This window comes from Opisthocomus hoazin, chromosome 10, assembly GCF_030867145.1.
Source record: "Opisthocomus hoazin isolate bOpiHoa1 chromosome 10, bOpiHoa1.hap1, whole genome shotgun sequence".
Taxonomy (NCBI): Eukaryota; Metazoa; Chordata; class Aves; order Opisthocomiformes; family Opisthocomidae; genus Opisthocomus; species Opisthocomus hoazin.
In genome coordinates this window covers 17,176,010-17,432,305 of record NC_134423.1, presented here as the reverse complement: position 1 = coordinate 17,432,305, position 256,296 = coordinate 17,176,010, and the positions used below count along the sequence as shown (strand labels likewise).

The 256,296-nt window shown below is 40.2% G+C and overlaps 1 protein-coding gene across 7 annotated transcripts; it reads left to right on the top strand.

Moving 5' to 3' along the window:
* The first annotated feature begins 39,592 nt into the window (after window positions 1–39,592).
* TCF12 (transcription factor 12) lies at window positions 39,593–218,493 on the top strand. 7 transcript variants are annotated; one of them, XM_075431886.1, is made up of 22 exons: window positions 39,593–39,689; window positions 40,651–40,750; window positions 41,483–41,555; window positions 91,860–91,933; window positions 95,479–95,547; window positions 107,847–107,949; window positions 145,853–145,917; window positions 163,454–163,589; window positions 166,750–166,802; window positions 187,813–187,918; window positions 189,049–189,188; window positions 189,499–189,643; window positions 191,181–191,245; window positions 195,441–195,519; window positions 200,138–200,211; window positions 201,140–201,211; window positions 201,931–202,137; window positions 208,601–208,715; window positions 209,551–209,722; window positions 211,021–211,253; window positions 214,416–214,569; window positions 216,199–218,493. In XM_075431886.1, the coding sequence occupies exons 2-21, from the start codon at window positions 40,676–40,678 to the stop codon at window positions 214,556–214,558; spliced, it is 2,199 nt and encodes a 732-aa protein (XP_075288001.1). In that variant the 5' UTR covers window positions 39,593–39,689; window positions 40,651–40,675; the 3' UTR covers window positions 214,559–214,569; window positions 216,199–218,493. The 7 variants fall into 7 exon arrangements, with proteins under 7 accessions (XP_075288001.1, XP_075288005.1, XP_075288003.1 ...); XM_075431887.1 differs by lacking the exon at window positions 39,593–39,689 and adding an exon at window positions 40,311–40,418; XM_075431890.1 differs by lacking the exon at window positions 201,140–201,211 and having other exon boundaries at window positions 201,934–202,137.
* The last annotated feature ends 37,803 nt before the right edge of the window (window positions 218,494–256,296 follow it).

Genomic DNA, 256,296 nt, shown 5'->3' with positions numbered 1-256,296 from the left:
AACAATAGAAGTAATTAAATAATTGCTTAGTGATTATGCCATTAAATCATTTGGTTATTACAGTTTAGTAATTAAACATTTGTTAAACTATGCCATCCTGACAAAGTAGGAGGAAAAAAGAAATATTGTTGATATTTTGTAGAAAATGGAGAAAAAGAATGGAAACTAGAGAGGGGAACTCATTTTAGACAGAAGTGACTGGGAAGAGAGAGGTATAGTCCAGTTATCTGAAACACATTTTCAATTACTCATTTACCTACTGAGAAATCATTGCAGGTGTTTATGTTCTTTCTGAAGCAAGATAGATATAAAGAGAATATTAAGATTACAAGGTGAAACATTGAAAAAGTGTGAAATAACAGAATTAAGATCAACTCTGCGTATTTAATTTATTAAATTTGTGCATTCTGAAGTGCACAGTTGCATACTGTCCATTCTGCAAGATGCCTGCCTAAGTCCTTGGACAAATTTGTTTGAATATCATGTTTTTTGCATCATCCTACAAAACCATAGGAGAAAACAAGTTTACCAAATGAGAATTAATAAGCATTCACAACTTTGAAACTCCTGAATGAAGGAGAGTAAATAGCCCCCATAATTACAAAAAAGTAGTTGTTTCCAAGGGTCCCTCAGTTTATAGATGATCCTGTTGGCTAAGCTTAGTAGATAGTTAATGAGAAAGCCGTAAAACTTTGTGTTGCAACAAATAATTGGTCATTAACTAAAGGAAAAAGTAGAAAGTTTAATGAGATCTGAAAAAGCTTTTTATAAAGAAGAAACTGAAAACTCGGTGTACTGTGATATAGGTGAGCTGTGTCTCCTTGGCAATGAGATGTGAAACTTCATAGACTGCATCAACAAAGCAGGTGCTCTTCTAATTTTCCTCAGCAGCCACGAAATGACATGGGAGGTGCTGGAGTGGGGGGAAATAGAAACAGGGATTCCTACCCTCTACATTTAGTCCTTGGCAATTGTTGAAGTGAGCCAGCAGATCCAGACAATTAAAGAATGTACTCCGCCATGGTGTCCCTGCAATAAGAAAGGAGTAGGTAGATGCACCACACAGGAAGATTCATATCTCCTGTAGCAGAAGCCAGTATGATGGAAGACATGCAGTACTTTCAAGTGCAGTCTAAAAAAGTGCAAGTTCTGGAGATGCCAGCCAGAATTAAGTACGGTGAAGGAAGGCGACATTACATGTAAAAGGAGGTACTGATATGGTAACAAGGTTTTAGCAGGACCATGCCTGAAAACTTACAGAGAAAACTGCAATATATACTCTTAAGATATAATCTGAAAGATAAACTTAGCAGAAGCTGATTTCAGAGAACAATTGTATTTCGTGCAGTTAGGCAGCATGCGTGCAATGTTGGCTATAGTAGTAAAGCTGAGCTTGAAATCTAGCTAGTCTGAATTACTTTGTCTTAGAACTACTAGCCTGTGACATAATTACTGAAGAATCATTTCCCTTCTGAGAGTTATTGACAGTAATCTCTCATCAGTTTCTAGTTTTTGTCTCAAAAGCATTGTGTGTGCCAGAGAAATCAATTGATTACAATATCCATCAATGGTCCAAAATGCTTCAATTTCTTGCTACACCTTAACACCCCACCCCCCCCCCCCCCGATAACAGTGAGTTGCATTTGTAAACTAAAGACACTTGCTAACATGGACTAACATGGATGTAGACAACTAGACACATTGATACTGTCAACTCTGGAAGCTGTTAGACCTGACAGTCCAATCAAAAAACAAAGTCTGTTAGCTCTATGTATTTTGCTTCTCCACTACCATTCTTCTTCTTTCCACCCAGCAAAAAAATTGCAGTGACTGGTTCACAGATTCATTCTAAGTGTAGATTCTCTATATTGTTACTGTGATCTGTCCCTTCTGCTCTGCAGGTCTTTTACTTCTGTTTCTTGATTGTAAATTGCCCACTACACTATTGTTTGCTCTGTCCCAGGAGTCTATTCACCCACATCACCCCTGATGAATTAGCAGACATTAGTCTTGTTTTGACAGGGCATACAGAAGTTTGTAAAGAAATAGCAGAAACTGGTGGCTGTGTTGCTCACAGCACTGGGGGGTATAACTTATTTCCCATCTTGACTCCTCTGACTTTGTGCTGGTAGAGGAACAAGTGCGATAAGTGAGAAATTACGAATACAACTATGGACTGTATTCTGCATATCACCCAGCAGTTGTTCATATTGTTCGTATTTTGCTTATCATATTTAGGCATTTTGAGGCAAGAGTGTCAGTCAGCTAAGCACAAGGATTTTGCAGTTGAGATAGGCAAATGGGGGGAAAATTGGAAACCAAAGCATATCTTCTCAAGTGGTAATGAATAGCTAGAGACAAGCCAGTTGCAAGACAGGAGTTGCTCTGGATTGCTTCAGCTCAACTGTTAACAAAAAAAAGAAATCCTCATATTGATTCATACAGACTAGAAAAGAATTAGGCAAGCAAATGTCTGTCATTGATTTCTGCAACCGAAAGGCCCAGTATAATAATTCTCAGGATAGTCATCCATTTTTCTTTTATGGGAAAAAAGCTTTTTGGGGAAAAAAAAAATCCTCAAAATCTTTATATCAGTTAGCAGGTCTTTGAACAATGCATCCATGTCTGCAAAAGCTGGAAGATTATTTTTCACCCTGGCACCATACTTTTTAACTTGTTGATCTTGCTGATGTTTAACCACAGCTGTCCCATCTACATGTAGCTAAAAGGCAAACATTCCATCAAGGTTTTTAGCAACACAAATAGTTTGGTTGAACAGCTTTATATTTCCAGATGAAGACTGAAGAGCTAGGTAGTGGGAAACCAGGAAATGCAGTTAATGCTTTAGAGACCTTGCTATGCAAGAACAGCAAAATGTATGCTTAAATCATATAAACCACATTACCTCTCACCATGATATCATAAGACAAGCTAGTGTTTTATTCATCTGTAGTTACAGGCTGATTCAGAAAACCTTTAACCATGCCAGTAAAGATTCACAAAATCAGATATACATTGCAAATTACATTATCTTTGGATTAAGAATTTGTAAAGAAATTCTTATCTTGGGAAATCTGTTTTGTTACTATGGTGACCTAACCAATATACCTAACCAATAGATTGAAAGAGTCTTCACTTCCCCAACTCTCTCCACAAACAACGGAGGCGAATAGGAGGTAGTATCCAGAAAAAGGGAATTCACATTTCTTAACTGAAGCAGTGACAGATGTCACCATAAAATATTTGTGCAAGCCTCTTACAAGTTTATAGGTTTATAGATTAAATGAACATGGGGATCAATTAAGCTGCCACCAGCATGCAGATACCTCTGTCATAGGACTTGGAGGTCAGTGTAGCAGTGCCAGCAGTGTTCCAGCTGAAGGAAAGTGCCATATACAAAGAAAGTGACAGAGAATTTAAATAGGGATTATGAATTTACCTGCACAGAAATACAAGCAGAGTACTAGGAGAACATAAAGTTCTAAAACTTTTTAGGAAAACAGAACTTTTACAGATTAAAACTTTGCATTTCATCAGACATCCCCTTCTGCTCTGCTGATACTGAAGTATCTCATATCATTTTCAGGTTGATATTTAAAAATGAACTTTGAATGTTTTCTTCACTATCTATTTATGGAACAAAACTAGTATTTGTTAAGAGTGGTTGAAGAGTAAAGAATTTTCTAGTATGTTCAGAAACATCTTGACCAGAACCCTGGAAAACAAATTTTATATGTGGCTTGAGTTTAAAAAAATGCTGCCTTACTGTTAACATCAAAGTTTACTTCGTCAGAGTTACCTCGGGAGACTGTGAAGTCCCCATCACTGAAGATTTCTAGAATAGGTTGAAACATGTCAGAAGCAGACTTGGTATATTTAGTGCTAGTAAGCTACTGGGGGAAATGCTACTAAATGACTTTGACAGATACACCTAATGATTTTTTTTTTTTTTTTTTTAAACACTGCTGAAGAAGGACTCCATGTTGTTTCTGGTCACTATTTTAATGTAATCTGGGAATCAAAGTGCAATTGTCTAGTTCTGATTTTGTATGTCAGTAAGAAATCTACAGCAGAGTGAGGAAGTCTTGCTCATTAGCATTGAAGTTACGGATTTGTTTAATATTTGTTATTCTTAGAGCCACTACACACATAACAGCAAGTACCAACCCGCATGACATTGCAATTGGAGTTGCTGCCAAAATTTTATTAGAATGGATATGTTCAGATGGGAAGCCTGTAACTATGAATGCACAAACAGATACTAAATGAACATCTGCAAAACAAACACTGTTCAACACATGTATGGTTTACTCAAATATTCAAGTACTCCATAAGGTATGCTTGTAAAATTGATTGCGTTTAGTCTGCTGTGGTTTGTTGTTACAGTATCATACCTTAGGGAATTTGGCACAAGTATAAACACTAAGGGGTGATCTAATCTGTTTATAACGTTATTTTATGTTTGTTAGGCATATATAACATATTTATACTTTCCTTTTTGAGACAATACGAAAAGTCTAACATTCAACCCTGAAGAAAGCATAAGCTTCCAGTCTTTTAGACTTTAAAAGTATGCTTCTGTAAATTAAGAAAAAAACCAAACCCAAACCATAAATTGTGTTTTTAAACACTTCCAACTTACCATCATGCAGAATAATAATAATAATAAAAAAAATCTATGAGAGTCAGTGTCTCTCAGTCTATTTCTCCTGTCAACATTACACAAACTCATCAGATGAGAACACATTCTAAACTGCTTGAAGTTGCAAGAAACGTCTGAAATGGATGAGCTCTATCAGAGTGAAGATGGCTACAAACAGAGCAATTGCTGTAACAAATCCAGTTTGTTTATTTGGATGCAAAAGAAATATATTTCTTAAAAAAATTTCTGTTTCCAGAAGCTTTTCGTGGTGATTTTAGGTTAAAATAAAGTTAGTTGATTAACATTAAGAAATAAGCCTTGAAATAATTTAGTTTTCATTTAAGAAATTGATTTTAGAAAAATGATACTATTATCTATTGCAACTGCTCGTCCAGTTCTCAGATCAGAGACACAGGGCATGCACCTTGTCTATTGGATTCGTTTCTGTGATTCACCTTAGAACAAATTCAGTCCTAGTGGTCTACTACTGTGTGTACTCCACATAGTAAAGAAAACCCAGGGAAGTAACTACTTGGTTTAGCCTTTGCGTTCACTTCTACTCAATTAAGTAATTCAGTAGTAAAGAACATTGTTCCACTGGGTTGATGCCAGACATTGTTATACTACTTGGCAGAAACCTTAAAAAGCATGAAGAGTGACAGAATACCAACTCAACATATGCCCCAGAGACTCATGTTGAAAAATTACACTACTGGGTAGAGTTTACAGTCATATTTTCTGCTTAAAAAAAAAAAAGGGAGTAACCCCTCGGCGCGAGGGTTGGACTAGATGACCCACAGAGGTCCCTTCCAACCCCTAACATTCTGTGTGATTCTGTGATTCTGTAATATATATTTTTTGGAGAAGTTGTGTTATTGACAGTAATTGCCAGGTCATACTGACAACAACTGCTATACCACAAGAATCCTACTAGTAGACTGGTTTCTCTCTCTCACAAGTCTTGTCGGAGAAAGAAAGGGTGTTGTACATTACTTTGCCAAGATACTCTAGTTCATTAGAATATTGTGAGCAGATACTCAGCAGCATGTGCCCCTGTTAACAGGAAGTGAAAATTTCTCCTATGATGCTTCCTTTTGTTGTGATTTGTAAAATTGATGAACTCGTTATGCAAAATATTTGCCATTCTTCATAAAGGATCCTACAAGCAAACCACATTTTGTTGCGCAGACAAAAAGAGGATAATTCCTTCCATGAAAGAAAAGATCCAAATAGTGAGGTAAAACCTGTAGAAATATAATGCTCCAACACAGTTTTTAAACTATTGCAGATAGTATTGGAAGTGATAAATTTTGCATCTGCTTTGAAATCATGAAATAACTTACTTTACGAGACAATGAGTTGCTATTAGGAAGATTTTAAAAATACCTGAAGAGTAAGCATAGAAATATGTCAAGTCCTAAGCAATAAGTATTTTCTCTTCATCCAAAAGAACCAAACTAATAATACAGAAATAAAGAAGGAAAATCTGTTAAATGTAATATTCCTCTAGCAGAATATTATTCAGAATTTATGCTGAGGTATCAGCAACTGTGGGCAAGTCACTGTAAGGAGAAAGTGACACACTTTTAGATTGTTAGATTCTTTGTATTTTTTACAAGTAACCATGTGCTCGCCTAGCAGTTTCTGTTCATAAAACTAGAACTGAAACTGATTTTTTGGCATTATCGTCACATCTGTAAAATGTGTCCATGAAATCTGAGAAAGTCTGTGCCAATAACTGATATTTATTTATCAGATTGGCTGCCAAACTGAAAGGAAATAAAGTAGTAGGATAACAAAATACAAAACAATGGAGATATTGCTATCTTATCCACTAGCCAATTAGTTTACAGTCTGTAAGGGGAGACCCCTTATTAGTCCTAGAATCAACACTTCCCACGGGTCTGATCTAATCAGAGCTTTGCAGGATATTTGGGGTGCTCTTCTTTGATGTAGCTGTTCCACTTTAAGAATGTTAAATGTCTGTCTGAACAGGGATTAAAAGCCAAGGGTGCCCCACCTGCCCAGCTCCTTGTTTACACATCAGGCTTCAGTCATTCTGACTCAATGAACACTTAAACGAAACAAAACAAGGAGGTTTATCCCAAAATCCTTACTAGTCTGAGTGAGTGGATCTCCTCAAACAGGAGAGGGAGCTAGGCAGATGAATGCACTAGTGCCTGGACTTTTGGATGAAAGGCAGCATCACTTCCACCTTCCTTTTCTTGCTGATGAAGCCAGTGAAGTCTTAGGGTTTTGCATTCACACTACTTTATGAAGTTTAGGAACCACCGAAACAAAGTGTTGGCCTCTCTAAAACATTCTATTTATTTCATGTGAATACTGTATCATTGCCTTCCCTTAAACTACTTTTTTTGCCAGGTGCTATTGAGGACAGTCTCTAAAAGATTGTTCAGTTTTAGAAAGTTCCTCTGTAGCATGAGAATGATAACTTTAAAATGGTAGAATTATATTTTTTAAAACCTTATTAAAAAAAAAAAGATTGTGCTGGGGTGTTTTTTTGTCATAAGTTTTCTGATCCACTGACTGCTATTTATAAAGTCAGAAACTGTCCAACAGCCCTTGTATCTACACAGCTATTTCCTTTTTGCCTCATTATTCAGCAGTCGACTTGTTTATCGTTCCTTCAGGCTCCCTCATGTTGGGCATATAGTGTTCGTAGCAGGAATTATTGTACTCCTTGAAGAAAACTTAACAAAGAAAGTTGTGAGCAGCAACTCTAAAACAGAGTTAATACTGCCAAGGCTCTCTGTCATCTTCAGATTCTTGAATATTTGGTCCTTGACTAAAGTTAGCCAGTTTGTAGCTCCCTTGCCAAATTATGAAACAGAATGCATGCTTCCTACCTGGACTACATGTGTCTGGCAGCCTGGATGTGTTTACTTCCATCAAAATGCAAAGTCCATCTGAACACCATGGTTATGCATACTTCATTGGTGTTAATATTGATTTAGCTCTGAAGCAGACAAGGCAATCATTTGCTGTGCAACATCTCAGGTGTTCTAAACAGCTTGACCAAAAATCATATTTTGATGTGGAAATGTGGAGGAGAGATGAAAAATTCTTATAAAGAATATAACTTCTTATTTATTCCTGTACATTTGAGTAGTAGTATTAACATGACATTAAATTTGGTAGGACTGTCTATAAGAAATGGATTTAAAAAAACAGTCATTTCTTAAAGATTAAACTTTCATTTGGCTTCTTAGAGGTATTTAGCCTAGTTTAATAAGGAGAGGAGATTTGTGCAATTATAGCACATATGTGCCCCATTAATAGGTTTTGAGCACATTGGCTGATTTGAGACAAATTTGATAAAAGGGTAGATACACCTTTAAAGTAACAAAGAGCTTCAAATTTTTGTAAAAATAACTGCGCAGTAGAGAGTACACATACTGAGAGTTAGAATGAAGAGACACCCATTCTATCAAGGAGAGAGATGTAAGGAATGCCACAACTGTGGCTTCCATCAGTTTGCAAGCAAGAGCCAGTTTTCATTTTTTGTGATTCTCACAGACCTGGGTTAACACAGGGAAAGCATTATTATTATCGCAGTGACTCCTGAACTCCGAGGGCAAGGGTGGCACATGAGCAGTCAGAGTCTGGGTTGGCTCCCAAAGCACAGCTAGAGTCTAAGTGACAGTCTGTGTCATTCTGTCACCTCTTTAACATTTATTAGCTGTTTATCACAAACAATTATTCTGCTGGCTTTTCTGCATCCTACAAGTATTCTTTAATAATAGTCACAAGTCTCAAACTAGAATTTATTTTTGCATTACACAGCATGTGGAAGAGGAAGAGAAGACGTCATGTCTGTGCCAACCTCACTTCAGGTTGATTATCTTTGTTTTCTTTTTCTCAACACCCCATAGTGCTGCATTTCTTCTCAATATGCCCTATTATTATCCCAGCTTCCAGTGTTGCATAGGTGCATAAAACTAGTGAAAATATTGTAGAGCTAAACAGAGAGAGTTATAGGAGGGTGAAGTTTCAGGGATGCTTTTTTTGATCTTTGAGTGATGATTTACAGAGAGAAACTGGAATTTTCATATGACATTGCGATTCGTAGTACTGCATTGGTACCAGCTGAGAATTCTTGTGGCCTCAGACAGCAGAAATGCCATTCTGGTGTCACAACAGCTAAAAAATAAATTTTAATTATATGAACAGGCATCATTAAACCACAAATAACAATGCTATGACAATAAAATCCATCCTAACAAACAACACAGGCAAGAAAAGCTGCACAGAATTCTTTCAGGGATCTTGATCATAACATTCTGCAGCCCACATATTTCTCTAACAAGATTTTTTTATGTGCCTGCAGCAGACATTTGCAAGGTGATTTCCTTAATTGTGCTAATATATTAGTACAAATCTGTGTGCAGTAAAAAATAAGTTTTCTACCCTTTAAATATCTAGCAAAACACAGAAGCCTTAAACAATCTGTGGTTTGTATTTAATTTCATTGTCACAAACAAAAGATATGAGATGATTAGTAGTTTTCTCTAGTATCCCACTTCTAGTATGTGGACTGCAGACAGAAAGATTTCGAATGACTGAGATGGAAGATGGTCTTTGCTCAGTGCTCCAGAGATGTAAAAGAAACTAAAACCTCATGTAGTAAGTCAGTGGCTCTGCTTTTGTTTAGACAGGTGGAGTACAGATAATAAACTTATACAATAAGCAGATGCCTCTCTGAATTTGACAGAATTTTTCATGTTTGTTCAGTATTTTTTCATGTTTTCTGAGCTAATGTGAACACTGTGCATATCTGTTATTACAAGTCAGGATTACTCACCGGATCTGCCAGTGTCCAAAATTACTTTTTAAAAAGGCCATGTACAAGTCAGTAAAAAACAGCTCATCCCTTTGAAGGTTTGAGACAGCCTAATATTTTACTTTTCAGGAAAGATAAGGATGGAATATCAGGAAGCAGTGGTATATATGGAGCAGTGATACTTAAAGGCAGCCTTCTGTCCAGAATTATTATTCTAGAGAAGACTTTCACATAGTGCTGCAACTTAGGTTACCAGCATTGACAAAAAAGTTATTTTTTAAATAAAATAATGTTCTGGAAGTTAACCAAGTGGAATTGACTTCAAAATTTAACAACACACCTTCTATTAATATATGCTGTGTGGACTAAAACTGCAACTTTCAGTTTGACAAAATCTGAGTTAGCTATGAAATGCCAATACCCTGGCAAAATATATTAAAAATGCACCTGTGAAAAATTAGACATTAATTATAAACAGTCTCTAATGGCTTAAGCTACAGGACTGCTCTTTTAGTTCAGTAGTAAAGTACTCACTTGGGAAACTTGTGGTATAATTTTAGAGCAGTTTCTCAGATGAGTTTTCCATTTCAACAGCTAATTGAAAACAATTTGCAGAAGCAGCCACGTTCATTCACATTGTTAACTGCTTAATGATCTATAATAGGGGAAGAGATCCTGATCCCATGGAATCATATAGTCATCTAATTCATTCAGAGTATTTTCAATTTGGTATTATTTTGGAGAGGAATAAAATGTATCCACCCGATAAACTTATTCTTTCCAACATCAGATATATTTAAATCAATATACTTCCAGAGTCCAAACCAGGTATTCTTGTGTCCATAACAGAGCATATCTTCCTCACCATATATAATCCAATATTGTGCTAATTGGATTAAAAAAAAAAAATTTTACTCATTTCCACTGTAGCATATTAAAATATGTATTTAAGTTAGAAAGGTTTCTGCAGGTTTCCCAGATATTTACTGTTTTCGTTGCATTTCTACCCAAGAATTTTACTTTAGAAATGGCAACACTGAACATAGATGGCTAATGTTATTGTAAAACCTTGAATAGCATTGTAAATCAGAAGATAGCTAAACTTACTGAACAGTATTACAGAAAAAGCAGAAACTTGGTGCCTTAGATGTCAGAAATGTATTTTCTATAAATAGATTTAATTACACAAAAGGATGTGTGTTGGACAAGAATTGCTTCCATGTAGATCCACTGCCAGAACTGGGACCTGTGCCAGCTCCTTGGGATGGGGCCAATTCCTCTGGGCATTTTTACAGTTTCTAGAATGGTACATTGAAAGCCATTATGATGAACTGATCAGCTATAGGTACCCTTTTGCACTGACCAGTTATCTGTCGGTATAAAGCTGAATTTAATGGAATACACTATATTTACAGAAATAGTAATAGTGTCAGTAATTATTAATATCTGTGGCACTAATCAGGATCTTCAGAATTTTGTACTTTTCAGGAGTAGTTGAAAATGTTTTGGAAATTAAATAGACTACAGCTATGAAAGTGCAATGTATGCGTGTCCAGACCTAGGAAAAAATCTAAGTTAATGTAAAAGTACAAGGGAAACTTTTGCATTCCTTTACTTTTCCAGTTGTGGTTTGTTTTTTTTTTCCTGGGGTGAGTAGGTTGGTAAGGCCCTGATTGTCTGAACACAGCCCTGAGAGCAGAATAGAATAAAATAGGATTAAATTATTTTAAAGTTAGCAATTTAGAACTATATAAATCCTAATTTGCTAGCATGCAGTCTTATTTCTTTTTGTGGGAAAACTGGGAGCTAGCATGGGAGGTAAATGTAAGGAGTGATTAATTTCTGAGAAAATAAGAATCTGGGGGTGTACCCAAGAGTAGAACAGTTCTATTCCAGATACAGTTTCAGGGGGTAATCAAGGCTGAAAAAACAAAGGTTAAAAGAAAAAAAAGTATTGAGATTGATAATAATTTCTATTTTAATAGCTTCTGTCTCAGCAATTAAAAAAAATCTAAAGTGAAAGATTGTCTAGTGTTAATAAAAATCTACATTTGACAATAAAAGAGAAGATTATTTTTTAAAAAATCAGATCTTCATCTGATTGAAAATTGTTTGAAGCCTAACCCTCCATGGCTAGGCATCTCCTGACCACAGAGCTTCTGACTGGAATGTTTTCCAGGCAGAGGGACAGGCTGTTGGCCTATGTCTGGTTTCCTAATACTGAGTTAAAAAAATTACAGTCTTACATATTCACAGATTGAAATTTATATGCCTAGTACCTGCACATTTAAGAGCCACATGAAAACATAAAATCTATTTGTTCTCTTATTAGAGGAGATTTATGTGCAAATCTTTGTTTTCCAAATCATCAACCTCATTTTTCCTCCAGACTTGAATTTTAGAGGAGACCCAGAAATGATACTAGATGCCACAGATTAAAATCCTGTCCCAAGAGAAGTGAGTGAAGCAACTACATTAAGCAACTGGAAATTAAGGCAGATTCAGAGTAGAGAGAGTTCTGATGACATCAGTCTTGAGTTACGGTTTTCTTTTATGAACTGTCCCATATATATGTGGGACAAAGCATCTTTTTCATAGTGAAAAAAGGATTTCACTATGAAAAAAGAATTTTTTCATAGTGAAAAAAGCAATTTGTTTAGTACTCTTTCTGGCTAACTACTTTTTTCTTTTCATCAGTTATGAAGAAGTCAGTCATTCATATGTAGCATATTGCAACTTAATTCCATTTCCTAATTCCCAGTAGTTTTAATCACAGAATCACAGAATCACAGAACGGTAGGGGTTGGAAGGGACCTCTGTGGGTCATCCAGTCCAACCCTCCTGCCGAAGCAGGGTCACCTACAGTAGGCTGCACAGGACCTTGTCCAGGCAGGTCTTGAATATCTCCAGAGAAGGAGACTCCACAACCTCCCTGGGCAGCCTGTTCCAGTGCTCCGTCACGCTCAGAGTGAAGAAGTTCTTCCTCATGTTCAGGTTGAACTTCCTGTTCTTCACTTTGTGCCTGTTGCCCCTTGTCCTGTTGCTGGGCACCACTGAAAAGAGTCTGGCTTCATCCTCCTGACACCCACCCTTGAGGTATTTATAAACATTTATTAGGTCCCCTCTCAGCCTTCTCTTCTTCAGGCTGAACAAGCTAAGATCACCCTGCACCTGATTTCCATGTTTTTGTGAAAAACAAGATCTTAATTAGACTTCATGCTGACTATTTGAGAAATACTTTAATTTTTTTACTGTTTTCAAGGAAACCACCTTGCCAATGCAAACATTATGCTTGGTTTCTGATTACTTTTGTTGGACTTTTTTATAAGGTTTATTGAGAAAGTGTACATTACAAGAATTTTAAGGAATGCTCTTTGAAATAAGTCTTCTTTTTTGACTAGTGAAAGGCTTAGGATGCTATCCTAGCTGCATAGCTGTCAGCTAGACACAACCTCAAAGTGAGGCAAAGAAACACAGTGAGGAAGAAGGGCCTCAGTTAATGAGGAAGAAAGCTTTAAAAATGCCCTTGATGTGCTTTATATCTGCAGCGGTCAAGATATGGAAGAATAAGAGATGACTGAATGGAAGCTAGAGCACAGCAGATAGCAGGTCTGTGACAGAGCCTAACAGAGGTGAGAGAAGATACACGAGATGAAAATCAGCTTCTGCAACAGCAGTCCCAGATGGGCTGTTGTGATTTACTGAGCAATCAAAACTGTAGGAACCAGTGACTGACACCCTGCCACTGACCTGGTCTTTGTCTCTGGCGAAGATGAGAACAACTGGCAGCAGAAAGGAAGGAGGGTAGTTTATTGTTGATTAATCACTGCTCTTGCTTTTACTACATGAGATGAGCCATGTATTTCACTTTGCTCCAGCAACTGAAATCACTTAATTTCATGTTCTTTTTGACCACTATATAATAAATTCTACTTATTTTTAGTGCAGCCTGCCTCTGTGGTTGCTGCCAATTTATTTCTCCGTCATGAGTAACTTTGTTGGTCTCACCAGCTGTTCTATAAAGAAAATCTGACTTTGTCATGATCTTTCCCTTCCCACAGGTGGTTTAACATTGGTAGAGCTTGATCTGTAACACAGTCATAAGTACGTTGCAGGCTTTTCTCTGCATATCTGCCTATGAGCAGTGTATGTTTTGGGTTGCTGTTTTATTTTTATATCTTGCTTATATCAAAATCCCACACTGATTTGCTACATTTTTGACGTGGCCAATAGTATTTTAATTTCAATCGCTGCAAATATACCGCCAACCTAGAATTAGCTCTTTCAATGGGAAAAGCTTACCTTAAGAGCCATAAAGTACTTGTCCTTCTTTTTCCTTCCATCACCTTGTAAACAAAAATCTATGTTTTCCTTGCACCATGAATATATCTTTTCAAAACCACCAGTGCCAAGTCAATAATCTAGAAGGCTTTCTACCCCTGTGTTCTTGCACTGACTACCAGTGATTGTAATAATCTTCATTCAGTGTCCTAAAACATGAACAGAAGATCTCACTACATGATTCTCAAAGTCTTAAACCATAATGTTTTGTATTATTCCATTTCAGATTAGGATATTTATATATACACTTTCAGCAGAGTCTGATCTTTCTCTAAGAATATTACAAAAATTGGTTTAAAATGGTGAGCAAAGAACCCAGAATACTCTGAGGGGCATTATAATCTGCAAGAAAAATATCCCATACAATAAAATAATAAATCATAAACTTACTTTCTGCTGATGAATACCAACCAAGACCTAAATGGTGTTTTCAAATTTAGGATGTAATCAAACTGATCATTTTGTACCAGTATATCTTTGAATAATACGTGGACATACTGTATGCAAAAGAAGATGGAGAAAGACTTTTTTCACTGGTGTTCATGTATAATAATCTAAAAAGACTGTACTGAGATCTTGAGAATAACACTTGCAGACCTATGACTGCTTTAGGAATTCAGTTCCATCTGTATGCTCTACTAAGGTCTCTTTGCTACAGGTACATTATATATTTTATGATACTAAAGAGGATAACAATGCAGCATGCATCAAGGGCACATTGCTAATAATCCCATTCCCATTAAATATTTAGAATTCTGTCATATTTCATAATTGGAACATAGAAGTAACAAATTAGAACAACTCCATGCTCCATACTGATGAAAACGACTAATTAAATATTAAAAGCTGTGAAAGGAAGCCATTGCTTGAAAACATAGTTCTCAAGGGGAGAGAAAAGATGCAGTTGCAATCATTTCTAAATGTTTTTTCCCCTTTGATTTTTTGTATTGCAGTATTAGGACAAGAGCAGAAATTCCAGAATGCTAAATTCTCTGTAGTATTGAAAGAAATAATTTAATCTCTCTCATATTCTTTTCATTTATAAAATTGAAATATTACTGCTTATACAGGCTCAGGGAAGTTCTCATCAGAAGTGGTAAACCTTAGTACTACCACTTACTTTGCAGTGATGCTCCTTAGGTTTTGCACTGAGTCAGATCCTGACACAAGTAATAGCAGCTCTAATCCTACTCCGGTTGAAGCAATGGGTACAACTGTTTGGCTCTGCAGCTGTTACTACATCATGAGATTGGAACTATTCATGACAAATTGGCTAGTACTAACAGTGAGAGCTACAGCCCCAGCAGGCTCCAATATGGAATGTATTTGAGCTTCCTTCAGCTCTCAGACAGTTTTTAAAGGTTTAACCAGAGATCCTGACAAGCAATACAGACCTACAAAGCTATGTCCGCTGTTTGGCAGCACCTACATGGGAGAAAGGGAGCAGGATCTGAAAGACATGCAGGAATGCCGGTGAAATCTCCACAGTTTAAGCAACCCAGGTTGCTGTTTGCTCTGTGCAGTCGGATCAGAGCAAAGCAGACAGGCTAAGGCTGGGCTTCACAAGCATTGAATACTGCTGGTTATAACTTTGGATGACAAAACATTGCCCATTTTCCTTTTTTGAAGGAAATAGATGTAGAAGCACTAGCAATTACAACTACTTTCTAGGTCATCTTGCTACTAACAGATCAGTTATCAGTAATCAAATTTGAACTATTTTCTTACAAAGTAGTTGCACCAAAACTCTGTCATAACCCATATATGCCTTTGTAGGAGTCTAGAAAGTAGATGAAAGTAAAATATCTCCAAATATAGTATAGTAGTTGGATATTCCAGAAGTTTAGAAATATTCTTGCACCTATATTTAAGATCTTATGACAGAAAATGCATGTTTCCAAAATAACATGATTTTTATTATGAGATATCCAATGGATTTTACACTGTATGAACAAGTTGTGGACAGTTGACAAAATTATTCTATACTTTACTTCTTTTGACTTCGGACTTTAGCCTTCTTCAGTCTGGAATACCAGTATTTTCAGATTAGTATTTTGTATCTGAACTTCAGCAGAAGTACTAAAAACAGTTAAGATCCTTTACATTCAATCACAAATCATACCCAGTGTTAATTTGATATGGTGCAGAACAGACATGACTACAAGTAATGACTGATTCAATACTATCCATAACACATTTTTCTATCAGTCATATGCTTCCTTAGTCTGCATATGTAGATAATGTGTCTATTTAGAGCATTTTTTTACATGTTTACTTGCTTTGCTTGATATGAGTGGACCTATTTTTTAAATTTACAATTTGCTGAATTAGGCTCTAAATCTCTTACACTTTCAACCAAAAAAGCTGATAGTCTTAGACACTCATGGCATGTTAAACAGCTGTTAGAGGATGGTCCTCAGGGACAATCTAAGACATCCTCTCCTTAGCAATATGTTAATGTCCCACAAGCTTTTCGAATAGTGCTAGAATTTCAAATACTGACTCTCAGCATTTGATGTATTGGTTGATCTGGTTATGCCTGTGAGTGGCGTCAGAGAGATCAAATATAATGACAGAAGATTTATAAATGCTTGTGTAACATAGCAAAAAGACTTCCTAAGAAACAGAGTAAATCTCTGGGCCAGCATAGGCAAAGCTCCAATAATATGGCCAAGAAACTACCAATTAGTTGGAGTTATGAATCAGTTGCATGCTATTATTTGTAGGTGCTAAAAACAGAATTCTTGCTAGAAAAATCTAGATGAGAAACAATAATGCAGCATAGAGCCCATTTTCAAAGTAGGTATTTCAAAATATCTGCATATGTTGTATCTTCCTTTGTCACCTGTTCAATGCAAGAAAGAATCTGAGTGTTTCATGCTGGGATTTATAATCTCTGTGGACCATACCATGGTATCAAAGATGAAGTCAGCTACCATCTGCTCCATTTTATGCAAAATAGATGTGGCCCTTGAACTTCTGGCAATTTTCCAATTCAATCCTCCATGCAGATTTCTAACACTCCATCTTTACAGGATATCCCATTATTCAGCTCAGACAGTAAATTTTACTATTCATGGTCAACTATTTGTTGACCATGTGGACTGTGACACAGTGGTGGGGCAGAAAGGTATCTACTCTTAGGTTTTTTAAGCCCTAGGAGAATGTTCTGAATGTACTTTTCATTGTAATGAAACAAATTCATTCTTTACCACCAGGTTTCTGCAAGTGTTACAAGAGTGCTTAATTACTAGGTTTTACCCTTTTAATCTTTGATTTATTTTTTAAGTACATAAATCCTGTTGCACTGTTAACTTAAAATTGAAGACTAAAGGCTCGAAAAGATGATTAACATACAATTCAAGCAAGAAGCCTGATGGAAACAAACATTCTGGCAAACTCAGCCATATCATTGCAGTGAACTGATTTTGATTTTACAGAGAACTTGCAGGTTTTGAGTTCTTTTTCAAAATATCATTCAACTTCAATAATGTAAAAAGATAATTTCTCTGAATTGTCAATACCTCTTAAAAATCTTAGGCAGTCATATTTTTCCACTTATCTTCGTGCTGGCATTTTATTATCTGAGGCTGAGGTAATACTTTGTAGTTACTGTTAGAAAGAAACTTGTGATATATATGTATCTCCAAAATTTCCAGATGTGGTGGAATGCTGTGGCACTCTGTTCAGAATGTACTGCAAACTAACATTGTGTTTGTTCCATTTCAAGTACGTGAAACATGCTATTGATGTTTGATTGCGTATAAAAATTTCACTTGTGCTTGGTTTTGCATTTATTAAAAACGAGCAATAGATTATTGTTCCAAAAGTCACACCCTGAGCTGCCTGTAAAATATTTTTTTCTTAATTTTAGAATGTTGGAGCAGAATGTGAAGTATAACTCCAAAAAGCCATAAATTTTGAAAATTAACATTTTAAAATTTTACTACTTATTATCAGGAAAGATAGGAATCAAGAATAGCAAGCATACAAAGGTGAAATTAATTCACCTTTTGAATTCTCAATGTGCACATCTTTAGGATTTGATTCTGGTAGTCCTAAACAGTTTATCAAATCCAGGGACCCATTCGTATTCAGATAAAGTCTGTGATAGCAGGGGTTTCTTATCTTCAAAGGAGAGAATTCGGAATCTCTGTACAAAGAAAAACCCCATACTCCTGATAAGAACTGTAAATCTTTCCTTTGAAGACTGACGCTATGAAGGATTCCTGCTCAGAGAAGCCAGAGCAATATTTTTAAGTAACACTGTCTGGACTTAGATGTCATACCCTACAAAATGCAAATATTTTGATGAGAGACTATGCTAGAAGGTGAAACTTCTTGGAACTAAAGCGGTTACTATAGCAGACTCAACTGGAACAGTAGCAATGCTGGAAGTGGCAGTCTAAACGGAACTCCCATGGTTACTGGCATTTTCAATTTGTTTTCATTTCACTCTCATCATAGAGGCCTTTATGTCACAATGACTACTGATAAAGGAGCCCACAGCACTCCTGCAATGGTGACTCCTGGTTTGAAGGACTGATGGCTTTCCAGACGCATTCATAGTTTAGCTCCTTATGATAGATTTCAGCATGGTGCCAAGATTTTAGTTTTGCAGTGTGTTAAATAAAAAGCCAACCAAACAAAAAGAGCGAAGTACTAGCTACGCTGCAGATAATGCCCCTCTTCTCTATGCAATTTTTTTTCAGAATGTTTAATTTTCAGACTATTATCCTGACTGACAACAGAAGTTCTAAGGCTGAAGTAGGTCCAGGTGCATGTCTCTCAAATGCTGTTAGTCTATTGTGCCTTTGTTAAATGTTAAGTCATGAAGTCTGTAAATGCTATGGAGCAGGGAATATGTATAATTTGTCTGCAGGACAAGTAAGACACTATGTATTCCTTTTCTATATACTTGTTAGATCCTGGAACTGAAAGGGATGCCACAGAAAGTGTTTGGGAAGATTCCAAGACGACACTATACTTTTCCTCTAATGTTAGCCTCCTACTATCTCATCCACTTCCAAATTGTGTGGTTTTGTCCTTTAATTTTTTCCCCAACTTCCTTCCAATAAATATTAGAGCCCACAGGACAATTTTGAAAATGTTTATCTTCAAAAGTTACTAACTGAACTTTAAAGGGGAACATGGCTGGCAAACACAACAGAGAAGTTATTTTTCCCCTATAATGATTTAGCCTTTGATGCATAGACAGATGGTCATGATCTCCTCCTCCTCCACCCATGGATTTTTCTAAAATGACACCCAAGTTTTTCTTGGCAGCAGTTAGAAAGTCTGGCAAACAGCTCACTTCAGCTCCAATTATATTGACCACAATAATGCAAAAGATAAGCAAATGAAATGTTCCATATTCATTTGGAAGAGATGAATTAAAATTTGCAATGAAATCAGATAAATGCAAATTAGAAACAAGTGCCAGCTACTTACGTCCACCCTTATATCTAAGGAGGACCTGTGGCCCGTTTTTTTCTTGAAGGCATAGGGTGTTAACTCTATTACAGTACTTCTTAAGGCAGTAGCACTTAATAGAATTAGATGTCCAAGAATGTCTTCATAGGCAGAATAATACCCATTTGCTTTGAGTGTTTTAAGGAATACTGGAGAATAACACTTTCCCTCCATGCTCCAGGGACACCAACTCTTCAGATGAATGTTATCTCTGGATTTATTATCAAAGCTTTTCATACTTGTCTGTGCTTGTCACAAACTCTTCTGGGCACAGAAAAAGCAACAAGGAATGTGACTAATTCCCTACTCAGGGGTGTCTAGCTGAATATTTTTCCAAGGCAGTACCTACCATCCAATGCACATTTCTTTTACAAGGCAAAAATGAGGCTGTTCTTTTTGCACTAGTTAGAGGCTAACTTCTAGCTGGTACTGTGTGCTGTGGCAGCTGCACACTTGCTCCTGTCTGCTAGTAACTGGTGGGCAGGTTAACACTTCTCTACCAGTATACGAGCCATCACAAACAGCTCTACCTGTGGCAGCTAAATAATGTCCTCTAGGAAAGGTGTATTTTTGACAGTTATATTTAAATTATTTATTCACCACCTCTATAGAAGGGACAGTGGGTAGAATGTGTTTAACATCTGCTGTGTATATGTTTATGTAAATGTAAAAAAGTCCGATTAAAAAAATATTTTTTCTACTAAAGTGTAACTACCAACAAGTTACATCAGTGCAGATGTCTTGTGATGATAATTTGTTGTTCTACCCAGACCATCTCTAATTCTGAGTCTGATTCATTGCCATGAATAATATAAATGAATTGTGCTCAAGGTGTTCAGAGTTCCAAGCTCTCTAAAAGAAATTCCTAATTCTTAGATACGATCTAATATCAAACTAAGTATAGCTAGTATAAACTACTAGCTATCAAGCTAAAGACATTTGACCATTCTGCTTGGCAGAAAAATTCTGTGCTTGTATAACTATGTTTAGAACAACTGGACCTGGGCAAGTGCATACTAATTCCTAACATTTGTATTTATGCACACTACAGCAAAGTTATGAATCAAATCTCTTATTTCAAGTCTCTGAATATTTTAAGGAAATGTCCAGCATTGAATCATAGACAACAGGACTTGAAATGACATCTTAAACCTAAAGCATGTCCAGTCCTACTTTTTCATCAATTCTTATCTTTGCCATAAATATCACACCCTCCTAGGCTGTATGTATTCATTACACAGCTGCAGCTCCTCCTCTGAGCTAGCTAACACAGCTGTAGCTATAGAGTGCAGACCAGATGGCCAGTCAAAACCCTGCTTCCTATTGTCTGCAAAACACAATAACTATTGCCAATAATCTCTGCTTCTGGGCCCACACCTTGTGGGTTTTAACTGACATGACTGTTCTTTTGTCAGTCAAAAACTGGTCTGTATCGTGCATTCAACACTATCGTACTTCCTTAAGGACTCTTTCTACTGTTTGAATAGCATCCTCAACTCATTTTCTCCTCCTTTTTTTGCAGTAGAAAAGTTGACTTTTAAAACATAGATATTCCATTCCACCTGTTCAGCCATGCCGTGCAAAGGAATTCTGCTGTGCGTTAATGCCTAAAGATTTGACTATTATTTCAGCAAAAGAGTAAAAAACCCAAAGCGTTTGTTTTCTCTCCACATTTTACACGTGTCATTTCCACAATAACATGTACATAATAAAATGATATATGTATTAGGAGCAAATTCAGAAATGAGGAGTTACAGATAGCACCAGTCTTAAAGTATGAAACAGGTTGGCAGCTACTCTGCAGCAGTCAGTGGAAATATGGCCATCAACTTGAGTCGGCTGTCAAGACTTGTGAAGGGGAATAGCGGCAACATCAGCTTGTAAAAGAAATGGGTAAAAGAGCTTGCTATACTGAAAAGATAAGAAAGGGGATAATTTTTCTGGTGGTATAGGGAAAGGGGGGGGGTCTTGGTGTATTAATGCCTCATGTAACTGTATACTGATAGGGCTGGCTAAACACATGTTCAGTTTTTACTAAGGCTCTAACATTTGAAATAGGTAATACATACAATTGGTTCCAATGTGACAGGAATGAAATTAAAAATTACTGAACAATTATTTGCTTAAGAATTGTTTGGCTGGTTTTTTTTTGGCCTGCTGTCCACTGAAAGGAGTTCGAAAAACATATTTAAAAGGGTTTTTTAAAAAAAGAAATCATCACATTCTGCTCACATTTGGAGGCATAACATCAAAATCTCTAGTTTTCTGCATCTATGTTAAGTGAGCTATTTTATTTGCAAATTCTTTGTTAAACAAGTGCACTCCTCCAAGCCAGTAAGGCTGAGGCCTCTCTGTACGAATATGTTAACTCCATGATCTGTGCAAGTTTATATGCTAATAATCTAATTTCATGAGTCCAGCCAGTCATAGTATAAACCTGATTTTCACAGCCTCTCTGCTATACCTGTTGTTCCATTCTCAGGAGTATGAACTCAGCCTCCTAGTCATTTTAAACTATCAGTCATTTTAAAGTGCAACTGTTGCTAATCTCTGTGCTCAGCAGTTCTTTCTCTTCATACTGTTCCATCTGAAGGGAAGCCAAACATTTCTATATGGGTAGCTTTTGAAAAGGGGGGAAATACTCCAATACATCTGAATGACACTTAATCTTTAGCATTTAGGGGGAGGAAACAGAGTCTAAGGAAGCTGAATTTTAAACTGTGTTTATTTGGAATGTACAAAGACGAAGAATGTTTTCAACCAGAATACTTGTGATCTTTCTCATTCTTTAAAATCACCCTTTCATAAACCAGTACTGCCTACAAACGCTGTTCAGCAAGCAGCAGATAGTGCTTGTCCTCAGAACATTTGAAAGAGTAAAAACACCCTGCTAATTCCAAAGAGAATCTTCTCAGCAGCATCTCTCTCCCCTGAAACTCCTGCAGCTTTATAAACTAGCTTGAGTTAACAACACCTGCCTACTCAAGACCAGAGGGGAAGATGTAGCAGTGGGGAGAGATGCTGGCAGATAGTTCTGCCTGTGACACGGCAGCTAGCTCAGTCACCTCTGCTGCTCGCTGTGTGGAACACAGAGGTAGAAATGATCGTCTCTCATTTTGGGCAGTTCCAGGATGGTAACACACAGGCAGCCCAACTCTTTCAGATTCCTCCTCAAACACATCCAAATCAGTATAGACATGAAACACTGATATAATTTGTTGGATTTTAGGTATCTCATTTTCACCATTAGGCTATGAATCTCTAACAGCTTCATACGCTCAGTGGTCATGAGGCCTTGCCCTGTTGAATCAATTACAGTTGTCCAATCTCAGAGTAAAAGGCATAAACCATACCATGGTTGCATTAAAGAAGGTAGTCTAACCACAGAATCACAGAATAGTTGAGGTTGGAAGTCACCTGAATTGTATATAGTCCAATGCCCCTGCTCAGGCAGGGTCAGCTAGAGCAGGTTGCCCAGAGCCATGTCTCCAAGAACGGAGAATCCACAGTCACTCTCAACAACCTATTCCAGCAGTCAATCACCCTCACAGTAAAATGTTTTATTATGTTTAGAAGGAATTTAACGTGCTTCCATTTGTGCCTTTTGCCCTATTGTCCTGTCACTAAGCACTACTGAGAAGAGTTTGGTTACGCTCTGCTTAAAAAGAGGAAAGATACATTTGTGATCCTTTTGAAATGCAATTGTTTAATATCAGCTGAAAATACAATCTACCTCCAAACATGACATAAACATGGGTAAAAAATGATGAGGTGAACCTTCAGTCATGATTACAGGAAGAATCTTTATGCTGACCATCCTGAGCACTGCTTAGCAGTGCCTATAGTAAATCAACAACTGATGAAGAGTAGCATGAAAGACAGCAATCAGCCCCGCATAGTAAGCTTCCTTGTGGCCAGGACAAAGGCAGTCCTTAGTGCGAGAACTGTGAGAAATCTTCTTAAAATGGGTTCATTATTCCTTGCTGTAGCAAATTTCTCATAGGGAGGCAACAGGAACTGGAAGAGTACTACGAATGATCTGCTGTTGTAGTTACACTTTGACTATAACAGATGTCAGCAACCTGGGGAATGCTCTAATCCTTCCTGCTTAACAGTGACCTGGAGGACTAGGGTCACCCTCACCACCCTACCCTAGGGTGCTGTAGTCACTTCCCCCATTAAGATTGGCTGAGTTATAGATGGTGAGCTGTTGCATCCTGTTTCACTTATTTTATGCTTGCTCTGAGCCCTGTTTCTGATCTTTCCTTACTGGCTGAGGAGCACAAAGATTCAGAAACATAGAGAATCTGTCCCTTTGAAATTGTTACCTATACTCAGTGAAACGCTGTCAAGAACTGTGTGATGTAGCTAAAGTGGCATCTAGTGATCTTGCTCTGACTAGTCTTATTGAAAATTTCCCTTTTTATTCCAGGAAGGTTTTATTATGCAACAAAGGTAAATTAAACAGCTGCCAGATTTAAATGGTGCAAAACTTAGACACCTGATGCCACCCAGTTCTGATACTGAAATGTGAGCCATTAAAAAAAAACCTGACAGACTTCACAGTCATAAAGCCACTGCTCAAAACCCTGAGAACAGATCTGCAATTGTATCCAAGACATTGTCAGATTTTTCTAATTGTCAGGAAGCCCAGCAATTTCTAATTTTTTTTTTAGTGTGAAAAAGCCTGATTAGAAGGTTGGGGTTTTTTACAATTTATTGAAAAAAAAAGATAGATAATCTTAACTGTATGAAAATAAGGATTGCCAACTCTTGCTTAAATCAAACAGAGTTCAGGAAGATACTGTGAAAGCTTCCCCCATGCAGTGCCTCCAATTGATTTCAATACTAGTTTGAAAAACACCTGCTATTTTAGCCTTGGGCCTCTCCTTCCATAGTTTTTTTATGGCTTAGACAAATATACACCACATTTAGAATCAAGTCCTCAAGTCTTCTTGTCTCAAAAGCACAACTTACATTGATTCTCATCAATCACAACTGGAGAAGGCTGCAGAAGGGTGCATGAAAAGATTGTAGATTGTTTTCAGTTGTCAAATATTCATACACAGACTCTCATGATCTTTCAGTGTGAGCTGGGTAGTGTGTAATTTCAAATTAACCCTGAAAAAGTAATGGTCATATCACCGCTTTTACAAACCCTGCATACTTCAGAGCATGAAGGTCAAAACTGAAGGAATGCCTTATAGCACTATCTCCACTTATATGAATTAGAGGATCCTTGTGTTCTCGTACTGCTTATTTAGGCTATTCTCTAGATGAAAGAGTTTTGATTATACAGTAGGATCTTAATGGTACACACAGCCTCACAGAGCCTTCTGGACTAAAGTAACTGAAACCTAACACACATTAGTCAGATTTTAATGTCTGTGATAGCTGCTGTGATTTTTTTTTCCCAGTAACACTTCAGTAAGTGACTCTTTCTATACACAACCATGCATATATGAGATACAGCACTCACTTGCCTGATGCAAAGCATATGTACCTGGAATAGGCTACAAATTGAGGTAGGCATCTAAACCTTTTAGTCTGCAGAAGAGAATTTAGTTGCTTTAATGTACAGTAAATGAGAGACTGAGACTGGGGCCACTAGAGAAGGGCCACCTGTGTAGCCTTGGCATTCATCGATCTTGCATTAGGCATAAAGGTATAGTGGCAAAGAAATGCCACAGCTGCTCAAGGTATAGTTGCAAATTAGCACTGCTAATGCTTGTAGCATAGCTGAATGCTGACACCATAGCTGCTTGTGGCAGAGAGGTGAGGCAGGGAAAGAATTCTTTTCTCCTGTTGACTGCAGCAAAGAAGCTCATTTAATTTAGGCTTCAAGCTATATGAGATACAGCAAACATTGTTTTCAACAAAATGCTTTCGGCAGACTTAACAATAAACCTTAGTGGCAATATGTTTGACATGCTCTTGCATTTAATATACTATAGAAAAATGGCACCTCATAAAATTATGACATTCCTAACACTTCACTGATAAATGTCTCAGTGAGACTGACTTTGTATGGATGCAAAAATTTTGATTAGTACTTAACTCTTTAAAACATGTTTTAGAAGTTGAAATTGAGCAATGGATGGACAAGGTAAACTGCCATCCTGCTTAAAAATCTCTGAAGGGTAGTACAGAGAGCTTTGTTTTTTATGAAAAAACACAATGTTTGTTCCGTTCTCCCGCAACAAAATGGGAATGTAATGGTCAAGACTTAGTCAGTTGCCAAGATGGGTCTTTCTTGCAGTAATTGTTTTCCAGTAATTGTCTCATTGCTTGTATTCTAATACATTATAAAATAAAATAGACTTGTGTGTTTTATAACAGTTGGCTCATATAAAAGTCAAGTCTCACTATTTATTACAACAGTAACTACCTGGTGGTATCACATACTTTCTATTTTTGCACTGGTCTGTGTAGTCTCCAAAGCTGTCCAAGTTCCTGAGGAACTGGGTAGAAACTGCAAGCCCAGAAAGGGACCATCAGTCCAGCTGCAGCTTACCGTTGTATCATGAGTGAAGACTTCAGTTACTTAATTACAAGCCCTCCACACCTCTAACGCTACAGGAATTCTTTTCACAGTGTCTCTCTTCAGGAACGCAGTTTAAGCACAATGTGAGGGAACAGCAAGAGCAGGTTGCTCCCTAAGGGAAGCTGTGCTGGCAGCTAAGGGGTAGCCACGGTGCAGGCTGGGCAAGGACTTCACTGATGGGACATAGTGCCACAACACCAGAGACAGGCAGGCAGGCAGAGCAGGATGGCAACAGCAACAGGTCCTGTCAGTGGTCCAGCCAACATCAGTCAAGACAGGGTCCAAGGTCTGTCAAGGGATGCACTACAACACTTCAGGAACAGGGTCAGCAGCAGGCACGCTGAAGACGTAGCTCAGGAAGAGATTGAAAGGCCCAGCCTCAGTTTAAATGGAGTCCCTGGTCAAAGGTGTGGGGAGACCTCAGACGAGTCTGGTCAGAGCAGTTATGGAGAGAGCTTATTACTGCGCCCAGGGCCCTGACACATAACATGCAGATTTTGTGACGTGATTTCTAAGCCAGTGTCTTTTTACCATGAGCAATGTCAAGAGCATACACACACGGAGAAAGCAGGAGAACATTTACACATGCTTTCCATTCTCCAGATCCCTTGTTACTCTGGAACAGCCTTTGGACTTGTATCACTGTTCTCTCAGATACCCAGGGTTGTCCTCCTCCTCCTGTAACATTTGCTGAGTCATTTATGAACTTGACTTCCCTTCTGATACATGATGCCCAAATGCTCACAAGCTTCTGAAGTCCCTTCATAAGTGATAAATTGCCTTATAACTACCTGCGGAACATGACAGAATCAGTTTTCCTGATTTCTCTTGCTTTTGTGTCTATGGATGTTTTTAGGAAGCTCATTTATCTAAAACGAAATCTATATTAAAGAGAGTCTATATTCAAGTAAGTGACTGGGACATCTGTTAAAAATAAATTTTTATTTAATAAATAATATTTTAAACAATTATTTTATCATGTCTTTTCAAGTACCTTGTGCTATAGTTAACATATATATGTATAAATATGTATGTAGATATATATGTATATAACTAATGCACAAGTGCAGTTACATTCTCATGTAACTTGGTCTGCCACAAAAATTTGCGTTTAATGATGAAGACAAAACAATTCTAAGAACCAAAAGTCTACCCTAATCACAACATATTATGAGACAGGAAGGAAAAAAAAGGAATATAGAAGTATGAGAAGATGACCATAGTTATCTACATATACACAAAATGAAGTGAACTAATAATCTTCAAAATTTATGATTTTTTTTTAATTTACAAGTAGATATTTGTTTTATGTATAAAGTGGAAACATATTATTTTCATGTCTTCTCATGCACAGGAGTGAAATCTTCTCTATTGCCTAAAGCTTTAAGCATATTCACGTTGTATCTGACAAAGTGAGCACAGTTTGAAGTTGAGCCCTTCAGCGTGAGTATCAGCCATAGCCAGCAGCCAAGTCTAGTCCTTGAACGTTTTAGCAAAAGAGAATTCTGACAGTCTTTCTGCACACAGTGATAGTTTTCCTGGACAGCAATGATTGAAAGTATAGGGAGTACTCTCTACATCAAAATCAGCACCTGTTAGAAATACAGGTACTACAGGGGAAGCTTCATAACTACAGTCAGAACCAAGAAGGTAATCGGTGCAGGCTCTGGAGGCTGTTCATTAAATGCTTTCCGATGCTGAAACAGATAGGCTGTGCACTTTTTGAAGCTCCTTCACTGCACAGAATAATATTCTATTATGATAAATTATTATAGAAACTTACATAGTTAGTAGTCATGTATCAAGTGTAGCATGACCTTCAGTATGGATTATGATTATTAGAAAGACGCAAAACCCACTGGAAATAATATTTTTGAGATAATCACAGTCTTGCTCAATGTAGGATGAAATTACAGATTCTTCTGAAACTGATGAAACTCTACAGGCAATTGACAGACCGGTAACCTCTTTAAAAAAAGTGGGCAACAGAGGGAAACACTTTGTAGGTTCTTGAAGGGCTAACAGATGTAATTAAGAAAATTAAATTCTACAATACAGGAATTATGTCTCTGAGTATATTGCTTCAAAACTGGAAAATATTTTTGCTCATTGCCTCGTCTCTTTCATTTCTAACTTCATTGGCTTTTAAAAATGTATTCAGCCTTGTGAATTGTTCTGTGATGGAATTTGTATACAATATTTATTCTGTTATACTGATTTATTTTCAATGAGTGGGATCTTTTCTTTTACAAAATTAAACTATAACATTATGGTGATTCTTAATGTAGTATCTCTAAAGAAACAACTCCTTTTAATCTTCACAGAATACATACATAATGCCCACAGGAATAATTCATAAAAATAAATCACATTGACACATTCCATGATATCTTGTAAGGCCCTGCAGGGTGGCAGTGGCAGCAGCCACTTTTATTTAGCATGTGTCTCTTCCCCCAAAAGCTTTCTGTCCTAGTTCTAATTTGGCTTTATATCATGCTAAACAAGTTGTTTTGATTTTTTTTTTCTCCATTTGAGAGACCATCTGATATTTCATTGCTAACCTTTCTAAAGACTGACTGCAGGTCACAGGCACCATCATTTCATGCTCTGTGAGAAAGTTCAGTGTACCTATAGCAGTTTTCATGCGCAATTTCTCTGCTGGAGTGAGGGCTTAGAAGAAATGTTAAAGCAAGTAATATGAAGAATTGTAGGATCACAAGATCATAGGACAATTCACATTGGAAGACACCTCAGAAGGTCAACGAATTAAATGATAAATGGGGATAACCAGCTATGCTAGGTACAGCAGAGCTGAGTCAGACCAAGAAGGTGGCACTGAGCAGATCACAAGACCAGTATCATGAATGTAATGATATAAAGGTAACAGTTCTGGTATTCTCTTGTGTCCTAGCAGTTAGAGTTGCTTACGTACCAAAGTATCACTGTTGATCATTAACCAGCAGCCTGAAAACCAATCCCACAGGAAACGTTTCTTGTCTCAAGAAAGCTCTTACAGGCTTCTCAAAACTTTTCTTATCAATCAAAATAAAGCCTCTCCTATGGAAAATAAAAGCTGGAGACCTCTTTTACAAAGTTAAGCTTTAGCTGTTCTGTGGCCTTCTTCCCAGACTTGCATCTACACTAGATATTACAGTTCTGGACCTCTTAACCCTCCCCCATCCCATTTGGGTATTGTGTGCATCCTATAATGGAGAGGTGAAAAATGCGTTCTGAAAATGTGAAATGCAAATAAGTAATAACTCTTGGTAAACATCTATAATGTTTTATTTTATTTATAAGTTACAAATGCCAAAATAGCTGTAAACTTTACTATGAAGAAACTTTGCTGCTTGTTTGGAGTTGTCCAAGAAACGGCCTTGTCTCACAGACTGAGGAGTAAAACATTTTTAATTTTAGGTATACATACCTCATGCTATTTTACCATTCCAGTTTAACCACCATAAAGGCAACATACAAATACACTGCTGCAGCATAAAACCAAAAATACCCAACAAACAACACCTCCCCCCAACAAGCAGGTCTTACTTAACTGATGTTCTAATAGTTGCTCTTTTGTTGTTTGATTTAAGGAGATTTTAAAGGCTATATTGATACTGAGTTGCAGCATATGTTTTACAGTGTTTTTATAATATCAGGTAGAAGGTGTAACCATAGAAACTGTTTCCTATTGAAATCAATACATATTTTAAAACATGATCAGAGAAACAGAAATTGAATGAGTGGAATTTTACATAGAAAAGGAAAGTTAAATTTATGGTCTCTGCATACAAAAAAACCAGAAAATCCTTGCTTTCACAGGTAACAGGATATTAAGATATTTTTAGGTATTGTACAGCTGTTAGGAAATGCAGGTCATACGTCTATATTCTAGTAATACTTCTACAGGCAGTAATTTAAAAATATATTTCTCATAAAGTTTGAAAAGATATTTAAAGAAGTTGTAGGACAGTGTCTCTTTAAATCTTTGTGTATGAAATAGCAGTAATTAGGTTTTTTTAAATGAACATTATTAGCTTTTTTAAATGAAGGTAGTATATCCCTAGTGGTAACTTGTATAAATTACCTAAGGTTTTTTTCTACATACATCTATCCTATAATCCAAAATTAAAATACAGTCATATAAGTATGCAGAATATTACCCACTTCTAGTTGTAAATGTTAAATTACTTAAAACTTTGTTTTACTATGTGTTTCATTTGAAGATCTTACAGTTTAGTTCTTCTTGGCAACTCTTTAAGAGAGGTTATTGTCTACACTCATTTTACATGCGAGGCAATTGAGATGAAGAAAATTAAACTGACCTATACAGAGTTACTCGATTACTGGCAGAGTTGAAAGCCCAGAGAGACAATCATAGCTCCACTGAAGAGAAACCTAAAACTTTGAGATGGTTCAGGAGGGCAAGATTCTGCTGCGTCTTCTATTTGTGCTGCTAAAATATTTTCCTTAACATTAAAAATAAGAACAGGGTTTGTAATATTTAAAGCTATGAAGTGGAAGGCAGTATTTGAGATTATTTATGCAACAGTAGCCTTTCATAAACCTTAAACTGAATCTGACATTGAAAAAAAATTTGCAAACTGTACCATAATTCTTGCCTCCCAGAGATAAAAGTATGTTCTGAACTTCAGCTTGGGCTCAGCAACCCCTCAATTTTCAGTTCTGAGCCAGGACCCTGGTGGCAATGCAGCTGCTCAGGTCTCTAATAACCATCACTTCAATCACCATCAACAATGAATGTAAACTTTGGAATTGCCTTGAGCTATACAACTAATTTTAATTTTTTTTGTGCAGTTTGAAAAAGAGGGGATTAATACAAAACAACGTTAGAAAGAAAAATCTCTCAACTTTGAAGTAACAATTTTTCATATGGAACTTAATGAAAAATTTCCACATGCAATATGAATTATTTTGACAGGCTGTGACATTTGTGCTGGAAATATTACTGAAGGGATACTAGACAGGCTATACTTTGGTCCTCCTTTGAAGCCAATAGCTTCATATCCATCAAATTCAATCAGAACAATATTATGGCAAGTACCTTTTATTACTCCTTTAATTCTATTTTTGATTTGTGGAATATATGTTTATGCAGTTGCACTACCAGTCCATCTGTTTGTCTGTCTTTCTAGTAACTTTTAAATAATAACTTTTGTATTTTCCAATTTTAATCCAATTTAACAGAGGGTACTTGACTCAAAGATACTAAATCCCTACACGTTTCATGAAAATAAGAATCTGGGTAGAAGACCACAAGTCCTACTAAGGCAAATGCAGAGACTGACCTTTAACCATTCTGCTTGACCTACCCAGCAACCAAGAGACAACAGCTTGCATACAGTAGCAAACTAACCATGAAACCCTACGCTCATCACAATGTGTTTCATATTGTAAAACCTTAATTTTACAACTAGAGATAAGGTGATGTAGGACATGTAGAATGACTGACTAAAATGTCAGATTTTACCAGAAATCAAACTTGGCCCTTAGAGCTTTCGATGGCAATATATTTATCCTGTATTTGATGGAGAACGTACACAAGTCTTCCCCCTCAAGACGTGGACCTCCTTTACTGACTTTCAAAGAATTGCCCTCGTGGAATATGTTTGCCCCATTAACAGTATTTAAAAGTTTCGTTACTTGCTGACTCTGTTTTCATGATCTCTACAAGTACAGCTGCTGAGTAGTTAAAATAGTTCGATATGAACCAATGATATTCATAAAGGATAAGCCCTCAGTAGCCGTTAAGAACAATAGTCAAATGAAATTTCTTGCTTGAGAAATTCTTAATTTTCTTATTGGCAGAAGGAGGAGTGTGCCAGATACAGGATGACTCTGCTCATGCCTGGTTCTTACATACCTCCCTGAGCGTCCCTGACTGCCTAATGGTTGTTCTTTCTCATTACTCTGGAAACAACGCAATACCAGGAAGGGGCACAGGGCCAAACCCGTCTCTGCTCTCCAGAATCCCCCTGGACAGTCACTACACTGAGAACTTACAAGAGATTAAATTGAAAAGAATAGACACTATACTGGGTTGTTATTTTGGAGATAGACTACCGGGCTAGGTGGACCTTTGGTCTGAGCAGCATGGCCCTTCCTGTGCTGTCTGTTCTTATAAGCTGTTGAAATGTGATTAAAGGTTGTATTTCATACAGAAGCCTCCGTTTGACACATGCCAGCTTTCCAGAACCTGCGGCTAGGGTGGGATTATCTGTGATTTATGACGCTCTGGAAGTTATAACTAGCACTGTATAAGCACAGAAGAACTAAAAGCATAAATACGCTGTTTAGAAAGTAAACCCCTCCCCAAAAAAGAAAGGTAAAACGAAAACATAAAAAAATTCCCTTTCTTCTTAGCTCTAGACTTCAGACCTGTGTGGAACTACCTGCTATATGGTATAACATGCCTAATTTTCTACGTTAGTTTCTAGTTTGAGTGCAAGCTCATAAAATTCGTGTTGGACACATTCTTGAATTGGATGCTATACTACTCTGTAGCATCTGGAAACTATGTAGTTGCAACAAGCATCTGCATGTGACAATGTCAAAACCATGTGAATGCGTAAGATGTCTCATCTACATATGATAAAAGAGAGGATCTGATGAGATAATGCAAACTAGTTCATCAAAAGCATGGGTACCATTGTTGAAGTCATCTGGCCTTGAATGTTTGCATGTCTGTCATGGAAACACTTCATGCTCAAAATAGCGATATGTTATACAGTAATCCTGTCACATTGTTTCTGAAACTGCTTTTTTCCACTCTGAGACAGATAACCAGGATTTTCTGCTCTTGGATAATCAAGTATCTTCAATTATGGAGTCAACTCCTCCAGATTTTACTATATTAAGAGCCACAGAAGGGCAAATTACGGGGGCGAGATGTATTTTGTGGAGCCTAATCCTAAATGATTCATGTAAAAAGAACATTAAATGTAGTCAGTCAATAGTTGTATGAACAGAGCACTTGCAAGACTGTCCCTTATTTCTAACAGAAATATTTATATTAATTAGAATGACACTATAAATACATGCGACAAGACTACCCACATTTGCAAATGAAAATTAATCTGATGTGCTCTGCAGATTATGTTGTTGGACAAAATAATCATGATAACATGAGGAGGCAAATACTTGAATATTAACAATTTTCTTCATATGAGAGTCCACCTAAGACGAGGCTGTAGCAGTCTTCAAAACAGAAGTTAAAGATTTTTTTTCTTCAAAAAACCTTAAAAAGACCTCAAACCAATGACAGAAAACAATACTAACCCCAATGTGCTACCACTCCGCTCATTTAAGAAATGAAACTTCTTTCAGTGTGATTTGAAGTGTTGTTCTGGAGCTGCTTGGTATACAGAGCTCCTACCATTCTTCAAAGCGGTGATTTTCCTCTATAAATTTGGTCTTCTCTACCGCCCCTTAGTTCCCCAGAATGCATCAGCTGTGTGAGGGACAGAACCTCTTCTCTGCAGTGCCCAGGAGGGAATTGGTCTTCAGTTGGAATCTCACACCTGAGAGGCCCAGCGGGGGCTGGCTGATGAATGGCTGTAGTCAGACTTTAGTTCCATTCTTGGAAGCGATTTTAGCATGCAAAACATTACCTGTGAGTTATATGGCTTTTGACGACATTAAAGGAATTATTTCCTGGCTCCTGTAAAACTTTGGAGATGGGGAAATGTTCAAAAATGCCGGTGTAGAACAGATTGCTGGTTCCAGCTCCTGGTGGCAGGCAGAACAGCAGGAACGGTTCTGCCAGAAGGGAACCTGCCTGAAGTTACGTTCCCCTGGCTTTGCACCCCCTGTCTGGGTTCTTCGGTGGCTGACGGGCTGACCTCAGCTAGTCCTTTCTTCCATAGCTGGCCCACACAGCCTCCTTTTTTCCTGCTTTAATCCTCATTTCCATTAAATGCGTGTGAGTGCGATCTCCTCCTTTTCCTTGGTTGTAATCAGCAAATAAGCTTATGATGGAAATGCAACCATCCAGATCAGCATAGTGTAGTTGTCTGCAAGCGACCTCCCTGGGAAAACAGCCTGAAAATGGTGATACTTGTGCTTTATCCGCCCTGCAAGTTAACCCCGTTCTGACTATCCAGCCAATGTCTGCCCACGTGAGACACCTTTTTAGTGAAAGATGCTTTGCTCCAACTGCTCTCGGCAGTAACGCTTATTTTAGGGGTATTTCAAAACCGCTCACGCTGAACTGCATGACACCATTGATATAAAAATGTGTAGCGAAGGGCATGGAGCCTACATAGAAAACTCAAAACTTTGTAGTAACTTCCTCACTGGAAATAACACCCTTCTATAACCTCCGTTACGTGATTCTGTGTTGCCGTCTGCGTCTTCTGAGCCTACACACGCGTTTTCTCAGAGCGGAGTTCCCCGCAGCGGTGCAGCAGCCCGGCACCGCGCTGGCCCCGCGGCCCCGATGCTGCGCGGCGCGGGCTGCTCCCCGCGCCCCGCCTGCCGGCCGCTGCTTGTGGCTCGGCCGGCGCTTCGCTTGGCGGCGCGCTGCGGCCCGTGCTTAGATCGGGCTTCGCGGTGCGACGGTGTTCGAAAGTCATCTCTACAAAGTTTGCCGGGGCGCTCGCGTGGAGGCCTCACGCGGCGCTGACCGGCCGGCGGAGCGCGGGAGCGGGGCCGGCTGCGCCGGGCAGCGGAAGGCCCTCAGGGGGCGCCGGGCCGGGCCGCGAGCGCGCTCCCCGGAGGGCCCTCGGCGGCCCCAGGACGGAACGGGGCCGGGACGCGCTCCCCCAGCTTTCAGAGCGGGCCCCGGGGAGGGGACAGCCGCCCCGCCCCACCCCGGGAGCCTGAGGCGAGGAGCGGCCCCCGCCCCGCCCGCTCCCTCGCTCGGCGGACGCGCGTAGCACCGCCTCCCGTCACCGCCGGCCGGCGGAAGGACAAATAGTCCTCTCGCATTGTTCAGCGCCGCACAACTTTCGGCCGCCGCGGCGGGGAGCGGGGCCGTCCTCGGCCGACGGGTGGAGAGAGCCGCCCCGCCGAGGGCTGGCGGGGCCCGCGGGCGGAGCCGGGCCGGGCGGGCACGGCCAAGGCCAACTTCGTTCGCCGCGTCGCCCGCTCCGCGGCGGCCAGCCCCGAGGCAGCGAGACTCGGCGCGTCCGGGGGGGCGCGGGGAGTGGGCCGAGCTCCGCAGCGGGGCCCGATCGGGGGGGCGGCCCCGCCCGAGGGACCTGCCGGCGGGGCGGGGGCGGCGCGGCTGCGGCTTCCCGTGCCTCTCGGCGGGCCTTGGCCCGCCGGGGGTGCTGCCGGCAGCGGTGTCCGCGGCCGCTCCCGCTAACGGCCGCACGAATCCTCCTGTGACCGCGAGCCAGAGCTGCGGCCCGTTCTGCCGGCAGCAGAGCCAAACCCAGAGCGGCTGCGCGTGCCCCCACCGAAGCGGGGCCCGGCTCCGCGGGGTCCCCCCGCAGTGCCTTCCCGCAGCCGTGCTGCGTCCTCCCTGTGGCAGGAGACGTTACGTAACAGCGGCGTTAGGTGACGGTGACTGCCGCGAGGTGACGGCAGCGGGCAGCGCGCTCCGTTGGCTGCGGGGCCTGTGCGCTCGCTGCAGGGGCTCTGCAGGCGTCCGCTGGGCAGGGCAGGGCAGGACAGGATAGGACACGGGGCCCTCCCCGGGGTCTCCTCCGAGAGTTTCACGCCCGGCAAAGATCTGTTGAGTAATTTTTAGCGGCTGGAGTCAGGTTCCAGGTGACCCTGGGAACAAGTCAGTGAGGAGGCGGGACGGCTTTGTCCGTGCTGGCGGCAGCAAACGCGGCCGTGCTCTTACTGCGCGCTGCTGTCGGCGCTGGGGAGCCACTGACGGCGGCAGAAAGGGCTCAGCGGTTTAGGTGAGGGTGGGAATTTGTGGTAGAAAGGAAAAAAGAGAAAAAAAGAGAAGGAAAGGGAGTTTGCTGACTGCTCTCCAGGGCTATGGATTTGCTGAGCAGTAGCGTTTATCATGGATAAATTGCTGGCTGTGGGGGCAGGCCGAGCACATACGTGTGGATTTAAAGGAGCTGTTCCGATGAAAACTCCATCCTGGGTCGAATACTCTGTCAGGGAACACCCCAGGAGCTCGTACGGTCTGGGTGGTGGTGGGGAATTAATTCAGTGTGTGTAGATTTAAGAATAAATAAACCAAAAGGAGACATGCAAGCTTAATGATTTTATTCACACAGGCATGATACATTAAATAGTAATAGAGAATACATTTTCTCACATCCCTGAATGCACAACAGCTGTTTGCTGTATCAAATATTTTTCCTTTAAGGAGTGGGTGGAAAGCAATTCATGAAGGCTGTGGAAGCAGTGTATAAGTGTGATTATTTTCAGGGGGTTGTGCTCAAGTGTTTAGGTTTTTATATTCCTCTGAATTTTTTTTATGTCCTGTATGTAATTCTTCATTTTCATGGCCATGTTGAAGCGTGTGGAAGAATGTTGCCATCGCCATCTGGCAATTAGCAATTCCCTGATTGCTCTGGTTGGTGGCTGACCATATTGATGTTGGTAGATCAGCTGTCAGGGCTGTTACCACAAAGATTTACTGCTGTGTTGTATGCTCTGTCAGAGTCTGGAGTTCACTGATGGCTTTGTGTGCGTGGGTTTACCGGCATATTGCTTGCACTACTCCACGACAGAACGAAGAGTTCTCTAAGCAAAGGGTATTTATCCACAAGACTAAGAAATTAATTTATTGTGATAGAAAATTCACTGATTATGATATGATTGGGAAAGCACCTTCAGGAATTCAGCCCTGATTGCTAGAGCCTTTGCTCGTGAAATCACTAGCAAAATGGTTTATGATTACGGTTGCTCCCATAGTTCTGTGCTATCCATCTGATCCGTTGCTCCCTAGCTAGCGAAGACCTTTTATTTTCAGAGAAGTGAAAGAAAAAAGGGATTTAACAGTTGCAGAAGACAGTACCATTTCAGCCTTCTGTGTAATGTACAAGGAATGTACCGTTGTGTCACAGCAAAACTGGAAGTTTTTCATTTTTGTATGGTTTGTGTAGTACGTTTGCCGCATTTGCACGTGTGAGGAAAGAACTGTAGCTAGGGGTTGAAGCAGGAATGAAACTGGAAGTATTTTCTTTGTTGCCAATGAAGAACTGTTGCAATTGTCCAAACCAGCTTTCAGATACCTATTTCTTCAAATGTTTTTAAATCTATGAAGTCTTACTTGGTCATATTTTGTCATAAAGATCTCTAAATAGCTAAAAGTAGCGAGTTTGCTTGTTTTGGGTTTTTTGTTGGTGGTTTGGTTTTTGGATGTTGACCACAGTGTTAGATCTGTTTCATTTTCTGTGTGTGACTATGACAGGATAAGGATACACAATGTTGTTTTTTTTTTTTTTTAAACTCCTATCTTTGCAGTGAACAGGAAGAATTTACAGGGTGCGACAGAGATGAAAGGTTACTGAGTAAGTAGCAGCTTGAGAATGGGTGAAAGACAGTGTTGCATGGACACAGAATATCGTGCCTCGACCTTTCAAGTGTACATGTTAATTCTGAGCAGTGTTACGTGAAGAGAGGTGAAAAACTGAATAGGTTAAAGATTCCCGATCTGACCGATGTGGCATGTGATGTTCAATACCCAGGAATCATGAGGTTAAATCTCTTTGTAGAATTTTATTGCAGTGCAGGATGTGATAGTTACGGATTTTCACAACAGCTTTAGTCAAGCTACCTGCATGAGTCTCTTGAAGTTTCTGAACTGGCCAACTTGTTACAATTTTGGCTCCCCAGAGCAATCTTCTTTAGGTCAGACTCACGGTATATTTCGGGCCAAAGTATACCTTCCCTGGGGCCCTGGGTACTTGCTAAGTCATTTCTGGAAACTTCATTTATGTTCTGGTCATTTTTCTACAGGTGCCTGGAAATGAAGTTTTTCGAAGAGGACGGTTAGCCCATAGAGAGGCGATGCAGAAGAATGGCTGCCGTGATGTGACTTTTGGTAACGAATGCGTTCACTGCCAGCATCTGCATGAGAAAGTGACCTGTCACCGTGGACCAAATGGAGTATCTTGCGATATTTTCTGTATATTTAGCCCCTATGTCATGGATTATGTGGATATATCAACTTCCACTGAAAGCTTCTAACTGCAAATAAAAGCCTGTGACTGTGAACCTTAAAACTTTTGGTCAGAGGACAAATAAAAAGTATTGTATTTAAAATTAACTTTTAATTTTAATATGGTTACACAACAGTACAAAAAATTGTTAGCATTATTGCTTCCACCTTCTTTAGATTTAGTCAGTTCTCTAATCAATGCTTACCAGTGTTGCAGCTGTACTGGTACTGAATACCCATACTGATTAAAAAATAACGCTTCAAGAGAAACAATGATATTTTCACGGTATGTAAATAGGGGATCTTCCTTGTAACTAAAACATGTTGAAGGACATTCCTCCTGAAATGCATAATGATCTCTGTCACTGGGCGCTTTCCTCTCAAGTATTATTTATACATCAAAGGGGAAAAGTACATACTTATGTCCCTCGGGGGCACAGAGAATGGAAGTCATGGTGTTGATGTTTTAATACAAATTGCTTCCTGCATTTCTAAGTGGCAAATATATGAATATTCATGGCATCACAAGGCCAGATGATCAGCCAGCACACGGCGTGTACGGGAGGAAACCAGAGGAGAATGTGTTGAGGCTCCCGAATCTCCCGTTTGCCTCTGCCGGGGGGGTAGGTTGGTCCCTCGGGCAGGCGGGATCTGCCGGCGGGCAGAGCGGGCGGGAGGGAAGGCCGCGGGCTGCAGACCCCCCCGCGCCGCCCGCCGCTCCCCAGCCCCGGGGCGGGCTCTGAGGGGCGGCCGCTGCCCCGCGCCCGTCCGCCCGGCGCTTCCCGGGAGCCGTCCGGACTCTCCGGCGTGCCCGGTGTCCGTCCGTCCCCCTGCTCCGACGGGCCGAGAGCCGCCGCGGGGGCTGTCCTCCCGCGCTCGCTGCCAGCGGGGAGCGCAGGTCGGCCCGACCCGGCTCGGGGCTGGCGGACGGTGGCGGGTCGGTGCCGCCGGGGGGCTCTGCAGGCTCGGCAGACCGAGCGCCGGCCCCGCTGCCGCTCCGCTGGGGCGCCCGGCCCGGCTCGGCCCGGCCCGGCCCCGTCCCCGTCCCCGCACGCAGCCCCGTGGGCTGAGCCGCCTCCCGCGCCCCGCGCGCGGCAGGGCTGCGGAGCTGGTGCGGGCGGGCGTTCGCGTGTTGACACGCGTGTGCCGGGGCTCGGACGGGCTGCGGCGCTCCCTGCGCGGGTTCGAGGGAGCCGCTGGTGAGGGTTCAAAGCCCGAGGCACCGCACGGGTGATTTCCATCAGCGAAGCGAGACGGCGCAGCGGGGGGGGGAACAGCCTCCAGGCACCTCGAGGGTGCGCGCCTCGGGCCGAGTGCGATGGTCGGGTGTCGTGGGGCCCGTGCGCGGCTGCCTTGCCACACGCGGCAGTGGGGAGGGGTCCGTCCCCGTGCGTGCACCTTTCCGTGGCTGCCTTGCGCGGGATCCCGCTTCTCCCCGCCGGCCGGGCTCCTGCGCGGCGCCGCCGGCGGCCCCCGGGCCCCGCCGCCACCCCCCCCCGGCGCTCTGAAGGGTGCCCCCAGGCCCCACCAGCGCGGCGGCGCTTCCCGCCTGCGCGGCGCGTCAAGGGTTAAGGCCGCGGCGGCGCTCGGCGCGGAGGGATACGGAGCCGGAGCCGCTAACGTGGTGCTGAGGCTCTGTAAGCAAAAAAATGTCTGCCTGAGGGAAACCCACAAGTTCCTTCCAGCGGGGGGGGGGGGGGGGGGGAGCGCCCGGCTCGTCACCTCCCACCCAGCCCGCGGCCCGCCCGCTGCCGCCGGCCCGGCCCTGGTCACCGGAGCGTACGGGGGGCAGCAGGTAAACACGGGCGATGAGGGGCCGGGAGAAGTTGGGAGAGAACGGTGGGGGGAGGGAAGCGGCGGCCGGGCACTCGCAGGGGCAGAGGCGGCGGCGGGGGGCCGGGGGCCGCGGCCGGGCGGGAGCGGCGCAGCCCGGGGGCCGCGGCGGGCAGGCCACGGAGGGGCAGGGGCGCCGCCGGGGAGCGCGGGGGGCGGCAGCCGGGGCCGGGTGGCGGGCCGCGGTCCCCGGCCGGGCTGCGGCGCTCGGCCCCGGGCAGGAGCGAGTCCCCGCGGGCGGCGTGCGGGGCGCGCGTTGGGCGCCGCGCGGCTCGCGGCACGCGCGGAGGGTGGCGGGGGCGGCAGACCCGGCCCTGCCGCGCCGGGCGGCTCCGAAACTTGGGCGGGGAGCGGGGCCGCGGCGCCCCCGCCGCTCCCCCGGGGTGCCCGCCGGGCACAAGGGAAGGCGCGGGCCCCGCCGCCCCTCCCGCCGCGCGCGCGCCCGTCCCCCGCCGCACGCGCATTCCACCCCTCGCCCCTCTTACCCCCGCCCCGCAGCCCGGCGGCGGCGGCGCGCGCGCCTGTCCCCCGCCGCGTGTGCGCGCGCGGCGCGCGGGGGCGGCTCCCGGCCCGCCGCGGTCCCGATCGCGGAGCGGCGGTGGCGGCCCGCGTGCGGGGAGAATGCGGCGGCCGCGATGGCTGCGCTGAGGCGCGCCCCGCCGCGCGGGTCGGGCCCATTGTTGCGGCGGCGGTGAGTCACGCCGCCTCCCGCTGGGGCCGCGCCGCTGGGTCGCTGCGGGGGGGGGGCGGTTCCGGGCGGCGGGGGAGAGGGGAAACTTGAGGAGAGTTGGGGAGCGGGGGCAGGCGCCGGCCGTTCCCGTCGGCCCGGTGGCGCGGGGCCCCCGGCGTTCCCCGGCCCTGCCCCGCTCGGTGCCCGGCCTCCCGGCGGTGAGCGCTGCCCGCGGCTCTCTCCCTGCGCGCAGGCGGTGAGCGGAGGAGTGGCGGAGGATGAACCCCCAGCAGCAGAGGATGGCCGCGATAGGGACCGACAAGGAGCTGAGCGACCTGCTGGACTTCAGCGCGGTACGGCCTGCCCGGCGGCGGGGCTGGGCTGGGCACCTCCGCGGCGGTGTCGCGTCTCGACTTCCAGATTTAACGCTCTAATGCCAGCTGGGTCAATTGGTTTAACTGGTTAAAATCGGGCTGACCCACTGATGGCGTAATCTAATAATTAACGTTTGTTAAGCTGGCATGTGTGGGGCGCTGCTACTTTGGTGCTTTTCCCCCCCTTCTTTTTTTTTAAAAAAAAAAACAAAAGAAAATTTAATGCCCATGAAGAAGAGAGGTTATTCATTGGTAGTTTCTATAGTAAGTTTGGCTTAGAGAATTGTAGGTATTTTCTGTGTGAGACGTTAACGTTTCAGAGAGGTGCTTGATTTATAAATGTGATAGAAAACTACTGCCTCTCCAAAGTTGTCTTTATCCAGTGGCTGTAAGCGTACAGACCACTGAGAAAGGTATTCTGAGCAGCAAAGTTTAAGATATGACTACTTAAAATTGCTGTAGTAGTAGTAGGTCTCCTTTTAATTTTTTTACAGTTGTGTTCATGTAGAAAAGATACGTTAGTGGTATTAATAAATTTCAAAGAGTACGTTAGTTTATTGGTTTTGTGGGTCTAAAAGCGCATCTTACTTTGTGTTGATTTTCTACCGGAAAAATGAATCACGTAGTTGTTTTCTATTAACATTTTTCTTAAGTTTACGTTAATTATTCAGCACAATTTAAACGCGTCTTTTTTTTTTTCTTGCATTGCAGATGTTTTCCCCACCTGTTAATAGTGGGAAAACCAGACCAACTACGCTAGGAAGCAGCCAGTTCAGTGGATCAGGTAGGATGCATCCGAGATACGTAGAGTTCCTGTAGCTAGGGCTTGATGTTTGTGTGCTCAGAGTGTGGTAATCTTTCGTTTGTGCATATTCTCATAAGATGTTCACATTAATCGGAGATGTGCTGCTTTGATCTGAGTTTGCAACACAGTTTGTTAACTTTAGGCGCAGCTTTCCTCTGTGCGCCTTAGACTACTTGTCCCGGTACAGTGAAGTGCTGAGTATCTCTGGTCGTACTGACAGGCGAGTTGTCTGTGTATCTGCTGTGTTAAAGATAAATGGCTTCTTTGTTTTTGTTTGTCTGATAAAATCAAACCTATGTGTTCAGTTGAAGCATTTCCTGGCCCCTGAATGAAAGGGGCAGACACTTAAGTAAAAAGCCAAGTAATGAAGTACTCCTAACTCAAGGATGTATTTTAAAATGCAGATCTTAAGGAAGATGTAAGATAATACATTTTTCTAGTACTGGGTAGTTCTCAAGTCTTGACAGAGTTCTCTCATGTGGAACCTTTATCGATGCATCTGGAAAATGAGTAGCTCTATTTGCACGTTGCGTGTATTTGTGGCTTCAGTGTCTTTTCAGTGAGGTCCACCTAATGGCTGTTTTCAGAGGTTTTTAGGCTGAGCCTGTAGTAGGAAAAAAGTGCGGTTTTTCTTAACAGATGCTTTGTATCATTCTTGTAAAGGATGTATTTATTATTGCTTAAAAAAGACAAACTAAAGTAACTACTTGGTAAGGTGTTTTGTTCTTTTTTATGTATACCTGTTTTCTGTGAATACAGTGAAGTGATTTTTTTTTTATGAATACAACAAAGCAATGTTTGTGTTTTTAGTTAAGGTTTATGAAAATAAATTTCTAGAATGCCAGTAGAGGAGTCAAGTAGTTGCTTGAAAGTCTGCCGCTATGTCACCTGTTTGCCTCTTACATCATCAGAGCTGTTACTTTGAGGCTCCCAGTGACACCTTGCATTGTAGTGACACTTTAGAATTTTTGTTTTGAGAAACAGCTTAAAACTTCCGAATCGTATAATTTTGCAGATCTTTCAGAGGCTACCTCCCACATTTAATTTAATGAAAATATGTGGCGAATGTTGTAACATTCTCGAAGAAGCATTTTACTTTTTCTCTCCTGAAACACATAAGTGATTTTGACTTACTCTTTGAAAGTACCTCAAGTTTAAATTACTGGCAGTAGTAAGATAGCAAATCCACATACAATGTAGTTAATATTTTTTCTTTTTTTTTAAATACAAATATTCAAGACAGTTGTTTCTCAAAAGCTTGTTTTAAGACATTTGGGCAGCTAAAATATGTTATGGGGGTCAGAGCCTGAGCATTCCCCCCCCCCCTTTCCCCTTGCTTTTCCTGAACAAGTAGAATAATTTTCTGTTGAATAATAACATATTTTTAATTTAGCCCTTAGATCAGTGGTAGGTAATGCAGCTTGCCCTATTTGTGGGTTTCCCTTTCTTTCGTTGAACGGCTCAGAAAAAAGAGAGAATGCCAGAATACTTAGCTGTTTGGGAGAAAGAGTCTTGTTGGCTCTTTGAATTTCTGTACTGATATGATACATCATCACATCAGTACCAGTCATGAGCAATACACTGCAGCTGTCAAACACGCTATACAGCCTCGGCTGAATTCCCCTTGGAAAGATAATGGTATATTGTTGTGGGTTTTAATTTAAAACATTTCCAGTTGTAGAGGTTTGCTGGTTAGTGGGATTAAATGGCCTGACGCTTGTAATGTTACGACCTAAACCTTGAGCTAGGGGGATTACTCTGCAGGAGTGAGAGCTGACAAACTTCCATATTAGTTGTGTTCTGAGTCAGTGTGAAGTGTTGTAGAAAGGCTATCTTAAGATCATTGACGAACTATAGGCACTTAATCTCTAGCCCTCTGATTTAATTGTGGTCTTGCTTTAATTTCAAGTGTTCTGTAACTTCTAGGATAAACAATGTTTAAAAACTTTTTTTTTCTGCTAGAGGTCGTTCTTTAAAGAGACATATGAAAGGTGGAGGTATTTATTCCTGTGAGCTATCTAGTAGCAAAAAGCACAGTATGCACAGATTAGTAAAAAGTACTTTATTATTTCTTTCTTTGACTGTGGGATGATACTACCTCTTACAGAGACTTTCTGTGATTTTGATGGCAATTACAGAAGTGGAAGCTTGCTTTGGTATCTTTCCCGTTAAACTCAGTTGTTTTATTTTTCTGATGTCTTTACAACTATACTAAAGGAAAGTGTTTCCCTATTCTTACTTGGAATAACAATGTGTTTATTGTTTGTTATTATAGAGCCCCTTTTTTCTCACTTAAGCAAATCTGAAAACACTTCCCTGTCCCCCCACCCCCCCCAATGATGCAACCTAATGGCCCCCATTAAGTAGGTGAAAATCAATTGCTTGTCTGCCTGGCTCTGAAGACTGTATATTTCTAGAAAAATTAGATTTAGAAGGAAGGAATACTCATGATGCATTTTCCTTGCCACCCCCCAGGCCCCCAGTTTGAAAGGACAAATTAGTTGCTGTTCAAGGATGGTTAAGTTCTGTTTGTTTTTCGGATGTAGCTTTGTGAACTGTTGGAAGTACTAGGGTGTATGTTATTAATTCTGATGTAACAAACTCAGTCTGGTATAATTCTGCAATATTTTTGTTGATTATGCTGTAAAAATATGTATAACTGAGTTGCATAAATGAAACAGCTAATATGACTGCTATCTGTGATTTGTAAGAAAATACTGTCATGGATTAACATATGAACGTTGTGTCTGATTAAAAGATGGTTGAAGTCTGGTGTTGGGGCAGACTTGCTTTCTACAGGTCAATCAGTTACGAATGAAAGCTGCAGATGAAATAAGTGAACTAATCTGGTATATCATAGTATCTTATGACAGTAAGTCGTGTAAGCTGCCAATAAAGTCAAATAACTTGGTCAGACTACTGGTGAAAATAAACATATTGTAAAAGTAACCTGATACGTAAGGCAGTGAGTTAAGCCACAAAATATTCCTTGTCATACCTGTTGTAATTGCCTCTTGTTTAAAACAGAACTCCCCATTCTTAACTCCTCCAAACCCGACTTGTGAGAATAAAGCCATTTCTGTCTTAGAAATCGTAGAATAAGAAGGCAAGGGTCAGAGATATGCTCTATCGGGCTTTTTAATCAGGCTTTTTTTTCAAATTTATTGAAAGTTAAATTTTCTCTGTTGCTACTATGGTTTAATAGCAGTGTTTATGATTTACAATGCTTTGTTTTGCTTTTGTCAAAACAACAAGAAGTAAGCCAGTACAAACCTGGACGGTTACCTGTTTTGCCCAGTGCCCTCTATTTATTACAGTAACTCCATTAAAATCCAGTCACAATATTCAGATGCCTGCCACAGGCGATAATAGTGCAATTTTCCCGTGGGTCCCAGTTAGTTTGATCTCAATTTCAATTCTTCGTTTGATTGAAATTTTTTAATCTCGGGTATAATTACCCTAAAATACCCTCACCCTTTTTTTTTCCTGTTGCAAAGAACTTCTTAGGTGTTATAGAAGAAGATATCTGAGACAATATTTTCCTATGTGGGCCTACTATCTTCAGTTTTTGTATCCCTGTTGTACCAATGGCGTTGTTTTTGCATGTGGCTGCGCCATGTGCATATGCGAGGTATCAGTCAAGAAGCTGAAGTGAGATCATGTGGATGTCTAACAGAAAACAAAGTGGTGACAGTTTAAAGAGGTATGGTTCAAGAGCTAAGTTGTCCAAATATGACACTTCTCTTGCCTGTGAGATTCTTCTGAAGTTTGTGAAAAATGAGTATACACATTTGTGTGTGGCCAATTTTGGGCACAAATCCTGTGTATACCCAGACATTCCTCATACTAGACCTATGTGCAAAAAAGCTTCTGAATGGGTCTGTTGAGATACCTGTTCCTGTTGACTTGGTCCCCTTTTGTGCACATGCAAGAGACTGCGCTTTCCACTTCTCTCTGCTAATGCACTGAGTTTGCAAGGAGTGGATTGGGATAGGCCACTAATTAGTGGCTTGATGCAAAGACCATTTAAAATGATAGCCTGCCATTAACCTGAGTGTCCCTAAATTAGGACCACGTGTCTTGAGACTGGACACAATGGCAATTCTTTAGCAGTCCGTTAAGTTACCAAACTGTTTCCAAAATCAGCAAAACTTGACTTGATTACTATTTGTCAGTTCCATAAACTCTTATTTCCTTTATAGTTTTGCACCAGCAGTTCCTTGTAAAACAAACAAACAAAAAACCCCCAACAAAAAAAAACAACTTGGGAGAGTTACCTGGATGGACAGTGTTTGGATGTTTTGAATGCTGTGTTCATTAATCTACAGCAAATGTTGAAGAGAAAAGGCACTGTTAACTCTGACAGCCAAATCACAGCCTTGGAGAAAACTGCAGAAAGATGAGACTTTTTATGTATGCAAATTAGTGCTCCTAACCTTTCCAAACACATTATTTGTCTGTCTTTCTGTTGGAACTGTGATTCCTAAGAAGAATCAGTCCTCTGATACCATTCTCTGTGTGTTTCTGGTGCTGTCTCCTGTTGAGGTGTAGGAAATGCCCGGGGCCTGCTCCTAATCCCTGAATTAAGGAGTTGAGGAGAGGTCTCGTGTAGTCACATCATTGTGGTTTACAATGTGGTAGGTTATGACAGACTCTTTTGAATAAAAAAAAAAAAAGGCCTAGATTTCAGGAATTTGATACATATTTGTGGTTTTATAATCTAAAATACATTATGATCCTGTGTAGTTTTGTTTGTTGTTCAAATGAAGATAAGCTTATTGTGTGTTAAATGCCAGGAATCTAGGGTGGCCTGTTAAAATAAACATGAGGTCATGCAGCTATGTAGCTTTTTAATTGTTTTTATGTTTAATATGTAGTTTGCCCCCTAACTCCATTAAAAGGGAACCATCAGACCTTGTAACCTGGTATTTCATCTTGGATCTGAGGTGTGCTAAATTCTGTCAACTCTTCCGAAGAGCCTGGGAAGAGTGACAGAAGCCTTGTGCCTGAAGGCAGAAAGGTGTCCGTAGCTGCTTTCCCCTCAAGTTGTTGGTAGAGGAGACCCATGGATTACCCTTCAAATGGGCCAAATGCAAGTGAGATGGAGATGTTGGTCTGGGTCCCTCACCTGTTGCATTTAGAAACCTGGCAGAGTGATGCAGCCGTAAGTATGTGACTCTGTAGCTTGGCTGTTGGCAGCCTCTGTCTCACTATTGCTGTCTCTTCCTCCACCCCTTGCCTTTGGAAAGATAAATTATCAGACACTTACTCTGTGAAGTCTTGAAAAGTACAGCATATGAAAGGGCTAAGTAACTGCTTCCATGCTCCCATTTAAGAAACAGGAGGAGAGAAAAAAAAATGTTGGACAGGTGGAGGGAACTGAGAACCCAGCTTGAAAGCAGACAGTCTCTCGCAAGGTGTTTGCGGTCGCGTGAGATACTAAGGTTTTTTGTGATTTTTAAAAAGAAAAGGGAAAGCTGGTGGAACAGTAAGGTGTTCTGAATGTAGCTTGGTAAGCAGATAAGTAGGTGTTTGTCCATCTCTTATTGCCATTGGCTATGGCTTTGAAATGGCTGTTATCCCTTAAAGGGATGGTTTGAACCTCATGTCAGTTGGTCAGAAGTTCCTTGCTGTCTTCCAAATAGCTAATTTTAGAATTTTTAGTAGCGTTTGGCCTGTCTTCTGTTTAGAGATACAGTTTCCCTTATTAACAGTGTCAAGTGTAACTTTTGCTGTATTGGCAGGTGGGAAGCATTCCTTCGAAAAGTTGATCTCCTGTTTCCAGCAATTAGTGTTCCCTGGGTGAGAGCAGCGATGTGGTCGCTGTGTTTACAAGCACAGCATCCAACCTCCAGTCCCTATGCAAACGTTGCCGTCTCGTGAGGTGAGGGGGGTCTTTGCAAGGTGGCTTCAGAAGGTCTGGGGTCACAGTAGTGCCTTGTCCTTCCCCGGTGTGGATGGGGCACCTCCGCCATTGGCCTCCACCCCGGCCAGTAGCTCTTTGGTCGGCCAAATTTTTCTGACCTACTGTAAGTGGTGAAGAGTATCCAGATGCTTTGGAGGGTGGTCTTAATGGCACGTGGGAAAGAACATGATTTGAAATTGCTGGTCACTGTATTTTTGGGTTTACCCAGAGAGCAGTGTTGATATCAATGTAAACACGAGATCCAAGAGTTTGAGTGAAGCGGAGGAGGAATCCTGAAAAGAGGCTGAGGACAAATTGCGTGTCATCGGAGGAGTTCCTCTTCCTTAAAGAGAAGGATAAATGAGATTCTTATGTAGTTGTGTGTCCTTTAATGGCAGCTGAACTTGTACTCGGTCCCTTAATTACTATAGAAATTTTATTATGTCTGTAGCTTTTGCTGAGGTTTGATTTTTTTTTTTTTTATTGTTTTACTTGTTTGTGGTCTTTTTCTTTGGCAAGGGAATTTTATGTTAAAAGCTTGTCATTCATACATGCATGCCAAAGTTCCCCTTCCCCCCACTTCTTTCCAGCTGTCACACAAAAGGGACTTAACCCCTTAGTCATTTTGCTATCAAGTTGGTATGACGGCTGTTTGTCTCGGATAATTCAACTTTATCCATAGTTGTGCCTATAGATACTGTTATATGGTTTCTGTTAATCTACTATATACCATACTATAAACTCAGTAAACTGTATTTTCTGTAAGTTGCTAAAGGTGTTGTGTAATTTTTCATGGTTGAAAATTGTGTGTATTTATTTATGAACGGAAGGATGTTGAAGACACTAATATAATACTATACCACTTAGTAAGATTGGAGTTTGTGGAGACTATATTTTAAATTGAAAGAAGTGGAGAAACTTGAGTAGTTTACTAGACCTCGAGCTGACTTTTCTTGACTGGACATGCAGTTCTTTTTTTTTTTTTATTACTGTAATGTTGAAGGATTATGGTTTTGGGGAATAGCAATGAGCATTTTTAGAAGCTTTATAAAATTTATTAAATGTGGTGTAATAAATAAATCTTCTAGTCTTCTATCTTAAATTTCCTTCAGTGTAAATACTAGTTCATCATATCTGAAAATTCAGTTTCAATAAATGACTTCACTGAATAAAGTATGTTCTCTAAAAAGTTTTTTTCTTTTCAGAGTCATTGTCTAATGTGTTGGCACTTCTTCAGGAGTGTATAACAAAATTTGATTAGTGTTGTTTAGTTTTGTATGTTTTGTATGTTCTATGAGGAAGTCACTAAATTTAAATAATAAAGAAATAAGAAGAGACACGATTTTCTTCTGCATGTGAATTATTGATGGAGATTGTTATCAGACACTCCTAACTAGTTTTAAATTGTGTATACACCTTAATCACTTTTTTGGTTATTAGGCATTGTAAGAAAAGGTGGAAAAGTATGATTTCAGTGCATAATTAGCATTCTAAGGACAGCAAATGTTTTTTTAGTCTATGGGGTTTTTTTTCTGTCTTAAGTAGTGATGGCCACTCCTTCAATTTGTTGGGTTTTTATTAATATGGAAGTCTAGAAGTCCCCACTTGTATTGTATGCCTCAACCTGATGATTTGGAAGTACTTGTGGACTCTTTAAAATACTACGATACGTTATTTACTAGTGGTTGAAGGGGCAAGTTTTATTTTTCTGCTATGAGTCTAAGATGAGATAATGATATTTTTTTAACGTCTTGAATGAATGCCTTGTTTTTTTCATTTGTAAAACAAAGCTGTGTTTGTAAACACAACATTCAAAAACATAAAGGACATACTTTTTTGGTGAAGATGTTAACTGAATACCAAGAATGATCAGAAAGAGCAGCTTTTGTTATATTTAATAATATCTCACTGTCTTCAAGGATAATCAGGCTAAAATGTACCAAATCAATCTTTAGGACTTTGTTAGATTCTTCTTGTGTTCCAGGGATGTGATTTTTCTTTTTTTTTTTTTTTTTTTTTTTTTTTAAAGAAGGAACTGAAATGGCTTCAAGTGAAATAAACTTCGTGTTCTTCCCAGTATAATGCAGAAAAATCTTCCTTGATTGCAGCAGAATAATTGTTGCTGGTATTTTAAGGAAGTACTTGGAAAAGGAAAGACACTTGATAAAAAGGGTTTACAGCCCTGTTAGTAGCGTAATGCTCTCTAGGAATGTGAGTAAAACCTCAGCATAAAACTAAGAAAGGTTTCTCTTGGAGAGGGAGGTTGTGCACTTCCATATTAGCGCTATGGAAAACGTCAAAAACTGCTCACATTATAGAATTGCATTTAAAAAAGAACGTAAAAAGTGTACGGTTCTGGTATTACATGCAATATCTCTTTATTGATAAGTGGAAAATAGTTAGATATTTTTTACATGTAGCTGACAGTTTTGCATTAGTGATTTTTTTCCTGAAGTAAATCTTGTTTACTTTATAGTGGACCCAATTTTTTGCTCCTGAAGTTCTACAGATGTTGCCCCTATTGATTTTTGTAAGCATGTGAGACATTTACGTTACGCTTTTCAAGTCTACTTTTTTGACATTGTGGACTCATTTTTTCTGTGCCAGTTGTAGCTGCAGAAATGGTGGTATCTCCGTGTCTTGATCAGGTTATTAGTTATGTAAAGATCTAGTAAGAAGTTGAACCACTTGCTTTCACTGTTCTGCTTTTCTTTGCATGAACAGAACTACAGGAAATACTTTGTGCCTTGTCTCTGACAGAGCTTTCTGCTGCTGAGGAGGATGAAGCAGTGGTAACATGGAGAAACTCAAGTTAGTCTGGGTTGGAGTTTTGTATGGAAGTGTATTTTGAGCCTTGATTTGTGGAAATGACTTTTTAGATGGTGTATTTTTTCCCTTTTTAAAATACAGAGATGAATAGGCAGAACTAATTGTTAGAAAAACATACCTAGTAAAACAAAATCCAAATCTGGTCATTTCTAGTTGTGTACATTTTATGGGTGGAATACCAATGAATGTCAGACCATGAATGTGCATGTTCTGTGTGTTGTATGATACAGCGTTTAAAGCAAAGCTTACCCTTAATTCAGTATGGACAAGAACTTGGTCTGTAGCATTACCTGGTGTCTGTACTTATTCTGTTTAGAGTGTGACCAAAATGTATCGCTGATTTTAATGTGTCTTTGTCTTTGGAGAGTGAATTGTTTTATAGTCCTCCTCCCTTCTTCCATGTTCAGGCTTTACAGACAAAATCTTCAGTCTATTGAACAGTTCCAAGTCTTACCTAAAATAAAAACTGAATGCACATTGATGGTTTTTGTATGTACTCTCTGCATGTTCCACAGCTATCTGAAAGTCCAAAATATTTTTTTTTTAACTTGAAAGAGGCAACAAGAAGGGAACCAGCTAGAAGATGTAGTGAAACATAAAGCTTACTGTGTCTGATTCATACCTATTAGCATATGATGTGTGAGGAAAATGTAGAGAGTTTAATTTAAAATAACATTGCTTTGCAAACTTGGTTTCTTCAGTTCTGTTGGAAAACATGTTTAAAGCGTAAAAGATGTGGATGAATGCATGATAAAATCACTGAATTTTGCATTTTGCATGCTGCAGGGATGTCTTGCAACCAAATCTCTCTTGAATTTTCTACTGTGTTGCCTTACTGTTAGTAGGATGCTGTGGAGTTAAATGTACTTCAGAAAATCCTAAAGTGTTTTTAGTCTCGTGTAGGAGAATGGAATTCGCTGTTTGTGTTTTTATTTTTTGTTTATTTGAATGCAAGATACTGTTGTCTTGGTGTTATCCCACGAGCTATTGTGGCTACTGTCCGAAATGATTAAACCAGACAGCTTTGCTTGTAGGACAGACATTTTTTATATTGTGACGTTTCGATGATTTTCAATGTGACACCTGTCCCATTCCAGTTTCTTTATGCAGCAACTTTGTGAGTCATAATCCTTGCAAAAGAACACAGCTTAAAATAATCACTGATTGTTTCTTTGCAGTTCTATTGACTGGCCACTGCAAATAAACAAGAGCAGAAATGACAATATCATTTAATCCTTTAATGTTTGCTTTTGACGTGCAAAACATTCTCTTGTAATAAAGAAGTAATCCATAAGGAGGGTAGCTGGTCTTTCATCTTCTTGAATGCTAAACGAAGCCAAAGCTTTTATGAAGAGATGGTGATTTAATGAAGATGACCGAGTTTTGGAGTAATGAAAAGCTTTTGTATATTTCTGAAAGTGATGCGTGGTGCTTACTACTGCAGAGTTCAAATGGCTGTATTTTGTAGTATGTCTGTGCAAGATTAGTGCTTGCGACGCTTAGCTGCAAGGGGGTTGAATGGTAAATCGGAAATGTCTCCCTTAGATTTTATAAAAGAAATGCACATCTCTGCTGCTTTATGCATATAAATGCATGTAATGTCTGACATGTGTTCTCTGCTCTGTGTAATGCTTTTATTTTGGTGACCTTGAGAATATCTCTGATATCGTATTCCCTTGCCAGAGAACAGTAATAAGCACACAAAAACACGGAGCATGAACTTCGTCAATATTACTTATGACAGGAACATCTGAATTGGGTATTTTTCTTGCAAGTACTTGTAAAACGCTGAATTTAAAAAACTCCTCAACTCAAAGACCCAAACCACAGCCCACCAAAAAAACCCAAACAAAAACCCAAAAAACCTCCCAAAAACCCAAAACTGAGTAAAAACCCAAACAAACCAAAACCCTCATTGTTTTTCTCAGTTGTTCATTTTGTTAGTTTATTTGGAATATTTTTTTTTAAATAATCTGTAATATTACAACTTGCAAAGCAAGCTGGATAGTGCCTGATACTTCAGCAGGAAGCAGAGAGAGGCTTTAAAGGGTGTGAGACCATATCCTCTCCAGAACATACTCTCTCAGTAGTCTTCCAGGCCTTCCTGAATCGGCAAAAGGACCGGTTATTTTTCTCTCTTCATAAGCCAACCCCTTGACAGTGGGAAGTAGTCAACTGCGTTAAAAGTGAATTTAAACTTTTTTTCTTCCGCTGAAATTTTAAAGAAGGTTGTGAGTCTTTACACAGAGTTTCTACTTGTATGTTAGTCTTCAGCATATGAGCGTTGTACTGTACAACCAGAAGTAGTTTTAAAGGTTGCTAAGCTATTTTAGGGTTGCCAGGAGCGTAAAGAATGCAGCCACATTGTTACATTTCTCTTTGTGTTACAGGAAAGACACAGCTGACTATCTGGGGTGAATGAACTTAGGGGAGCAATAACAGGCTGGTTTTTCACTACTTTTTGAAAACTGTCGTGTAATTAAAGTGCAGAAATGGATATGTAACTTGGATTTCCTTTTTATCCTCTTTAATGGCTTGAATTACTGGCTGGTCCTTACGTAGTAGTGTACGGACTCTTGCAAGTGTAAGAGTGATACATGTGGCATGGATGCTTAAAACTCTGCGTGCTAGGTGAATAAATGTTAAGACATGTCAAGGCTGTGCATATGTGAATACATTTCTGGGTAGAAGGTGGAGCATTACAAGTGATTGCATTCTTTTGAGTGATGCAGTAAAACCAGAGTTTATATTTATGCGTGTCTTTTTAGTCATTAAATACACTATATTTTCAAGATACTTGTTGAGTACTGAATAACAGCTTCAATCATCTGCTTATTCACTATGTACTAACACTTCTTTTTTCCTTTTCCCCTGTTCTGTTAGAGGAAGTTGGGATCAGAGGAGAGGTAACTGCCTGCATATGGGAGATGCTGTGTAATGCGGTTCATATTCTCTGCTAATGGCTATATTCCTTTTGGCCTTTGAATAGTCTGTATTTGTTCTATAAAGTGAATGGCATTTTTTACTCCAAGATGCAGTGTTTTTGTAGGTAACCTAAGTGCCTTGTGAACGATCATTAAAAAAAATGATTTTCCTTCTTGTGTTTCTGCAAGTGAAAACTGGTATGTGTATGACCATGTGACTTGTGCTGCAGTGAGAATCAGTCGGAGTTTGGCCATCTCTCATGTATGTGTCATAGGTTGTCCCCGAATTGGATACTGGAGAACATGCTGTTGCCATAGCAATGGAAGTCCTTTTGAAGGCAGGATTATTGGCAGAGCTGTTGCATCTCCTGAAGTGCTTGGTGCATTGATCTGAAAGTACCTTGTCAGTATGAGCACATAGCTGTAGTGAAAAGAGCGGGAAGTATAGATTTCTTCAAAATACATGATTTGCTTTTCTTCACAGCTCGTTGTTGGCTGAAGACCCTGTTCGTAAAGCTACAGCTTTTAAAAAATCTTGTGCTGTGGACAATTTAATATTTAAATAATATATTAATTAGAAAATACTTTATATTTATAGTATAGATTGAGCTGTTGTAACAGCTAACTAGAGTTTATTGCTAAAGTAAGACTGTATGACTTCATTGTTTCCTACAGTACTTGTCCGTCCCTTTTAGTACTTCAGAAAAATATTTTTAGAGAGTTTCCTCCATGATTTTGGTTACCACAAAACAGTGGTGAAAATATGCTGCTTTACTCGTAATGCTTTTCAACTTGATGTTTTCCTTTTTTCTAAGTGAAATGGTTGCCTTGCTCCCATATTATTTGTGTTACAGAACCCGAAATGTCGCACTAATGGGGGAGAATCACTTGCCAAGCTGTATAGTTCTGTATTTATTTGGAAAAATATACCTGAGGTCGGTTCCCTTTTTCAGCAAACACAAATGGATCTTTATGTAGAAGTATTTTTTTGTTTACAAATTAAGAAAAGGCTGTGAATTTCTTGGGTCCCATCAGGTTTATATTTTTTTTTTACTGCTCTAGACAGCAGTAACATCCATTTCTGCATGTGCTGTGAGAATGGAGATTTTTTTTTTTCCTTATTTAAAAGATCAAACTATTTTTAGACCAAGGAATATAAAGAAAAAGTGAAAACTTTTCTAAGTGACCAGGAAACAATTAATGTGATTAACATTGTACAGCGTGTTTTTTCATGTGGACTGGGATTTCCATATTTAAGAGTTCCTTTATTACTAAAAGAGCCTCTAGAAGAGAAGAATTCTGAAGTTACCTATGTAGCTTGCTCCATCCTTTGCAGCTTTTTGTGTAACATAGTCTTCAGCTTTATCGCTTTCACTGAAATAGTAGATACAGATGAGAATTAAACAAAAAGTTCATTCTTCTTTCTTCTCTTTCAAAGTGAAGTTAAGGAAGACTGAAATAATTAATACTTTATTTGTACTTGAAAGTCACTTTCAGCCTGCTCTAGCAGACGTCTGCACCTGTCGTACTAGCGGTCTTCAGCTCGGGTTTTGTTATTTAGTCCCAGCCCCGTCTTGCCCCTTTCTGGAAGTAGGAAGGAGGCACAGTTTCAGGTTGGCGAGGCCTTGGGGAGCGTTCCTGAGCTGCTGCTCTGAGCAGTGAAGACAGGACTTGTTCAGTGTCTGCGTGTGTTGGGCTAACCTGGACAGACAAGTTGTGGTGTAGGTGACCTTGACATATGGTGACCAGATCATGCACCAAGGAGAGGTCAGCATTGATTAGACGGAGAGTGTGAACCAAGGGAATTAGACTCTGCAAGGTGTCTCCTTGTTGTTGTTTTCCCTTTTTAAGCAAATTTAGTGCTGCATCAGCAGACATCTGTACTGAAGCTCTCTAGCTATCCTTGGAAGTGAACACAACATTAATAACCCAAGTTTCCTCTAACTGTTTTGCCAGTTGGTCTCAAGTCGTGTTTGGGGAAAAAAGGTCTTTCACAGCTCCAACAAAAGTTCTATTTATGTGTCATTTTAGCCTTTGAATCAATTAATACTGGTTGAGTAGGCACTGGTTTTGGGATTGCGGCAATAGTTCCACTGAAATAGAGATAAGCTCATTGTGTTCTGAATATGTAAGTATGTATTAATACTGGCCTGATTTCATCAGGCTTAGCAAAGATAATGTTTAAAATGAGTATAGTGTGAGAAGTTAGGTATTCATCGTTTGAAATTCTAATTCTGAGTTTTATGCTTGGATGACTGATTCTAAAATGAAATGAGCAGCTCGTATAGTTTGTGTAACGAGCTTCTGTCTTGAGATACTCAATACTGTTCAATATTCTCTGGTTTTGTTTTCATCAATGCTGCTGTTTTATAAGATCTGTTAAATTATAGGCATATGGAATACTTAATTATGAATAAAATATGAAGTCTTCAAAATGTGAAATTTTTGGTCATAATTGCTTTTTTCATGGACATGCATATCTAGAAATTCACTAGGAGTAGCAGATTCCTAGGATGTGTTATTACTCGATACTTAATGCTGTTATTTTTGTAATTTAAAAAAGCTAAAGCGGGCATTAATATCTTCATCAAAACCTTTTGCCAAGATGACATTGTGTAATGAAGACAGGATAATCTTGAGTTTTAAAGGACATAGCTAAGAGGCAAAATTTCAGTTCGTATTTTGCTGCATAGTTTCTATGTCCCTTTGAGGAACTGCTTTTTTTTATTTTCTATTTTCTGGTTTCCTCAGCTGTGGAATGAGGGCTAGTGTTGACACTGTAGAAGATACAGTAAGTGTTTTTTAAATTCCTCAGTTCAGGGAAGTGGTGGACATGGAATAGGTTAATAGGAATTACTTCGTGTGACCTAAGCAGAGTTAAATTAGCTTGCACACATTTTCAGTGTTAATATCCACTCCCTCCTTTTGTACATAATTTCTGTGTCTCTCTTTTGTTTAATTTAGTACTTAAACTGATAAAGTTCTTGGGTTTTTCTTTTTCAATTCAGTTCTTACTGTATCTACAGCTTTTTAACGTTCTGTTATTTAAAAATGTGGTAATGCAAAGTTCAGTCTAGGATTCATAGCAATGTTCTAGAAGCTGTTTCAGCACACCTTCACAGATTACATATGCTTCTCATTTCTGTAAATTTGATTTGAATCTAATCCAAATAAGAAAGTGCGGTTAAATACATTTGTCTAAATTTCTTCAAGGAAGCAAATTACTAGTCTGAAAAGGTTTCCTGATACATAAACAGAAAACAGGCCTGTCCATAGCTATCCTTTGTATTTAATGGATTAAATTCACTTTGACAGCTGCATATACGTACCAGTGTCTAGCCTATGACCGTGATCTAATAATCATGGATATGGTAACAAGTCGTCTGAAAAGATTCAGTAATCAAGTGGGTTTTTTGACAAAACCTACTCTGACTGAAACAAGAAATGAGGCTGTGTTGAATGTGACTGCATTTGCTGCTGTGCCTGTATTCTGAATACTTAATAAATACCCTTTGGGATGTCGTAAGCAGAACCTATGCTTTAACAGAGATGGAAAAGCTAGTTGTGCTACGACAGCATGTGTTTTAAAGTTATGAAACAAATTTGATCTAACCTAATGATCATGAAGAACTTTGTTTCAAAACATTAATTTCTCCTTCCCCTGAAGTGCTTTTTAACTTGTTTCTTCTGTCATAAAAATAGTTGTACACTGTTAAATAGAGCCTTCTGTGAAATACATGGTTCTTAAATCATAATTTTGGTGTGCGAGGGGAAGTTTAAGAAGTACTGATGAGTAAATACTTGACAAAGGGGAAGACTTCAAGCACTACAGATATTTTGAAAACAAATACGTTGTTACATGCTAAGAGTGTGCTTTGGTCAGTTACATTTGGTTAGCAGAACCTACCTTGTAGGTAAATGTCCTTTAAAAGAAAAACAGTGCCTTGGCCCTCACACAATCCTTTGTAACGTGAAATTAAACGCTGTCTTTTGCCAAACTAACGTGTCGTGACTGTTGTGTTTTGTATTTGGCTCTAGCTTTTGTGGAAAGCGGCTTTACATTCTATAAACCTCAGTAAAATCAACCATGTTAGGACAAAAACAACAACGGTTCCAAAAATTGTGATTTGGTTTTCTCTTGTTTTAAATAGAATTTCTGATACAGGTAGCAGGAACAATGTTTTAGAGAATACTGAAGGGTGAGAGAGTGTGAGCCAATTCAAGGAATTAAACATTCCTTTAGGAAGGTGAATTAACCGTTCACCCCAATTTATAGGTTATGTTTTCTGAATGTGATACTTGTTGTGAGGCTTTTTTTTTTTTTTTTAATCATGTCTACTTTCTCATCTTTTTGTGGTTGAAGTGATTTGAGGTACATATTTTTAAACTTCACAGCAGCTTTTATGAGAAGTAGGATGTTTGCACTGAAGCTAGTATCTGGGGAGGCCCAGAAAGCTGGGGAGATGGGGAGGTAGAAGTGTCTTCTAGGGGAGCCCAGGGGGCTGATCCGGTTGAAACTGTTCGTGTGGGAAGGTTATTTGCTTTTCTATGTGCCTGATGTGCAAGAAACTTTAGGGACTCTTACCACTTCATTTGTTGTTAATGTGCAAGGCAGGCGTTTGATCCTTCACTGTTTTGTTGTTATAGATAGGTGTCTTCTCCAACTTGTTGTTGAAGAATATTTGTCTGAATTAAGTGGTAAAGACACAGAATATGAAAGCAGCTTTCATACTTATTTTGACAGGAGCGTGTTACCCAAAAACTCAGAACAAAGCTTAAGAGCATCAACATTTTAAAGAGTGGTGTTCAACTTTGAAGCTGGGAAATGAAGAACTGTCCTACTCCGCCCCTGGCGTTCTTCATGCGGATGGCCACATCCATTCCCACGTGCTGACTGTGGTCCCCTACCGGGTTTCTGTTACTGGTTTTGGTAGTTGGGGATGTCTTTGTACTGGCCTGGATGTGGAGTACTTCTCGATTTTGGAATTAATTCTTTTTAATATGAACTTAGTTCTGGATTCCAGGGAAGAACAAAGATGAGCTGTTAAAGAATAATAGTTTTTTGTAATGCTTTGTTAGTGGTGCTGCTTCTAATATAGTAAGTATTAATGTCATAATTAAAACTTTCTTAATGTAATTGCCAGTGGGTAGCAGGAAAAGCAGGGAATTTCTTTCACACAGGGTAGATTTGAATTTGTCTGGATGTTCAGCCGATGTTTAAAAATTTTTTTATTTTATTTGATCATTTGCATTGTCCTAGACTTGCTTTCATCCGTGTTGTTAATGTAGTTACCAGCTCCTCGGAACATGTGATTCCTCAAGGCATTGGTATAACATGAAGCAAAGGCATGCCGAGTTCTGGACGCTGTATTCTCTGTTGTGTTTTTCACCTTTGGTTAGTCTTTCTAACATGTCTTGATAGACAAAATAAAATGCCCAGGGACAATTCAGTAACTTTCTCTTTCATTGCTGTTCCTGGTGCTGTGATTTATTTGATACAGTATTGTATTGCAGAAGTGGTGTTTTTTGTGTATGTGTGTACAGGAAAAGAATACGTGGCACATAGTGGCATGGACATAAATATTAAGAATAGTGACTGTGTTGTGAAGTATGTGTTGATTCACTTTTACTGTATGCGTATTCTTCCAGAATGCCTCAAATAAAGATTGTCTTGATCAGCTTTGAGCAATTTCAGATCTTTCTCCTTTTAAAAATTATTTGTCTTAAAGTTTCTTCTCACATGTATGTTTCTGGAAATGTACAACTGAAAATGTAACTGGGAGGCACAGCAGTGTCTGCAGTCACCCCTGAACCAGTGACAGATTTAGTGTTTTGAGACTTTGCACTCTCATGGGGCTAGGAATAGGCTTTTAAATACGTTTTTAACCTGCTTTTTCCTCTGAAACCTCATGACTGATTGACTTCAAATGTAGACAGATTAAAAGAAAAAAAAGATATTTGTCTGTTTCTAGCCCTTTTGGAAATGATCTTTGAAATACACACACAATATATAGAACTAATTGACGTGCATCTGGAATTATACTATTGAGAATGATACTATTATTTCTTCTTAGGAAGTTTGAACTTATTCAGATAAAATTTAACAAGATAGGAAATGACTTAATTTCACAGAAGTCTGATACCTTTTCTTTGAAAATCCTGGGCGCCTTTATGGTGAAATGCAAATTTGGTGCCTGTATCTGTTGTGTGAGGACTTGTGCCATTTCAGTTTGCTTGGTTTTCCTTTTTTTTTTTTTTTTGTTAAAAAAAAGAAAAGCTGAAAACGTGAGGCATGCTTACACTTGTGAAGTACTGTGTTGTTTTCTGTAACAGTAATAGTGATGAACAAATGAGAAGTGAAAAAGCACTGGAGGTGTCTGGTGTCCCACTTCTGTCTGTGCTGAAATACTGACCACCTTTCCTCCGGGATCCTGCCCTTCCCATGGTACCCACAGGGGCTGAGGCTGCGGTGTGCGCGCCTGAATCCTTAGTTAAGGTACAGTCACATTTCTCAGGGAAAGGAATCTCTCCTTTTCCTTTATCCAAAACATTTTTAGTCTTTGTGTTTTGATTGTTATCTCTAAACACATGTGGAGTTTCAGTAACCATTTGCTAATTCAGTGAAATTTGTTACTTTTTGTCAACTGTCACTTTCCACTTACATGGTTATGGGAGCTTTTACCTTGTAAGTTCTGCCAGGTAATCTAGTGTTAGTATTTCTGTTTCTACGTAAATATGTTGCAATTTATCACAGTTTCCTAGAATACCTTATCCTTCTTAATTATTTTAGAAGTTCGCTTATTTCTCGCTGGTTGCTTTTACTTTGGTAGTCTTCGACATTATTCTTAAGGACTTTTTGAATCCTTTGTTCATGATTCCCCCCCCCCCCCCCCCCCCCCCCCAAAAAAAAAAGAATTGATAGAGTATGCCCAGTTAGTATTTCCTTTGTTTTCCCAGACTTTAGATTAATTTGCTTTTATCTCAGTTCAATAAGAGATGTAACTTTAGACCAGTGAACGTGTCAGTGATATTTGTATGGATAAAAATCATGCATTGATATACCTGGCTTAGTTGGGCGGGGTTTCGTTTTAATCATACATAAACTACAAAAGAAGTACTGATATTGTAAAGTTCCTACACAACTAAGGATTTTATACCTAATGTTGTACACTTAGTAGTGACTTTACCTATAAGTACAAGATATTACTGTTGGAATTTGGTTTAGATGCTGGATTAACAGTCTGTTTTGAAGCGACTTGCATTCTGACAGTTTTTACTCTTCTCTTTACACACTTTTATCTAAATTCACATGGTCTCAACCATTCTGGGACTATTGCTGTGTATTCTAATTATCTCTGTGCTGCAACTTTTTCCTTAGAGGGAAAGTAACCGTGTGGATTTCTGTAAAGGGTGTCAGTGAACAGAAGTTACTGGCGTAGTGGCTCCAGTTGTGCAAAGAAACCTTCTGTTGCTGTCCCCCAGCGAAAGAGCCGTTGCTGGAGTGTTCTGTGTGGTTTTGCTCCCGCCAGCGATGGACAGGAGTCATCAGGCTGGCCAACAGCCGGTTGCTTGTCCACCTAGCTCTGCGCGTGTGGTGGGGCTTGGTTGTGGTTTGCTGTCTGCTCTCACTGCCAGCCTGGTTTTGAAAGCAGCAAGAGGCTGTTAAAAGGGAAGGAGTTCAACCAGGCTGCTAAGGTTTTTTTGAGGTGTGGAAATTTAGGTTCAGAAACTTTGTCATCTGCCTATCCAGAACTCCGTTCTGATGGCTTGGGGCAATGCCAGTTGTTTGCAGATTGTTGCTTCTGACCTTTCGTGTTGTCTGGTAGTCATTCACACTTCTACAACATGATTTGCAGGGAAGTAGAAGTCCAAGAGAGGTGTGCTTTCATCGCCTGTAAATTTTTCTCTGTTGCTTTTCGGACATGCATGTGGCCTGATGGTGGAAGTGCCGTGCAGGTGCCTGTGGTAGTGTGCGAGGAGAGAGCTGGTGCCCTGCTTTAAAGTTCGCTCTTCTCAAGATGCCTCGAAAGTCCTTCTTCAAGTTGGAGCTTTGTTTTAATATGACTGTTCAAGTGTTCTTGTGCTCGATGTAACACATGTTGGCCTTTGTGTCTTTGGCCTTTGTATTTTGACTTTCTGTTTGGGCATTTTGATGACTTTCTTAGCACTTCCCTCTAGTGCTCCTTAGCATTAGAGTTAGTGAAAGTACTCCTAGGAAGTCTTTTGTGATCATTTGTTTCAAAGAAAATCGTGTAATATTGCATGTCTATAAGAAATGTTTTCTGTAAAACGAGGCTAGAGCTGGGAATGGAAAAATTTACATGTCATGGTAACACAGGGTGGACTACAGTGGGCGAAGTGTCTTGGTAAGTGTCAATTTTGCGAAGCAGAAGCTTGCTGAACGTGCCTACGTTTCTGTGAATGTGACTTCCCTGCCATGGTGCCAGTGTTGACTGTGAAGGTACTGGCATGTAGTGAGCTGCTGCATATCGGTGAAAAACAACCACCACAAAACCTTTTTCCCTAAGCAGGTTGTGATTCAGCTGTGGGTATCTGGAAGTCTGTAGTTAGATCTGTGCTTTTTAGGAGTGACAGGTTGATTAAGAAGTTTGCGCTTTGGTTTTATATGTTGTGGCCTGCTTTTATTGTGAGAATTTGAAGAAATGGACGTGTGGCTGTAGGCTTATAATCTACTGAAAGGCTTGTGTGTCTTTTTGAATTCAGATTTAAAGAATTAACATTTTTTGCAGAATTGAGTTTTTCTTTTAATTGAACAAAGAGAAAAAGCCTTTTAGGTACTTCAGTTTGTAGAAGGGAGTGTTTTTTTTTTAATTTTTCTTTTTAGTAGATGGCGGCAAGAATGGGTGACTAGCTTGTGTACGAGTATACTTATTTTAGTTCTTCCTCCTCAGCATGCTGTATGCATTGTGCATACACAATGACTTCCTGGTAACTCTTATGAATAAAATGGAATTTATCTGTGTGGTTTGGGATGTCAGTTAGAGAAGGACCTCAACTGGTGTTGACTTAATTGAGGTTTTGATTGGACAGATGACCAAATGTGAAGTCAAATGTTGGCTCTTATGTGTTATGCATCCTAAATATTTTTTTGCCTAAGCCTGAGGGTGATTCATACTGAGATATTAAGGTATGCAGTATTTATTGTATGCTGAAGTACAGTGGTACAGTTAATGTAAATTTAGCGGCTGAATCTAGGTAAGAGCAAGAAGGTAAATAAGTAGGGTGTCGGTAGAACAGTCTATGCTGGTTTTTTGTTGCTGCTGACAAATCTGTTTTGGAAAATTGGTGTCATTACTAGTCTAGATGAACTTCTGCAGGATTGTTTTCTTTTCTGGAGGGAGGCAAATGATGATATAAGAATAGCTGTGTTTGTATGTGGTGGGCGTGAGGTTAAACATGCTCAAAATTGCAAAGGTGAGGAAACAAAACCAAAGTTTCCTGATGCTTACTGATTCACTGTAGAATTTACTGCTGTGTGTGGGCTGAGGGCATGTGTGGTTGGAGCGCAGAGGTGTTGGGTTTTGGTGTTTGCCCCCTCTTTTTACTGCCATTACTTAATGGATGCAGTTCTTGATACTTACTTAGCCTGCCGGTTTACTTTTCCCATAGGAGATCATAATATCCCTTTTTCATTGCATTTGAGAAAAATAAGCTGTTTTGTGCTGTGTTAAATATGCATGTTGTTATTACTGACTTTTTTTTTAAGGATACGTGACATGTGGCTTAAATTTTTCAGCCATATGCTATTATACTGTAAAAATGCTGTCATTTTGAGAAGTGACATTTGCAGGAAGGAATAATGTTATTTACTAGATTAACTTGGTATTATCTGCCTTATAACTGTTACATGGAGCGTAGAAACTGGATCATTACTGCCCTAAAACTAGTCACTTGAACATGGCTGGTTTATACTTGGTGTAAAACTTGCAGCTACATCGAAAGTACACCATTCTGTTGATGTTTTAGGTGCTAAGCTTTGTCACAACACCTTCATTATGAGCTTAGGTTGGTCTTCCGGATCGTATGCAGTCATCAGGCTTTACATTTCATTTATAGAAAATGCTTATGAGCACCTTTTAATGTACTGTAATCTCATTAAGCCAAGTTGCTGGTGTTTTGTGTTAGTGTATCCCTTCGTGCTGAGGGATATAGTTGATCATAAATATAATCTTGATTAGTCTTCATTTTTAATAAAAAAAGATAGCTTTGTAAGTACTTCAGATGTGCACTGGTATTACATTTGGCTGTGTACCGAAAGTAGTGCTCTGCTGTGTATTTACAGTTCTTCAGCATCTGACTCTAAGTTCTATTTACTTTCAAATTAATTATTTGGGGGAATGTTTCATTTCCATCTAAAAATGTTTTGTACGGTAAGATCCATGTCTGTTCTTCAGAGGTACGAACAAAGTAGTTTGATTTTCATTAGAATGCTTTTCACTGATATCCTTGAGACTTTTCTGTAAATCCTTCTTTAACAGTTCTTGACATTGCTACCTCAAGGCGTTGAGCCAGCGTGTGCAGTCTCAAGCGAGCAGGCCCATGTTTGAATCCCAGACTGCTCGCTGGAGGAGGCATTTTGCTCAGCTCCTTAGGGGAACGTTGACCTTGTCTGTCTTAAAGAAGTGGCACCTGCTGGCTGGCCAGGAGAGGCTTTGAGGGAGTTTGGAAGAGGGTGTTTCGGTCTCCGTAGGCTGTGATACGAAACGTGTGGTTGTGAGGGCTAAAGAAGTCCTTGGCTCAAGGAGTGGATGGATAGAAAACAAACAGAAATGAAGATCCTTGGGAGAGAAGCACTGTTTTAATCCATACGTGGTGCTAAGTGCTCAGGTCTTGGCACTCATAATGTGATTTTCCTTGGTGTTTCTTTGGAATGTGCTGCAGAGCATTTGGACCGCTTGTGTGCAGAAGTAGTGTCTCAAATAGGTGACATTAATTAAAACAAACAAGCGTTAACTTGATTATTTTGAAGTAAATAATTACTTTCTTATAAAGCAGCCTAATGTGGAGGGATCTCAACAGTTCTCTAAGTTATTAATTTTTAGTGTGGTAGAACGAAAATAGACCAAGGAAAAACAGGATTTCTGTTTGTGAGGTCAGTATATAAAGTGCTGTTCACAGCTTTTTGTCTAATTTTGTAGTTTTATGGTCTGTTTATCTAATGAAAAGTAGTATATTTTGTAGGGAGCAATGAGATTTCATGCTGTTATTTCCAGAAGATTGCTAATACAATACAAAAGCAATGTTTGTCTTTTTTGTTAGATTTACATAGACTTAATCACAGCTATTGTGCAGTTTTGAGCCAAAAGTTAAAATGTACAGGATTTCGTTTAAGCAGAGTTCCTTTCTCCTCATCCCTTCCCTAAAAATAATAAAAATCTTCAGATGCAGGAGAGTAGGTTGTATAAAAAGGACAGGAAATACATTTCGTATTATGTACAGGTCCAAATCGGCATTTTTAAAAATAAGCTACTGAGTTATTGAGTGTTAAATTCTAGACTGCATTTGGTAGGGTAAATTGCTTATAATTCTGGAAGCACTGATCCTGATAGGAAAGGGTGATAATTAGTTTCTAATATGGACAGAATTGCTGTTATTAGCTGTGCTCCACATGTTTGCTTCCCCTGTGGCATTCCTCAGGGTACAGCAGATGGATGAACAAGGGGCAGAGGTAATGTGTACCATGATCGGCTGCTGCTTTCCCCTGAGGATAGTTCTAGAATGCTGATCTCTTCTTTCTTCGTTTGTTTTTTTTTTTCTTTCTCTTTTCTTTTTCAGCAACTCTGCTGAGATGTATCAGAATTAATTTATGGTATCACTGCTTTATAATCCGTGGATCCAGCCATTTGATATCAATATGTTCATGTCTTAAAGGATGGGCTGTTGCTTGTATGTTTGTATCTTGAATCTTACAAAGTCAATATCATGTTTAAATACTTCTCTCTGTTCTGTGAGGTTGTGGCATTAATAGTCTGATGTTGCTTGTTACTGTTATCTGATCTTTTGTGACATGATCAGCTCCTTTTAAGCTGGAAAATGGGTATTGTTGTGGCACCTGGATGGTAGAATGGAGCCTGCTATTGAGAAGAATTGTCCTTTTCATTTAAATCTGTCGAAGTAATGTCTGCTCTAATTTTACTTTCTCTCTGCTCTTTATTAAAATGTAGACAGAGGTCGTGTGGGGGGTTTTGTTTTTGCTTTTTTTTTTTTTGATTTTGAAAGCCAAATCTATTCAAGGTAGTAGTATAGACTACCTCCCCCGTTTGCCATCCAAAAAAGTGGAGTCTGGCTTAGGTAAGAACAAGCAGAGGCAGAGTTGCCCGTGCTCCAGCCGGGAGGAAGCCCAGTGCTGGTGCAGCAGCTCTCACCTGGCGGCATGGCCAGAGGGCCCGGGGGTCCGCAGGGAGCCCTGCCTGCTGGGAGCTGCTGTGGGCCACACGCCTGCGCGCTTGAAGGCAGAAGTGTTCGTCTGAGAGCTTGCTGAAATGGGCAGGAGGAGAGGGCAGGGAGCTGCATGTGCATGTGTGCGCACATATGCTGATGTTAGAAAATATTTTCTTTGGTGCCTTTCAAAGATTTTCACTTCGTGTCTGTCACTTATTTTTCCTCGTCCTTTACTTGTTTACTCTCCTTCCCAACCCGTCTCGCTCTCTGAGTCCCTAGAACTCCTCATGATTGTTTTGCAGCCATCGCTCTTTTTTCTGCCCCCTTTTATTCTAATTTTTTGTTCCAGCAGTCATCTGTAAAAACTGATGTTTTCTGTTTGAATCTAGTTGGGACCTTTTTTAATGTGGAAAAACATCTTGTGAAAGAATTCTTGCTTTTTCCCATTTTTGCTTCCAAAATGCGCATGTAGCAGATGGAGAAGAAAACTATAATCTTAATATATTGATTGAAAATGTTTTCTGTGCATAGACTGGGTGTAGTATTTAAGGTTGTGCTACAAAGATACAGATATGGCACAGGTAGTTCCTAGTTTGCAGGTAAACGTATATCCATCGGTGTAATAAAGAATGATCTTTACTTACCGTGGTTTTACTTATTTTATCAAGTATGTCTTTTCCAATACATATGCTACAGTGAATATCATATAAAAAGCAATTATTATAACATCCATCAGTGTACACATCCGTTCACAATAACAAGTCCATGCAAAAATTCTCTATACAGGCATGTAATCGCTTAGTCCTTTAAAAAAAAAAAGAAGCTCTGTGTGGAGATCTGCTACCATGTCTGTCTCAGTCAAAGGGTGCAGCTCTTAAATGTCTTTTTCAGACTGTAACTGGTTAGGAGTGTTCATGGCTCAGGCTGGCTGTCATTTGCTGGTGTAGAGAGGTACCCACCTTCATAAAGGAACCGTAGGGGCTGTTTCTCTTCGCTGTTGTAGGTTTTGTTGTGTGGAAGACTGTAATTATTATTTGCTATTAAGTAGTGCTTGCCGTTTGGGTTTTTCGGGCAGTGGAGTGAAATGATTGCCTCTCAGAAGCAAAGTCTGGGCTTCGTGGCTGGAATGTACACTTGTGCAGCAAATCGCAGCTTCTTTACCTTTTGGAGTGCACAGTGTGTAGTGGTTTGGGGCATGGAGATTTGGCTGTAGACTTCTGTGGTGCTGCCTAGTCGTCTTGGTGGCCGCTGAAAGCTGTCAATCACTCTCCTAGATTTCAGATTGTTTTCAAATGGGCTGTGGAACTGACAGTGTTTTGCTGACTTACTTCTGCCCCTGAAGGCTGCTTTGGAGTGTTAAAGTAAGAAGAACTACATTTTACTAGGACTACTAGAAGAGATTATACTGATCTGAAAATTTTTTGTAATTATTAAAAGTTGAATGTTTAGACTCCCTGAATTGTCGCATAGGAAAAGGGAGAGTAAAAGTCAAGCTACTGCTGGTAGTGTTACCATTTTGGCAACTGCTGCTTTGTGTGCTAGTGCCATCGAAAATTGCAAAGTGAAGAGAGCAGAGGCATCAAAAAAAAAAAGCATGAGTGGAAAGAGGGTTGTCATCAGCGGCGCTGAGTCTAGTTGGAGGCCTGTAACTACTGGTGTCCCTCAGGGGTCAGTACTTGGCCCAGTCTTGTTGAACTTCTTCATCAATGACCTGAATGAAGAGTTAGAGTGTACCCTCAGCCAGTTTGCTGATGACACAAAACTGGGAGGAGTGGTGGATACACCGGAAGGCTGTGCTGCCATTCAGCTCGCATGACTGGCATGCTGTCATGGGTGGCTACACACTCTGTAGGAAAGACAGGCCAACAAGGAGAGGTGGTGGAGTTGCTCTGTATGTGAGGGAGCAGCTGGAATGTATTGAGCTCTGCCAGGGGGCGCATGAAGAATGAGTCGAGAGCTTATGGGTTAGCATTAAGGGACAGCCTCATACGGGTGATGTTATTGTGGGTGTGTACTACAGGCCACCTGACCAGGAAGAGGAAGTTAATGAGGCCTTCTACAGGCAGCTGAAAGCAGCCTCACAGTCACAGGCCCTGGTTCTCATGGGGGACTTCAACCACCCTGACTTCAGCTGGGAAGATCATACAGCCAGGCACATGCAGTCCTGGAGGTTCCTGCAGAGCATCAGTGATAACTTTCTGATGCAAGTGGTGGAGGAACCAACAAGGAGAGGAGCTCTACTGGACCTTGTACTAACAAAGAGGGACTGGTTGAGGATGTGAAGGTCGGAGGTAGACTCGGCTGCAGTGACCATGAAATGGTGGAGTTCAGGATCCTGTGTGGAGGAAGCAGGGTGATAAGCAGGATCAAAACCTTGGACTTCAAGAGAGCTAACTATGGCCTCTTCAAGGAGCTACTTGGAGGAATCCCATGGGACAGGGCTCTAGAAGGCAGGGGGGGCCAAGAGAGCTGGTTGCAGTTTAAACTTCACTTCCTCCATGCTCAGGAGCGGTGCATCCCCCTGAGAAAGAAATCTAGCAAAGGAGACAGGAGACCTGCATGGATGAGCAAGGAGCTTCTAGCGGAGCTCAGATGGAAGAGAAGGGTCTATGGAATGTGGAAAGAGGGACAGGGCACTTGGGAAGAGTACAGGAATGTTGTCAAAGCATGCAGGGATGCAATGAGGGAAGGCTAAGGCTCATCTGGAATTGAATCTGGCAAGGGATGTCAACGACAACAGGAAGAGCTTCTTCAAGTACTTCAACAGCAAACGGAAGACTATGGATAATGTGGGGCCGCTGCTGAACGAGGCGGGTGTCCTGGTGACGGAGGATGCAGAGAAGGCAGAGCTACTAAATGCCTTCTTTGCTTCACTGTTCAGTGCTAAAGCCGGCCCTCAGGAATCCCAGGCCCTGGAGGTAAGAGAGGAAGCCTGCAGAAAGGATGACCCTCCCTTGGTCGAGGAGGACTGTGTGAGAGATCGCTTTAGCAATCTGGACTCCCACAAATCCATGGGCCCCGATGGAATGCACCCACGAGTGCTGAGGGAGCTGGCAGATGTCATTGCTGAGCCACTCTCAACCATCTTTGAAAGGTCCTGGAGGACAGGAGAGGTGCCTGAGGACTGGAGAAAAGCCACTGTCACTCCAATCTTCAAAAAGGGCAAGAAGGAGGACCCAGGGAACTACAGGCCGGTCAGCTTTATCTCCATCCTGGGAAACATGACAGAGCAACTTGTTATGGAGGTTACCATCAAGCAAGTGGAGGAAAAGAAGGTTATCAGGAGTCGTCAACATGGATTCACTAAGGGGAAATCATGCCTGACCAATCTGATAGCTTTCTACGATGGCATGAGTGGCTGGGTAGATAAGGGGAGGCCAGTGCGTGTTGTCTGTCTTAACTTCAGCAAGGCGTTTGACAAAGTCTCCCATAACATCCTCCTAGGGAAGCTCAGGAAGTGTGGGCTGGATGAATGGTCATAGAATCACAGAATGGTAGGGGTTGGAATGGACCTCTGTGGGTCATCTAGTCCAACCCTCCTGCCAAAGCAGGGTCACCTACAGCAGGCTGCACAGGACCTTGTCCACGCGGGTTTTGAATATCTCCAGAGAAGCAGACTCCACCACCTCTCTGGGCAGCCTGTTCCAGGGCTCCGTCACCCTCAGAGGGAAGAAGTTCTTCCTCATGTTCAGACGGAACTTCCTGTGCCTCAGTTTGTGCCCATTGCCCCTTGTCCTGTCACTGGGCACCACTGAAAAGAGCTTGGCCCCATCCTCTTGACACCCACCCTTCAGATACTTGTAAGCATTTATTAGGTCCCCTCGCAGCCTTCTCTTCTTCAGGCTGAACAAGCCCAGCTCCCTCAGCCTCTCCTTGTAGGGGAGATGTTCCAGACCCCTCACCATCCTTGTAGCCGTCCGCTGGACTCTCTCCAGTAGCTCCTCATCTTTCTTGAACTGCGGAGCCCAGAACTGGACAGAGTACTCCAGATGAGGCCTCACCAGGGCAGTGTAGAGGGGAAGGAGAACCTCCCTCGTCCTGCTGGCCACACTCCTCCTAATGCACCCCAGGATCCCATTAGCTTTCTTGGCAGCCAGGGCATACTGCTGGCTCATGGTTAACCTGTTGTCCACCAGCACACCCAGGCCCCTCTCCACAGAGCTGCTCTCCAGCAGGTCCACCCCAAGCCTGTACAGGTGCATGGGGTTGTTCCTCCCCAGGTGCAGGACCCTGCATTTGCCTTTGTTGAACCTCATCAGGTTCCTCTCTGCCCAGCTTTCCAGCCTATCCAGGTCCTGCTGAATGGCAGCACAGCCTTCCGGTGTGTCTACCACTCCTCCCAGTTTGGTGTCATCAGCAGACTTGCTGAGGGTACATTCTAACTCTTCATCCAGGTTGTTGATGAAGTAGTTAAACAAGACTGGGCCCAGTACTGACCCCTGAGGGACACCACTAGTTACCAGCCTCCAACTAGACTCAGCACCGCTGATGACAACCCTGTGAGCTCTGCCATTCAGCCAGTTCTCAATCCACTTCACCGACCACTCATCCAGCCCACACTTCCTGAGTTTCCCTAGGAGTATATCATGGGAGACTGTGTTGAAAGCCTTGCTGAAGTCGAGGTAGACAATATCCACGGCTCTCCCTTCATCTACCCAGCCAGTCATGTCATCGTAGAAAGCTATCAGATTGGTCAAGCATGATTTCCCCTTGGTGAATCCATGCTGACTACTCCTGATAACCTTCTTTTCTTCCACTTGCTTCATGATGGCCTCCAGGATAAGCTGCTCCATCACCTTTCCCAGAATGGTGGTGAGGCTGACCGGCCTGTAGTTCCCTGGGTCCTCCTTCTTGCCCTTTTTGAAGATTGGAGTGACACTGGCCTTTCTCCAGTCCTCGGGCACCTCTCCTGTCCTCCAGGACCTCTCAAAGATGGTGGAGAGTGGCTCAGCAATGACATCCGCCAGCTCTCTCAGCACTCGTGGGTGCATTCCATTGGGGTCTATGGATTTGTGGACATCCAGATCGTTTAAGCGATCCCGCACACAGTCCTCCTCGACCAAGGGAAAGTCATCGTCTCTGTAGGCTTCTTCTCTTACCTCCAGGGCCTGGGATTCCTGAGGGCCAGTCTTAGCACTGAAGACTGAAGCAAAGAAGGCATTCAGTAGCTCTGCCTTCTCTGCATCCTCTGTCACCAGGACACCCGCCTCGTTCAGCAGCGGCCCCACATTGTCCCTAGCCTTCCTTTTGGTCAGTGAGATGGATTGAGAACCGGCTGAATGACACAACTCAGAGGGTTGTCATCAGTGGCGCAGAGTTTAGTAGGAGGCCTGTAGCTAGTGGTGTCCCCCAGGGGTCAGTACTCAGCCCAGTCTTGTTGAACTTCTTCATCAATGACCTGGATGAAGAGTTAGAGAGTACCCTCAGCCAGTTTGCTGATGACACAAAATTGGGGGAAGTGGTGAATACACCAGAAGGCTGTGCTGCCATTCAGTGAGACCTGGACAGGCTGGAGATTTGGGCGTAGAGGAACCTGATGAAGTTCAACAAGGGCAAGTGCAGAGTCCTGCACCTGGGGAGGAACAACCCCATGCACCTGTACAGGCTTGGGGTGGACCTGCTGGAGAGCAGGTCTGTGGAGAGGGACCTGGGTGTGCTGGTGGACAACAGGTTGACCATGAGCCAGCAGTGTGCCCTGGCTGCCAAGAAGGCCAGTGGGATCCTGGGGTGCATTAGGAGGAGTGTGGCCAGCAGGTCGAGGGAGGTTTTTCTTCCCCTCTACTCTGCCCTGGTGAGGCCTCATTTGGAGTACTCTGTCCAGTTCTGGGCTCCGCAGTTCAAGAAAGATGAGGAGCTACTGGAGAGAGTCCAGCGGAGGGCTACGAGGATGGTGAGGGGACTGGAGCATCTGTCCTATGAGGAAAGACTGAGGGAGCTGGGCTTGTTTAGCCTGAAGAAGAGACGGCTGAGAGAGGACCTTATAAATTCCTATAAATATCTGAAGGGTGGGTGTCAAGAGGATGGGGCCAAGCTCTTTTCAGTGGTACCCAGCGACAGGACAAGGGGCAACAGGCACAAAGTGAAGCATAGGAAGTTCTGTCTGAACACGAGGACGACCTTCCCTCTGAGGGTGATGGAGCCCTGGAACAGGCTGCCCAGGGAGGTGGTGGAGTCTCCTTCTCTGGAGGTATTCAGGACCCACCTGGACAAGGTCCTGTGCAGCCTGCTGTAGGTGACCCTGCTTTGGCAGGAGGGTTGGACTAGATGATCCCCAGAGGTCCCTTCCAACCCCTAAGATTCTGTGATTCTGTGAAACTGAAAGTAATTAGTCCTGTATGAGATAAAGTGGAATAGATAATTTAGAATAGTGGTAGCCTACGTATTAAAAACAGTTATGGTTTTGGAGTTTGTAACTTTTAAATGAAGGTAGGAATCTCCATTAAAATTCACTTTCAGTCTGAGTAGATAGGGTAGTGATGGCTCAGGACACATGAATGAAACTGCAGGTCATGTAGTAAGTTTACCAGATAAAAGAATGAAATCAGATGGTGTGATGTCAGGCTATAGCATAGAAAAGCAGTTGAACTCCATGTGCTTAATTAAAAAAAATTAAAAACCTTTCTGATATCTAATGATTCTTCCTGAAATCTTTATTGAAATTCTGGCCAGAATTTTGTTCCGAGAACCTTAAATATACATGTCGGATAGCTAAACTGAACTCAGGATAGATACCTACCTGGCTAAACTTGAATTTCACTGTGGTTGCCGGATGTGTAGTAGTTTATACTGTTGATCAGGGAGAAGAGATTAATGGCAGTCAAACAGTGGGTTGACCCAGCCCAGGGCTGGGTGCATCAGTAAGCTTGTGGGGGGGGGTGGGTGGAACCCCAAGCCTCATCATGAATAATGGCAGTGAATGCCTTCCAAGAGACCACTTCCAGACAGAGTGGCTGTCCTCATACCTATTGGATGTATTATTATTTTTTTTAAATTTCCTTTCAGATACAGGCAGTAGAGAATATCAAATACAGTGCTCGAAAAAATGTTTAGGCTTGTGGAACAACTGTAACTGTAGGCACTTGCCTGTGATAATGAAGTAAGTGTAGTGTTCAGCATGGAGAATTAATGAGTTTGTATCTTCGGCTGAATCTTAAGTGGTACAATTGTTTTAAATTAAACAATTTCTGGAATAAACCTCAAGTTCCTTATGTATGAGGACATAGACACAGATAGGGCAAACTTGAAGTAAAAACAAAGTTGTACTTTCCCTGTGGCTCCTTTTAAAAATTTGAATGTTGGTGTCCGGTGTCTAATGTTGGATGAATACCTCTCGGCTGTATTATCTCCCTTATCCTCACACCTCTTCAACATTCTACCATAGTATTTTGTGTAAGTATATTATAATAAATAGTTCAGTAGAACATTTGCAGTATTGTGCTCAATTAAACACTAATATGCTGCTGTAGCAGATCATGAAAATTTACAATTCAGTTTTGTATTCCTAAATTACAGGTAGGTTTGTTTATCTGGGCAATCATTTTATGAACATTTATTTTGCTTGTTCTGTTGCCCATACGCTAACATGTGGAGAGACGAATTCTAGAGCGATATTGCACTTTCCTGGAATTTCTGCGTCTTGCATTCTCCAGTCACTCGTTAGAGAAGAGCAGTCCTGTTGCTAGGTTCTTTTTTTTTTCTGTTTATTTTGTGGAGATGTCTCCCTTCTTTTAGAAAGTCTGCCGAACTCTTCTAAATTTTGGTGACAGAGCTAGTTTCTGGCCTCTGCTGTGGTTCAATTGCTTCTCCTGTAACTGTCTGTGTACGAAGAGGTCAGAAGAAACGCTGTTTGCAGTGATGCAGCTATTGATTTCTCTAGGGAGGTTTTTGGCAGTGGGCCAGATGATAATGTCTGAATAAAAAAATTCTACAGCTACTTTGAAGTGTGGGTATTTTTTATTTGTTTGTTTTAATTTTTTTTCAGGTTCAGCTTTGCCCTGCATCTTAAGAAACTTTACTTGAATGGTGAGATGCAGTCTTGTGAGAAAGAGGAAGGATACTTCTGTGTGATAGCTCAAGCATTTGAAACCATTTCAAAGATTCTGGGTCTTTAGGAGTAGTGAACTTTATGCAGCTCTAGATCAGACTGTTTTTACTCTTAATTTGTTTCAGATGGTTTTTGTTTACAACTGAGTCAGAAAAGCTTTTGCTGAATTCATCATGTACATTTGGAAACTTAAGAGAAAACAACCTAACAGAGAATTTTACTGGGAAGAGAGCAAACTTTTCTACAGGCTTTTCTAGAAAAGGGTACACCGTCAATTCAGAGAGGTTTCTGCAAACTGTACCTCTTTGTATCAATAGATAGCTGCTTAACTTCTGTAAAGAGGCTGCTTGGCCAGGTTCACTCTTTCGAAGTGCTAAGACAGACGTGGCATTGGAAGCTTCCTGTCGGCGCTGTGTTGGAGTCCACAGTCTTCTCAGAGAAATCAGTGACTTCAGACGAGGATGAATCTCTGTGGTTAATGCTGCAAGTTTGTCACCAGGGACATCAAATTTGCTGAAACTCTCCCTGTTTGACATATATTTTTTTGTATTTTTGATGTGTAATTGCTGTATAAAAATACCTTCTGCAGTTTGAAAATGATTTGTGAGTTTCGGGGATTTCTTTTTTTTCAGTCTGGTTTAACCTGGTTTCTTGAACTTGGTGGCTAAAGGATGTAGTGATTTATTTGGATGATACTTTTTATATTTTTTGTTTATACACACACATATGTATTTATTTTCTGGACTGTGTAACCATTTCAGACTTTTATATTTTCTTTCAATGTTTATTCTTGTCTACTTTTGCTACCACATATTACAGATGTGGGTATGCAGTGGAAATCTGTTGACAAGGAAATGGCACCTTCTGTCTGAAGTGTTTCTAGCACAGTGACTGCAAGTATTTTTTGGTTGAAGACTTACAGAAGACATGCTTTGTGAGACAGGATTTCAAGTAAGTTTTTTAATAAATGCTAATCCACTTAAGGCTCTCAGAAATGGCCGAGTACTTCAGTGCTTCCTAAAATTAGGTGATGGTGAAGCTGTAGGGAGACAGTCTCTGTCACCGCATACAGCGGTTCTGGCAGTGATAGTGAAAGATCGTGTTTGCCATCTATAACAGTGTTTTTTTCCAAACTGTGATAGACAATTCAGTGCAGTGTGTAACCTGGCACCAAACTGAGCGTTGCTGCTGTTATTGGTACTGCTGACGGTGGTAGTCAGCAAAAAAGTTTGCTTTGAAGTAGTTGCTCTGTTATTTGATAGCTTCACTGTGAATCTGGACAGTGCGAGATATTAAATATTCTGATCATGCACCCAGGTAATTCCTTCACACTCTGGCTGCTTAAATAGGCTGAAGAGTGCAGAGCTCCTTGACGCAGGGAGTTCTGCTGATAGGATTTCTCAAAGGTTGTGTTATTCAAAGAACTTCTTGCTTGCTTTGTCTGTGTAGTTGGATAACATGAGTGTTCTGGATTACTAGATGGATTCCTTGTTTTTAATGCAAAAAATTTCAAACAGCCAAGACTGTGACTTGGGAGAAGCAGGTTCCTAAACAAATGCTTCGTCAGGTCAACCCGTTGACCATTGCTGCTAGTCTCTGTCGCAGAAGTGATTGTCTGGAGATTGGCTGGTTTGTGTAATCAACGGCCGGATCCAAATACAGTAACTGGGTGTGTAATGAAGATGATGGAAACTTGGAGAAGGGTCTAGAGCACAAGTCTTACAAGGAGCAGCTGAGGGAGCTGGGGCTGTTTAGTCTGGAGGAGAGGAGGCTGAGGGGGGAGACCTTATCGCTCTCTACAATTACCTGAAAGGCGGCTGTAGTGAGGTGGGTGTTGGTCTCTCCTCCCAAGTGACTGGTGATAGGACAAGAGGCAATGGTCTCAAGTTGCATCAGGGAAGGTTTAGATTGGGTATTAGGAAAAATTTCTTTACTGAGAGAGTGGTCAGGCATTGGAACAGGCTGCCCAGCACAGCGGGGGAGACCCCATTGCTGAAGGTGTTCAAAAAAAGTGTAGATGTGGCACTTCGGGACATGGTTTAAGCAGGCCTGGTGGTGTTGGGTGGATGGTTGGACTTGAGGATCTTAGAGATCTTTCCAACCTTGGTGATTCTGTGATTCTGTAGCCTTGAAGAAAAGCTATTTCCCAAAGGGAAGGATTGGAAATCAGAAATAATCTTTTGTAGCATGTCCTAAAGACCAAATACAATGATAAACAAACATAAGGGAATGAGGGTAAAGTATTTAAAAAAAACAGTGAGTTAATGCTCCAGGGTGAAACATAATTTTGTTTAAATTTATGCTGTTCATACTGACCCACTTCAGAGCACAAATACGGTTTCTGTGTCCTACTTGCTAAGCAGATATAGTAACTTTCTGCTGCCTCATAGTGTTGATGCCTAGTTGACTATTTTTCTGGAAACTCGTTTGAATTCCAAACCAAAGTTTTGTAGATGAATTAGGTATTAATGTTATTGCTGGAAGCTCATTACTTTTTTTTTAACTAACTTTTTTGTGGAAAAGAGTATAATAACTGTCATCTTTTCCTTTTCAGTTTTGTAACTTAAAATCCAGTTGCTTCTCTCTTCTTCATGCAAGGAGCAAATGCATCTGAAATACCTGGGTCAACAAAGAATTACATGTAACCAAAAGAAACAAATTGGAGATTTTATGTACTAGTTTCCTGCTGAAATCAATAGAAAGTTTTGATTAAACCTGATACCTTGCTTGATGTGTCTCATACACTTTCAGAGATAAGATGTAATGATTGGAATTCTTGTAATCCTTTTCACCTTATAGCATATTAATAATACATGTATTCTTTTCTAACTCATTTTCATGATCTTGTAAAAAGAGATTTTAATTGTTGTACAGTATGCATTTTAAAATTTTTGAATTGTATTTGAACATGTATTTTTCAGTCTTCCAGAAAGACCTTTACTATAGCTTGTACATTTTGTGATACGAGTTGAGCAAAACTCTGTGGTCTGGGAAGTAATTTTATCATTTGATTTAATATAGAAACATTGTATGTAAATTTGGAAGTAGACTGTGCCATCTATGTATTTGTTTTCCTAAGCAATTCTCTATAGAAATTACTGACACTAAATTAATTAAACAGCCACAGTGGTGGCTCTTTTCCGCTGCAGGAAACTGGTCTTATTCAAGTATTACTCCTGTGATGAACCACTTCAGGAATGTTGTTTGTTTTCATCTGCCTCTGCGTTGTATTAATCAGAGCGAAATTATTCCTGTGGTATTTGTCAAAAGGATGGAGAAGAATACATGCATGTGTACATTGAATTAGATTACACAACAGGCATAGTATAATGTTTCTCCTAAATAGAAAATTTGACACATTTAGCTTCATTTTTACTGATACGCTTTTAGAATGCTGACCTCTACAGGTGGTTCATTCTTCCTCTTCAGACTGCTGGTGGCCTTGAATTACTTCTGCTGCATTTGAAAAGTAAACAAACTAAATCCTGCAGAGATATTTTTCCTTGCAAATGAGGCTGGCAACGTCGAGGGACAAAGAAAAAGCTAGCAGAAACTTAGCTAGAGCATTTAGCTCTTATTTCACTCTACCTCTCATCAATAGCATATTGCCTTCCACCCCCCGTAACTTTTTTTGCGGTATAACCATATTTGCAATCACTAAGTTCAAACAGAACATTAAACTTAAAATATTGCGCAATTTAAGAGCGTTTGTGAAGTTGACTTCTAGACTTGTTCTGACTACTTTTTTTTGTTGTTGAAATATGTGCTGTCACTCACCACCTTCTGTAGGTTATCCATCCTTTTTTTATTTCAATATCCGTGATGCTTTTGAGTACTTCTGCTTGTGCTTTGAGTTGCTTGATATGATTTAGATTCAGTTTGGAGCTCTCAACTGCTGTCAACAAGGTGCCATGATTGAGCTAATCAGGCCTGCTGTGGCTGTGGTCTGGAAGTTTAACAGCCTTAAGACTGCTGCAGTTACAGACTTCTACTGTTGGAGCTCTTTTAAAAATGGCTCTCAGTGGATTTTCTTCTGTAAAAGATGGCATGCACATAATAATGACGCTGTTGTAATTGTAGTCGCTGTTTTTCTTAGGCAAAATGTGGAGTCTGGTAGACCTGTTTGAAATACAGATGTTCCCTTCCATAATTTTTTTATTTTCTGTTCAGCAAAAAATTTATTGTTATGATTTAATGAGATCTTGTAAACCATGTGTTAGAACGAGGAATGTGGGTGTGAAGGAGATGTAACTGACTCTCAATAGAAAAATTGTGAAGTACAACAGGAGATCAATACAGGCGCCACATTGGATTGGCATCTACTACTTGTCTGTAACTAGCATTGTAGGTAGCATTACTCTGGATTTCATCAAGTGCAATGAGTGTAGAATTTTGGCTTCAAATGTACTTCATTCTTGATGGCAAATAAGATGAATTTGCTTAGCTTCATCTGTATTTTTACAGTCTTTTATAGACTGCTAAACTCTGGTTTTATGATGAAAGAGTTAAGAACCTATATTCAATTGAAATGCTGTACGAATTGGGTGTATTAGATTTTTAAGGGATCTGAAGAACCTAATTAGTCTGCAGATAACTTAGGGCCTTCACAGATCTTGAGAGGCCCCACCATGTGTGAGGTTTTTGTTCGCTTTGAACCTCTTTTAATAAAATCTGTGCCCTTTTTTGTCTGTTATTGTCATCTTTTTAGTGTAGTATTTCGTAGTATTTTTTTTTAGTTTTCTCTTGTTTCTGGCATTGTAGGTTCGGCATTAAGATAATGATACGCTCGGAGTCCTTTAGGAAGATGGAAACTAGGCTAAGGAGATCTTAGGGGCTAAAGTGTATGCAATGTTACGGTTTCTTGATAATTGGTTAAGAAGATTTAACTTACTCAAGGCAAGTTATGCCCCTGATGTTTAAAAATTTAACAGTGAACTTGAAAATGTAAAAAGAAGTGGCTTAAGATTTATTTCTTGCTGTTTTAAAAGAAAAGCCGAGGAAGGAATAAATTCCTAACAACAATCCATATTCTCTAATGTAAAGTTGATACTGTAATCGATGATGTACACCGAATTGTTTTTAAAGTCCAAATTGCATATATATACACCTGAGTGATGTGCAAGTTTATTTCCTTAGTGTGACCTTTTAAGTATAAGCCTTACATCACAAGATATCTTAAGTGCAATGACGTAGGACAGAATTGCTACTGGAGCTCTTTGTACTTCAGTTTTTACATTTGTTTCACATGCATCCTGCCATACATCCTTAATGTGTATTTGTTTAATTCACTGGGCTTTCATATAATTTGTGAAAATTCAATAAAGTACTTGTGTTGGTTTGGCTGTCAGGGAAATCCCACACGTCTGTGGAATGGGCTCAAAAGGACACAAACATCATTTAATATAGCCCTTCAGTTATGTGAGCATCTCCCATTTGTCTGAATTCACGTGAAGATTGTTTAGTTATGAGTTCACTTCAGTTTACAAGTATTTCTTAATTTTCTTAGAAGTATGTGGGCCAGCCTTTTCTAAGGGAATATGCTCTGCATTTGTAGTCCACGTGAACCTGTGTTGTGGAGCTGTATGTTGTGTTTGTTCTGAATTGCTCTCTGACATCTGGGAGGGAAGGTCGATGGTTTTCGGAACCTGTGTCAGTAAGCCTTCCCGTCTAAATTGGGGTGTGAAGAGACACTTGATGCCTTATTACTCTTTTCACGAAGTGTGATCTGCAGCACACTTAAGTGATAGTATGTTGAAGGGTAATGATGTTCTTTGTGATTGGTGTATAAGAAATTCTTTCCCAATTACTGAGTTGTGGGTGTCCCTTTCAAAAAGGCAGAAACTGGTTTTTTTTGTTTTGTTACTTTACATATTTAACAGAATGCAAAGAGTCTGTCTTCTGTTAAAATCATTTGATAATACTTATAAACGGTATTTTATTTTTAGTGACTGAGCAAAGCTGGGCACTTGCACAAATTTCATAGTATTGGAGTGTTGGAGTATGAAAAAGTAAAATACAAATGGAAGCAAAGTCTGAAAACTGTTGCCAGAGCTAAAAGCAGTAACATGAAAAGAAGCAAAAGCAGGATTTAAGGCCAACAAAATTTTAACTTAAAAGTCACCACCCAGAGAGGCAGTGTGTTTAAATTGGCTTGTTTTGGCAATGCTTGAGATTCTAAAATACTGAAGAGAAAATGGGCTATAGTATTTTAGAGAAGCAACTTATTTGGCACATGGAACCCAAGACTTGTTTTGGCTAAAATTCAAAGTGTACTTAATTTTTTTTTTAAATAAGAATTCTTACTTTTTGTCTTTTGAATTGCAGAAGAAACAGAAAGAAGGAAAAATCATGGGGTTTGTCTCAATTTACTTCAAACTCATTTACTCTTCTTACAAAGTTTGGCTAAATTTCTGGCAAGTGAACAATGAAGCGTGTGTGTGTGAGAGTGTTCTGGCAGTGCTGAACTTCCTAGTAACCTGTTTCTACCCTAACACTGGGCGGATTCGAGATTTTTAAGATTTTGTGAAGCTTATGGGTGTTTGATGTAATTCAAACATGCATTTATTCAGTTATTTTTCTCACACGCTGGCATAGTATCAATGATGCAGTAAAGCCAGTAGTCCCACAGTAGACTGCAGGATTTTATGCATCACCACAGTGATGTCTTGTCTTTTTTTTTTTTTTTTTTTCCTTTCTTTTTCCCTGAAGAAATCACTACGTTTTTAAAGTAAAGCTGGTCTCAGTGCTAGCAAATGCCTGAAAAGGGACGGGCTGGTTTCCCTGGCCCTTCACACAACCCTGCCTTTGGCCTTGTCTGGTTCCTGTGCTCTGCCGTTCTGTTCTGCCAACACTGGTGTTCTGGCCCGGCAGGGAAATACTTCTGTGATTCTGTGATCTGGCCAGAAACCAGTGAGGGATTTTTTTATATTTCCGTTTTCTGCTAGTTTCTTCCTGAGCTGGTTTACTGCAGGACCCTACGAAACACTGGTGCTAGCGTGAGGGAGGAGGGTGTAAAAACCGGGCTGTGGGCAGGGGAGACAGGGCGATGTAAGGGGAGCAGGATGGCCTCCTTGGGGTGGCCGCCAGACCTCGGAAAGGTAGGCTTGTCTTTGCATCCGTAGCGCTTGACTCATAAGCTGTTGTCTGGCAATGGTTCCTGGGTTCCTGCATCGGAGTCCCTCATGAGGAGTAGGCAAGTGTTGCCTATCTGCAGGCTTACTTTGCACGGTCTGGTACTGCTGGAGCTTGCGCGCTGGCAGACGGGGCTGCTGGAAGCCGTGCTGGCTGGGCTGGTGGTGGCCGGCTCTCTGCAGTGCTAGGGAAGTGAAGGCTTGGAGTATCCTGCTTAGTCTTACTCACCTGTAATATTAAAGTATTTGTCCTAATTTTAATATGAAATCGTTAGCTTCTGTGTTCTAATTGAATAGCCCTATCTGTAAATAGCCCATAAATCTGCTCTTAATTTTAAGATGTAAGTTTTATAGTAATGAAGTTGTAGACTATTTGATGCTTTTGTAGAAGGAGAGACTTTTAAAACATCCTAGGAGGAGGAATTTAAAAAAAATAATTATTAATAATAACTTGCTTTTTGACAATAGACTATTCAAATGAATGTCTGGAAGTGTTTAATATTGTGTTATTATTGTAGGAAGGATAATTAACCAGGTAAAGGTGCTTTTCACCACAGAAAGACCGTCTACTGCATTTTATTGGCTTTCAGCATTTTCTAGCTATAACCTACACAACTGCTGTAACAGCATACTTTGAGAAGCAGCAGCAAATTTTTTTGTTTATTCAAAGTGCAACTTGTCCTCATATAAAAAGAAAAAAAAAAAGACATGAGTGCACTTTGTTAACAGCAACAGGTAAGTCAGGCGATTGAAAATGGGGTCACTTGAATATAAATTTCAGTTCCAACTTTTCCATCAAAGTTCTGCTTCTGAAGTGTGTATGATTTCTAAGTGCATTTTATTAAAGAGTGTTTTAGCTCATGTAACACTTGTTATAAGAAAAGCATTGAAAACTCAGATTTCTATAAAAAGTGTGATATTTAGGATTTAAGCCAAGGAGAAATGTTATGCAGGCCAACCAGACTATGGAGTATTAAACGAAAAGCTAGAAGAAGAAATACAAGGAAGAGCAGTGAAGCCTTCAGACAGGAAAAAAAAGGTCTTTCTTTTGGTTAGGAAGCAAAGTTGGAGAGATCTTGACATCATCGCTAGCAAATGTAGGTATTTCTGGACTCATTTCCACCAGAACCAGATCCTGCCAGATTTAGTAGTTATTTTCTGGAATATAAAAATAAGTTATTTTTTCAGTTAGTGTGATAGTATAAATTCTTTTCAGAATAGTTGGATGTTTCTGATAGATGAGCAGTGTTAAAGTGTTGTAATTATTCTTCAGCATTTAAATACCGTAGCGCTGAACAGAGAGTCTTGACTACTTGAGAGTTGTTACTTCCATGTTACTGATCCTCTAAAGGTGTAGCTTTGCTGTTAGAAGGCAACCTTTCCAGACTCATAGGCTGTAACAACATGGATGTGCTAGCAGAATGTTGAAAACGCGGGTGATCCTGAAATGCAACAGAAATTCGTAGGTTAGCTAATACCTTTTGCTTGTGAAGGAAGAAACTAGTGAATACAGACGTCGGGCAACTTGGGGCTTCAGTGAGCTGTGGTGAGACATCTTGGCTCGATGAGGGGAACACCTTTTCCCTTAAAGAAAGGGAAAGAGATGGAACATCTAATGGACAGAAACGAGTGTTTTTGGGGCTTGAAGGTAAACTAGACTCCCTCAGACATCTCGGTTGCTGCAGTACTGCTGCGTATTAGTGCAAGGCCTGTTAACATCAGGCAGCAGTCTTCCTTCCGCCTTGTTTGTCGATGCAGGAGACTAAACTGTATCGTATCGGCTTTCCAGCATTGCAGGCACACCATCATTTACTGCCACTCACGCAGAGGGAGCTGTCAACACAAAGCCTGCCCGCCTGACTCAGCAGGCAGCTAACAGCCCAGCCAGCAAGGAGCTAGATTCAGCAAATATTTGGGCAGATACAGTGATATCTGTGAAATTTAAAGACACAATTCTCTCCTTTGACAGAGAGTGTAATGTTTTCTTACTTGGAGAACGAGGCTCAAAACCACCAATAAAATCTCTGTCAAAGAAGTGGCTGGAAGAAATGTCGCAGTGTTGAGGAAAGAAAGGTTTCTGGGTTTTTTTTTTTTAAAGCGTCTGAGGGCCCTGCTGGTGGCACAGGCTGTACCAGATCTCCATCGTGTGTTCAGACTGGATTCTGGCTATGACTTTGGGAAGTAATGGAATTATTGAGAACTGTTGGTTTTGGGCCTCCACAAAAGGAGAACATCTGGCAAGAGCTTTACTACATTCCAGCTAGGTGATGGAGGGGGAAGCACTAGTTAGTACAAAATGCAGCCTGGGAAGAGTAATCCTTGATACTGCAGGCGAGCGCTGGCTTCCATCAGCTCAATTTCTCGACTGTATAAATGCAGGTAGAGACGCTGCTTGAAAGTTTTTAATAGTTTACTTCAAACCTTTTTTTCCCCATACCTAAAATAATAGAAGAAAACACATTTTGCTCTAGGCAGCTTTTTTACTGAGGGAATAGGTGCTGTCTTTCCCTTGGATAAGCCAGCAGGGCACTTCGTTGTGCTGCAGGGCAAATGGCAAAGCCCTAACCTTGCAGAAGCTTATTTCATGGATGAAAAAGAAGTAGTATGGAGGGTTTCTTCTTGATTTTTGGCAAAAGAGGAGAGAGATAAGTGGACTGGGTTGTAATAATTACCTAAGTCAACATTTGCTATATTTATTCAATTGTTTTTTCACACATAACTTCGAGCTAGCCTACCACATCTCTGACTTAGATGAACAGATGTGCTGTGCTTGCATTTATCCATAAAGTGTTCTTCCTCATTTAAATACTGAACAGATAAACTTTGTTTTTTAGAGTTAAAAGATGATGTTTAATGCTGACATGTTCATATAATAGACACTTTTCCCCAGCTGAATTGAAAGAGCCGGAATTCCCTTATGAAGAACTTTGTTCACGCAGCCCCTGATCTGTAACTTCTGCTTTGTTCAGTAACGAGAGTTCTGGCAAGTCTGTTAGCTGTGCTCTTCGGAACAAGTAGTTGTTGGAAATCTTCTTTTTAAAGATACGCCTGTCTACGTGCTTTGTTTTATGAAAAAAGTGAGTTGTTAATGTATTGTTTGAATGTGAGGTGCCTTGCTGCTGTTCCTGGGTAGACTACATTTCACTAGTGTAGGGTAGCCAAAAATCTGATACAGAGGTACTTTGTGTCTTAGCAAAGTATAGGTTTTCTTCCACATGCTCTCAGGAAATGGCTTGGTCTAGATCTGCTGAAGGTCAGACCCAAACTTCTGTGATCTTGACTGCATATCTGTAAACGTCTTTATTTCTGGTCATAGGAGTGCAAATGTGGAATTGCATTGGCATTTCCTTGGCTTTACTGTATACTATATATGCCATTTTACTTAAAGCTCAAAATCCTGGCTCAGTAAGATGTGAGGTTTTAGTCTCATACTTTTTCTCCTCTAGTTCGCCTAGGTGAATTTGGAAATTCCAAATGCATGATGTTTCTCACAAATGTATTTATTCAGCTCTTTTTTTTTGTTCTTCCCCCTGCTCTGCTCTTAAACTGCTTGTTGTGTCAGAAGGTCTCTTTTTCCTTAAAAGGTTTGAGTGTTAATTCATGCATTATTGATCTTCTAAATATCAGCAAAGTACTGTTAATTTGTTGCAATTGGATAATTTTAATTGTATGTGTGTAAAGATGTATGACAATCATCAACACTACGAAAGGATACTGACCTCAGGTTGATCTTGGAGTTCGTTTTCAAGAGGTGCAAAGTTTGTGGCACACCTTGTGATACAGTAAATAACTGAAAGCGCTTTTTCTTAACATTTTTAGCCACAGTGGTAGAAAAGCTGTCACACTGGCAGTGTTTTCTTTGCTCGCGAGAGCTGGTGCCTCAGTTACACACCACGTAACTCAGCTTGTATTGTGTTCTGGTGCCCAAATGGCAGTTTTCTGTGCTGTTGTAATACAGCTGGTAACAGTAGCTGTTGACTGTGAGGCTATATTTGAATATTTTTGGCCTGGTATGTGCAGTCTTGTGACACTGGCCTTGATTTGGTGTATATATAAATATATATATTTTAAAGTGTGTGGTTATATAAAGCTGTTGAGTCATAACTGAAGTAACCACAGGAAAATTTGCCAGTGGAATGGATTATTATGATAGCTAATATTGTAGGGCTGAGACTTGCTTGTTAGAGCGGTTCAATCCGATGCTTCATGGTCCAATACAGAGAGGAGAATAAGCAGCATGATGCAAGTTAATAGCAGTTTAACTGTGTGTGTGTGTGTGTTTGCATGTGAATAAAAGCTCTGGGTAGTATCCCTGCTAAAGGCTTGATCTCTAAGCTGGTTTGCTTTATTTGCATTTGTAACTAGGGAGGTTTCCAAATATACTCTGTGTGCACACACACGTAAATATTATTTATATATAGCGTATACTCCATGAAGATTAACATTTTAATTTTTCTTCTAGAATTTCAACCTTGTATTGGATGGAAGAATAATGTTAAAGCTTGTATTAATAAAGGGAAGTATTTTCTTTCAAGGGCAAAGAATAGTTTTACTGTATAGTGCTCTGAGCAACTCTGTGAATTTGTAAGGAAGTTCCTTTTGTGTTTTTTTTAAAAAAACAACTAGTTTAAATGCTGATTTTTATAGTTTTCATCATTAGCTTATGGTTGAACTGTATGAATAAACATACACAAATAACAAATGTATTGCATACACCATATTACTTATGGTATTGTAAATATGCTCTCCTCTTTGAACTGTACCTGATGTACTTTTTCCTGGCAAGATGGGTGTAGCAATGTGCAGTTTTCTGGTTTAGTACAGTTTGGGTGGGAAATGCTAGTTCCAATTTTATTTTGAGCAGGTTGTATTGTATTTAAAGTGTTCAGGTCACTTGATGTGTTCGGTGACGTGATTTAGAGTCTGGGAAGCAGAGAATATGAGGAAAGAGAAGCAGGTAACTTCTGACATTTCTGTAAGTGCGGCCATTGCAGGAATTAATAATGTAGTGTTCTTCTGCTTAGGGAATACATGGGCCTTATTACAAGAAATGAATAGGATTGTTTGTGAAATTAACTTAAAAGTAGTAATTTCCTTTTTTTAATAGCAAATTGTATTTAGGTAATGAGTGGAAACAAATCTAAAGCATACTTGATAGTTATACAGGAACTGTATTACCAACACTGGCTTTTGATGTTAATAGACACTGTTAAAATAAATTAACACTTTTCATCAGTTTTCCTGAACCAGCATGATTATTTTTTCCATTTTCTTCTGATTTACATTGTATAAGTATTTTGTTGTATTAGAAAAAATTCAAGTGTGCATCCCGAAGTTGTATTCTGACTTGAGAAAATACTGTTCTTGCAAATAATTTTCTGTGCGAAAGTATAGGTTTTAAACAGTTTTCCATAAAGAGAGAATTCAATTTGCTGATACATTTTAGGTTACCACTAATTTTTAACATCTGTCAATACTAATTTTGGTCTGAGTTTTGGTTGTTGCCCAAGCAAGTTGTGTACTTGCTGTACATTCCTCCCATTTGAATAATTTTGTTCTACTGAAGTTTTAGTTGTGATTGCTTATTCTGGGCACGGAAATTAAATTTGTATAGCATAGGTTATTGCTTATTCTTAAAATAATTTCCACAATAACTGGCATACTGGGTGTTTATAGTCTACTATGTCAGTTAATCGTGCTCTGGGGTTCTCCAGGATAAGCAGTGTTTCAAAAATGAAAATTAATTTATTTGCTACTATAAATCATCACTTTTGCTGTTTCAAACAGATCTTACAAACTGATCTTTGCAAAGAAAAATGTTCAGATGGAAGCTAGTGTTTTATGGGTAATAATTGAGATAACCAGTGCCACTCCAGGGTGGCTGCAATCCCTGCATCTCTTCGTTGCGCTCTTAGACATCTGCTGTTAGAGGTTGTTAGTTAACAACCTCGACTCTCATGGCTATGAACTGACGGGGCGGGGGGTGGAAGGACATTGAAACTTAACAGTTCAGCTCAGGAGAAATCTCACTGTTAGACCTCACAATGGGTTAAGTGTTCAGTCTGTGACTCTGTGGCTCAGTACAGGGAGGGGAGCGAGTAACATCATGCAGTTTAGTAAAATTGTATCGGGAGGTTTTCTGAAGGAATTGTGGAGTCCAGAGTTTGTACCAGACAACTCTGACTCAAGATAATGTTTCTGTGACGTAAACGTAGCGCTTTTCTTCTCTGGAGCAACAGGTATGAAAAGGGATACTGCTCCTCTCCTCCCACTGGTGCCTCTAATAAGCGATTCTGTTACTGGGGGGGAGCTTTCCCTCTTGACCCGGAGGGGTGGGGGGAACTTCATATCCATATGCGGTGGGGCGGTCGGTACATTCTCCAAGAAACGGTGCAGACTGAGATTTGAAATTTCTCATGATTTCTTCCCCTCACCCCCCTTGAAGTACTTCCCCATGCCTTTCCTATGGGGAGAGGGTTGTGCGGGTGAGTGGAGAGAAAGCCCTTTGTTTATATAGTTTAAATGAAAGTGGTTTGTCTTTTACCGAATTACAGTCGGTATCTGAATTTATCCCAGTGGCACTTAAGTGGTTAGACTGTTGATAGGTCGCCTGGGTTTCATTTCTCTTCTCAATTTGATTAATGCCCATAGCTTTGTATATTTTAAGCCCACCACATGACATCTATTGTCAAAGCTGCTTTTGGTTTTTAGTGTTCCCCCCGGTAATAAATGTATGGAACTGTATCTTGTCTTTACTTGTTTATCTGACTTGCAAATTTGAGGTACTTCATTAGAATATAAATTATTTTATTATGTTATTAAAAATATTAATTCTATTACAAAATGACAAATATTTTCTATTTGGAATCGACAAGAAGAGTCTGAGAACTAGTCTTAACTTACTGAAATTTAAAATTTTAAATTGACATAGTATCTCCATCAAAGAATATTTCTCTTTGCATCCCCTTACTATAAGTCTAGACCTGAAATATAATTTTAGGTAACAGTTTGTATCATACTTCATAATAGACATTTGCAATATAGGGTCTAGTGGTAGATTGATTTGTTTGGATGCCTAAGATGCAAAATACAATCAGTGCTGTTATGGTTTGTGCTCTAGGTTTTTTTGCGATTGATTTCAGTTGTTGAATCTGAAGGAATATCATTACTCTGAAAGAAAATTGGATAAAGAAGCTATAAAAGATAGAAACTCATACCTTGCTTACCTAGTATAACAAACTACAATGTGATTTTTTTATTTTGTCAGATCATTGATTTGAACGCCATAGCAGATGGTAACCCTATAAAGTATGTGATCTCATTTACACAAACATTAGAGCCTGTGTCTCTTGAAATAAGTTTTAAACATAGTCGTCTTTGCCTTATACTAGCAAGAACAACAACTTTCATTTCAGTTTGGATGTAAGATCCGATTTTTTTATTAGATGAGTTGAGTAGACCTGTTTCTTCAGAATGAATACATATGTTGAAGTGATGCACAGGTTTCTTTAGCTTTTCTTCTAGACAAGCTTGAAATGCTCACAGCGCCATCTTAAAAGTGATGTTAAGAAAAGCTTTTTTAGAATTTGGTGCGTAAAGCCAGCAAGGATCCTCATGACTGCTCGACCTGATCTTCCCGAGGTGAGCGAGGAGCACCAAGCCTTTCCTGCGGCCTGGCTGGGGTTTGGGGTTCGGGCAGTGCTGTGCCTGCGCGGCTGGCCGAGGGCAGGGGCGATGGCCGGCCCCGGGACAGCAGCGGTGAGTGAGTGAGGATGCCATGGGGTGAACCAGAACAGCCGCAGGCTGCCAGGGTGAACTTACTCAATTACTCCCTGGTTAAGCTACGGTGTACCTGCTGTAGGAGTAGCCACTTTTGATTGAGAACTATGAAAACAACTGGCGAATCATTTGAATTACTTTCCATCCTCAGTGCGTACTAAAAAAAGGAAGCGGGGGTAGAACCTCGTTATACTTCTGTCTGCCTGACTGCTGGTATCTGTGTTGTTAGACCTTTGTAACACACAGTTGTTGAATTTCCCCCTTTTCTTAACTGCCTAAAGAGATTGAGATACTGCAGCCTTTCCCTGTGAAGCGTGTTTTTCAGGGCTCTGCTAACTGTCACAGGTTTCCTGTGCCCTGTAACATCCATCCATGATGAATTAGTGGATACTGGAATTGGACACAGCATTTCCTTGTGGAAGGGGTTATACAAAGGTGATGATCCCACGAGTTCCTCCATTCTGTTTTGCGTTTCCCAGGAAAATGCTTAAACCCTTTCCATGACACTTCTGCTTCGAGACTTCATGGAATTTATTACTGTAGATGACATCTTGTGATGTTTCATACTGTGTGTTCCTCACTTGAGGCTCTCCTCCCACCTGGAAGGTGTATCTTATGCTTGTGGCTCATTGACCTAGAGCTACCTTTGGCTGTATTAAAGTATGCGTTGTTTGCTTGTGCCCAGCCTGCGAGAGTTTGTCTGGATCTTTGTCTCTTGCAGCATTTGCTTTTTTTTCATCTGTCATTGGTGAAAAGGACATTAGTGTGCAAACCAGAGCAGATTCCATGAGCACCATCGCAGACACATAACTGATTTGCTGGTTGAGCGTTGCTGGCTGGCTGGGTCTGTGCTCCTTTGGCGTGTGCTGTGTTGGTAGGGACCGAGGGCAGCAGGGCTGTTGTTCCAAGTCAAATCCAGATGCCAAGCAGCTGTAAGTCAGAGTGCCAGTGTTCAGTATACAGTGTGCGAAATTCTTCATGTTAGTCTGCATGGAGGTTCTTAAGTGTGAATGCATGTGCCTCGTGTGAAAATTCTGATTAAAGGGTAGGTCTAGATGCAAGCCTGTTTGGGGCTTGTAAGAAAAGAAGAAAATGCTGCATGAAAAGGAAGACAAAGACACCTGGCAGAAAAAAGGAAGCGTGTTGATACTCCTGACTACTCTAGCTAACCATACTGGGCTTCCTTAGATGAAAGAATTCTGGAACTATTTAGAAATGAGTTTTCCTCCCCATCTCAAACTGTTACATTTTTCTTTTAGAGTGGTTACTTTAAATAATTTATTTGCATAAATCAGATGGTAGAATTAAAATATGAGAATTTTTAGCTATAGATGTGCTGATTTAGCGGAACCTTAACATAAGTGCTTATGTCCCACTGACTCAAATTTTTAAGAGTAACATGTTTTACTGGTTAGGGGTCATGCGTCTAAACACTCTGTGCATAACCATTATCTACTGACATATTTCCCAAATGGGTTGCTATAATGTACAGTGTCTTAGGCTTCCCCAAAGACTTTGTCTTGCAGTAAGATATTTTTCTTTTCCCTGCCCCCATCCCCCCCATATGTCTCTTTTGAAACTAAAGCAATGGAAGACTTGTTGGGATAATCACTGGATTACTAGCGCTGTTGTTTCTGGCCGAAAAGAGTCAGTCGTGCCAAAAGATTACTTTTGGCTTTGTCAGTGCCAGCCACGACTTTTTACTCAGCTTCTGGACCAGTTACAATGAAACAACAACAATGCTGTCTGCTGCGGAACGCAGCAAACTTCCACAAGCTGCTGGCTCGATATAGCGGTGGTTCTGCGTTTTCAAAGAGTGTTCTCCAGCCTGGAGGGTCTTCCCTGCAGTACATGAAACGTGTCGATCGTTTTTGGCTGGGTGATTGTACTGTACTTTGTTTGATGTGCTTTCTGCAGGCTATCTTTGTCAAAACAGTATTTCATAGCTTCATAAAACACATTTCTTAAGGAAACAATGATTAGAATAGTATTACTCCACAGGTAATTTGCAGTATTTCCTTACATTTTTATTTTGTAGTGTGGCTTGTGTGAGATACATGCGTGAAAACTGTGCAGCTGAAATACGAAGTTGGGGTTTAGGGAGGATTGTATGGAGTAACTTGTACTCAGCTCTTACTTATAAATTGTGACACTGGTTCTTATTTAGAAACTATGACATTATAAAGCTTCATAAATAGTTTATACTATACATCGCATCAAGAATTTATGCTCTGTGTCAGAACTCTCTGAGAGAAGTTTGGGTGATAGGGAACCAACGAGTTGTGTTTCGTAGGCTGAAGTACGTGGAAGTCTGCAATTTAGGATGGAAGTGTTCCCCTCGTTAAAAAAAAGTAATCTTGTGATACAGATAATGAGGAACCTAATTGCTAGAATAGTAACCTTATCCAATATGAATGGATTGACAATAGGAATTCAGGTACTTTTGCAATTAGCTGTTTTGGAATGTGGTTTAAAGATGATTTGACCAATTAACTTTGAATAGAAAGTAATTGGAGAAAGTGTTGGCAATGGTATTTCTAATTGTTGGCTAGGTAATACATGGGATATGTATCCTGATGCTGAGTTTGAAGATCTCCCTATTTTTTTCCTTCCCCTTTCTCTTTTCAGCTGTAACCTGGATTTGCATAAAGGGAACCGATTCTGAAAGAACCGTTAACAGAGTTAAAAAAGATTCCTGTTTTAGTGGGGCAGACACCATGAGTCTCTGGGGGGTTTTTTAAGCCATTAAAATATAACCAGTCTGTCTTGCCTTCTTTTCCCCCCTTGCGCTAAAATATCTTGCATGTCATGTAAAGACCAAGTAGGGGAAATAATTTCGTGCATTTTACAATACTTTAGCAAGACATGAGAGCAAAGAGTAGATAACAAGTGTACATTTCACAGTATGTGCTGCAATATTCAGCGCTTAAGATGCAGGATAAATCAGGCTGTGCAAAAAGCCAGGCTAACATCGTCGTGCTGGTTTTGTTACTCATGCTAATTTCTTACGGATGGGGTAGGGCAGACACTGCAGATTGGCAATCTTCTTGACTTTTTATGCTCCTGTTTTCAGCAGCTGTATGTGTCCAAATGAGTAGGTTGATTTGTAGCCAGTTTTATTAACAAGGAAACTGTTCATCTTAAGTTTTGGTTTTAGAAATACTGCTTTAAGTGTACGGAAGCAGATGAATTTGCTTTCAGGTTGTGTCAGAGAACATCACGCTTTTGCTATCTTTTCTTAGAGGTCTGTATTTTTCGTTTTCTTGCTAGGTATGGATGAGCGAACAGGTGCCACATCCTGGGGAACAAGCGGTCAGCCAAGTCCCTCATACGAATCTTCAAGGGTAAGGTTCCCACATAATAATTCATAGCAAAGGTTTATGCGAATGTGCAATGAAAATCAGCAGATGATCTGGCAATGTTTCTGAAGGGTGGTAAGCTCCTTGAAATACACAGATTAGCATCTTTTAGAGATTTTAATGACTTTGATATGCTGCAATAGCGACTCAGATTTCTAAGGCCAAAAAATATATAGGTTAAGAATTTATGAAAATAAACCATACATGACTGTAGACTTGGAAGATGAGCATGCATTTTGCTTACCTTACGGTCACAAAATGAAAATAGAAGTCACATTACTTATTCAGGAGCAGATTTATTGGCAAAGTGTAGGGAACACTTACCTCCCCATTAACATTAGCGAGCTACAGTATGTGCTGTGTCATGATGTTAAGAGAGACTTTTCTTTTTGAATACCTGACTCCTGTTCCCGTTGCAGCTTCATCCATCCTGCTTGTTGACCTAAAGGTTTTTGATAGTATCTAATATCCTAACATAACATTGCCTTTTTAAAACCCAACTCAGTGGTCAAAAGAAAGCTTTCCCTTAGTAAATTGCATTCCGTTTCATGTACCCAATTTTCTTTTTATGAATATCTACTCCTTAAAAAGCCAATGAGCTAAGTACCTAATGAATTAATTACTAGAAATACACAGCATAACTGATGGGCCTGGTCTAAATAATCAGTTCTGATTTCAGTACCCTTGAGCCAGAGAGCTGTGTTAGCTCTTGCACCTTTGCAGTTTTCTCTTGCTGTGGAATGAAGTGGTAGGCTGTGGGGGGTTGTCCAGCTCACTGGACATGGTTAAAACCTCTGTCTAACTTTGGAAGAGAGCGTTAGAAAGATTTATCATGAAGTCCTAATTTTTCCATTGGTCTTCGGCAAATAAAATATAACAGAAAGGTAGAACAACTTGATGGGTTGCGGAAGTGTCTCTGTGCAACGTAGAAAATAGACATTCTTTAAAACATCCTGCATAATTTGAGGTGTGAAAAGATGCCGTTTCTACATTGGGAATGGAAGCTTAGTAAGCAACTTTAAGTAACTTGTATTTTTACTGTAAGTGTTTGGTGTTTTGACACTTGTATATGATGTTGCTGATCAATTTTAATCAATCATGAGTTAAGCTGACCTAATGGGAGTTTGAGCTTGTGATTCATTGGCTGTGTGGCTGTATTAATCACCTTTTTTTTATGTTAAGGGTCATCCAGCTAACATTCCAATAATGTGAAGTCAGGGTGCCTCGTGTGTTGGTCGTTGGTTGGTTGGTTGGTTTTGTTGTTTGTGTGGTTTGTGGTTTGGTGTTTTTTTTTTTTTTCTTTTTTTTTTTTTTTACTATAACTGAAGATCATGACAAGGAGATTTAAACACCAGTCAAGAATCAAACCCTCCAGAAATTATACCATTATACCCTAAAGTTGGTAGTAAAGGTAGATGTTAGTGCTCTAACAGAGGTATACCAGAAGTTCGAATCATAGGAGGAGGTTGGTGCTATTTGGGTGTATCATTATCAGACAGACAGAAAAAAATAGATTTATCCTTGCAGCAAATAATTCTTGCTGAATCATAATTTATGTTAGGACAGTTTCAGCTAAAGCCAGTTGGACTCTGGCCAAGTTGAATATATCGCGAAGAGCTGATGGAATCTTTCCCTGGAATGTTACTGAAGTATTTCTTGCTCTGCTGGCTAAGTGCAGAGGATTTTTCTCTTGCATGGTAGTAATTTGGGATGATACTGAGAGTTCATTCTGAAGCACCGATTATCTACAGCCTGTGATGGGTTTTTTTGGTGGTGTTTGTTTGGGCTTTTTAAAGAAAATATACTCATTTTTGTTTAAAATGGAGCATACTGTTTTAATTGGTCTGTCTTAATTCAAGCTACGTACATTATAAAGTATGTTTAATTTGAGAGAATTGACAGCTAATGCTGTCTGATCCTTTCCGGAAAGTTAAATATTTTGAAAATACTGACATATAGAATTATTTCCCTACTCATATTTGTGGCTGAGTTTAATGATTTTATAGTATGGCTTTGTGTGCATCAGTATAAACTTAGAACAGGAGAAGCCTGAAACTTGTATACAAACTTTCTTGATTTATAAACTAAAAATGAAATAATCAGATTCAGCCCTTCCCTCTGTTTCCCAAAACAATGTTTTGCATATTTTGCCTTTTTTTTTAAAAAACTCGTTAGTTCCTGTAGTGTTGAGGTGGTCAAGTTTTCTTCACTTTGATAAAGGATTTTTTTTTTTTTTGTCTGAAGGCAGCAGAAATCATATGGAGGGGGGGAAAAACCCCCAATAGTCCTAAATGCTAGTGAAAGATTATTGTAAGTTGAATATTTTTAAAATGTCTTCCTTCACTAACTTTCTTTCTGGAAAACCTGCTAAATGATACAAATTTAAGAGCAAGCCTCGTGTCAGCACAGAACGTGACGTTAGACTGTCCGTGAAATTTCTCCATGGGGTCAGCTTAGCCATGAGCTGTTGGCTCCGCTGGCCCGAAGCATTGGAATGGCAGCAGTTCCCAGTGGGATCGCTGACCGGGTGGTGGGTGCTGGTAGGTTTAGATTTTCACGAGAGCCTGGTGTGGCTGGGTTGTTGTAGGAGGTATCAGCCTCTTGTGCTAGGCTTAGGAAAGTTGCAAAACACGTGCATCTCCCTGGCTTTACGTAGTGTATCGTCTTCATGTGCTGAGCGGTAAGGAACACCGGTCCCACAGGGTTGGGATAGTTGCTGTGCAGAACTGATGGGGAGTGGCTATCCAAAGGAATTCGGAGGGTTTGGCTGATGAATACAGGTCTTTGCCCAGGCCTTCAGTACACTGACAAATTTCATAGCGGAAGGGGAAAACCCCCCAAATTTCTGTAGAGGCCCTGCATGAAGCAATAAAGAATGGTTGTCTGGGATGTCATTTCTGTTAAAGAAAACTGAATTGCTTTTACTCCATTCCTGTGTTTTCCCTCAAAAAAGTGATGAACACTAGAAATACATACTGTCTGTATATAGAATTGGTAATGGCTAAGACGCACAAATTAATTCATCACACGGCCACAATGTGCTGCAAAAAAGCAGAACAAAGGAAGTTCTCTTCCACATTGAAATTGCTGAAAAAGCACTGGACTTTGTTTAACAGTCTAAATCGAGTTTGCATGCGTACATTTTGGGTGAGATGTCTGGTCTTTATTTTTTGGTTTTCTTTCAACTAATGAGACACACTGCACTACTGGTTCAGAACTCTGAATAAAGGTAAGTTCTGAGTACAACTTCATATGCTGCCAGGTCAGATGGCTGAGGAAGAGCTAAAGTGAGTGTGTGGGTCTGTATTGTAAGAGTATGAATAGGAGTTTCTCAGGATGCAGGGCAAATAATACGCTTAGACTTTTACATTCACAGGTTATTCCTTGTGGTGATTAACAGCGAGAGTTTGAATAAGTTATAGTTGTTTTACATGTTTAACTTAAACTTCAAAATCCAGTGCTTTTTCCCATAATTTCAATATAGAATGTTATTCTTGTCCTAATTGTTCTTACTACTTGTCTGTTTACAGGAAAATGGCAGTCTTCATGGAAAAAGCTCAGACCTCTCCACGGACATAGAAAAGTTGAAACCTCAAGAGGTACCACTTACTCTTACCTTCTGTGTGATATTTTTTTTTTTTTTTTTTTTTTTTTTTTTAAATCTGCATGCAACCTACTATTGGAGTTTTCTGTTAAAGATCACAATACAGCGACCAAATTGTTTAAGAATTTAAATCGTTGGCCCAGTGCTGGCTGGAATTTCCAAAAGCACATAAAGATAAGCAATTTTCAATTAAGTGTAATTGGAATTTGGTGATAGTAAAGTACATAGCTGTTAAAGGCTGAGTAAAGAAGATGGTGTAAGACTGGCTAAAGAAGACCTTCCTTTCCTGTCCCTTCCCAGCTCCTGCCGAAGGTCTGTTCAGGTCAGCACAGATGGTCTGATTGTGTCCAGGAATGATGCTTAAGGAAAGAGTGTAAGCATAGTGCAAATATTTTGTCATCTGTATTGTTGTAGTCTCCCAGCAAAGCCTAGTGCTCAGGGGCTTAGGAGATACTGTGGACAGAGCCGACCTTTTGGACATTGTTCTTATTGGTGGACTCATTCTCTACAAGTTGTGAATTTTTCTGACTTTGATCACGGTTTTGGGAATAAGTACAAGTGGTTTGTGGCAAAAATACTGATGTTTCTGTCTGAAGTGTGCTCATCAGTGATTTAACAGATTCCACCATGTTCATGTGTCCTGAGTAGTAATGATTGGTTGTTACTGATGTACTTCATAATTTTTTCTTTTTTTTTTTTTTTTTCCTTCAAATATCTTTATTTTATGTGCCCATTGGATGTCTTTCCTCTTCTCAACAAGTTAAAGAATCGTCATCTATTGGTCTCTGCATGTAAAGTAACTTCTGCTAACCTGCATTTACTTCTTGGTGCGTTGTCCAAATCTTTCTGCTGCTTCTGTGTAACTGAAGAGTTAGAGCGGTTATGGCTGCGTGCGCTGATCGAGATGAGGGTGTACCGTCAAGGTCTGCAAGACACAATGATACTTTCATTCTCTGTTTCTTTCTTACTCATTACTAAGTCTTGCATTTTTTGACTGTCACTGAACTCTGAAGTGATGTTATCTCAAAAACTGTGTAGAAAAATATTAAGACATTATTACGTATGTTGTACAGTAGTTACCACATTGTTGCAACATTGTGTTATTTTTCTAACGTGTTTCTTTTGTATTTATTTACACCAGATTTTATCTGCGGTTTTATTGACAGTTTCATGGAGAACTTCCTTTGTAACTCTGCACTAACACTTAGGATGATTTTAAAATGTTTTTTGTTAACAGCAACCTTTATGATGTCTTTGTTCACCCGCTCCTGTTGATTTATTCATGGAATTGTTGAAGAACATTGGTCAGAGTACAGTTTTTTGGGGAAGTGGGGAAAAGACAGTGGTAACTTCTTTTCACTGTGAAAACTGGACATATATTCTTGTGCTTGGGGTAGGGTGTTTATGTATTTTAATCTTTTGATCAATAATTAATTCACAAAAGACCCTTCTCTTGTGTCCCATAGCAATTGATTTTAAGAGTGTCTGGTAATACCTTATTAAAAAATAAAATATTCTCATTACAGTAGTGTTTTGAACTAACGTTGAAGACTGAGAATCACTGCAGGCTTGAGAAAACCGTATATAAGAGCCTTGGTTCTTCATTACCTAATAATGTTATACAGTGTTCTAACACTGGAAGAGCAATATGTGTATTAGAATTGGCTGTGACAGTCTGAAGTTTGTGAAAAGGTACAAATTGAGACATTAGTGACTTCTGTGTGAAAAATCTCTTGTGTAGGCCAAATGTTTTGTTAGAAAAAAGAAATAATTCGGTAATATATTGGGGGGGCTATGTAAAAATAGCTGGAAGGCCTTATTTTTTAGAGGAATAATTCAGGAATGGTAATTAGAAAGTCAGCGGAATTCTACGAAGTGCTGATGGTCTCCCTTATTCTTGAGTGATTATCCTGAAGTCCATATACAATGCTGTGTCAGAATTTTCTGTCTGTTGTGGTTCTGGTTTTTCTTCGAACTCTCCTGTCTTGCTTTTACTTCTATATGTGCAACAGCGGTGGTTTTTTCAGTGAATATCTCCTGGTTAATGTATGTGTGTCCCTCCCTTGTCTGAGTGATAGAGAGCTAGAGGTGTTTGTGCAAGTGTTCAGAATCTCTTGCATTGGAAGAGCAGCTGGCTCTTCGGGTATGGTGCAGAGGGCTGTAAAGCTGCTGCTTGAAAGCCTTGCTCTCCTGAGCTCTTTGAAGCACATTCTGAGTTACTTGAACCAAGTAGCATGTTTGCTGCACAATGATAGCACCTGAAAGTTTTTTCTTCCTGTTGTGAGATGCTGCTGAACTTTTTAGCTTTCCCTCTTTATTTGGGAGTTGTAATTTGTACTCATAATCTAGCCACAAATTGGTATAATCACTTTTTTGGGATAAACATTATCTTTTAATTAATTGTTTTTCTACCATAGTTTTTGTTGTGATGTGGCTAATGGCTGCTTTTATTTAATGAAGAATAATGCTCTGTGAGGTTTTCTTTCATTGTTTTGATTTTTTGCAATAGAAGGAGCAAGTTAGGTTTTCATCTGTTTAGATTGCTGTCTCCAAATCAGGCAAATTTACAGATATTTTTCATAAGACATTTCTTTGCTGGATAGCCTTTTTATATATACACACATAATAATTTTAACTGTTAAAATTTAACATAAATTAACTGAGGTATTTTTCTTCCAAAATCTGAACTGTGGGTGAGTGTCTTGTGGCATGTATATTGCACGAAAAGCTGTGAGTGTACATTTTGACCTGATTTAACATAGCATCTAGCTTCAGCACAGAGTATGCAGTTTATCCTCCTTTTCATTTACATAACTCTGCTACGTATCTACTTGAAGCAGAGTTGAAATGGTAAGATACCACTTCTGGATTTAGATGGTTTTGTAGCATCAGTCAACAGGCGACCAACAGGTTATGCCCTCTGTTGCATGTCAAATGCTCAGACATGAATTGGAACCTGAAATACTATATGCCCAAACTATTTCACCCCTGCCCCACCGCCAGTAGTACTTTTAATTTGCAGAGAAGTCAAAAAATAGCAGTAAGATAGCAGGTTTTGAAATAGTATTTTATACCTCTTAATCTCAGGTACATAACAAGAAAGGAAGCTGTTAAATAGCAAAACAAGACAAGAGGGACACAGAAATACAGTAAGTGTTATCAAGTCTGTTGTATTTGTGTCCTTTTTGTCCTCTGGTGTTGTTTTTTTTTGCGGGGGAGGGAGGTTGTTTGGTGGTTCTGCTGGTTATTTGCTTTTCCTGATGTATACTATAAGTAAGCAGATCATGCGGTGTGAAATCAAACCCTAAATTGAATGTCCCATATTCAGTGCACAGGACACTTCCTCAAATGCAGCTTACTTTGTAATTTGATTTATGGGCAGCACTTATCAATGCAAGTTCTGATATTTAAGTTCTGAATGCTTTAGTTAGGTTTTTAAGTATTGTCTTTAAGCATTTCTTGTTAGTATGTTGGCTGTACTTGTATTATTTTATTTCCTGGTTTATAGCTTAGATAAGAACTGGAAAAATCTGTTTTAAGTCATATGAACTATATTGGAGAAGTGTTTTTCTGGGGTATTTTTTGTTTTTATTGCAATTAGCTATCATATTGAAATAAGCATTGGAGTCTGTTCACAAATTAGTTTTCCATGTGGCCAGGGAGTTGTCCCATTACATATCATATTGGTATTTGTCTCACAGGAGTTGAGAGGTGTAATTGGCCATTGGGATTAGCTGTTTAAAATCAGATTCATCATTCACTAAGTTAACATCCGGGAAATGGATTTAGAACGGGAGGAAATGGTGATTATTTTAAAATAGATTCCTTGTTCAGTGCGGTATGTCCCACTTCCCCTTCCAAAGCTCCACCACGTTAAAAATAAACAAACAAAATATAATTTCAATTGTTCTCATATTCTGTTCCTGCACGCCTAGTTTTCACCTGTTTCAACTTGCTGTGTGGAAATAAGCTAATGAATATTTTTAGAGCTCTATTACAAAGCGCGTAACTGATGGTGACACTTGGAGGGTACTTGTGAAAGCTCTCTTGACTTTTCCAAATAATACCTGAAATCTGGAGTAGTGACACCCGCTGTGTCGTGTGTGTGTCCCCCCCCGCCATGTAGCAGATGACCAAGTAACATACAAAGCTACATTTCTGTGTTCAGGATATTGTAGTGGAAGGTTGTAACTTGCTGATAGTGAAAGGCAATCAGAATTAAAACTGGAAATTGTGCAGCTTCTTGTTTCTGGTGTGGTTGGGTGAACTCCATCAGCTAACTGCATTCATTCCTCTGTTTAGTAAGTATTATACAAGTTTCGTACACAATAAAGTGAGTCTGAGTTGAAGAACTGCCTGTTCTTAGCATGCTGGGAGATGGCACGCGTGGAGCCTGCAGAGAGGAGAGGTGTTTGTTTCCTGGCACGTCAGACAGGTCTTCAGCTTGGTCTCTTAGCTTTTGGGCTGTAGCTGGCAACTACATCATTCTGGATGCCATCTCTAAGCAAGTGGAGGAAAAGAAGATTATCAGGAGTAGTCAACATGGATTCACCAAAGGGAAATCATGCTTGACCAGTCTGATAGACTTCCATGATGGCATGACTGGCTGGGTAGATGAGGGGAGAGCAGTGGATGTTGTCTACCTCGACTTCAGCAAGGCTTTTGACACTGTCTCCCATAACATCCTCATAGGGAAGCTCAGGAAGTGAGAGCTGAGATGGTTGTAATTGGCGGCGCTGAGTCTAGTAGGAGGCCTGTAGCTAGTGGTGTCCCCCAGGGGTCAATACCGTGCCCGGTCATGTTCAGCTTATTCATCAATGACGTGGATGAAGGGACAGAGTGTGCCCTCAGCAAGTTTGATGACACAAAACTGGGAGGAGTGCCTGATACACCAGAAGGCTGTGCTGCCATTCAGCGAGACCTGGACAGGCTGGAAGGTTGGACACAGAGGAACCTGATGAAGCTCAACAAGGGCAAGTGCAGTGTCCTGCAGCTGGGGAGGAACAACCCCATGCACCAGTACAGGCTTGGGGTGGACCTGCTGGAGAGCAGCTCTGCAGAGAGGGACCTGGGTGTGCTGGTGGATGACAGGTTGACCGTGAGTCAGCATTGTACCCTGGCTGCCAAGAAAGCTAATGGGATCCTGGGGTGCATTAAGAAGAGTGTGGCCAGCAGGTCGAGGGAGGTTTTTCTTCCCCTCTACTCTGCCCTAGTGAGGCCCCATCTGGAGTACTCTGTCCAGTTCTGGGCTCTCCAGTTCAAGAAAGATGAGGAGCTACTGGAGAGAGTCCAGAGAAGGGCTACGAGGATGGTGAGGGGACTGGAGCATCTGTCCTATGAGGAAAGACTGAGGGAGCTGGGCTTGTTTAGCCTGAAGAAGAGACGGCTGAGAGAGGACCTTATAAATTCCTATAAATATCTGAAAGGTGGGTGTCAAGAGGATGGGGCCAAGCTCTTTTCACTGGTGCCCAGTGACAGGACAAGGGGCAACAGGCACAAAGTGAAGCATAGGAAGTTCCGTCTGAACATGAGGAAGAACTTCTTCACTCTGAGGGTGACGGAGCACTGGAACAGGTTGTCCGGGGAGGTTGTGGAGTCTCCTTCTCTGGAGATATTCAAGACCTGCTTGGACAAGGTCCTGTGCAGCCTGCTGTAGGTGACCCTGCTTTGGCAGGAGGGTTGGACTAGATGATCCCCAGAGGTCCCTTCCAGCCCCCACCATTCTGTGATTCTCTAGCTGATACTAATATGGACAAAATGGTTTAAGGAGTGTGGGGAGTCTCCCATCATCGTCTGCCTGCTCTGTCCATGTGTGTCTCCCCAGCATTTTTCCTTGTTGAGAAAGTTAAGGTAATCTTCTGTTTGACCTGTGACAGACCTGCATGTTGTCCTTATGGAGGACGTTGGTACTGTTACACCAGAGAAAAGCAGGTTGCTGGGTGCACTTATTATTGGTTGTGTTAGAAAAGATTTAGTTATTGAAGAAGCTGATTTTCATTTTAGTTTTTTATCATAGTGCCGGTTGGTTGTTGGTTTTTTTGGTTGCATAGGATTAGTTACGTTCAGCCACAGACTAACTTATTCCATAATTCCCCGTTCCCTCACAGAAAAATTTCTGTAGATATCTCTCTGGTCCATAGAATTAGAAAATGTAGTCAAGCATAGTGGAGATTGCAACATCCGAGCTAATAGTCTATGTATAAGTAACTTGAAAGAAAGTTTTCAGACTTAACTTTTTTTGTTCTTGTAGAGTTGCTTGTAAGTTCTGTATTTTCAGACTTAATATTATTCAAATTATATGAACGACTTTATTTAAAAATGATTGCCTGAATTCTTAAAATACAGCCATGTGGATCTTTATGCTTCTGTAGTACTTTTTTTGTGAGAAGTATACTTGGGCACGTATACATTTTGCTGTCTTCTTGTGTCTTTCCCTGTTCTCCTTGGGTGAATACTTTGTAAAATGATTTTGATCACCATTTGGAAACAACATTGTTCCCAACTAATAGTTTGCTGCAAGACTGTTAATGGCCAAAATGGAATTGTACCGTGACCTATTCCAATGTGATGTTTCTTGGTGTTCAGTGAGGAGAAATTAATGTAGTGCAGGTGATCGTCAAGGCAAGAAGGAAGGGGACTGTGCTTGGGATTTATTCTTAGCTTACCTTCATTTCTGCAAGGTTCTCCTTGATCGGTGTGGTCAATGGACCCAGCCAGATTTTGGCTCTTGTAGCCTTTCATCTAGGAGCCATTGACAAACACGTAGATTCAGTGACTGAAAATACTCTTTCCAAAACAAAATGGTGGTTTATTTCTGGAAACATACTTGATCACATAATCCATAATCTTTTAAATTAGCTAGGACAGCTTGGTGTGGCTATTGCCCAGAGCCTCTCGCCTAATCTGCAGTCAATGACTCACCGCAGCGTTCCTGGGTGTAGTCAGTCTCTCTGGGACTGTCCGTCTGTCACTGTCTCTGTGTCTCCACTTCTCTCCCCGTTTCCCCCTCCTTTTGTGTTTTTTTTTTTTCTCTCTTGTCTTTAGAACTCTCAGATTAGTTTGGAGAGGCAGATAATCCAAAATAAAGTGGATTTCAGCAGTACATTCACTGTTGTTCATTTACGCATTAGTCATTTAGATGACTGTTGCCTGATTCATAGGATCATAGCCAAATTTAGCTTGGAAAGGGATTCAGTATTCCTGAGTTTTAAACAATTAATATTTGTTGGTAAAGGTCAGCCAAACTATAAAACTCAAGGCATCAGAAGCAGCATTCATTGAATTTAATGTTTTGGTCTGTAGCCACGTCAAACTGAAGTCAGCCGTTCATTTTAGTGGAATTTTAATTTCTTAAAAAAAAAAAAAAGATTTTTAAGGAAAAAAGGAGAGGAAAAAGACAAGTTTTTTCTAAAGTTTAAAGGAGATAATTTACCTATATTGCAAGTTGCTAAAATATAAATACCCACTTATTGATCTGGCAGCTTGGTTAAGAGCTGCAACTGGGTCTGATTTTGGTCTGTTCTCAGAGACTTGTGTAGGAGAAGGCTTGGGGGCAAGGGCGGAGGAGCAAATTAAAAAAATGCTTGTTTTCTCTAGTTTAGTGGACTTGAGCAAATAAAACGCTGTGGAGTAGTTAACTGTGCAGGAAGAAGTTGTTCCACAAAGTTAATAAATGCATGGGAAAACTGCATGCCGTTTTTTCAATTTGTACCCTGAAGTGGAAGTAAGATGGTGTGCTTCATTAAAAACAAAACCAGAAAACCCGCAGCTTGAGTTAGGGTCAGGAGTACAGTTTTGCTTATACATGAACAAATCCAGGTGTGACTTCAGAAAATAATTGTAAGGGACAACAGTTTTATGTTTTTGAAGTGGAAGCAGAAGGGAGAGGTGAGTCCTGCAGGGGCCCTGGAACCAGTGAATGAAAAGGAGGGGGGACAGGGAGCCAAGGAGGCTCTTTTTGGCTTGTTCTTAGGTGAGTTCTGGGATTGACTTAAGCCAAAATGTCACAACTTCAATCGTCAGTGAAAGACTTTGAGTTTTAGGAGGTGAATGACAGTTTTATTTTGTAAGATGGGGCTTAGACTCATTGTTAGGCCTTCCCTTCTGGGATCAATGTGCCTAGTAAGGAGTGTGTTTTCTGTTTTTTTGCATTCCCTCTTCTGGATCTTCCTGAATAATACGTTCTGTAAGATAACTTTCAAGTGTCCTGTATACTGCTATTTATGATTTTGTTCATAGTCTCAGATTTTTAATTGGTTTGGCTGTTAGCATACCTGTGCATGGAAAATCATCCTGCTACAGATAAAGCCTAAATCACTGGGACGTTAGGAGCACCTTCCCAGAAGAGATGGCAATGAAAACTGTTGCAACTGTTGATTGTTTTAATTGATGGACTTCATTTATTGGAATGATTAAAGTACATGACTCTAATCCAATGAAATACCTGAAAAATGAATAAAATGTTGGAGCATTCAATGTTGAGAGTGCCTCCGCTACTCACTTAAATCATAGTGCTAATTAGTAGTAGTCTTTCAGCTGCATTTCATGGCAGCTGTGATTAGTAGACAATACTTGTTGCTTTTATTTATAGATGTATCTGTCTTTCAGATCACAAACACGCAGTGAGACTGAAATCCGGGGAGAGGCCTGTTGCAAAATGAATGGTGACAGCATTACAAAATGATGCAAGGGGAGCTAGCTCCCATTAGACCTTACTGGGGCTGTAACTATACAGAAAGGAAAGTTTTGTCTTCCTTTGGGAAGGTTAAAGCTTGCTTTTGTAGCAGCTGTGCAAGAGATTGGAACAAACGATGGTTTTGAGCTTACAGCTACAGCGTCTAATCACATCAAAACCGGTTTTCTTTATGTAAACAGAAAAATGCCTTGGGCTGTCTGCGGTCCCTTCGGAATAGGGTGCTCAGGAGTTACTGGACAAATTTATCTTCTGTTCTGTTTTGTGGACTTTTTGCCAGTTATTTGCTGAATACTCAAGCTGTGCACTCTGGTGCCTGCTAATCCATGGGTACATTTGCTGGGGAGCAAAGATGGCAGCAGTGGGGCCATGTACTTGGCGTGGAGTGTCTCCTTTCTGTGTCAAACTTGCCTTGCGGGTAACCATAGGTAGAAGTCCTCCAAAGAGCTTTGGAAGCCCACCTGTGGTCCAAAGAATGGCATCACCAGCCTGTTCCAGTAGAGTCAGGTCAGAGTATGTCTCGTCAAGTAGTTCTTCCCAAAAGGGAGAACAGCTTTTGGCATGGCTAGTTCGCTCCTGTTTCTGCCTGGAGCCTGTACCAGTCTAGATGCAGTCAAGTGAGTCCCCTTTCAGAGAGTATCATATTTGTTAAATACATTTTTGAAGCCTTGATCGTACAACTGGAAGCTTCTAGTAGCTTTTCAGAAGCTATTGGAAGCTTCTAAAATTTTCACCTGTGGTTGATTAAAGCTCTTTCCAGTAGAACCTTATGCTGTTTATTATGTAAGTTAACAATACAGATGTAAAAGCAAGGAATGGTATCAGGAATGCAATTTTATTTGAAGTACAGCTTGAATGTGAAGAATGCTCTGTAATAATTCTGTGTAATTTAAATCATTGTCCTTGGAGCTCTTCTGATTTTGCTTAATTTGCTTTTGTGAAGTGCAAAAGAAGTTTGCTAAATCAAAACTGCATGTATTTGTGGTTATTTTGTATTCATTTAGTGTGGGTGAGTTATATGTGGGAATCAGCCCAGGGTTTCTAATCCCAAACAGAACTCTACTGCTTGAGCTGATAATGCATAACTCGTTAGTAAGACTCTGAATAACTGGTGTCAAGGATGGTGGCCAAGTTAAGACCTCTTTACATAGGTCCACTGTAGATGAAGGATGAGAGAGGTGGCACTTCGCACGAGTGTAAATTCTGTAATGCATGACAAAGAATGAAATGCCTGACACACTTAATTTTAGTTAGAAATTGAAATCAAGTACAGAAAAAACAAGTCTATTTGAAGTGCTTGCATATGCCTTAGCACATTTCGCCCCCCTGTTCTGTTTTCTGGGGCTTTAGTGTTGTGAAGGACTTCTTGGAGCATTCTTCACTTGGATGAAGTTGTTGATTTGTCTAGTGGTATAGAAATACAATTTTGATGCTGTAGTAATTAGGTGCAAGTGCATTCTGGGAAACTGAGAGGGTGTATGGAAAGAACATGGTGTGACGGATCGCTTGAAGGAATTCTAACGATAGAAGGGAGAACATTCCTACCTGTGTAAACTGTGCACCCAGTTCTCCAAATCCTCTGTTTCTGGGGGGGGGGGAATATGCAATACTGCCTTGGGGAGGAGCATTATTAATCCTGTGCATTGGGTAGATTGTGTTGCATGGTGTGTAACTGTGTATGAAATGAGTCTTACTCCTGTTACATTTTCAGTAGTTTCATTATTTACTTTGTAAATAAAGATCTCTTGAAGATGTCAGTTTCTGGGGCTCATCTAGACACCACGTTCTGAATGTCTGAGATACGGATTGTATTTGACCACTGATAGTGTCCTTCCTAGTTTCTTTCTTTTAAAAATAAAATATAGCTGAAGTATTAGGGAAAAAGGTTTTAGAAAAAATCCACAACTACAAATAGAAGCGGACAGCCAAATAGGAAGCTACCTACTTAGGAGCTTTATTTTTTTTGGTCCTCTATTTGCAAGTCTTTGTTTCTTTATTCAGCAGACTTAATTTCTTTTTTGTTTCATTTCAGCACAGAAATAAACCACATGTGGTGACCTTAGCTAGGAGCCACTCCGTTTCCTTGGCAGCTGCTGCTGCACGCTGCTTGTCTGACAGACGGGGCTAGGTCCTGGTTACCAGAGGACACCCTTGTGGCCATAACCAAGTTGTAAATGTCACTAAGATTGTTTCTGAATGCCTGTCACATGTGTATCCCTGATTCTGAAGTAGATAAAGTCAGCCAAAGATTCATTTGGGAGTTGGGACTCCCAGAGGATTGCTTTTAAAGCCGAATAGGAGCAAGAGCTGCGACATGCATCCATAAGCAGCGGTAGTGATTTGACAGTTATTTAGCCCTCGGTTACTAGCCCTCTGGTAGAACTGACAGCGTGCCTGCAAAGATAGTGAGGCCTGTTTCAGCCCCATTAATGTTGTCTTCAGTGTGAGCCTGCGGTCTGAAAAAATGATAAGTGTTCAGTGATTGATGATTTTGTAGTCCCAGGGCACTGGGAATGGTTTCTCGTAGCTGTGAACAATTTTCCCTCCTCCTTTAATTAGGCCTGAGCTTTAGGTTTCTCTCTAGCAGGCTTAGAGAAGTAAGTGGGAATTGTAAGACAAGGTTTACGCCGTTTTTCCGAAATTTAGGCTACAAAGGAGTTGCAATTTGGAGTGCCAGCTCTGTCATATTTTGGTAGAGAACAGGTGATTCAGTGCACATCTGATCAGTCTGAATGACAAATACCATATTCATACCTTTATATAGCAAAATTTGAAAGCATTTTGAAATGTACAAAAGAGAATTTTAAGTAATTGGGTTAAATAATATGTGCATCCTAAGACTTCTGTGTTTTCTGTCTCTATACCTTTGGTGCAAGCTTTCAATAAGCCAGTGTTTCCCATCTGCGTAAGGGTCACTCCAAGCCTGCTAAGTTGGTGATGTTAATGCTAGAAAAGTGCAAAACATTATTGAGTGCTTGTTTGCAAATCAAGTGACAAAGTTGTTTATTTAATCATTATTTGGAAGTAAACCTTTTGTCAGTGAGCTGTATTGTTTAGTAATGTGTTAGTGTCAAAATGCTTATTAATCTGTAACATTATTATAGCAGGGTGCAAGGGAAAATAGAATTTCTTCTTCTCCTTTGCACTAACATTTTTTTCCTAATGTCAGTGACTCTTCTTGACCTTTTTTACTGTGTTGTTTTATTAGTGCCAACGGAAACTTTAGGGAAAAAAAATCAGTTGTGACTGCTTCACACTATTTTTTCACTGTTTAGTGGCTTAACACCAAGAGGATTCAAATATCAAAATATCTCAGTGTTATTCAAAATATCTCAGTGTTGTTCAATTTTTAGAAATATTGTCCACGAAAATACAGCTTAGTAAGAAATATGTGGTTCCGTCTGATGGGGTAGAAAGAAAGGAGGGACAGAGAGTAAAATGTGGGCAGGGAGTAATTTCTGAGAGATAGACCCGAAAGCCAACTTTTGTGATTAATGACTAGTTGTGACTTTGCACATTTAATTAGGAAAGTGTCATTACACTCAATTAGCAGGGCTGCCAAATAATCTGTTTAATACTCTGGTCTTTTTTTTTTTCTCTAGGGTTTTGCAGACAGTCCTCATTACAGTGATCACTTGAATGACAGTCGATTAGGGCCCCATGAAGGATTGTCCCCGACACCTTTCATGAACTCAAATCTGATGGGTAAGTAGGTAATTCTTTACGAGTATCCCCTCAAAGCCTCTTTGGTCAGAAAGAGACATTTTTCATTCCCTTGTCTAGACCTGACACGTCAAGCATCTGGAAGCTGCTCTGTTTCTCATAGCAACACTGATTTTCCTATTGAAATCTTTTTATATTGGGCAAATTCCTCATAAAGGCCATTGTCCAGGACTTCGTAGAAGAAGGAACCGCCTAGATTTTCTCAGGTTGATCTAGAAAGCCGATGTATTTCAATTTTATTTTTACATTTTTCTTGTAAATTCTAAATAATTTTAAAGCTAAACTTCCCTTAACTTTTGCTGAGAAGACAACTATAGCACTTTTTAATTTGTGCATTTTAAAAAATATAACTTTCTAACACTATTGATTCCTGAACTACCTACCAGTTTACTTCAGGTTTTTCTTCTGTTTAATCATTTGAGGGCTTGCCTCTTATTTTTAATTTAATTTCTTTTATATTTTTTGTATTGGAAGCATTGTCACTTCAAAGAAATAGATGCAAACTCCTATTTTGCTAGGCAGATGTTGTTACTGCTTCCAGGCCTGTGGGTGTCCCAACATTTTCTGCTTTTGAAACTGGAAAAACAAGCAAACAAAATGTGTATTATATTGAGGGCTTAGGTACTGAAAGCTTTTTCTTCATTGCCTGCACTTTTGTGTTACCTGAAACACGTTAATGTATTAATGGCATTGTTTGAAACTCTTCTTCTTCTCCCTATTCCAGTTTGGAGCATAAAAATGTTGATTTCAAAATACTTATTCTTTGGTAATACATGGTTTTGGGACAGTTGTGTTTTTTTTTTTTTTTTTCTTGTGTCTTAAATTTAGGAAGGACTTGGAATGTTTGTTCTGAATTTGTAAATTTGACGTTGTTTTGCTTATATATTCTGCGTCTTGTAGACATGACCTATTTTGTGATCTCAGTATTGTCCTTTTAAGACATAGCCATGGTAATCTAAGTGGATTACCTAAATCCAAATCCTGGTGGTCTGCAATTTCTTTTGGAAATCTTTCTACTTTGCTCAGTCTTTGTTTACTACTTTAATTTTCTCTGGAAAGGAGGCAGACAAAGCACAGCTATTGCTGAAACCAGAATTTCATATAAACCTTCATATATGAACCTGCAAATACGTAATTTTAAGATATGACTGTCTCTGGAGTCTTTGTTTAGAGAGGGTGCATGTCATTTGGTCGGTAATACTTACATCTGAAGGCAGTAAAGCTGAAATGTGGTTTCCCTTAGTTATTTTGGTAAAGTAGAGTAGAGCTTCCCCCCCAATACTGTTTCAAATATGTTGTCTTTTAAATACAGCAAACTAAAAAGACAACTTACTTCAATTGCTTCTCCAATATTTTGATCAGTAGCATGTATGGAATGGCTCTAGGTTTTGTAGCCAATACTAATTTTATTTAAAAAAAACACATAGAAAAGTTTTACTTTAATTTTTTTAAAATTTGTATTATCAAAGGCAAACTATTTGGTCATGCTTTTATTTCGAGCCATCCAACTTCTAAACAATATATGCCATTAAATATATGAAGAAAATAAATGGTGCAACTATATTGGCTTAGTTGTTCAGTTTTATTGGAGAGATGCCTAGGTGATTCCATTAGACATAATAGAATTACATCATTAATACAGATTTGAGAAGACGCCTCCATTGCGGTTGTTTTGACGAGGGAATTAATAAATTGCAAGATGTTTGTGTGTGTGTCAGTCACTTGCCCAAAGCAGCTGTGAACTGAAATAGTTTTGTAATGCTTTATGGCTAGCAGTTCTTACAGATTTGATTTTGTTGGAGCAATAGTACTTCATTTGCTTCTATATGCAGCAAAGAATTATAGAAAGCTTTCAGTATATATCTCTAAGAAACGTACACCTCAAAACCGTAAAAGTGTGCTTTTAGAAGTATTCCACCTGTGGTTTTTGGCTTGTTATAACAAAACATTATATTCATTGTACTTTTGTTACAGTATAGGATGCAGCTTTGTATATCATACTTTCACATCATTAATTTTTGCAGCATGTCTGAAGTTGATGCTGAAGTCTTGGAGAGAAGAATGACAAAAGCTGTGTAAAAACGTTGAGGAGTAGTTTTCTGCGTAGTACCACTGTCTGTATTTGTGTGTTTTTTGTCTATTACTGTATTGAAAAGAAAAATAAGATTTCTTCTTAAGTTTTGTAGACAAAAAAAATGTTACACAGTTTGTTAGTATCGAATTATGGACATGTTCCCATAAACAGAATGAAAACATCCATTTTACTAGATGCTGTAGATGGTATTTAATACATTGATTGGTTATTCTGTGATCTTCAGAGGTTAAAAGGAAATGGAGGCTAAGAACGTGAACTTGGTGACCTTATAGGAAGTATCTCACTAGGCTAAAGGAGTGATGGGTTGTCTGGGGTTCTACACTGAAGATATAGGAAACACATTCTTTCCCAACATTTTATCATGACTGAAACACATCTCTGAAATAGTTAAAAACTGTTTAAAAGAAAAAAAAAAAAGAGCAAGCAACAACATATTTCACCATTGCCGTCAACACTTAAGAGCACCATTAAAAGGAAGGATTGTGTGTTGAGGGGATGTTGTTATTTTGTGTATTATGTTCAGCCGTAAGCATATTTGCCTGAAGAGATAGCGGATTATAAAGTGCCACTGTCTTTCATGATGGAGCTCTCAAACATTTTAATGATCTTGTACATTGCAAAAGAGAGAAATTTTGTCTAACAAGAGTTGATAATGATTCAATAATGAACAATTTTCTACAGAAAGATGCATTTCCATATTCATTTAGATATTTTTTGAAGTGTTTTGCAGAGGAAGTAAAGCTATTATGTTGGATTGGTTAGTGTTCTTCACTAATGAATTCCAGAATTATCCTGTTGATTTGCTAGTATGAAAAAAGAAGGGCCGTTGCTTGTATTGTAAGTAAAACCACTGAATCCTCTTGGCACCAGCATAGTCTGTTAGTATCCATAGAGATATGTAGAAAATCAGGCTAAGATATATTGGTGGTATTGTAGCTCCATTTAGACTTGTTGCTTATTCAACACTTTCTGGTTTAATTACATTCTAGAAAACTATTCACGAGGATATGAGATTCTCTTCTCTGTAATTATTCTGCCTTTTAGTACTCTGCACTTGCAAGTAGAGGTCAGTTTTTGGTAGGACCCTTGAAGTGCATGGTAGTGTATATTTTGTTGTACTGTTCCCTGGACTTATTCTGCTGAGCTTTACTACTTCTGCTTATCAGGAAGAAAGCAAGCAGATCGTTCTTGAATTCTTGATCGTTACTTCTGTGTGTCTGTCTTTCCCCAAGAGGTAGAAGGGATAAAGGCAAAACTTCTATGCTCCATGTTCATCATCTGTGTACTACATAGTTCCACAAGCTTGAGTGTGATAAAAAGTCCTCAAAAAGTTTGGTCAATAGTGAGTGAAAAGGTGGTAGTTGAATATAAGGTTGCTATATTGAAATCGGTCCAGGGGGGCAGAAAGAGATCATTCTTCTGAGTTTTCTTTCAAGTGTACTTCCTTGGTTTCTCATTTCTTGCTTTACAGTTTAATTGGGTAAATTTTAGAGCTCTGAGTGTTCCTGGACTAGCCACAGGGTTTGAAGACCTGTCAACTGAGATAACTGGAAACTGTTATGATTGGAGACTCTGGGGGGGAATGGAGGATTTCAGATTCATTTGCATCTTCCCCACCTCACCTACCCATTGACTCTAGTAGACCAGCTGCCAGGTTGTAGCTACTAGTTTATTTCATAGTAACACTTGTCTCTGTTTCATCTTAGTGAGGTGGTGACTATGCTGCTCTTCCTAACAAACTAACTTCTGCTCCATGCTAGGTACGGCCATGGTATTTTCTTATGGCCAGCATTAAGAGCATGGAGAACCTGACAACGCAGGGAAGCCAAGACACACACCAGGCAGTATTTACGAGGGAGGGAGTAGAAGCTTGTTACAGTAATTTGAGCTATAAATGATTCAGACCATTAGTCAAAATACAATTTCTTATACTGTAACTATACTGTGAATATAAAGGCTAAGCCTGATTCTTGTCCTAATTGAAATAAATAGGTGAGTGAACCAAACACGGTACTCTCTAATGGCAGCAGAGTAATGCTTTTTGGGTGTTTTGCAGTGCAGCTTCTTTTAATGTTGGTTGTACTTGAAGCGCTTGAATCGCTTGGGTGATTTGTCATCAGGCTTTACAAAACTGGGCTTGCAAGTAAATGATATATATATATATATGCACACCATTTGTTGTACTCTCTGTTAGCGTTGAACTGTCTTGTACCCCATGTAGCAGGTGGTTAATAGGTATATGCTGGGTAGAAACTGCCGTGTGGAGCCAAGAGCAGCAGGAGCAGAGAGGTGCTTGTGAGTTGAGGCCAAATGCCATGAATTTTCAAAGGCAGTCTTTTGAGTTACTGTGAAACTGAAGACTCGTTTTGTTGATCAATCATACAAATGAGCAATCAATATATGTATTGGGATGCCTTCTAATTTTAGTTATTGTTCACTTAATTGACTCGGTTGCCTGATTGTGTAGGCTTGTAAGATTGGCTGTGCTTCTGCCAGTGTGTCTTTCAAACTAGTGAAGTTACTATGTCAAATTTTTATTGTAAATTCTGTTGTTTGACTTGTAAGTTAAGCACTCCACTTGGCTTGGATAGAGTGGTAATTATTTTAAAAGATGAACATTAGGGACATTTTTTGAAGCAACATGGTAAATAGCTGAAGCGTCTGTAAGCTTTCCAGTATTGATGTTGTTCTTGAACAGGTGATGTAAGCATTTTAAACCTTAATATGGGAAAGGTTATTCTCAGTAAAAGGAGAGGCTTTTGGACTATAAAATACAATTAAGACATGCATCTGAATTGTTTCTCAGTTGAGAATTGAACTAATCTTCAGGTGGCACTAACTGCTATTTTTCTTCCTCAGTAGCACCTCAGTAAAAGACTTTTGGAATTGAAGTGATAGAGCTTATTATCAAAGGACTTTATGATGGTGAAGGCAACAGTAGGAAGCAAGCAAGGGTAAATAGTTATTAAATTGGGAAATGTTAAGAATGATACTTTTTTTTTCTTTCTTTCTTTCTAAGAATCTTATTTTAATTACCTTTTAGGAAGGGAGGGGGCAGAGGCGAGTAGTGAGTTGACAAGACCTTGTATTTGTCCAAAATAATTGTTAGATTTCCTTGAATTGCCTTCTGTAGTCATTACTAATTTAACACATGGAATAAAATAGACATCACAATGGAAAGGATCTCCAGAGACGTGAGTAATGGTGAGACTGATCTAAAATAATTTATACGCAGTTACATTGGTATTAACATGGAGAACAGTGGGGATAGACTATTTTGAATCCATCAGGGAATTCATTAGGACGAAAGAGGAGAACGTTAAAAGAAGAAAATGACAAAATAGGGGCACAGTAAAGATTATGACAAGTGTTTCAGTTCATCTCATTTTACAGGAGTAGGACAGTAAGTTGAAAGAAAATTGTAAAAGGATAGCTAATAAGCTTCACATAGTGCATAGTTATCTGTCAAATGTTATTGTAGCCTAAGTGAACTCTTAGCTTTTCTTTATTAAGGAAAGCAAAACTTCTCTTAGTAAAAAAGATGCAAGTATAAGTTCATCCACAGTTACAGTACTTAGGGGTGCAAGTCTCCTGCTCTAAGGCACAGGTCCACCACAAGCCATAGACTGTAAACTTCCCGTGCTGGAAAATTTCCTGGAAACTGACTTTACAGTAACTGGCTTCATACAGTTTCACAGCATCATCTTTATGTTTTATCACATCACTTTTTCTTTTGATTATCGAAGCTAAAAATACCAAGATGTCAACTCATCTGTACATGATACACCATGGCTACTTTTCCCAAAGTAAGCATTGCCATTGCTTTACCCCAGTAAATCTTCGTGTCTTTTTGCTTCAGATAGGCTTCTGTTTTGTTTTTAAAAAAAAAAAAAAAAAAAGTTTCCCAAATCATTGCATGTAATATATCTGGCAAATGGAAAATTTACATGTAAATTTCTGTCTAAGAATGTTTGCTTTTGGGGCATGTTGCTGTGCTTAATTGGTTAATTGACGCTGTTTTTATGTAATATTATAGATTGGCTAAAAGCCTAATGTGAATTTTGTACTATTTTGTTATTTATAGTGAAAATTTTGAACCCAGAGTAATGTTTTAAGTTAAATTTCAGTGATTTCTTCCTGGGTTCCAGATAACTACATATATAATTTGCTTCATATGTGAATGTGCAGAATCTCCATGAATAAATTGAGATACTTTTTTTTTTTTTTTAATTTTTCAAAATGTTAGCAGTGCGCCTGTGCTTTTGTTTGGGGGTGTTTCTGCATCTGGCTGTGTCCCTGCTGTGGTGTGGTGTGTTGGGCAGGGTCAGACCCTCGTCAGTCGGCCCCACAGAACCTCGGGCCTGGCATGCTGCGCACCACCGGCGCGCAGCCGCTGAGCTGTAGGCTGCAGCTTTCAAGAGTCACGGTGATGTTTTGTATCTGTTGGTACAGTTGCAGATTTATATATACCACCACCCCCCGGTAATATGTTAAATAAATTCCACTCGCACCAAAGAATGGCTCTCATGTGCTCCTCATTTTCCTTTCGTGTTGCCTCCCTCCTGCCTGGCGGGGGTCCTTAGCCCGCGCGGGTAGCGTTGTGCGGGTCCCGAAGGATTTTACAATCCCCGCATCACCACTGGAGTCATTTCCAGACGTGGTCTGCAGTGCGGTGGTTCCAGGGAAGAAACAAAAAGGTTTTCTTTTTGACAGTTAAGAGGGTGAAGAGGTCTGTCCCTGAAAACGTGTCGAACTCTGTGGCCTAACATTGGGTAGGCGAGCTGCTGGTGCCGTTTGGCTGGGTACCGCCAGCGCCTCAGGTGCCGTCGTGGGAGCCTCTGCACGGCGGCAGCGTGGCAGGCGAGCTGTGCTCGCACCTCGCGTGGGCCCTGGGCTGCGGCGTCGCTGCCGCTGGCTTGCAGCACACACCAAAGTGGGACCAGTGTGAGTCACGCTGGGGGAAGGGGAAATGCTGCCTTCTGCAGAAAGGTCTCGTTTACGCCTAAACCCGGAATTTTTGTCGAATGGAGTACTTCTGAATTGCCAGTGTGGGAATCCAAATCTGCAAGGCGGTGGCTTTTGAATTGTGAAGTATTCCAGTTCTGATAAAATTTGTTCTGAAAAGCTTGGGTTTTAGTTAATGTGGTCTGATACATAGGAGTGTTGATTTATTCAGAGTGTACTCTGCCTCTGAAAGGGAGAATAAATAGTAATCTGATGAAATTTTTAAGTCTTGCATTTCCTCTTTGTTATAACGTGTCAGTTTAGCTGCTGCAGGGTGTGTTTATCTGTTACGAGGCTCATCAGTGCGTGAAATGCTGAAAGGGCATCTTTCTCTCCTGCGGTTCCTGCCATCCCTGGGCACTTGTAGATGTGTTCCAGTGGATGGGATCAGCTGGGTGAAGCTGCAGGATTTTGCATTTCACTCTGTCTGAAGGCGCCAAGCTCCTTTCCAGGGAGAAGGGAGGAGGGGGCGATGCTTTCCCGAGCTGGTGATGTAACTTCCCCACGAGGCAGTTGCTTAGGGACCTACATAATAACTATTATCCTGTTCAAATAGGAGACTGTAGAAAGCTCACTGGTGATTAAAAGATAATTTTGTAATTTTTCATGGCTTGTCTTTGTTTTGCAATAAAGATGTTTGCTTATCGCCAGGTGCATAGAAATCATTTACTTAATCTCTATTTCATTCCATTAATTTTTTTTCATTCTTGCGTGCGTGTAGCTGTAGCCTGTCAATTACTAGCAGTCCAGTTTTTAGTAAATGCAGCAGCCTGTATCCAGCGATTAAATTCTGAACTGATCAACCAAAATGTTGTAACCACGCTGCTCGTGCCAAAATAAGTGGCTTTTGCGGTTTGGAGCATTATACTGTTTGCATTAATATGATTTGAAGTTGTTAGTAGTTTTCTTTAGAGACTGCATTTTAGTGAGTCAAATGTTTGTTGCTGCTGGAAACCTGACTTTGTTTAGATACGCAGGCACCTCAGAGGGAAAGTAAAACAGATGAAATCGAATGAGCAAGCCCATAAAGGATGTAATTTTATTTTTTAGGTACATGAAGGTGTTTGCTTCCAATACTATTGTTTATGTGAGCTGCCTGAGTGGCCACTGCATTTTCCCCAGAGTCGTAAGCTGCTGTGGGTGTGCAGTGCTTCAGCTATGTAGTGGACTCACGGAACAGGTATCATCAAAAGAAAACAAAATTTTTTAATATGATTTAAGCAATCTGGATGTCCACAAATCCATGGGCCCCGATGGAATGCACCCACGAGTGCTGAGGGAGCTGGCGGATGTCATTGCTGAGCCACTCTCCATCATCTTTGAGAGGTCTTGGAGGACAGGAGAGGTGCCCGAGGACTGGAGAAAGGCCAATGTCACTCCAATCTTCAAAAAGGGCAAGAAGGAGGACCCAGGGAACTACAGGCCGGTCAGCCTCACCTCCATCCCGGGAAAGGTGATGGAGCAGCTTATCCTGGAGGCCATCATCAAGCAAGTGGAGGAAAAGAAGGTTATCAGGAGTAGTCAGCATGGATTCACCAAGGGGAAATCATGCCTGACCAATCTGATAGCTTTCTACGATGACATGACTGGCTGGGTAGACGAAGGGAGAGCCGTGGAGGTTGTCTACCTTGACTTCAGCAAGGCTTTCGATACAGTCTCCCATGATACCCTCCTAGGGAAGCTGAGGAAGTGTGGGCTGGATGAGTGGTCGGTGAAGTGGATAGAGAACTGGCTGAATGGCAGAACTCAGAGGGTTGTCATCAGCGGCGCTGAGTCTAGTTGGAGGCTGGTGACAAGTGGTGTCCCCCAGGGGTCAGTATTGGGCCCAGTCTTGTTTAACTTCTTCATCAACGACCTGGATGAAGAGTTGGAATGTACCATCAGCAAGTTTGCTGACGACACCAAACTGGGAGGTGTGGTAGACACACCGGAAGGCTGTGCTGCCATTCAGCGTGACCTGGATAGGCTGGAAAGCTGGGCAGAGAGGAACCTGATGAGGTTCAACAAGGGCAAGTGCAGGGTCCTGCACCTGGGGAGGAACAACCTCATGCACCAGTACAGGCTTGGGGTGGACCTGCTGGAGAGCAGCTCTGTGGAGAGGGGCCTGGGTGTCCTGGTGGACGACAGGTTAACCATGAGCCAACAGTGTGCCCTGGCTGCCAAGAAGGCCAATGGAATCCTGGGGTGCATCAAGAAGAGTGTGGCCAGCAGGACGAGGGAGGTTCTCGTTCCCCTCTACGCTGCCCTGGTGAGGCCTCATCTGGAGTACTGTGTCCAGTTCTGGGCTCCGCAGTTCAAGAAAGATGAAGAGCTACTGGACAGAGTCCAGCGGAGGGCTACAAGGATGGTGAGGGGACTGGAGCATCTGCCCTACGAGGAGAGGTTGAGGGGACTGGGCTTGTTCAGCCTGAAGAAGAGAAGGCTGCGAGGGGACCTAATAAATGCCTACAAATATCTGAAGGGTGGGTGTCAGGAGGATGGGGCCAAGCTCTTTTCACTGGTGCCCAGTGACAGGACAAGGGACAATGGGCACAAACTGAAGCACAGGAAGTTCCGTCTGAACATGAGGAAGAACTTCTTCCCTCTGAGGGTGACGGAGCCCTGGAACAGGCTGCCCAGGGAGGTTGTGGAGTCTCCTTCTCTGGAGATATTCAAGATCCGCCTGGACAAGGTCCTGTGCAGCCTACTGTAAGTGACCCTGCTTCGGCAGGGGGGTTGGACTAGATGACCCACAGAGGTCCCTTCCAACCCCTACTATTCTGTGATATTCTGTGATTTTGAAAATAACGTCTGGACGCTTCCATTCCAGCCCAATATTGCACCAAAGTTTTGTTTCTGAAAAGTGAGTGAAAGATTTTCAGGTAGTGGAAATGTGCAGAACACCAGAGAAACTGCAACTCACTCTTAAGCAATGGCAGTGTCTGGCTTTATTTGCGAGGCTTTCTTGGTTGCTGTCTTATTACGCTTTTCCGAAGGCTGAGAGCTGTGGCTTTCTGATGGGTGTTCAGCTTCTGTCACTCCAACACAGATGTGTGTTGGGAAGTTGGCTGATAATTCTGTGGAGTTATTTCTTAGGCATCCACTTGGAGGGTCACTTGGAAAAACAGAAACCTTGTTCCCCTGACGTGTGGAAGCCTCACCAGGATGGCATTTGGTGGAGGAAGGGTGCTGTTTGGTTGGGTGTTGGTTTTTTGGTTTTTTTTTTTTTTTTTTTTTTTGAAGATGCTCACAGGGGTCCCCCGTCTGGAGATGAAATAGGACAGAGAGTTGATACATCATTTTATGTGTTGTATATATAGGATTAAAGAAACTGACAGTATTTGGGATTACTGCTACTGATTCCTTTGAAGAAAGCAGTAGCCTGAAGTTCAGTGGTGAAATAAAAAAGGTTCATTGAAACAGGAATGGGGAAGAAACACAAAGATTACTATTGAAATAAGTTGAGACTGATTTTACAGTTTTTCCTAAAACTGATGAGGTCTGGCAGTGAGCCTTAAAGGTAGTTGGGAACCAAGCACACTAAAATATGTAATGTGTAAATGTAAAATGTGTAAATTCAAATTGGGATTGTACAGACCATGTGCAGAACCAGTACTGTCATCACGACAACTAAAGAAATTTTAGTTTACTTCCCAGTGTAATGGAGACCTCTAAAATAAGCCTGGCACTTTAGGCACAAATGCCAGACAAATAAGGTGTCTTGCAATTTCTTCCTCTTACACAATGGGACGTAGAAAGCAGAAATCTTGAGAGTAATGTGTGACTTGTTAACAGTCTTGTAAGCTTCAAGCTGATCCCTGGGGTCTGCACTGAATACCTAAATGTGTGACTGTATCATAAATAAGTTCGTATCATGTTTAAAAAAAGTTCTGCAGAGATAGGTAAGAGTGTACTTGTACCCTCTTTATCAGGGTATGCAGTTTGAAGTACGTTTTCTCTATCGTAGGAGCGAAGTGAAGTTTGCTTTACTATTTTGCTGTGATAAATAACACTTCTGATTCTGTCTGGTTTAATTTCTTTCCAATGACATCATTTATGTTTCACGTATTGTTAGTCCATTGCAAGCAGTCACCTCAGATTTAATTTATTTATGTGTTTATTTGGGAGTCTTGAGGTACTTCCCAACTTAAACTACAGGCTGATTGACCTGCTTGAGTAGAGATTTACAAAAATACAATTCTTATAGAACAGCATTTCTTAAATATGCCTTGCCTATCTTGAAGGTTGCATTGCCTTATGAAATATTGTAGAGAACCTGCTGGTCACGTCATCTGAACTGCAGAGGAGTTTGCAGAAGCTCTTGTGTGTGTTACACTATAGAAGACATCTAGCACATATTAATATTCTACGTATCGGTCAAAAAATTAGATTTTTATTTGCGTATTTGTAAGTTCTTTTTTCTTTAATTTTAGAAGCACTTTTGCTTCCATATAGATGTGTTGCGTTATTACACAGCTTTAAGTTTGAAAGATACTGGAATTGGTGCAGATATGCAAGATCAGCAACTGAGCTCTTGCTGATTTTCCAGGATACAATTCTGTCTTTCTTCATAGTTAGAGAAATGTCATCCTTTCACCTGACATGAATTAAATCTTTCTTCTCAGTGATAGGCGAGGTGATATTTTTTTCAGCGGCGCTGTGTTCTGCTAATATATTTTACCATCACTGAAACAATTTTTCTTTACATCTTCTGGGATCAATATTTTTAACCTTAAGATAAATGTCACCAGCATTACTAGTGTTCAAAATATTGCTGTATAAATAACAGAGCTGAGAAATACACGTGCCTTTTTTTTTTTTTTTTTTTCAGGTGTCTGAATATATCGCTTTTCTGGGTACTTTGGGTTGAGCTGTGAGAGCACAAGCTGAAGTTCAGGCAATACTCAGCATACCTTGCCCTGCTACGTTGTGCTTGCCCAGCGCACTGGGGGCTTGGAGGTTATTTTGTTTTGTTTGATTACCGAGAGTGGTGGGAGGAGGAGCGATGATTGGCTTGTCTTTCTTGTGCTTGGCTGCATTGCCTTTAATTTTTTTGTTCACTGCTTTTATTCATCAGTGACAATTTATAAACAGTGCATGTTTCACAATGATTCCAGCCTTCAGTGCCAAACAACTGTATGATTTTGTTCCTTTGTTTGACAGCTATCTGGCACTAAGCCCTGTGCACAATTGTAATGAGTATTTTTGTCCATTATATGTGTATATTCTTTATTTCATTTATATTTTTGACATTACATTAGAGATATGTATTCCTAGAAACATGGTTCAAAAGGTACATGGTAAAAAAAACCCAACAACTTTGTAAAGCTTTGAAGGAGTGGAGTACAAACCTCTTCCTTCAGGATTTTGGAGCGAGGGGCAAAGGGAGAGGGGTCAGAAGACAAATGCTGCTGGGTCAGTGGTACAGTTGCAAACTGTGAAAAGGAATATGGTTTGATGGCAGAAGGAAAAAGCCCATGTGTTCCTCCAGTTGGTAACCATTTTATGTAGGGTAGTTTGCTATCAGTGGGCTTTCAGCAATATATTTAGAACAGAGTAAAGGTAAAGAACAATTTTTTAATTATAGAGGATTTTCTGTATTGATATCTCATTTTACCTACGTAGAAGAACATTTGGAGCACAAATGTCTTGAACTCAAGATGCTGACTTTAGCTGGCTGTTTCATGCTTGGTTGACATTCTGCAATAGGAAGGAGGCAAGCTTCCCTGCGGACTGTACTCCTCTGAGTTTCTGTTTTGTGTGCCTCCCCCTCTTCCCCCAGCATAGACACAGCTTGGTCTCATGATAGAGACATAGTGCAAATGCCAGTAAACCAATGTGAAATAAAACACCAAATTGAAAGGCAGTGATTCATCGGGAGAAAATGTTACCCAGGCTCCAGTAACTTTTTTTCTTCCTCTTTTAACTTGTGCTCTAAAGCATCGTTATTCCCTGGATAATCCATTTCAGCGCCGCTGTTGAACTGAAGGCTATGTTTTTAAAGTTGCCGCTCCCCTTTTATCCGATCTCTTCTATTTTCTTGATGGTACTTTTATGTTGCTTTCTTGTTTGTTAATGCAACACAATTATGTGTCATTGGTCCAATTTATTTTTCAGAAGATGCCAGAACACCAGAGGTAGAAAATAATGTAAACTTTAATTTACACTGAAATAGTCAACAGAATCATCTGTCTTTAACCGCATAGTAAAACTACAGTAAAATTATACTCTGCAGGTTTGAACCTGTGCGTGTGTCCCTTGAATGCACCCGTCTGGGTCAGTACGCCGTTCCACCTGAGCACTTCCATCAGGCTCATGCTCAGCTGCACTTTGGGATTTTTCTTGTCTTTACCTGGCTTGTCTGTCTTCCTTGGGCAGTTGGCTTCTTTGACTGTTTTGAGAAAGGCCATTTTTTGTGGTTTTGTGCAGATGTGTTGCTCTTTGTAGATATCTTTTCTTCTTGATTCCTTCATCATTAATATAAAGAAAACAAAGTTTTAAATGTGATTATGCTCTGTTGTTACTTAGTGTGGTACTTCCTTGGCTATAACACTGGACCGTTGAAATTTAGAGCATGTCGTTCTTCACGTTCGCTCTGGTTCTTTGTGCCTCTTCCTCTGTGCGCCTGTTACTGGCCAGTGCTGTTGGTGGGGTGCCATGGTAGAGTCATCTTGCTGCTGTTCCAGCGTGGGTCTCTGCGTGTTTGTGAGACATTTGTACATTCAAGCCCAGTGTCTTCTCAGTGGTGTTGAAGGGCGGGTTCAGAATGGGGCTGCTGTGTAGTGCAGGAAGCACTCGCTGTCACGGGACAGATTACTATGCACTGGGTTTGGAAGATCAAAACTGTCCTCATATTGCAGTGGAGGTGTAGTAATGCATTCTCTGATCCTCTCTTAGAAGAGGTCTAGAAGTTGTGGTGAATGGGCAAGAGGATAATAAAAGCCACTGTAGGAAAACATGTTTTGAAGTGGAAACATAATCATTTATTGACAGCCAACTTCTAAACAAACCTGCAAGGCTATGGTTTAGTTACACTGGAGGGAGGAATATGAGCCAGATGTTAAAGCATCCTCCGGTTCGACTCGAAAGAGTGAGTTTGAATGCAAATGAGTAAACATTTGCTTGTTTCTACATGAGGTCAACAGCATGCGTTCAGACACGCTGAAGGGGAACTTCGTGGTTTTCCGTGGCAAAAAGCAAATTCACATATGCGTTTTTAGTGTCCAGTATTTTGTTATTTAAAACATGTCCTTTTTACTGGAGCTTCTGAGATGTGCGTGGATGCTTTTCAGAAGGCTTGATCCCTTGTAGTGTGTACCATGCTGCTCAAGGCAAGAATCTTTAGATGTCACAGTCATCTTGCCACACAGGATGAATCACTTTGCCGAAAGATTTTTCTGCCCGCGGAGCCTCCGGGGTGGCTCTGTCTCCCTGCGGATGGTCTGTTTGACCAGCCATCTGAGCTTACTCTGCTCTGACCAGTGCAGAAAGTACTAAAACCAATCTTTCTCACATTTTATTTCTGCTTGTAAATAACAGAAGGGGTCATGTCATATATGAATACATATGCAGGGGACACTGCTGACCAAAATCAGAAATAAGGCGCAAAAAGAACTGGTTAGGCTTTAAAAAGGCAGTGTCACTTTGAACTTCATTTGAAGGTTATTTATTTCTGTATTTTGTTACAAGAATCACGTCAAGTGGCTGTAACTGCAGGATACTGTCCAAAATGTGTTTTCCTATTTTTTCCTTCTTTTTTTTTCTTTATTGCTACAAACCAATGTGAGTAATGAGTTTTCATAGCTTTCCTGATGGTGTCTCTCTTTGGATACGTTCTTTGTATTGGCCTGTAAGACAGGGTTCGTGACAGCTGGTAATAAAACCTGAAGTTTCGAGATACTGAATAGATATCTGGTCAGCTGTGTCCTTGCAGAGGTCCCTAAATTTGCTATGGGGAGCCTGGGGGACCACCCTATGAAGAACATTTTTAAAATATATCCCAGTGTTTTTAGGATTTAATGCAATTCATGCTTTTTAAATAGTTTGAATATGTAGCAGGTAAACTTAAATTCATATCAGATTGTTCCATTTTCAAATTCAGTGGTTTAAAATGGTACGTGTTGACCGTTTTGTTGTGTCAGGATGCATCTTTCCCCTTTTTGTGAATTTCTAGAAGTAGTAAGTCAACAATATGACATAGGAAGTGACAAACTACAGCAAGTACATTTTATTTGAGCTTTCTTTAAGCATTGTTGAGGGAGCTGCTCATCCATTTTCTATTTTGGAAGACAAATCTAAATAAAAAATTTTCCAGAGACTTCTCTTTTTTCCCCTGAGGATATCGATTTTCTTTTTTCTTTCTTTAGAATAACTATCCATCTTGCGGAAAATATTTTCATTATCAAGAACAGCCTTTAAATATAAAATAGCTCTAAGTAGTGTAGGCATTCTCTCTGTTGTATTTTAAAAATCCTTCCTTTTGTTGAGAATGTAAAAGATACCAGCACCTTAAAATCCAACTCGGTATCTAGTATCTAACAAACCCCAAAACATTCCTCATAGTTTTAAAAATAATAACAAAAACCATCAGCTTCAGTGTAATTCCAACTCTTCTTTGCAATGAGACTTTTAGTGAAAGAAGATATATTCTTGGTCCTTTTCCTGATTTTTTTTTTTTTTTTAATGTCTCATTAAAAATTTTGGGTCTGTTAGTTTTTTTGCATTTGCGACTTTGACAGCTACTGGAAATTCTTAAATATATGCAGTCTGCGTCGCATTGAAAAAATTGTATTGGAATGAGAGTTTTATTTAATACCTGAAAGTGTAGCATGATTGGTTACAAAAATGCTTATTTTGAAGTCAAAGCCAGTTATGCCTGTCCAAGGTTTAATATTCCTTTTTTTTATAATGAATCCAGCTGTGAAGTCTGAATCGAAATCAGACAGCTTGATGCTCACAGCTGATCGTAAGGAATCCAGTTAGGAAAAAGGTAAAATGAGTAGTTTGTGTTGACCTTGGGTGAAGCTGAGTAATGTCACTACAGAGGGTTAGATAAAAGGAACCAGTTAAGCAGTAGCTTGCATCTAAACTTCAAAGCATTCCAGTTAGCTGGGTTTGTATGTTGGTACAGTAGCTAAAAACCATTCCTAATAGTGTTACAGATCTTCTTTGGATTTGAATGCTTGCAAGAATTGCATTTACTAAGGGAAGCATATACCTAATTTTAGCTATGTTTTCAGTTTTATTTGTTGAATGAATTTTGTAAAGCTTTTTTAGTATTGAGCAAACCCGTCTTTTGCTTGTCCAGATAACGTTTGCATTGACTGTGTCGCATTTAACCATTTTTACTCAAGAAGTCACAAAGCCCTTTCAGTCACCTGTCAGAAGTTCCAACACATTTTTACCTCTCTTTATTGTAAATACTGATTTTGCTATGCTTGTGATACTGTGAGTACTTCTTGCAGAACTCTATTTCAGGTTAACCTTGTAACCAGTTATCATTGTGCTGAGAAGACCTTTTTTTTTATAACTGTTTTGTTCATTAACTTCTAGCTCCTGCTTTCCAAATGGTGATGCTTGTCTAATGTTTAGTGAATGAATAAATCAAGGCTACTTCTCACAAGATAAATTTTACTCATTTATATAATATATACTTGTGAATTATATATAATATTTTATTGATCACTTTGCTTCTGTATATTATAGGGGTAAGAAGTATAAGCAAATTTTCACTGGAGTCCTTTGCTGTAGGAAATATCTTGGGACGTATGTATTGTGTAGTGCATGGATTAAGATTCGTGTTACTGTTGTCATGACTCTTTCACGGATTTGAACAAACTGATTAAAATCTGTTGCTGTTCTCTTGATGTCCTTACAGCCTGTATAATTTATGTAACAGCTGGATCCCTGATACCTATGCCATGCACTTTTAAAAAATTATTTTCAGAAGTTCGTTAAAATTTGCCTCTGGTGCCTTTGATGCTGTCTTTGTAGAAAGCCCCTTGCTCACAAGCAGTACCACCTGCTGCCATCTTGGAATACCCTTTCATCTGAAGTTCCTCTGGTAGGTCTTACCCTTTTGTGCTCTAGTTCCAGTATGTTGAGCTGAACCCTCGCTTTCTATGTCTTGGCCTTTTTAGGTATGTTGCAAGCAGGCAAACCCCCACTCCTTTCCCACCTTAGTCAGAAGAGGGGCTCAGTTTTGTCTGCGGACCAGAAGAAGGTTTGGTGTCCTGCCAGAGACATGCATGTCCTTGGTTGCACGCATGTAGCATTTTAGCACGGGGAAGGCGTGTGAGGTGCTCAGACTGGCCGGGACACTTGTGCTGACTGTCCTCTTGTTATCCCTCTTGCTGAATGTTTCCAGGTAAGGGTAAGCTTTACTGAGGCATTTTCATTTTGGATGAGATTCTTTGTCAAACTTCTCCCAGCCGTTTCCATTGTGAATGCTGACAGCTGTTAGTTCTTTGCCTCTTAAGACGTGTCAAGTCTGTAGCATGGCCATCAGCTTGCCCTGTGTTGCATATGAAGTGTGACTAGTATTAGTGCTTAATTCATTACGTGACATTTTTCATTTCTTTTCAAGAGCTTTCAGAATAAAAGAAGCGCTGAATTTAATCTAGAAAACTGATCTTATTGAAGAAGATACTCTCATTTCAGCACTGTAGGTTCCCCAGATACTACAGTAATTAGCATTCTGTAAGTGCACAGAACAGAAATGGTCGTCAGGCCCTTAATGTAATGATTTATTGATTAATGATTTTTGTATTCTAGTGAGGGAGAACACTTCCTCATCTGCTGCTGGTCAACATAATGCTGCAAGAGGATGTGAATATTCCTTTGATGTTACTTACGTTTGTTCTTTAGCCCTTCTGTGCTTCTCTGTCTAACAACACCATGTCTGCCACCTTTTTGTCGTGAGGAGTTTTTGGAGTACAGGACTCAGATTTGGCCCTGTGGAAAGGTGAATCATACTAAGACACTGAATAGAGAGCAAAATGCAAATGCTTTTGTGCATTTTTGTGAGATCTTTGAGATAGGGAAGGGAGGAAGCCAAGGACAGAAGATAAAAGGGCCTGCAGCAGTACAGATCCCCAAATTATCTGGATTCTAACTATAAAAAAAAAAAAAGTGCTTTCTACTTCTGATGTGATTTTTTTTTCCCTTTCTTGTATTAATGAATTAAAGTATCGCTTTGTGTAGCCTCCCAGATGGGAGAGGAGTAATTGCTGCAGCAACCTGAAGCAACACGCAGTGCTAGAAGATGCAACCTAACGACTATACTCTTATCATGCCTGCTATACTTATTTCTCCAAGTAGTTCTTAGCAATTTATGCCCGAAAGCAAAGCTGAGGTGGTTCAGCAGATGTTAGGCCTGCTTGATTTAAGTGTGTAGTTCAGAGGTGTCTGCTCTTCATATGATCAGTTTAAGAAAAACAAAAGCAAAGCTAAGCTCTCTGCTTTGATACCAAATGGTGCAGTCCTGCCTACCTGGGCACTTAGAGCATTCTAAACGTGAGAAGTGCGTATTAAGAATTTGTTTAGTCTTTTGCATTTCAGTTGCAACTCATTTGACTTTTAGCCCCAAGGCGTAATGTAAATTCAAGAGAAGATACACTCCTTGTCACGTTTGTTTCCCGAGTATCTTTTTAACAGTGCAAATACTGAACAGTATAGTGTGATAAGATCTGGCCAAAATATCTCCATATCCTTATGTCTGTAATGTTTATTGTACTCCAAAGTCATCAATAACACAAACATAAATTGACATTGGTAACTGGCCTTTTTTTGCAAAGTAGTCAAAAGCAGCCAGTGCTCCGATTCGAGTCTCAGGGTGGTGTGATCACACCGTGTTGTGTAATTTTTTTATCTGCCCGTTTTGAAACTAATCTGCGATACTTGCTTTAAAAGAAATAAAATTATTTCACTGGGAGTATTGGTAAGCATATAGGTAATTCTTACAGTTTTAACTTTTGGTTTTTTTGTTACCGGTGGTCCTGTTTGTGTCAGAGTTTTGTCTAACGTATCACTGCGTACAGGAGCATGCTCTTCCATTGATTTTTCATGCTGCTTTGTCCTTTATCTCTGCTTGCTTGCTATTGTTCAGGGGTTGCTTTGTGAAAGGTGCAAGCGTCGTGCACGGTTTTTTTTGGCCAAATGAATAACGCTGCCATTGATCGGGGTCTGAGCCGGCTGTCCTTCCTCGGGCAGAAGTTCGTAGCTTCAGGTTCTTTCCTCCTGCCAGCTCAGCTCAGATTGCAGCGTGGCGCCGGTCGTTCAGCTCTACCCGGCACTCTATTAATATGCACAACATGACCGGTTTCGGGGGAAGGTTATTAGAATGCTGGTTTGTATCCTCCAGTGAATGAAATGATGTGTGATTATGAAGTCATCAGGCATGGACCAGTAAGGCTCGAGAGAGCCTCCCCCCCAAGTCCTGGGGGTGCCATTGATTGGTGACCATGTGTTTGTGCCCGATAGACTGTGAAATGGTGTGTTGCTACACGCCTGTGTTGCACCTGCGCCCCACCGAGGTGATTGATTGGTTTGGTCATGTGGAATGTTCCCATCTGGTCTGCAGTAATGTGGGGGGTTTTTTTTGTTGGTGGTTGGTTGTTTTTGTTTGGTTTTTTTTTTCCTCTTCCTTCCTCTTCTCTCCCGTTTCCCCTTCATCTGCAGGCGGCGAGCGCTGGCTGGGGGGTTGGAGCGGGCGCTGGCAAACGGCAGCGCGAGCCTCTGCCTTCGTAACAAAGTGGGGCTGCTGCAAGTGCAGCGAGCGCTGGGCTCCTTTCTGCTGGGAGCTCAGATGGGCTCTGGTGTGCTCGTGGGGATACGACACCCGAACCCCCAAACCTGCACGTTACTCTGCGGATTGCTGACTGTTTTTACAAAAGCGCTCCACTATTGTAATTAGATTACCCAAGTAGCAGCGCATGTGGAAGATCTTATTTAACCTCAGAAAAGTAGTAGTTTATTTATTGAAAACCACTGATGTTGCACTTTAAATGCCAAGAAATTATTTTAGCTCCTTTAAAAAAAATTCTATAGTTACATTGGGCGGTCTTGTTTGATATTTCTTAATCTCACTCCTTTTTCATAATTGATCTATTCATTCCACTTAATGACTAATTACATATCAGAGCACACCATCAGCAGCATTCATCATTGTAGAATGTAATAATCAATGACATTTCAACAAAGGAAAAAATAAATATGCAAATAAGGACTCATTAACATTTGCATGAGCTGTTTGAATAATCACGTTGCTGACAAGGCTGTAATTAACAGAAATTGATGCTGAGTTCAGTATTTGATAGTGTGTTTTCTCAGCGTTTTATTGTTGTCACTGCGGGGGCTGGAATGAAGTTCTGCTCTACTTGTACCTTGACTTAGGCTTGATGTGATGGGTTGTGCCAGGTAGCAGCGGCTTCTGGGAGTCCTTAATTCAGCTGTGACCCACGCTTCATGCATAGAAAGATATTTTACAGAAATCACCATATTCTTAATGAAGGACTGTTAAATTCTTGGTAATTATACAACAACTGAAGGCAAACCTGCTCTCCAAAGTCAGGACAACTAAAAATGAATTTCTTGGGTTTTTTTAAATTGAGAATCTTTTACGTGAGTCAGGCACTTTGAAACTATAGGGTTTCTTATTTGCATTGAAAATGAGGTATTGATGTAGGGGGTTTTGGTGGGGTTTTTTGTTTGTTTCTTGTTAATCTGGCACAGCGTATCAGTGTCAGGAGGCTTGAGCTTTATTGTAATTGAAAATCACTTGCTAAGGAAAATGTTGTGTAATTATGAAATGTACAGTCTCTCTCTCTCTCTCTCTCTCTCCCCTCCCTTTTGATTATTGCAACTTTACTGCCCCCCTCCCCTTTTTTTTTCCTGAAGCTTCCTCTTTTTGTCATGGATATCAACTGAAATGCACAAAACACAATAAAGCTGTTTATGTCAGGTTTTTTGGATGACTGTTAAGTGCTGATTATAACAAGTTTAAGGAATTTCCTTTGTTGAGTGTGTACCCACGCCATATGGCTCAACATGGAACATTAACTTGACAGGTATAATGGATTGTGGTATATGGAGACAATTTTGCCTGCAGCTTCACTATAACTCATTCTGGTTGGGGATCACAAGTTTATAATATAGGATGCAGCAAACATCCAGATGGATTTACTTTACATAAAAGAGTTGCATTTCTTTTTATTTCCTGCCTGTAATTGGAAAAAAAAGACTTTTGAAAAAAGAATTAAAAAGTAGTAAACAAAGAATGGGTCTTATTCAGGGAAGAAAAAATCTCAGTGAAACTGTGTATGTATGTGGCTTTGGATACACTGAAAACATAGGTGCTAAGTGTTGTTACTTATACATGCATACACATATGAGATTTTTCAAATAATATCTCCAGTGGTTTCAGTTTACATAATATTTCAATATAGCTCCAGTTCTAGAAATACATAATGTTCTAGGATAGTGTGGACAAAGCTATTTGAAACAAATATCTGATTTTTTACTAAATTATGATGACTTTTTTTAATCGTAGGCAAAATGACCATTTAACTAGCATTATGATGCTTTGGCAATGCTCTGATGGTACACTTTTAGGAAAAAAATGATGCTTATAAGCTTCTTGTAATACAAGGAAGTAAAATATTGCTGAAATAGTTTGTTTACTTCAGTGGTTGCCTGTTATAGTGGGAAGTGTCCAAATGTCTTAGAGTGTAACAAAATTCAGTGTAAATCTAATGCGTCCTACTGAATGATCTGTGTGCCCAAGGTAAATCTTAATTTTGCAAATACTTTACATCTAAGAGACTTTAAGCACGCATAATCCCGTTGAACACGTATGTAGCTGTTTGAAGGATAAGGGCCATAAATCCGTATTTAGGATTTCAAATAGAGCTATATGAGACGACTTCAGTGTTCACGTGCACTTGTGTTTGAGTTATACTCCAAATAAAATTGGGTGGTTTTCTATCTGCAAAGCAGACACCTTCTAGATACCAGTTTTGGAGATTCTTTCAAAACGCTTATGTTTTTGAGACTCTGGAAATCTTGGCCTTCCTTATCCAAAATAGCAGCCTTTTTTTTTTTTTTTCCTTTGAACCACTATCACATGGATATGAATTTGTTAGTGGTTTTAATTAGCTCTTGAGGTGAGTACCTGAGCAGATGGAGAAGACATGGTTCATGGCTGAGGAAGAGGGATACTGGTTGTGATTATAATAGATACTGTTTGTCCAGTCTCCCTCCCCCATTGCTGGCTTCCTAGGTTGACATCCCAATTTAGCATCTCTAATCATCATCCTAAGTTTCAGAAAGTAAACAGCTAGAAAGAATATTCTTTTAAGAAGGGAGCAATAAGAAGGATCACTATTCACCTATGAAGAATCTGTGTTAGCTTAAGATATGGGGTTTCTTTCAGGTTTTCATGCTGCAAATTATACTTTAAAAAGCTTCTCTGGGTTCATTCATCTTCCCTCTGCATACCATGGTGTGTGTGTGTGATAATCACAGCCGGATGGGAATGTGCTATGGACTTAAGGACACTGTCGCTTGTATTCTTACTATGAAGTCCCGTATTTGCTACTGGCACTGCAGTTACAAAAGACTGTCTCAGGAAAACACATGATATGGCTTTAACATCTTTAATAAAACTTGCTCCGTATTTGAAGCAGAGGAAGGACAACATCGTATCTAGTATGCCAGTCAGCTGGTGGATATCTCTAATTTATCAGCCACTGTTTGGGAAACGCTAGGATAGGGAAGTGTGCATCAGTGTTGCAATAGACTTGAAGAATTTAAATCGATAGATAAGAAAATTCTTTCCAGGAACTGTAAGGGGAGTTGACTGTTTCTACCAGCTTCTTGACTTCTTGCCTCCTCTTTGGCTTCAGAAGGAAAATAAGAGTCAAAACCTCAGCAAACACTTAATAAAATTGAAATTTTGAAGATAGCATTTGTGTCCTGCATCAGCATTTACTGACCCACCAAGGAAATTTCTGCAGGACTGTATTTGCAGAAGAAGTGAATGTTCTTCCTAGTTACAGTGATGGCTACCTGCAACACTGATTACACTCCGGTTGATAGCTTGCTGTGAGTGTGGAAGTGCTGCACTGGCAACAAGAAAGCTGCTCTTTGTCTGCGTGTGTGGTTTTCATTCAGCTCCTGGGAAAGCTACAAAAGCAGGCTTCACTTCTTTTCTGATCTTGTAATCTGTAGTGGCCTGTGGGGAGCGCACTGATGATCTGCGCTTGTTAATGGCTTAGTGTAAGGATGTTCTGAAAGTCCAGTGGGTTGTCAGTAGAAAGGCCATCAGTGGAAATTTATTAAGAGTAATGCTTGAAAGTGAATTCCACTGGCCTCTGACGGTAAGCCCCTGTAACCCTCTTTGATCCTGAAGGGTCTGCTGAATCTCAAGTTGAAGCCAGTGGTTTGGATGGTTTGGTTTTGCTAATGATTTATTAATAAATATTGCTGCAGTCTTTGGAGTATTTTTTCTTTGTTGAGCTGTATTTTAAAGGAACTTGCTTGGAAGAGGAGTCTTGTTCCATTTTGGTACAAGGAAATGGCTTTGCGTTGTATTTCCCATCTGATTATTTTTGTAATGAAGTAGATGTTTCTTAGCAGGCCGCAGATATGTTTGGGTGCTATGTATGTGGGCAGCTCCATCTTCAGCGTGATCGGCGTATGTGAAAACAGGCGGGGGAGCTCTCGGCCCAGCAGCAGCTGGGCTGGGCAGAGGGTGTTATTTTCATAATATTTCAGTAGTTAAATGTGGATGCTTGTCTCCTTTCTTGGCCTTAAACACGTGCATGCTGTGAGCCAGGACTTTGTTTCTTTGCTTGTAGAGGGTGTGTTTCTACTATATTCTTTGCCAAAACCAGAAATTTATTTCAGTGTGTATAATTTAAATAAATTAGTTTCTACCGTAAAATAGCACTTCCCTTAAGTTGCAAATTGGTTCTTATTGACATGTTACATTTTCACTATTTTTAGGAATTTTGGTTACATTTCTTAAAAACTACATGAAGAGTAGACTGAGATGACGCATTCTTCATTGTCAGATTTTCTGTAATCCATCTGCAGTTCACCAATATTCTCCGAAGTGTATAGTTTAAATTATGTGAGCAGTCCCTGTTGAATTTAGTTCATTTGGATACTTGTAAGTAGGTATGTGCTTGGTTGTTTTACTGAATTGGTGCCTACAAATACTTCTAATAAATGCAGAGTATTGTTTATGTGCTGTTGTCAGTGTGGCGTTTAGATTCAGACAGATGTGGTTCAGTCAAGGTATGCGTAACAGTGGTGTGCTGACCAGTATGAAAAGGTGATCGACTGTGTACTGAAAGTGAATCTCAGACAGGTTAAAAGCCAGCTAACATGGGGCAGGATTAAGTTAGGAGACAACAGGAGTCTTGTATCTTCCCTGGAAGCAGAAGGCTCTCTCTCGTGATACCTTTTGTTCTGAAGAGAGGTGTGCGTTTTAATGCTGCTTTTGGGGAGAGAAGCAGCACTGAAAGCTGACTGCTGTTGCTTGGCTCTGAATTGCCATGTGACTTTCTCCTGTTACTGGTTTTAAAATGGTCCCCATAACATTTTTGTTTAACAACTCACTTCAAGCGAGTTGGAATTGGAACAGGGAGCAAAGTTTGAAACTCTTTGGACAAAAATTTTGTCGTAACTGGGGGGGCAAATGCTACTGTTGTCAAAGTGTTGTTTCTGGTTACGTACTTTTCTCAGTAATTTGGAAGTCTTCACGTTAGTATCATTACTTGTAGAATCAAATAACTTTTCATTTGAAGACAGAACACCAACAGGGCTTGAAATGTTTGAGTTTGGCAAGAAGGGGCTTGTCTGTAAAACAATGAAATTGTGTTGGGGAAATACAGCGGCTCTGTTCGGCTGAGGCGGGCTGAGGTACACTGCGAGCTGTTGTGAGTTGCAGCTGCATTTACCATCAAACACTGAGTTGGTGCTGATGAATGTTTTGTTTTTAGTGTCATGGAAACTGCAAGCCAAAGAATGGATATTCTATTCATCTGGGAAAATAGCAGTTCGCTGCATAAAACATCAGTTGCTTCCAAAGCAGTTCCTAAAATAGACTTTGTGAATATAACCCTGAAAGTAAAAGTGCAACAATTTAAATCACCTCAGTACTACTTTGTTTTTCTGTTAGAATATACATGTGAATTAAATCAACATAGAAGTAGTGAGAGTTTTAAGACACAACTGTAGCATGAAACGCCTACAATGATTCGATGTTTTACTTTACTGTGCAATTTTTAATCTACAAATGGAGAGATCCGGACATTTCAGTAGCAGTCTTAATCCTTTTTATTACCTTTCTTTAAATGATGTGCTCAAAGCACAGTAGTTTTGGTCATAATTCAGTATCGTTTACTGTTTCGTACAGCGTAGCGAAAATCGTAAAACTCGCTGCAGAGACCAGGTATCCAAGAGAGTGCTCTCACAAGCAAAGAAGGAAAGATGGTATGGAATAAATAGTGTATGGAGCTTTTTTAATGCATGAGCATTTTTGCAGAGCCAGTTTGTAAAGAATAATTAATTGAGTTAATTGGGTTGAATTGGAAAGCTTAAATTTGTTTTTCTTAATTTTTGGTGTTGGGGAAAAAAATAAGTATGAGATCCAAGTGTAGGAGGTAAAGAGAAACAAATGCAGAAATAGATATCTAAAGTCATTGTCCCCCTGTCTAAAAAAAGGAAGCTTAGAAAATAAATTGGAGGAGCAGAAGTGATTTGGCCTGAGCGATAGGAAGTTGGAGGGAAAACTGGAAACTGCAGGATTTTAGAATCCAGGATTCTGGAATGGATGTGATACCAGTTAAAAGAAAGGATTCATCATTGTGAGGCCTCCTTTAGTGTCCAGTGAAAGCGGTGGGAATCTTCCAGTTGACCGTATTGCTCTCTAGCTTAGTGTTGGTGGGTTGGTTTTTGTTTGTTTGTGGGTTTTGGTGGTGTGTTTTTTTGTTTGTTTGCTTTTAATTGGCGGACCCAAAATTGGATGTGATATTTTAGATGTGGTGGAACGAGTGCTGAGTAGAGGTGCATAATCCCTCCCCTCTACCTGCTGTCTCATATGCAGCTCGCCTTTCAAGACCACCAGTCCTTCGCAGCAGACCTGATCCCCACACTTTCACCATTTCAAAGGGTTGGTCTGTCCCAGGTGCAGGACTTTACATTTATTATGGTTCAATTTTATGAGGTTTGTGTTGGCCCAATCCTTTAGATTGTCTACATTCCTCTGAATGGTGGTCTGGCCTGTGAGCCTACTAACTGCATCTCCTAGATTGGGGTCTTTTGCAGACTTTTTTAGGGTGTGCTGTCTTCTCCTTCAGGCTGTTGATAAGACATTAAGCAGGACGGGTTTCATGTACAGTATGTAGTTGGTAATGACAAAATTACAGATGCAGGGTGATAGATAAAACCATAAATTTAGGGTGAAAAGCAGCTGCGTGAGTAGAATAGGTGCTTGAGATGCTGAGACTTAGATGAGTCACTCAAGACAGAGCAGGATCAAGAAAAGCCTTTTTTATAAGTATTTATGACTGTTTAATATCAAGGAATAATATGTATTTGAGAGCTTGCAGCAGAGATAAGGGCTAAATATGAAATGGGAAAGTGTCTTTGAAATTAATCCTAGTTTGCATGTAAAAGGCTTCTATAATAGTACGCAAGCTCCACAGTTCCCATTGTGTAGTGCAGGGAGTTGGAGTACAAGCAGGTGAAATAAATAAAAAGATACAAGGCCCACATGGTGTTTGCTTTCACTCTTCAGTACCATTTAGGCTCAGAAGGAAGATTTTTCACTTTGTAACAATTCCAGGTACCAGAGCCACATGGTCCTAACCTGAAGGTGGACATTTGGGCTTTCCTGTTCAATGCCCGGGGAGATTCCCGGTGGGATTTGCAAAGCCTGGTGTGCCTCTTGCCGAGCTGCTGAGGCTGGGCAGCAGGAGAGGTTAGGATGATGGTGCGCCACGGAAGGCTTCCATAGCCACCAGCCACCTCCCCTGGATGAATCTGGTGAAGGAACGGGGGGCTGTAGGGCCTTGTCTCCGTCCTGCAGGCGTCTTTCTGCGCTTGGCTAACTAAAATGGCAGCTTGCTTCCTTCCGTGCAGTTCAGAGCACTCCAGGTCAGCGACCTGTCGTCAGTGGTTTCAGTCTGCCAGCAAGCTCTAAATTTCCAATAACACATTTAGATTGTCAAGTTGATAATTTAAAAAAAGTCTAAATCTGTGGGCAATCTTGAGTCTAATTGGTGTCACTGAAAAATGGTCAGTGATGATTCTCTGTTTACAGTTGCATTATAAAACCTTGTCTGGTGCCTGGCTTTTACTCCCTTAATGCATTATTATTTTAAAAGAATAAATAGATTATTTCTTTAAATTACTCTTTTAAAAGAAGTAATCAATTTTTTTGTCAAGATATCATATCAAAGCATGTAACTTACAAAAATCAGCTACACTGATAGAGTATTCTGCAGCTTACGATGTAAAAAGACACCTTTCCCACAAATTCAGGTTGACTAGCCTTGTCATTAACCTACCTAATCCTTCATTAAGAAAATTCCATTTTGGCAATTTCATTATTTATGATTTTCTATCAGAGGAATAAATGAGTTGGGTAATCCTATTTGCTTATTTTAAATATTGTACAAAATGAACTTTCTTCCAGAGATCTTGCACTTCCTAAGTATTCTGAGACTAAGTAAAAACCACTGTTAAGATGAGATAACCCCTTGATTTATATATTATATATAAAAATATTTTTTTTAATCCTTTTGGAGTCAGGTTATCTAGACCTGCTGATACAAAAGTGCAGAATGTTGGCAACTACTTCTACATCTTCCTTGTTGTTGAAATAGAAAATATTTCATCATTCTTATTCATGCTATCGTTTCTATAAAATAATTACCAACATCGCCATGAGTACTCCTTTTGTTCTTAGCACGCTGAGGAAAAGTGTTTTCCTTATCTGCTTTAGGTCATTTAAAGCAGCGTGGTGGTACCTCTGGAAAGCATAGGTAGGCAAGCAGAGAGGTAGTATTTGTTGATAGATGAAGTTTTATTCTTTAGTTCATTGAACAGCACGCCGTGTTCCTTGGTGTTTTTAAATCCGAGATGCACATTCACCTTGGCTATGGCTGGACCTGGGATATTATTATTAACGTTTCTTCAGCCACATTCCCACGGCTGTTTTGGTCTCTTATGAAGACTTTTTTTTTTTCTTTATCAAGAATGTCACTTGTCTCACCTCCCACAATAAACAGTGAACACATGTTTTCCTTTGCAAGATTTTCTTGGGGGGGGGGGGGTGTAGGGGGTGTGTGGATATGACTGAAACCGGTATTCATCCTTCAGGTGCCTTGGCGGTAAAGGCATCAGTGTTTCATGAATGTGTGGAGACATGGGGTGCCTGCACATGAAGGGATTGTTTAGATGCACCTATATTTTTTGAGTTTTTTTAATTAGATAGTTAAAAGTTCATTCTCTGTGTAGCTCCCATGCCAGCTTGCCTTTCTGCCACAGTGATGTTTGCTTGTGCAGGTATCTTCAATGTTTCGGGGCTTGGTAGGATTGCTTTCAGTTTCTGAACAGTCTCCAGGCCCCTTACTGCAAATACTGGGTTTGTACTGAAATAAGAGCACCTACTTTAAGCTCTTAGCATTTTTCTAGGCACTTTATATTAATTTAGACTAACTATTCTTTATGGCGTTGTTGTTTCACCTCCTTATGGCTCGGTGTGCTTGCATATCGTGCATGTGGATAGTTTTCAGCCCCCAGACAGGAGGTAGCTCCTTTCAGGCACCGTCTTGTGAGGATTTCCCCCCCTGTTTTAACACACAAGTTGGTTACTCCACAGTGCCTGCAGAAACTGTTCTTCTGAAGCAGTAACACTGGGAAAACACTTAACGTGTTTTTTTCTGAAGTCTGTTTTAGCATCTAATGAGCATTTGGGGTTTGATTTTCTTTGGTGTGGTGTGATGTGTTGGGGGATTTTGTTGTTTCTTTTTTTATTTTTTTCAGCCTAGCAGGTACTGCTAGGCTGGAGACCACGGTTTGGGAATACTAATTTACAAACTTGTGTCTCTGTGTGGTTAGGATGACTGTGTGGCCTGCGAAGGATGAAGCTGGAGTAAGTTGTGCAAGCCACCCAAATAAGAACTGTCAAAACTTTGGTACAACAGAGTACAATTGTATGCGTCTGCCAGCTGTGGTACGGAAGATGGTTAGAAATGCTTGCCCTGTTTGTACCTGTGTTTATGTAGAGAATGGGGAAGGGGGGAGTCTTTCTTTGTTGACAAAGCTGGCTTTTCAAGTTTAGTGAAAATTAATAGATTGCGGATGGTGAGAGGAGCTGCAGATACCTACAGAAGCAACTATGTTTTAATTTTAATATATAGATATGAAGTAATTTAGCAATTTGTAGTAAGTAATGTCACCAAAATAATCTTTTAATCGGAAACAGGTGCAGCATTTTGTTGTAAAGTGTGGATTCTCTATACAGTTCCAATTATAACATCCTCTTGACTTTAGACTTAAGAATGTACTTCATGTTCAGAGTCACTGATAAAAGCTGAGTAATTTTTGTCCTTAGATTTGGGACAATTTCCACACCAGGAGAGCAAGGGATGCATTTCAAGTTAGTTGTAAGTAGCAGCTTCATTAGTTGCTTGAGAATTTTGACTAAATCCCTTGGGTATGAGATGGGGAAGATGGCAAAGGGAGAAACATTTTAGTAGACGAAGTGAGGACTCTTGGATGCTCTAGAAGTATGTGGGGTGGATAGGTGGGATGGGTAAATGCATGTGATAAAATGCTTTCTTGTCACCAGCATAGAATGCGTGTGTATTCATATGCATACTCAGTTTGGTATTTGTCTTCTGGATGTTGTACATCCTTGACTTCTTCTCTCATTTTTAGTATATTTTAAGTGTAGTAGTTTTTACTGTGTTTCTCCCACTGGATGTTCTGTCTATGCATAGCACACATCGATGGGTTAATAAAGCAACAACATTATTTTTGGTAAGGTTAGCCTAGGGTAGACATAGTAACGGAGGATTGAAACTAAATGTACTAAGCAGCTATTCAAGAATTATTTGGTTCGCAGGTACTTGCCCACATATGCTCGGAGGAGGAGGAGTAGAAAGTTTGCTCTTCATTGAAGAGGTTGGTACTCCCTCTTCTCCCCTTGCCTTTAGTTACTCATGTGCATTTTTCTGCCAGAGACTTCAATCCCTGTTAGCCTTGCAAACATTTGATTTGTGATTTAGCACAGTATAAGCCTGGTAAGTGGAGGGACAGGAAAGGTACTGAGGAAGGAGCCTTCATGGATCAGCCGCTGATGGAATAAAAATGGTCTCAGTTTGATGTGAACATATAAAATACAAGTTCATAGGGTCAGTCCAAATATGATCTGGAATTTAGTCCATCCTTACCTCCTGTGTATATGAAGTACATAAAAGCCTTAATAAATTGTTTTTATAGCACAAGATCTGTGCAATGCTCTGCAAACTGACAAAATTTTCCATCTTTTCTTAGAAGTGCTTACAAATCAATGGGATGAAAGTGTCAAAGGCATGTCTCTGGGAAGCAGGTTCTTTAATACCACTTCACACACTGACATTATTTCTTTTTAAAATACTACGTTAAAGAAGTTGTGAGAAATGCCTTCGCTTCTGTGTTTTTTGTCTTAATAAATGTGCTCTGAGATTTATTGCCTGGTCAGTTCAGTCAGTAGAATTCGTACAGTGAAAGACATCTGCAAATGCCCACACAGCTGCAAGTGTAAAAGAACTTCTGAACTTTTCTAATCTTTGGAAAGCACAATGAAAAAAAAAAGTTTTTTACAAATGATCTTGTCCAAATGCTAACAAAAGCAATAATTTAGTATTTGCTGTCTAAAGCATTGTTCCTAAATTGCAACAGTTACAACCAGAATTTGATTCCAGGGAGTTACAGCTTCAGAGTGTCCGCATTTTGGATCATTTAGATATGAAAAACAGTTCTTGCTCCAAATAAGATGTAGGACAGGATAGCAGAAGTATAATGCTCTCTTACAAATGAGAGTTTGTGGCATGGAGAATCCTAGCAGGGGCAAGTCTGCCCCATTAAAACCAAACTTTGCTAAACCTTTTCTTCTCCTGCCTGGGAAAATTGGTTTTGGATGATGTCACGGGGGGGGGGGGGGGCGAGGAGAGAAACCTCAGCCTCAAATAACGTAATTTTTTCCACTAGTCACAGTCTGTACATGCCATTTCCTTATCCATTCTTCAAGAACACGCAGGCCAATGTTCTTCTGATTACCTGTATACACTGCATTGCTGATCACTTGGGCATGGTGAGACCTCACGTGGAGTACTGCGTTCACCTCTGGAGCCCTCAGCACAAGAAGGACATGGAGCGGGGGCAAAGGAGGGCTACAAAAATGATCCGAGGGCTGGAGCACCTCTCGTATGAGGACAGGCTGAGAGAGTTGGGCTTGTTCAGCCTGGAAAAGAGAAGGCTGCGGGGAGACCTGATTGCGGCCTTTCAGTACTTAAAGGGAGCCTATAGGAAAGATGGGGACAATCTTTTTAGCAGAGACAGCAGTGACAGGACGAGGGGTAATGGTTTTAAACTAAAACAGGGTAGGTTTAGGCTAGATATAAGGAAGAAATTCTTTAGAATGAGGGTGGTGAAACACTGGAACGGGTTGCCCAGAGAGGTAGTGGAGGCCCCATCCCTGGAAACATTCAGGACCAGGTTGGACAGGGCTCTGAGCAACCTGATCTAGTTAGTGGTGTCCCTGCTCGCTGCGGGGGGGGGGGGGGGGGGGTTGGACTAGATGACCTCTAGGGGTCCCTTCCAACCCAAAACTTTCTATGATTCTATGGCATTCCTGGTTACATATGTTTGTATTTTTTCTGCTGTTCTGTTAGTTTACTACAGATTTTTCCAGTAACGTGATTTTGTTATGTATGAACGGTTCAGAATTTGTATTCGGAGTTTGCAGGCAATGCATGTTATGTAGGTTTCGCTGCTTTATTGAAAGGTAAGATGGTGTGGATGAGTTTGCAAGACATAAGATTTCAGGGGTTATTGATTGGGGAGCTGCTTGCAGTCAGAAGACTGAGCTAAGATGGAGCGTATGATGAGATAACGGCTAGGTTAGGAAAGTGATTACAACTGGGGACCTGCTAATCACTGACCTCTGTAGGGATCCTGCAGTTCATCACTCATCTCGCTTGCACTTGGCGTTTTCCTGTGTTGCTGCTTCATTGTTGGTAGCCGAGCGAGTAATTTGGCTTGGGATGAGCAGGAGGAGGGAGCTGCAAGTCCAGCAGCTGCACTTGTTGGCACTGGCTTGTTAAACATCCTCAGCCCAGCCAGCAGCGCACTTGGCACCCGTTAGCCAATAATACTTAAACAAATTGTTGTGGAGAGAATAGGAGGTCCCTTCTTTTAAGCACTTCCTTCAAATTGTGTTGCTTCAAATCCCTGTTTCATTTCCATGAGTTTTGGTCACAGGTATTATCAGGAAAAATGTGTGTAATATGTAATCATGATATATGCACAAAGGTATTACCTTTAAAAATATTAGAGATAGGATTGTAGGTGTAAGACAGACATTAAAACTGTGACAGGCTCTATTAATGAGTAGGTCTATGTGGCAGTAGAAGAGGAAGAAATGATTCCTCCAGTGCTGTGGCAAATGTCCAGAGATGTAGTAAAACTTTTATGGCTGCATGTGTCAGCCTTGTCTTGAAGAAGGCAGCGCACCAAATCCTAGGAGCAGGGCTGGTGTGGTGTGTTAATCAAACCTACGATTTTTTCACCGTAAAGAATAATTGATGAATAAGAATTTTTGACACCAATCAAGTTTGACAAAAATAAAGAATGGACCTATACTGGAGGCAGCAAGGATGTTATTCTATAAACTTTGCATGCTTTCTTTCTACTTTGTGATAAGTTGGAAAGTGATACTAAAAGTTGTAGCAAAATGGTTACTTTGTTTTTCCTGCATTGTCCACGTGCACCTGTCAGTACAGCTTTTGCAGCTTGTTCCGTGTTATATTGCATCTGCAGATGAAAAATTATTTGAATATATTAATTCTGTGGGTAACAGAAGACACATACTTTGTTGCTGGCTACTTTGTTACTGGGTGTGGAGGGAGAGAAAGTGGTGTAAAAATTGATTTCTAGCCAAATCTATGAACACTAGTTTAATAACTTTAAACAAAAAATCAAAATCCTTAAAGGTATCAGCGATGTTTTGTTATAAACTGACTTTTGGGTAGGTTATCTGCTGTGACCAGTTCACAGTGTTACCAATGATAAAATGATGATTAGGAACTGTAAAAACATGCTTGAAGAGTCACCGAGAGATGATTCTCTGTACAAGCAGAGCAGAGACGCTTCATGTCTGACAAACGGAGCAGCTGCCAGCTGTGGTCACTGTGGTGCTCAGACTGGATGAGAAACATTGCTTCGTTAAAGAGATGTTGGTGCTTTCCATATTGCCAATCAAATAAATTCTTAGCAATGCGTAGAAAGATCTTCAGTCTGTTAAGGGTTAATTCTGTGGGAATTGGAAGTAATTTTTTGCAGAGTTATGTTCTGTCATCCTCTCATAAACCAAGCATTATCTGGAAGCAGTGGGAACAGGCAGTTGTACTACGGGCAGGCGTTTATAGCAGCTCCCCTGAAGTAGTCCTCAGCTGAGCTAACGCAGTGCTGCGTTCAGCTCACTGTCACTTTGCATCTTGCTGTTTCAGTTCATTCTGTGTTAAGAGTTTTTAGGCTGCACAGCTGTTATACAGATAGATTTATTATGGAATACAATTCCTTGTGTGGTATCCAAAAGCTATATTAAGTTGTGAGCCTATCACATTTAGACAAGCGATTGCAAGAGGAAAAAAAATTATTTACTAAATGCCTATTAATGTTTGAATTGGTACAGAATGTGTCAAGGTTTGAAGTTGATGAAGTAAGCACATACTTGTGTTCAAAACGCTTAGTGGGATTTTCTTGGTTGCGTAGGGTTTTTTTTTAACTCCATAGTCCTTGGAATTCAAGCCTGTTAGGTAGCGATTAGGTCAGTGAAGTTTTTGTTGATGAAAACACGTGAAACTTACTAAAACCAAAAACTAAAAACCAAACTCATTCCAAGTTACTAAGAGATTCAGATGCCTTGTGAGTTGATCTGTGCAGATTTAAGATTTCTGTATCTACCAACTCTGTTTTTAGATGTCTGTTGCTTTAGTTCAAATCTGGTTGGAAGACAAGACTCTGGGTATACAGCCATCAATGTGTGACCTGAAGAACAGGTCACTGTAATGCTACTTTGTCAGCAAGGCATAGATTTTGCTTCTAAAATGACAGCACATAACTTGAAACATGGATTAGGAGGGCGGTGATCGAGGTGTGATCAAGGAGCTGACGATTCGCAATAGCCTTGTGTAGGAAGCCCTGCTGCGCCGGTCTGGTGGGAGGTGGTGGGGTTGAGAAAACTGGCCGAAGCTGCTTTACTTCTCATGAATCTTTGGTGAAAATGAAATGGGACCTGAAGAGGAAATAAATTTCATTTGGGCGTTACTGCACGTTCCCAGCTGGTATCTACACACTCACAGCCAGGTTTACACAAACCTGTGCAAATGAAAATGTTCAATGAGGATGTTGTCATTTAATAGTGGTTTTGCATATCCCTCTCCTTAATTAATGTCAGGTGCCATAGTGAGTTTCCTGATGTCCCCTTAATGCTGAGCATTAATGTTTCTGAATTTCTAGCTATAATAAAAAAGATAGTATTGTCATCTGTGTAGTGAGCTAACCCCAAGACAAGACCCTCTTGAGAGAGGCTATGATCAGACAGAGGGTGTAACACATGCAAAGCCAGTCTTGTGGGGTGAACCTGCAAGACATCCCAGGGTCTGCTTTGGCTTTCAGTGCCACTGTATTTTTAAAGTTTACATGCTTATAAACAGCAGTACTCCAGTAAGTTTGGTTTTTACAGTAACCTGTACGTTTTTATGCTCTTCTGTCAATCTGTAGAGAATCTGTATAATTAAGAAAGGTATCTGATAAGCTAAAAAACACCAGAGGGATTCTGCTTTGATGTATTTTGCTATGTGTTTGAACACCATTGGATGCCAGAGACTGCCCATGCGTTGGTTGGATTATTGTGTATGGGAGCTACCTGTTTGTGAAACCAGTGAGGAAGTGTCATCTTCTCAAATTTGACATCACCCACCTTTCACATACTTGACTCGCTCACTACGTGGAGTAGTTGCTAAGTATTTTCTCTTTCTGTTGATGAGTAAACACTGTCTGTGACATTTGGTTACAAGGCTTTAAATAGTGAGAATAACTTCGTGCCTAGACTGGAGCAGCTGAAGTGTGTTGAAATGGCAACAGGCAATTTGCAGTCAATACGCTTTCACTTTTCCATGGTGTTGATAGTGAAACCATCCTGTGATAATAGCAGCCAGCACGATGCTGGGAAACCTTTCTGATGTCGTATCGGTGAAGCTTCAGGGGCTGTTGATGGAGTCCTTCCTCTTCTCTCGTGAGCAATGCAGCAGATGTGCTGCGGTGGTGCGTGGGCCCGCTCCCCTCCTCTCTCCCATCCCTCTGCTGCGCGGATGCGAAGGTCGTGCCGCTAGCACAGTGCTCCGGCCCTGCGAAAGGGGCAGCAGGACGTGGCTCCGCAGCATGAGGGAGAACCAGCAGCAGGGCCTGAGTGGGGGCTCAGCTGCATTGCTGTAGTGCGTGCCTGCTGATCGTTGTTGTTGCTAAAAAATGTGCGCCTTGAGCGTTGTGACACTGCTGCGGGTTTGAGAGTCGTACCTAAGTGCTTGCACTGGGAGTGTAATTGGGAGACTCTCTCTACGAAAGGCACCATCTGGTACTTGATCCTAGGTTGCTTTCCAAACCATCTGAACACAGGTAATTTGCTCCAGCTCTAATTCTTGATAAATATTTAAGCAGTGCAACATCAGTCAGCCTTGACTTTTCTCGACCATTTTTTAGAACCGAATTTAGTATAGACTGGTCTATTCTCGTCAGCTTTTTCCCTTTAGTATGAATTTGCCAAACTTTTAAAGGGATAACATTTGAATACCATGATTTTATGCATTCCTCTCTAACAATTTCTTGCTTGCTACACAAGCCATAATTTAAATCATAATTCTTCTAGCCTCTGTAATTGACTCTTGTACAAATATTTGTTTTAAAGCCTGCCTGGAATCCTGCGTACTTCAGTCGAAGTTGTTTATCATGTGGTGTAAGATTCTCATTTTCTGGAAAGAAAATGCTGAGTCTGGTTTAATATGAACAGCATGATTCATCCTACTTCATATAATTTTGCATGCTAGATATTTTATTTGCTTGGTGCCCAATAGTTATTAGCGGCAAATTGCTTCAGCGGAAAAATGTTAACTTTTTTCCTCCCTTTGTTACGGCAGAGCTGCCATTTTTCAAGCAAACTATTATTGACCAGACTACCTGTAGTTATCAAGATGATAACGTTGCAGAGTTGCTGTTCCAAACTTCCTCTCTGCTTGCACAGGATGCACTTTTTAAATTAACAATAAGCATACTTCAGTTTTTGCTTTTCTGAGAAGAGGGATTTTTTGGTAGTACGAGAAAAAATCAGAAGAAGCAAAGGCAGTCCTGTTCTAGCAGTGCAATTGCAGTAGCGTGGAGCTATTAATCAGTGAAATGGAGATGTGTGAGAGAGGCTGCCTTTTCCTCTGATGAGGCCTGGAGGACACACGCGTTGTGTAGAAAAGGGAATGCCTAGTTGAGTAAGATGACATTTCTTTTCAAATAGGTATCATGGTTTGTTAATGCTTACCTTTGGATGAGACTGAGTGGTGTTACGAGGTGTTTCTGTGTCGTAATTAGGGCAGGCATATGCTCGTGGTGTTCTCTTACGCACATGCTTGGTGACTGACTGATTCTTGATGTTGTTCAGCAGAGACTTCTAGTCAAGATTTTTTTTAAAAGGTGGTAGTTGATAAATATCCGAGCCCTGCTGGAGAACTTTCACCCTGGGATTTAGTATGCAAACATGCTAGTTTGGTGGCATAACCAACAAACACAGCAGTAAGTAGTTTTTCTGGGGTTGACAAATCCATTGCTCATGTCTTGTGACCTCAGGTAGCAGCATCGGAGGGCAGCCGCTCCGCGCAGGTGCTGTGTTCCCTGTGGGCCACCTCCAGGCAAATACTGCATGGGGGGCAGGGGAGAGGGGTCTGTTCTGCTCTCGTCACCAGCTGTATCACTGGAGTTTTGTGCCCGGCTGGAATGTACATGAAATGAAAGGAATTGAAGCTTTTGTTCACTTTTCCTGTGGTTTTGTTGGGGTTTTTTTGCTGCTTAGTATATTTGTCACCTAAGATGGTACCAGCTATGGGTTAGGTTCATATCGGAAGGAGAAATACCTGAAAGTGTATCTACCTTTGCTCATTGATAATGGAAGTGAAGTTGGACCTTTGCCCTTCTTATTTAAACATACTGATAGGGATATTTTATAACAATAAAAAATTGCAGTCGTTCTTTTTTACTGAGCAGTTACCTAAGAAGTGGAATTAGGTAAGTATGTCATCTATTACAGTAGCGCTGCTTGACTGTGTTAAACACAGATGTACAGAAGCCTACTCTTATTCATAAAACAATTTTTGTAAATTTATTGTGATGCTAACAGATTTTCTGAATTGCGTATATAAGGACAACTGATGCAGATATCTAGCAGATTTTAAAAATAACCTAATTTCAAATGTCTTTCTTTTATAGGAAAATCCTCAGATAGAGGTCCATTTCCATTGTATGGTAGAGATACGGGGTTGCCAGGCTGTCAAGTAAGTACAGTGATGACTGAAAGCAAATGGAATAATCTGAACTAAAATTTAGTTTAAGTTACTTGAATGTGTCAGGCTACCAGACCTAATAAACAAGAATGTGTTTGTAAATTTGCAGAACACACTTTCTCGGTTCTGTGTGGTCAAATTGCCTTGCACTTACATACATCCACTTCGGGAGATACTTTTGCTGTATGCAAGTGGAACTTGTTCTGTAGCTCGTGAGCATGAAGTCCTGTGTTTTTAGTAAAAGGGAGACTGTTACTGGTCAGAGCATACACACAACTGAAGCACGTTGCTCAGTATCACATCATTCCTACAGATCACCATGAAATGAGTTTTACCCTTCGCAGTTATGTGTTCCTCTCTGCAAGTCTGCAAACAGAACTGCAGACCGGTACTGATTGCACATCATGATTAGTCTGTGGTACTCAGATTTTTCACATATAATGTCAAAAAATACCAGTAATTGCTGAATATAGTTCGTTAGTTGACTGTTACTCCTAGTGGAGATCATGTGCGTTTTTTAAGGAAAACAGTGTTACTAGGCTTTCAGTTTTTAACAGTTAGGTTACCCAGTGTAATAGCATATTATTTTGTGGTTTTGATGATGTGTTTTTTAATTAAGAAAACTTTCTTTTTATGTCTCTAAATCTTTGTTTTAGAGTGAAAATTTCTTCCATGTTATTTCTAATGAGCCACGTTAAGAATACTCTCTTGATCATTGTTTAAAAGTCTGTTTTGAATGTACAGGAAGTTTGAATGTTTAAAAAGTATAATTAGCATTTTGATTACACTTGGTATTTGTTGACAAAGATTTAAATAACTAATATATTATGTTTTTAATGCTAAGAAATTAATTTATTATGCTTGTTTTCTCAAAGAGGAATCCTGTTTAATTTTACTGTAAGACTATTTGTTTTGAACGGATATTTTCAGGAACATCTTTCTTCTGGAGGACAAAACTCAGCATACGAGTTTGACATCTTAGTTTTGAGTTTAGTAGTTAACTGGTAGTTTTAACTAATAGTTTGGGAAGTGTGAATGGACAGCTCCATGTGGCAATGCAGCCCTGACATCGCTTCCCCTATTAAGAAAGGATCATTCTCAGAGCCTTTACTACTTCTCTGCAGCACAGGTGTGATAAACAAAAGACCCATTTGTAACTGTATGGGTGAGCTCTTCGTAACATTCTCACAAAAAGCAGTATACCTCGCTAAGTTCAAGTTGTGGGCTTCACATAATTGCCAGTCTAGACAGTAAAACATTGTGTTAGTGTTATTAGTATTGTTCAAATAACTCTATATGTACTGTATTTAAATATAATAACTTACACTTGACATTAGTTTGGAAACAAATTAATTTCCACATTACTCTTTCATTAAGTTAATGTTCTGTGTTGGAAAATGGGTTTATGTTAACTTTGCATAAGTTTCTGTTTTGCGATGTGGTAATGAGCGTAATTTCTGTTGTTTGGCTTCTCACTGAAGAAAATGCTTTTATATCTCCTAATTGTTTATATCTAGTACCATTTAATACTAATTTTTTACATGTAGTTATTTCAAAGCCAAAATCTTATACATATTTGTTTCTATTAACATAATTTTTAATTCTGTTTATTCCTTTGATATGCTTCCTACTATTTCCTCTCCCACAGTTTCTTCTTTCTTAAACATTTCTAGTATATTGTAAGTAAACCTGTTTTGGTTTTATATTCAGGAGAATAGAAAATGATCATAGAGTGAACCTTCAATTTTAATTGAATTTATTTGATAAGTTACAGTTTGTATTTTAATTTGGTCTTATAAAAAAATCTGACAGTGTTTGAAATTATTTGCCAGCTTGGAATATGGTGGGATTTCTGAATCTTTTTGGGTTTTTTGTTTTTCATAAATCCATGGCAGTGGCTGAATACAGCTCTCATTGTAGCCACGTGTGAAATCTGTCATAGGGAAGAAGGTCGAAAGCAATCCTGAGAGGTCGTTTTGACAATCCGAATGGAGTCGGCTGCATTGTCCCTGACAGATGCTCATACAGTCAGCTCTTAAAAACCTCTAGAGATGGAGGAGACTGCATGACCACGCTGGGTTTTGTTTTCCATTACTTAAATGTATTTACTCTTGAAAAGTTTCCCTGATGCCTCATCTAAATATCATTGTACTAAAGCATCTAACTCTTGTCTTCTAGACAGTGGACGTGGAGAAGAATCTGTACTCTTTTAAGTCTGTAGAGGCTGGAAATCCAGTAGATGATTAAGATAAGGAGTCCTTAGAAAAGAGAAGACCTAAAGGGAGTTTATTTTTACATTGGTGTGTATAGTGCAGAATAGAGTGCAGGTGTATCTTTCATAGTGTATATGTAACAGGGTCTACCTCAAATTGAAATATTGGTGGAAAGCTTATGCTCTGCACTAGATGTTCTCCAGTAGGTTCACAACCCTACGAATTCCAGTGTTTTAAGCTAGATGAAGAACCTCATTTAAGGGCCATACCATTATGGCAAAAAGAAATTTCCTGGATCTTTCTGACAACTGTTAATTTTTTGCTGTGTGGTGCTTGCCTTTTTCATAACAAATATCTGACCTTTGGTACTTGTTTGATTGGTGATGATCTAAAATTTACTGATCCTGTCTTACGGTAGTGCTGGCCAGCTTGCCATTCCTCAGCCTATATTTTTCAGTGTACAGGTTCGATATGCAAAAATGTATTTATTTTTTAACACATTGCTTCTACCTTCTCTAAATTTGTCAGTGCGATTTTGAATTCTAGGCTTGCACTGCATTTGTAGATCCTTCTGGGTTATTTGCTTTGTGAATTTAGTAAATGTGGTCTTCATTTTTCATCCAAGTCGCTAATCAGGAGGTGGAATGATGCCCAAAACAGATGCCTGCAAAGTCTCAGTAAATACATTCACTCAGTGTTGATCATGAACTTCTAGCTACTGATTTTTAAGCAGCTACACTCTATATTCAGCAGTAGTTTTCGTTGTCCTTGGTTCCTTAGTTCACTTGCAAAAAGTGAAAATAGTAAAAACCTTGTTAAAACACTTCTTGTGCTAACTGAGAAGGAAGTGAGATTGGGTTTACATAGTTTATTCCAGCTGAATCCATATAACTTCTTCATTATCTTCTGGCATTTCCAGTCTGTTTCTTTCAGTATTCTCCCAAGAAATGAAATTTAAATTGTTGAGAAATTGCAAGTCACTGCTTTTGTTCCTCCCTGAAACAAACCAACGAACCCCATTCTTCTTTAGTCTCTGCACTCTGTCTGAACCCTGAGTTTTCGAAGACAGGGCTAAGGCTTCTGAAATTGCAGGAATGGCAGGAGCCAGTCCTTCCGAGTGTCCCGCTGGGTACAGATGAATTGAAAATACCTGATTTCTCCAAACACTCGCTCACCTGTTCTTCTCTTACCAAAGTTCTTTCTGTATGTCATTGTTGTAAATGGTATTAATAACCTGGTGTGGATGTGTGATGAGTTTTAATTTTTACATCCTGTTAAGTTTACAGAGGGCTGGAATGAAAATGTTCAAGACCGCTGTAAACTGAAATGCTTAAGACTCTTACTATCACTTCTCATCCTCTATTGAAAATGATCTGAGCAGTGGTTTGTATGGACTATGAGCTACCTACAGACTTTAGATTTGGGTTGTTGGAGTTTGTGTGGTTGATTTTCAATGTAGCTTAAAAGTCTAAGCAACTTAGGTAAAGGAATGGGATTCGGGTATAACATTTAGTCACAAGAACGTAGGTATGGCTAATTTATGAATGCTTTACCAAGCGGGAAGTGCATACTTTCATGTTTTATTTCCATCAGGTGTTTTAAGCAAGCCAAAAAGGAGCATCCTAGAGTATAGCACTTTGCACTGGGCCCATTCATGCAAATAACAGTGTTGAATAAGGTAGTTGCGTTTGTCTTAAGCTGTGTTTTTTATGTGGTTTAGTGTTAATAATGTTAATAGTGTATGTTTGCATGCTACATTAAAACCTGTGATTGTCTAGTGCTTTGCAATCAAGTTCTGAATCCTCTTCCTTTTTTGGCTTTATTTGCACTTTACTGCATACTCTTTCTCCTTTTGACAGATTGTCACTGTGTTTTGCACCTTTCCAGCTCTTACTGCTTTTTTTTTTTTTCCTCTCCAATGTTGCATAGAGTGTATAGACTCTACATGGATGGCCACGATGACAAATCCAGGCTTATGCAGGGCTGGTTTAGATGAATGTCAAAAACTTTTACGTGGACAAAGAATTGACAGCTTTTGGGAGAAATGTAAAAACTGTATTTTGCTATCAGAATGAAATGCAGTGCTACGTGGCTGGACATGACGTCTCTGTGTCTTCAAATTGGAGGAAGGGGGGGTTGGTGGTGGTCGTCTTGTGGGATTCCACCGTTCCTGTTGGCTGTGTAATTGCAGATTTGGGAAGGGCATCTTTTCATAAATCTTAAATCAGATATGGCTTGAGTTTTCAGAAAGCTGCTTGTAAGAAGAAGGGTTTTCTTTACATTTGTGTAATTTAATACTGAAAACTGTAGCTTATGTAAAAGAAACAAGATTAGACTTTGGATATTGAATGCGTGACTTCTGTTTCCAATACCATCAAAAAGGTACCCAGCTGTCACTGCACATTGCTTTGACAGGTCTGAGCTCTAAGAAAGCCAGGAATCTACACTGTTTTCAAAGTGAAATTGAGATAAATGTGCAGTACATGTGTAGCTGTTAGCCTAATTCTGCTAATTGTTTCTGTGGGCCTTTGCAGAAGCTAACTTTATCCCCCTGAGCCTGTAAGTGCCCTGGCTAATTGGCGGAGAGAGTGGGGGTGCTCCTTCAGCCTAACGGTGCCTGTTCTCGCGTGCCTGACAAAATCTGTCTCTCCCCACTGGCATCACTAGGCAGAAGATAGTTAATTTTTTTGTGGCTATACCCTTAATGTTCTGTTTTAATTCTAAATAATCATGCATGAAAAATAGACATTATGGATTTTTTGACATGGGGAGATAACACATTTACCCTCCCTTCATAATAATTTCAAGTCCGTGTACTATCCTATGTGCAGGAAAGGAGATAAAATCGAGTGCTAAATGTAATGGATGTTAGGCAAGAATTAAAGCGGCATTCACCAGTTTTTGTTTAAATCGTAATCTTTCTATAGAGAGAAGTATCTTAATTTACTTTTCTAACTCTCTGATCTATATGTTCTGTATGATGACAGGACAATTTAAATGTTACAAAAACCCATTCAGAAAAAAATTTAGTTGATGATAAATCTGTAGAATACATGAATGCTGGAAGGAGCTATGGACTGTATTTACTAAATACCTTTCACTTAGTCTGTGTAAAATAACATACACAATACTGCTTAAGATACATATACTACTCTATATAGTACATGATATATACATATGCTGCTGTGTATTTCGTGCAGTATGAAATATATAGTAATACATAAAGAGCATATGAAGAATTTGTGATACTATGTATACTATATATATTGTATTTAGTAATGGCAGATGGATTTTTGACTCTGCTGCTATTATTATGTAAATTTTTTGCATATTGGTAATAAATCTGCTTCAGAAAAAAATCCAGCAGAAAGCTGGTCCATCAATGTTTCCAGTAGTATTGCTACACTGTTTTTCCCTTCAATAGCCATCAGCTCGGCTATTGCTGTGAAGCTAATGTGAGGTGACTCATTTAGCAGCGTATTATTGCATCATTGCAACATGATGTAAGGCACATCAGGCATTATTCAATTAGCCTGAATTTTGCAGTATGACAGTAACATTTTAGGCATATTAGCACCATACTTAGTGCTCCTTGTGGGAATATACTTCAAGTAAACATATTAAAACATAATTTCAGACAGCTTTTCAGATTTTACCAGTTTCTTCTTTGTCAGGAAAAACAATATATGCTTCACTGGAATATTAAGACAGATGTAGTGGCTTTTGTGCATCTTCAGAGCATGTTTTGTGTTACATAAATTATTTTAAATATATGCTGTTACTCGATACTGCCTTGCAGAAGAAATTAGCTGACTTCTCACTGGTTGTTAAAGTAAGTTGGAACAAACTCATCCATCTTCCACTTTTGCTATGATTCAACATAGAAACATCCTTCTCATCTGGGTGCCTGACAGAAAGCTAGATTTGTATATGCCTGACTCACTTGTGCTGAAAAATATTACAGAGTTTAATACAGTATAAGTATTGAGCAACTGGAATTCATACTGTTGGCTTCTTAGCAAAAATTTGTGACCTTTCTTTGTTTATTGACTTAAGAACAACTTTCTTCACAATTTAATGTAGAACTTCAAAGGTTTGCATCTTGTTGTCTGCAAATTTAGCAATGTATTAAAGAATAAATTTACAAGCATGAAAAACTATTTATTAGCTGTTACATCCTTCACAGGCTAGAAAGTTTGGGGGGTTTTTTGTGCAAAAAAAAATTTTAAGTTGCTTCTTAACAAACAAACTATAAGAACTTTTGAAATAAACCCAAAAAATGCCTGTAGCACCAATTTCTTGGGCAATTTAACAGATGATCACTTTGGCAGAAGAAATGTTTGCAAGTGTATGTTACTTTGCCTTTGCATAGTCAGTAATTTGCCTCTCTCAAATTTAAAAAGACTTTAAAGCAGTTTGAGCGGAATGCAAATCTAAAGAGCAGTCCTGCAGTGCTGGGGAAAGTACTATCTCAGAGCACACCCTCTCCAACAGCTGTCTCGCAGGTTGAAGAAGTGTAATAAGAGTAGAACTCCAGAAATTTGAGTTGTCTAGGGAGAACATAAAGGCTCACTCATGTTGTGCATAGGCAAAAATAGCAGCTTTTTTGTGTCACTGGTAAGGCTGTGAGGAATAAGCAAGCAAGAGTGAAAACAAGTACCCACAGTAGGATGTAGATACTGGCTTGCTGCATAGAAGAATAAATAGAACTGAACAGCACCAACTTAAAAGTATTTTTAATATGTTCATAAACTATGTGATTATCAGATGTGTATATGGTAAAACAGAGAAGATTATTTTTTTAGTAAGGCATCACGTGACATTAAACAGCTGAAAGAATAAGCATACAGACAAATATGAATGTCAGGAGGTAAGAGTGTATAAAAACGTACGTGGGAAGCAGAAATGAGATTTACTGACAAAAATGGAAAAGCAGCGAACAGTATGAAAAATGTGATTTGAAATACATGTTTTGTAAGAACAAAAAACTTGGAAGTGGCAAGAGTGGAAGAAATGAGTGATTGTGAGTAGTGGGATAGAGTAGTGTTTTAGTGGCATCTGACAGCTGGGATGTTACTTAAGATTTTCGAGTCCAAGAAGGAAAAGGTATTTGTAGCACATCGCATTTTAAAACGTGGTTGTTCTTTAAATGTGCATGAAGGCTTCCAAACAAGTCTTTCTTGCTCTGCAGGTGTAGTCCCCAAATAGCAGCATGGCAGCGTGTCTCTGCAGTTGCTCCTAGGATGCTTTGCACACATTAGGTGTGTTTCTTTGTAGGGCCAGTGAGTATTTCGTAGTTTCTTCTTGGGTAACCTGAGGTATGTCTGAGGTTTGCACATGCGAGCCCTCTCACGCACAGGCGGAGTTCTGCAGTTTCCATTTCTTCCTGTATGATTCTGTTCATATCTGCAACTTTCTGTTACTGCTTGTCTCTAAGACTTCCATCCCTGCTTGGCTTCCTTGGGAGAAATAATTAGACAGTTACTCTGCACTGAGGATGTGCCATCTGCTCCTATGATACTGTAGTGTTATTGAAGAGATTTTTAAAAAAAGGAGGAACTAATGAAAGGGTTTAATAGAAAAATGTAAATAGCTTGTCTCAGAAATGATTGCAAATAGGTATATTTAGACAACATCTAAGTGGTAGACAGTAGAGGAAGTAATATTGTGGCAAAAGGGATGCTAGAATGTGGATAATTCTCTGAAGAATGTCAGGCTAACCCCTGTAGCCAGCGTCTCAGATCCCTTCAGGCTTTATTTTTTAAATGCCCAGGTTTTGAAATCAAGTCTTTGTGGTTAAAAAAAAGTTTTGAATTTACTTTGCTAATAAAAAATGTCAGATTGTATCAGTTATGGACCCACAAGGTTGTTTTTTTTTGGTGGTATGCGGGTTTTGGGGATTTTTTTGAATTAGCGTATCTATTAAACAGCAACATGAAAGCTCTTCCTGCTCACTGCTGGCAATATGTTTGAAAATGCTTTAGATGGATCTTGTGAATGAGGCAGAAAAATACATGGTATTCTGGACCTTTCTTATTTGCGAGGCCTTAGAAAAGACTACAAGCAGTGGCACCAGTTGCTTTTCCTCCTTCCTCATATGGTTTTAGAAATAGTGTAGAGAACATAATGTCTATTTAAATTCAAGTAATACTGAGTTATGGAAGTATAAAAAACTCTAAGGCTTTTACATGTGTGGGGTTTTTAATACCAGTATAACTTTAAAGCTGACAAACTGATTTTATTTTGTGAATTTTCTCTTTTTAATCTCCTCTTCTCTGACACCTTTGATATCAGGTGTCTCCCCAAAGCAGATTTTTACAGCTGAGCTATCAATCTCTAAGAAACACGGCTTCTGAAGGAAAGGCTGACACAATGTTAACTGAAGCAGTGGCTCTGGATTCTGCCAGCTGATACCATCTTAAAAGGTTGGGATGGGGAGAGGGATATATAGTTTAAGGGCAGATGGAATGTCCAGACTTGAGTTTATTTGGCTTCATTTTACTTCACAAGTAAAATCAAGCAGTATTAACTTTCTCTTGATTATGACTTATTTGAAGTGAATTACTTATTGTGCTATTGGGAAAATACTTCCTGTCTCTCAGTAGATAAGGAGCCCGCAGAACCTTTTCAGAAAGTAAAAATGTGCTGGGCACAGGCTTGATTTCTTTTTCCAGTGCTGGAGGTGACCACCTGAAGTTAATCAGGAAAGACATCCCCCCTGAATGATGTGGGTAGCAGGTGTTAGGAATTAGTTCTAGTTGGGGGAGGGATGCTATTTACGAAGGGGGAGCAGTTCTGCGAGGAATCATTTTGAATCTCTTACGCAGAAAAACTGTTACTTGCCCTTCACTTTCTCACACTATTTAGGGTTGGCAAATTTTCTTGCTTCCTTTTAATTTTTGATTGTGTTTGATTGTATTTAAGGTAATTAATATCCTGTAAATCTATATATATGTAGAGAGACAGAGTACCTTACACATTGCTGCCTTAGGAAGTAAAAAGCATATGACACCGTGGAGGGCAGGTACAATTTCTTTGGCCAATTACTATTTGTCTCCAGCTAATCTTACTGCCTCAGAGCTGGGTGCTTCTCAATTACAAATTTATGATATTATTGGAGGATGGGGAAAAGATTAGCTGGATTCTCTGCTCCCAGCCATACCTGTCTGTCTGAATGAGCTGAATTGCCCTTTGGATTTTCTTGAAGTGTTTATTCCTTTTGCCTATAATTACTTTAGTATGTCAAGCCCCCATTTACCTTCCTTTCTTACTTCACAGGGAAATAAAGTCCCTGTGCAGACTTTGCATCTGCACAGATTGTTGCTCTGAAGATGAATACAGGCCCTGAGTAGAGTTGGGAAGGGAGAGATGAGTGGTGTGAGCAACCTGCTGCTTAGCTTTGGCTGCCTGGGGTGGGCTGGGAGAGGCTGTACCTCGAGCAGACAGTCTGTGGATGGAAAGAAGCACAAGACAGATTTGCCATTTTGATTCCTCTTCTGTGGAACTAAACCATCCAACTCGCATTGGTTTCAGTTGTGTTGTGGAGTGCTTTTTGAGATGCTAGTGCTCCCTGTGGCACACATCTCTAAAGAGCAGGGAGAGAAGGATAACATTTATTAAGGTGAGGGGATTGTGGCCTAAGATGCTTACTGGGCTCGTCTATCCATTTACTAGCACCCTAGTGTTGGACTTGGCTTTCACGTCAAGTGAAAACATGTGGATCCTCCATGTTACGTCCTGATAACTAACTGGTTGCTGTATTAGTGATAGTTTTTGAACCCTCGTTATGTTACACATTTTCTGACTTGGTGCTTAGAGCGAGTCAGATTTTTCTCTTGGTTTTGTGGGAGAGGAAATGCAAAGCTTCCATACTGTGTAGATGAAACATTCTACTAATGGTCTGAAATCTTTTGAAATAATTTTGCTGAAGATGCAGAGGGAAAAACAGATGCAAGGATAGTTTGAGCTGTATAATATCTTTTATAGTCTGACTTCTGTAAATAAGAGTCAGCATAAAATCTTTTATTATAATGTTGACTTCTACTCATATCTTGTAATCATAGAGAAAAGCAGGAAGGCTGGTACCAAAAAATTAAAAAGTAGATGAATAACCCCTCAGCTGCTTCTCTGCTGACATTTTGCAGTTCTCCGCAAACCTTCTGCTTTTGTATAATCACAGTAAGGAAGCTGTTCAAATTACTGTTTTCATAATGTAGCGAAAAGATTCAAAGGCAAAGGGAGGGGAGCCTGACCTGTAATCACAATGCTTAGTAATGCCTGCCTAGAATTCAGTCAGCAATGCGAAAATACCTTGCCCGGGGGGATGTGTGAAGACAAGCTGAGCCAGCATAACCTCGGGGACTGGACACCACCAGCAGCAGGGTGCCGCTTTAGAAGCGTAAGGCAGAATTTGTAGCCTTGCCAATATGCGGTATCAGTGCAGGGAAGCCACTATTGCAAAAGAGAAGGAAGGGACTAATTCAAAATATTTGTATTATCAGGTGTTTTAAAGCCATTTAGGTGCAGAAAGAATACAATATGTTTCCTTCTCTTCGTGCTTAATCTTTACTCCTCCCACTGCTTAAAAAAACATAGATGGAATTCTGAATAAACTTCTTCCTTCTCCCTCCTCTGTCCCTGTGCTCAGTCTCAGTATGTTTACGCATAAACAGAATTATCCGTAGTAGCAGATTCTGCTTAGGTCTACACATTCAATAAGCACCTCACGGTGATCTGGAAAAGCTTGGTGTAAAAAGAGAATATGTTGATACCTTCCTGTTTTTCAGTGTTAACATTAATTGGCAAGACAGTAAAACTAAATGTCTGTTATTTTGTTTATACTGTTGCATCACTTCAGCATTTAGTACCCTAGGTAGCTGTTTTTTACTCCAGTGAGCTAGATTAACGTGATTGCACTGGCAGGATGCAGTTGATGGATGACTGTCATTATCTTCTCAAACCTGCATGATACTTTAGGTATAGGAGATGATAATTAAATTTTCAAGAGACTACACTGAGATTATAAGATCAGAGTATTTTCTTTAAAATGAGGAATATGTTTGCAATTATCAGCGTGGTGTTAGAGGATCCTCTCCTGAGAGGTTTTATTAGCAACCCCTGATTTCCTTTAAATTGATCAAGAAAAAATGCTCAAGTTATCTTATATCACTTTAGATGTTGTTTTGGTTTTTTAATTCTGATATTTTCCTCCTCCTGAAACAGACCAAAAAAGTATCTGATCAAATCTATTGGTAATGGCTTGAAGATGTACAGGTTAGCACAATATATTTAATGAAACCGTGTTTGAGACAAAACACCAGAGAGGATCCTAATTAATCCCTCATTTTCTGCCAGTTGCTATTGATTACTCATTCAGGGTCCCTTTGTTCTCAAAATGGTAACACTGTATTTCACATTACTATTTGATGATATTCTCAGGATGAGATTCTTTAACAACATGCTGATAATTGCAAACATATATCTAGAATTTAAATTTAAAATGAATTTACATCATATATCAATGTTTTTCCAAATTCAGCTCCTATTTTGGAGTGCATATTCATTACAGTTTCCAAAGATTAGAGACTTAAATAAAGTGAAATTCAACACTTTATATCTTGGTTATATTTTTGGCTTAAACTGCATGACGTGGAACTCGGGTGAATGGTCTTTTTGCCACCCAAACCTCTGTACTGTAGTAGTATCTCACAGAGCAATTACTTGTTAATGTTTTAATTTTGTGCTAGGCTTTCGTTTGCCATCACCGTAACAACGTACACAGCTTAGCTGGGGGATTTGGCAAGTTTAGCAGAGTTTGACTTCTCCATTTTGTTACATTCTTTTAAACTAGCTCACGCAAATTTCCAGGTTGATCTATAACGCAAGACACGTGAAAGATGACATGTATATTGAGACACATTATATATACATGCTTTAAGTCATCCAGATGGCTCACTGAAGAAAAGCAAATGTGTATGAAACTTTTGTTCTGCCTGGTGCAGCATTTCGAGTTTACAATAAGGCAGGGAATGCGCTTACTGTCTGCTCTGCGTAACTCTGAGAGACAGAGAAATGCCAGGTGAGTTTGTCTACGACTATGTGGTGGGATAATGGAGGGATGAGATTGAAACGAGTGCTGTTGCGTTACTTTACTTTTACAAAATAATGTATTTAAGCTCTCAGTTCTTAACTAAACACTACAGTAGTCTTTTTTTAAAACTTTAGACAGTTTTCGTGCCTTAAATAGGGACAACCTGACTACTGGGACTCGAAGCGTAGAGTTTTGCATAGAATCATAGGTTGGAAAAGACCTCTAAGATCATTGAGCCCAACCATCCACCCAACACCACCATTCTTACTAAACTATACCCTCAAGTGCCACATCTGCACATTCTTTGAACACCTCCCGGGATAGGGACTCAACTGTTTTTGAAAGGGAAGCTAATGCAAAAAAAGTAGGAAAATTAAAATCTAGTTGACTAGTGTACTGGGGGGGAGGGGGCGATTTCAAGGTGGAGTTTTGCAGTTGGGAAATTGCAGCGCTCATTTCACTACCGAAGCAGCCTGCCTTCTGCCGGCACAAGGACTCGGTCATAATTGGTTGCCTGTAATGGGCTAATGCTTTCATTCTCAACCATATTATTCTTTTGATAGAAAAAAATGAATAATGTAAAGGCACACAGTTGTATTTGAAGTGAAACTATTGCGTAGTTTGGCTATGGCTGCACTAGGAAAATCTGAGATCTGAAAGTGTTTGCTAATATGTTTGCATTAAAAAAAAAAAAGGATCGTAAACAAAATTTAGACCAAGAAGCACAAGGCTAACTGCCTATAACAAATACATTTTTGAAAAGGTAAAACCTAATATACGATCCTGTGGTGTATGGAGTGTGTTTGTTAAAAACGTTCGTGTATTTTGCAGGATAGCTTGGCTGTCCTGTCTACCTACAGCCTAAATGCCAGAGAGCTGCGCAGGGTGTTACGGGAGGATGTCTGTAGGCCTTTACTTGTCCATGTTTCTTTTTTTATATCAGAGTAGGAAAATCAAAGAACTGTTTACCAGCGTATTAGAATTCTGCTGGCCGGTGCAGAGCAGTATTTTGGCATCAAGTTGTATCTTTGGGATTCTAAAGATTCGTAGAGTTGGGCTAGGGAAACAGAAAACTTCCAGAGTAGTCAAACTCTTACTTTTACGCTCGAATTCTGTGAAAGAACCAATTTAAAAACCATTAACAAATATGTTGAGTAAGGAGCTTTTTTTATCTCAGGCATACCATTTTGATATAAGCATATGGCTGATTAACTTGCTAGCTTGAATGGAAGCTAACTTTGCGTGCACGGAAGTGCAGCTGCAATGTGAAGTTCCTTGTTTTCTGTGACGAAGGTGCCTGAACACACACCCTCCCCTATGCAGAGATGATTCCTTCCCCACACCTCACCCTCGCAGTGTTTGAATGGATGACTCCCCTGCTTTTCATTTTTATGAGAATACTTTTTAGGAAAAGGACCCCTTTAAAGCATTTGTCTAGATAGTGGCCTTTGTAAAAGCCCTTAATTTTTGGGTCAGGCCATGCCATTTTCCCTCAGGCTGTCAAAACTGTTTCTCGGTTTTGCTGAAAGTGATAAATTTGAGAAGTAAAGCAGCCACGTCTACCTCTTTTCCTCTGTTGTCTTTGGAATTAGACTTGCTGTGTTCTTAGTTGATTGTAATAAAAGCCTTTTTTCTTTTCTTTCCTTTTTTTTTTTTGTTTTTTTTTAGATTGGTTGTTGAACACACGGTCCTTAGGGAAAATATTATTTTAAATAAATTCTTGTTTACCTTGAAGCTGGGAATATGCCTTATAAGATCCAAAGAGGCATTTTTTTAAGAGTGATGCCTGTTTGTTTAGAATGGTAATGCAGACAGGACTCAGCAGCGTTCAGGAGAATAACGAGCCATTGATTATTCTTTAGTAATTGGATCTGTGCTTGGCAGATGAGGTTTGGAGTGAGCGTGCATGTTCTCTGCGGAGAGTGCTGTAAACTATGTATGTAAGCGATCCGCCTCTGTGCAGGGACCTCGGGCACTTAGTCAGGAGGAGCTTGGTGTTGATAATACAAAGCCTTTTTGCTATCCTCAGTGGTATTTTTGTATTCCTTTCTTTATCAGATGCCCTTAGGAAAGGATCAGTCCTAATCAATATTGCTTCTCAATTGGTTCAGACAGGCAGAAAAATCAATAAGCTGAACTAATGACATCTATTTTTATTTTCTTTCGGAGGACTGAGGAACAATTATAAGATTTTAAACAGATGCTTCATTTGATTGTGGCAATGGTAGAGCAGGGTTGTGAGATTCGGTTTGGGTTTTTTTTTCCTTTTTTTTTAAAAAAAAAAACAAACACGGTATAGATAGGAAACTTCTTTAGAGTGTGTTGCATAGCTTCAGATTACTGGCTGTGTATTATATTACTTATACACTTTATTTATGTTGTTGTAGTAGCCATGCTGCTTTGAAATTCAGGGTTCGATGAAAATGTCAAGAACTGGAATGCTTAGGACAAAAGCAAGAGTGGTAAATGTCATGAGGTAGAGGTTGGAGGTTAAGTCTGGAAAAGATATAGGCACATGCCTTTTGGAGTGGCTTGGTAGAAACGCGTTTACGAGTCTTTACTGGGTGGGGGGGGGTTGTCATCTCCCTTCCCCCTTACTGCATAGGGGAACAGAGGGGCTAAGAACCCTTCCACCCCTTTGTTGGAGGCGTCTGAGGCATCTGTATGGATCCCGTAGGTTTCCAGAATCGCTGCCAGTGATCAGGAGGATCTGCTGGGGGGGAGCGGGGAGGGCTGCCTTGGGCGTGAATGGGACATAGTTCCTAATGGTGTTTGACAGCAGCTCTGAGCGAGCAGGGGCTGCCGGACAGAGGTCCCTGCCAGCCTCAGCGGTGTGGGGATTCTGCGACTGGGGGACCCTGCTTCAGCTACTTCAAAATGACAGCTATCACAACACTTCCTTCCCTTGCCCACGGGCGGTGGAAAGAAGTTTTCCTTCGGTCCTGGGTATTCTTGGGCTAAATGCAGAACTGGTTTCATTTCTTCTTTCGGACAGTCTTGGTTTGGAGGAACTGCTTTTCACAAAGTGTGACCCAGATTTCCTGCACAGTCTTCACCACTAAAACTCGAATAAATGTTTAGAATAGCATCTTTGCTGGATATTCTGATAATAATAATGCAAAACAAGAAATTCTTAACTGTTTGTCAAAGGCAAAATTAGCAAATCTTGAAACAGTCTACAAGCAGATTTTCCCTCCCCCCCATATATTGTCTGTATACTTTGTTAAAGACCACCTCACTCCTTAAGGGTATCTCATGTCAATATGAGTTTTATATTAATAATTCTGATGTAAAGACTATATTACTGTAAGAATAAGAATGAAGAAATTGAGTTCAGGGGAGACTTTATGTCCTAACTTTTTGTAATCATTGTTAACTTTGTTCTTCAAACTGTATGATAGATTTGTAAGAGATAGCTAACACTTCTGGGCCCTCCTTTAGTTTGTAACAGGGTGACTCTTTCACATCCCACTCTTTTCAGTTAAAATATAAGATTTTCATGCTCAAATTAGTCATCAGACAAGTAAAGATAGACATTTCAGTAGTGGTGTGATGCAAAACTGTTTATCTGGAAGAACACACCTAAGGCTATTGCTTATTTTGTATATAGTCTGTAATTTTATATTAACTCTGGATTTTCCGCTAATCCCAGTGCATTGCAAGTTAGAAGGGACTGAGTACCTTACTGAGAGCCATGTGAGTTGGCCTCACCTTTCACAAGTCATCACACCAAAAGAACCAGCCTGAATGATATAATCTAATCCAAAAAATATATTTGTTTATGAATGAGGGTATTCAGCCTTAGAAGGAGAGGTGAGGAGGGCCAGGAGCAATGGCCTCTGCGCGTATTCCGGTGGGCTGCTGTAGCCCTAGAAGGCAGCAACAGCACTGGAGCGGTTCCTGCCATGACCCAGCCTGCAAGCGTCTGGTTTGGCAACCTCTGGAACCCACCGGTGTGCGTTCGCTTCGTGCTGAGAGTGGTTTGAAGGGAGGAGGAAAGCTGGCTCGGGAACGGTGGGGCTGAAGGAGAAACTTGGGCTAGGTGGCACCTCAAGCTTGTTTTGGTAAAAACGTTAGTCCAGCCAGCAGTTTCTGTCTTAGTGTCATCTCTGACCGTTGAAATGTTAGCGCAGTTTAAATGTAGTCGAAACGTGACCGTTGTCCTGACAGCCATGCTTTTACCCCCTTTGTAACGGGAGGACTGCTCCAAGTAATGACCAAGCGTGAAGGAACCAAATCACTTGTTTCTGAAGGCTGCTGGTTCCATGGTGACCTTAAAACACTGTCTGATCTCGCAGATACTAAAAGCAAAGTGTCTTCAGCTACGTGTCACACAGAGTGGATGCTGCTGGCTGAGGAAAGCTGTATGCAACAGCCAGGAGCGAAGCAGCGGTGAATGCATTTTCACTGCTGGGTGGCATTATATTATGTTTTCTGTACAAACAGTTCTGTGGGTTTCACTCCCAGGCTGGGGATTTTCAGACTAAAACAAGGCTAAGCATGGTATCAGCCATGGAAAAACTATATTCTCATAAATCACCAACCTTCATTTCAGTTTAACAGAAGAAATCCAGATAGTGTGAGGCCAAACAATGTATAATGCACTTGTTAAATTTGTGTATTTGCTGCATAAAAAGGGAACAAAAAGGGTAGGGTTCAACTACATTGTTGGTTTGAAGTTATCAAAATGTCATAATCTTTTATGTTCTGTGCTTTAATCTAATCTGTTATCTCTTTTGCCAGTTTGATTTTTTTTTTGGACAATTATTCCATGTTTTTATGTATGTAATATAAGTCTGGGTTTCTAAGTATGTGCTAAAACCTAATGTCACACTATAAACTCTTAGCAGTTTTTATCAATTATGTTTATATTGTGTAATAGAAGAGGTGTTACATTGCAAACTAAACAAAGCATTATGATTTTTGTTTAGAATTTAAGTATTAATTGATTCTTTCAGATGTTTTAAACCAAAATGGTTATGTTTTTTTGGAGACTGACAGCCAAACTTGTTCTGCTTTTCTGAATTCCGCTATAGTATATTCTCTGAAGGCTAATTTTTAAAAGTAAACTTTTTTTTTTTGAACTCTAGGACCTTTACTGAAAGCCTGGTAAATTCCTATAAATGCGAAGAGCAGTATGTGTGGTTAATAGTTTGTTAGCCTGGTATATTAGCAGCTGAGTTATTATATAGCTTAATTTTACTCTTCTCTGTATATTTTGCAGTCTAGTCTGCTTCGGTCAGATATGGGGCTTGGAAGTCCAGGTCAGCTATCGTCCTCGGGAAAACCTGGAACACCCTACTACCCGTTTTCTGGCACAAATCAACGCCGAAGACCACTTCATGACTCACCAGCTCTTGGTGAGTTATACAGATAGTTTTTAAACTTCCGTTTGCGATGCACTTCTGCAGACATTATTATTTTCTTTGACAGTTCGTTTATCTACTGGAGGTTGCTCTCTACTGAGCAACTGAAATTACAGAAAACTGCTACGTGAGAGATAAAACAGAATTATTAACATTTTCTTTGAGATGCTAGTTTGGATTCAACACTGGTCAGTATTGCTTATAAAACGAAAAAGAAACTCCAATAAAACCCTTAATTGCAAAAGCAATAATGACAGATGGATAGGAGCTGATGACCAGCTGAGTGCCCTTAACCCATGCCATCATTAACTCCTGGAAATGCCTGACCTTGAGGTCATTACCATTATTTAGTAGGGGAAGGACACAAAGGGGAAACAATTATCCTTCTATATGCTAAAAGTAACTTTATTCAGGGCAATATGTAGTTGACTGTAATTGGTTCAACATGCCTTAAAAGTTCTTAGCAATTGGAGACTCGTAGTTTATCCTAAAATCAAACTACCTTGCAAAATATGCAGGCGGGAACTTGCTTAAAAATTGTTACAATCCTATGACAATATTTTATTCTGGAGATACTTAGAGATAAATCAAATTTTCCTACCCAATCATAGTGGTAATATTTCATAGATCTAACGACTTTCTGTTGAGTTAGGGAATTAGAAATGAGCTGGCTGTTCTATCTTTTCTGCTATAAGACTATCACAAATAATTGGGTGTGCAAGTTTTAAAAAATTCTTTTTGATATAAAAGGAGAGACGGTAACCTGATATTCTAGTTTAAAAGCTACCATATTTCAATGTTAGCATGTTATGTCATCAGGATTACTTTAGTTATGTGTTTGGGTTTTTAATGCTCCTCATTCTGTATAGCACTTCCATTCCATCATAAAATCTTGTTTGTTGGAACTGTATAACTTAAACCATACTTTACTCAAAATATTTCATCAAATGCAAATTGTTTCTTGAAGTAACTTTGGGTGTAACTAGAACTGCAAACTCCTTGGGCATTAAAATAGTCCTGAACGTGCTTGAAATTGTTTTTTAAATCTTTAATTATAAAAATATGACTTTGAAACTTCACCTACATATGTGTGTGTGTTTGAACTTTAGCGACATATATGTGTGTGTTTGTATATGTGTATGTATGTATTTTAAAATACCTTTTTTGTACAACTTTTTAACCTGTTGTCAAGCCAATTGCCATTTAATCTGGGGTTGTCTTTCTTTACAAGTACTTTTGCAAGTGTTCGTGTTCCTCAGAATAGGAGACTCAAACACAGTGGTTCTTCAGATCTGTTTCAGAAGAGGAACAGTCTGAGGAAAGTTCACTGAAATTGTTTAGTGCTTGGAAGGGTGTTTGAACCTTAATAGAAAAGAGTTGGGTTTTAAACCAACTTTGGGTTTGGGTTTAATTATTATTATTATTACTAAAGTTCTAGCCCTCATTGTATCGGTTTTAGTGAGCAATTACTATAATAGTAGCCTGCTATGGTTTTGAGTGGCAGAGGGGCTGTTAGGGCATGACTTCGGGTGCTGGACAGAGAGTGATACAGACGTAGGCAGAAGGGTTATGGTGAGAGTTACGAAGGGTCATTGAGGGAGAGTCCTAAATGAGATTGTCTGGTTTCTATTCTATACTTGAATATGCAATTAAGTTAGTTTCTTGTGCAAACTATATAGTTTGGTAGTTCCAGATATTATTAAATTAAACAAAACGAAGGTGAAGCGTGGTGTTTTCTGAGTAGTACTCTTATTTATTCTTTCTTTGAAAGAGAAGCTCAAGGGGTGTAAACCTGTTCAAACTGGTAACAGCGTGATGTTGCTGTTTCTGTCATGGCTGAATCTGGGCGACTGTAACCCGGGACATGGCAGGTGGTGGTTTCAAATTTATGGACAGCTTTTTCCAGAAATGCCCTTTTATCCTGAGTCTTGCTTCCAATGGCTTGACAAAGTATATCTGATTTTTTTTTTTTTTTTTTTTTTAAATGGACTAGTTAAATGCTACTAAACTGCTGCCTGAGAATTATGGCAAAGTCGAATTATGGCTGTTTTATTCTCGAGAAGGAGTCACTTGACCAGGATTTTAACAAACTCAAAATTAAATTTGCTGCTAAAGTTCACTGAAACCCATCAGTGTTCCCTTCCAGGTGACACTTTGAGTGCAGTGTAAATATCTCTTCCAGAAGTCATTTTATTTTCTTTTCGAACATGCCCTATGGGGAATGATCAGTGTAAAGATATCCAGCAGATACTCTCATCTTATTTTGCCTTTGTCTTGCCATATCATGTAACAAAATTGTGATTAAATGTTCTGAATGAAAATAGAAAAATAAGAATTTTGTGTTTTAATTGAAGACTCAATCAGTCAACTGCAGAACTGGTAATCTTGCCAGATACTTCTCTTCAGAACATCAGTTAACTTCTAATTTGCATGCATACTGCTCAGATTAATTTTATTAGCAGCTGACTAAACTGGTTCAGATTCTGCATTTAGATAGTGAAATTGCTGGGTACCTTTGTGGTGTTACAACAATTATTGGTAGAAGGAAGCAGGTATCATACATCCAGCTTTACTTTTACATGCGAATTTGAGTTGTATTGCCTTTATTACTGAAGAAAAGTAATTAGATCATCAGATTTGCTGTTTATTTACAACCTTGGTATAGTCTAAATGCTACAGAAACTTACATCATGTTAGTATTTTTAGAGTATAAGTCATACTTTAACATGTCATAAATTCCTTTATGATAGTTCTGTCTTTACTCTGAAGTGCAGAAAGGCAGAGCATTTCTCTCGCTAATTAGTCCCATTTTCCTCCTTATAGATCCCAAAATCTTACTTTGTTTCTTAGCAAGTGTGTAAGGGCATCAGCGTACCCTTCAGTATCAGTGTACTTAGGAATAACTGCTTTCCTCATGGAAAGAATCGAAAGTCGTTATTTAGCAAAGCTTTTTTTTAGAGAACATCGGTACGTTATATATTTAAGCACATTCTTGTATTGATGTGAAAGACATTTCATTGGCGCATAATTAAAAATGCATGAAATTGGAACATAAGAAATCCATTGCAGAAATAAAAAACTGTGTAGCGTAGCTTTTTATCCTTTTTCATCTGTAGTGTGGATACTTGATGAAGCATTGTTTTTCTGTGTACAGATCCTCTACAGACAAAGAAAGTACGAAAGGTGCCCCCTGGTTTGCCTTCTTCTGTAAGTACTGCGGCTTTTTGCTTGTATCGTGCTCTCTTTACCTGACACACATACAAATGACTGAACTCTAGCATAAGGAAAGCTGTCCGCTGGATGTGAACAGCTCGGCTGGGTACTTGGGAGTGGTTCTAGAGGGCTAAATACACATTTGATGTGGAATTTTTAGATTTCATAGCAGTGATTTGCAGCTTGCTCATACGCTTCTACCCACTTGTCCCTGTCATTTGAATTCCTCTCTTGGGAAGAGAGCTGGGCCAGGAGCTGTCAAAGAAGATCTCCTGTACAGGTCTTTTGATGTTTAATTAGTCATTATGTTGCTGAACAGGAGGACAGACAGAGATTAATAGCTGAGAATCTTAGAAATTTACATTTGTAATAATCCCAGTGGAGCTGAAGACATTAAGATTCGGAGGACATGTACAGCTCGCCTTGCCTCAGTAGGACTGAGGTTATTAATATGCATAAATCACCGAGTCAGATGTTCATTGTGAAGCCCTGGTGGATTTTAAAGCCTTCATTAAGCCTTGCCTAACTTCAGCCTGGCATCGGGAAAGCTTTCCAGCAACTGGTTTGTTGGTCCCTCTTTGCTTGGAAATCTGTCCTTCGAGAATAAAGGGCTTTGAAGAAAAAGATTGGAAGGGTTTTGGTGGAGGAATCATTAGTGGCCGTGATAATTTAGCGGTGTCGGGGTGTTCCGTGGTATTAAATAGGCTTTATTCGTAACAGGAAGAAAATTGTTTATCAATGAGCCCGCGCGCCCGAGTCCCGGCCAGGCGAGCGCCCAGCGGAGCGGCGTTGCCGTTATCCCCTCAGGGCCGGCCGCGGGGCGGGGCTGGTGGGCTGCTCGGCGGCCGGGACGGCGCTGCCAGGTGGAGCCGCGGGCGGGCGGGCGGCCCGGGGCAGCTGCGGGCCCAGCCTGCGGCCTACCTGCGCGGCGGGCTGCAGCTGCCGGCGCTCGGCAGAGCTGCGGGCCCAGCCTGCGGCCTACCTGCGCGGCGGGGCGCAGCTGCCGGCGTTCGGCAGAGCTGCTGCTTGCGTAAGCGGTCGGGCCCCGCTGGAGGCTGAAGAGCTGCCTGGCAAACAGCGCGAGCGCCGTGCCTCCAATCCTTGTTCCCCAGGCCAGGGATATTATTCGTCCTCCTCCCCCCTGCCTTTTTTTTTCCCCTTCAGCAGCAGCTAAAAATAGTTTGGCAATTTACATTTTAACAGTTGCGTGTTATGTAGGGTGGCTTTGCAGTCTAGCAGATGATTTCTGCTAGATTAACAAAAATACGTTTAAAATGTCAGAGAAGCTAAAACACATAGCAGTGCGATTTTCCTGTAATTTATTGCTGCAATTCTAGGCGAGCAATAAAGCTTACATTACATGTTTAATATTTAGTAGCGTCATCCAGGTAAAGAAATCATTATAGCGAATGAAAAATTTCTCCCATTTCTCTTAGCAGGCTTTAATTTTAAGAAGCGGTATTTTTAAAATGGTTTTCATTGAGTTGTTCTTCTGCGAGCAGAGTGAAGACAACAAAACGCTGATGAATGTTACTTGTATGAACAGTGCGGCAATCTGCGCAATAAAGTGCAGTTACTGTGAATAATCAGTGATTGCGGTGCTGCAGATGAAGTGCTGTTTCTCTGTATTTCAGCGCTTTCGCTGCTGAATAGAGGCTGGGAGCAAAATGGCAGATTACCAAAAAAAAAGTGATATGAGATATTATGTGTTTAGAAGATGACACAAAACTAAATTTCACCGAGTGTCATAGGAAATTTTAATTGAGTAGGTAATTATGTAAGTGCTGCCTTCATTTTAAATATAGCTTGGTAAGAAGTCGGAATGTGTTGTGGGAAAGATAAAAAATGATTTAGCCAATAGGTTGTGCAGAGAAGTTTAATTATAATATGGAAAACCACAAGAAAGATTATACTTAATGTTGTTATACAAATCTATTTTTTTGTTTTTCAGTTTCTGAAAGGTTGTTTTCTGCAGTGTTTTTGTGTTAGCATGGGGCTACCGTGTCAACAGATACTCAACAGTTACTTAATTTCCTAGATAACTGTAACTTACTAACAAACTTTCAAGAAATAATGATTTAAAGAAAAAATCTTGCCCTGGCTTGCTGCTTTTTCTCTTGGATTTGTATGGTATTTTCTGAAATCACTTGCTTTGAGGTTTATCTTTCTTCATGTCTTCTTATCAGGGCCTAAAGTAAAAATAGCTACACAGAGAAGTGCTAATGAATTGCTTAGTTACTTTCTGGAATGCAACTCAATCTGAACTTGTCCTTTGACCATAAAAACTAAATGCGCCAGGCAAATGCATTTTTAAGTTTTCCTGTCGTAAGTTGCTAAGTGGTGAGTCATTGCCCAAAACATTTTGAATCTTGACATGCAAGCATTTATGTTAAACTGCAACTACTAAATTTAAAGCCTTGTGTGGAGGATAGAAGCTAAAAAATCAGTGGTTTATTTTTTTTCTCACTGTTAGCTCAAGTCAGGCTTGAGTGAACAGGAAGATTATGATGGGCTGTTTATATTATAGCACGGGGGAAATGCTGTTCAGTGAGTCACATTATCCTCAGAGATATGAAACTGTTGTGTTTCTGAGAATTTTTCTGATTGTGGGAGTTAACTAAGCCAAGAGACTCAGAACGCCGTGTGACTTGAAACCAGTTGTAAGGGATTGGCAGGGATGGGTTAGGAAGGGCGGAGTGTCAGGGTTTTCATGGAGCTGCAAAGTCTGCAGAGGGAGAAGAAAGAAAAGTTAGGCTCCCTTGGAAATGCACGGGGAGATTGCCACCTAGTTATGGACCGGCTATGAGCAGAAGCATACATGTGTACTCGGAAAATATTTCAAGCTAATAGTAATGATTAGGACCGTATCAGTAGCTATCATGAGGTCATAATTCTAAGAAAATTAGTGTGAATATCTATCACTATTATTTTTCCATTTAATTAGTCTCATATTAGAGAAAAAACCTGAAATATGTCGTGTCTTTTGATTATTTTTTTTTGTTACAGAAAATGAGCTATGACACACAAATACCTGATTGTTTTCTGTGTAGTGCCATTTCTAATAACTATTTTGAGTATTTTGGACTTGCCACAGTAACTGAGACTATCAGTTAATATTAAACTTTAGATTGCTGTTTACTTAATAAGAGATTGTCAAATTAGTATTTTCTAATACCAGATATTTCTTTCTAAATTCAAACTCATTATGCTTTTCAATACATTTAAGACGATTTACAGCTTGATTATAGGGGTTCCGAATATATCACCCTCTATAGTACACCTATAGTTGATAGGTGCTAATTTATTGCAAGAATTGTTTATGAAGCAAAGCTAGAGACAGCTTTGTTTGCATGCATAGAACTACCTCCCAAACATTTAAGGCACTTTTCTTTTTGCTATTATGCTAGCCTTTTAAGACTGAGCTTGAGAAATGCGTTTCAAGAAATGTCTCGTAAAGATACCAATGGTACCAGAAGAAAAATAGTAGATCTTACTCCCCTCTATGCTCCCTCCTTCCTCCATGCCTCCTGAAGGGTAAAAGGAGATGATTGAAATGGTGGAGTGGGGAAGGATCCAGTCCTCTGAAGGTTTATCTGAAACCCAGTTTTTGAGACTTTAATGTTTAGATTGTATTAAAAATAATACAACATTCACCATGCTGATTGGAGTTTTTTTAGAGAAGTATCCTCAGTATTAGCAGGTTTGATGTGTATTAAAGTTGCCTGGTGTAAAGCAATGTCCTTGGAATACTTTTGTGAAATCTGTGGCTCTGAATAAAAATTTTGGAGCATCCTGGGCAGATAATTCGTGTGATGTTTAACTGACTATGGTGTTGTGTTTAACTGACTTTCTAGTGGGATTTTTTTTTTGTAGTATTTGTTCCCACTGGCCAGAAATGGTGTCAAAATGTGGAAAGCAGCATTTAGTTTGGTCAGAGCTGTTCTGAATTGCCTTGTGCAGTCAAGTGATGCGTTCAGCTGTCACTTGTCTTTAGGATCTAACGCTCTCGGAGACAGTGGTAACTCGCCTGACCGTGGCCTCTGATGCGCTGTGCTGTGCAATTTAAAATAACGAAACTGAGCAAATAAATGCTTACGGATAATGCAACACAGAACTTATGATTTCTTCCTCGTGGCTCTGTCTGCCGTCTTCCTATCTGCTTTATGCTCATTCTTTGGTCGCCTGATTCAAGGGATAACGTTTTTAGGGACTTCCTCTGTACTCCTCTTTAAGCACCGTGCTCATCTGTGAGCTTGAACAAAAGGCAAATATACAAAACAGCCAACCCCTAAGTTACGTTACAAACCAAGCAAAAAGTGTCTTTAAGATTTTAGGTTCATTAAGAAAAAGACCTGGTTTTCTGTTTAGATTGCTGTAGGCTTTTTTTCAACATGGCCTTTATTTGAAATCTCTCTGACAACAGCAGTAACCTCAGATTGTAGCATCCTGGCTGCTCTTTGCCATATGAGAACATTTAGCTGTCATTAAACAGCTAAACAGTCCATTGCAAAGTCCTGCTGTGAGAGTTCAGGTGGAGTTCTTGCTGAACTAGGATGAAGGTACTTAAGTAACCCTCTCTTAACAGCTTTTTTTTTTATTGCAATCAGATCATTTTTCAAACTAACTGTTCTGTCATCTGACTGTGGTGAACTGTTAAGAGGTTGCTTAGCGGAGAGATCTTCTCTGTGAAAATCCTGCATGTGTGTATATGAGGGCTATATAATGATGTCAAATTATTTCTCTGTGTGTGGATTTACTGGAGATACTTTATTTTTGAAATTCTCACAACATAGCAAAATGAGCATATTAGATGCCTTTAAGTGAAGAGTGCAGATCTGCGTAAAAGAACTTTGTGCATAGTTCTAAAACTGTTATCTGAAAAAATAACGACTGAATTGCAGCTCGTGTAATTTAGGGAGAAGTTGTATGGAATTGCTGCAACTTCTGCTTTACCTCAAAGATTAATGTGTCCTTTACCATAAATTAGTATGGTGTTTTATAAGAATAGATAAGGATAAAAGCTTTTTTTGAAGACGATTTATTAATATCTTTTGCTTGATAATACCTGTGGTTTTGGTGGGAAGGCTTTTACAACCCCTGAAGTCAGCTGGGAAAGTAGTGAGCAAGGTTGTGTTGCTGGACCTTTACGTGCTGTTGACCCAAGCTGTTCCCTTTCAGCTGCTTGCTCAGCCCAAATGTTCGGCCAGTTGCTTTGACCGTGACCGTGCTGCTTGTCGGAAATGGGCAGTACAAGAATGATTGCTTTTTCAAAAGAATGGGACTGAAATTAAAGCACTGTGTAATCTTTAAATGAAATTTCAGATGAAGATGTATATTTACACACTGAAGCAAAGAAACTGAATTGAATTACCTCTTGTTTTAGTGCCACAGAGTTTCTTGTGATGTCAAGACTTAAAAAGAAAGCAAGTAGTGTACAGTCGTGGAGATTTAGTTACGAGGTTTCATACCATTTGCACCGATAGCTAGGGTTAGTTGTTCGCGTTTTTTTCTTTCTGTGGGGAAGCAGTAGGCAGATTCCTAACGATGGATGACAGAAGGATTGCTCATCTGGCTTTGATAGCTCGCACGTTTTCATTTGGAAAACAGTTTTTCCAGGCAGCAAGCTGGAGTACGGAAGAAGGGGAGAGATGCAGGGAGTATGTGCTGAGGCACTATTAGCTCTTTGCATTTTGATATGCAAGATTCTAGAGCTTCTCTAACAGTGAATTATTTGGTACATTCAGAAGCGTGCGGGTGTTGCTGGGCTGGGGTTGTGGCTGTGGGGCTGCCTGCGGGGAGATGGCCCCAGCGGCTTTGGGCAGGGGAGGAGGGGGACAAGGCACTGCGCTGCGGGAATGGAGTGGAAGTTTGGTGTTACTAAGGCTGCGCCAGCAGAGGGACCCCGTAATCGCTTTTTAATTTTTCATATAAATTTTCTTGGCCATATTGAGTTGATATGAAAAGATCTGTGATGCAAGTAGTCTCCTGCACGTTTTGGTAACACAGCCTTGCTAATTCATTTCAAGTTTTAAATTTCTTCTAAGATCTGTACACATTTTTAGATTGGCTAGGTTTTTAGCACATTTTGGGATAATGATTAGCTGGCTTCTGATGGGATAATTTATTGCCTCAGCATAATAAACATATTTATTTACTTTTAAATGCAGATATGGGTAATTAAGAACTTCATATAGAGGCGTTCAAACCATAAGTGCTTAATATTTTCCACAAAATAATAACACTTTCTGAATTTGAGCAATATCCTATCAAAGTTGTATTTGAAAGATTTTGGAACAAGTTTTAAGACATCCTCAAATTGTTTTGTGTTTGACTCTGAAGAATGTGATATACAGCACTTGTTTCCTCATTCTTTCTATTCTAGTAAAATATTTATGTAAAAACTTAAACATCTGAAATTCAATTTTATTTGGAAAACTACTGAAAGAGAAGCTTCCTAGCTGTAGTTTTGAATTTTTTTTAAAAAAAAACACTAACTTTATTTTTTACCCATATCTGTCATAGGTAACTGGAGTTTTTTGCAAACAACGAAACCCCACCCCCAACCATCAACAAAAACCCCAACAACCATCCCCCAACCCACCCCCCCAAACCTTGTCATATTGCTGGGTAAAACTGGTGAATAGCAACTAATATTAATTTCATTAGCATTTGCTGCCTATTCTCTGTCCCTTCGGACTGTTCCCTCTTCCCTGGTTGTAGTAACATGGATGTTGAATGTGAAGTCAAAGACAAACCTTTTCAACAGGAAAACCACTGAACTATATTAGCTCTTGCACAGATTAGTAAATTAATTAGCTTAAAACATCTTCCTTTGGGTATTGTGGGGGTTTTGCCTATCAAATTTAGTCCACTAGGTTATTTTAAGTTGTCTTCCATGCAGTTAGTCTACTCTGTCTCTGCTGAGCAGCATACTTAGTGGTTGGTTAACAACAGAAGGCTGTGCTTCCAGGATTTTAAATTAAATTAACATTTACTTAACTGATAAATAGAGGACAGTCTAATAGGCGATGTGTTTTCCCCTTAAAACAGCCAGGTTTGTTTTTAAGGCTTGAAATATTGTCTAACAGCAACATTATTTGTGATGTTCAGTGCGTCCTTGATCGATGATCCTGACTCTGGCCTTGCTATAGTTAATCATCATAAATGAGTGGTTTTATAGTAAGTGGCGTTGGGAGTCCTAAAATGCCTAGATTATGTTTTTTTCTGAATTGTTGCATAAGAAACAGCTCAAAGTTACTGTGTATATTTTAATTAGCAACAGGTTGTTCAGTGTCAGACTAATTATCTATGAATTTGTCTTTTATCCTCTATCCCCCATTCCTTGCCTTTATTTCAGTGGGGCATCAGTTGGGGTCTGTCTCTCTTGTTCAGGTTCCAGTTTTCTTAGAACTGGTAAGAACTTAATCACTTGTGAACATCTGTTGCTTGGTCAAATGTGGTTGAAATTGATAAGAAGTTCCAGCCTTGGACAGAGTGGGGAGGAAAGGAGAGACTTCCAGGACAGTTGCCTTCGCCTTATTTCTGAAGATAGCAGGTTAGCCTAGCCCCTAAAAATTAAATGGAAATTAGTAAGAAAGGAGAACAGGTATCCCCATCGAATGCACGTTTGGGCTCCTACCGTGTTGCCATTTTTTCAGCAGGACTGCAGCCAACTCTCCCCGAGGAAACTCGTGGTACTTGGATTTACACATCAGAGTTGGTGAAAAAGGAACTTCAATTTCCAGTTGCACATAATTCGTTGTAAAAGTTTTTGCTGCTTGTTGTGTTTGAATAGACCCGTTTAAAATAATAAAACTGTGATAAAAAGCAATAACTTTTAAAAAGTGTTTTAATATTTCAGTCTCTTGTTGTGGAATACGTTTGCCCAGAGGATGGCTCTTGTCCGTTTAGACAGTTACGTAATTATCTTTCATACAGTATAATTTTCAGTGATCTGAAGAAATTATGTTTATTTTTTATAAATTCGAATGATGGGTTACATCTGCTTATTGTGTATTTGCTTTCTGGCTCTGACAAGTTGGACAAAAATGTATTTCCTGCAAAAGTTTGTTTTCGGGGAGAGAATGTAGTTCATTCACAAAATCTCTTAGTGTTTAAAGGATCTTTCAAAATACTCTCCGACAGGTAGCTTGGTTTATTAGTAGGTCAGTGTTATGCTCTGCATCAGCTTTCATAATCTTTTTACATACTTTAGAAACAAGCAGTTTATTGTTTTTGACACACAGTACAGGGTCATGAGTGGAAACAATTTGGGCTACAAAGTGCATGTCAGTTCAGTGCTCCTCTGCTGACGGCATGTCTGTCTGAAATCAAGTTCAAAAAATTGGCCCTGTCTCCAGCTGACTTGTTTTGTCAGGCTGAGTCATAAGATTAACCCTTGACTTGTCACCACGGAAAAATGGAGTAAACAACTGTACCCAGTACAGTATCACTGATCCGGCTATGATTCATTTCACTGTAACATGATTCTCTTAGGAAAACAAATTTCGGAGCAGCTGTCGCTTGGCTTAGATGGGGATTACAAAAATTGCAACCACAAAACAGAAACTTACTTTGGACTGCAGGAGCTTTTGGAATAGTTGCCTGGTAGTAGTTCCTGCAAATACAGAGTTACTGGTAAAAACATGACAATTTTTTGAGCGGTCTTTCAAATTCTTCCATTTTAGGTTTATTTTTCATCTGTTCTGGTGCAAGTAAACTTCTGTGGGTTCAAGTTTGATCGCCTGATGGAATTATGTTTTCATCCTGTAAGGTGAAACGATGTAGCAAGTGTCCTGTGAGAATGTTTTCGTACAGTGAATGTAGAGCAGATACAGTGATAAATTCCAAGTGTTGTACACGAAGATTTACTCCCACCCATGCAACTGAGGGTAGGATAACAAATTCCCTTTTTGGTACAATGAAATTGTTATTCTTTTGATTTGTGGAGAAGTAACTCAGGAGCACATTCATTTATTGACTCATTGTGGAGGTACCAGTCTTTAAACTAGTTGGTCTACAAACAGCGTTTGCAGTGGCCTTCCCCAGTTTTATTGATCATCTTGTTGCTGCTGTCTTACCCATGTGATGGTGAACAACCTCAGTGATTTCCTTGTACTGATAAATGTTAATTGTGTTAGTAAATATTACCAGTTAATAGTACCTATGTAATTTTTGTTACGATTGCACAAGTCTAGGGCAGTTGTAAGGCAGAGAAGCCCCCTCCCACTGCTACGTGGTAACGTTATTTTTTTCTGCTGTATTAATGTTTTTCCAATTGCTTGTGATACGGGTGGCTAATGCTTATCGTTTGAGAGGGGGCTTGGTCGTGCTCTTCGTCTCAAATACAACTATGTTGAAAATTGAGCATGTGTGCATGGAGGCGCAGTAGCAATTGCAACTATGTGATAATAGTCTTTACTTCAAAGAACCAACTCCAGTTACCCTGGAAGTATTTCTAAGGATTTAAAAGTTTGTGTGCTTGAATTATTGCAGAAAAAAAAGAGTCCTCTTACTTTGTCAACTCATGCGAGCTGAAAGCACCTTTTGCAATGTTTAGGGTTTTTTCTAAGCTGATGATCTTAATCTAGTGTGCGATGAGAAGTAGCACATATACAAGGATCTGAAGATCTTTTAGCGTGCCTCATCCTGAGCAGTAGTGAGGAGCTTTAAGGAATGGCGTTGTTAGCTGCAAATCAGAGCTGCTGGCCGACCCTCTGGGGATCGAGATGGGTCTTTGTGGTCCCTAAGGGAAGGAGGAAGCAGCAAGTCACTCTGCGGGCTGGGCGGTTTAATAGTCTGAAGTATCCTGATGTGCTTTTCTGCAGCTGCTGCTACGCCTTTTGTGCTGGAGAGGAGTTCAGTTCAGAGATCATTAGCTGTGCTGCGTGGTTAAATAGCTCTGGGCGTGTAGGCTGACTTGCTGTACAAATGCGAGTGTTCTTCAGCTGATGTAAACTTCTGGATGCATTTGCCAGCATTCTCTGAGCACAGTAGTAGTCTCCAAGTTCGTTGGAGGAGTTCACCGAAAAAGCATTTGAAGCTGGAGGTGCTGAACATTTTTTGTCAGTGTGTGTGTCGTCTGTGTTCACAGGCACTGCAGTAGTTGCGTCCTGAGATGAAGGACGGGGTACAGAAGACCTGCTAAGATTTTTATCTGACTGCAGCGTTCTGCTGTAGTCAGTTTGTCACCCGTGTGGGTCTTTTCAGCTCAGAATGCTTCACTGACACACGAGGCGCTCGGCAGAATGAACCAAATTTCTGCAGCTTGCTTTCTTTCTCCATAAATTGCTGAATTGAACTTTGCCCGGTTTTTTTCCTTATCCTGAAGTTTTTTCCTGCTTTTGTCAGGAGGGAGGCAGGGAGCTCTCGCAGCGTTGGCAGCTGACACAGCTAGAGGTGGAGAAAAGTGGGTTTGGTTTAACCTTTTTTTCCCCGGATTGAAATGCGCATCTGACTTGGCAGGGGCTCAGCTGATGCCCGGCGGCGTTGGTGGGTGGAGGGGAAAAGCCCCTAGGCAGGAGCTGGCGGTGGAGAGGGCCGGGAGCCGCGCCAGGCGTGGGCCGTGCGCGGGCACTGGCGGGGGCTGTGCGGGCAGTGGCAGCGCCTTGGCTCTGGCCGTGCAGAAGTCGCATTTCTGGGACGTGACAAAGTTGTTGGGGGTCCCGTCCCCGTGTCCCCCGCCCCCCCCTTCTTCCATGGGCGCAGAGTTGCTTTCTTCACGCGCCCCCGAGCGTGTTCTGCGGTGCGCAGGGCGGCTGGGCTCGTGTTTCCAGAGAGCTGTCGGACTCCGGGTGCCGCGTCCCAGCGGTGGATTTTGGGTGACTCCATAACACGAACGCATTTACGTGATTTTTTAAATAGTTGCTGCTGTTGTTGGTTCCCGCCCGGGACGGGTCGGGCCGCGGCGGGCAGGCGGCCCCGCTGCTCCCGGGCCGGCGCGGGGAGCAGTCGTGGGCAGAGCCGGGGGCTGGCCGGGCTGGCCCCGCCGGGTTCCGTCGCGCCGGTAACGGGCTCGGGGCGCGTCCGCTGCTGGGCCCTGGCGGGTGCGCGTGCGGACCGCTCGGTGCCTGCGGACCCGTGCGCGTGGACAGGCGTGCGCGACCCCCCCTCTCCTTCCCCCCTCCCCCCCGCGCGCGCTGCTTGGCGCGGGCCGGGGCGGAGGAGCGGCGGGCTGGCGGGGCCCCGCGCGCGGCCCGACCCCCGCGCGCGGCAGGAGATGGTTCAGTCCTGCTTTGCATAAGCCGCCGTGGAGGCGCTCCATGTGCGCGGGCGGCGCGGCGGGGCGCGCGGGCGGGTGGATGTCGTGGCGAGAGGCGGTGCACTGCAGCCCGGCCCGCCGCGCGCCAGCCGCGCCATGTACTGCGCGTACCCCGTGCCCGGGGTGGGCGGCAGCTCCCTCATGTACTACTACAACGGGAAGACGGTAAGGGCGGCCGCCTTTGTTCGGCAGCGGCCGGGCAGGCGGGGGTCCACGGCGCGGGGGTCCCGTCCCCCCCGCGGGTCCGGCGCTCGGGGGGGAGAGGGGAGTGCTTTGCTGAAGGCGACCGGTTACCGCGCCGCGGCTCGCCGGGCGAGCGGTCTCCAGAAGAAACTGCGCGGGGCTGGCGGGCCGCTTTGTGCGGCGGGGGGCCACGGCGGTCTCCTCAGTGGGGCGCGGGTGCGCAGCCCGCAGCCAGGCGGCGCTCCCTGACGGGGCCGGGGCCGCGCCGCCCGCTCCGGACCCCGCGTCGCGGGGCGCAGCCCGGGCTCTGCGTGCCCGCGGCTCTCCTTCGCCTGTGGAGCTGCCTGTCTCGCCCCTCTCCGCTGCCGAGCGCCCGCAGAGCAGCCCGGCCAGCGCTGCCCCGCCGGGCGGGCGTCGGGCCCCCGGTCAGGCAGCCGCCGCCAGCAGCCGGAGCGTTGCCGTGCCCGGGGCCGGCTGTGCTGCCGAAGTAACCGAAATACCGCTGCCACCGCGGGAGGGGGAGGCGGGTTCCGAGAAAAATTACATCTCCTCCCGAGATTTTAACTTTCTGGAAATTGAACGGGATCTTTCCGTTTCGTGGTTGATACTTAGGGTTTTGAAGTCAATACAACAACGGTTCTGATTTTTGCGTGTAAAAAAAAAAAAAAAAAAAGGCATAGAATGGTAAATTTAACAGTGTGGTTTTGTCTAGTTTGTTTATGTTGTATGTGGTTCTTCTGTTATAAAAATGACATTAAACAGGAAAAAGGGAGATGCTGATACTGATTTTTTGGGGGTTTGTTTGTGGGGTTTTTTTGCTGCTGTTTCTCATGGGCCTGTGTGAGCTGTGCCTTCATTAGTGAACTTCTGGCCAAGATTTTTGTCCAATGATAATTAAACTGTGGATCTTCACAGTCATTAAAGAGCCTGTGTATCAGCTTCCTGGATAACAGAGGAGGCACTGGAGGGGAGAGGTCAGGGGAATGAGTAAAATTGCTTGGTCTCTATTTCATTTCCTTTGGTAGAAATGCCAGCTGTCTTTCAAATATGAAATTATTTTTCTTTCATGTCTGCTCCTAGGCTAAAACAATCTGTTTGAAGTTTTATGTGAAGATATATATAAGACTTAAGTAAAATTAACTATACAATACCCCTGAAGCAAAGGGAATATAACTTGCATGGAGTTTTGATTTTATTCTTTCTAGAGCACAGATCGCTCTATTACAACGTTTCTCTTTGTTCTTGTAGCAGGAGAAAAGGCTTTGATCTTATTAAGTATTTCCAGGCATATAGTAGATTGAAGTGCTGGTACTGTAGGAGAGCATGGCTTGAAAATTGATAGCATGTGCCTGTTATGGGTCAGAGGTGACCTTTATGAGCTTGAAGAGTAAGTAAATAGATGACAAATCATATGATGATCCTATATCATGTTGCCCAAGGTTTTATTTAATATTTTTTTTTAACATCTCACTAGCTTTTAGCATTTTCTCTCCTAGGAATTCTGCAAGGTGGACTAAATTACTAACTTAAATATAACAGAAGGAGGATGTGTGAAGTGGGGGGGGTGGGTTTTGTGTTGCAGTTTTTGAAGCGCACATCTTGGTGTGTTTGCCAGATCTTTGTATGAACCTTTCCATAACGAGAGAGAACAGTATATAACCCTAATTTTGATGTCTTAATTGCTTTTATTTATATTGTTTGATCCATTAGTAGTTGATAGTATGTACCTCATTATTTGAGTTTGAGATTTTTATTTAAATTATTTTACTAGGTTTTGGATATTGACATTCCTTGATAGCTGCTGCTGTGTATAAAATCTGATTTATTTACACACAAAGCAAGTGGAAAATGACATGTAGAAAAAGTGTGATCTAAAATTATTGTTAAATATGCTTTGCTCTTTTCATCTTCTTAAATTTGTAAGCCAGAAGAAACCTTAATGTTGAACTAATAAAAAAAAGTATGTAAGCACCACAGTAGATGGTCATGCGTGCACTAGCACATAAATTAGAAGTTTAGAAATTAAACCAGTGGGTTTTACTATTAGAAGAGATTCAGTTTTTGTAATTTCTGTATGTTTTAGGAGGGACACATGAAAGTGAAAGGTAGTTGTTCAATACAAATCCCTTTCCAAGGAGTAAAATTTTACCATTGTGTGTAATAGGCGTAATAAAAAAAAAAATTAAAAAAATTCAGGAATCCTTACGAGATTAAAAAGAAAAAAGATCTTAATCTGTTTTGTAAAGAAAATAAAGCACTTGCACTAATCTAGAAGATTTAGTCTGTTTTTTTCTTTTTTTATCTTTCACCTGTTGATATACAGAAAATATTTTGAGTTTATAGAAGGCTTACAACATTATAATACAGAGCTTTTTTTTAAAAAAAAAATTTATTGTTAAAAATGGCATCTGTCTTTAAAGTTCTGCCTGTTCTTCTCTTTTATTTCAGAGCTATGCTACAGACCCCCAAAAATCAAAAAGCTTTTTAAAAAAAGCTGCAAAAATGATTACGTGGAAATAATAGCACGGATTTAAATTATACATTTTAAGCATTTTTATTTTATTCTTTTTAAACTAGTAATTAAGAAAATCTTTGAATTTTATAAAATGCAATAACACTAAAATAATATTTAAGTAAAAGAAGTTTTGTATCTTCTTTGTGCGTAAAGAATAACATAGACATGAAAGATTTCCACTTTTTTCAGTTCACCTACAACTTTAGAAATAAATTGATTATTTTCTAAATGTACTGTAGAATTATTTTTATGTAGATTGCGATAATGTCATGTATCACCAAAATAAACCGTTTTTAGGAACAGTATTGATTATATTTTATTTTATATCACTTATTACTACTATTTCATATGAGAATAAATTTGTGAATGTATTACACATTACTACTGTATTCTGCACATTGTATGGGTTAATTTGATATACCAGTCTCTGTATGAATATTTTTTTATTAATATTTTGTTTTCTCAGTGTAGGCTGAGATTTTATTGAACGCTTTTGAAAGTTGGGGTTACTGCATCTTTCGCGGTAGATTTCTACAATGCCTAGTTAAAAAGGGAGAAAAATAATTAGCAGAGATACATATATCTTGCATATATGTAATGCTTTATGATTTGGGGTTTTTATGTGAACTAGCTTATATTGGGATTTTTTTGAGAAAATGTGTTTTTTCTTGAGAATTGTGAGAGTGTAAAAGGCTAGTTATAGATGTGTCTGTGCATACATATGTACATACATAGGGGCACTTGTGTACAGATGAAGAAATACACACAGGTGTGAGTATGTGTTTGTATATTTGGGTATTTTTTAGTGGAGAAAATGCCTGACTTGCAGCCATCGCTCTCAGAGTTACAGCAGAGGGGAACATGTTAATAATATTGCGTGATGCTTAGATGACATGACAGCATGCCTTTTTGTAGCTGTTATGCAATAAATAATGTCCTAGCTATTTTAACATCAACGTAAAATATTTTCAGTTGGTAAATTCTGGAGCAACCGGGTGCCAAAAAGAACAATTCAATTCTGCTTTTATTAGTATTGGGCCAGTTAGTATACAGGGAGAAAAGTACAATTAAAGCTGTTCTGCACCGTATGCTGCCCACAGCAACTTAGACAAGGTCAAAGCTAACATTTGTAAGTCAGGACAAATATAAGATCATCTGGAAAATCTCTAGGGGTACATGGCTGTGGACTTTGAATAAAGAGAATTAGTAAACACTGGTCAGCTGGATTTCCCCCCCCCCCCGTTCCTAGCCCTTCTCTTTCCCCTCCCCATCCCAGTAAAAAGCAGTGAGTTACAAGGCATCGGCCCAAGAGAGTTTTCCCTCTCCACTCCAGTGGGTTGAACTGCCAATCTACTGAGCAGCCGGTCCCCTGTCAGAAGGGTGTCTTGTCTGCAACAAGCTTTATTGATGCTTTAAAGTGAAGGTTTTGTCCATTTCCTTGGGCAAATGAAAGCAGCTGTGGATGGGATCAGGTGCTGTATTGGACAGATCTATATTTCTCAAAATGTGAGCACCTAAGAGTAACACCCCCCCCCGTTTGCTCAGTGCTTTTGCTTTCATTATCACGTACACGCTGGAGTCTGTTTGCAGGAATATAATAGTCTGTGTCGGAGGTGCAGAAATGGAGAGTACTCATGAGTTCAGAGAAGAGAGAGAAATGTGGAAGATAGCTTTGTATCTGCTGTTGCATCTTCCTGTGGTCAGTGCTGGTGATGGGGATTCCTACCACAGCTAGAACAGCCTGCTGAAATATGGAGAACAGGTGAAGAAACAGGCTGGGGAGTTTCAACTTTTCCTTTTTTTGTTTCCTTAAAATCTGAATTTAATCAGGAATTTTTGAAGTCTTAGGTCTATGGATCCTTTAGTAACAGCGTTGTTTTAAGAGTGTGGGGAAGAGATTTTGCTTAGCAAATATAAAAAGAATATTTCAACTCTATATATGTATATTTATTTCTGGTGTTCTTGTTGCCTTACCTTCTTTTTTCTCCGCTCTCTGCCTCACATTACAATTTACAAAATAAAATCAAAAGACCAGACCAAAAGGTATCCATATGCTGAATTTGGGATTTTTGGTAGGTTTTCCTATTGCTTTTTGACATGACTTTGAAATTGTCGTTTACCGGGGAAGAAGCTAGGAAGCATTTGTGCTATGTATCATCACAGTGGGATTCTGCATTTCAAAAATACTGAAATGGGCATGTATAGCATGCCTAAACTGCATAAACATTTATTTAAGATGGAATTCAGTTTAACTACTTCAAGGAGTTTGAATTTTATACTATCCTTTAAAATTATGGTTGGATTTGCAGACAAGACTGATGCTCTGTTCTCTTAAAGGAGTGGTTTATTTTCATTCTCGGTGGTGAGAAGAGTTTTTAAAATGTATGAACCTTTAGACCCAGTAGTGGAAACAAAAAGTATGATCGAGGATGTGGTATACTGATCTTGTATGCTAGAACTGTTAATTTTATCATCTTGCTTAAATATCAACTAAACAAGAACTTAGGGTGGGTTGGTTTGGGGTTTTTTTTGGCAGCTTCTGTCTTGCTGTAAAGAGGAGCGTGGAAAACTATAGTTACTATTCTACATTCCTGAAGATTTAGTACATGATTTTGTCAGAAATATAATAAAAGTGAAAACAAGTTTCCTTTTCCCAGAGCTGCCTTTCAGCAGAATTAGCTTTTGCCACAAAACCTGCGGATAATACATTCTAAAATTTTGCCACATATACAAATCATTCATCAGTATGCACTTGCTTCGTACATGACTGATGCTGATGGAATGTAGATAGGCTACTTAGCAGAGTTTGCAAGCAACAGAATGGGTTATCCATCTCTACTGGTTTCAAAAAATTCTCTGTCTCCAGCAGCTCAATAAATATTTTCCTGAACTTCCAAGAATTGTGAATAACTAGGCTTAAATGAGTAACATAATTCATAACTCCATAAAGAGTATGTGTGATGAGAGCCTTGGTCTTGGATAGCATGAGCTCATCCGAAGTAAGGTTTGGTTGCTCCATTGCTGTTTTTTAATGTTTTCAACATTAATATTAAACATCGATAAATATTTAAGAATTTGAAACAGATTATGGGAAAATTGCCTGAGAGGAGGTATGCCAACAGGAGGATTCTTAAGTGTTACGTTTATTAAATGCATTTATAGAATGGGACTTGGAAGTTTTACTTAGCATAAAACTTGGTCAACCCAGATCTCCAAATGAATGGTCATGTTATTGGTGCTGGTGTTAGTAAATAGAAGCACAGTGTGTAATCCTTTGATATGTTATAGATGTACTAGGTCTGTGTAACGTATGTCAATCACCAGGGCAGATTTCAGGAGCAGGTGATGCGTTTGTTTTGCTTGAACTTTATGTAATACAGATAATGTCTGCTCTGTTCTGAAGTCAGCTCCTACCACTACCCCTCAAAAAATACCTTAGTTGTCATCTGCCTTTCGCACTGGAGGAACATAAACCAGTTCAGGGTGTGGAAGAGACCGACGTGGCTCTCTGAGTTGATGTTCTTTGCAACTCGTTTGTCCTACTTCCCTCTGCAGAGCCTGTCTGCCCTTCGGAAGCACTGTGGCATTAGGATTGATGTATATTCTAGCACAGCTCCAAAAAAGTCGAGTCCTCCACTTGATAAGTCATGCAAAAAAACTGGTTTTGGCGTGCGTTTATCGGAAGGGGATTTCCCATTCATAATCGGAGAGTGTTTTCCTTGTCAGTGTGGAGACCCATCCGTTGCCTTCAGGCGCAGTGCTGTGAAGGGGGTTAGGAGGTGGGCTCCTCCTCTGCCTGCTGGAGATGGCCTCTTCAGGGAGACTCTGCAGACGGGCTGACCTTTGAGTGAGTGGTATGCCTTCTCTTGGTGGGAATGTCAGCCAGGAAAAAGTGGTTTGATGCCTCCTGCATGTCACTGTTATCAGTTTAATAGCTAAAAGAGGCCGTCTTGAGCAGCCACGTCATATTTATAACTGCCTTACTCAGCTGTTGTGGAAGAGAAGACCCTTTAACTAGGACACAGACCTGGGAGCTGCTGCGCAGCCGTGCAAACCTCTTGCGGGCCAGCAGTGGCAAAGGCTACCTTTTGCTGTATGGGGATCCTAGGGCACGCTGGGCTTTCAGAGCGAACAAACTAGTTGCCATGATACATCACTTCCTGACTTAAAAATAAAATTTCATCCTTTCTTTAAACCAACTTTTTGATTTAAAACCTTTGTATTTTGCATCTCATGGACTTCAGGTTAATCTTAGTAAATTTTGTCCTTTGCTTTTGAATTTTGTTTGTAGTAACACAACATAAAAATTATGATTAGGTCATTAACCAGAAAAAAACCTGGCGCTCATCTGCAGGTGATCAGATGACATCAGAGGCCTGGTTTTAATTTGCGGGTAGTTCTGATTGTAACTAAAAGAGACTTGCTCCTTTTGTGGAATTGGCTGGCTATTTCCCCACATCTGGAGTTAATGAAGTCTTTGAGACCACATCAGTTGTGTTTTGCCGCAAGAACCCTTTGATCTGAAAAATCTAGACTGGCACAAGTGCAGCTTCATAACATTGCAGTTATGTTTTTGCAAGCTATAGTTAAGATACCAAAACAAGCAGAAACTATATAAAGTAGTGTGTCTGTGCTAGGACTTTCATGTAGCTGTTTGGAAGGACCTCTTTTACATTAATGTAATTCATAAGATTTTTATTATGCTAATGGCTTGTACCTATGTATCTGTAAATGATACATTTGTAGGACTTTTTCAGTTTAATTTCCCTTTTGAGATAGTGTTTAATCAGTTTTTATAAAAATCACCCAGTTATGTAAAATGTTAAATTTTAGTCTGAAGCTCGTATTTACAAATCTCATTGATAACGTTACAGTTTAAAAGAAGTATAATTCGTCATTGTAGGTGATTTTGCATTAATCAGTGTACATCTCCGTGGCAGTGCTAAGTGTCATAAAGCTTTGTTTCTGCTGCTGTCCTGTGACAGTGATAGATTATCCGTCAGCTATAGCATATGCTGCGTTATTCTGCACAACAGAGAACTTGTAAATTAAGCCCAGTTTTGCCTAATATGTTTGCAGTCGTATGAGTCCGAGTATTTGCAATTTGACAGAGTGAATGTCTGAAGCATGGAATATACATGTATTCATCATATACAGTAAATACATTGTACTGTTAACAGTGCTTATAATGTATTGTCATTCTGTTTGGTAAGCATCTCTATTTTACATTTATTCCATAAATTGAAAATTTGCAAGTGAAATATTGAACAAAAGCTCCCTGAAAGGCTTTCCTTCCTAAATTTTTTTCATCAATTTTGGTTAAAAAAAAAAAAAAAAAAGGTGTTAAAACAACTAAAAGTTGTGAGCTTTCCACTTGACTCTTTTTTTTTTTTTTTTTTTTAATCAGGTGTCTTTTTACGTGCTGCCGTTCTCGTTACATGGCTCTTATCCACAGCCGTGCCCTGGCTTCATTCCTTGTGCCCTGGCCCTGGTTCCATCATACTGTAGTTTGATAGATTTTACTGAAATTCTGTTGGTGTAAAACGAGTCTGACAGAGCTGTAAACCAGTCCCTGTGATTTCAAAGGGTGCTGTCTGCAGGCGAGCGCCCAGCCATTCGGCCTGACCTCGACAGGCTGGCAGAGCGGTTGGCAGTGGGGAGGAGAGGGATCGAGGTCCAGACGCCTCGGGACTTGCCCACTTCGCTTTCTGAGTGTCTGCCTCGGAGCAGTCGCCCTGCGGGAGAACAGTGGCTCTCTTTGAGGGGACTGACGCGTTTTGGTTGGCCGGCTTGGTTTTCCTGGCCCTTCTCTCGCTTGGTAAACAACATCCCAGAAAGACAAGGGAGAGATGCGCATGTTGTAGAAACCTGCGTGTGCCTGTATTTGCATAGGAAGGGATACGATATTAACTTGTGAATTTTAGGGCATAGTGTGTTTTGTAAGTTGTGTTATGTAAGCCTTAAAGTTTTAAAATTATTCTTAATATGCGTGTTTATGAAGTCGCCTGTATTTACAAGTAAGTTGAACTATTAGAAGTCAAAAGTACCACCTTTTTTTACTTCGTAGCAAAAAGATGCTGTGGTTTCAGTGTTACATTTTGATATTCTTTGCTGCCATATTTGTGATGTGCTGTGCTTTTTTTAAGATTTTTCTTTTAACATACACTAGTCATATTTCAATATTCAGTATATTGACCAAAATACTGGTATGAAGAAATAGCATCGCTTAAAACAATTAACATTATGGATAGAGTCCTTGAGTCTGTGAATACTGGCTTTGTTGAGTTGACTTACTCCTGAATATGCTTCATATTTCTTCTTAGTCACTGCAGTGAAAGACTTCTAATAATTAGGTTTATTTGGCATTCTACAGTTTTTAACTTAAGAAAATTCCTTGTTTCCATATTGAGAATGGTCATTCCAGAATGATGTTGCACTGAAAAAAGAATGATGGTGGTTTTCTTTAATGCTAGGCCAATGTGAAAATAATTTGGGTGATTTACAATTCTAAGATTATTCCTCAGGACTTGGATTACTTACATTTTTTGATGACTGTACAAAGGCGTGGAAGTTTCTGAATGGATGATACAATGGTTGCATTAAAATATTTCCATTTGTCACTGGTTGTTCTTTTTCTTTCTGATTGTTGGGATGCCAGCTAATTAAATATTCAAACAGGCGTACAGTTGTTTTAAAATAAAATTTGTTTGGGGCCCAGTTGTTTTATCTTGCCTTTTTTATCTTGAGCAACAAGTCTGTGCGAGTCACGCACTTAGAAAGCAAAATCAGCGTTCAGGCTTTTATCAGGCCACCTGGCTGAGTTGGCACACCAGAAAGTGTGTTGTTAGGATCAGTCTACTGTAGTTCCTCTGTACTGTGGCAACTTGCTAAAAAGCAAATAAAACAAGGGCAACAAATGCTGCAGCTTGCTACACTGTTCTTTTTTCATTTGTGCTTTCTATCTGTGTCTGTGTGCAGTTACTGTTTTTTTTAATGCACGGCACCCAAATATGACTAACCTGCTTTTATTGCTCTCCAATATTTAGGTGTATGCACCATCGCCAAGTTCTGATGATTTCAACAGAGAATCTCCAAGTTACCCGTCTCCTAAGCCACCAAGCAGTATGTTTGCTAGCACTTTCTTTATGCAAGGTGGGTAAAATGACTGGAAATACATGGACAGGTGTCACGTATTGTTTAGGCAGAAATCTGCAGTCAGCCACTGTCGTACTGAGTGAATGAGGATGCATAAAGCTGACACACTGTGCTAGAGCCTATGATTAAGTTTTATACACTTTTAAAACAGTTAGATGAAGGGAGCTGTCTGTTGATGTAAAGTTTTTCTCATGACATTAATTGCTGACTGAAATTTAAGGGGATTATACACCAGGCCAGATGGACAGAATCCCCCATCCTTTGATTTGTAGGGGCTTCAGAGCAGCATGCTGGAGTGATAGAGAAAAATGAGGTGAGGGCTTCTTGACTGTTCTGGAATTTGAATGTACGATATCAGCTAACAGTCTTAAGTTCTCAAATGCTTGTATATCCAGCATGCCAAAAAAAAGGGGGGGTTGCATTGAACAAAACGAGAGCAAAATTCATTTCCTCGGCCTCATGTCATACAATTAGCTCATGCTGTAGTCTGATGAGGTTTTGGAGCATACTGAAAGCATAGTCTCTCAGTACGGGAATTTACAGAGCACTTCAGTTTGTGCTACAGCAGGAAAACTGCATTGACACATGGGTTTAAGGCTTATGCAATGTCGTAATTTCAGTTACTTAAATCTGCTGTTACGGAATATTTTAATATTTTTATGGTACTAAGGTATTTTAGACTGTAAATTGCTTATTTTAGATTAATAGATGTTTTGCACTGTATGTTTATGATGAGCTCTGCTTAGCCAAACTTTTCTCTCCTCCACCTCCTCTTTATTATTTCTTTCAGTATGGAATTTTTATCAACCTTCTTGATATAAATCTGGCCTTACTGAAGGTCTGTGTAATTAGCAGAAGTACTTGGTATTTTCTCAGCTGTGGTTGTATTGTATTTCAGCTATAAAGCCTCTATTGGTTTTTTGTTTTTTTTTTTTTAATAAATATAGCAACAGTGTGGTGGCATGAAAACAGAAGATGCACTGTAAACTTGTCACCATTTCCCTGCTGATATTAACCTAAGTTGCTGAATTCTGTGTTCTTTTAAAATAATTTTGTAAAGGAAAATAGAACTCGGTACTCTCTTCATTGAACATATTTTTGTTGTTTTCTTTTTTATTAAAAAAAAGATGGGACCCACAATTCTTCTGACCTCTGGAGTTCATCCAATGGCATGAGCCAGCCTGGCTATGGTGGGATGCTGGGAGGCTCCTCTTCCCACATGTCCCAGTCTGGCAGTTACGGCAGCCTGCACACACATGACCGTTTGGTAAGATATGCAGGATTGATTAATGTATCTGTACTTGTATATGGACATTTGACTTAAAAGAACTAATTTCTTGTTTACTGCTCATATTGTCCCTTAAAAACCCAGTTGTCAGAAATCACAAACTTACTGTATTAGATTTATATCCTTTTATTTATGTCTGTTGCATAAATACAAATCTGTAGCTATATAGTGGTCTGTTCAGAGGATGGATGAGTCTGTCTTTAATAAAAGAGCGGGATGTTGTATATTACAATATCAATATTTATTCAAAGACTACTTAATGTCTTGTGTCTGTTTCTCTTCTCTCTAGAGCTATCCCCCGCATTCAGTCTCACCTACAGATATAAATGCCAGTCTTCCTCCAATGTCTAGCTTCCATCGTGGCAGTACCAGCAGTTCACCTTACGTAGCTGCCTCACACACTCCACCTGTCAATGGATCAGATAATATTCTGGGTAAAAAGTTCTTCCTGCTTTTTTTTTTTTAATTTCACAAGAAAATGAAATTTAGGGCTGCACGATACAGAAAATTAGCAAGATTTAATTTATGGCATGCTTGTAGATCAGGAATGCCACACCACTGTGACGTTTTTGACATTTCTGTCCTCAGTATGGCTGAGATGAGGCAAAATGTTTTGCAGTCACCTTAAGACTTACTGGTTTTTTTGTTTTCACAGCCAAGGCTATGCTCAGGAGATCGTGTCCAATTGTAACTTAATGGCAATTATCCTTCTGTAGTTTAGTATTACCTACACGTTCATATAGATGGTTGTGGTGTTGCAGTTTTCAGAGCTGCTGTATCATCAAGGTACCGTGCCGGAGAAAGACTTGTTTCTTTGGGGAGCTTGATAAACTGCATTGTAAATTCCTCTCTTAACTGATTTAGAGATTACTGAGTGGACAGTGTGGTGGCTGGTTTAGTCTCTTCTGTGCTTACCTGCAAAGCATGAAATACAGGATGATCATCTGTTCCTTGCACGTATTTGCACATCTGAAGATAGAGCTGTAGAAGTTAGATGCTTGCAGATGCCCCTTGTCAATTTGATATGATTTGCACGTAACTTCGTTTTAGGTAAGCAGAATTTAGTCAGGGTGACTATACTGGGTTTGATTTGGGAACATGTTTTATACTCAGATCTTTAAACAGAATCCAGTTAACGAATCTGCCTGGGTAATTCAGGCTGGAAAATCCAAGTTTGCCAGAAACTTCAAACAGCAAGTGTTGCATGATTTTGATTTCTGATATGAATGGCTTACATTCACATTAAGTAACTTTTTGTGTTAGAAGTTGATAATTGGAGAAAGGAGATTCACTTTTAAAGGGTCTGTCTTCTACAGTAAAGCCGATACTTCAGAGGACTCTGGTCCTTTCTGTGTTTCCAATTGGCAGGGCTTCAGACATCCTCTTGGCTTGATGGTGTGTGGAGCAAAAGGGCACGCAAAGCTGCTGACATGCAGCTAAGAGCCAGGGTGACAGAAAGCTTGGGGGATAAGAGCTTTTCAGGGATTTTCTAAAATAAAGATGAGAGTACAACACGGGGAATTAGAGCAGGGGGAGCAAGGAGACAAACAAGGAACTATTCAGTGAATTTGGCTTTAGGAATTAATGAAACGTGCAGCGCTTCAGTGATAACAGTTTAGAAAAAAGCGGCAATAATATAATTTTCTGATCTTTCTTTTCACTTTTCATTAAAATGAGCTTGTGATCCTAGAAAATAATTTCAGTCTTTTTTTCTAACTGCTTTCACTTGTTGGTCCTTGAGTTATCGCGGTGATACTGTGTTTGACTTTAAAAAGGAGAGCATCTAAATTTAGATTTAATTGTTTTAATTAAATTTTTCAAGTATAATGAGAACTGATTCTGTTGACACTGGCTTCCTCAGAATATCCGTTTAAAAAGTGGTTGCTCAACTGTATGTGATACATAAAATAATAAAAACAAATAAAATTTCAGCTTTAAAAACAAGTGTTGGGTTTGCTTTTCACATTACAGGCAACAGAGGAAATGGTGCTGGAAGCTCACAGACAGGTGATGCACTTGGAAAGGCATTGGCATCTGTAAGTAGAAGTTAGAATATTCAGATCTGAAAGCTGTACTTTGATCATTGCATCAATTATTTATGTGTTCATTCATTTCATAATATCAAATCAGGAGTTCTCATGCATGAAGTTAAATAATGTACTATGATATAATGTCATGTACTAGACAAACGTCTATAAAAAAGCCAGCAGAAAATGCTGTTATTTGTAGAAGACTCATTCTGACTTCCTTTTTTTTCAGGTGACTGAAGAAATTAGGGCAGATATAGTTTAGAAAGTTGTTTAGACGAAGTAAAAGATGATCATAAAAACTTTAGGGGTTGATTATTTTTTTTTTCTCCCCTCTGTAGTGTTCTAGCTAAAGTAAAATATTTTTAACATTACTCTTAAAGCAGATCCTGCATCAAGGTTTAAAACGTTTTCTCAGTGACCTAGAAAACTTGAGAGGTTTTGAATGTTGTGTTGTATAGCTGTAGTTCATGGAACAGCCTTTAAAATGTTGTATATGCATAAAGTTTAAACTCATAACTCTTGTTGGAATAATGTGGATAATGTCAAACATTGCCAATATCTTCAGTCTACTATAAGCTCTGTTTGCGTATGCGTGCATACAGCAATTATTTTTGCATTAATACAATCAGACATACTTTTTATAAAACAGTAATTGATACAGTATAGTAGAAATTTCAGAGTTAGGAGTGGTGGCTGGGGGGGCACTTTGTATTTCTTGTACGTAGCAAACAGGGAGACTTAAGTCTGCTTTTAAAAGATAGCAGTGACTACTTTGCAGCCTCGAAAGACCATTCCTGGGCTGGATTCTGCATCCCTCACCTCATACCAGTGAGTGCAAATGTGTGTATTCATGCAGATCCTGTTACCCTTGCATCCCTCAGAGGGTCATGTGTTAAAAGATTACCAGATCTGATAATGTCTGCAATGTCCATATTGGGTAGGAGAACTCTGACCTACTGACTTTGAGGAGAAAAATGTTGTCCCTGTTGCTTTTGGGGATTCAGCTAGTAGATAACAATTCACAAGTCCAGAGGGCAGTTAACACTCTTTTTGTCTGTTGGAGACCTGTCAGAAAAGAACTGGGATCATTTTGACTCCTAGAAACAGCAAGGTTTGCATACTTCAGGCTGTTTATTACTCTGCAGATGTATCAGGATGTCTGCTGTTCTGCAGCCTGCCCAAAATTTCTGTTCAGTGTGACGCACTGGCCAGTTAGACCTTGTGGGACTTTGTGACATCTTCCACTGCTCTCCTTTTTTAAATTATTTTCTTATCCTTTCAGGTATTTTTTTCGCAAGTCACTAGCAGACAAAACCAGGCTGATGTTTTGAGGAAAACTCTTAAGTATATTGCCAGTGGAAGTCAGGGCAGAAATGTTTAATCTAACTGGTGGGTGGGCTCTGGTTGTCATAGAAACTTGTTTCTGTCATCCTGTGTTGTTGCTTGGCAGGAGCAGCCAGGTCATTCCATAAATCATTTCTGTCATAGCTGATGGTGATGCATTCCATCTGCTCTATCAGTGCATGCCATAGTCTGCACACTTCAAATCCCTCGCCTCATCCATCTGCTTCCCCCGCACCCCGCGCGCACCCAGCACACTGCTGGCGCGGGTTCGGCAGGGAGCACCACTCACCGAGGGAGGAGGTCGTCTCTCCTGCAGGTGAAGCTGGCGCACATCAATTTTGGTGGCTGGTAAACCATGAAGGTTTTTCAGTTCCAACAAACTTTCATTTAAATACAGCGATTGTCTTGACTTTATTTTTTTTCTAAGATGACTCCTTTCTGTTAGGATTTTAAATGCCACTGCTGCAACTGTCGAGAGGAATTTCTAGTTCTAAAATTCTGTTGATGTACATCTCACAATAGGCCTTTCATGTGTGAAACATCAGAGGATACGACATTTGTTCTTCAGTTTAGGTATTAAAGACCATACAGAACAGTATGTGATTAAACATGTAAGGCCAGATAATACATTTGCAAAGGTTCTTTTATTTTAGGTTTAAGCCTGGATAATTGTGGTCTTAATCTCAGGGTAGGCAAGAAAGAGAATTGTACATGAAAGTATTTACACAAAGTTCCCAAAGCCCTGTGGATTATGCATTAGTTTGGATAATGAACTAGTATAGATAGAAAGAAAAGAAAATCTGGGTATTCGTGCCATTTCTAATGTGTTTCCCTGAACATTTGCCAAACAATAACCCTTTAAGATTGTGCCCATGGAGGGTTATATGGCAGGAGAAACATCTGGTTTATTTCATTGCCTAATGCCAAATCAAAACACTTGGTCTTTAATTTAGAGGAGATCAAACAGGAGGACTGTTTAACTTTGCTGATTATATCAGGCCTCTTTGTGATAACTTATGTTTTGATTCCTACCTCAGAACTCGGGTAAAGGCCTTTGTATGGTCTCAGTAGTTAAATAGCCACTGGTCCTCTCACAAAAGAAAAGAAAATGTAGGGAAGTTGACTTCTAAAAGTAATTCATGAATTAAGTTTCTTTGTTGCTTTAGACTCAATAACATTAACATAACAAAGCCTAACTGAAATGTACACTGTAGTGTTTAAAAAATTGGACTAACAGCTCCGAGGTTTGGCTCTGCAGGCTCTCAATTGTGCAGCTTTTGTCTAAGAGCCTTTTCATTAGACCCTGGCATATTGGCACCCCGCTGATTGGAATGGACCATGACTGATAGGAGGAGGAGTCTCATTTGTTGCAGTAAAATGAGTCATGTTACCATTTAAGCCTGGCAGAAGGTGTCAGGGTTGTTCGTCATTGGTCATTTAACAGCACAGCGGCCAGGGACTGCATGCACAACGAATTCTGACCTCACATTTTAGTTGTGGCTTTGGCATAATGTGCGTTTTCCTTCTTACAAAATGTAGCAAAATAAAATTGGCAGGTGGAGCGGTGGAAAATGACTAGTTTCAAAGGAAACTTCATGGCCTTTCTTCTGACACTGTTGTATTTTTCACTATTTTATCTGTCTTGTGGAACTCTGTACAGTTCCCATACTGACACACAAGATTTATTTTTATACTCATGTACAATGCATGAATTTTCTACAATGATCTGAAGTAGTTTTTTCTTTTAAATATATAGTTCCTTTCCAGTATTATAAAAAGGATGAGATTTTTCCGTTATGGAACTGATGGGCTGTTCCAATGCAGAATGGTGATAGTCTGGGAAGGAGCGTGTGGTCTATCAGGTCATGGTTATGTCAGTTCATAAAATACGATATGCAACTTAACCGAGTCCCAGCTTATTGTCAGCTAAATGCCAAAATGTCAGATTGTCTGTGTGAAGAGACTTCAGCCACACTGCCAGTGAAGATTTAACTGCCATCTGACGACTAACGAATCCTGGTCTCTGCACGAGTAAAATGGGTTTGAAGTGATGACCTATAAAAATATGTTCTAAAGTCCATAGTCAGCCTCTAAACCTATTCAGTTCCCTTCGCAACATGAATTTTCCAAGACCCTTGAAATTTTAAGTTTTAATTAAATCTTTAAGCATTGTATCTTCTATTTTTATCAAGACCTTTTAATTGCATTAACAACAAGGATTGAATTGTTGCAAGTTGGGGTTTTAGTATCTTAAGGGAGCAACTGATACAGAAATAAGAGGAAAAATTGTATGTGCTGCAATACATAGCAAGAGCAACAAAATTTCAGATGCTTTTGATTTGGTAGGTGCCAGCAGTAACTAGAGCTGAATGCTTTCTTGGAGGATTAATTTTTAGAAGATAACACGTGTTGACGTGTTAGAGGGGAGAAAAAAAAAATAATCAAACCCTAATCATTCCTCTCTCTAGAGTTTGGGAAGTCATTATTCCTCTGCATTTTCCTGAAGTTTTGTTCAATTATCTATGTACTGTTAACTCTTACATATACCGTTCCCCGTCAGTGATTAAAAAGGCTGTAATTTCTGCTGCTGTTAAAGTGGAAGGAAGATCAGTTATACTTGTGTCACTGTTAAATACAGGCTGTGCTTATTTTGACAGCTGCTTGAAAATGAAAGTTCTCTGGACATTTTTAGAGCCTTGAGTGTCATAAAGCAGAGCTGTGATTGAAGGATCACATTGTTTTTTTATCACTCCAGCATCAAGAGTGACAATTAAAAGCATGAAAAGGAAGCCTAATAGCTATTTTTTTTTACTATTATGACATGTGTTGATATACAATCTCTTTTGTCTGTTGGTAGATTTATTCTCCTGATCATACCAGCAGTAGTTTTCCATCAAATCCATCAACACCAGTTGGATCACCATCGCCTCTTACAGGTAGAGACTAGCCATTTATCAATATATCGTTTGTTGTTTTGAAAACATGCTGTCTGGAATCACAGTGAAATCAGCAGTAGCTTCCTTGCATAATTACTTCTATATTTTGTTTATTTTTCCATTGTACTAAACCCAGATTTATAGATCCAAATGCTTTGTTATGAGCATTCACTTAAATCCTGGCAACTGGCTTTGAAAATTAACTTATTAAAATAATCTTTGAAAACATTGAATGACCATGTACTATCACAGCCATAAAGATATCTGTATCCACTGGAGAGAAAGAAGAGTGATTTGGTTGGGGTCTTTTTAAAGCTATGTGTTAAAACTGTGTGGCAGCTTTCAGTGACAAACACAGCAGATGTGTGTTCTCTCTAATGAAAATACAGTAGGCTATGAGACTGTCCAATTTTTACACAGGATAGATTTTCATCCAGATCTTTCATGAATGCTTTAATTCTATGGGATAAGAATTTCTGGTATTTTTCAAAATAAATGCTCTGTATTGCAGCCACCTCTGTCACCTGTGCTTTGTGTGTTTGTAGTGTGAATGTGGGAAGAGGCATTCCAGCATGGAGATGAACGGTGGGCAGCTGCCTGCAGCTATTAGTGGGTAGTGCAGCTTTCACAGACGCTGTGGCCTCAGCTGTCTAGTAAAAGTTGAACAGCTGTTCTTTCTCCGTATAGAGAGGACTGTGAAAGCTCCATTGACTTAAATTTGTTGTTTAACAAAGAACTAGAATTACAAGCAAGATGATGTAACTTTAACCCTGTTCTTTCCTGTAGTGCAGTTTGTTAAAATTATTTAACGTTTATACAACAGTCTGTTTTCCCATTCTCTGTTGTTTAATACATCCCTGTGGACTCTTGGCCATTGGTCACTCTTTCGCAAGAGTGTTTTGCTTTTTATAAAAAAAATAAAACTAAGTTACAGTGAAAGGTGTGCAGAGTGAGCTTAGCTGAACACTTTTGTAATCTGGGTGAATAAATTAGTAAAGTTATTGCATGCAAAAGGAAGTCATATACATATATATGTGAATATGCATATCTGTATATGCACTGTCACTCGGAAAACTTTCATACTTCACTCACGGTTTAGTGGACACTGCTCTGGTTTTCTGTGGATTTACTGGATTGATGGATATCTGACATGGCATACCTGATGAGCTGCTTTGGGCGTTTGGTTTCTGTAACTGAAAAAAACACGTTGAATTGAGTAACAATGGCATTAATGGGATTTTTGATTTAGTGATTTCAGTTGACAAAAAGTGTTTCATGTATCCTTGTTGTACTGAAAAGGCAGATCAGACCAGAAAATTACTAGTATTTTCTTTTTAATATCAAAGCAAATATTGAAAAGAGCTCTGTGAATGGAAGAAAGAAGTTCTGACATTTCAAAGTATTTTAAATTTCCCAGTTGGAGTTCCCTGGTTAGATACCGCACCTAATTTTGTAAGCGTGAAAGCACTAGTGAGTTTCTGGTTTTCGACTACAAATTTGAGGTCCCTAAAATCTGGATTTTTTTCTTTGCTGTTTACGCCTTTGTGTGTTGGAACCTGTATCAAATGTAAAACTTTCCAAAAACTGCACTTTGATTTGTGTTCCTTATTATGGATTCTGATGTCTAAAACAGTCATAGATATAAGCAAATAATATTGAAATCCTTCTCAGGCGCAAACTTAGCATCTGCCTTACAGGTATACCCTCCCACCCCCTTTAATTCCAGCAATACAGAATTTATCAAGCCTTCGGTAAATTGCTCCAGTAGTTAATTACCTTCATTTATGAATCTGGACTTTTATCTTTATTCCTGGATGAGTCACTAAGAACACAGTGAAGCACAATGTAAAGTAATTACTACTATATTTATGGCTATTTATACTCTTGGTAGCCATTTTCTGTCCTGACCCAAAAAGTTACTGCAGATAAAACAAATGTTTTATGTAGACTAAAATAATATATTTTGGAGCATTTTAGCATTCACCATGATTTTCCTCTTTTGCAGTTAGTGTTCTTTGTTATTTAACGTTCTTACTATTATGGATTTGACTAAGTCATAATTTACCTATCCTTTAATTGTAAATTACAGTAGGAGTGCTCTATTTGCCATTCAAACACTGAGAGATGGTCACTTCATAAGACACTTGTGTTAGGCTCATGTTTGACTATTTGGCAGTTATGTTACTGAATAAGGACTAATGAAATTTTAATTTAAGTAAAAGCTTTGAGAAGGAAAACCCAAGTATTATGAAAATCTTCCAAGTATTATGAGACAATGGTGTGCGCTTCATCTTCCCTGTCCTCATTTAATGTCTAGTTTTACATTAACATGCCCAGAGCTTAGCTTCTTGCGTAGTTTTAGTGATTGTGTATATGTATGTAAAGTTGACGCAGGGATCTGAATGGTGAGAGCCTTGGCATTTCTTTGCCTAGGATCAGAGGTATTCCGAAGGGTTTGGTGGGCTCTGAGAGTGCCAAACCAGCCCTCTGCCCGCTCTGGTGCAGGCGCGTGTTTGAAAGCGGGGCCAGGGGATTAGTGTTGGGGAGGCTCGGAGGGTAGGAACAATGCTACAGTGATTACTATCCATGGCCCCTGTAAATCCTAGCACTTGCCTGGCTTATTTGATTTTTTCATGCTGCTATGTTGGTGCTGCACTAAAAGCTGCAGTTGTTAATTGCAGGGCTTGTGGTGCCAGGATGCTTTTTAACATAATTGGTGGATTTCATGCACAAACTTCTGAGAGGGGGAGTGGAATGAGGCAAGCAGGAAATCGGTGCCATCTGGCCCCCTGCGCAGGCCTGGAGATGGGGCATGCCACCACTCGAAGGAGCTCCAGCCTGACTGGAGGTGTGATTGCAAACTCCAGGTTGCCGGTGGGCTCTTCGTTTAAGAGGATTTGTTGAGTATTCCCTCCCCTCTTTGTTTCCTTTGCAAGAAGTCCCACTCAGAGTTTGTTCTGGGCTCACACCGAGGAAATAGTACCTTTTTCCACTGGAAAAAAAAAAACAGACTCAGACCAGAGGCACAGGCATTGAGTTTATTTGCTTTCTTTTCTTAACTGGTTGCCTTTCTGCTTGATATTCAGCTGATGCTTTATTGTAGGAAGTAGTACACTCAGTCCGGTTAGTAGCGAGCGCTCAGTAAAGCCTTGGCTATGGCCTTGTCTCTAAAAATGGAGTTTTGACCAGATGAAAATTTGAACAATATGCTGAGCCAAAATATCCTAAAGTTGTTTCGTTAATACTTTGCAAAAATAAGTGGGACTCCAAGCATTATTCCCAAGTCCAGGAATGACAATAACGTGAAGGGAGACTGTAGATCCAGACCCAGAGTACCTGTGCGAAGTGAAAATTCGTAATTATAAACTTACTCATGTCATTATATTTTAAAAGAGAATTCCAGCACAGTTATGGCAGTTCTGGGCTTTTATGAAATTGGAGATTGGGTGCTTTTGTTGTTGTTGTTGTTGTTGGTTTTTTTTAATTAGAAAGGAAATATTTAGGTATTTTAATAGCTATACAAACTGCACTCTTTTTGTTAAATAAAACCCTACTTGCAGCTCTCTGAACAAAGGAACTGCAATGTTGTTAAACCGTTTCCCAGTTTTCCAGACGTACAGCTCTGGCTGTTATTGAAAGAACAAGCCCACAGGCTCTTCCTTTAATGAGCTGCTTTGGATTGTATATCCATAATTTATTAATGTAATTGCTTTATTATTACATTTGTATGGCTGAAAGGAAGCTGTCTCTAATGGACATAGAATTTCATGTAGTATCTTTATAAAAGATGCATTATTGGTGAGAAAAGTACACGGTGTACTACTTCAGGCTTTGTTTTAAAAGTATTGCTTTATTAGTTATTGCAATGATTTCTAAATTTTACATGGTAGTTAGGTATATTTATGTCAGATTAGAATAGATGTGTATTTGAATTTGCAGTGTATAGGTAACACGGATATAATTGTTGATTGGTTGCACAGTCAATGATTCTTTAGCTGCCAATTTAAATGTATCTGAAATAACAAATGGGAACAACTTAGGTGTATTTTTACTCTGCTAAACTTGGAATGCATTATAATCATGGTATAGTGTAGAACTAGACAAGATAAAGCTTTTAGGTCTGGTTTTAAGTTTTGTGATGTAGTAGAGAGGTGTCATAAAAATGCTTTTCCAGTTGCCCTTAATTCAGTGTCTATTTATTTCTTTAAATACTTTGTTGTGTATTTTAACACTAATATTAAAGATATGCCTGCATATACTGAGCATAATCTGAAGAAGAAAGAATTCAGCAATCTTTTTATGGTGATGCTGGCAGAAGGCAGGTATTTCAGATACAGTGTGTGTGTGGTGTGTGTGTTTAGTGTGCTTTTTTAATGCTGAAGCGCTTTGAAGATGTCACCGCTTTGTCATCGGTAATGTGACTAACTCCACAGATGCCAGGATATAAAAATTACCCCTCAGTAAGGCAGAATGAAGGAATTTGTCCTCCTTTGTATACCCATATGTTAGCTTACCTTTATGCAGAATATGTTGGGTTTAATGATGTTGGGGAGTTTTGCGTCTCTGCATCCCACTTGTGCTGCATAAATCTGTGCGTTAACCTAGACAATTTTGACAGGTGCCAGTCAGTGGTCTAGGAGTGGAGGACAAGCCCCCTCATCTCCAAACTACGAAAACTCTCTACACTCCTTGGTAAGAATTGTTGAAAGCAACATAGTACGTTTTACTTAAGAGTCGAAGGCTTGGTTTTGTATCAGTCCTGCATATTATTAAAGGAAACAGTAGGATAGCATTACAAATGAATTCTTTGCTAACAAATGGCCTGTTCAGTTGAACAATATAAGACGTGCAGGGTGTGTCTTTCACCATCTGTTCCCTGGGCATCAAGCTTCTGTGCTGAGGACAGCTGGTCCTAAAGCACTGTTATGAGATTCTGGTACCTTTTCACAAATCCATAGCTAATTCTTATCTAAAGTTCAGTCTGGAGAAAAGATGAAGACTTCATGCCTTCGCGTTTGCTTGTCCTTCCCCCTCTCTTCCTGAAATGGTAGTCTCTTTGGGCTGGTTTTCATTACACTGTCATTAAAGTATTAATATATTTTATTTGTCATTATTATTTGTTATGGGGGAATGCTCATTTATTAATTAATGAAACATTTTACAGAAAAACACGGGAAGTAATCTGCAGCATTGTAAATTTTCTTCTTTTGAAGATTCAGCAGAGGATTTAAGTTACTGACTTCTCTCTTAAATTTCTGGTACAGCATCGGGAAGGAAAGGGGAAAAAATTGAGGGAAGGTTTTGATTACCTGGTACTATTTCTAGTTTCAACAGATGTAATTGCTTTTTTTTCTCTCTAACAAGAATAAATTTAAGCTAAATCAGTTTTTCTTTTCTTCAATATTTTTGCAATAAAATATAGTTGATACGTACATCTCAGAATCCTAATATAACTGCAGTGTTAAATATTAGCCTTTTCTTATCTTAATATAATCAGATCTCTGTTGCATTAACTTGACTAACAATTTATTGCTGACATGCACATCAGCTGTTTCCTCACCTCTTTTTTGAATTAATCTTAACCTGTGCTTTGCTTCCTGTTCTGTCTTGACTTTGCCAGAAAAATCGAGTTGAACAGCAACTTCACGAGCATTTGCAAGATGCAATGTCCTTCTTAAAGGATGTCTGTGAGGTACTATTTCACTTTAGATGGTGCCTTTTTTGTGTTTCAATTAATGCTTCCTTCGGATTCCCCATTAAAAACTTAAATTAGTGTAGCGTAAGACCCATCTTTTTGCCTCCAGCGTTCTGCTATTTCAGGTTCTAGAGAGCTGAAGTATCATAATCGGGTTTGCTTTGGGGTTTTTTTGGTCTCTCTTTTAAAGGGAAGTAGTTTTACAACAGACTTTTCTGCAGTAGCATAACAGAACTCACTTTTATTTCTGAAATATCTTAATCTGTTTAAAGATCCATTTTAGAAAATGATAAAGTTTTGTCCAGTTTTGTTGTAATACAGGTTCTCAAAAAGCCACTGCCTCTCTTAATTGTTACCAGCGTGGTGAGGCTGATTTTATGATCGTTCTTTCTCGTACTGTATTAGATAGCTTATTTTGTAGCACTTCCTTTTTTCTTGTTCATGCCATGTAATAGAAGCTGAGTAACATTAACCTTATAATAAGCTTCACTTTAAAAGCTGCCACCTATTTGTGGAATGAATGCTATCTTGAGCAAAATCTCCAGATACTTTTCTTTTTCCTGTTTGTTTGTAGTGCTGGTAGGTGCTTTCAAAGTCTTTTCATACCGCATTTCATCTTCTATCTTGAATACCTCCGAGGTAGAAACTGTTACAGTAGAGTGAGCCTGCAGCTCTGTTCAGTAATGACTGTCACTGTCCCTCTTAAATCCTAACAGCAGTCTCGAATGGAGGATCGCTTGGATAGACTCGATGATGCCATTCACGTACTGCGAAATCACGCTGTGGGGCCTTCAACAAGCCTATCGGGTGGCCATGCAGATATACACAGTTTACTGGGACCATCCCACAATGGGCCAATTGGAGGCCTGACCTCAAATTATGGAGCATCTAGCCTTGTAACAACCAGCAGACAAGCATCAATGGTAATGGTGGTTTTTAAATGTGTGTGTGTTTATGCAAAGCAGTTGCAGCTGAGGCACTTAAATTGTCATAGAGTCTGGTGACTTCGAGCTGGACTGCAAGATTAATATTTATCAGGAAGAAACTACTTGAGGTTCTTGCGGAGGAAAAGATGGCAGACAGCTTGCACCTGCTATGGGTTTCCAATTAGAGTGTTGGGGTGGGGGTGGGCAGAAGTGAGGGGGAGGAGAAAGATGGGAAAACTTGGGCTTTGGCCTGGTCAGCGGCCCATAAAATCCTGCTGTGACTGTATGCAGAAAGCTGAAACTTTCTGCCGAGCGCATTTTAGCTTATACATGCATTTTTTCCAGATGTGTAATAATTGGCAGAACAGTTTTCTCCTTGAAATGGTGAATAGGGAGATTGAATGGGAAAAGCAGTCAAGGAGGACTGAATTTCAAGTGTTCTGGTCTGGAAAAGCTGTTTATTGTAAATTGGAACTAGTCTTCAATAGCAGATGCTGGCAGAGGACTGGGAGGAAGCTGTTGGAATGTGGAACCACAGTGTGCGCAGGCTCAAAATTTAAACTTTTTTTTCTAAATGAAAAGGAGTTTGAGCACAGCTGTAGTGTAAGTAACAATGAAGAGGAAACAACTTTTAGATTAATCCCCAAGAAGAGTGAAATAATTCAATGCATCTCTTTTAGTTCCTTTAAAAATGTGAACTGTTCTGAAAAAATGTAGCCGAGCTTTTCATAGATCAGGAATATGTTAAAAGCATTATACAGTAAGCGAAATCTATTTGTAGCGTTGCTCACTTCCCTTTTTCTTCCTTTTCATTCCTCCCTTCTCAAAAATGCTTAAAGGAAAAAGAGCTTTTTAAAACATGCTTATTTTAGTGGTGCCATGTGTTTGCATGTTTACAGCGTAATTTTAAAGACCAGTTACATGCTGTGAAATTTTCTGTTATAAAACAGATTCACAGCTGGGTACTGTGTGATCAAGGCAAAATTTCACCTATCATCAAAATAATTAGGTACCCCGATTGCTGAAGGGTTTCTATTCTATAAAACAGTATTAGTTCCAGGCTCTCCCATTCGCACGTCACACATCCATTTATATTAATTTCAGAACCACTGCAGTAAACATCAAAAAGAACTGGTTACTGTGTGTGTTTGGGGGCTTTTGGGGAGGAGGGTACTTTCCAAACTCAAATCCAGCTTCAGGTTTCTATACAAGTTCACGGTTACTTTTAGTAATGAAGGAAGCGATGCATAAATATTTTAGAATTTATTTTTAATACTGCCTCATATTTAGTATTTAAATAATGTTGTTAAAGGGAAAGTTTTACAGTGTTCTGGGGTAGACTGAAGTTTAGTCATACAAAAGAAGAGTTTTTTCCCCTAGGTCTTAATGATGTGGGATCAAGTGAGGGGCTGAAATTGCAGTGACAAAACTGTTCTCTGTCTGACTTGTGGAACCTTCCGGTACTGCTAAGGCAGATACATTTCGGCACTCTCTGCATTTGACTGTACCTTAAAATCTCTGTTTCTCTTTTAAACTAAGCTAGGATAAATATTTTTATCAACTCAGTTTTGATTAAAATAGGTGACAGTGGAAAATGACTCCAAAATGAATAAAGGTTCCTCAGTCTGCTGTAGTTTAATGTAGTTGTGTAACTTCAATGTAGTATCGACTTGATTGATCATCTAGTGATTGATCTGCAGTTTCAGTTGAAGGATGGTTGCTGTCTGTTAGAAGTAAACTTAGACTGGGAAAATGAAAAAAGAGATTTGCTTTTATATTTCATCCTCACTGGGTGAAACAAACTTGCAGATCAGTTTTGGCTTGACAAGTGAGTCAACTAAAGAATTTCTTGCATTAACCTTAATTTTGTTACATCAGAGTAATTGGCTCCAGCAGAAGGCATCCTGGCGTGGCCTTGCCCAGTCCCCAGAGAGTGCCCTCTGACATCATTTGCCATTGCAGGGACTCAGCACGACTCAGGATGGAGTCCTGACGTTTGGACGGAGCAGAGGTTGGCACATCTGGCTGCAGTGCCGACATAGTGGTTTATTAGTGATGGCTGCATTTCAGCAACGCCCCCCAAGTAGGAGGTGTAATTCTTACAGTATTCCGTAATCAATTAATTTCAAACTGTACCTGTTTACTGTTTGTTTTTCTTGAAATAGTAAATGTAGTAGAGCTGAGAATTTGACACACAACCTGAATTATAAGATCTAGACTTTGTCCAGGAATTAAATGCTACTTTAGAGGACATCCAGTAAATTTTAAGAAAATAATAAGTATTGGCTAACATAGTGAGAAGTGTCAACGTTGATAAGGGTGTTTGCCTGGTTTTGTTTGACATGCTTGTAGGATTTCTTTTTGTCAAGAAATGTTCACTGGCGTTCAGGATGAAATGAAACTTCTGTGTTGGGGGGTGGGTGGGCATCTTTATACAAAACATTTTTGTTCTATTAAAAAAAAAGTTAAATTGAATTTCCCTTGAAGAATATGATCTTGGCAGAAGGAGCTAGGAAATGAGTAATTTAACTCCTTGTTATGTAATTAGTGTAACCAGACATGGTTTTATTTTAACATTTGCTTAATTTTTGAGCCAGATTTATTTTAAAACTCCAGTTGACTTCATTTCCTGCTTACTCTGAATGGTCTTGTTTTCTTTTTAGCTGGGCTGGCCATTAGACATATTCAAATAGATTTTTAATATCTCAGACTCGTCAAATATTTTCTAAGTGGCCTTTGAAGTTGATTTGTATTTTATTTCATGTATTATTGAAAAGTTAAGTAGTAGTACTCCTTTTGTTCTTATTCAAGCTGCTTTTTATTTGTCATTGTAATACAATGGAAAAAGAACAGCCTGAATTGATTAAAAATAAATAAATAAAAGGCCTGGAAACTCAGTTAAGGATGAAACTCAATCCTTAAGTCACAGGGTTTTTTCCAGGTGTAACAGAAATCTATGAAAACTGGCGATCCTGCTCTTTCTGCCCTGTGTGTGCCGTAGTGTGAAAGCACGAGAGGGCGGTTGGAGCTGCCTCGCCAGCACCAGCCTCTGCTCTCGCTCAAGGCCCTCCCAGCGTTGGCGTTTCTCCGCAGAGATCACGCTCCCGCTGAACGACTTTGAGCTGTCTGAAGTGTAAAAATCTCGATTCCAAAGCCCTTTTCGTTGTCTTCACCTTAGTTCACCTTAGTTAAGATGGTGTTAATGACCATGGCCAGATTGACCAGCTCGTGTGGCTTGAAAAGTGCCTGTATTTGTAAATATGCTTATAGTCCTGTAGCCAATATAAACAAAGACTGATTTCCACCCCTCCCCCCCCAAGCTGTTGTCGCTGGGAGTTCAGAATGAATAATCACACCAAGCTGAGACGCGGAGCCGACGCTGACCGGCCACGGGCGGTCCTCGCCCCGTGCGCTGCTCTGCTCTCCCCCATCCAGTCATGTGTCATCAGTTGCCGTGTTTTGTCCAGTTTTTGTTTAGTTGCCAAAAATACTTAATGGGTTTTCTGGTTTCAGATCCCAAATGTTATTACTTAAATCAACTGAAGTCAGTTCTGCACTCGTTTTTTTTAAAACTTACGAGTGTGAGTGTGGCCGCTGATTGTCCTACGTGCCAGTCTTGCGTGAAATCCATGCAAACAGATGTGGTTCACTCGGTGAAGGCCAGCAGTTCACAGTCTGAGGTGCGGGCTCTTCACCAGCTGCGGTTTTACGGAGCTGTGGCTGCTGTGATGGGGCGAGAACCGCCGGGACGCGTTCGATTGTCGCTGAGCAGAGCACGCATGGCGGTGCGGGATTTGCGGGCGCGCTCGCCGAAGGCGGTCTCTGCGCCGATTGCTGCGCAGGCCGTGCTGAAGGACTTTGCGACTGAGGACTTCGGCTGGGCGCTGCGGGGCGAGCCCAGCCTTTCCCCTTGTCTGCCATTTTGTGCGCTGCGGCGGGCCCGCCCCGGGCCGCCTCCCGGCCGTCGCTTTGCGGAGGGGCCGCGGCGCGGGCAGCTGCGCGCTAATGCGGGTGGGACGGGGCTGCGGGGGGGCTGTGTGACGTCACTGCGCCGCAGCGTCCCGGGGCGCGCGGCCGGGTTGGGGGCGCGCGGAGGGGAGAGGCCCGGGCCCGACAGGCGGGCCCCGCCGCGCAGAGCGTTGCGGGGCGGCGGGGGTGTGTGGAGGGGGGGGGGTGTGGGGGGAGGCCGGCCGGACTCGCTGTGGTGGGGTTCGAGGCCCCGGAGCCCCGGCCGGAGCTGGGAAGCGGCCACTGTCAGCCGGTGCTGGGGGGAGCAGAGCTCGCGGCCTGCGCGGGGTTTGGCTTTGCCTCTTCACATTTTCTCGTACCGCGTAGGACAGAGATAAAAACTCGGTTTTGTAACACTTTAGCTCTGGAGAGTGCTGTGGAAATCTTGTGAATCTGTGTGCTTTGAGTTTGTAAGCCTGTTTCAGAGGGCTGGAGTGCGGACTCGCAGTCAGGTTTTATTTCTGATCCGTTTTCTGCCTTTATCAGAACGGATTTGCTGATCTGTTGCCTGTAGAGTGGCTCCGGGTTTTAAAGTTGCCAGCGTCCTGGCCAGCTTTGAGGAATTCTTGCCTTTTTTGAGAAGTAGGTTTTGGAGTAGGGCTGGCCCTGAAGTGATTAATAGTCTGTAGCTGGAATAAAAGCACCCTCATGTGTTAGGACTAAGCATGACCAGAAGAATAAAATAAGCCCCACCACCTGTGGGGCAGAATTAGAGAAAGGCTGGTTTCTGGAGGTTCAGCGTGCAGAAAGGAGGTTCACATTCCCACTGTGAGGAGTTGTGTCCCAAAGGCTGACAGCCCGGGCACTGCTCCGTACTCCCGCTGGATTCACGTCTCTCGCAGGAGCCGAGGTGGCTCTATCTGTAGTAGAACTTCTCACAGACAAAGCCTGTTACACACACAAAGGAAGATAAAATATACTTCAGGTAGCAGCAGCTACTCCACAGTGTACAAGAGGAGATTTTCTGCAGAACAAAAGATACAAATAACAGCCAGGAATGACCTGATATTAGCTGTGGGCTGTTGGGGGGGTTCCCCCCGTTCCTTTCTTGTTGCTGTGCGTTAGCTTACAGGAGCGAGTGTATATTAAACAAAGGGTAAACTTGCATAAGGGTATTTATCTCTCTCTGGGCAAAACCCATACTAAGACATGAAAGGTAAAAGCTGCATTAATTACTCAAGAGGGATTCAAAGCTCAGCAGTTTACTAGGATTGAAGGATTTATTGAAAAACAGTGGTTCTCGTGTGTAACTCCAGGCAATAAACCTATTTAATTAAAGGCTTAATCTTCTAGTTGACATGTTTGCTACTGTTCCAATAAAAAGCTTCATCTGTAGCCAATTTTTGTAACTATACAAATAATAGTAGAATCCCTCATCTTTGTTCAGTTTTCTAACTGTTTAATTGTATTATGTTGGTTATATTATAAATATTTAAAGGACTTTTGTGTCTTTAGGAATCAAAAGCTTTAGATGGTCTGTGTTCCAAATTATTTAAATACAGGCAGTGTATCTTCACCTCTTTTTCAAACAAAAGAACTTTCTTTGTATAGAGGTTTGCATTGGTAACAGTACTTGCATTCAGCAGCAGTTTTTTAACAAATTTGCCTCTTCAAGCTAGGTATGTGCACTTACAGCTATCTTACATAAGTATCATTAATTCAAGTTCACGCAAAATTAGAATTTTTTAAAGACTCTTCATCTCAATGCTTGCTGCTTAGAAAATTTAATCATGATGTATTGTGAAGGAGCAGATTAGAAAATACTGAGAGAGGTGGTAAGAGTAGTTAGATGCGTGGATTGTGTTCGTATGATAAGATTCTGTAATGGAACTAAACTAAACTAAAGGTATTTAAGCTAGGAAGGGAGGAAAATGAGAGAAAATTATTACAATTAATAAAAGAGTATTTTTGTATTGGATCCAGTTTGTTTAGTCCTGTTTCAGCCAAGAAGTGAGGAGATTTGATTTATATGTTTCATAAATACATGTGTAAACAGGGGTGTAGGGCAGTATACACACCTTTCACATGTGGTGAAGGCTGTTATTCCCCATGATTTTCTTTTGAGGATTAAAATGCTGTAAGTGCTAGGGTTGATAGTTTTATTAGTGTAGAGCAATCGCAGGTTTATCAAATCTTATACCCCTCAGGTATCGAAAAAGGAAGAAATTCTGTAGTATTCTGTGCGAAAATGTTGAAAAAAAAAATTGTGCTAGGTTGCTACGTTCTTGCAAACAGGTGTTGGCCACTGCTTGAAATGCAGCTTAATCCAGTATGGGGTCATCAAGTGGTTTAGTGTAACGGCATCTTTCAGCTAAATCTTTCCTTTACTGAGCTAGAACTTTAACTCAGGTCTCTAATACAGCAAATACTTCAAGTCTTTTAAACTTCTGGTTTTGGAGTATTTTTTTGAATCACGTCTTTAATAGAAATCTCTGCTTTTCTTTGCTTTTAGGTTGGGACTCATCGGGAAGAAAGTGTCAGCCTCAACAGCAACCATTCAGTTCTTCCCAGTACAGTTTCTGCTCAGAGCACAGAACTGAATCATAAAACACAAGAAAGCTACAGAGGTAACTTTCCAGCAATATTAAATGCAGAGCAAGGTCTGCAATAATCCAGAGCCAGTGAGGCTGTAGGTGTTGGTAAACTTGCATCAACACGGGGTAGGGACATAGATAACGCGGAGAAATAAAAATTAGTTATAAATCCTATAAACCAGCGCCGTTAGGGATTTCTGCAACAGCTTTGAGGGAATCCCTGTGTCAGACTTGTCCCAGCACGGGTTCAGCAGCAGACTGCCTTACAGAGTTGCGTTCTTCCAGCGTAAGGAGCCGTAGTGCCATTTGCAGTGCTGCAGCCATCTGCGAATTGCCCGGGAGGGCTGCAGAGTGAGCTGAGGCCAGACTTTGGTCTCGCCAGTGACAGGAAGTCGTTCCACACAAGTGTTTACAGTTCCCTCAGTTTTCAGCCTAAAGAAGTAAGCTATAGGAAACAGCAGCCAGCTCACTCGCTAGCGTGCTTGCACCATTTAGGGATGTGTGTGTTGCACATTTGGCCCAAGCCCAGGCCTCGATGTCAGTGCAGCTCTGCCCTTAAACTTGCAGCCCAGACACAAGGTGCAAATTCCCTTCGCTGAATGTCATTTTGTCTGTAACAGTGTCTGTCTTAGATTAAGCTATTGCTGATCAAGCTGCTCTGTGAGTTAGGATCCCTTTACGGCCCATGACACGTGTCCAAGTACAGCAGTGTTACCAGGATTTCTCATTTCTGTTGCCGGAGCGTAGTTCCTCCTATTGTCTTCCCAGACTTCCACTGGGCTCTGGCCTCCCATGAACAATATCTGCTTGAGATCCTCTTCAGCCTTTCACTCCTGTGGTACTCACGCTGGTCTCTGGTTGCTTGCAGCGTTGTCAGGTGGCTTACAGAGCCAGTCTGTGGCTATAGGTCCAACAGAAATCAAGTCTGAACATAAGGAGAAGGATGAAAATATACATGAACCCCCCTCATCGGATGACATGAAATCAGATGATGAGTCCTCCCAGAAGGATATCAAGGTGTCATCTAGAGGCAGAACAAGGTGGGTTGCTGACATGGCCTAGAGAGTTTGTGCTTTGTTAATGCTCTGTAGCGTGTTGTCCTTCAGCTTGATAAATTTGTTTGATGGCTTTTGCATTACCTCAGTGCATATATTAATGGGGAGCTGAAATAGATAAATAGGTTACAGGATTTGTGCCTATTTAAACACACGGTAGAGGGTTTTCTGGGAAAATCACCCGAAAAGTATGCACTCCCTTCTGTTGGTGCCTTGCCTAATACCTGCCTGCCCAGATTGGTAGTGAAAGATGCAGAGCGCCCTGCCCAGCAGAGAGGGAGGGAGAAGGTTAGGGATCTGTGCGCCAGGGCTGCGCTCCGAAGTGTGAGCCAGTAGCGATGGAGAGCGGCAGGCTGATAACCTGGAGGCTGGGCTGATTGTGGTAGGTAAATGCCCTTTTTAAACACTTCTTCCCTTCCCGAGCCGCGGACGAAAAACCTGGAGCTGACACGGGTAAAACGCTTCTGGGTCTGCCTCACAGGCTTGATGCAAGCGTTGAAATTTGAAAGAACACTAAACAGTCAGAATTTAGCGACCACAGGCAGCATAGTCGATACCATCACAAGTGTCTAATGGCATTTTAGTGTATTAATTTTAGTAGAGCAGAGGTTTTGGACAGTTTTAGACTTGGCTGGACAGTCCTATGTTAAAAAAAAGGCTGTGTGACTTAACACAATCATTTGAAGTGATAGGGGAATGCTACATAGGACTCTAGCTCTGCACTGGGTATGAGAAGAAAAAATAGTTCTGAAATTGGCCAGGAAGTGCTTCAACAAAACTAAAACTTTTTAATAAGCCCATTGAATTGAAAGTTACTCAAATGCCTTTTTCTATAAGCTGATGTATTGGAAACTAGCAAACTGTTTGTTGAAAATGATTTCCTCTTCATCTGACAAGACGCTGAGCTCTCAGCTATTTGAGCACTGGTCGGTAACTGGGTGAAGTGGTAGTGTGGGCACGCTGCCTGCTTCGAGGGGCAGCGCGTTGCCACTACTCTGCCTAGGGGTGCTTACTGTCTGTAGGCAGCACTCTGGAGATTCTTCAGGCAGAAACCATTTAACTTCTATTTTCAGGAAAAGGCAGAAACAACACGAATTACTTTGAATACTTAAACATTGATATCTAGCACTTTCTTCAGAGTTATCTAAATATACTTCAGTATGAAAGAGATTAAGTGGGGAGAAGTTTAATTTCATCAGCTGAAAGTTTTGAACCAGCAGCAGGATGACTTGTTTGAAATACCAGCGATGCTTCAATACACTTCTCTCTATACTTTCTTGCAGCAGTACTAATGAAGATGAGGATTTAAACCCAGAGCAGAAAATAGAAAGAGAAAAGGAGAGGAGAATGGCAAATAACGCTAGAGAACGTTTGCGTGTACGAGATATTAATGAGGCATTTAAAGAACTTGGCCGTATGTGTCAGCTTCATCTGAAGAGTGAAAAACCCCAGACGAAACTGCTGATCCTTCACCAGGCTGTGGCCGTCATCCTCAGTCTGGAGCAGCAAGTGAGAGGTCAGTGGCCCGTTCGTGGGGCAGTGTCAGCCTCTGGAAGCCTGCACAGCTAGAGGCACAGGTTACTACAAGTGTGTTTGCTGCTCTGTAACAATGTTGAAGTTGTTTAGGAAAAGGAATGAATTACTTTTTGTAAAAAAAAAAAGGGGGGGAGGGGAGGGGTGAAGAAGGGGGGCATTACGTTTATGCTTTGATCTTTCTGGGTTTTTTCCTGTGCAATTAGCTGTCTCTTCATCTGTGTTTTTAAGGTAGATTGAGAGTTAAAATACTGACACATCTTGCTTTAAATTGAAACAAGCACTTACTTAGTAGCACAGAAGCTTTAGCAATATTAAGAGATCTGTTTTAAGATGAACCCCACATCACTGGAATACTAAAAGGTAGTGAATTTCATAGGATCATTACTTAGGTTTTTGCATTAAACATACACTGGGGAGCAGGGAGGAAACCTGCTTCAACTTCAATTGAATCAGGGCTGGTTTTGCATGTATTTTTTTTCCCTGATTCCTTTAGATTTTTCCAGGAAAGAAACAGTAGGCCTGTGGGTAGGTGCAGAGGGAAGAATTCTTTGTGCATTTCTCTCTGAAGGAAAGATAGTTCTAGGAATCACATTTAGTTCTTCAGCTGTTCCGTTCTCAGGTGTTGATGAAGCTGTGGCTGACTTTGAGTCTGCCTTTAAACTCACGTTAAAGTTGTGAGGCACCTTGCTGTAAGTGTCGGCGGCCCTGGGCTGGTCGGGCTGGGTGATGGCTGTAGGCCGCTGCCAGCCGAGCGGCTCTGCTCCATGTAGCTGGCGCTCACGCAGGTGGGCGTCCCCATGTTCGGCTGTTCTGGACTGGGGACGAACCATCTGCCGTGGCGCCTTGCTGATGGAAGGGCATCAGGTGGAAACATCTTTCAGACGTGGATGATGTCAGTGGTTGCATTTGCTTAGTGTGTTACATCTTGGAATCGCTGATGACCCTGAATAATGTCAGTGTTTTATTTTTGCATACCTTGTTTTTATTTCCATTTCCTAATTTGTTGCTTGCTTTTTGCAGAGGAGATCAAAGCAGTTGTTGAAAGTTAATTCAAAGTGACAAAGTGAATAACTTGATGCAAACTTAGGTAGTGTGTAGTAAGGATGAGGTGCTGTGTTTTCAGGCAGAGTTTTACTGACCCAGTTTTTAAACTCGCCGTCTCCAGTCAGAGCTCTACCAATGCTTATAGTGCAACTAGTTACTCCGCAGCTGAGACACTGACTAGTGCCATGGTAAAGCTCCATTTTTGCATCTCTGAGACTTCGATCTCGGGAATTATTTTGGTCTCAAAATGTTTGCTGTAGTCTGGAAGGTAAGGTTGAATATTATGAAGTCAGAATAACATTAATCAAGCATGTTTTTAATGTTTAAAAACCATCAAGTCCATCTTCCTGCTCTCACAGATTCTGTAATCCACAGAAAGCTCTGTGTGAAAATCAGTAAAATCGCTTTTGCCTCGGTCGGAGGTTGGTTTTGAACCTTACATCTCCGGTAGAAATCTTTTTCTAAATGCGCTTACGGTTCAATTTGAGCTTTTCTGCAGGCGGTGTAAATTGAGAGCCTTTCCTTCCCCGCATCAGCGCCTCACCCGCTGCGCTCTGTGCGTTTGAGGAAGCCTGTCCCAAGCACACAGTGCCCTCGGAGAGGCTGCGTTCCCCGTTTTAGCTCGCCTGTCTTTCCTTGCACCTGTTCTGAAAGTGAGCGACCAGGGCTTTGTGTGGCGCCCGGAGGAGCCTCTGGCAGGGCCCTAGAGAACTGTGTGAGCCATTTCCTCTCTGCTGGTGATAGAGCGTCTCATTTTGTGGTTGGTGCTATTCAGAAATAAATATTTTGGATTTTAAGCTCTAACTGTAGGCTAGCATTTTTATCTCTGTTTCCTGTATCACAGTAAATTAAATCCCTTTCAGAGTTTCCACATAATTAAATCTTATTTAAAACATCAAGGCAAGCCACACTGAAACAAAGAAAACTGTGATTAAGGAAAGTTAGCATGTTGGGGTTCCCCCCCTGCCCTGTAAACTCTTTGAGAGTGCTCATCCTCGGGAAGTGCAGTAGGAGGCTGTTGCTAATGACTTGGGTGAAAGCAGAATTAGCAAGTCCGTCCAAAATGGCTGCTGACGGATTAGCTAGATTCTACCCCTTGTAAAATGCCTGGGGGTCAGCAAACTGCAATTACTAGAGGGGCCGCCAGTGCAGTGCAAGAGAAGGGCCGGTGCTGGCTGCTCAGTTTTGGCAGTCTCCTAACAGTTAAAATTGCATCTGCAGTCTTAAACTGCAGAATGGCTAGAAAAATACCTCAAAGTGTTGACTAAATGCAACGTATGCTGGTAGAAGGTATTACATACCTTTTATGTGTCTTTCTGGCCGTTGCAATTTACATCTTTTATATTTTGATTCGTGAAAAGCCATTTTGAAGAACAGAAACTGTTGCCTTTTAGAAACTGTCATTATCTGAAAGCTAGATCCAAGTATACATCTGCTGAAGCTAACTGGGGAATTGGAAACATACTGTTGGAAACATCTTGATAGCTGCTGCACAGCTGGCTATTGTAAAGTGCTGACTTCGATGTCAGAGAAAATATGGTTAAAAAAAAAATAATCCTTCGGCTCTCTGTGACTGTCGTCATATTCTTTCAGTTTGAGCAAGATGAGCACAAGGTGATTTCACAGGCTTGAGGGCAGGAAGAGCCTTCCTCCCCTGCTCTAACAGCAGGTTGATACTGAAGGTGAAGAAAGAAGCGGTAACATCATTAAAACTAGGGCGATGTCAGTAGGGTTGGTGTGACTTCAACGTACCAACAAAGCACAGAAACCCCTGTTTTATTACATTGTGAATGACAGACAGTTCTCATCTTGCACTTCAGCAACTGCTGGTGACAAAGGCGGTACTTTTTAAAAGTTCTTCGAAGGTGTGTGCAGGCAGCTGGTAAAGTTGTTGAGTTTTTTTAATACCAGCTTCGGAGATGGCTGGTAGCATTTTCGGTAGTGCTTGTCTGCAGCTGTAGACACGTGTGTTTTGGCATGGGGATGTGAGCAGTCCGAAGAGGGAAGCTGCACAGCTGTCCTTACTGCAGTGGGTAATGTATCGATATTCCCCTTGCCATCGGTGTATGGGATGTTAAGAATCATTTTTCTGTTACAGAACGCAACCTAAACCCTAAAGCAGCCTGCCTTAAGAGAAGGGAAGAAGAAAAAGTTTCTGCCGTATCGGCAGAGCCGCCAACAGCACACCCAGGAAGCCACCCTGGCCTGAGTGAAGCTACCAACCCTATGGGTCATATGTGAGCACCAGCCAGGTACGACTGCTCGGAGGGAATGGCGCTCGGTGCTCTGTGTTGGCTGAGGGCTGGGAGATCTAGGTGTGGTTATTCCTGGTTACTGAGCTGCCACTGCCGCCGAACGTCTGCATGCCGCAAAGTGCTTTTATATCTCGGAGCATGGGCAACAGCAGGCAGATGTGTTTAGTTTTATAAAAAAACAAAACCCCGAGAAATTGTTGTTAAAGTCTCTTCGTTTCCATGCATTGTTGCCAATGGCTACATCTCTTGGCTCAGGTGGCCTTCTTGGCATGACATCAGAGGAACAGTTAACAGCTTGCTAGATAAGCCAAGCATAATAGAGATGAATTATACATCCTTAAATGGTCTAAATATCACATCAGTTCATGTAAAAATCCATGTATTGTTTGCTAGTGCTGATGCAAACAGTGAGAGGGCCTTCTCATCTCCAAGAGATTTGCTGCCTGGCTTGAGGCCAGTCTTTCTAACTCCTGTCACTTGCCCAGCAGAGATTGCTAACTGGCTGAATTCACAGTCTGTGTCAATGGAGATAGTTAAGATTTAAAAAGTAGCGTTTCCAGCTCTGCAGGATAAATGGGTGCTTCCAGAAGCCCCACGTCATCCAATATGCGGTAGTTCATTTAAAACACGCTGATGGGGAGGCCTTACAGGAATATTAGTCTTCTGGGTTTCTGGTGGGGTGTTGGTTGGTTGGTTTTCTTAAATAATTGGGAAAAACTTGCTTTTGAGAACAAAAAACTCTTGGTATTCCATGTCTTTTAGAACAGTCAAATGGTTGTCACTTTCAAAAAGGAAGAGATTGAGTTGGATGCCAGTGCATGACTTTACTGAATGCTATGTCTGGGGAGGTGTTTCGGTGTTGTGTGTATAGGCTGCTTTGCTTCTGTCTTAGCTTCAGGTAGAGGCCTGCGTCTTGCCAGAATGTATCCCGTGTAAGTTTATTGTTCCCTGGTCCTTAGAAAGCAGCAAAAAGGCATTTCAACGAAGCCTTACTCCAGTCAGTACTTTTTCCTCATCCCTTATAGGCAGCTTCTTTCTGCATAAACAAAATGGGTTTTCCTAACCAGGTGCTGTGCATTTCTGTAATTTGTTTTCTTTCATACCAGAGCAGTAGGCTACTGCTGAGTTGTCAGATAATGCTTGATTTACAGCAGGCTTTATAGTCTGTTCTTGCTGTATTAAGACAGGGAACCGCTTTCAAAAGTTTACTGTATCTTTGCTTTTTTAATAGCAATAACTTTGTCAGATGACTAACGTGTGACATTGGCCTGAAGAGGCTGTACAGGCTCGTTAGGTGTAAGGCAATGCGTGAGTTCAACAGCAGCAATTAAAGTAGCTACTATCTCCTGCTGGTTTTGGAGAACAGTCAAACGCAAATCAAAGGTTGGAGATGTGCAGCTAGTTCTTTCTCCTGTACCCAGAGAGTCCAGATAGGATGTTTCTGAGAGCAAGCTGTTCCATGTAACCTATTCAAGATGGATACCTCTGGGAGCGTGAGTGTTCTTTTGCACTTAACTGACTGAAAAAGCCATAAGATACCGTCAAAATTAGTTCTCTAGTGTTGATACTACACTTCTTACTGATTCTTCTCCTAATGCCCCTTTCTTCTCCGTGATTGCTTTCTAGAATTCCAGAATTATTGGTAGGATACACAGAAGGTGACCTTTCTTCACAAGGACACAGACAACTAACATTATATGAAGACACAAACCTGACAGGAGAAAACACTTGAAGCACGAAACCCAAATGCAATCTTATGATCAAAGCTACTGGTCAACACCTGCATCAGGACTGAAGATACAAGATCTTCAGATAGAGTTTCAGCCCCTGAAGTCCTCTGAACATATCGTTCTGTTGCAAGCAGTGTGTCGCTTCTGCACAATCAGAGACTGTTGTGATCTCTCCACTCATTGTGGAAGTTGCCTTGTGCCTAAACTGAATTGACAAATGCATTGTAACTACAAATTTTATTTATTGTTATGGAACTGTAAAGGTCTACATATAAAGGGAAAAGTTAACACGTTAAAAGCTGAGAACATTTCAGCTGGATGCCAGCATTTACTAAAGCTGTTCACATTCAGAGAACAAAGCAGTGACAACGTCGACCCGTAGCATTCCCAACATACCTATTAGTGTCTTAAAAAAGGAAGGGAGAAGTCTTTGGTTGTCCTTTCCTCTCCTTTTGCCATATGACTAGTGTTTTCCATGCAATAGGAAACTATTCCTTGGTATAGCTTTTTTTATGTTATTTTTGGTCTCTGGTAATCTGAACAGTTATGGTCATAGTTACCCTTCCATGCTGAGCTCCCTGCTTCAAGCCAGTGCGAGGCCTCATGAAGGCTGCAGGCGGGAGCAAAGCTGTGACCATAACATTTCTTGGATTTGAAAAGTGGTTTTTATTTTCCCTCAGACTTTCCTCAAACATTTTTTTTTCCTAATTATAAACAAAACCTTTTTAGGCTTCTAGGCTTCATAGTAAAGCTTGTAACGTGAAGTGTAAATTGGGTGGGGAGAATCTACTTTGTTAGAGTTGCTTTGTTTTCCGAGCAGTAAGTACTACATATAGTACATGTAAAGTGTTAGCTGTACGTAAGCACAAAATGCATTAAAATACAAAGGAGATTTTTTTCAGGCTGTAATGTTGGTGAATAGTAAAATCCTAAATTCACCGTGGCAGGTAGTGTGATGATACCACCCGTAAGGTGGGCTTACTTACATAATGGAATATAAGAGCAATGGTCACCAGTTTTTCCTTACTGTATACGTTCATTATCTTGTCATTTTTGTATGGCTCGTCAGTGGAGAAAAAAACCCCAGTGTGAATCAAATGCAAAGAAATGCCCCCTCTCCCAAGCCATATAGCATTAAACCTTTCAATGTTTCTCCACCGGAACAGTGTCCATAAGTATTCCTTTGTCACAGGTGTGTTGAAATGGTTGAAATCCCTTTGAACTTCCATGGAACTGTCTTCCACTGCGATGACCGTGGGAGGGAATTGCCTAAGCCAGGGTTGTCCGAGCGGTTGTTCACGCGGTGCACCTCTCATCACTGGCAGTTGGGTCACACACAGACCAGAACAAACCAGTAATTTTTATCAAGTCATTTAATTTGAGAGAACAAAAGCTGGATTGTTAAAATAAACGAATGAATTGAAGCTCCTGTTGTGGATGGTTCCTAACAAAACAGTTTGTGGAACTAGTGGACTCATTTCTGTTCCTTTAATTTGCATATACCATCAAGTAACACCTGAGTATATCTGTGGCCTTGTTCTTCATTTCAGTGTTTATCAGCTAAACAAATTTGTTGCTTATGACGTGTGAAAGTGATCACGTGCCACTGCCTGGCCTTTTTCCTTCTAAGCTTGTTGTCTTTTTGGCTATATTAGACTTTGCAGTATGCCCAGAAGCTTTCCTTCATAAAATAGAAAGAAAAAAACATTTGGCTTATTTTTCACTGTAGCTAGTCTTTTATACAATAATCTTGTAAGAAAATTTCTTGAATTCTAAATATTACTCTTTCTAGATTTTTGAATCGAAAAAGTTTTCAGTAAAAAGTTTCTTACTTTATTTTACTATATTAGGTAGTAAAAATGTAGGGTTATTTACCATAACCTGTTCATTAATATCAGAAATTTACAATAGCATTGTTAAGACCATAGTAGGGTTCTAGCATACCGTGTAGTACCTATGGAGTATTGTAAGAGCTGATTGTCCGAGATGAATTGCTTCTCATCTTGTTCTCCAGTTTCCATTGTTGGTTTATTGCAGATTTGTACCCTGTGTCAAATTTCAAGGTATTGCTGATAAACCTTTCCAACCAGCAGCAAGAAGTTCAGAAAAATTTCTGTCAATGTAACAGAAAACACTATGTATATAACATTTATGTAGCAATAAATGTGCCATCTTTTTTTAACATGGTAAATCAGTGAGTTTTTTAAATGTCTCTCTCCTTGTAGGTAATGTGTTGCTTGAAAAACACCGGCAAAAACGGCTTCTGCCTTTATGGGAATAAAACCCAACATACGTTCTCAAGGTGCGCAGCAGAAGCTGCGGGCACGAGGTGTTGCTGCCCCCTTGGAAGGCAGCACAGAAATCTCCAGCAAGCTGAGGAGGGGCAGTACCTGGCCTGCGTTTGCGGCTGCCCAGGGAGGGGATTGCACAGGGAGATGGCAAACTGGGAGCAGAAGCTGATCCCATAGGCATGTGCTTCCTGCCATAACTTGTTCCTTCACTTTGCCTGTCCTTGAGATAGGTTTGTAAGATCTGAGCCCCGTTTATGCCTTGACATTCAGTGCTGAGTTACTTCTGAATTGATTGATGCATTTACGTTAAGTTTTACGAAAAAAAAGAGGGGAGGGGGAAAAAAGTCTGTAGCTTCAACTTGAAATTAAAATTTACACATTTTCTACAATTTTTTTCTGAGTGTAAACAAAAGACAATGGAAGCTATAATGTCCAGGGCATACACAGACAATGATGAAATCTTCATGCAGTTCCTAGTCTGCAGCTGGTTAAGCCAAAACCCTCAAGTAACAAGCAGGCTTTGTAGGAGCCCTTCTCTAAAATATCCCTGGGAAAGGCACATGAAAGAGAAAAGCAGATGGAGATACGACATCTGTATGGTTACGCTGTTTAGCTGAAGGTGGTGTAGGTCAGTCAGTATGGCTGCTGTGTCCCGCATAGTTCCCACCTCTGGGTACTGTCCTTTGGAACCTTGGCAAGTCTAATGAGGATGGTGAGATCTGGTTTCCACTGGAGAAGCCTTGTCCGTGTGCGGATACGGACAGGTTTTTCTAATATGTCTGCACTTCACCACAGGCAAATCTCTAATGTGACCTGGCCAAACACGGGAGCTGGGACTTTGCCATGTGAACACGTCTTCAGTAGCAGCTGTGGAAGAGGTGCCCTGGTGCCCTGCCCAGTGCGCCGCCTTAGTTCTGACTTACTCCAGGAACAATTCTAAAGCCAGCCTTGGAGCATCCATCCTGTCCCCTTTCTGAACGAGGCCTACTACAAGTTTGTCCCTTCTTTAAGAGAGAGTAAAAATGGCATTTCCCCCTCATCTTACCTTTACCATACTACTTCTCTCCTGTTTGCGTATACTTTCTGGTCATAAGTCCTTCATCCTCTTGTTTTCGTTACTTGTCCTTTTTTCTCTATTTGCTCTTTTTTCTTTGTGGAAGAGGTGCGCGTTGGGATAGCTTCATTAGATACAGTTCTGCTACAATGAGCATTTGGAATACTGTAGGAAAGCTTTCCTGTAAACCTAAAGCACTGGGAAAGACTTAAAATAGACTTGGTCTTTTTTACTCTGGCACTGAGTAGATGCTGTTAAAAAGAAGATTTGGATTATCTGTAGAAGAGTTAACATCTCCCCAAGAATTAATCAACATTTTCTCTGTTAGCATCTGGGAATCATGGCAGAACCTAGATACTGGATGGTAAACTCCTTGTGTTTGTACCACTAGTACCTTGTGCTTTCTGATATACCTGACCTGTGGATACTAAAATGCCCTGTAAAAGGAAGAAATGATTTGCCCCAATTTTAAAGCCTGGCAGCATTTGAAGAGTGGGGTTCAAGAAGGCCCAGCAGGGAGGAATGAGCAAGCTGACACTTTCTTCCCTCTGTGCAGACAAGATGTGGCCGGAGCTGAGAGCCACGCTGCAGCTGCCTGAGTCGCAGGGCCTCACTAACCCAGGGAGGGAGGGTTTGCAGCCCGTCATGTCCCTGGGGAGAGGCACAGCCCTGTCTCCTGCCTTCCTGCAGCTCACCTGCCCAGTGCAGCGGGGGAAAAGTTTCCCAGAAAGGGGGAAAATGGTGCTGACAGGAGACTGCTAGAAGCCTTTGTTCTCTTCCCTTCAGGTCTCTGCTGTCACAGAGCAGATAAGTCAAGGTGCCATTTGTGGGGGGGGGGGGGTTGTACTGTTTAACCATAATTTGCTTTACTGGAGCCTGGAAGCCATTGCAAAGTACTGTGAGTTGATTTCCTGGTGAAGGCACAAATACCCTGTTCAACTGACATCGCAAGCAACCGCAGGCACCCGTTCAGCACGGCTCCAGCTAGCTCAGCTCTTTGGTTGCAGTCACCTGGCATTCTTTGCGTCGGTCATAAACCCCACAGACCAGGCCTTCGGCTCTGAAACTGCAAATTGGGCTGTAAACAGAATCCCTTTCAATTCTCTGGGGTCCTGGGGTGCATCAAGAAGAGTGTGGCCAGCAGGACGAGGGAGGTTCTCCTTCCCCTCTACACTGCCCTGGTGAGGCCTCATCTGGAGTACTGTGTCCAGTTCTGGGCTCCCCAGTTCAAGAAAGATGAAGAGCTACTGGAGAGAGTCCAGTGGAGGGCTACGAGGATGGTGAGGGGACTGGAGCATCTCCCCTACGAGGAGAGGTTGAGGGAACTGGGCTTGTTCAGCCTGAAGAAGAGAAGGCTGCGAGGGGACCTTATAAATGCCTACAAATATCTCAAGGCTGGGTGTCAGGAGGATGGGGCCAGACTCTTTTCAGTGGTGCCCAGTGACAGGACAAGGGGCAATGGGCACAAACTGAGGCATAGGAAGTTCCGTCTGAACATGAGGAAGAACTTCTTCCCTCTGAGGGTGACGGAGCACTGGAACAGGCTGCCCAGGGAGGTTGTGGAGTCTCCTTCTCTGGAGATATTCAAGACCCGCCTGGACAAGGTCCTGTGCAGCCTGCTGTAGGTGACCCTGCTTCGGCAGGGGGGTTGGACTAGATGACCCACAGAGGTCCCTTCCAACCCCTACTATTCTGTGATTCTGTGATTCTCTCCTACTCCTGACTTTTCAAATGTTTTGATGCAATTAACAACATCTGTTAAATAAAAGCTGATATAAAAAAAAAAGTCTTAAATAAAATATACCAAATACCAAGTGAGATGAAAAGCTCTCTCAAAATGTTGATCATAACTGATCCCGGAGGGCAGATCTGTTAGCAAGTCAGTGGCTGAGCTGAGTATTTGGAATTCTGGTTATTTCAGGTAGACTAGAGAAATAAGAATACCATGTCTGTTTCATTTTCAGCAGAGATCCTCTGTATTTTTAACAGTATCACTGAAATGTATAGAGACGAAAGGAATTAAACATAAACTACATCAGTCAGAACAGTAACTGCTGCCAACTGTGATGAACAGATGAGAAAATAATTTACAGTATAACGCGCAATCCCATCTATGTTAGACATAGACCCCTGCTAGTCCCAGACTTCAGAAAAGCTTGAGAAACCTATGCAGATCCTATAGCTGGACCTATCTCCTTCTATCAAAGCTCCGAATAACATTCTAAGTTGTATTTGTTTTGGTAAACTCAACGATTCAGCGCTCTCAAAAAAAAATATCCAGGAGGAAAATACTCAAATGGATGTGACATTAAAATCTTGTACAAAATGAACACAATAGTGTCTTGCTAACTTGGAAATGTGGATTTTTGGTCCTACTTTCTTATTTTGTGCTGAGGCTTCTTCTGTCCCCCTTCACTGTATTTTAATGGCTAAGGAAGGCTCTTGGAAATGCCAGAACAGACATTTACTGTTTTGCTAGATTACTTATTTATATACAAGTAAATTAAGTGGTTCCTTCTGCTCATGGAAGTTGTGACACACAGTGTTGCACTAAATGCACATCATCTCTGTCCAGGATGCAAAAAGGAAAAAAATACTTGTGGAGGAATTGTAGAAGGGTAGTCTTTGATATTCAAATACAACTGAAGAAATTTGATGAACATGCATGAGTCTATAGCAATCGTTATAAAAAATAAGCTCTCCAAACACAAGGTTATAAACTCATCTATAGAATGAGATGTCTGAGGAGCAGAGTATCACTCTGCATTTTACTTCCCAGCACCGATAAATGAACAGTATCAGGAGCATTAGCATATCGCAGAAGCAATCACCAATTCTTTGCTGCACAATCAGATCAGGTGCTCCAGACTATTCCCAAATTATTTTCTCTGACCGCCGAAACAACTGATTTCAAAATCAGATGAGTTCTCTGGGGCATTTGTGGGCTTGATATTTACTGTATCAGCCTCATTCACTCAGACTAGAACCTCAATGTGCTAGAACGAAAAACCCCCATCCCAAAATACTGAAAACTTGCTCTATAGGAGAGAAATCTATATAAAAATATAAAATTATAAGGTAGGGGAAATCTTTGGATCATGTTGTGAATTGTCATCAGAATGATCGGTTCACACCTGCAAAAGCTGAAGAGGGTATCACAATATTTTCTTTTAAAAGTGACAAAGAAAATAACTAAGTCTTGCAGATACACTTGAAGTTCTCTTTGTACAGTACCAAGGAGAAGAGAGCCCACATCTTCACTGATCTTCTGTATGCTACAAAGACATAAATGCTAATGTATCTGATTATGAATATAACAGCTAAAGTACATTAATCCCTAACACTACCTGACTAATTAAGACAAATGCATGCAATATCAGCTTTAAGTCAATGGGCTCTGCTTCCAGTTTACCCTTTTGAAAGTGTAATGTTTAATTATATGTCCATTTAATTTGTTTACGTGGCTAATTAATAGCTAAAAGTGTAATTAAACATAAAGCTTTTTAACTGCTCATTCCTTTCCTAGCATGCTAGAATAGTAAATGCGAGCATTACAAAATGCAAATACAACAAAAGGGCAAGAAAACTAAAAATGAAAAAAAAAGTGGCAGCCTACAGAATATGAAGGTAGTAACACAATATAGATCAGTGCCTATCATTCTCTGTGGCCAGCTGGTCATCATTATCCTGTTATATAGAAGTATAACAAATGTGTTAATAAAGCTCTCAGCGTAAAGGTTTTCTTGGATATAAAAACAGAGTCTGCATTTACAGAAGTATCAGGGAGGAGTGTGAATGAACCCAAAAATGACATGTGTCTGTTAAGCTTTGCTGGCCATTTTTCTGATGTGGCTATTTTGCATATCCAGGATAGCTGATTAAAAATAGCCACAACCATACACTGGTTAATTCTACTGTTTCTGGAAGTGTTCACTTTCCAGCTGGAAGGCGATGTAAACTGAGCTGTCTCTACGTGCTTCCGCAGGTCTGCCTGGAGCTCCTTCCTCCCTTGTCCCTGCCTTGCCCCACCCCCAGTTTCTGTTTCATGAAATACAGTCTCCAAATGGGATCGGTTATAAGCAAAGTTAAAACATTTAATTTCCAGGTACATGCCTCTGCTAATTAACTAATGGAATGATTAGTGTAGTGCAGGTTCACTGCTCCAGCGTGAAGAGCAATGGTGAGATTGAACAATGCTAGGTCCCTTCCAGCATCCACAGGTAAGGGTCAGAGACACTGCTGCCTCCCTTACCATGTCGCTTCTTCCCTTGGGCCCTTGGCCATCCTTGAGGATTTGTCCCTTAGGGCTTACAGCCCTTCTCCTCCCTTCCAGCCAGCTGCGTGCTGCCTTCCGTTCCTTCCAGGCTCAGTGCTGGGGCTGCCTCGTCTTGGTAAAGCAGCAGCTGACTCTTCCTCCTCAGCATGCAGAAAAGAGCAGTGGGGACAGGAGAACAGAGAGCGAGTCCTTCTCCTTTGTTTCAGCATGCAGCATTACGCTCCCCTTGAGGGCTTGAGGGAGTAAATACGTGGGAAGTCTCATTCAACCCACATCTAATAAGCCTATGCTGAAAATATGCTTACTGGACCAGTAGCTTTTTTAGGCAATTTTTCAGTGCAAAGGAATGATCCTGATAGGACGTACAAACGCACATCAGACTCTGTTATCATTCTAATTCGTGAGCAATATTCCTCAGGAAGCAAATTCCTCAGTAACAGTAACAAAAAAGGAATATGCACAACCCAACAGTTCTTCTTAGTCAAATTATTGGAAAGACTGGATTATTTTTGCTGAAAATCTTAAAAGATTGCAGCCCAGATTCTCAGGATGGAAAACTTGATCCCACGGTTAAAATCTGTAAAGCAATAGGCTCTGAAAGCAGGAGCCGAAGTTGGAAAGTAGCAGACAACCTTACCCATGGGACATGTAACCGCCTCTAACTGTACAGACAAGTTTGCCATGCCAAAATACAAGTGAAATGGTTGAGGATATTCAGGTTGTTCCACTGCCGAACTGCAGAAAAGCATGACCCGCTTCCCACCAGCCTCCTCTCACTCTTTCCAGCTCATGGTCACATGCAGTGAGCTCCATACACCTTGTCATAAATCAATTCCTAAACTCTTTGAGGTATCTGCTTCCTTCCTTTTCCCAAATACTGTTTTAAGGAAAAGATTGACAATAATCTGTTCATTGGAAAAAACCATAATTTAGCCCACATTTGTTTTAAATTTATTTCATATTATTTTGTAATATTTTAAGCTTCATATGGAATGAGAAGGACATCTGAAGCACTTTTCATCTTAGATCTGAATTGCTGTGTTATAACCATATCATTCTTCTCTTCTACACGTTTGCTAGAGTAATTTTTATTCCCCCCCCCCCAGCCTACTAAAATTCCCTCTGCCTATGGGCCCTTGATCCCACAGACATTTGCACAGTTTATGCACAGGATAGCCCTTCTCATTTCTGTGGGCATTCTTCTATACTTCACACTGAGTTCATATTATTTCTTCACAGGTCAGAAGTCTGATGCTTACAGATCTTTCTGGGTTTTCTACAATACCCAAGGCAGGAATACATGCAACAGAAGGGTCAAATTGTTAAGCCTCACTGCTTCTTTTTTATTAGAGAACTGGAGACAAAAATACCAATATAAAGGCTTTCTTTACTTCTCTGTAAGTGAAGCAAAAAGAGTGTTTGAGAGCAGCAGGCTGCATGTGGAGACGTAAGTACATTGCATCTGTGACTTTATAAAGTGATTTGGAGACATCTATTTTGCAACAATTGGAAGGAAACTGGGTGGGTGGCGTAGAAGAGGGGGAACTGTGAAGACCAAATGTTTATCTGTATTCAACTGTAAACAGAGTGATAGTCAGTAAACAGTCTCTCTGAAGAGAGTAATTAATAGGCACATGTGAAGAGATGGAAAAGAAGATGTATCCTTCTTCAGCAGACATCAAAGGGCAGGCTGGACAGTGAGAAATTAAGCATACCCCAAGGAGGCCACACAGCTGAATGTACATTCAGCTAGGAAATGTAATGCAATGTAATGAGCTAGGAAAAGGAGGAGTGAGGGGGTAGGGCAGGCAGTGAAAGAGGAGCCCTAAAGTAACAAAGGAAGGAGCAACTTGCTCTGCGAGTAAGGGAGCAGGAGTAAAGAAGCAGGGAGGTCTAAGCAGGTCAGCTCTTTCTGCTGAGGGGTCAAGTTGCAGAGAAGTTCTGCAGGATTAGAAAGAGTGATAAGATAGCACAGCAGGTAGCCTCAAAATAAGATAAGGAAACAGAGGAGGAGCCACTGAAATAAATGGTTCTTCATTGTGATTCTCTTGCCTCTTGCTACAGCTGAAAGCAGAATCCTGTGGCAGTTGGCCAGTTTGACAGGGAAGGCGATAAAAATAAATTACATCCTCTGTTTCCAATACAGACTGAGATGCTTCCAAAAGAATGGGGGAAGGGAACTTATTTGCAGGAGGTAAGGTACTTATGAGATCCAGAACTCATTGTCTGTCTGCTATAAAGTGCTGTCACGACTGACTCCATAACATACCTACTTGGCTTCAATTGGGGTTAGGGAACATTCCACCTCTGGGGCCAGCTCCTTTTGTGAATGTTTGGCTGGACGATAAATCCAAGTTCAAAATGGAGGAAATGTTCTTTTTTGTCTCTCAGGTGGAACATGCATGAAGCTGAGAAGAGCAAATCAGAGAACCTGAGGCCCAAGCAGTTTGAGATTCCCAGTGTCCTGGGTGGTCTTTGCTGTTAAATTTTATGTGTCATATGTGGAGAATGCTTTCCTTCAAAACCTGACTAAAACTGGGATAAGACAGATTTTCCCAACCAATCTGATTTACAGTTTAGCATGAGCAAAATACATGTATGTTAGCAATGTGGTTTTGGCCTATTGTTGCAAGTCAGGTTTTGTGCCCCCAATTTAAACAGAGCCTAAGGAAATAGTCAGGCTTTATTTCAGTTTCTTGGCGCCAGTGGACATGCATTTTTTGCTGTAAAAGCAGCTTTAGCAAGGACAATTAATCTCTTTCAGACACAGCACTAAATGAGTGTTTTTGGAAGAAGCAAAAGAAACCTATGAGAAGACTGGAACCAGTAATATCTAAGACGAAACATACTCTGTCCTCTTGCTTATGTTATCATCTTGTGTTTGATACGTGCTCTGTGGAGCTGTGGAAACTGAGGATTGCTATGCCTGCTCTCATACTTTTGGCTGATGTGTCAGGTGACACATGCAGGGAAAATGTATCTTGTACCATGCAGGGACTGTAACTCTGGGTCACAAATGGCAGGGAAGTACTTTGCACCTTAGCACTCTGTCCTGCACTTAGAACCAGGCAATTGCCCTGTTAGTTACCTACTGTCACTCTCTCACTGAGAAAGCAGTCCAAGTTCTTAGTTTAACCACATACTGTGGAGTAAGCCATCAGCTCCCCATGAACTGGAAATTAAAAGTAGATCCGTCCTTATGGATCCAGAACAAATATATTATTCATCTTACCTGGCTGATTTGTCCCATACCACTAGTGATTTTACCAGAGAAAGATTTTGCATATGACTAATGGCATTTTTTCAGGGTTAGAAATTCCAAAGTTGTCTACTCAAGGGAAGAAATTTCATGTTTCAGCAGCTTAGAAACATTGGCTGCAGTTACTGCAAAGAATGGAATTGCAATTAGTCTTCTGCAATGTTTATAGGCATGCCTGAAAAACAGAGATGTCAATAGTGCAAGTCTGAGAGATCAGTAAGGGAGCGTCCTTTGCTGACAGACAACAGACCATGCCTCAAAACTCCCACTTGCTGGGCTAGTGGAGATAACACAGTGTGAGGCAGAGCAGCTTCAGTTTTAGGGCAGGGGTGCTGCCTCTGTGGTTCTTTGGAATCCTCTTTGCCGGAAAACAACCCTGCATTATCCTCCAGAGATCAGCCAGGGCTGGTCCCCCATCTGTTCATGGATCTGCACCTGTTTCTCATTTCACCAATAGCAGCCACATGGCCTAAGACTGTCAGGGAACACAGAGAAGAAAATGAATGTGTGGTTCAGACACCAGGGTTGGGTTCAGAAGTTCTGAGTTTAAATCCTGACTGTGTGGCATAACCTTGGTGAGTCCTTTCATTTCTGCCTGACTTAACCTCATCTGTCAAGGAGAGGAAGGCGTAATTATTGTTATGCGGCCTTCTCCTTAACTTTTTTAACAAGGAATTGGAGAAAATGTGGGTTTTCCTGTTTGCTTGTATTTCACCCAGCACAGAAGTGGATCTCTATAAAACACATCACTGATGCTTAGGAACACCAAACATGTCTCCCGTCCATTTCCTTTGCACTCTGAAAAATAGTAGGAAAGTTCCTTAGAAAAGTTGCTCAGTTTCTGCCTGTGTAAATGACAGTGCTGCGTGGACATAGCTCCAGTAGCACAGAAGTGGTGCACGGGTATTTTGAGTGTTTATCTGCAACTGGTGCATGTGAATCCAGTGTAGTCACTCTTTGTTGATCTGAGACTGAATCACATTCCAGCTGCAGCCAGCTTCAGAAACATACAAAGGCAGCATATATATCAATTCCCTGCCTCTCTCATGTCTTGCAGGGGGGACATGCCATAGATTTAGCATTGTATGTGTTGTAGTCCTTACACATGATTAGAAAACAGAGGCAAAGTTGTTGTCCCCTCTCTGCCTACTCATTTTCTATTTTATCTATTACTTCATCAGCCACACTCTGTGTGTTTACACTCCAGTACAACCATTTCGCTGCAGCTTGCTTTGACAGCCCATAGATAGCTTGAGGCTAAATAAATAGGGTAACTGCTGTCAGGGTCCACATAAGTTCTCAGCTGGGCATGGTAATGCCATGCTAACTGGGGACACACTGACCTTGCCAAATGTTATCAACTTCTGCAAGGGTCCCTTAAAGAGTTCAGTGTCAGAGATCCTTGCAACTCACTCTTCATGAATTCTCAACCCAGGCACCAGTCGAAAAGCACCCTCTCACATTTTTTCTGTCCTAATGGGGGACTGAGTTGATTATAACTGTTCTCAGTGTTGTTCTTCACCTTGAGCCTCGGTTTGCCATTAACTTCAGTAGAATTAGGCTTAGGCCTTTATCAGAAAGTTTGCTGTTTGCTGCAAGTTTGATTTCCATGTGATATATCCGGAAGTTTTCAGTTCTCACACTGCCTCTGAAATGGGAAACTGACCAACTGTTATCTCTGGGAGCTTGTTGGGTTCAGACTGGTTCCATCAAAACACACTCAAAATTGTGCCAAGCAAGGTTGGAGTTCTTTAGGTTTGATCCTCAAATTAAACTTTACCTGTCTGATTGTTTTGCACTTGAGACTACCACTTTGTTTTTGTCAGAAATATGCAACATCAGAAAGGGCAGGTATTTTGCTTGACCCATGGATTAGCAGTTTTTTGTCAGCTTCAAAAAACATCAAGAGGCTTGGGATACAGTGTTATGCTGAACACTACAAATTCGCAGGTGCTATGGCCAGAAGAGACAATTATGATAATTTATTTTGACCTTCTGCAAGCTGCAAAGTACCTCCTGTAGTTTTTATAGAGGTCCATATCTCTCAATTTAACCAATACATAGTCATTAGAATTCTAGGTTGATTTAATTACCACAACTTATGGAAAGTTCACTGCAATCTAAGGTTACTTTTCTTCAGTGTTTCAAATTTGTTCCTCATCTCTCATCTGAGCTTGTTTAACTTTTGTTTTATGTCACCTGATGTTGCTTTGCTTTCGCCTGTGCCTATTGTTGGACGCTGTAGCTCTATAGTGTCCCCATGCAGACCCTTACGCACTGCAGTCAACTTTTTACTTTTTCTTCTTAACCATCTTCAGAGTCAGGTTTATATTTCAGAACTCCATTCATTCATATCTCTAGTATTTATATTTTCAGCATTGAATTTGGATTATACCAGTTTATCCAGCTTCCTGTGACCTGTGAATCACTATGTTATTTTAAAATGTTGGTGTCACTTTAAATATTCCCATTGAAACTCCTGTGGTTTGCACTCACTCTACAGTTTTGTAAGGCCTACTTATAAAATCAGTTCTTTCACACTGAGATGTATAATTCACATTGGACTCAATGGAAATACCTATTTTACCCAGGAATGGCAAGATCAGACCTTAAACTGGCAGGCAATGCCAATATAATGCTAACAATGAAGATGTTAATCTTGAAAGATCCAGCTACGGAGATTTTTCCTCTATTTCATGATGCAGCTTTCTTTTATGGCCTATTTTTAACTTAATTCCATTAGATCTTTTTTTTTTTCATAGAATGGTGTAAATGGATTTGCTAAAAGGTAAACTAAATCTGGACCCAATGCTATCAAGTCATAGACTAACTGAAGTGGGAAGGGACCTTTGGAGGTCATCTTGTGTAAATCCCCTCTGAGAGCAAGGTGGAGTTTGAAGTTAGATCCAAGTGTACTGGTAAATATAACCGTGACTACAGGAAAAGGTTGAACGGGACCACAGTCACCTTTTAAAATTAACCATTCATAAAGGACATGACTTACAAATGTTATGACAGAATATTGCAATAGGGATGTTGCTGTTATATTTTGCCAGGCACCTTCTCTCACTGTGCATCCTTAGCACATATTTTGGAGAAAAACTCTACTAGTCAATCTAAAATCAACATAAACTCTCATGGAAGTATACAAATGACTTTGAAGTCTGTCTCATCAATGGCCCAAGAACTAACTGTTTTGTTTAAGCACATAATGTGCAACAAGCTGACGCAAAACTTTTCTTTATCTATATGCATTTGTATTTTCATTCTACTTTTTCAAAATGAATATGAAGAATTAGTCTTCCCACTTTTGGAATGATCTTAGTAAAATTAGATGTTCAACAGAAATCTGTAAAGTGATTTTTTTTTGTATATAAAATGCTGTTGCAACATTTGGTCTTCTGGTCTTATTCTTTATTTACTACACTTTTTTGACATCTGTCCCTGTCTCTTTTCATCAAATATTTATCTGCAGCAGCTGAAAGAGCCTCATTTGTTTTAATTAAAAATAAGACCACCAAGCTGGAATCACTTCCTTAGCTCTTCCATGGCTTGCACAGACAGACAGTAGATCTTGTGAGGTTTTCCTGAGGGTGGCCCATCGACAGTCTTTCCCCCCTCCCTATATCCTTTTCTTTTGCACCATGTTTATTTTTGGATAAAGAAATGTAATCAGAGCCACATTCCGGACAAAGGAACATTTTACAGTTAACACGCATGAGAAAGGAGGAAGATCATGTTGTGTTTCATTTGGTGTTTCATTGTAAGAAACCATTTTCTAATTTGTGGCTTCTGGAATGGAATTACCATTGCCACAGAAACATAGGAACTGGCATAGCAATAAGGCCTCTAGTTCAGCATGTCGATTCCGACATAGGCAGCAAGCACTTAAGGAAAAAATGTAGAAATTCAGCTAAGGAATATCCTCCTACTGATTGAAAACATTTTTTGCACTTTTCCTCACTAGCTAGTATCTGTCTCATGTCCTTTTTTTTTTTCCTGATGTTGACTTGAGAAGAGGAAAAAAAAAAAGGCAGCAACCTAAAATTAGTCTTTTTGTACAAAGTTAGTATTCTAAGGTCATGGTACAAACTGATACCTATTGCTACTAAAACTGTTATAGAACATGTTTGGGTCATGTTATTTTCAGTTTTATGTGTTCTAGACAAATACTTCTGGAGTACACAGACAGGCTGCTCATGACTTCTAGAGATGGTGAGATGTCTTCTGGTCTCAGGATCCGAATTAGATTGCATAGCATCACTGACCTTTCCCAGCCATCTTGATTATCTTAGTTCTTGTTAATGAGACAGATTTTTAAATTGGGCTTTTACATTTATTTAAGATGGAGGAGACTAATACGCAAATTTTGTTTTTTTCATACCCTATTTTCACCTCATTCTTCATTTTACATTAAAAGTAAAAATTAGAAGAAGCCATCCCTGTGAATTAACAGATTAAAACTGTTCTATCTTCTCTTGGCAAAAATTACCTTCAAAAATGCTCCTACTTCAGTCTCCCCTGGCAGTAACAGCAGAGTCATCCAATGCTTAGACAGATATTTCTTACAATTATTTTAGATACAAAACATTGATTAGCTTTAAAACAAAAAGATCTGCTTTCTTTGCAGGTGTAATCAGTTTAAGACTTTACACTCTGGTAGCTGGAGTTTTCTAAATTCTGAAAACACCTATCAGATTCAAAGCCTGACAGTAATTTGTGCACCTCTTAGTTTATTTTGTAGGCAAAGCAGAAAGAAAGGTTGAGGTGATCTTACATATCAAAAATTGCCTCATTACAGCACCTACATAAGAAAATGGGTTCAGGTGAGTAAAGACTCTTTTTTGTTCCCCTCGTAATACACATATGCAACAGGCACATGTATAGCGTGTTTCAGAACATTTACACAAAAGTTGTTGACTTACCAAGAGGTCAAAGGAGATTTTATCTCAGCATCTTTTGCATTTCACAGTATTATCTCCTATTCCGCAGGACACAATAATGTGGCTGCATAACATCCTCATGTAGATTGGTTCTGTATTTGAGACATATGGGTAAAACTCATACAGTATTTTAAGGGCAAAGTTTTCAAAGTAAATGTATACATCAAGAAAACAAAACTAAATGAAAAGTTGACCCCTAAGATGTCCTATACTGATACTTATTATTAAAGTAAATTTTACAGACAATAATTTACTATATTATAGTTACAATATTGTACTATAACTTTCTAAGATCTTGATATTGACATGAAGGAAAAGAATCAATTATGTAGCTTGGAATCATAATTTAATCTTTTCCTTGCAAGATACTGAGACAGCAGACAGCACCATTGCTTAATCAGTTGAACAACAGAAGGACATTCAGGAACCTAGATATTCTTTCCAACTCTGCCACGGGATTGAGGGTGACCTTCATTAAATGCTGTTTCTACTCTGTAAAATGTAACTGTAAATTCTGTTTTTAAAAGCATTTTAAATGAGAAAGTACTCTAAAGTACCGTAGATTTGATGCTGATTGCTTACAACAGTAAGTGAAATCAGAGTTAAACTAATTTAAGGGAGACTTTATTAACTAGAAAGATTATGAGCTTGTCAAAAAGATATTAATTAAAGTCTGGGGACTGCTTGCCAGTGTCATTCTAAATTAATTGCTAATGGGTTACTCTTAAAAGTGGAGTGCAGCTGCAAGAACATCAGGCTCAGAGGAAACTTGATTTTGTTTATCATTAATTTTTACTTTGTTTAGCAAAGGGTTTCTAAATACCAAAGAAACCTGAAACTATTTCTGGCAATGATACTTTGATTACGAAAATCTTTCTATAATCTAAATGGCAGGATTCACACACTTACTACAACCTTCTGCAGTTTTCTCTCTTTCTGTAAATCTCTGAGAACAGAAAAACCTTTAGAACTATATCTTGTATATCTTTTAAGAGGCAAAGGAGCCAAAAAAGCCAGCTGGCTTTTTAAAGCCAGTGGCACACAAAAAGGATTGATTGACATGAAGTTAGCAGTGGTTCTATCGACCCCCAAATCATGTGTGGTTGGTATCATGCTCTTTGGGGATAATATTACCTGTGAGAGCAATTCAGAACAGGCCAGAGACTTATCTTGATTTCATGGGCTCCAGTTTATAGTAAAACTTCGGGGGAAGGGGTGGGCGTGGGGGTGGGAGGTGGTTCATATCCAATTCTGTCCCTGTTTACAGGCTATGTGTTCTGGCTTTTTGTATATGAGTTTTACTTCAATGTCTCACAGAAATAAGTGCTCGAGGAGGATGTGTGGTTAAAGAAAGGCTGTACTCTTAAATTGGTGATTGTGGGGAATGTTCTTTGAAGACAGTATAGTTACATTGCTGTAAAATGTGGGAAAACAGAACCTGAAGTTTGCAATCCCTGCTAGTAGGTTGAGAGGCCATGCCGGCAAATGGCCTGCCCTACATTAGAGCTCCCTTCCTTGCCGGTGATAAAGACTCCCCTGGTTCTGACTCTTAGTCAAGACTTAGTCAGACTGCCTTTTCAGTTTAGGCATGCAAGGGGCTTTTGCAGGTACTTTCTTTTAGGTTCAACAGTGGTGAGCAGGCACCCACAAAATTTATCACACTGAACATCTGTCAAGCTATTTGTTTACTTAATTTATGCTACCTGATAGTATAACCATTTTGTATCAGTCCTGGGTTAAACAGAAACACAGATCACTATTTCAAAGGAAGTTGGAGGGTTCTGTGCTACCTCAGATAGAAATTTTTGAAATAGTGGGAATTTAGTGAAAACATCTATTTTTGATAGAGCTCTGTCACCAAAGAAGGAAGTGATAAACTGTAATCTTTTTTAATTGTACAATTTCAATTTGAAAATATGAAAGCTATCACTACATACAATTCTGCTAATTCAGGTATGTTAAATCCTCACCAGACAGTCAGACCCAAAAAGCACAGTTCTGGCCTTGTGGCAACCAGTGACAAAAATACCAATTGATTTTAAAAGATGCCAAAATTGTACCAAACAGTGGGGTTTTTTACCCCAGAAAAGAAGAATATGATTTACACCTTCCTACATCGTTCCTTCTGTTCAGACAGTCATGATCTTCATCATACTGGGACATTTACTTCAGTGTTTTGGCTTTTATTTTGGATGCTGTCATTTTAGCAGTGCAAATACTAAGTGATATGGGAATATGGTGCTTTGAAGTGCTGACGACTGTTCTGTTAATGGCTTGGGAATAGAGCTAGCACAGCTGTCTCCATATTGCTTGTGAACAGAATTCCTCTTCTGTTTGATTCACAAAACTTGAAGAGAGAGTATTAATAATAACTTTTGAAACTCTTTAGCATACTAATGAAAAGTCGTCTTCCTAATGCTTACAAAACCATCTCAGGAAAGAGCCACGTAGTACCATTACATTAACTGTCCCATTTGAAGCATCTGGACTCTAAACCTATCGGTTCAGAACCCCCAGCAGAATTTACTAGACATTTCTGTTCAATATTGACATGACCAACTTCATAGCATTTTTCTTAAGAGAGATTTGAACCAGGGCCCAAAGTTTCCTTCCTTATTTGGTAATCTGTTTGTCACTGTGACATTACTTCTCTACTCGTACACATGCATACATACAGCATATAGACAGCCTCTCTTGTGGATTTCATAGTTCCATGTGCGACATATTGGACCAAGCAGGGAAAGCACCAGAAGCTGGAAAAATTTTTATCACAGAAACATTTAGGTGTGAAGTACTAAGTCTCCCCTAGAATTGAGATGAGCTAGAATGACAGAACAACTTTATGTGTGCCATGTGTGAAGACTCTGTTCTTGCTAGTGAATCTGCTATTGCACTGAGAAAAAAAGAGGAGAGCATGTAGTCCACCGTGTTCTTTGGGACTCAGAGACACTGTTTAACCAAAGTAGAATGCTTTGGCAACAGAGTATGTCTTGTAAATGTAAGAATGCCGTAAAAAATGTAGCGGTGCTTACTGACCATAATGTCATTAAGTAATAGACATACACTGCAAGGTGAATGCTATGTAATGTCTGGTTAGTATCAGGATTCCTTTAGTAACATATATGCAAGGAAGCTTAGTGATTCACAGACCATGCTCAGAGTGACTATAGCACCCATGGCTACATGAAAGTTGGCAATTGAGTCTCATGGAGAAGTTAGTAAGTTCCTCAGAAAAGAAGGGAGGTCAGAAAAAACATAGTTAGTATCCTATTGTCCTAGCATTAAAAGATCTTTGAACAATTATTACAGCAATTTATGCAAACTGTGAGGTTTATAGATACATTGTAACTCTGATTCATGAGAAGCCTTACTTTACTAGATGCTCCAAATTAAGGTTTCCAGGCATCCCATCTAATCTTCTAATCCAATAATCCTAAAATCCAGCAATTAAAGAATGTTTTGACAAAGCAACTTGAGGCTCATTCCTCTAATTATGTTGCACAGTTTAAGCTCACTGACTTCAAATACATAGGTTTACCCATGTAATATGCATGCCGTGTATCTGAATTTACCAGATTGATAGACATTTCTGCAGAACGCAGCCTCGTCCAAACTGAAGCTAAATCAGGACATCTTATTGCCAAAGAAGAAAACTCTGGGGGAAGTTCATTGAAGCAATTCTGTTTCCTTCATGAGAATGAATGCAATTATACCTCTAAGTCATATCCAAGATCAACGATATTTTAAAAAAATAGAATTTAATAAGCAGCTTCTAGAAATCCCTCTCATTCTGTCATGTGGGTTGGATTTCTCTTTAAGCTCTGCTATTTTGCTGGTGTTTCCTATCAGAAGATGCAGAGTCTGATGATTCAGAATGAGACATATGAAATGTTGTTCAAGTACTGAAGCCATGGAGAGATGGAAGATTCAGTGATGCAGGGAATTTATATTATGTGTGGGTTAATTTGAGATAATAAGAAAAACACTCCTATATTTTTTTTTCCTGTGGTAGAATTATACTTTATCAAGCATAATTAACACTCTTTCCTGCTCCATTCCTAGACATTAAATTATTCCTTCCTTTATTGAGCTGGTTTTCTGAGAGGTATGAAAATCAACAGACATCTGACTAATCTTTGGAAAATTTCTCCATCATAAAAGACCTAGGACACTCCTCCTGAGGTAGTAGTTGGACAGCTTGCCATTTGCAGTCTTGCCACTGTACGCAAAACACCTGCACTGCTGGACCCAATCTATACAGCACAACTTTCCATGCTGGACTCACTCTCCAGCAAGAGGTGTCAGTAACTAAGACCCACACAGTTTTTCCCTTGTGCTCCACTTCATGTCCTGATCATCAGTCTGTTTGGCTTGTCTAACTGTAATGGTTCTGTGGGAGGATCCTTAGGGCTGCAGAAGTCAACAAACTGAAAAACAAATTAGGAACTTGACTACTAATCTCTGACATGGCTGGCAGCTGGTACTGGTGGGTGGCCTCATTTTAGGCACCGTACATAAAAAGAGTAGAATGAGGAAAAGGTGGGGTGAGAGGCAGTATACCAGGCCTCAAATGATACCCAGCCTATTGTCTTTCCCTCAGTTGAAACTGCAGCTTGATGAAGATGGAGACTGGTGAATGACTGGCTTTGGAGTAGGGAAAAATGTTACACAGCAGGCCTGCGGAAAGCAAAAGCTCTGCTGAACTTCTGGAGAGAAATGCAAAAAGATTTGCAATATTTGATAATGTGAGAGAAATTCGGAGTGTACAGGTTTTGCCCCAGAAGCTGGAAGAGAAACTAAATGATACATTGAACCAGTTGTAGCAGAAACCCATAACAGAATCATAGAATAATTTAGGTTGGAAAAGACCCTTCAGGTCATCAAGTCCAAACAAGCTGTCTTTTCAGAATTCTAAATTGGACTCGGGTTAAATATGAAGCCTGCACTATCACAGTCTGATACAGTATGTGTCTCCAGTAAAGTACTAGTTTGCTAGCAAAACAAATTACAATATTTTCTTTGTGAGTTCTGTTGACCTTCAACTTGGTAAGAGAACAAAATCTTTAAAAGCACAGAAATAGACAAGAGTGTTTTTTACAAGTGGAACCTTTGTAATAGCAAGACTATGTGTGACAGGAGGGCTTGGCTTGTTTGTTGTTTCTTTTGGGGATTTAGAAGGGTAATGAACAAAGCAATTATAAGAGACAAAGATATGCAGCTTTTGCATTGTCCCAACAATCTAGGGGAATTGAATCCACTGGCTGCCTGGAGTTCATTCTTGTAATCCCTTCATTAACCCTTTCATTCAGTGAGCCCTCTATTTTCTACTAGATGTGAACTGCAGTTTGTTTGTGTCCATGCCCACATATTTCTTTGATTTTTTTATGTTGGGCAGGAATCCTCCTCTGTAGTGTTTTCTTCCTTTTAGATGCATCAGTCTGTTATCAGACTGTGTCCAGCTTTTCCAGTGTTGATAGCATTATAGTTAAAAAAACAGTGTACAGTGATATTATTCAAGTGACCACATTGAATTTTTCCTCTTCTCCTAATGATCTCCCTTAAGTTCATTGACTTCTAATTTTTGTGTTGATATTCTATACAGGCTTTTCACAACCCTTTATCCAGAAGCTAAGGGATTAATTGTTTTTTATCATATTGTATGGGCTGAGAAGAAAGCCATGGCTCAGCAAAGTGTTGGCTAAACATGCTTATTAGCATCAAACCTTCCTCATTCTAAAAAGATGTTGCTCTGCACCTTTTAATTGGTACTAGGTTATTGAAACCAAAACAAAGTGTCAGACTAGAAACAGAGCAGTGCTATGACCTGCTAGGAGACATCAAAAGTAGACAGATTACAAAGTCTGATATGGCTACTGGAGTAATGTTTAAATTTAGACAATTCTTTCTCTGTAAAATTTTTGGGTAATATCCTCAGCAGAGATAACTGGCACTGAAGCCAACAACGCTATTTGTTTTTATCAGCAAGATCTGGATCCCTTTTATCTTGCATAAAACATGAATTACTAGCTTTTATGCAATTGTCCTGCCCACTGTGATTCTCTGACGAAGAGGCATGGAGAAAATAATTTTTGCAAGGAAAACTTGAAAAGCCTCTTGCAAGGCACCCACTCTTGACCACTGTTCAAAATAAGATACTGAGCTAGATCGGCTTTTGGGTTGACCCAGCACAGGTGCTCTTAACTTCTTCCATATTCACTCTTTTCACCTAGAAAAAAAACCTGTTGTTTTTCTTTTGCTTCTAGTCTTAGCCAGCCAGAACTAGGGAAGCAAATGACTGTGCTGCAGTAACTAATGAAACAACCTGTTGGGATCAAATCCCTCTATGTGAGGCACTGAACTAGATCCTTTCTGCGCGAACTTCCCCAGTGAGGACTTTGTAGAAGTTGGTATGCTTTGAATCTTCTCTATGCCAACAGAAGAATCATGCACTTTCTTAATTATATTGTGGGGTATACAGTTAGCCAACTGGACACATCACACACTGATCAGGAGTTATTCCATGAAGTACAGAATGCCTGTTCTAATTGTATCTTGCAATGCTGCTGATGTCCTGCTCTGTGTCCCAGAATACGAGGTAGCAGTATGTATTACCTCAGCTACGGAAGATGAACAAGAAAACATTGCTTATCAATAGACATGGACTAAACTCTTTCTCAGAAATCAGGTGACCTGAAACTCTGCTATAGCAACTCTAAGCCTTGGGGAAAAAAGTCTGCATTATTTTCACAATTTGAACAGCACATAAATAGAACATTTTAAAGTTTAAGATGAGCAAAGAAGACATTTCAGAAGTACAGAATTATCAACCAAGCCTTGAGATCCAACAGATGCTTAGTTGCAATGAAAAAATGAATGAAATATAAATGTCAAAGTACATACAGAAGAATACTCCAGGAGTATCTGTAACTACTTAGCGAAAGAACTGAATAGATCAGATATTCTTTCCAAGTCTAGAATTTTTTTAGTGCACAGATGGTCTAGAATTCAGTGGAAACAAAAGTATCACATCATAAATCAGCTGTTTAACATACTCTGTGTTTATATAAACTATGGGTAGACATAGCATTACTGTAATATCGTGGTTGAGAAATCAGGCACTCAGGGGTCAGAAAATGCAGCACAGGTCAAACCACAATCATAATTCTCTGCTCTTCTTGCTTATGTATTAAAATATGAGATTGGATGTTCTACTGACTTGTGTCAGGGGGCCTGAGTGCACCGATAGGACTTAATGGCCCTGGCCAGCCTCACCTGTGGCCTCCACCCACACCCCTGCCCCTGCCATGGGCTCAGCTTCCTTTAAGCTCAGCCCTGGGCCTTCAGTCCCTGCCCGAGTTATGTTTCAGGTGTGCCTGTGCTTGGCTGTGCACCCTGCTGATCGGATCATGAGCTGGACTGACTTCCCAGCTTCATCTCAGCTCTGGCTGTTGTGATGGTCCTACCTGATGATTCTTGGACTGACCCTGACCTGCAGACTGGCTGCCTTGATGTTGGACCTGCCTTGCCACTGCAAACTTGCCTGGTATTTGGACTTTTGTTTAGCCCCTGCTGCCTCCCCTGAGCATTCCATGCTCTCTTGCTCTGGTATTGTGAGATAGGGCCCTGGCTTGTGAGGCCTCTGCCATGTTGGCTGTAGCATTGTGTTTGGCTCCTTTGGTAGGAGGCAGCCCTTGCTGTACTCTGACCACTTATACATTATGTTACCATTTATATTTCTAAAGAGTGACAGTGTGACTTTCCTATGAAGTCCTACCTTCCCCAGCAAGACTTGGAGGCTAAGCCTGAATTCAGATCTGGCAGTTATAGATCACTGGTTAAGATATGAAAATCAATTATTAAAATCTTACAACTACTGCAACAGTATGATAATGTAACACTAATTAATTTGACATTAAAACAAATGCCTTTAGATAAAAGGTAACTTTGTCTAAATCTTGAAGAAGATGTAGGAGTGACATTTTGTATGAGACTTCACAAAACCATTTTTATTGGCCTCCAAACATTTGGCTTTTTTTAATTTATTTTCAAAAATTTCTAGACTTCAGAGATTTCTTTTAGTGAAAAGAAAATTAATTATTTGGAGGTTGTGCCTAAACGTGTCAGAAATACAAGAGTTTTCCACCACTGCTATTTGTTTTTCTAAGACCAACAGTGCCATAGAAAATATCAAGAAAAGGCTGGAGCATTTTCAAACTGACAAAGCATTGCATGCTTCTAGTCTTAAGTGGTTTTAAAGACAGGAGGCGAGAAATTCTGGCATCTTAGAATTTGGTGGCTCCTGTTGATTTCAGAGGCAGCAACACCTTGACCAATATCTAAAACAGAGATACTATTCTGCCAAATGAAATGCTTCCAGAGACAAAAAAAAAAACAACAGTCAGGAGATGTTTCCTGGCAAGAATTATAATGCACAAGAGAAACCTAACTGACAAAAAAGATACTGCTCAAAGGCATTTTCATGGACAAAATATGTGCTTACTTTGCACAGCCAAGGAAACTTCAAGTATTTAAGGTGGATGGGGGGTGTGTAAATCTTATCCTGTTATATGTTAGTGAAGTATTTCTAGAAAGCAACAATTGGTGGCTTTGGCATTGGCAGTGTGAAAGCTCAGGCCAGTACCTAAGCGGTCTGTAGTCTGTTAAAGTTCATTTGCCAGTTTCAAGATGAAATTGCAAAGACTTTTTCAGAGTTGGAAAAATCTGAAGTCAGAAGAGACTGAAAAAAAAAAAAAAGAGCATCAGAAGGAAAAAAATGGTCTTTTGAAGTTTTATATGTAAGGAAAAACCTGGATTTGTGCCTTTAAAGCAAACCTTCCTGACATTACAAATCCAGAAAAACTCACTGTGGCCAAAAGCCACATTACACACACTTATCTTTGAGAGGAAGGGGGAGGGAGATCAGTTCATGAGCAGGAAATGTCTTCCAGGTGTCTCTGTACTCCAGCGCACAACTTGATCACTAAAATCCAGTGATGCCAGGCTTAGTAGTCCCAGCTGTCTTGCTTCTTCTTGGGGATTTGGACTAATTGTGCATTATCACAGCCCTTCTCCTGGTGACAAAGGATAACCCTGGCCCTGGAGCTGTGCTTGAACTGCTTACAGCCTGTGGGTGACTGAGAAAGTTACAGGTAGGCCTTCTCAATCAAGTATGAGCATGTGGAAATAAGCAGGGTACATATATGTATGTCTATATCTGCATATGCATTTGTGCCCATGTGCACAGTAATTCAAATCGCATCTGTTTCTGGAGCTGGACAACAAAATTGGCTACCCTGCTTCTTGGTGTGTTGTGGAAGGAAGTAACTGAATGCGGCACTCTTGATCCCAGCACTCTGTACAGCTGGTGAAGAGGGAGAAAAATGTCTGTTCCATTTATTCTACCTCAATGTTGTCTTTTTCTTTTTTTTCCCCCCTCCCTTCTTCCAGCTGCAGAAACAATTCCTTGTCAAGTATTATGGTTTCATTGTGCAAAAATGGTAGGAAGAGCTTTTCAAACCCTCATTCTAGCTTGTTAGTCAAGAATATAATAAAGTTATCAGTTTATATATCTGACACAGAAAAGAAAGTTAGTTGTAAGAAGTACTGTTTAAATATCCTCTTTTGGCCATTTCCTCATGCAAAAATTTGAACTCATAGCATTAAGCAGACAGCGAAGTGTTGCTCTCCATTCTACTACAATATTTACATGGGTATGAGACCATCTCATGATGCAGGGGAGTGTCCTTTTATTTGCCAATGAAGTGGCATTCCATGTTGGCTAACTTTACTGTTTTCCAGTCAACGAGAATCAATTTAATATGCATCAGGGAATGTGACATCTTGGGGGGGAAAAAAAATAATGAAGAAAACCAGAAGTAATTTTATTTTGAACAAATATATGGTGCCACAAAATAGTGAGAATTTACTTGACTGCAGAAGCGATGAATATTTGGTTTCTCAATACTGATGAAAGCTTCTCCATTGCTGTCCCAAGAGATACTGTTTTCACTGTGTTCTCTGGAGGACCATTTTGAACAAAACTCTTAAGGTCTGCATTCAAGTATAAAGTTTTTTAGTGACTCTTTTCTTTTTAAAGCTGAATGAAAGTACAGCAGTTCCTTAGTCTGGAAAAGGCTGTACAGAATGATAGTTTACTCAAGACACAGTAGCAGCTTCCCTGTGCAAAAGGATGAACAGATTAGTGAAAAGTTCAACTCTTGTATGTAAATATTTGAAAAAAAAAAATCTGTCTCAGGAAAAAGCAGTCTGAACTGCATGATTTGGCACCATATTTTCATGTCAATGCAAAAGGTGAAATTGATGGCGTGACACCAACCAGCACCACCCATACTCAGACTATGTCTGTAAGCTGTGGAAGGGCAAATGATGCAAGCCTGTACTGTGGAACTTCTAAACAATTGTTTAATTTGACATATTAGATCACTTTATATGAGACATATAAGGAGTCAAGCAACCACCTTCTCTTCTGTCATTGTGTTGTCTGACAGTAACAAATGCCCTGATGACACAATGCTCCTACATCATGGTATGCTGAGTACGCAAGCACTCTATATTCAGTTGATGATTTTGTGAAGCTTAGAGATGTTTCCACATTGGAGTGGGGTTATGCTTCTGTTTTTATTGTTCCACTAAAGCTTTTAATATTGTAACTTTTAATATTTATTTCTCAGTGTGTGAGAAACCCTAAAAAGCTTGAAGCTGTAGTCCACCAATTCTATTGTCAGAACAGGAAAACTCTGTGACTCTGTATATCTGAAATTGTATTAACTACCTTTTGCCTAACTGCATAGCTTCTTCCCAGATCTGACTGTTTCAAAATTAAGCATATGAATCCTGCACCATATGTTCAGATGCGCCAAGGGAGAAGGGACTTGTTTTTCAGTTGGCTCACTGTCTTCTAATGAGGCAGGGGACTTGTGACCTCCGTGCATTGTGGCTGATAAATGGTAGGATGTACCCACAAATACTCACAGAAAACCTGCAAACACAAATGAGTTGTGGGTAATCCCTAGCCTTTACTAGGGAAAGGCAATCTTGTGGGCAAACAAGCAGAAAGCTAATGCTTAATAGTATGTGATTTTAAACTGCCAGTGCACAAGCCTGTCAACATTTATTTCCACGTTCTCTGATCCTCTTTACTAGTCTCCTGTCTTGCTTTTGCCTTAACCAAGTCACAGAAAGGTATGATTTTCTTTTGTTAACAAATATTAATTTTTTTTCTTCAAATCTGTTTGCATTTCTCAAAGATCTGAATAGGTTAAAAATGCTGTTTGTGCTGCTGAAGGTAAAGTATGCTCTTAAACAAAAAGTTATGTAACTTATACAGCATAATATCACGTGCTAGAACATTATGCTAGGATCTGATCAGATAAGTAAGCTTTGCCTTCATTAAAGGCTTTAATCTTGATTATACTCAGGGCAGCGTCTAAACAACAACCCTGGAGTTTTCCTCTAAAGGATCTTTCATGCTGTGGTCTGGAATTTTTCAAGTAACTAACACTATTTTTTGAGAAATCAAAAGAAAAAATTTTTCCCCTCTGTTTTTAAAAGTAACAGAGTGATGACAGAAAAAACTTCCTCTTGGCTCTCAACTGGGAGTTATAAATAGCCAAAAGCTAAATCCTAGTCTGTTGGGTTTTTTTTATTATTTTTATTTTATTTCTCCAAGATCTTTTTTCTGGAGATGTGTTTGAGCCTTAGATCATTGCTAGAGAACTGATGAAAGTCTGAGATTTCAGTCAAAGGCTTAACAAAACAATAATCCTCCATTGCCCTAATTCTTCTCAAAAACATCTCTGACAAGAACAGTCCTTAAGCTTTTACATCTTTTTCTGCTTAAAATTACTTTCCTAATTAGAAGGAATTGTTTCCTTCCCAAGTCTTTGTGCCTGAAGAATATTGTATTTATGGGAAAGCATCTTTCAGGCTCTTTAGCTCTCTGCCCTCGAATGCTATGACAGTGATAACACTCTACATCCCTCAAAAATTCAAACTTCCATTTTATATACACAGAAGAATTCAGTAACATCCTTCACAATCAGCCCAAATCCTTTTGAAGCAAAAATCAGAAATAGCAGGAATAAGCATGAATCACATAGATTTCATGCTTAATGTAATCACTAAGTCTCCAACACAACACTGCAATTTAAAATTAATTGTTCAGCAGATATATTTGCTTTTTATATTTCCATACTAATCCTGACTGAGTTTTTAGACACCATGTTTAACAGGAATTTGAATCAGAATGTGTGAATGCAGTATAGGCAGAATTAGTTGAGTGTTAGATATTGCGTAGGGAATGCAAAACATTTCCAGACTGGAGGATTTCTTTACACTTTTTTCAACTCAGCAGCTGCTCATCCTTAGAGGTGATAGAGGCCCCATTTCAGGAAGTTACCTATGTCCGCTCACCAAAGGTGGGCATGAGCTCAAATGCCATCCTGACTAGGCTTCAGTCATAATAAATTTACCTGCCAGCAAATTTCAGTGTGCTAACTGCTGACATGGACTACTCTCATGGAAGAAGTTCCTGACAAGCTGCAACAAGATTTGGGAAGGTCACAAAGACCCTATTAAAGAAGATGAATTTGAGTCCAGCTGAATACGAAATAATTCATACTAAATGAGATGACTCTATTAACTAGTGTAGTTTGGAAGAGCATTGGAATGAAATTTGTTAGTGCCTTTACAAGGAAGTATGCAATATGGAGATGTGATGATGGCCATGGCTTGTGTGAATAAGTGATTGTTATACCACCTAGCCAGTAGGTATGACTGCATCTGATTTGACACTCTTACAAGTGAACAGAAATAGCTGTTCAAACAGCCAAATGTCTGTTCCTATGCCTGTGAATACCATCGTTTAAATCTGAGAGGAGTGGCTGAAGTCACTGGAGTAATGATCTCTCTTGCACTTACCAGTAACCCAGTTTAGAGAGGTCACCATCGACTCAACGACAAGGTCTTAAATTCATCTCCCCTAGATGTGGAAGTCTGGGAATGGACCCTTTTATCTCATTCAAATTCATATCCCAGTAAGGATACTCCAATCACGGAAAAATCCAGAAGTTGAGAGTGATTAAAAACAATTTGGAGAGATTTGCATGTGACAGATTTGTGAAAACCTGTGCTACTGAGCTGAGACTGTAAATAACTAAGATTATGAGGTTACGTGAATCAATGAATATCACTACAAAAGTTTTTTGTGCTGTCCTGTTGAATAAGAAGCCAGCATACAATAAGAAAGATCAGATAATAAAATCAGGTTTTACAAAATATCTCCTTCCCTGATCTAGGTAACTAAATGCAACAGGGTATTAATCTAGTTAGATTAAAAATATGACTGAATAGTTAAATTACAATACCTTCTCATATTCACTAGGCCAAATAACTTTCTTTTCCAGAAAAACACTTGATTATTAGTTGGGAATAGGAAGAAAATTTCTGCATGTTTTGGGCATATATAATATTTTTTCATTTAAAGAAAGACAGATGTTCTGGAAAATAATCTTTTTGTTCTGAGTGTACTCTCCTACTTTTAACAGTGAATTAGTCCTAAGATTGCCTCTGAAAATCCTTGAATGCATGGATTTACACCCTAGAATTCAGTTTTGTTTTTATGGCAGATGCTACTTATACTCTTCTTTTGACATCAGAAGATGAACATAGAACGAGTTGGTTTTGTTTGCACTGTTATTGGTCACAGTTCTACGAGGGAGTTATCAAACTTTAGTCAGAAATATATATGTCACTAATGATGAACATAGGTGTCTATGCTCTAACAAGACCTTCTGAATGAAGGGTCACCCTAGTAGCTTGAAGGTATGCAGTTGGAATATAAGGGAAAGCAGAGGAAGGATTCGTCTTTCTCATAGTCTGAGTCTGCCAGGGTCCAGAAGCTAGCAATGTGAGAAAAGCAACTTGTGCCTCTGGACAAGCAATAGGATCAGAACAGAGAAGTGCTGAACTGACTTGAAAATTAACAAAATCTGTGAAACAGATCTGATCTTTTAGAGAGCCAGTGCAGACCAGCAGAAATGACAGAGTGGAGAGGCCATGCTAAAAACTCCAAGTGCAAACTGACTGTATCAGCAGCAGTCAAGGCAATGGCAAACCTCTCTGGAGTGACAACAAATAAGCCGATCGGGCAAAATAAACTCAGCTGCTTCACAAGTCTGCATGCAAACTTGGAGGAAGCTGAAATGCAGAGCAGAGCCAGCTGGCTGTTCCGGAGGGTGGGCCCGCTGCCAGGCAGCTGTGACAGGGTGAGCCAGACTCAGTAGCCACCGCTTGATGACCTGCGCTACCCTGGGACTGACATTCTTTATTGGGAAGGGAGAAGTTGAATACACTTTGTGCAAACAGCCATAGATTTTATTAATCATTATTTAAAAATATCTGTGTAGTCAGTGCCCCACAGTACTTTGTTTGTATTCCAAAATAAGAGCAGAAGAACCTCTCAGTAAGAGCACAAGAAGAGGTTTAATTCATTTTTTTTCTCCCAGAGAGAAGTTGGAAATGAAACTCTAAGCAAGAGCTTTGAGATATGGTTATTTTGCCAAAAAGAATCATAGCTATTGAGACTGATACTCTTTGCTGTCAGTTTAGAAATGTAGGGTTTGACCCTCAGCTGTGATTTTTTTTTTCTTTACTTTTCTAATGTGATTGATTGTTTATTTTCTAAACATTTAATTCCTCTGTTAATTCTCTAGCTTCACATATGGAAAAGCATGTGCCTGGATCTGGCTGGTCATACTTTAAGGACATGTTTCAAAGACAGGTTAACATTCTCATCACAAAAGAAGGCTGTCAGAGCCACTGCATAAGCACAATTCAGCACATTTGCAAAATGAGATATTTGTCTTTCTTCAAAGATTATGGGTATCTCTTCAGTGAAGTGTTAGAAGACACGTAAGTGCAAACACTGCCAGCTGCCCCTGCTATTGCAACAAAACTAAACAAATATTTTCATTGTATTCTGAAAAAGAAATATCACTGACCCCCCTACTGCTCTCATGTTTCATTATGGGGTGCTAAAAAACAGACAAGCCCAAAATATATATTAAGATGCCATCTCTCCTCATGTTCCTGGACTTCAGGAAGGAAAAGATGAGTGTTTCCATGTATTGTTTTTTCACTCTAGTGAAAAGAACAAAAATAATTTTCAGTGTCCAGAGTATCTGCACCTGGGGCCTAAACGAAGGGAAGTAGGTAAATAGTTCCAAGTAATTAATGTAATGGCTCAGAGGGGCCACAGAAGAAAGGAGAGTTTCTCCAGTTTAAATGTTTGCATTCATGCTTTGCCTAAAGCAAAACAAGCTATCTGTCTTCTGGTTTGCATTTTCCCAGTGAAAGCTTCTATTTGTCTTATTGTCGTTCCAACATGTGCATCATTTACAGCTTTCACTACTTGAAATATGCAAGTACTGCACAATGAAAATTTTTTTTTCCTGAGCTTTTATGATTTTCTAGAATTGTAGAGTGTGTTTCAAAAATTGAACCAGTAAAGGCAGATTCAATTTAGAACGTGTTGGGTAATTTTTGCAAGTGGCTACAGGTTAGAGGCTTTGGTACTGTGATGCTTTGCTGTGTAGTGGAATCTCCAACCCAGAATGAAGTTCATCACCTCTTTCCACGCTTGGGAAAGAGGGTCCACCACAGAAATGACCAAAGCTTATAGGTTGTACTCAGACTGGCCATTACTGAAGAGAGGGGGATGAGTCTTGAATCCCGTCTGTTTCTGACATTCTGGTCCTTTAATGTGAGTTGAACAGATGTGAAAATCTCCAAAATACATTTCTGAACTCTTGCCTAGAGTTAGAAATTTATGCCAATTTTTTCTTACAAAACAGGAGAGGAAAAGTGCTATCTATTTTATTCAACAGCTAGGTGTTTAGAGGATTAGTGATCAGAGGAAGTCTGTGTTCAAGTCTTGACTCTTACCGAGGGTATTAGATTTGCATTTCTAACTTCCCATTTTAAGAATCTGAGTATATGGGATGTTTAGGTGAGATGCTTCTAGTTTCTGATAGAAAGAGAACTAAGCATGACTATCTTAATAGTTAGTGTACTGATCAAGGTTGGGGAAGGGCTAGGCTTCTCTTGTTCGAATTGCTACTTAATACTAAATCCTGAGGAAGGAAAGCCCTGTGAGACAAACGCCTTGTCTTCAGCCTGCCATTGCGCTCTCCAATGTCCAGATGGAGACCAGTGACGAGTGGAGTCCCTCAGGGGTCCGTACTGGGACCGGTGCTGTTCAATATATTCATCAATGACATGGACAGCGACATCGAGTGTACCCTCAGCAAGTTTGCAGATGACACCAAGCTGAGTGGTATGGTAGAGACACCAGAAGGACGGGATGCATTCAGAGGGACCTGGACAAGCTGGAGAGGTGGGCCTGTGTGAACCTCATGAGGTTCAACAAGGCCAAGTGCAAGGTCCTACACCTGGGTCGGGGTAATCCCCGCTATCAATACAGGCTGGGGGATGAAAGGATCGAGAGCAGCTCTGCTGAGAGGGACTTGGGGGTACTGATAGACGAAAGGCTGGACATGAGCCGGCAATGTGCGCTGGCAGCCCAGAGGGCCAACCGTGTCCTGGGCTGCATCAGGAGAAGCGTGGCGAGCAGGTCGAGAGAGATGATTTTGCCCCTCTGCTCTGCTCTGGTGAGACCTCACCTGGAGTACTGCATTCAGCTCTGGAGCCCTCAGCACAAGAAGGACATGGAACTGTTGGAGCGGGTCCAAAGGAGGGCTACAAAAATGATCCGAGGGCTGGAGCACCTCTCCTATGAGGACAGGCTGAGAGAATTGGGCTTGTTCAGCCTGGAGAAGAGAAGGCTGCGGGGAGACCTGATTGCAGCATTTCAGTACTTAAAGGGAGCCTATAGGAAAGATGGGGACAATCTGTTTAGTAGAGACAGCAGTGACAGGACAAGGGGTAACGGTTTTAAACTAAAACAGGGTAGGTTTAGGCTAGATATAAGGAAGAAATTCTTTACAATGAGGGTGGTGAAACACTGGAACGGGTTGCCCAGAGAGGTAGTGGAGGCCCCATCCCTGGAAACATTCAAGACCAGGTTGGACAGGGCTCTGAGCAACCTGATCTAGTTAGTGGTGTCCCTGCTCGCTGCAGGGGGGTTGGACTAGATGACCTCTAGGGGTCCCTTCCAACCCAAAACTTTCTATGATTCTATGATTCTATGATAAATACCTTCTGCAGACCTGGTCTGAAATGGGGTTAATTTTATATGATGTCTGGATCTCAAACAAGTGACCACTGTCAAAAGTCTAATTATCTAAGTCCATTCCTAAGAGTACTTTCTTAGGGCAAGTATACAGCTCCAGTATAAGAAGCAGAGTAACTGTTGTTAGGAAAAGTTTAGATTGGGAAAACTGTGCTTCTACACCATGTATTTTATCTCCTTCCATAACAATCTGTTCAAGAAAAGGTGTAATTTTGCTGTCGTCAGTGTATGTTACGGTATAGACTTTTTTTTGACACAGTCCTGCCAGTCAAAGATCACACGTCATCACATCCAGGACAGACAGAGCAGTGCTGACAGAAGCCCGTAGCCTAGTTGCAGCCTCACAGGAAAGGTCCTGACCTCAGAAATGTTAACTCTCCTCACAATGCTCTAAAGCGTGCTTATTGTAGTTCTGATTATTAAAATAAAACTCATATCTTTCTGAGGTTTATAGATTCTACCCTCTCTGGAAAGAAGTAACATTTCTTAAGCATACAGAATTAACTCCATCATTTCTTGGCTGTACTGAGGGGAACACATAATTTTATATTAAATATTTATATATAGTATGGTTGAGGGAAAAACATTAGACTAAATCAAACTTTGCCCTGCTACATATCTAGGATTTCTTTCCCCCCACTCCGATAACTCGGAGAAGTATAAAAAACAGATAGGTTGGGAATATGGTGGAACAATCAACCAAACTACAAACAAACCCAAGTAAAACAAAGTTAAATCCTTCTCAACAGTATTCCAGATAGTACAACGTGGGAGCATGAGCTTCATGTAACTAAAGAATTTTTCTGAATATTTAAATGACTTCATTGGAACAATAAGCTGTTATTCTATTCTGAATGGCCTTGCAACTAAAAATACACTCTATTTAGTATTTCTTTCAACTTGTTTTAGACAGCATCAATAATTTTCTCAGAAGATACTATCACTGTTTGGCAGAAACATACTTGCAAAAATAAACTAAATTCAGAAAAGTTTCCAGGGATGTATTTGGATACAAATGTGGATAGTGACTCTTGCCCATATCCAAAATAAAACACACTAGCTGTACAACAACTTTCTTTGCTAAATATAAACATCCTAACATTGATAAGCTTTACAGAAAGAGAAACTGATTGCCATATATTACTACCATCACCAGTATTTTAAGAGCACCCTCTACAGTCACAAAACACTACCTAACCAGGAAAAGTTCCTCTGCCTAAAGAAAACAATATTAACTGAAAACTGGAGTATCAGTTTAGTTTCAGTATAGTGTATAGTTGTGGGATCTGAAACAGAAACCCAGGACAAAAGAGTGTTTGATATTTTCAAAAGAAAGCAAGGAATATACCATCGTGAAGGCCAGGATGAACTAGTTTCCCCGAGTTCATTCCATTGCTTATTTGCTCTTGGTTTTAGTTCTCAGAACACTTCTTGTAAGAGTTGTGCAAAACAAGTACTTAGTTCACAAGTGGAACTGAAAATTTTAAAAAAAATGTAATTCTCCATGAAATGCTTATTATACGGTTGTACATTCTACTGTGCAAACACATAATGTCTTGCTTTGTTTTGATTAGCAGTTCCCATGAAGCACACGACAATTCCTTCCTGGAGTTTCAAAGTGAGGAGAGACAGGGTAGTGCACCTCAGAGATCTTCACATACTGCTTCTTTTCAGCAACCTCTCAGTTTCATGCAGCCTCTGCTACTGGCTCCTGACATGGTGAGTCTGACACTATGGTAGTATAATTTGTTGTTATTGCAGCGTAACTCTTTTTTTAATAGGTTGAAAGTCTTTCTTCAGTTGCTCATTTATTTCTTTAAATATATACTGCATATATTTTTTCAGCTAGGAGAGAGTTGACTTTATTCTGCTATGGTTTCTACTTTTCCAAATGAGTAAAAAAAGTTTCCTGTCCGTTTGCTACCTTTTTTTCCTTTTTTCACCTTGAAAAAGAAAAAGCAAGGGATTTCCAGATCACTCATTCTTTTTCCCTCCCTTTTCCCTGCTTCAGTCTCCAAGTGGTATGTTCAGCCCTAAATATTTTTCCATGTATAATTTTGAATAACTGTTTATATCATATTGAAATAAGTAGGATTGAAGAAGGCATTTTAAGTTAAGCACATGTTTAAGCAGTTTTCTGCATCAGTCCTGATAAAACAAACCCATAAATGTTGGAAATTCCAATCCTCTAAACCCTATCTTTCTTAACCTGTTTTTTGGGTCTTTCCTAAATTTGCAAAAATACCGATATTTTCTGAAGTCTTCAGTGGATCAGTAGTTAAGATACTGCAGGTAATCAGGAGTGATGCTTTACCTTTAAAGCAGAAGGACCAATATCTTTGTAAGTAGATCCTTCGAGTTTCTTATATGGGACATTACTGAAACATTCATATATCTTCTAAAATATTGCTTCACAAAACTATTTAAATTACATTCCCTCAACTGATTAAGAAAAATGGTTAGAGATAAAAACAATATTAAGAATATTAAAGATGATCCTTTTTTTCCTGGTCTTTATTTGGAAGCCACTCACATGTATGCTTGTCAACGGGCCAGAACGGTTAAAATGATTGTAGCCAGCAGGTGGTGGTATTGCACAACATCATAAAAAATATACCGGCCAGCCTACCAAAGTTAGGAGAAACGGTTTGGATCAGATACTGCTTTAGACTTCCGTAGGCTTGGAAATGCTTCCTTTTCTTTGTCCAAAAGTAGGGGGTGGGAGGGAAAGGCAATAATTACGACATCCGTGTACGCCTATAAGGAAAAAAAGCGAATTTTCACATGAGATAGTGATGATTTAAACTCTGTCCCAAAAGTTACCTGGGTCTAAACCCAAGAATATATTTAACATTCCACCTTTTTACTGAAATAATTTTATTTCAGTGAGAATTAGGAACCTAAGTTCTTTACTGGATATTTGCCTTAGTTTGCATCAGACACACACACGGCCTTAGTTTGCATCAGATACACACACATTTTTAAGAAAATTGAATATAAGATGCAATGTTTGCAAATCCTCATGTGACTAAAAGGATTAATTGATACAATAAAATAAATAAAATGTTGTTCTGCTGTATTTTTCAATCATCAGTACGTTTTAATACATTAAAATATTAATCTTGTTCTTACATGCTGTCTTCCTTGGTACACTAGATATGTGTTACAGTGCCTGCATACCCTAAACCAAGATAATCTTTGATATACATTGTAAACAAAATCAAGCTACTTAAATAAAATTAAAACAAGATCTGAAATATTTCTGACAGAGACAGAATATGTTCTGTCTCTAGGATGTAATCTTTGGATGCCAGTCTTAAGAATTTAGACCTTAATCTTGCAAATATTTATGTGTTAGGTTAAACCTTAAATACAGCAAAAAAGTTTACTTTTGCTTAACATATGCATGTTTTTTCAGGATGAGAGAGAGAATTGTTAAATTACTCAAAGTGTCTGCATTATCTTGACACGATACATGTTTTTGGATTCAGCATAGCACATTCTGTATTCTTTTTTTATCATTAAATCTGCTGTTTACTTCGATTGCAAAGTATTTTTTGGTGAAGACCTATATTTGCATGGAGCTCCACTACACCTAGTACAGTGTCCTAATACTGAGTGTGTTGTTATAAAACAGATAAGAGCAATAGTCCTTAAGAGCTACATGCATGCAGAGCACAGGAGCCATTTAATTTACTGCATTACTATTTTTGTGATAAATTAATGAATGTTTACATTTGCAATGACTGAAACAAAGCACCCTTTAAGCTTTCTTCCAATAAACGCATTGACAATGCCAACAAATTACTGACTTTACATATTTGTGCAAAATAGGGACTCAGCCTGTGCTACTGCCAGAAAAACAGTTTGGTCCTGCAGTGTGGGCACAGCCGCATCCTCGCAGGCTGGACCTGGCCAAGAGCAGCTGCACAGACTGCAGCAGGAAAGGTAACAGTTACAATGGTTTCTGGAACTTTAATGTAGATGTACTTCGGGGTACCTAGAATTTCTGCAGACTTTCATTGGAAAAACTTCTTTTGTCGTTGCTAGGATTACTTGAATAAGGCTAGTGGCAGCAAGACCATGTCATGAAGGTGAAGGAAGAAATGTAGATATAGCTGAAAGTTCCCCAATGAGAAAAATGGGAGGTCAGAAAGTCTGGTGGTGGCTAGATATGTAACAGTGTCCAAAATCTTCAACTAAAGTTCATATCAGTACTAATTATTCACTTAATTATTGGACTATATAGTATTTGTTAAATCAATACTGAAACTATCATATCATGTGTGATCATACTTTGTGTTGCGTGTCTTTTTACCCTCAACAGCTTTTAAAGGCAATGGTATCTTCATCTCACCTTGCACCTTTGAATATTGTATCCAACCCTTGATTTCTATGTACATAAGTAAGATTAATAATTGTGTAGTCTTATACACAGTAGGAAGAGTATTTCTAAACTTGAGCTAACTAAAACGAAATTAAATTCTGTAGAAGTTAGTTTAAATGTTCATCTCCTAACTTTTTCCTTACCATGGATTAGCTAACATAAATCCATATATTTTTCCCTGTTGAAGACACCAGCTCTCGTTCTACTATTTAATCTGTCCTTTTATACATTTTATTTACCACATCTTATTATTCTGCAATGTAAATGCGTTCTTGAATAGCTACCCTAAAGCCTGGGATTAATCAGGCATTTTCAGTATACTGTTACACACCTCCCCACATTGCGCCCTTGGGTTAGAGACAGAGGGAATCCAGTGCTCTCGGTTGTATCAGCAGTACCCTGTGTGTTTGACAGCTGTACATGGGAGAATAGAGAAATGGGAGAATAAGAGACGACAAATATAAAAGACGGACTACTCCCAAAAACATATAGAAAAAGGAGAGAGGAAGGGAGGAAGGGAGGAAGGGAGGGAGGAAGGACGGGAGGAAGGGAGGGAGGAAGGGAGGGAGGGAGGGAGGAAGGAAGGAAGGGAGGAAGGGAGGGAGGGAGGAAGGAAGGAAGGGAGGGAGGGAGGCAGGAAGGAAGGAAGGCAGAAAGGAAGGCAGGAAGGAAGGCAGGAAGGCAAGCAGGAAGGCAGGCAGGAAGGCAGGAAGGCAGGAAGGAAGGAAGGCAGGAAGGCAGGAAGGAAGGCCAGTGGGAAAAGAGGGGGGAAAATAACAAAGGTAGAAAATAAAGGGCCTCTCTTTCTGGTTAGTTGTGTTTCAATAAAAAAACAGAGGTCATACACTAAAAAGCATCTAACAAGAGTGCAAAATTAAATTTTGTCAAATAACCCATATCCTCCTCTGAAAGTAAATTTACACCACAGTAAATTTAATATTTAAAATAGAATTGTTCCTTGGTGTTCTATGCTAGCCAAAGTGGTCTGATATTTATAAAAAGGTACTTTCACCTGGTCATTTAAAAGTGCTTTGTCAGTTTGCTAAAATGGTTGGGATACAGATACAATTTTACAGATGTAATTTTAGAATCAACTTTGTAAACATTCTGCTTAAGATAAAATGTTTTGAGATAACAAGTCAGTGAAAATAATGTTAGAGACTAGAAGGAAGACCTGAATTTTGAAGATTGTGTTTCTTGAAATAAGAAATAGATAAAAATGTCTAATCAATACCTTACTGAATACAGTAATAACAGGGATAATTTTTTTATTTCTTAAGCAAGACATCTAGTCTTTTATAATAATTTGAGAAAATTTGCAATATATATTGTGAAAGATGAGTCAGCAGCAGTGTTTCAAAGTAATTATACACTGTGAGAAAGACTTTTTTTTTTCCTTTCTACCGTGATTATTGGATTGGATCCTTTCCTGCAAGGAAATCGGGAGACTATAATAAAGTGTCAAAATTCAGTGCAACGTGTAGTGGAAAGAGATAGAGATGCATCTTTCTAAGAGCCAGCACAGCACTAATAAACCAAATTTTCAATGTACAAGGAGAGCTGAATTTACGGAGTGATACTCAGTACCCAAAGTGTGTTGGAGTAGCTAGCAGCTGGAATTAATCTACAGCACAAGCTGCTAGGGCATTACTGTTTGGTTTTGCTTTAGCTGCATACTCCGTTTTGTATTGTATTTCACAACTGCCTGATAATACGCTGCCTGGACAGAGAGACATTAATCATAGTGTCGAGCCAGTTTTGTAAACAAGGACCAAAGGCTTCATTTAAAGGAGAGTAAGAGAAAAGTGGGTGGATGAGGGGTGCGAAGGGAAATGGGAGCCTGCACCAAGATGATATTCTGTGTGTGACATAACTCTGTCTTAGGTGCAGTTTTAGCTTATTGCTGTGTTTGTATGCACTCCTTCAAAAAATTACCTCACTGGACAACCTTCTATTTTTGCAGTATTCCAGCTGGACTTTGGCTCTTAGTGAACAAAGTCTTAACGTTTGTAGCATTATTATACCAAGTACTTCTAAAACTTATTCAGAATATGCCAAAGATCTACCAGAAACTGTTTGACAAAATGTTTGGTATAAACTACAGTTTTTATGAAAATTTAAAGGTTCATATTAGACTTTGCTCAAAGGCTAACAAAGTATAGGATAGAGCTTTGAGTCAAAATCCAGTCAAAGCTCTCCTTTTCAGCCTGGGATACGCACAGCCAATATAAGTCTTTCAGCAGTTCTGATAGTCCCATCTTTTTCTCTCTGTTTGTTTTTTTTTTTTTTTTTTTAATACAAAAAACAAAATAAAACAAAGAAAAATGCCTTGGCCAAATTATCCTATGAAAGAATTTTTCTGAAACTCAATACAGAACAAGAGAACAGTTTGCTAAGCAGTTTAATGCTGAGCATGCCAGACAGCAATTGGATTGTCTCCTGAGCTGTTACCTGATCGGTAATATATCGTAAAAAAAAAAAAAAAGGCTTTATAATAATGACTAGTAGCCATCAT

Coding starts and splice junctions, on each gene's coding strand:
- TCF12 (XM_075431886.1), top strand. CDS start 40,676: ATGAACCCCCAGCAGCAGAGGATGGCCGCGATAGGGACCGACAAGGAG. Junction 195,520..200,137: donor ATCACCATCGCCTCTTACAG/GTAGAGACTAGC, acceptor CAATTTTGACAG/GTGCCAGTCAGTGGTCTAGG. Junction 201,212..201,930: donor TCTTAAAGGATGTCTGTGAG/GTACTATTTCAC, acceptor AAATCCTAACAG/CAGTCTCGAATGGAGGATCG.